Source organism: Capricornis sumatraensis, chromosome 7 (genome assembly GCF_032405125.1).
Source record: "Capricornis sumatraensis isolate serow.1 chromosome 7, serow.2, whole genome shotgun sequence".
Classification (NCBI taxonomy): domain Eukaryota; kingdom Metazoa; phylum Chordata; class Mammalia; order Artiodactyla; family Bovidae; genus Capricornis; species Capricornis sumatraensis.
Genome location: NC_091075.1, coordinates 111,531,689 through 111,820,046, shown reverse-complemented (window position 1 = coordinate 111,820,046; position 288,358 = coordinate 111,531,689).

Genomic DNA, 288,358 nt, shown 5'->3' with positions numbered 1-288,358 from the left:
ACATGCCATATATACATATATAAATGTGTATGTGTGCATGTGTGTGTGTGTGTATGAGAGATATACATCCAGAGTGTGCAGAAAGGGAGGTGGTAAACAAATAACGGCTGGGCCCCCTTCAAGAAAACGCATAGCCAGTGCTCAGCATGAGGAACACTTGCAGACAGGCACGCAGGAGCCCTGTGCCTCTCCTGTTCATAGGAGCCAGGAATCAGGTAGAAAGTAGTCTCCAGCCCCCTTCTGTTTCCTGCCCACACTGGTAAAGTCTGACTCCCACTAGCACTAACATGTTGTGTCTTCTGACGCCTCTGGGAAGCTTCAGGGATGCCAGATTCTCAGCTCTGCCCCAAGACATGTTCCACGTGAGGCCAGATGCAGTGTGAGGAGCACTGGCCGTGGTCTGCAGTGGGAGCACTGTCTATGAGGCCTCCCAGAGTTGCTTAAGATGACTCCTGCAGTAGAGAAAGTGATAGGCTCTGGAGACAAGCATGGTCCAGATAACATGGGGAGGCATTTAGGAGATGACCGGCATAAGAAAGATAAATAGCATTTGGGAAATATTTTACAATGGATAAAATCTCTCATCTGCATCCTCTCCTTTGATCTTCATGAATTTCCATGGAGTCATTGCAGAGGATGAGATGGTTGTCTAGCATCACCAACTCAATAAGCATGAGTTTGAGCAAACTCTGGGAGATAGTGGAAGACAGAGGAGCCTGGCGTGCTGCAGCCCATGGGGTTGCAAAGAGCTAGACACAACTAAGTGACTGAACAACAACAACAGTCCCAGATGGGAACCCAGGCTGCATGGAAATCATCTCCTAAACTCCTAGAGCTTCATTGGAAATACCCCTGGTTGTTTACATGTCTTTGAAAGTCAGTATGAAAGGAAGAATGACTATCAAGTCCAATGAGGGAGACTGAATTTGACCTCACGCTATCACTTGAAATCAACCAAATGAGGACACACGCCTCACTGAAAAGACTCAGAGGGCAAACTATGTGACTGACAGGCGACTCCAGCTATATGATCTGTAACAGGTTATTTCTTTAAAAATTACCTGAAGTAAATATGACCATATTAATATTTATCAGTCAAATACAAACCCCACTAAAGCAAAAATATTTGTGTGTTTGGTTTCCAGCCATCACCCCAGTTGCCAGCTTATTCACAACTGATACTTGTTGAATCAATTAATATGCTAAATCTGGATGCTGAGAACATAGGTGTCTATTGCATTTCCTTTTCCTTTTCTGAATACTTTAAGTGATTTATTACTGTTCTTTTTTTGCTCTTGTTTTGAAATGAGATCTATTATCATAAAGGAGATGGTCAACACAAAGCCTTAGCAAAAGGAAGGGATATTACAAAATAAAATGGGGTAGATTTATCAATAATTCCATGGGGAAGATAGCCATTTTCCTCCTACTGTCTCTATTTCCATTTAAACAACGTGATTCAACAAGATTGTGATGCTTGTAAAAGTTAGACAGTGAACATTGGTTCTGGGATTCAAACCCAGCATCTATAGGTGGCAAAAACTTTATCTTTGGAGCCAAATGGACACAAGGCTGAGTTATGAGCTCACATATTTTCATGTGTGTCAGGATGAGAGATGAAGGAGATCAAAGGATTTAATAATATTCAGGCAATTAAAAAATGAGTGCCTATGCAAGCTATTTATTACTGTGTGCCAAATGCTGTATTAAACATTATTCTTTTTAATCCTCATGTATTCTCTGGTATTAACAGATTTGAAAAATAGTACCTCCAAGACGTTCCGTGACTTGACCAAGATCATACAACCAATATATCACTAACCAAGGACTGTAACTACAGTGGCCTGCTGTTGCTGCTCCTAAGTTACTTCAGTCGTGTCTGACTCTGTGTGACCCCATAGACAGCAGCCCACCAGGCTCCCCCATCCCTGGGGTTCTCCAGGCAAGAACACTGGAGTGGATTGCCGTTTCCTTCTCCAATTCATGAAAGTGAAAAGTGAAAGTGAAGTCCCTCAGTCATGTCTGACTCTTAGGGACCCCATGGACTGCAGCCCACCAGGCTCCTCCGTCCATGGGGTTTTCCAGGCAAGAGTACTGCAGTGGCATGCCATTGCCTTCTCCACTGTGGTGGCCTATGAAATGTCAAAGCTCCACAATGCCAGCAACCAGTTACCTCCCGCAGCCAAACGTGGAGAAGAGGTAGTGTCTTGGGTCTAGATCCATGCCGGTCTTACTTCATTTGTTCTTTCTCTCTATCTCTCTCTTGTTTTCTCTTTTTCTATAGGATCTGGACTGATGATCTGAAGTCTTTATCATTGTCTCATCCTTTTTTTCATCTTAGAATTTGTATGGAATTAAAAGTAATTTAATGAGCACCATTGATCACTGTCTGTTATTATGCCCTAAAAGCTATGTACACGAGCTCACTCGACATTTGGCAGGTCAAATTCAGAAAGTCCTGAGAATCCTCAAAGAAACTTCCCTAATGGTTTGCAAATAATCACATGTGGACATCTAACATCTCTTCTCCAACTCTTCTCTTTTCTTTTGCTTTTGCTATATTAAAGTATAAAACAAGTATAAAACCCAGATGGTTACACATCAGTTCTTAAAGATATCTAGAAAAAAATGACTATAAGGTTGTGGATCATAGCATTCAGTTCAGTTCAGTCACTCAGTCGTATCCAACTCTTTGCAACCCCATGAACCACAGCATTAGAGGTTTTTGGTTTTTTTTTTTTCCTCCCTTGGTGGGTGGGGGGCGTTTGTTTTTGTTTTGCTGTGCAGTCTTTTACCTCCAAATGCTGGTGAAAGAAAAACCTGGGAAAGTGCTGAATCCAACCTTAAATATTTAATCTCATCTTCAAATCTCAGAGGTCACGAAAGGTTGGGGTCTCTCCATGCATGAATTCAGCAACGAAAACAGTCCCAAACCTTGTCCTCCTTTTCTGTCTTACATGTCATGGGACTTTCACTTGCAATTTATCTCTCAACTTTGATTCTTTCTACAGGAACTAAAACCCCGTTTGTCTTAAACAGTCTGGTTTGCTGTCACCATGGCACTGAAATCATTATGATTCTCCAGGGCAATTTTCTTCCTGGACTAATAACGCTCCATTAGCATCTTTCAAAGCCAGGGGAAAATCTGTTCTAGGAAAAGGGGGAGAGGTACGTAACAGTGAAATGCAGAATAAAATGTGTCCCACTGGCTTTCTGTAATTCTTTGCTGACACACGATTTCTCAGTTAGATAGCCCCAGCCTCCCTATTTACTGCTGAAAAGGAAGGAGGCTTTGTCAAACCGGCGGATGGGTTTGTTCCTTTCATTGGCTCTGTCAGCAAACACACAGAAATGACCCTCAGAGCTTTCAACCCTTGAACAACCCAGGTGTGATGGAGAAAATTGGTGAAATTGCACGTGGTTTCAGCAAACTTGGAGTTCACTCTGGTTTTGTTGGTGTTGTCTAGTCATTAAGTTGTGTCCAACTCTTTACAACCCCATGGACTGTAGACCGCCAGGCTCCTCTGTCCATGGGATTTCCCAGGCAAGAATACTAGAGTGGGTTGCCATTTCCTTCTCCAGGGGATGGTCCTGATGCAGAGATTGAACCTGCATCTCCTGCATTGGCAAGTGGATTCTTTATCACTGAGCCACCTGGGAAGCCTGTTTCACTCTAGTTATGTAATACTGAATATCATAAAATCTTGCTTTTTTCAAAAAATATTTGTGACAAGTCTACAGTTTTAACATCTTACAAATTGTTTATATGCATTTGCTCTTATGTGTACATAAACTGTACATATATATAAAGTGTGAAGAGCAGGAAAAGGCAACCCACTCCAGTATTCTGGTGGGCTACAGTCCACAGGGCCACAAAGAGTCGGACACGACTGAGCAACTAAGCACATATGTATATGTGTGTGTATGCACACACACACACACACATTTATACACATCAGAGCTAAATATTTCCTTGCATTTTCACATTTTTTAATTACCATCTCTTGCTCTTAATTCTACTTTGCCAATTCTTCAGCAGCTGCTGTGTCACTGAGGATACCAGGTAGAGAATATGAAGAGATAAGATAAATTTGTACTTTTAAGGGCTAGGGGTACTAGCTGAAGAAGCAGAATATTTCTTGGAAAATGTGAAGAGACAGTTAGAAAGAAGAATGTTCTAGCTACCTAGGTTCTTACAGTTTTAGAGCTTTTTGGAGCTTGTGAATGCAAGCTCATGGCAGTAATGACTAACATCACTAATTATTTTGAAGCTTGGATTCAAATGTCTTCTGATTGCTACATCCTTCAGAGAAGCATCATTAAGCACCAGCCCAGCTTCATGGGAGAACACATAGATTAATAAATAGATGCATAAGTACAGAAACCCAGGTTATAGACCTAATTTAAGAATATGGCTACTAATGATGGCAGGTTAGGAATCTCTATACTAATGCTACTGATTTTATCAACAGAATTTATTTGAATAATATATTTATTGCCTTTGGAAACAATGAGGTAAATAATAATATTGTAATTCATGAATCAATGTCAAGTTAAGACAGCATCTATGAGCTGAAGAGATAAATCTTCAGAACCAAGTCACTATTTTGTCATACAGTATTATGTGCAAGACTCCAGGTCCTGGCGTCAGACTGCAGGTGAGTGCGTGCTAAGTTGCTTCAGTCGTGTCCACTGTTTGTGACTCTATGGACTGTAGCCTGCCAGGCTCCTCTGTCTGTGGGATTCAAACCTGTATTGCAGGTGGATTCTTGACGGTTGAGCCACCAGGGAAGCCATTGATATCAGACTGCTTATTTTACCACTTACTAGCTACATAACCTTAGAAAAGTGACTGACTGCCTCTGTATCTCAGTTTTCCAATCTGTAGAATGAAGATAACTATATATTTATATTGTATGGTTAATAAATCATTAAATGAAGCAATGCATCTAAAATGTTGGGAACAGGGACAAAGGTACAGTAAGTGTGGAATCCATGTTGTTGTTGTTGTTGTTGTTCTGTTGCCCAGTTGTGTCCATCTCTTTGTGACCCCCGTGAACTGCAGCACACCACCAGGACTCTCTGTCCATCACCATCTCCCAAAGTTTGCCCAAGTTCATGTCCATTGCATCAGTGATACCCTTCACGGATCACTGCCTTGTCATAGTGAAGGGCCTTGTTTAACTCAATGAGCCATGCCATGTAGGGCCACCCAAGATGATGGGTCACAGCGGAGAGCTCTGAGAAAATTTGTTCCACTGGACGAGGGAGGGACAAATCACCCCAATATACTTGCTGTGAGAACCTCATGAACTGTATGAAAGGAATCCATATTAGCTTCCATCTAACCCAGAATCGATGACCCAGTTCCACTATCCATCCAATAAAAACAATCTTACATCCTGCACAAAGTGGTTGCACTGATTAGAGAGCATATAATTGTAAAGCTCCTAGTACAGCATCTACCATGTAATAGATCTCTGTCCACAGAGTACTTTTCTGTTCCTTGTTGACATAAATTATATTAACTAACATGTGTAATAGACTTCACTGGTGGCTTAGATGGCAAACAACCTGCCTGCAATGCAGGAGACCTGGGTTCGATCCTTGGGTCAGGAAAATCCCCTGAAGAAGGGAAAGGCTACCCACTCCAGTATTCTTGCCTGGAGAATTCCATGGACAGAGGACCCTAGCGGGCTACAGCCTGTGAAGTCACAAAGTCTCTGATATGATTGAGCAACCAACACGCAGGCAACATGTGTGATAGATATGTGTATACAGCATCTTGTAAGTTACAGGCAAACTAACATGTTAACTTATTTAATACTTTGACATGTCTTGTGTGTACAGCTTTCAGCCCTGTTTTAAAGGTAAAACAACCTGTTTAAATGACCTTCCTGAAGTTATGAACAATAAATGAATATTAGAAGTGAAAAGGGTTATTTGAGCACCTGTTTGTAGCACCAGCTTCATTTTGTGCTTAATCTTTGTGATGTTGTTTAATCTTTCAAGGATCCCAGAGTTAGGGGTTGCTTAGCCCGACATCCACAGTAAGCAAAGTGTCCGAATCAGGCTTTGTTACTAGGTCTGTCTGTCAATTCAAGGAGTTGATTCTTTTCACAAACTACATATTAACTTTCTTTTATATGAGCATTTTGTTTTTATGATTATCCATGTTAAAATACGGGGGCGGTGGAGGACTCCATGGACATGAATTTGAGCAAACTCTGGGAGATGGTGGAGAGAACAGAGGAGCAGGGTGTGCTGCAGAGTGTGGGGTCGCAGAGTCAGATGTGCCTTAGTGAGTGAAAAACAACAACAGATGTTTAAATGAAGGGGAAGAAGCAGGCCTGTTCATGCACTTGAAATAATAACTACATCTGTGAGTTCTGAGTCCACATCTTTTCCTGTCTCCCAGGTCCTTTTCTTGCCCCCAATTCACCTGAGTTTTGCTAAGGAAATTAGAAAAAAAAAAAAAAAGGAAAGAAAGCAAGAAGAGAGGGAGGGAGGAAGGAAGGAAGTAGAGAAGGAACAGATAAAAAGAAAAGACAAGAAAGGCTAGCAGCCGTGAAAGCCGCTGGGTGCGTGCAGGCACCTGGACTGCGGCAGTCTCTGGGGTCCTGATCAGGCACTCCGTTCCTTTCATATTCCAGAGCCTTAAGCTACTGTGATGTGTTCTGCCTTCTGTGTCTACATATGTCTCCAAGCAGAGCCATGGTTCCTAACAGCAGGAATTCTGCATTATCGCCGCTCAGCTCCCCTCAACACTGCCGCCTCTTGAATCGCTCTGTATTAAGCAGTGGCTGTGTGCACCCCCAGGAGGAAAGCTGGCATGTCCAGCTAGCCCAAAGTTTATGGTGTTTAAAGATCTTCCCAACAAAAAAAAAAAAAAAAGAAGAAGAAGAAAAGAAGAAAAGAAAAGAAGGAATCTAGCTCTCTTCTTTAAAAATAGCATAAATAATTCTGTTTTCCTCACACAAGCTTTAGTAAACAGGAGACGAGAGCTCATAACAGAGAAATAAAAATTATGTGTTGAAACTGTCCCCTGTTAGATGGGCTGCCAATAGAGGGAGAGATGTGAGATTCTCCACAGGACAAGGAGTTCAGCTGGGCTCTTGGGTTTAGACCCAGAAGTAAATGATAATATCCAAAAATAAGAGCTAGCAGACAAAGAAGAAAATACAAAGAAGTAAAAGGCATTTGCTGGGATTTATGGATGAATTGTCCCCAGGGAAATGTGAGACCCATCCAGCCCTAGTTTTCTGTGCAGACAACCACTGTCTTGATGTTAGTACTGTTTCCAGTAAACTGAAGGACCCTGCAGAAGCTCTTCTTATCAGGTCAGGGGCAGTCGTGGTCACCCAGAACTTAAGCACCAGGAGCTGGATCAGAATGCAGGCATTCTGACCTGTGTGTCAGCTAAGGTGGGCAGTTTCCCAAGACTGGAAAAATGCAAATTCTACCATGTTACTCTCTTTGTGTAAAACCTTTTAGCTGTACACCTTCCACGGTTTTCTCTTTAAGATAAGCCTCAAACATTTCTAACAGGATATATAAGAACTGTAATAATTTGATCCCTGCATTATCTTCCACCTCAAAAATTCCATGGACAGAGGAGCCTGGCGGGCTACAGTCCATGAGGGTCGTGAAGAGTCAGACACAGCTAAGTGACTAATTTCTAACTTTTTCTGTGCAAGTTATACTTGGTCACACAACAACTCAATTTTGACTTTGCAGCTTGATATCAGCTTAGACAACACTAAACAAACACCCCTGGTGTGTAACAATGAAATTTTGTTTTAAAAAATGGGAAGCTTCCAGATTTAGCATTCAGGCAGACGTTTTCCACACTAGATTGCAAATGTCTATATTCATATCCATCTAGATGCTAGGTGATAACCTCCTTGAAGGTAAGGACTCTGTCTTACTCACCTACGAAAGTGAGACCTCAGTCTGTGCCTAGAACAGTGCCTGACATGTACTGGTGCTCAGTGAATACTTGTTGGGGCAGGGGGAACAGCTAAGTGAATAAATACAAGGAAGGGGAGGCAGTAAGCAACACTTAAGAGTAAGTAATGCTTAAATCCTGTTATAAGCCTGTGTTCCTATCAGAAAGTGATTCTGTGGTTAAGGGGAACCTAGGTGGTACCAGTGGTAAAGAATTCACCTTCCAGTGTTGGAGAGACATGGGCTTGATCCCTCGATCAGGAAGTGGAGTAGGAAATGGCAACACACTTCAGTTTTTTTGCTTGGTAAATCCCATGGACAGAGGAGCTTGCTGGGCTACACTTAATAGGATTGAGAAGAGTCAGACATAACAGCACGCACAAGTACACACAGGTAAAGTGGAGAAAGGCCATTTAAAAACCTCATCTCACAATTATGATTGATGATGGAGCTTCTCCATTTTCTAGTCTTTCCAAATTCTGACATTCTATGACAGATGGATCAACTCCTAGAAAAATGTTCTTGAAAAATATTTGCTTGGACAAAGGGAATTCTATCCTAGCTTCCTTTCCTCAATTCCTTAATGATTGACCTGGAAATATGCAGCCAAAGAATCATGCAAAGAATCCTAATGCTGTTTAAGGCTCTCAAAAGCATTATTTTATTTACATACACCGCCCTCCGACCCACACACACACACATGCAGTTATCTTAGGTACAGATACGTTATTGATCTTATGTGATACTTACATGATCTTATGTGGTACCAATTCAAAGTGGTACTTTGATTTATATCCCTATTCCCCAAATTCTTCCACAGTTAACAGTTAACTCAAGCTTAAGTCTAAAAGCATCAACTTTGCCTCACAGACCTTCCACCTTCTGTCCTGATTCATTTATTTTGAGAAGACATAGATTCAACAGTTTTTCAATGTGCTTCAGCTCAGCCAGAATCTAGGATCCAGGGTGAAGATCAGGTTTGCAGCAGTGAATATAGCTCATCTTTGACACTGATGGAGGGAGTTTTCTCTCTCTGTCTCACACACACACTCCACATATAATTTACTTAAGAGTTAGCATATTTCCCATATGATTATCTATGTAATATTGCACACATTATTTAACCTCTCTGTTCAGTTCAGTTCAGTTCATTTGCTCAGTCGTGTCCAACTCTTTGTGACCCCATGAACCGCAGCACGCCAGGCCTCCCTGTCCATCACCAACTCCCGGAGTTTACCCAAACTCATGTCCATTGAGTCAGTGATGCCATCTAACCATCTCATCCTCTGTCGTCCCCTTCTCCTCCGGCCCTCAGTCTTTCCCAGCATCAGGGTCTTTTCAAATGAGTCAGCTCTTTGGATCAGGTGGCCAAAGTTTTGGAGTTTCAGCTTCAACATCAATCCTTCCAATTGCAGTCGAAGGGACTCTCAAAAGTCTTCTCCAACACCAGAGTTTTAAGCATCAATTCTTCTGTTCTCAGCGTTTTTATAGTCCAACTCTCACATCCATACATGACTGCTGGACAAACCATAGCCTTGACTAGACAGACCTTTGTTGACAAAGTAATGTCTCTGCTTTTTAATATGTTGTCTAGGTTGGTCATAACTTTCCTTCCAAGGAGTAAGCGTCTTTTAATTTCATGGCTGCAATCACCATCTGCAGTGATTTTGGAGCCCCCCCAAAATAAAGTCTGAGCTAGTTTCTAAATCCTCAACATTAGAGTCATCAAGTTGACATGAACCTTGAAAGGTGATGCATGTCAAGCATTTAGGATTCTCTCTGGTATATAGACAGTCCCCTGTCTTTTACCACTAACACATTATTATTTTTGTGTCTTCTGACCATCTCCAAAACCCTGTGAGACAGACAAGCTATGGATAATTCTTTCTGTAGATTAGAAAACAAAAGTTCAAACAAGTAAGGCCATTTGCTCAAGATCACAGAGCTACTATAGCATTAAGCCATAATTTGATCTCAGTCTTCTTATTTCTAGAGATTTTCCCAGCATGCTCTGCTCCTTTTGAGACTATATCTATCTGTTTGAGGAGTATCATGGTAAAGTAACTCATTTTTTAAAATGAAAGTGTACTGTTACTGACATGGAATTAAGAAAACATTTGTTTTCCATATATACAATTAGAAGAGAGTGAATATCTGGAGGTCACCAGCTGAGCCATTATCTAGCTACATGCCTTTGGATAGACAAATAATCCTCACAAGTCCTCAACTTCATCATCTCTGAGAATTTCCTCATCTTAGAGAAGTTTGGGTAAAACTATCCTTCAGCTCTCACCCCTTCCAGCAAGCTTTCCAGCTTTCCAGGCTCTGGATTCTCAATTACTAATGATAATAAAAAGAAGACATACTAGGGTAATTGAAATTCACAGACAATCTCTCAAGTTGACTCTGAATCCTTGACCACCATGCCTTATCCTTGTATTTCAGTTACTGGCAAGTACATGAAATTGACTGATTTGAGCTAGATCTTCCTTCTGATCTTATTTATCTTCAGGAGGGAAGGACTAATGAGCAGAAAAGTTACTCAACTGGCGAAGGGAGATGTGAAAACAAAGGCATTGATTATTTATAAGCTGGTTGTTTCTTTCTTGAGCTACTGAAAGTGTCTCTAGTTTTGCTTCTTGCTTTGAAAAGATATGTTCCTGAAGGACACTTTGCAAACCAATTTTCTGAAAACTAAATCACATGTTTCATAGTGGTGAATTGATGAGGTAGATTAAAACAAAATCAAATAAACAAAAATCCCTGCTTCCCTCTAATCTTTCTGTGGCTTTATAAAATCACATGAATATCAGTTTCCTTTTCTGTCAAATGAGAGCACATTGATAGTAGAGGGAAGGTAAACACATACAGGCAGCACTCAGAATTCAGAAGTCATTGACATTTGGTGTCTTTGCCTTTGAGGGTTCAGTTTGCAATTTATATATCTTGGGGAAAGATAGATGTAAAAGTACATGGTGTCCTTAAAAGGGAAGAAATTGTCCTGAGTGTGAAAGTTGGGACATATTATAGCAAGATTAAGATATCTATCAGTATACAGAGATCTGCTAGTGGTAAAGAACACGCCTGCTGGTGCAGGAGACATAAGAAATACGGATTCGATCCCTGGGTCAGGATGATCCCCTGGATAAGGGAATGGCACCCACTCCAGTATTCTTGTCTGAAGAATCCCATGGACAGAGGAGCCTGGCAGGCTACAATCTATAGGGTCACAGAAAGTCGCACACAACTGAAGTGACTTAGTACACACATATACCTATACACAGAGAGGAGATGAGAAAACATTTCCCAAGAAGTAGAAAAACACAATATTTCCAGATGATAGTTTCTGCAAAATATAACAAATGCAGATTTATGCTAGATAGAAACTGATTGCAATTTGCTAAGCTGATTATGAAGCTATCATTATAATCCCAGCAAGAGAAGAATATAGCATACTGTTGAAGAAAGCCTTCTTCAGCGATCAATGCAAAGAAATAGAGGAAAAGAACAGAATGGGAAAGACTAGAGAGCTCTTCAAGAAAATTAGAGATATCAAGGGAACATTTCACGCAAAGATGGGCTTGATAAAAGATAGAAATGGTATGGACCTAACAGAGGCAGAATTTATTAAGAAGAGATGGCAAGAATACACAGAAGAACTGTACAAAAAAGATCTTCATGGCCAGGATAATCACGATGGTGTGATCACTCATCTAGAGCCAGATATCCTGGAATGTGAAGTCAAGTGGGCCTTAGAAAGCATCACTACAAACAAAGCTAGTGGAGGTGATGGAATTCCAGTAGAGCTGTTTCAAATCCTGAAAGATGATGCTGTGAAAGTGCTGCACTCAATATGCTGGCACATCTGGATAACTCAGCAGTGGCCACAGGACTGGAAAAGGTCAGTTTTCATTCCAATCCCAAAGAAAGGCAATGCCCAAGAATGCTCAAACTATCGCACAATTGCACTCATCTCACATGCTAGTAAAGTAATGCTCAAAATTCTCCAAGCCAGGCTTCAGCAATAGGTGAACCGTGAACTTTCTGATGTTCAAGCTAGTTTTAGAAAAGGCAGAGGAGCCAGAGATCAAATTGCCAACATCCGCTGGATCATGGATAAAGCAAGAGAGTTCCAGAAAAACATCTACTTCTGCTTTATTGACTATGCCAAAGCCTTTGGCTGTGTGGATCACAATAAACTGTGGAAAATTCTGAAAGAGATGGGAATTCCAGACCACCTGACCTGCCTCTTGAGAAATCTGTATGCAGGTCAGGAAGCAGCAGTTAGAACTGGACATGGAACAACAGACTGGTTCCAAATAGGAAAAGGAGTACATCAAGGCTGTATATTGTCACCCTGCTTATTTAACTTATATGCAGAGTGCATCATGAGAAACGCTGGATAGGAAGAAGCACAAGCTGGAATCAAGATTGCAGGGAGAAATATCAATAACTTCAGATATGCAGATGACATCACCCTTATGGCAGAAAGTGAAGAGGAACTAAAAAGCCTCTTGATGAAAGTGAAAGAGGAGAGTGAAGAGGTTGGCTTAAAGCTCAACATTCAGAAAACGAAGATCATGGCATCCGGTCCCATCACTTCATGGCAAATAGATGGGGAAACAGTGGAAACAGTGTCAGACTTTATTTTGGGGGGCTCCAAAATCACTGCAGATGGTGATTGCAGCCATGAAATTAAAAGACACTTACTTCTTGGAAGGAAAGTTATGACCAACCTAGATAGTATATTCAAAAGCAGAGACATTACTTTGCCAACTAAGGTCCATCTGGTCAAGGCTATGGTTTTTCCTGTGGTCATGTATGGATGTGAGAGTTGGACTGGGAAGAAGGCTGAGTGCCGAAGAATTGATGCGTTTGAACTGTGGTGTTGGAGAAGACTCTTGAGAGTCCCTTGGACTGCAAGGAGATCCAACCAGTCCATTCTGAAGGAGATCAGCCCTGGGATTTCTTTGGAAGGAATGATGCTAAAGATGAAACTCCAATACTTTGGCCACCTCATGCAAAGAGTTGACTCATTGGAAAAGACTCTGATGCTGGGAGGGATTGGGGGCAGGAGGAGAAGGGGATGACAGAGGATGAGATGGCCGGATGGCATCACTGACTCGATGGACACGAGTCTGAGTGAACTCCGTGAGATGGTGATGAACAGGGAGGCGTGGCGTGCTGTGATTCATGGGGTCGCAAAGAGTCGGACATGACTGAGTGACTGAACTGAACTGAACTGAACTGAAGACTACAAAATCTCACATTGGCACCAAGTTCTGGTTTTGGTCCTTAGCAGCTCTGAGGCTTTGGGGAAATTAATCTGCCTCACTTTTCTCATCTGTAGACTAGAGAGAACAGAGTAAATACCTTATAGGGCATTTTTGTGAGGACAGCAAGCAAGTTAATAGTGCATCTCTGATGGTTTAGCAGGTGAAGAATCTGCCTGCAATGTAGCAGATGTGGGCTCAATCCTTGGGTTGGGAAGACCCTATGGAGAAGAAAATGACAACCCACTCCAATCTTCTTGCCTGAAAAATCACATGGGCACAAGAACCTGGCATGCTACAGTCCAAAGGGTCACAAAGAATCAGACACAACTGAGTGACTAAGCAAACAAGTTAATATACATAAAGCCCTTGGCTGTGGCTTCTAATATTTTGTGTTAAATATTATTATTCATAAGATTATTCATATCTAAAAGTATACGACATGTGCATATCTTATTTCTCTACTTTATTATCTCTTAAACTCAGATATGCAGACGACACCACCCTTATGGCAGAAAGCGAAGAAGAACTAAAGAGCCTCTTGATGAAAGTGAAAGAGGAGATTGAAAAAGTTGGCTTAAAGCTCAACATTCAGAAAACTAAGATCATGGCATCCAGTCCCTTTGCTTCATGGCAAATAGATGGGGAAGCAGTGGCTGACTTTATTTGGGGGTGGGGGGGGGCTCCAAAATCACTGCAGATGGTGACTGCAGCCATGAAATTAAAAGACACTTACTTCTTGGAAGGAAAGTTACGACCAACCTAGATAGCCTATTCAAAAGCAGAGACATTACTTTGCCAACTAAGGTCCATCTAGTCAAGGCTATGGTTTTTCCACTAGTCTTGTATGGATGTGAGAATTGGACTATAATGAAAAGCTGAGCACCAAAGAATTGATGCTTTTGCACTGTGGTGTTGGAGAAGACTCTCGAGAGTCCCTTGGACTGCAAGGAGATCCAACCAGTCCATCCTAATGAAGATCAGTCCTGGGTGTTCATTGGAAGGACTGATGCTGAAGCTGAAACTCCAATACTTTGGCCACCTGATGCAAAGAGCTGACTCATTTGAAAAGACCCTGGTGGTATGAAAGTTTGAAGGCAAGAGGAGAAGGGGACAACAGAGAATGAGATGGTTGGATGGCATTGCCAACTCAATGGACATGAGTTTGGATGGACTCCAGGAGTTGGTGATGGACTGGGAGGCCTGGCGTGTGTGGTTCATGGGGTCGCAAAGAGTCCAAAATGACTAAGTGACTGAACTGAACTGAACTGAAACTTCAATCATTGCTATGAAATAGAAACTTATGCTTTCTCACTGAGAGGGCAGAAGTGGGTCCTCAATTCAGATCTTTCTCTTGAAAATATTCTGTTCATTCCCAATGTGTCCACCTCTTTACTGGATCAAGGTGGAAGTCACAGGTGACCGATTAGTCTGACTTCCATCCCCCTCCTAGAGGATAAGTCTTGCCTCAGTTTTTATTTTAATCTTGGCAACAACTGATTATAAATGTTGCTGTGATTCTTGCAGTTGATTGATTCTTGATTCTTGTGATTCTTTGGTAATGTTCAAAAGCCAGTTCTCCAGGCTTGTTTCAAACTCATATTTATTTGATTTTTTTTTTAATAGAAAGAAACAACGTTTGGACAACAAACCAGGACTTATATGTTATTCAACAGAGTAGGGAACTCATCTGGTATGGAAGCATTAATTCTTTAAAAAGTCTGTTTTCAGGATCTTCTGATGTAAACAATTCACAGTCTGCGCAGTGAATTTTACTTAGTCTGTTTGTTCACATCCTCTCAAGTTTTGGGTTATATCATTTAACTTCGGCAAAGCCCATGGTCTAAGCAGTTTCTTATTGTGACTGTAAGAGAGGTCGACCAGCTTTTTATACGCTTACTTATGATTTGCTTTTATCTTCTGAGAAGTGCTTTTCTAAATATATTGTTTTTAGTAGATGATTTGTATACTTTTCATTGGTGTCGAGGTACTATTTTCAGATTAAGAATAACAGTCTTTTGTCATTTATTGGAAAATATTCTTTCTAGCCTATTACAACATCTTTAACCCTTTAAAATCATAATTCAATTGTTTAGTCAAACATAATTCAATAAAATAGTTAAATTTGCCCCTTGGACTGCAAGGAGATCCAACCAGTCCATCCTAAAGGAGATCAGTCCTGGGTGTTCATTGGAAGGACTGATGCTGAAGCTGAAACTCCAATACTTTGGCCACCTGATGAGAAGAGCTGACTCATTTGGAAAGACCCTGATGGTAGGAAAGATTGAAGGCAAGAGGAGAAGGGGATGACAGAGGATGAGATGGTTGGACGGCATTGCCAACTCAATGGACATGAGTTTGGGTGGACTCCAGGAGCTGGTGATGGACACGGAGGCCTGGCGTGCTGTGGTTCATGGGGTCGCAAAGAGTTGGACATGACTGAACTGAACTGATTGTGCTAGCTTCTGCTGTACAACTAAGTGAATAAGCTATATGAATACATGTATCTCCTCCCTCTTGGACCTCTCTCCCATCCCCTTCATCCCATGCAACTAGGTTATCACAGGACACCAAGCTGAGCTCCCCGCACTATATAGTAGCTTCCCATTAGCTATTTATTTTACACATGGTTGTGCACATACAACTATATTGAGGAAAAAGAAGGATCAATGAGAACAGGGTACACAAGGAAGCTGGTCAGGAGTGATGAGGCTTTGATATCAAAATGCGAAAGAGAAGGGGCAAGATTCCCACAGCCATGTGAGCTAATTGGTGCTTCCACAAAGAGAGTATCCAATAAGTTCATTATGGAACCACCTTTTTGTGTTAAAGAGAACTGAACTGTTTCTAAAATAGAGAAGTCATCTTGGGAGCTAATTAAAATGGAAGAATTTCATTTTTTAATTTTTTGTTCAGATCCTGACTTTCATAAATCTTCACTTATTTCACTAGATCCAATAAAACCCAGGCTCTGGGACAGAATAAGAAATACCTGTTCGTTGCAAGGTCATAAATGCAGCTTAGCATTTTGACAGTAACTCTAACATCAAACCCACAAAGATAGCAATGTGACACAATTCTGCTTGAGGTTAAGAGAGACCTCATGTGGACTTGAAGGAAGATCATACATATCAATAGCCTATCGATCAAAAATTCAACTCAGTGAAAGTTTTCAGAGTAAATACTCCTACTTGAAATGAAAGAGGAAAAACGGGGGGGAGCAATTATCTTCAGATATTTCTCTTTGAAAATGATAGCATATTAAGAGAATGCAAAACTAAGACAATTTAGCATTTTCAAGGCCCACATTTGATATATATAAGACTCAGTGGACTCCCCACGTTCACAAAATAACAAAGCAACTTACCTCTGACCCTAGTTTTTATTTGTAAGACATGTGGCCCCCAATTATTGGATAAATGGTTTTCATTCAAGAGAGAGAACCCAAAGGAAGCATTTTTGTCTTTAAAGAGCATTTTGCCTTCATTCAGAAGTAAAAAGAAAATGTAAAGTGAAAGGCCCCTTCTATGTGTCATGTCAGCAGATATGTGATATTTCCAATTTTCTTTTCACAACCTCTCAGAAAAACATAGTCTCAAAAGTGCTGTTCAGCTCAAAAAAGAAATTGCCCAACAATTATAGATTCATTCAATATAAGGTGTGTGGTTTCTGGAAAATGCTGCAACAACCACAAAATATTCCATACTTTGCTACCATTTTAGTGGATCATAAAGAATTTCTTGAAGGCCTAGTGCTTTGTAATAAAAGGTAATTTTTGCTAATATATTCCCTAGACATAAGGCACTATATAATATTGGATTGCATACATTAGACCAAAATGCTCTCTTGTTCAAACTTTTATAATTTCAGAGACTTCCTGCAAGCTTTATGTTTGTGAAGGAATTTGCTTACAAGTCATTACAAACAACTTGCTCTTTTTCTTCATGAGAAGTGTAAATGTACTACTACAGAAATGCAGGAGAATAAATGCAAGGCAGAGAGAAGCTGAGATTGTCGACTATTTTACTCATAAATGCTGAACTTAGAATATTAAGAAGGCTGACTTTTTCTCCATAGTATTTATTCAATGATTACAGTGATTTATCTAAGTACAGTTGACTTACAATAAGATGCATAATCATAATTGTACATCTTAATGCATTTTGCCAAATGCATACACCAGTGTACAGATCACCTGGTTAAGGTATGGCACATTGTGTTGGAAGAGTTCTTGTCTGCACCTTTTCATTCAGTTTTCCTAAAAAGCAATCATTCTTCTGATTTCCAGATCGTTGATTAGCTTTGCTTGTTTTTGGACTTTATAAATGGCATCATTCAATAGGTATTATGTAGTGTCTATCTTCATTTTCTTTTTTCACTCATATTTTTGAGAATCATCCATGTTGCTGCATGTATTAATGGTGTTTTGTTGTTTTTTAGTTGGTATTCTGTTGCATGAATATTCTGCAAATGTGTTTATTTACTCTCCTATTGATGGGTAGCTGTGTTGTTTCCAGTTTCCAGCTATTAGGACTAATATACTTTGGGTAATTCGATACAATTTTTGTGCATATTGTGTAAATACATTCTTTTATAGCATTTGGCTGTATGGTTAGGAATGAACTTGCCAAGTCATATGACATGGTGACATTGTTTTTATCTCAAAATTAAAGTTTCAGTTATAGTAGAAATAAATTTTCCCTTAGCCCATCACTTACTTGATATCTACCACCCGCAAATACTTTAGTGGTGTTTGCATGTGCAAGAATATTCTTTTAAATGATCATTAAATAATGAAAATAATACTGATATTTCACAACCATCCAAAGTTCAGATTCTATTAAAGATTTTTCAATTATCCCAATAGGGTATTTTACAGAAAAAATGATCATGTCCAGAATCATGTGTGGCATTTCATTTATATATATCTTTATTCTAACTTTTGTCTGAGATCTTTGTTAAAGTCTTTCTTGACTTCCATGATCTTGATATTTTTATATTACAAGCCAGTTATTTTGTAAAACATCCCCCAATTTGGGTTTGATTAGATGCAGGCTATGTATCCTTGGCAAGAATATCACTGATGCAATGCTTCCTATCCGGTCCACGTGTTTTTGACTTGTCCCATATGTGATGATTCTTGCTTTGATCATTGGATTAAGGTGGTGTCTGCCAGGCTTCCCACCATAACATTGCTCTAATCCCTTTTCTATTTAACAAGGATTTTATGGGGAGGTATTTTGACTCTGCATAAGTATGTTATTTCTCATTCAATTTTTAATTTATTATTCACATATTTATAAAAATATAGAGTCATATGTTCCTATTTTATTTAATGGGTTATAATTCAATCCTTTCATTATTTTGATGCTGAAATTTCCCCAAATCTGGACAACGTAAATGCTTCCAGCTGGCTTCTGTGTCCTTTTGATAAGCCCCCCTCATTCTTGAGCACTTTCTTGCTTTCAAGTACAAGATGTTCCAGTCTCATCTTGTACTTTCACTGCCCTGGTCCAAGAATCAAACAGCTTTTCCAGGATTTCCTGGTTCCTTTTGGTTGAAATACTGTAGGTCACATTTTTTAGACGCTAAGATCTGGTTCCTGGGTGTGCTTTCCTACTCCCAGAGCCTATCAGTGGTATAGACAAATACATTTGAACGTTCACACAGATACATATGCACGTCTTTACATTGATATATTTTGCTTCTTGTAGACATTTTTTCATGTGTTTTCAATACCTATGATGCTACTCTAACCCTGCAGGCTCAATTCTAAGTTGCTTTATTTCGATATTTGTAAGTCCTTTCTCTCACGGTAATAAATCTGGTTTCCATTACCCGTAATATTTACTTATTTGATCAGTTCTTCTGTGTGTAACCACTGTTTCATGGTCACTGCTACCTCGCCTATATAGCTGGCCATTTGACTCCACTCAGGATCCAGCAGTCCACACTGGGCAGCCAACACTGTCCCCATGTTGGATACTCCCTTCACCCACAAAATCCCAGTCACTTAAGCTGGCTGCCCCTATATGGGAACTCGCTTACCCTGATAGACCACCTCCTTAATCTATTCAGGCTCTGACAGCCTACACTTTGCCATCTCTGGAAGTGAGCAGTCTCAACACTCTGCTTGGGTTCTAACACTACATGCCAGGCCAACCCTTCCAAGGGGACACCCTCTTTATCTACCTTGGTCCTCAACAGACTACTCTAGGCCACTAAGGCCTCACAGTCACCTATCATGGACACCAACTTTGCTTGACTCCACCTGATGTCTTTAGGACTGAATATTTCAGCAAAGGAAGGAAGGAGAAAAAGAAGATAAATGATGACTCAATACTCATACACATTAACTATTTTAGCAAGTGATTATGACAAAATTTGTTGATTTTGGCCAAATTCTTGTATCCATAAACAAGAGTCACAATTCAACTATGAGTTGATATATGTAGTTGCAAATAAGCCCATTAACTGTTTTGCCAATAAATTTATCAAGTCTGATATGTGATTTTTCTGTTAAATTATTTCTCACCCTTTTAGAAATCATATTCAATAAACTGAAACTTTTTTTGACCTCCTGACACTAAGTTAAGCTGATTTGCACTATTTACTGATTCAGTTCAGTTAGTTGCTCAGTCGTGTCTGACTCTTTGTGACCCCATGAATCGCAGCACGCCAGGCCTCCTTGTCCATCACCAACTCCCGGAGTTCACTCAGACTCATGTCCATCGAGTCCGTGATGCCATCCAGCCATCTCATCCTCTGTCATCCCCCTCTCCTCCTGCCCCCAATCCCTCCCAGCATCAGAGTCCTTTCCAATGAGTCAACTCTTCACATGAGGTGGCCAAAGTACTGGAGTGTCAGCTTTAGCATCATTCCTTCCAAAGAAATGCCAGGAATGATCTCCTTCAGAATGGACTGGTTGGATCTCCTTGCAGTCCAAGGGACTCTCAAGAGTCTTCTCCAACACCACAGTTCAAATGCATCAATTCTTCAGTGCTCAGCTTTCTTCACAGTTCAACTCTCACATCCATACATGACCACTGGAAAAACCATAACCTTGACTAGACGGACCTTAGTCAGCAAAGTAATCATATTATTATTGTGTAAATATTCCCATAAAGGCCAATTTTAAGCTGCCAATATGATGTGAGTGAACATGATTGGCAAGAAATGAGCGGTACTATTTCTGTCATAAAGGTACAATAGACATATACACCCTGAATAACATAATAATAGTAAAATGCTATGAAATAATTAGGAAATAGTAAGCTTTAAATATTTATTATATTTGTTTTCATGCAAGTTTTTATTTGTAAGCATATATAATTTTTGTTTTACTAACAACTGTGATTAATCACTGGTTTGTAGCAGAAGTTTACTGATTGGATCTCACAAAGCAGTCTAGGACAGCTCCACGACACCACTTAATGTTTTTCAAATTATTTGGCCCCAGGACATTTGTCTTAATATGCACTTAATCAATATTCCTGGAAATACACTCTGACAAATTGTGAAAACTCGGTAATAATACATCCCCATATGTATAAAAGCAGGGCTTTTTAGAAAAATAAATAAACAGGATATCATACAAATGATCACACTTTATTAAATGTCTCTCTCAGGTAAGAAACTTAACTTTTCTGAGACTACATGTTTTATGTTTAACTTGGAAGCTTGGACTACATCTCAGTAATTCCCATAGAAAAGTTTAAATCTAGACTCTTTATTTGTATATGGATACAAAATCTGACTTATTCAATAGAAAACTATTGAGTTCCAGCTGCCTGCCCGAGTCTGTGCTAATACCTGAGCTTGTAAAGAAGGATATAACGTATATTTTAGTCTGAAGGAGCTTCAGGTCTAATGAGATAGATGGATCATGTCAGAAAAGACTATAACATAAATTGATCTGGATAAGGATCTGGTTCAGGAATAAGGAAGGAAACAGACCAGATGAGACAAAGAACATGCTAGAAACACAGTTTTTGTTTTGTTTTGTTTTTTTTCTGGCAATATCACTGTGTTGGCCTGATTCTCTTACATTTCCAGACAACTTTGAACATTTTATGCTTTCAGGTAAATCATCAGTGTTGTCTAAAATAGTGCCTCTAAAGTCACAATCCTGAAATTTGACCTCTTCAATCAAGGAATTTTAAAATCCTCAGGGCTTAAACTCTAGGATAGAACTTCTTCAGAATCATTTCTTACTTTTCTAGTCTTCAACTCTCCAGCAATAGACCCTTATTTTTTTTTTCTAAGCCTGCTGATGGGTATATAGTTACGTCATTATTATTGTTGCTGCTGTTCTTGTTTTTGCTCATTTTTAAATTGATGTATAGTTGACTTGCAATATTATATTGGTTTGAACAACCTCCAACATATGTGCAACCTAGTAATTCGTTAATTTTATAGATTATACTCCATTCAAAGACAGTTATAAAATATTGGCGTATGCTGCACATTATATCTTTGTAACATCTTTACTTTATACCTAATGGCTTGAACTTCTTAGTTCCCTTCACTGAGTTTGTCCTTCCTCCATATCTGTCAGAATAGCTATCATCAAAAAGATAAATAACAAATGCTGGCAAGGATGTGAAAAAAAATAGAACCCATATACACTGTTGGCAGGAATGTAAACTGGCATAGCCAGTGTGGAAACCAGTATGGAGATTCCCCAAAAACTTAAAAATAGAACTACCATTCAATGCATCAGGTCCACTCCTGGGTATTTATCTGAACAAAACAAAAACCTAAAAGCAAAATCACTAAAAACAAAAACACACATATATCCAAAAAGATATATTTCCTCCAACATTCATAGCAACATTATTTACAATAGCCAAGATTGTAGAAGCAACATAAGTGTCCACCAACAAATGAAAAATAAAGAGATGTGATACATATACATATATATATAATGGAATATTACTCAACCATAAAAAGAATGAAAGCTTGCTATTAGCAACAACACAGATGGACCTGGAGGGTATTATGTTTACTGAAATAAGTCAGACAAAGAAAACTACTGTATTTTTATTTGTATGTGAAATCTAAATGGTAAAATAAACAAATATAATAAAGCAGAAACAGACTCACAAAGAACAAGCTAGTGATTACTGGAGGGGAGCGGACAATCGCTGTTGTTTTAATGAAAGTCAACGTCTCTCTGGGCTGAGTCTGTTATGATTCAGAGATAAACAGCAAGGCCTGAACTGTATCAGCTTTGAGGACACCTGCAACAGGTGGTGAAATGACTGTTGTGAAAGCAATCAGTTCAGTTCAATTCAGGTCCGTCCCTCAGTCGTGTCTGACTCTTTGTGACCCCATGGACTGCAGCACACCAGGCTTCCCTGTCCATCACCAACTCCCAGAGCTTGCTCAAACTCATGTCCATCCAGTCAGTGATGCCATCCAACCATCTCATCCTCTGTCATCCCCTTCCCCACCTGTCTTCAGTCTTTCCCAGCATCAGGGTCTTTTCCAGTGAGTCAGTTCTTCGCATTACATGGCTAAAGTATTGGAGCTTCAGCTTCAGCATAAGTCCTTTCAATTAATATTCAGGATTGATTTCCTTTAGGATTGACTGGTTGGATCTCCGTTCAGTCAAAGGAACTCTCAAGAGTCTTCTCCATCACCACAATTCAAAAGCATCAGTTCTTCGGTGCTCAGTTTTCTCTATAGTCCAGCTCTCACATGCATACATGACTACTGGAAAAACCACAGCTTTGACTACAAGGGCCTTTGTTGGTAAAGTAATGTCTCTGCTTTTTAATATGCTATCTAGGTTGATCATAGCTTTTCTTCCAAAGAGCAAGTGTCTTTTATTTTCATGGGTGCAGTCACCATCTGCAGTGATTTTGGAGCCCAAGAAAACAAAGTCAATGTTTTCATTGTTTCCCCATCTATTTGCCATGAAGTGATGGGACCAGATGCCATGATCTTTGTTTTCTGATTGCTGAGTTTTAAGCCAGCTTTTTCATGCTCCTCTTTCACTTTCATCAAAAGGCTCTTCAGTTTCTCTTTGTTTTCTGCCATAAGGATGGTGTCATTTGCATATCTGAGGTTATTGATATTTCTCCTGGCAATCTTGATTCCAGCCTGTGCTTCTTCCAGCCCAGTATTTCACATGATGTACTCTGCATATAAGTTAAATAAGAGGGTGACAATATACAACCTTAACATACTCCTTTCCAAATTTGGAACCAGTTAATTGTTCCATGTCTGGTTTTAAAACTGTTGCTTCTTGACCTGCATACCGATTTCTCAGGAGGCAGGTCAGGTAGTCTGGTATTCCCATCTCTTGAAGAATTTTCCACAGTTTTTGTGATCTACACAGTCAAAGGCTTTGGCCCAATCAATAAAGCAGAAGTAGAAATTTTTTTCTGGAATTCTCTTGCTTTTCATATTGAAAGCAGTATGAGAGGGTTACTTATGACAAACGCAGAAAAGTGAAAAAGAAACTGAACTACTATAATCCAAACGGTGCAAGACCCAGCAAGGGATACACAGCACTTAGATAGCATTATCTGGCACTTCAGGAACTGGAGATCTCTAGGCATTCATTCAAGTTCCCTCAATGGGGAGTGCCAGCTGCAATCTTCCTTATTAATCCAGGTCTAGAGATAGTGTTCTTGAACCATCTGCTGAGAGGCAGGACTACATCCTGAGGAACACAGAGTGTTTACAGCAATCAGCCGTCGAGGAAAGGGAACCAGAGGAGGATCCCAAGTAACCCTATTCTAGCCCAGATTGGGCTAATAGACAGACACTGACACTGGGCGGCTCTGCAGTTAAAACTGGTGAACATGTGTCATGCCATCTTGAAAAGGCTGCTGGGAGAATCTGATGAATGACTATGTTTAGCTCATCATATAACATACAGGTCACTCTTTCTTCTCCACTGAAGTCTGAGCTTTGTGAAGCCAATGACCTGGCCACTGTGCCCTAGAGTAGGCACACTGTCAGGAGCATAATCAGTTCAGTTCAGTTCAGTGGCTCAGTTGTGTCCGACGCTTTGCGACCCCATGAATTGCAGCACGCCTGTCCATCACCAACTCCCGGAGTTTACCCAAACCCATGTCCATCGAGTTGGTGATGCAATCCAGCCATCTCATCCTCTGTCATCCCCTTCTCCTCCTGCCCCCAATCTCTCACAGCATCAGGGTCTTTTCCAATGAGTCAACTCTTCGCATGAGGTGGCCAAAGTACTGGAGTTTCAGCTTTAGCATCAGTCCTTCCAATGAACACCCAGGACTGATCTCCTGTAGGATAGACTGGTTGGACCTCCTTGCAGTCCAAAGGACTCTCAAGAGTCTTCTCCAACACCACAGTTCAAAAGCATCAATTCTTCGGTGCTCAGCTTCTTCACAGCATAATAGGAACCCAATAATATACTGATGATTGATTAAATGAATCCCAAGGACTTTTATTTCAAGTTATAATACAGTGGGTAAACATAACATCGTATTATGTTTTTTATGATGTCTGATCAGATTATCATAAAATCCATGAGTATTGGTGAGAAGGCATATTAAAGCTTTTCTTTTTGTAAACTCACTGGCAGATTCATTCAGTACCACTCTGAACCCTGTTTGCATGTCACCAGCCACAGGACACACTCCGCATCCCAAATAATGCCTTGTCTCAGAGGTCCCTTCCAGAAGGGACAATCTGGTGCCTGCACTTGAGGGTACCATAGACCAGGTGTATACAGTTTCTGTATTTTTTTCCCAACATATGAAAACATTTAACAGGTGTTATTGTGCATTAGTGATTTTTTCTAAGTTCCACAGCTTTTCTAGTTTATAGCTTCAGTTCAGTTCAGTTCAGTTACTCAGTCGTGTCCGACTCTTTGCGACCCCATGAATCGCAGCACGCCAGGCCTTCCTGTCCATCACCAACCCCCGGAGTTCACTCAGATTCACGTCCATCGAGTCAGTGATGCCATCCAGCCATCTCATCCTCTGTCATCCCCTTCTCCTCCTGCCCCCAATCCCTCCCAGCATCAAAGTCTTTTCCAGTGAGTCAACTCTTCCCATGAGGTGGCCAAAGTACTGGAGTGTCAGCTTCAGCATCATTCCTTCCAAAGAAATCCCAGGGCTGATCTCCTTCAGAATGGACTGGTTGGATCTCCTTGCAGTCCAAGGGACTCTCAAGAGTCTTCTCCAACACCACAGTTCAAACGCATCAATTCTTCAGCGCTCAGCCTTCTTCACAGTCCCACTCTCACATCCATACATGACCACTGGAAAAACCATAGCCTTGACTAGACGGACCCTAGTCAGCAAAGTAATGTCTCTGCTTTTGAATATGCTGTCTAGGTTGGTCATAACTTTTCTTCCAAGGAGTAAGCGTCTTTTAATTTCATGGCTGCAGTCACCATCTGCAGTGATTTTGGAGCCCCGAAAAAATAAAGTCTGACACTGTTTCCACTGTTTCCTCATCTATTTCCCATGAAGTGATGGGACCAGATGCCACGATCTTTGTTTATAGCTTACTTGGAAGCTATTAGAAGAGATAATGAATTTGCCATTTCTCTGCACAACGGCTAAGGATTTTACAAAGAACAAAATCTGGTTCTTCAAGGACTAGTAGGTTACTCCTTATAGATAATGCTTCCCAGTTTTTTCCAGCCTGACAAATTCTTCTTGGCGATTGACATTCACGTGCAAAATAAAATCAGCTCTTCCTTTGGGTATGTTGTCTGTACACCTGAAAAATAACACCTTGTGCAATTGAATCTTCCATACAAGATTTTTTAAAAATCAAATTTCTAAGGTTTTTACTTTTCTGCTTATCTATTCAAGTGTCAGAAAATTAACTGGTGGGCATTTTATAAGCTTTTTAACTTTTATTTCTAACTCCGTTTCTCTTTAGCCATCAAATCCTTTTTCAACCACACTACAAGACACTCTTTTTTACTTATTTGTTTTTATTGAGATTTAATTGGCAAATAACATTATATGAGTTTCAAGTATAGAATACAATGATATATTTACAATAATTCTAACTAACATCCATCATCACACACAGCTACAATTTTTTTTATTATGCTGAGGACTTTTAATATCTATTCCTTAAGTAACTTTCTAAAGTGTGTGTGTGTATATATATATATATATATATATATATATATATATGTATATATACATTAAAAAATATATATATAGGCTTCCCTGGTGGCTCAGACAGTAGAGAATACACTTGCAATATGGGAGACCTGGATTCGATCTCTGGGTTAGGCAGAGCCCCTGGAGGAGGGTATGGCAACCTACTCCAGTATTCTTGCCTGGAGAATCCCCATGGACAGAGGAGACTGGTGGGCTACAGTCCAAGGGGTTGCAAATAATTGGACATGACTGAGCAACTAAGCACAGTACAGTACACAGACACAGGCACACACACACACACACACATATATATCTATATTTGAGGCACGTTTTTTATACACACGGGGTTGTTTCTCTCACTTGTCTTAAAAGCTGCCTTTTAGATATTGAGATAATAAGCATATTCTTCCCTAGCTTTTCCATTCTATAATACATAGAAAATAATACTATCAGTATAACACTCAGGGATAAACAGACCACTTTGCTTGTGGTCAGAGGGGTCCGTCAGTATTTTGGTACATCGGGTGGGAAACCCTGGACTCATGAGTGCTCCAGTTCCTGAGCATGGCTTCCAACCTCTTTTCCAACAACCACATCATTATTCCAAGATTTCCAATTGTGTCTCTGATTCACCTTGTTTTGCATCTTTCAGGGGGTCATTGTCTTTTCTTTCCTCATGTCCAGTGTCTTCAAAATCATTATTTCATATGTTTTGTCCTTTGTTTGCCTCATTCAGACAGGTAAATCCTGGATCTGTGTAGCAGACATGCTACTATTTTCCTCTAAACCTCTTCCCTGTAATCGTCTCTTCCTGACCTCAGAAGGTTTAATTGCATCCTATTGCATCCCAGAACAAAGTCCAATAATATTTGAAAGAATTCAAAAATACCCATCATCAATAAGATAAAATTCATAATGTCAGTACCAAGTTAAAAATTACCAGGAAGCCAAAGAAGCAAAGTATTATAACCCATGATAAGGAAAAATAAAGGCCAATGAATCTAAACTGACCTGAGAGCGATATAGATTTTTTCTTTTTTAAAGTAGAAGGACATTAAAGAAAAGAAAACTAAATCAGTTAAGTAGCGACATGGAAAATAGTTTTTAAAGTCAAAATATAGTTTCTGGAGATGAAAAAGATTATCTATGAAATGGAAGGGGGAAAAAATCAATAAATGGGATCAATGACAGAGTAAACCTGTCATAGGAAAGGGTTAGTAAACAGGAAAGGATAACAGTAGAAACTACTTGAAACAAAGAAAAAAGCAGGACTATTAAACCATAAAAAGTAATATGTAAATGAATGATTGTGGCTTTGATAAAACTTTATTTATAAAAAAGGTAGTCTGTCTGTAGGCCATAGTTCACAGAGCCCCCACTTGAGCTGAAAGCAGAGATAAGCTTAAGTTCAGTCCCCCTTGTTGAACTAAATGTCTGCTGTGAATCCCAATAAAATATATTCATTTATTATTATGATTCCAGATACAGCAGAGGTTGAATAAATGAATATTAATATTTATCTAATAGGTAAATGAGTATATCAGAAAATTTTCCTGCCTTTATGAAGCAATGAATCAATCTTGTTGGATAAATCCTCAAAAAACATCAACCCTAGAATTTCTTCCTCTGATAAAAAAGTTTGAATCTACCATCTTCCTTTCTCTAGAAGGAAGGAAATATTTACATACAATTTTGTGTTTTTATGGGATGAGAAAATAGTTTTGGAGCATGTTCTGTCATCAAAGTCTGGAAATGTAGAGAGAACTTTGCATTTAACTTGAATGAGGTAGAGGCCCTTCATTTGAAATTCATCAATGTTGTGAAAGCCATTCCCAGGGAAAACACAGGTGCTGTTTTTCCATAAATTATTTGAGCCTCTGCAGAGCCCAAGCAAAACAGAAACGGCAGGGAGTTTACAAAATTGTTTTCTATATTTGAAAATGCCACCTAAATGGAAAATGAGAAGAAGCATCTGGACCAGCATACGTTTTTGTAGAGAGAGAGCCAGGGGAGGCAGAGATCAGTAGGATTCTATCTCAATTCAAAACATTTCTCTTCTCACAGGAACATTTGAGATCATTTGATAAGATTTTAAAAAATCATACTACGAAATCATAAAACTGAGAAATCACATGAATGAATGGCCTTTAAAGACCATCTCTTCTGGTCCAAACTTCATTTGATGTTTGACTCCTCTATGCCATGTTCCAGCAAACGGTTATTGCTTTAGTGTTTGAGCACTACTTCAGGGGCAAATTGCTTCCTGTATCTGCAATGCTATTTTATCTTTATACAATTTTCTTGTACTTTTTAATACATGCAAGCCCATTTTCTGTTTTCCTGTCACACACACAAAAAATGGAAAGTAATAATTTAGGGACGTTTTCAGAGGCAGTCACAACTGAAGATGAACACAGAAAAAAGAACCAGAAGTGGAAATTTGTTTGAACATAGAACAGTTTTATTTTTTCGCAAGTTGTTTGAACCAGGAAGTATCTGAATTCTTTTTTTTTTTTTTTTTCTTTTTGAGATTGTGCTTCCTCACCATAAAGGAATAGTAGTGAGTTAAATCCGGTCTCATCAGTTCATGGGAAGTAGATGGGGAAACAGTGGAAACAGTGTCAGACTTTATTTTGGGGGGCTCCAAAATCACTACAGATGGTGACTGCAGCCATAAAACTAAAGGACACTTACTCCTTGGAAGAAAAGTTATGACCAACCTAGATAGCATATTGAAAAGCACAGACATTACTTTGCCAACAAAGGTCCATCTAGTCAAGGCTATGGTTTTTTTCTGTGGTCATGTATGGATGTGAGAGTTGGACTATGAAGAAAGCTGAGCGCCGAAGAATTGATGCTTTTGAACTGTGGTGCTGGAGAAGACTCTTGAGAGTCCCTTGGACTGCAAAGAGATCCAACCAGTCCATTCTAAAGAAGATCAGCCTTGGGTGTTCTTTGGATGGAGTGATGCTAAAGCTGAAACTCCAGTACTTGGGCCACTTCATGCGAAGGGTTGACTCATTGGGAAAGACTGTGATGCTGGGAGGGATTGGGGGCAGGAGGAAAAGGGGAAGACAGAGGATGAGATGGCTGGATGGCATCACCAACTCTATGGATGTGAGTCTGAGTGAACTCCAGGAGTTGGAGATGGACAGGGAGGCCTGGTGTGCTGCGATTCATGGGGTCGCAGACAGTCGAACACAACTGTACAACTGACCTGAACTGAACTGAAATCTGAAGGAGGCAATGGCAACCCACTCCAGTACTCTTGCCTGGAAAATTCCATGGAAGGAGGAGCCTGGTGGGCTGCAGCCCATGGGGTCGCAAAGAGTCGGACACGACTGAGCGACTTCACTTTCACTTTCACTTTCATGCACTGGAGAAGGAAATGGCAACCCACTCCAGTCTTCTTGCCTGGAAAATCCCAGGGACAGAGGAGCCCTTGTGGGCTGCCATCTAGGGGATCGCAGAGTCGGACACGACTGACGCAACTTAGCAGCAGCAGCAGTAAGTTAAATCAATGCATCAAACTTGAGTGTGTATCTATGGATGCAGATAGAATCACTTAGAGACTTTTTTAATATAAATTCATTTATTTTAATTGGAGGTTAATTACTTTACAATATTGTATTGGTTTTTCCATCAATCAATCTGAATGAACATGAATCTGCCCCAGGTATACACGTGTTCCCCATCCGGAACCCTCCTCCCTTCCGTATCATCCCTCTGGGTCGTCTCAGTGTTCACACTCAGAGCTTCTGATTCAGAAAGATGGGCTGGGCCCTAGAATTTGCATTTCCCACTATTTCTTAGGTGACACTGAGGCTGATAAATGAACCACCTACCAGACAATCCTACAGGCAACTTTCCAGCACACTTCTGAGAACCACATGTTTGGTAAGATGCTAAAGTCAAAGAATGTAGCTAAATGGACTTTGGAAACTGTTGGTACAGTATCCACCCCTCAGAAGTTCATATTTCACATTGGCATGATATAGGTTCTGAGAAAGTCTCATAAGTAAAGCCAAAACCAAAATCTATTTCTTTGTACCTAGTATGCATATCTTTTATTACATTTGACATACATACCTATATTTCTGGATAACTGATCTATGAATTCTATTACTACTTTAGAGAACAGTGCAGTAATCTGAATTTCCTCTAGATTTTAAGTTTGCTGAATTCTGTGGACCCTGTGAAAAAATATCTGAAATTTAAAAATATGTGGAAAAGTGAATTTTCCATTCAGGGTTGTCCTGAGTTTGTTACGATATAGTCAGTATCTAATCAGGATACAGAAATCTCACAGTGACTTAGGGTAAAGGGTAAAGTTTAATATAAAGAATCTCACTATAAAAGAGGTTTGAAATAATTACATACTGACAATAAGGAGCATGTGTGTGTACTAAGTCAGTTTTGTCCAACTCTGTGCAATCCTATGGACTGTAGTCTGCCAGACTCCTCTCTCCATGGGATTTTCCAGCAAAAATACTGGAGTGGGTTGCCAGTTCCTCCTCCAGACAATCTTCCCGACCCAGGGATCAAACCCACAGCTCCTGCAGCTCCTGAATTGCAGTCTGATTCTTTACCACTAGCAAAAGCTGGGAAGCCCAGAAATAAGTAGAGTGAATGCTAAACAATACAGGAATTTCAAGTATAAAAGCCAACTGGTGTCCCTAGGCCTGAGACAGAAGACCCTCAGGGCTGAGATCCAGACTTTCTCAGGGAGGGCATGCCAGGGACTCACTAGATGACAGAGACATCTCTGTACTGCCATGCCAGGGGAAATTCCTGAAAATCCCTCTTTTAAAACTTGCTAGAAGGCCACCTTTGAAGGTTCTGAGAAAGACAGTTCACAGGTAGGTATCTCATTAGAGGCATTCAACTATAAACCTACCCAAGGTTACTTTTATTTCATTTTCCTTCTCTGATTACCATGGCTAGGACTTCCAAAACTATGTTGAATGAAAGTGGAGAGAATGGACACCTTTGTCTTATCCCTGATCTTAGAGGAAGGAGATGCTTTCAGTTTTTCCACTGTTGAGAATGATGTTTCCTGTGGACTTGTCATATGGCCTTTATTACACTGAAGAATGTTTCCTCTATGCCCACTTTCCAGAAATTTTTTTATCATAAATGGATGCTGAATTTTGTCAAAAGCATTTTTTGCATCTACTGAGATAATCATATGGTTTTTATTCTTCAGTTTGTTAATGTGGTTTATCACATTGATTGATTTACATATGTTGAAGAGTTCTTGTATTTCTGGGATAAACCCCACTTGATCAGGGTATATGATGAAGAGCAGCTGCTTGGGGAAGCTGCTAGCCACTTGGTGGGCTTGACCAGCATACACCACAGGATCCGGGTCCTGAGAAGCTGTGCATGTTGTAGGGATCAGGTGCTGGGTAAGTCAGTGCAAAATGAGATCCTGATAAGTGAGCACACCAGAACCAAGAAGCAACTCTTCCTCTTGCAGTGCCTTCCCAGTGCCCTCTACTAACAGAACAGGGCATTGTGCCAGGCAGCAAAGAAGGTACATTCACAGAAGTCATCTCTATCATCATAGAGTAGGCAATGAAGGGTAGATGAAGAGCTGAGAGGCAGTAAATTGATAGCTGGCATCAGTGTCTTGCTTTGAGATGACATTCAGCTTTCAGGAATTCTTCTTAACAAGTAACTGATTTACTGTGAGCCAAGCATTGTTTTAGGCACTTTGGGTAATAAAAAAAATAAATGACTCAGATTCACCGAGGTTCATAATTGAGTAGGAAGAAAGATTCTTATACAACCAAGTATACTAATGTATATCCATATACATTTATTCCACAAACATTTCAGAAGTGTTATTAATGAATATGCCATTATGTTGCATGATGGGAACCGCTGTAAGAAAGCACAATCAGAGAATAAAACAAATAAGTGAATAGGTATAAACCAAGTACTGCTTAAGATTTAGATGTGATTCAATCCCGACTCCTAGAGTTTGTGTCACCATGGTCCCCTATGACTCTGAGTTCCCAATTCCAATGCATTTGATACATTAATGGATCAGCTTGCTCCCTGTTCTATACGATTCTAATCCAGGCATGATTCAGTCTCTCAAAAATTATCATGTAAAGCTTCTTTATATGACAGACTTCTACAGGATATTGAAGATGAAGGACACAACTGATGAAACAGCATACAAACACAAAGATGAAGGAACGATTTATTTCAGATAAACCGTACAATGTAAATTTGTATGTACATTGTGTAAATACACAATATTTGTCAGATATTCTTCTAGTAAAAAATCATTCTTTTGACTATATCACCACCTGAATTTTTTTCAGTGACTTGTTCCTCCCCATGTAGTCCCAGCCTTATACCATTTTCTAACTCACCTCTTCTTCTTTTTCACCTATCTTTCTTTCTCTCCACCCTTCTGAAATTAGCAGAAAGTCTCATGTTTTCTAGATATTTAGGCTGGGCCAACTGAACTATCTCCAGCCCCAATTCACCCATTTGCCTCTAAGATTTGGATATTGATACTAATAAGCGATTATCAGAAAAAAAAAAAAAAAAGGCCATTCGTGAAACAGAAGTCACCTGTTGACCTGTCACAGGTTGGGCTTCTTGATAAACAGATTCAGACAAAGTTCATCAAGCAGAATATTTGTTATAGAAGCCCTTGTGACCAACACCTGTAGAAAGAGAAGAAGGGAAGCAGAATCAGGCAGAGAGAGATGTACAGCTGAGATATGGTTTTGATAAACTCTACTCAGCACACAGGAAACTCTGGGTATACAATATCCTATTAGAACTGCCCCACATTGGACCAAAATATCTGGACCATTATTCTTCCATCTCAATCAGCCATTAAAATAGGCTTCTCTGGGAAAAGCATTCCTTTGAGAAAGATGGGCCTGGTAAAGCAAGACCTATAGTTTTGGACCCCTGGAGAAGGAAATGGCAACCCACTCCAGTATTCTTGCCTAGAGAATCCCATGGACGGAGGAGCCTCACAGGCTGCAGTCTGTGGGGTCACAAGAGTCGGGCACAACTTAGCGACTAAACCACCACCACCATAGTTTCAGACACTGAAAGCTATGTACTTCCAGCATGTCCAGGAGTGAGCCAGTAAGTCGTTCTTTGAAGGAAGGTCTGTATGATGTATCAGCATTTCCCAAAGTACAGTCATATCCACTGGATGGTGGTGGGGGGGGGGAGGTCACTCCTCCTGGATTCCTGAGAAAGAACTTAAAGAGGGATGTTAATGGGAAAACCTACAATTCTTGCCTAGGTAATTAGTCTTGGGGCCACAACTAATACTCATCTCCATCCTCCTTTCTCCAATCTGCATCCCCTTTTCCTTCAGCTACCATCTCTGTTGGAGAAGGAAAAGGCTACCCACTCCAGCCTTCTGTCCTAGAGAATTCCATGGACTCTATAGTCCTCTTATCTGCTGTCCCTGGATACAAGAAACCTGAAGCTCCTGGGCACAAACCATAGCTCTACGTAAAACTCTTGTTTTGTCCACTTGTGGAAATGTTCCCACTTTACGAATTAGAATCCATACCATTGCAGAGTGTACAGCTGCAGGAAAAGGAAGCTTAAATTCTCCAAGTGGATCATTGGGAGTGATAGTTAAAGTGCCATGCCTGCTTCTACCCACTGGTTCCTAGATCCACGTGTTCGTTTTACTGAGGAACATAAAAGTCTGTGATTCTAGGTGTGTACCTGGAAACCTTGAAAACATATTTAAAAGGGCTTCAATGTCTCTTTATCTCACTTGAGGTACAATCTAGGGTCTTTAAAATGTTCTCAATTTATCTCTTTGTTATCTCTCTGACCACACCTCCTTCCAATTACTCATTTACTAGTTCTCATATAAGAAGGCATAATTTGGAGTATAAATGCACACTAAAAGCAGAATCAACTGGACAGGAATATGGGGCAAAGATTGGGATCGAAGTGAAGGAGCTACATTGCTCCAGCCTTATCCTCTCAAGCCTGTATTAAACTCCTTGTTGAAGCCTCAGGATAAAAATATGAAACTAAGACTAATGTTGAGTTTTCAGCAGATTTTGCCTGACTTCGACTTGGAATTATAGCTTGTTAGAGCCTGAAGAAACTTGTAGAAGGGCAAAGTGATTTATGGAAGAATAGCATCTATTTTTTATTAAGGTGCCTTTCTACTAAAACCAAGGACAGCTATTTAACTTGGTTGATACTGAAAAATTTAAGAAGTTCCACGTGTAACAGATTCTAGTCAAACAAAGGAAGCCAGATGTCACAGCATGAGTGATATCATGGCTTCTTTTATCCCTTATATTGCTACCAAATCAACATGATACATTTATACAGGCATCCATTTGTTCAATATATTGTTTAAAACCTACTATGTTAGCCTCTAAAATGTGCACAGTACTATCAATACCACAAGCAGATATGACAAAACACAAACCATTGAAGAACTCAGAGTCTAGAGGTAACCACATTAATTAGTGGCCAAACAACAGGATTAGTGCTAATGTAAGTAGTAGGAGGGTGATATATCCAGGGCTAGAGGAAAACAGCAACAACAAAAAGATGAGTTAAAGAAGGCACGGCATAGATGATGAGCAAAGAGCTTGAGCCTGATGGATAAGTTGTTACTCTGCATGACTGGAATAAAAGGGATTCTTTTTTTGGCAGAGGGGTGTGTGTGTGTATATATAACTGATACATGATACAGTATGCTATGTTGAGTAAGTGGAAAATAATGATCATAATAGCAGCAAGCTATTCTATAGTGTTTTATATCCGTATGATATTTGATACTCATCATATTCCTATGAAGGAGACACTATTGTTACATTTACTTTACAGATGAAGTGGATTACTCTAGATCCTCTAAGAAGCAAAATATCAAGACAGAATTCAATATGTAATAAGTTCATTACAGGAAATATCTGTGAGGGAAAAGGAAATGGATCAGTAGACCCTGGCGGAGCTGTGCAAACCACAGTGCAAGTCTAGCCTGTGTGAAGAAGAAAAGGAAGGAAGAAACACTGAGTGAAAGAGTTTAACACTGTAGTGAATCTGAGGATGTTCCACAAAGCCAGTGGGATGTTTTCAGACCAGACAGCACTTTCAGAGGAATGTTGTGTACCCCAGAAATATACCTGCTTCATAGCCCTTCTGTCCTCAGTCCCTTCTCAGTGGAGCCTGTGGGAAACGTGGCCTCAGTATGAATGCGTGCCTGTATTTCAGAGTGCAACACCCAGGGCCATCAGTCCATCTGAGCCCCAGTGCAATCGGAGATCTGAAAGGCACACACTCACGGTCGCCACAGAAAGAAATCGATGAATGGAGGTAATTCCACTGAGGCCACAGAGATAAAAAGTGGCAGAATCCCAGACAGTTTGGCTCCAAACTCAAGCAACAGCACAGTACATTCAAAGTAGGAAAAAGTCATATTAGTTTTCTATTTGAAAATGGTCACTTCAATAACCACGTGATAGGTGGCATAACGCAATGAAAATAAATTTAAATAGGAAAGACCAGAAAGAAGTGTGGTGAAGTCAATAAGAAGTTTTGAGGATCTAATAAACAGAGGTACCAGTAAAGAGCAGGGGGATTTCAAAGATACGAAGTCAGTAGAATCAACAGGATTTGGTGACTGACAGTACATGAAGAAGGAGAAGGAAGTGTGGAAAATGTCATTAATGTTTCTAGAGTTAGGAGACTGAGACTATAAGCTGAAGCTGGGAACAGTGCTGTGGCAAGAAGAGAGTGAATTCTGGCATTGGATTTATGGAGTTTGAGAAGTTAGTATGTATCTAAGAATTTGCTAGGCACAGTGGGACCCTCTAAAGGAATATAAATTTGATTTTTTGTTTGATAGACTTTAATCATTTACCATTATTTTATATAACTTAACAGATAATACTGGAATGTAGGTATGTTTATAGAAGTAAGCACTTTATTGGTGTTGAGATGTACACTTAACAACATTGGCTATCACTTCCAAGGTCATATAGCTCATGACACACCGGATCCACTGCCATAGATCATTGTAAATTGCACACTTTCCGGTGCTCTGTCCTCTGCTCAAACTTCTCCCTTTGAATGTAGGATGATAGAAAGTTGAAGATATGAGTAGATACATAATTGAAGCTTCAAACAACAGAGAATTGTTTCATCCTGTGAGAATTACAACTTACATTGCATAATTTGTTTGCGTTTATAAGCTCTTGAACATATTTCAAAAGTGGATCTTCACAATAAACCTCTGACAGTCCGAGAATGTGCCCATTTTAAAAATTATTTTTATTAAGTCACTAAGTCATGGATGAGTCTTTGTGACCTCATGGACTGCAGCAAGCCAGGCTTCCCTGTCCTTCACTGTCTCCTGGAATTTGCTCGTGTCCATTGAATCAGTGTTGCTGATTCATCCTTTCCTTGTGTCTCAGACAGTAAAGAATCTGCCTGAAATGCAGGAGACCCAGAATTGATCCCTAGGTCAGGAAGATCCCCTGGAGAAGGGAATGGCTACCTACTCTCTTACCTGGATACCCACAGCATTCTTACCTGGAGAATTCCATGGACAGAGAAGTCTAAGACACAGTCAGTCCATGGGGCTGCAAAGAATCGGACACAGCTGAGAGACTCACACTTTCACTTTCAATTGAAAGATACGGACACAAAAATTCAGTGATGGAAGTGATTTACCCAAAGTCACAGAATCCTGGATGAGAAGCCAAGATCCAATGCCAAGTCCTCTGGCTCCATGTTTAGAAGCTGAGTTATGGAAACTTCATGAGTTCAGAAATGGAAAAATCGTAGTTGTGACCCATGAGGACTTATTCAGTGCCAGAAGGTAGGCATGACTAAAAGGCAGGAAAGGTCAAAGACACAAGTGGGTGAGTTGGGTGAAGGCTGATATTTCCTCATAATATACATACAAACTGAAAATATAATGTCACTGCCATCCTTACCTGGGGCAGCATGAAATCAAAGGACAGCCCTATCTCAGCCTGCCATATTAAACCTGACAGGTGAGCCACACTGGCTTGACAGAACTGCAGTTCACAAGGCAGTTGTGTGACTTTTATAAGCCTATTTTCAAACTGACTTGATGAATGATGAGGTCTTAGATTCAGCCACAGACATCAAAGCTCAACTTCACGGATGGAAGGGTAGGGAAAAAAAAGAAAGACAACCTCAAGGCAGTTATCAAAGGACAGTATCGATTTTCCCCCAAGAAATATGCATCTTTATACATTTATATCTACTTAAAACAAAGCATGGTAAAAGAGGAAGGAAGGTGAAGACAGTGAAAAGAGAGGTAAGAAGGAGCAAACCCACAGTAGTCGAGGTTGATTGGATTCCACTCAGGGGGAACAGACTCTCTTATATTAGAGCTCACCTTAATTGGAATGTTTGGGGACAAATCAAAATGTGCCAGAGTGAAATACAGAGATCAATAAAATACCTTGCATCAGAGCTGCGAGGAATTCTTGAGTGTAAGAGAAGGAAGGTGGAGAGAGAAATGAAGATGAAACTCTGAAGCCAGGGGAAGGAAAGAAAGCAAGAAAACAAGAAAGAAAGAGAGCGAGGGAGTGAAGGAAGGAAGGAATAAAGAATTGGGAACTACCCCTGGCAGGTGTGAGTGAAGGAGCTTTTAAGTAAGAGTACGATTTAACTGTTGGCATTCAGCTGTGGGTTCTGCTCTCCTCTTGCATAGCTCCATATGTCTGCCATTGAACTCAAATCTCCTGTAAAATTCTCCTCCACATGAATGCCTCTGTAAATGGTACTTTGGGAAAATCTAAGCAAAGGAGCAATGTTCTATGACTGAGGCTAACTTGGACAAAGAAGGAAAACAGCCACAGGAGAAGATACACATATGTGCTGTTGATCAGAGTGTACACAGATTCAGTTAAGCAAGATAAATAAGACCTAGAGATCTGTAAACACAGGGCCTGTAGTTAACAGTGCTGCATTGTATACATACAATTTTCTGAGAGTATAAATCTAATAATGGTGTGTTTTTATCATATGCTTTTGAATCAGTTCTAATGAGGTAGAAGAAAGTCAGAAAGGAAAACAGCAATACGATATATTAACGCATATATATGGAATTTAGAAAGATGGTAACGATGACCCTATATGCAAGACAGTGAAAGAGACACAGATGTAAAGAACAGACTTCTGGACTCTGTGGGACAAGGTGAGGGTGGGATGATTTGCGAGAATGGCATTAAAACATGTATATTATCATATGTGAAGCAGATCATCAGTCCAGGTTCAATGCGTGAGACAGGGCACTCAGGGCTGGTGCACTGGGATGACCCTGAGGGATGGGATGGGGCAGAAGGTGGGAGGGGGGTTCAGGATGGGGAAAACATGCATACCCATGGTGGATTCATGTGAATGTATGGCAAAAACCACTATAATACTGTAAAGTAGTTAGCCTCCAATTAAAATGAATTAATTTACAAAAAAATATTAAGTGAAGAAGATGGGAGAAAATATTTGAAGGTATTGGATATGTTTATGGAACAGAATGTGGTGATGATTTCATGGGTGTTTATCTGTCTTCAAATACATCAGATTATGTACATTAAAGAAGTACAGCTTTAAAAAAAAAAAAAAGAAGTACAGCTTTTTGTATGCCAAAAGTAATTTCTAAGAGGTTAAAAAGAATCGGGTACCAGTTGAGGGAGTTTCAGCAGGTGGTGCTAGTGGTAAAGAACCCACCTGCCAATGCAGGAGGCTTAACAGACGCAGGTTCAATCTCTGGGTCGGGAAGATTCCCCTGGAGGAGGATGTGGCAACCCACTCCAGTATCCTGGAGAATCTCATGGACAGAGGAGTTTTGCAGGCTACAGTCCGTGGGATCGTAAAGAGTTGGATACGACTGAAGCGACAACACACACACCAGTTGAGAGAAGACAATGAGCAATGAGCAAAAGACTCTGGGACTTGACAAAATCCTGGGAATCGTATTAGACTTTCAGAGAAAAAAAGAATGACATCTGAGCAAGCTAGTTTTCTCTTAATAAATGACGGCGAGCCAACTGATGTCTGCTTGACTTGATCTTTGGTAATAAATTATTCTGTTTCTGTGGCATCTTCCTAACTGACTTTGTGGTAAGTCAGTAGCGGTTATTTAAACAAAAATATCTACTTATTTCATTAAAACTTCCTACAAACAGACTATTGCCACTTACTGGGATTCCCAGGTGACTCAGTGGTAAAGAATTCACCTGCAATGCAGGATACATAGGTGTGGTCCCTGGGTCAGGAAGATCCTCTGAAGGAGGAAATGTCTACCTAAGCCAGTATTCTCGCTGGGAAAATCCCATGGACAGAGAAGCCAGGTGGGCTATAGTCCATGCGATTGCAGAGTTGGACATAACTGAGCATGCATGCATTGCCACCTACTACATTTGTGACCCTGGACAACTACTCAACCTTATTAAGCCTCCTTTATTTCTCTTTTGTAAAAGAGATATAGTAATGTAATATTAATGCAAAAACTGGGATTATAATAATTAATCAGTATAATAAAGTCCAGTTCAGTTCAGTTCATTTCAGTTCAGTCGCTCAGTCGTGTCTGACTCTTTGCGACCCCATGAATCACAGCATGCCAGGCCTCCCTGTCCATCACCATCTCCCAGAGTTCACTCAGACTCACATCCATCGAGTCGGTGATGCCATCCAGCCATCTCATCCTCTGTCGTCCCCTTCTCCTCCTGCCCCCAATCTCTCCCTGCATCAGAGTCTTTTCCAATGAGTCAACTCTTCACATGAGGTGGCCAAAGTACTGGAGTTTCAGCTTTAGCATCATTCTTTCCAAAGAAATCCCAGGGTTGATCTCCTTCAGAATGGACTGGTTGGATCTCCTTGCAGTCCAAGGGACCCTCAGGGGTCTTCTGCAACACCACAGTTCAAATGCATCAATTCTTCGGCGCTCAGCCTTCTTCACAGTCCAACTCTCACATCCATACATGACCACAGGAAAAACCATAGCCTTGACTAGATGGACCTTAGTCGGCAAAGTAAGGTATCTGCTTTTGAATATACTATCTAGGTTGGTCATAACTTTTCTTCCAAGGAGTAAGCGTCTTTTAATTTCATGGCTGCAGTCACTATCTGCAGTGATTTTGGAGCCCCCAAAAATAAAGTCTGGCACTGTTTCCACTGTTTCCCCATCTATTTCCCATGAAGTGATGGGACCAGATGCCATGATCTTCATTTTCTGAATGTTGAGCTTTAAGCCAACTTTTTCGCTCTCCTCTTTCACTTTCATCAAGAGGCTTTTTAGCTCCTCTTCACTTTCTGCCATAAGGGGGGTGTCATCTGCATAATACAGTCCAAGGGGTCCCAAAGAGTCAGGCACAGCTTAGTGACTAAACAACACTACCATGGAGCTGTGTTGGTCTCAGGCTATCAATAATCAGTGCTGTGCCTGGACCAGGCTTTGTGGTGCTTATCATGATAGTAAGACATCCTTCAGCAATAAGCATTAGGACATTTTGGGAAAATAAGGGTTTATTGCTTGTAGAACCTTGAAATTGCATAGCACACCTGAGTCCACACAGTGAGATCACATGGAGAGACAGACAGAAGAAGCACACATATGGGCCTAGGGTTCTGCTTTCCTTGAGGTCAAGGGTGAGGAGGTAGGGTTTTGGAGGCTTACTCTTTTGGCAAACTTAAAACATAAGAGTTGGAGTTTAAAGATGAAGGAGAGAAAAATTTGGAGCCCAAATGATCAGTTCTTGAAGCCAACAAGACCTCTAAAGCAAAGGAAACTGCAGACGCAAAGAGTGGCTGGTGGTGTGCTTATTCTAGATGGCTCTCTTTGAAGAATCAGACTTGACAATTAAAACTTAAGTCAGGGACTTGCTTTACAAAAAGAAAAGTCAACTGTCAGCACTTAAAATGTGGGCGCATAGGCCTGGCATTGGCATAGAGAAGTATAATAAGTCCCTTACATATGAAGCTTCAAGTTGTAAACTTCCAAAGATGCCAACATGTGCTCTATCAATGTCAGCCATGAGTGAGATTACCGCTTGCCCTTAATTCCTATTGCTGACGATCCTTCAGCTCCACCATCTCCCACCTCCAGTCAGTAACTCTTCTTGCCTGTTCACTCAATGCCAGCCCCTGTATGCCAGCTCTTGTACTGTACTATTGTACTTTTGGAGGTACTGTCAGTTCAGTTTAGTCGCTCAGTCGTGTCCGACTCTTTGCGACCCCATGAATCGCAGCACACCAGGCCTCCCTGTTCATCACCATCTCACGGAGTTCACTCAGACTCGTGTCCATCGAGTCCGTAATGCCATCCAGCCATCTCATCCTCGGTCATCCCCTTCTCCTCCTGCCCCCAATCCCTCCCAGCATCAGAGTCCTTTCCAATGAGTCAACTCTTTGCATGAGGTGGCCAAAGTACTGGAGTGTCAGCTTTAGCATCATTCCTTCCAAAGAAATCCCAGGGTTGATCTCCTTCAGAGTGGACTGGTTGGATCTCCTTTCAGTCCAAGGGACTCTCAAGAGTCTTCTCCAACACCACAGTTCAAAAGCATCAATTCTGCAGCGCTCAGCCTTCTTCACAGTCCAACTCTCACATCCATACATGACCACAGGAAAAACCATAGCCTTGACTAGACGGACCTTAGTTGGCAAAATAATGTCTCTGCTTTTGAATATACTAGGATACCAAAATAGGAACTCTCCAGGTCATTAGGTGCCCAATATGCTACTGGAGGTCAGGGGAGAAATAACTCCAGAAAGAATGAAGAGATGGAGCCAAAGCAAAAACAATACCCAGTTGTGGATGTGACTGGTGATAGAAGCAAGATCCGATGCTGTAAAGAGCAATATTGCATAGGAACCTGAAATGTCAGGTCCATGAATCAGGGCAAATTGGAAGTGGTCAAACAAGAGATGGCAAGGGTGAACTTCAACATTCTAGGAATCAGCAAACTAAAATGGACTGGAATGGGTGAATTTAACTCAGATGACCATTACATCTACTACTGCAGGCAGGAATCTCTCAGAAGAAATGGAGTAGCCATCATGGTCAACAAAAGAGTCCAAAATGCAGTACTTGGATGCAATCTCAAAAATGACAGAATGATCTCTGTTCATCTCCAAGGCAAACCATTCAATATCACAGTAATCCAAGTCTATGCCCCAATCAGTAATGCTGAAGAAGCTGAAGTTGAATGGTTTTATGAAGACCTACAAGACCTTTTAGAACTAACACCCAAAAAAGATGTCCTTTTCATTATAGGGGACTGGAATGCAAAAGTAGGAAGTCAAGAAACACCTGGAGTAACAGGTAAATTTGGCCTTGGAATGCAGAATGAAGCAGGGCAAAGACTAATAGAGTTTTGCCAAGAAAATGCACTGGTCATAGCAAACACCCTCTTCCAACAACACAAGAGAAGCCTCTACACATGGACATCACCAGATGGTCAACACTGAAATCAGATTGATTATATTCTATGCAGCCAAAGATGGAGAAGCTGTATACAGTCAACAAAAACAAGACCAGGAGCTGACTGTGGCTCAGATCATGAACACCTTATTGCTAAATTCAGACTTAAATTGAAGAAAGTAGGGAAAACCGCTAGACCATTCAGGTCTATTCATGACCTAAATCAAGGTACTGTACTGTAAGATTTAAAAGGTTTTATTTATTTTTGTGCTTGTTTGTTTTATACACAGTATTTTTACAAAAAATTATATATATATATTATATATATATATATATATTATATATATATATAAACCACCCATTACAGTATATGATTCAATAGCTAACTGTGTTATTTGGGTGCCTAGGTTAACTTTGTTGAACTTACAAACTAGGCTCTTGTAACAAATCTCATTCATACGTAGGGGACTTACTCTATACATATATATATATATATATCCTTAGAGTCACAGAATGGCAGCACAGCAAAAGCCGTAAAGAATATTTAAACCAAACATTGATCTTATATATAAGGCAATTGAGGTCCAGAAACAAAAATCAATTTATCAAAAGTCACGCAGGTCAGGCAAGGCTAAGAATAGAACCCACTTCTCCTGTGGCATGAGCCAGCCCTCACTCTCAAAACTCGTGATGCTTTCTGTTTCCTTTCTCACAAACTCAGTGAGTTGAACTAAGGCATCTAACATTCCTTAGAGGAATTGCCAAACCAAAGCTATTTTCGAGGAATCAAAAGCCAATTAAAAGTTGTTCTTTTAAAACTAGGTGACATGTGATCTTCTATAAACTTGACAGTATCTTTGTTTCTCAAGTCTTAGATCTAAAATCATGTAAGAAAAACAAGAACAGGATGGTCAAAGGAAGTAAGGCATTAGTTCTTGATATGTGACTCAAGTTGAGATTTAAAGCAATTCAAGGCCTAGGAAATTTCCAACTTCCTTTTATCAGATATGTACAGAGAAATGGAATCTGTCTCTGTTTGGAAGGCTTATGATTTCTCCTGAGGCAAGCTGAAATAAAGATTGCAGGCCTCTTAACACGATGTACAGAAGCTGGAGAGAGACTCGGGAATTTTCTCTGCTCGACTCCTCATGCTACTCAGATCTAGCTTTTCGATTGCTGAGGAAGGAAAAACAAAAGGTGCAAAGTATCCAGCTTCTGTATAGTGAATGGTTCATTAAATTCAGTGAGTTAATCAAACTTCTGTGAAGATTCCAGGAAACACAATTCTTACCATTTAGTTATTTGTGTGATTATCAATATTCTTTTGATACTTTTGATACTTTTTGATGCTTTCAAACTATGATGTTGGAGACTTTTAAGAGTCCCTTGGACTGCAAGATCAAGCCAGCCCATCCAAAAGGAAATCAGTCCTGAATATTCATTGGAAGGACTGATGCTGAAGCTAAAACTCCAATACTTTGGCCACCTGATACAAAGAACTGACTCATTTGAAAAGACCCTGTTGCTGGGAAAGACTGATGGTGGGAGGAAAAGGGAATGACAAAGGATGAGATGATTGGATGGCATCACTGACTCAATGGACATGAGTTTGAGTAAGCTCCGGGAGTTGGTGATGGACAAGGAAGCCTGGTGTGCTGCAGTCCACAGGGTCTTAAAGAGTCAGACATGACTGAGGGACTGAACTGAGGTATATGTATAGCTGACTTGGGTTTCCCAGGTAGCGTTGGTGGTAAAGAACCTGCCTGTCAATGTGGGAGACATAAGACGTACGGGTTTGATCCCTGGTTGGTAAGATCTCCTGGAGGAGGACATGGAAACCCACTCCAGTGTTCTTGCCTGGAGAATCCAAGGACAGAGGAGTCTGGCAGGCTACAATCATAGGTTGCAAAGAGTCGGACATGACTGAAGCTACTGAGCAGGCACACACACATAAATATTCTACTGTGTGATTATGACTTGCCATTTAAGACTTGTTTATTATTTGCAACCTCCCATCTCCTTTCAAATAGAAGGTATGAAGTCTATGAATCAACCCAGGTTGCAGGTATTTGTCAAAAATCTTTAATGTGGAAAGGAAGATCCTTTAAAGGTGTCCGTGTTGTTTTATAACAGGTTTCCTATTCCGTTCTCTGTATCACAATTATTTGCTCATCTAAGATCACCCAGTCAGGTTAAGAGAATGACTAGCATCTCCATATGTGATGTGTCTTCCACGTTGACACTTATGCGTCTTCATTTTGTTGTTGTTACTGCTGTTCAGTCACTAAATCATGTCTGACTCCTTGCAACCCCATGGGCTGCAGCACACCAGGCTCTTCTGTCCTTCACTATCTCCCCAAGTTTGGACAAATTCATGCCCATTAAGTCAATGATGCTTTCTAACCATCTCATCCTCTGCTTCCCCCTTCTCCTCTTGCCCTCAGTTTTCCCCTAGCAACAGGGTCTTTTCCAATAAGTCAGCTCTTTGCATCAGGTGGCCAAAGTATCGGAGCTTCAGCTTCAGCATCAGTCCTTCCAATTAATGTTCAGAGTTGATCTCCTTTAGGATTGATGGGTTGGATCTCCTTGCAGCCCAAGTGACTCTCAAGAGTCTTCAAAAACAATTCAATTCAATTCAAAAACATCAACTCTTTGGTGTTCAGCTTTCTTTATGGTCCGACTCTTATATCTGTGCATGACTACTGGAAAAAAACAAAGCTTTGACTATACAGACCTCTGTCAGCAAATTGATATCTCTGGTTTTTAATATACTGTCTAGGTTCGTCATAACTTTATTTCCAAGAAGCAAGCGTCTTTTAATTTCACAGCTGCAGTCACTGTCTGGAATGATTTTAGAGCCCAGGAAAAGAAAATGTGTCCCTGCTTCCACTTTTTCCCCTTCTGTTTGCCTTGAAGGGTCAGATGCCTTGATCTTATTTTTTTTTTCATGTTGACATCCTCCCTTAAAAATGTGAAATTGAGATTTCCCAGGCTATCTGAATGTCTTAGCATCACAAAGCAGTCTTGGGAACCACTTTCACCAGTCTCACATTATGCTCACATGATGAGCTCCCCAACATCTAGGCCCTTCCCCCAGTGTTCACCTGTTTGCTTCAGCTGTACTTAAAAACTTAAATTCCCCCTCAAACATGTCATTAAATGATGTGTCTCTGTGCTTTTGCTGATGCTAGACACTATCTGAGATCCCTTCCTTCCATTTCTACATTTATTCATCTAAATAAAGGACTTTCTCTTCAGTGAACTCTTCTTTGATATTTAAAAGCAGTTCTAATAGCTTCTTCCTTTTGCACTATCCTGTTATTTCATGAGTTTGCCCATTTCTGCATTTATAGGGTTCTGTGTGGTCCCATCCGCTTACCCCCTGCCCTGCTCACACTCTTATATGGTGTCCTCACTGAGGTCAAGACTCCTGTCCTATTGGTCTCTATCCCCCTATTGTATTATATGTTGTTGGGGCAGATTAGACATTTGTAAAAAGGCAAGAGTTAGAATGATTCTGGGTCTTGCCCTGGAGGAGATTGTAGTGGGGGAAAGATAGCATCGTAAAGTCCCAAAGGAATATCAAGAGAGAAACCTAGAAGAGAGGAAAGAGGATCAAAAGAGAAATGATGTAATGATAGGAATGAGCCCACCTCCCCACATGAACAGTATCAAAGAAGATAATAGAGAGAGCGGACACCAGGGAGACGGCAATGACCTGGAGAAAACGGTGCTGCAGGAGTTCCAGTAGGTACACTCTTGAAAGGCAAGTGCTCTGAGCCTCAGCAGAGAAGCTAATAAACAGTTCCTCAATATTAGCTCTATCCAGCTGCAGCTTAATTCCCTGGTAATGCGTCATAATCCACCAGCTATGAAGGAGGGGAATAATGAGGAAAGATGAGGAAGAAGGAGTGTGGGAGAAGAGAAGGCAGGACAAAAGAAGACAGAAGAAAGTATAAGAAAAGAGAGAAGGAGAAAATGAAAAAAACAAGAAAAGATGAGAAGAAAATCTCATCAATATATAAATCTGACTCTGATGAAGCTTTCTCTGCTAGAATCATTTTCACTTTTATTTAATTGAAACATCCACATATCTCAATATTCAAAAGAAATGACCCTCAAATATTTAAATATATATTTCTAGTTATCCTACCCTTTTACTGTTGTAAGGTCAAATCCCTCTTCTTCTCCCTTCACTCTCAGTAGATAACACTTTCTTCTACTTTACAAAAAATTTTAAAAAACACAAAACTGAAAATATTTGACATTTCCACTATTAACTCATAACTTCCCTTAAGAAATATTTCTGGCAACGTTAGCAGGAGGAATTTCATTAGAGCAGTGAACATGAAGGAGCCAAAGCTGAACTGCCTTTAAGAGTGTTTCTAGAAAAACATTTTCAGCCAAAATATTTCAGGATGACTCAACAAATGAGCAATGAAGACATGAAGTATAGAAAAATAGGGGGGGAAATGTAATAGTATCTCTCTCTTACCTGCTGTAGCAGAAAGAAAAATGGGTACAGGTTAAAGCAGGCTTGTGGGCTTGTGGGCTTGTGGGCTTGTTTCAGTCCTCATCCTGCTTGACCTCTTTGGTAGCACTAGACAGTGGCAGTGTCTTCCATCTCCAAACACTCTGTTTTTTTGTTTTTTCTGGTTTCTCATTTTGGTCTTAACTCTCTAGCTTTATTTCCCCAGTCATTAAATGTTGGAGTTTCTGGGGATCATGCAAAGACTCCTCTAGTCTTTCAACACTTATTCACTAGATAACCGTGTTTCTTTTCTGAGTGGTCCTCTCTTCAGATATCCAGATCAGCCAACTGATGACTGGACATCTTTCCTTGGATTTCTACAGATGCTCAAAATCTCTGAGTCTTCTTGCTGTCATTTAGGATACAATCTAACCTCTAGCTTGCATAACTGGGGCTCAGCCCTTCCCTTCCTCCTCATCTGGTGCCATTCACACTCTTGGTCCAGACCCTGTTTTCACTCCAGTTCTCCAAAGGCGCCACAAGTTTTCTTGTGCATTTCCTGTTGCCTAGAACCCTCCTCTCATCCCATTAGTGAGCCTCTTGGCTTCTGTTCATGCATCAGTTCCTAAGAGAAGCTTTCTTTGACTCCCTCTTGCCCATTCGCCTTTCTACTCCCATGCATATTCTATAGGGAACAGGGAAGAGACCTGGCTCACTGAGATATTTGGGAGAACAATTGGGAGAAATACCACTACCCTGCTTTGGGGATTTGGGATGACCTAAATGCAGCAGGCCTCTTGAGAAACCTGTATGCAGGTCAGGAAGCAAGAGTTAGAACTGGACATGGAACAACAGACTGGTTCCAAATAGGAAAAGGAGTACTTCAAGGCTGTATATTGTCACCCTGATTATTTAACTTCTATGCAGAGTACATCATGAGAAATGCTGGGCTGGAAGAAGCGCAAGCTGGAATCAAGACGACCGGGAGAAATATCAATAACCTCAGATATGCAGATGACACCACCCTTATGGCAGAAAGTGAAGAGGAACTAAAAAGCCTCTTCGTGAAAGTGAAAGAGGAGAGTGAAAAAGTTGGCTTAAAGCTCAACATCCAGAAAACGAAGATCATGGCATCTGGTCCCATCATTTCATGGGAAATAGATGTGGAAACAGTGGAAACAGTGCCAGACTTTATTTTGGGGGGCTCCAAAATCACTGCAGATGGTGACTGCAGCCATGAAATTAAAAGATGTTTACTCCTTGGAGCGACTGAACTGAACTGACTCATTGGAAGGAAAGTTATGACCAACCTAGATAGCATATTGTAAAGCAGAGATATTACTTTGCCAACAAAGGTCCATCTAATCAAGCCTATGATTTATCCAGTGGTCATGTATGGATGTGAGAGTTGGACTGTAAAGAAAGCTGAGCACCGAAGAATTGATGCTTTTGAACTGTGGTGTTGGAGAAGACACTTGAGAGTCCCTTGGACTGCAAGGAGATCCAACCAGTGCATTCTGAAGGAGATCAGCCCTGGGTGTTCTTTGGAAGGAATGATGCTAAAGCTGAAACTCCAATACTTTGGCCACCTCATGCAAAGAGTTGACTCATTGGAAAAGTCTCTGATGCTGGGAGGGATTGGGGACAGGAGGAGAAGGGGACGACAGAGGATGAGATGGCTGGATGGCATCACTGACTCGATGGACGTGAATCTGAGTGAACTCAGGGAGATGATGATGGACAGGGAGGCCTGGCGTGTTGTGATTCATGGGGTCACAAAGAGTCAGACACGACTGAGTGACTGAACTGAACTGAACTGAAACTCAGCATCTTCCAACAGCTTCAACGAGCTATACTTATCTTCATCTCATCTTCTTTAATCTACATCTCAACTAATTTCAAGCTCAGGCAGAGAATGGGAATTTTATTTATTCAACACCCCCAAACAGCAAAATAACCCAGTCTTGGCCCGCAGTAACTATGTAGTTGAATAAACTTATAAAAGAATTTGCTAATGAATTAAATTTTAGGTTGTGAAATATTGGGAGAATCAAAGAGAACTTTAGAATAAAATAAGAATAAAAACAAGCATGATATAGAGGAAGTAGAGAAGGCAGAACTTAACTAGAACTAGAAAAGAAGGTAAATTATGCTAGAATATTTGCTGCAGATTATTTTATTAATTTTCAAAGCAGCCCTCAGTAGAAAATAAACAAAAGGAGACACAATTAAAATACTGGTTAACATGAATTTTTTTTAAAGGTGGGGAAAGGATCCATTTTTTTCAAAACAGAGTATCAAGGGGCAGAGCTCTAGATAAAACTCAGAAATCATAGAGTTTCAATGACTTAAAGACCATGTTGTACATTTTTCTTATTGAAAATGAGAAAAGAGATTCTCAAGGCACAACACAAGCTGAAGCAAATCTAAGACTATGGTCAGGTCCTTTGACACTCAGCTCAAAGCCATTTTGTTCCCTCACGCTGACTTCATTAAAATGTGAGGAACCGAAAGTTCCAAAGAAGGATATACCGGAAGACTGGGAAAGCCAGATGAATGATGTAAAATGCAGCATGGGATGAGAGAGCTGCATTAAGGAAATGAAAGGACTCATTTCTAATTCATAGATGTTTGATTTTATTCAGCATTGAGTATATGTGATTTAATGGTGGTTTGACACATAGAACAGAAAAGTAGAAAATAATGAAAATACGATGCTGGAAAGATCATCCATCAATCTGAAATATAGAGTCCTGGCAGGTCTACACTCAGGATCAAAAGTCTTTGTTTGGAACAGCCCAGGATGCTCAACCAAATACCAATATTTCATAGTCCTTTCATCTAAATTACAAAAAGAAATGTCATCTGCCCATAACATGCACCCTATCGTGGTCTGCCTTCCAAAGAAAAAATAAAGCAGCCAAAAGTCAAAGGAATCAGCATGTTATTTGGGGGAAATGTTGCTCTATTTTCATTTTCCAAAAGAAGCAACAGAGTGAGAGCTAAGTGAAAATGGGGTTTATTTGAAAGTCACACTGACTTCATCAATCACATCCTTTAGTACATCTATTTGCTCATGTTGTCAGATAACAACATGGAGCCATTAAAATAGCAGGGGACTTATATTTTTTCTGGGTCTAGTTTGACTGTACTGCATGGACAGTGTATTAAAGGCTTATAATACACCACACATGATCTTGGGCTTTGTGTTCATATGGTTCTTGTTATCAAATAGAATGTGGTGTTTGGGGAAGGCAAAGAACCTGAATACAGGTGCACTAAATACTGCCATTAAGAGCTTATTCAAATAAGCACAGACTCAGGCAAGCTTCCCAGATGGCTCAGCAGGTAAAGAATCTGCCTGGCAATATAGGAGACAGAGGAGATATGGGTTTGCTCCCTGGGCCAGGAAGATCCCCTCCAGCAGGAAATGGCCACCCCCTCTAGTAGTCTTGCCTGGGAAATACCTTGGACAGAGGAGCCTGGTGAGCTATGGGAGACAGAGCTGAACAAGACTTTTAGTGACTGAGCACACACAGATAGAGCCAGGAAGAGAACAATTGGTTAATAAGAATTGTTAAAATTTTGTAATGAATTGCTGTTATCTGGTAGATATTTCTCTTAAGAATTTTACATAGATTTCCTCATTTAATCTTTATTACAATCTCTTGAAGATTGCTTTTCAGGAGTGGAAATTCTCGGTGCAGGGATGGGGTAAATAATTTTACCCAATTTCCAAAGCTATGGAGATACTTATTACATCCTAAGAATTTCCTAAACATGACTTTGAATTTACTCAACACTCTGTAATGACCTGTATGGGAAAAGAATCTAAAATTGAGTGGATATATTTCATATATGTGTATAGCTGATTCACTTCACTGTACAGCAGAGAGTAGCAAAACATTGTAAATCAGACTCCAACATAAATAAGTAAGTATGACTTTGTTTACACAGAAGTTATACAAAATAAATGATGTTTTATCTTACCTAAAATAGAGCTGTATTACATGTGTCTTATTTATACAACTTCTGAGGGCTTGTATAAGCTATAAAATTAGAAATTTCTGGGGAGTAATTTATGCACTTTTCCCTAAACCACCCATGTGCAGCAAAGAGAAATTTCATGATGGAGGTGATATCAAACTTAGCCCATGAATTTTGAAAAGGCAATTGATGAAGAGAGGAGGGAAGATAATGGGAAAGCAGAAACATCTGAGGAGTAGCAGGAAGGCTGCTGTGGCTCCTGAAGTATCAGAGATGAGCTTGACAAAGTAAGCAGGAACCAACTGGCAAAGGTCTTGAATGTAAGGCTAAGGAGCAGGAACAATTGCAGAGTTCTGAAGGCTCTAATTTGTCCTGAATTGATGACCGTCTAGCTCTAAATTGAACCCAGGCTTCCCATTGTTCCGAATAGACCTACTCTTGGCAATGCTTCAATCCAAGTACCTCTTAGAAGTTCATTAAAAAATCTCAAAAGGTTTTTTCAAACACCAAAAGGCCTCAGCACTCCATTTAAATGTAAATACTTTTGAGAGTTTAAATTCTAGGATTTAAGAATGAATGGGAGAAAGGGCTTGGAAATAGATGCTGTTTGGAAAAAAGAGAAAAGGAGAAGTCATGAACAGTGTGGGATCTGGGGAACACTGGAAGGCATTGCTGCTGCAGGTCTTTGCAAATCATCTGAGCATCACTGCAGTTCTCTCTAATGCTGATCATAAGTCAGGGAATTCAGAAGCTGACACCAGAGGGAAGAGTGCTGGACATCAAATACAAGAGAATAAAAACCACAGAGTGAAAGCTCAGCTGGGTTTGGGCAGCGTTATGCTTCCAGGTGGCTGTGTGTATTAGAAATCTGTCAGGTCTGGATCTGTGATGAAGGGGTGACTGAACCGACTCTGGTCTACAGAGAAGCCCTGGTCCAGATGGCGCTCATGCCTACGTGGGGATGATCCTAATCTTTCTTCTGCTTCTGAGTAACATTCGTGTCAATGCATCCTTCAGCAGGAAGTCAGTTTAATAGAATATTATCTCGGAGACAAAGGAGATAATGGATGCTGAGTTTCTTTCTGTTTTTTTTTTTTTTCAATATTGCCACTTTGAAATCAGAGTGCAGAGAAACTAAAAAGGCAAGGCTAAAATGTAAACCTGCTATTGTTTATAATGAGGAAATATACACGATAAGTACTTCTAATGCTTACTCTTTCAACTTGAACACAAACTATGAGACATTTAACTTTTATTTTTATTAAATTCTACAGTGTTTATAGAACATACAAGCAATATACAATTCTCTGCTTTTTATATAATGTTTTAGAGGAGGAAATGGCGACCCACTCCAATATTCTTGCCTGGAAAATGCTTGGATAGAGGAGCTTGGCAGGCTACAGTCCATGGGGTCTCAAAAGAGTCAGACATGACTGAGCAACGAAACAACAAACAACAATACAAGGTTTATGTTATGTTAAACACCCACACTGTTTATATTATTTAAAAAGCTATAAAATATAGCTTTCTATCATGAAATATATAATTATTAACTACTTTTAGAAGATAAGAAATGAGCAATAAATAAATATTTGTCTATAAACATAGCACAAATAAATAATAGTTGTTAATACATTCATTCAAGTTTTTCTAGTCTTATACCATAAACATATTAATTCACACACAAAATTATTCACAAAACTGAAATCACACCATAAGTAAATTGTGCTGAAAGATGTATATTGTTTGTATATTTCTATAAAATAATGTAGGGTTTTATAATATAATATACTATTATTTTGTACAGAAGAACTGTACCAAAAAGATCTTAATAACCCTGATAACCACTATGGTGTGGTCACTCACTCAGAGCCAGACATCCTGGATTGTTAAGTCTAGAGGGACTTAAGAAGCACTGCTGTCAATAAACCTAGGGTGGGTGATGAAATTCCAGCAGAACTATTTCAAATCCTAAAAGATGATGCTATCAAAGTGCTACACTCAATATGTCAGCAATTCTGGAAAACCTAGCAGTGGCCACAAGACTGGAAAAGATCAATCCTCACCCCAGTTCCCAAGAAGGATAGTACTAAAGAATGTTCAAACCACTGGTCAGTTGCACTCATCTCCCATGCTAGTAAGGGATACTCAAATCCTGCATGCTAGACTGCAGCATTACATGAACCAAGAACTTACAGATGTCCAAGCTTGGTTTAGAAACAGCAGAGGAACCAGACATCAAATTGCCAACATATGCTGGATCATAGAGAAAGCAAGGGAATTCAAGGAAAAACATCTATTTCTGTTTCATTGACTACGTACGCTAAAGCCTGTGACTGTGTGGATCACAAAAATCTGTGGGAAACTCTTAAAGAAATGGGAATACCAGACTATCTTACCTGCCTCCTGAGAAACCTGTGTGCAGGTCAAGAAGCAACAGCTAGAACCTTGTATGGAACAGTTGACTGGTTCAAAATTGAGAAAGGAGTGTAATGAGGCTGTATATTGTCACCCTGTTTATTTAACTTATTCACAGAGCACATCATGAGAAATTCCAGGCTGGATGAGGTCCAAGCTGGAATCAAGATTGCCAGGAGAAATATCAACAACCTCAGATATGCAGATGATACCACTCTAATGGCAAAAAGTGAAGAGGAACTAAACAGCCTCTTGTTGAGGGTGAAGGAGGAGAGTGCAAGAGCTGACTTAAAACTAAATATTAAAAAATCTAAGATCATGGTATCCGTCCCATCATTTCATGGCAAATAGAAGGAGAAAAGGTGGAAGTAGTGACAGATTTCCTCTCCTTGGGCTCTCAAATCACTGTGGGTAGTGACTGCAGTCAGGAAATTAAAAGATGATTGCTTTTTGGTAGGAAAATTATGACAAACCTAGGCAGTGTGTTAAAAAGCAAAGACATCACTTTGCCAACAAAGGTCTGTTAGTCAAGGCTGTGGTCCTCCCAGTGGTCCTGTTTGGTTGTGAGAGCAGCGCCATAAAGAAGGAAGAGCACCAAAGAATTGATGCTTTCCAACTGTGGTGCTGGAGAAGACTCCTGAGAGTCCCTTGGACTGCAAGGAGATAGTCCATCCTAAAGGAAATCAGCCCTGAATATTCATTGGAAGGACTGATGCTGAAGCTCCAATACTTTGGCCACCTGATGCGAAGAACTGACGCGTTGGAAACCACTCTGATGCTGAGAAAGACTGAAGACAGAAGGAGAAGAAGGTGACAGAGGATGACATGGGGCAATGGCAATACTGGTGCAATTGACTGAAACTTGGGCAAACTTTGGGAGATGGTGGGGGACAGGCTGGTATGATGTGCTGCAGTCCATGAAGTCAACAAGTGTTGTACATGACTTGGATACTGAAAAACAACATACTATTTTTGTTTAGTATTAAAATTTTTTTTTTTAGTATTTAAAAATAAACCTCTAATAGAAATGGATTTGAGGCTTCCCAGGTGGCTCTAGAGGAGAAGGCAATGGCACCCCACTCCAGTACCCGTGCCTGGAAAATCTCATGGATAGAGGAAACTGGTGGGCTACAGACTGTGGGGTCGCTAAGAGTCAGACACAGCTGAGCGACTTCACTTTCACTTTTCACTTTCATGCATTGGAGAAGGAATTGGTAACCCACTCCAGTGTTCTTGCTTGGAGAATCCCAGGGACGGGGGAGCCTGACAGGCTGTCATCTATGGGGTCGCACAGAGTCAGACAGGACTGAAGCGACTTAGCAGCAGCAGCAGCAGGTGGCTCTAGTGGTAAAGAATCCACCTGCCAACGCAGGAGACATAAGAGGTACAGATTGGATCCCCGGGTTGGGAAGATCCCCTGGAGGAGGCATGGCAACCCACTCCAGTATTCTAGCCTGGAGAATCCCATGGATAGAGGTGCCTGGCGGGCTACAGTGGGGTCACAAAGAGTGGCCACTCACTCACTTTTGAACTTCATATCAATATCCCTCATTCCCAACAGTCTCCAGAGTTGGGAACTAGAAAGAGTCTATACTCAGAAATTAGATGAGGGTCTGGAAAAGGATGAGGAACTCTGCCATCTTTTTAAAACTGAAAATTTTTAAAGCCAGAATTTTTGTATTGGGTCAGAATGTCCCTGCAAACAGTACGGTTTCATGTAGGAAGCATCCAGCCCTGTGACACAGCATTGTATAGTGGACACAGCAAACACAAGAAGAAGTCTGAACTTTGGCATAAACATCCCTGGTCTTTATGTCCAGGTCACTTAATATCCTTGATCTGAATTTTAAGACCTTATTTTACATATTTCTGAAATACACAAGCAAAAAATTTTGTAAAGAAGTAGTAATGCTTCCAATAATCCTATATATAATGCAGAGAACCACCTTCCACATGTTGATGCTTTTATGTACAACTAAATATTCAAAATCGGAATAATATGAATACTGTCTTATTTTCTTCTTTTATAGGTTATTTGGTCTTTATTCTTTTTAGAGGGCTTCCCTGGTGGCTTGGCTGGTAAAGAACCTGCCTGCCATTGCTGGAGACACATTAGACATGGGTTCAAACCCCAGGTCACAAAGATCTCCTGGAAGAGCAAATGACAACACTTTCGAGTTGTCTATTCTGGAAAATTCCATGGACAGAGGAGCTTGATGGGCTACAGTCCATGGAATCACAAAGATGGATATTATTGAGCATGCATGTGCACACACACACACACACACACACACACACACACACACACACTCTCTCTCTCTCTCTTTTGAAAAAGCATGCATCGTTTTTGTCCTGTCTATACAATATCATTTTTGAATCATTCCTCTACTGTTAAATACATAGGTTTGTTACCATTGTTAATTACTGTAAAAAAAAAATAATCTGATGAATATAACAGATACATCTTTGTCTCAATTCCAAACTAATCCAAGATAGATTCCAAGAGTCCTTACAGACTTAAAAAGTAATTGTTAGTAAAGGTGTTGATAAATACTGGCAAATTTTTTTTTGAATATTGCTCAATTTTACATTCTTACTGGTCATGATTAAGGAATGTCTCAATACATACCTTCAGTGTGACTGTTAACTTTTTTTCAAACTGCTACTTTGAGTGAAAACTATGACATTTTCTGATTGTCACACTGATTTGATTGTTAGTAATATTGAACATTTATTTTATATATTTACTGGATATTTGAATTTCTCCTGCTGTGAAATTTTCGTTTATATACTTTGTTCATTTATCAACTTTGTTGTTAGAATTTTTAATAGAATTTCACAAAGTGTGAAGGGCTTCCCTGATAGCTCTGTTGGTAAAGAATCCACCTCCAATGCAGGAAACCCAGGTTAGATAACTTGGTTGGGAATATATGCTGGAGAAGAGATAGGCTACCCAGTCCAGTATTATTGGGCTTCCCTTGTGGCTCAGCTGGTAAAGAATCCGCCTGCAATGTGGGAGACCTGGGTTCGATCCCTGGTTGGGAAGATCCCCTGGAGAAGAGAAAGGCTACTCACTTCTGTATTCTGGCCTGGAGAGCCCTATGGACTGTATAGTCCGTGTCTAGTCCATGGGGTCGCAGAGTCTGACACGATTGAGTGACTTTAACTTTCAAAAATACTATGAATAATTCATGCACGCGTGTGTGTGTGTGTGTGTGCGCGTGCAATCAATCACGTCAGTCCTGGGCTCCTCAGTCCATTGAATTCTTCAGGCAAGAGTGAGTTGCCATGACCCCCTCCAGTGGATCTTCACAACCCAGGGATCAAACCCGAGTCTCCTGTGTCTCCTGCATTGCAGGACAATTCTTTACCGATGAGACACCATCCGATAGTAACTGAGTAAATAATTTTAGAAAATATAAAAAAATAGGCAATAAAACTTTTATCCATCAACTTACCACATGCTAATGACAGCTATTAATATGCCAGTTCATATTTTTAAAATCCTAGGCCATAAAAATACTCACTAACATACGCATTCACTCACAGGCAACTCTACAAATCCAGAATCATGCCGTACACAAAAATGTGTCTCTATCCATTGACTTTTCCTTTTTTTTTTTTCATCCATTGACTTTTAATCTCTGTGTGTCTTTATGGGGGGAGGGGATTTCTTGTAGACAAAATATGGTTGTATCTTGTTTGATCCACTCTATCTTTTAATTGATGCATTTAGAGAGGAGCATAAAGATGGCGGAGGAATAGGACGGGAAGACGACTTTCTCCCTCACAAATTCCTCAAAAGAACGTTTCAACGCTGAGCAAACTCCACAAAACAACCTCTGTAGGCTGGCAGAGGACAGTAGGCAACCAGAAAAGCAGACCATTGTCTTCAAAAACAGGTAGGAAAAAATATAAAAGACGAAAAAGGAGACAAAGGAGGTGGGGAGGGAGCTCCGTCCCGGGAAGGGAATTTTAAGAAGAGAGGTTTCCAAACACCAGGAAACACTCTCCCTGCCGAGTCTGTGGCGAGTCTTGGAAACCCAGAGGGCAACATAACAGGAAGGAAAAATAAAGAAATAATTAAAACCAAGAGATTACAAGCCCAACAGTAACTCTCCCAGCGGAAAAGCAGCACAGACGCCTGCATCCGCCATTGGGAAGTGGGGGCAGGGCAGGGACGCGCGGGAGGCGCAGGCTGCACTGCTTTGTAAGAATCGGGCAGGAACGCCCCACGCGCAACCAGAACGATCTAACTTGCGCTAGCAAACCAGACTGTGGGATAGCTACCGCACGAAAAGCTCGAACATAAGACACCGCCAGGACCAAGCACAGAACAAAGGACGGAACGGAAAAAGCCGGCTGCAGACCATCCCCCGCCGGGGACAGGCAGCCAGAGCCGTAAGGACTGGAAAGGGGCAATTGCAGACCCGGAGAGACTTTACTTACCTAACTACAAGCAGGCTTCTTTGCTAAGACTTCTGGGGGTGCTGGACAGTCACAATCTGCCTCACGGGGGACGCCAGCGGTCCACCCAGAAAGTTGAGCAGCAGCGGCAGAAAAGGTGACAAGCCGCGGCGATCACGCTCACCAAACTCCTGAACTACTCGGACCTGGGAAGGGCACAAAGCGCAGTCCCAGCCGAATCTGTGCCTCTGAGGGCTGCCTGAGCGCCAAATCTGAGCGGCTTGGACCGGGAAGTGCACGCAGCCTAGGGCCGGCCCCAGACAGTTCCCGGCTGTGCATCGTAGAGCCGAAGCGGTTTGTGCGCCGCGAGAAGGGACAGGTCAAGCGGGGCTGTGACACTGTGAGCACACGACAGCGCTATTTGTTTGCGGCATCCCCCCTCCCCACAGCGCGACTGAACTAGTGAGCCTGAAAAACCAGCAAACGGAAGAAGTTAAACAGAGGGAACCACCTTGGAAGTGATCCCACACGGCCCAAAACATCAGAGAAGGGCGAGATATATTTTTACTATTTTAAAAATCATTCCTTTTTTTTTTTTTCTTTTTTTTTCTAACCTTTTTTTTTTAATTGTTAAGTCTTCTATTTCTCCTCTAATTTTTATTACTATAACCTATTATTACTATTTTTAAAAAAAGACTTTTTTTTTTTTTTTTTTAAGGCAAACACCATATATAGCCTTTGGATGGTTGTTGGTGGAGTTTTTTTTTTGTTTGTTTGTTTTGTTTTTTTTGTTTGTTTTTTTTTTAATAATTCTTGGTTTTTTTTCTTTCTTTATTTCCTGCTTTTTCCTTCTGCTTCTTTTCTTTAATATTGTAATTTTGAAAATCCAACCTCTACTCTAGATTTTTAACCTTTGCTCTTAGGTTTTTGTTGTCAATTTTGTTCATTAAAAAACCCAAACTTCACTACCCAAGTTTACCTGAGAGCGAGATTACTGGCTTGACCACTCTCTTCTCCTATGGACTCTCCTTTTTCTCCACCAGGTGGCCTCTGTCTCTTTTCTCCCCCATCTCTTCTCTATCCAACTCTGTGAATCTCTGTGTGTTCCAGACAGTGGAGAACACCTAAGGAACTGGTTACTGGCAGGATTTGTCTCTCTCCTTCTCATTCCTCTCTCTTATCCTCCTGGTCACCTCTGTCTACTTCCTCCCTCTCCTCTTCCTTGTATAACTCCGTAAATACCTCTGAGCGGGCCAGACTATAGAGCGCACATAAGGAAGTGACTACTGGCTAGCTTGCTCTCTCCTCTTTTGATCTCACCGCATCTCATTCTAGTTACCTTTAACTACCCCCTCCATCTTCTCTTCTCCTTGTAACTCAGTGATTCTCTCTGAGTGTCCCTCAATGTGGAGAAACTTTTCATCTTTAATCTAGATGTTTTACCATCGGTGCTGTATAGATGGAGAAGTCTAGAGGCTACTGTAAAAACTGAAGACCAGAAGCAGGAGGCTTAAATACAAAGCCTGAAAACATTAGAGAACTCTTGAATTCAGGGAACATTAAGCAATAGGAGCTCATCAAATGCCTTCATACTTACACTGAAACCAAGCTCCACCCAAGGGCCAACAACTTCCAAAACAAGACATATCACTCAAATTCTCCAGCAACACAGGAACACTCCCCTGAGCTTGAATATACAGGCAGCTCAAAATTATTCCAAAACCTTTGATATCTCATAACCCATCACTGGTCACTCCACTGCACTCCAGAGAGAAGAAACCCAGCTCCACCCACCAGAACTCCAACACAAGCCTCCCTAACCAGGAAACCTTGACAAGCCACTGATAGAACCCCACCCACAGTGAGGAAGCTCCATAATAAAGAGAACTCCACAAATTACCAGAATATAAAAAGACCACCCCAAACGCAGCAATATAACCAAGATGAAGAGACAGAGGAATACTCAGCAGGTAAAGGAACAGGAGAGTTGCCCACCAAACCAAACAAAAGAGGAAGAAGTAGGGAATCTACCTGAGAAGGAATTCCGAATATTGATAGTGAAAATGATCCAAAATCTTGAAATCAAAATGGAATCACAGATAAATAGCCTAGAGACAAGGATTGAGAAGATGCGAGAAAGGTTTAACAAGGACCTAGAAGAAATAAAAAAGAGTCAAAATATAATGAATAACGCAATAAATGAGATCAGAAACACTCTGGAGGCAACAAATAGTAGAATAACGGAGGCAGAAGATAGGATTAGTGAAATAGAAGATAGAATGGTAGAAATAAATGAATCAGAGAGGAAACAAGAAAAACGAATTAAAAGAAACGAGGACAATCTCAGAGACCTCCAGGACAATATGAAACGCTCCAACATTCGAATTATAGGAGTCCCAGAAGAAGAAGACAGAAAGAAAGATCATGAGAAAATCCTTGAGGAGATAATAGTTGAAAACTTCCCTAAAATGGGGAAGGAAATAATCACCCAAGTTCAAGAAACACAGAGAGTTCCAAATAGGATAAACCCAAGGCGAAACACCCCAAGACACATATTAATTAAATTAACAAAGGTCAAACACAAAGAACAAATATTAAAAGCAGCAAGGGAAAAACAACAAATAACACACAAGGGGATTCCCATAAGGATAACAGCTGATCTTTCAATAGAAACTCTTCAGGCCAGGAGGGAATGGCAAGACATACTTAAAGTGATGAAAGACAATAACCTACAGCCCAGATTACTGTACCCAGCAAGGATCTCATTCAAATACGAAGGAGAAATCAAAAGCTTTACAGACAAGCAAAAGCTGAGAGAATTCAGCACCACCAAACCAGCTCTCCAACAAATTCTAAAGGATATTCTCTAGACAGGAAACCAAAAAGGGTGTATAAACCCAAACCCAAAACAATAAAGTAAATGGTAACGGGATCATACTTATCAATAATTACCTTAAACGTAAATGGGTTGAACGCCCCAACCAAAAGGCAAAGACTGGCCGAATGGATACAAAAACAAGACCCCTCTATATGCTGCTTACAAGAGACCCACCTCAAAACAAGGGACACATATAGACTGAAAGTGAAGGGCTGGAATAAGATATACCACGCAAATAGAGACCAAAAGAAAGCAGGAGTGGCAATACTCATATCTGATAAAATAGACTTTAAAACAAAGGCTGTGAAAAGAGACAAAGAAGGCCACTACATAATGATCAAAGGATCAATCCAAGAAGAAGATATAACAATTATAAATATATATGCACCCAATATAGGAGCACCGCAATATGTAAGACAAATGCTAACAAGTATGAAAGGGGAAATCAACAATAACACAATAATAGTGGGAGACTTTAATACCCCACTCACACCTATGGACAGATCAACTAAACAGAAAATTAACAAAGAAACGCAAACTTTAAATGATACATTAGATCAATTAGACCTAATTGATATCTATAGGACATTTCACCCCAAAACAATGAATTTCACCTTTTTTTCAAGTGCTCATGGAACCTTCTCCAGGATAGATCACATCCTGGGCCATAAATCTAAACTTGATAAATTCAAAAAAATCGAAATCATTCCAAGCATCTTTTCTGACCATAATGCATTAAGATTAGATCTCAATTACAGGAGAAAAACTACTAAAAATTCCAACATATGGAGGTTGAACAACACACTTCTGAATAACCAACAAATCACAGAAGAAATCAAAAAAGAAATCAAAATATGCATAGAAACTAATGAAAATGAAAACACAACAACCCAAAACCTGTGGGACACTATAAAAGCAGTGCTAAGAGGAAAGTTCATAGCAATACAGGCATACCTCAAGAAACAAGAAAAAAGTCAAATAAATAATCTAACTCTACAACTAAAGCAACTAGAAAAGGAAGAATTGGAGAACCCCAGAGTTAGTAGAAGGAAAGAAATCTTAAAAATTAGGGCAGAAATAAATGCTAAAGAAACAAAAGAGACCATAGCAAAAATCAACAAGGCCAAAAGCTGGTTCTTTGAAAGGATAAATAAAATTGACAAACCACTAGCCAGACTCATCAAGAAGCAAAGAGAGAAAAATCAAATCAATAAAATTAGAAATGAAAATGGAGAGATCACAACAGACAACACAGAAATACAAAAGATCATAAGAGACTACTATCAGCAGTTGTATGCCAATAAAATGGACAATGTGGAAGAAATGGACAAATTCTTAGAAAAGTACAATTTTCCAAAACTGAACCAGGAAGAAATAGAAAATCTTAACAGACCCATCACCAGCACGGAAATTGAAACTGTAATCAGAAATCTTCCAGCAAACAAAAGCCCAGGTCCAGACGGCTTCACAGTTGAATTCTACCAAAAATTTCGAGAAGAGCTAACACCTATCCTCCTCAAACTCTTCCAGAAAATTGCAGAGGAAGGTAAACTTCCAAACTCATTCTATGAGGCCACCATCACCCTAATACCAAAACCTGACAAAGATGTCACAAAAAAAGAAAACTACAGGCCAATATCACTGATGAACATAGATGCAAAAATCCTCAACAAAATTTTAGCAATCAGAATCCAACAACATATTAAGAAGATCATACACCATGACCAAGTGGGCTTTATCCCAGGGATGCAAGGATTCTTCAATATCCGCAAATCAATCAATGTAATTCACCACATTAACAAATTGAAAAATAAAAACCATATGATTATCTCAATAGATGCAGAGAAGGCCTTTGACAAAATTCAACAACCATTTATGATAAAAACTCTCCAGAAAGCAGGAATAGAAGGAACATACCTCAACATAATAAAAGCTATATATGACAAACCCACAGCAAACATTATCCTTAATGGTGAAAAATTGAAAGCATTTCCCCTAAAATCAGGAACAAGACAAGGGTGTCCACTTTCACCACTACTATTCAACATAGTTCTGGAAGTTTTGGCCACAGCAATCAGAGCAGAAAAAGAAATAAAAGGAATCCAAATTGGAAAAGAAGAAGTAAAACTCTCACTGTTTGCAGATGACATGATCCTCTACATGGAAAACCCTAAAGACTCCACCAGAAAATTACTAGAGCTCATCAATGAATATAGTAAAGTTGCAGGATATAAAATCAACACACAGAAATCCCTTGCATTCCTATACACTAATAATGAGAAAGTAGGAAAAGAAATTAAGGAAACAATTCCATTCACCATTGCAACAAAAAGAATAAAATACTTAGGAATATATCTACCCAAAGAAACTAAAGACCTATATATAGAAAACTATAAAACACTGGTGAAAGAAATCAAAGAGGACACTAATAGATGGAGAAATATACCATGTTCATGGGTTGGAAGAATCAATATAGTGAAAATGAATATACTACCCAAAGCAATTTACAAATTCAATGCAATCCCTATCAAGCTACCAGCCATATTTTTCACAGAACTTGAACAAATAATTTCAAGATTTGTATGGAAATACAAAAAACCTCGAATAGCCAAAGCAATCTTGAGAAAGAAGAATGGAACTGGAGGAATCAACTTGCCTGACTTCAGGCTCTACTACAAAGCCACAGTCATCAAAACAGTATGGTACTGGCACAAAGACAGACATATAGATCAATGGAACAAAATAGAAAGCCCAGAGATAAATCCACACACATATGGACACCTTATCTTTGACAAAGGAGGCAAGAATATACAATGGAGTAAAGACAATCTCTTTAACAAGTGGTGCTGGGAAAACTGGTCAACCACTTGTAAAAGAATGAAACTAGATCACTTTCTAACACCGCACACAAAAATAAACTCAAAATGGATTAAAGATCTAAATGTAAGACCAGAAACTATAAAACTCCTAGAGGAGAATATAGGCAAAACACTCTCAGACATAAATCACAGCAGGATCCTCTATGATCCACCTCCCAGAATTCTGGAAATAAAAGCAAAAATAAACAAATGGGATCTAATTAAAATTAAAAGCTTCTGCACAACAAAGGAAAATATACGCAAGGTGAAAAGACAGCCTTCTGAATGGGAGAAAATAATAGCAAATGAAGCAACTGACAAACAACTAATCTCAAAAATATACAAGCAACTTATGCAGCTCAATTCCAGAAAAATAAACGACCCAATCAAAAAATGGGCCAAAGAACTAAATAGACATTTCTCCAAAGAAGACATACGGATGGCTAACAAACACATGAAAAGATGCTCAACATCACTCATTATCAGAGAAATGCAAATCAAAACCACAATGAGGTACCACTTCACACCAGTCAGAATGGCTGCGATCCAAAAATCTGCAAGCAATAAATGCTGGAGAGGGTGTGGAGAAAAGGGAACCCTCCTACACTGTTGGTGGGAATGCAAACTAGTACAGCCACTATGGAGAACAGTGTGGAGATTCCTTAAAAAATTACAAATAGAACTACCTTATGACCCAGCAATCCCACTGCTGGGTATACACACCGAGGAAACCAGAATTGAAAGAGACACATGTACCCCAATGTTCATCGCAGCACTGTTTATAATAGCCAGGACATGGAAACAACCTAGATGTCCATCAGCAGATGAATGGATAAGAAAGCTGTGGTACATGTACACAATGGAGTATTACTCAGCCGTTAAAAAGAATTCATTTGAATCAGTTCTGATGAGATGGATGAAACTGGAGCCGATTATACAGAGTGAAGTAAGCCAGAAAGAAAAACACCAATACAGTATACTAACACATATATATGGAATTTAGAAAGATGGCAAAGACGACCCTGTATGCAAGACAGGAAAAAAGACACAGCGGTGTATAACGGACTTTTGGACTCAGAGAGAGAGGGAGAGGGTGGGATGATTTGGGAGAATGGCATTCTATCATGTATACTATCATGTAAGAATTGAATCGCCAGTCTATGTCTGATGCAGGATACAGCATGCTTGGGGCTGGTGCATGGGGATGACCCACAGAGATGTTATGGGGAGGGAGGTGGGAGGGGGTTTCATGTTTGGGAACATATGTAAGAATTAAAGATTTTAAAATTAAAAAAAAATAAAAAATAAAAAATAAAAAATAAAAAAATTAAAAAAATAAAAAAAATAAAAAAAAAATAATTGATGCATTTAGACTATTGATGTTTGAACTGATTATTGATATGGTTGGACTAACATGTCATACTCATTACTATTATTTTTATTCATTGACCTTATTCTTGTCTTTATCTTCCTATCTTTAGTAGCTTTAAGAGAATTTTTAATTCATTTTTCTCTCTTTTCTGAGCTTATTGGTTATACTTCTTTTCTAAGAGGTGTCCTAAAATTTGCAATATACATTTATATAGATCAAAAAAACTAAGCAGTTAATCCAAGAAATAAATGAACATTTTTATTTGTGCAAAATTGAATTATAACCCAGGAACAATCGCTGAGAAAGCTCTGAGAACTGTTTCCTCATTAGAAGTCAAAGTACCATTATGTAAATTGTTGAGACAGAGGGCTGTACATTAAATTATGAAATACTGACAATTTACACAATCCAGATCAGCACATGTAAATCGAGTAGTGAGTCATGGGTCATCATGGTCCCTTATAAGATTAAGAAGGAAGGCTATCTCTTAAGGAGTTATTTTGTTGATGCTAGGAGATTGACGCTCTTTATGGTTGAGAAGGTATTTCTGCTAACAGGGAGCTTTAGTCAATGCATGATTCATGTACATAATGCACGTAGAGCCAGGATGGCAAAGGGCTGGAAGAATTTTGTAATGTTTAATTTTCCCTGACTTTCCTTAGAATATTCCCAGGTGGCTTAATGGTAAAGAATCTTAATTAAAATTCAAAGCTTTTGTACAACAAAGGAAATTATAAGCAAGGTGAAAAGACAGCCTTCAGAATGGGAGAAAATAATAGCAAATGAAGCAACTAACAAAGAATTAATCTCAAAAATATGTAAGCAACACCTGCAGGTCAATTCCAGAAAAATAAATGACCCAATCAAAAAATGGGCCAAAGAACTAAACAGACATTTCTCCAAAGAAGACATACAGATGGCTAACAAACACATGAAAAGATGCTCAACGTCACTCATTATCAAAGAAATGCAAATCAAAACCACAATGAGGTACCATTTCACGCCAGTCAGAATGGCTGCTATCCAAAAGTCTACAAGCAATAAATGCTGGAGAGGGTGTGGAGAAAAGGGAACCCTCCTACACTGTTGGTGGGAATGCAAACTAGTACAGCCACTATGGAGAACAGTGTGGCGATTCCTTAAAAAACTGGAAATAGAACTGCCTTATGACCCAGCAATCCCACTGCTGGGCATACACTCCAAGGAAACCAGGATTGAAAGAGACACGTGTACCCCAGTGTTCATCACAGCATTGTTTATAATAGCCAGGACATAGAAGCAACCTAGATGTCCATCAGCAGATGAATGGATAAGAAAGCTGTGGTACATATACATAATGAAATATTACTCAGCCATTAAAAAGAATATATTTGAATCAGTTCTAATGAGGTGGATGAAACTGGAACCTATTATACAGAGTGAATTAAAGAAAAACACCAATACAGTATACTAACGCATGTATATGGAATTTAGAAAGGTGTTAATGATAACTCTGTATGTGAGACAGCAAAAGAGACACAGATGTATAGAACAGTCTTTTCAACTCTGTAGGAGAGCCAGACTCCAGCAATACATGAGCCGTGAACACCCTGATGTTCAAGCTGGTTTTAGAAAAGGCAGAGGAGCCAGAGATCAAATTGCCAACATCCGCTGGATCATGGAAAAAGCAAGAGAGTTCCAGAAAAACATCTATTTCTGCTTTGTTGACTATGCCAAAGCCTTTGACTGTGTGGATCACAATAAACTGTGGAAAATTCTGAAAGAGATGGGAATACCAGACCACCTGACCTGCCTCTTGAGAAACCTATATGCAGGTCAGGAAGCAACAGTTAGAACTGGACATGGAACAATAGACTGATTCCAAATAGGAAAAGGAGTACGTCAAGGCTGTATATTGTCACCCTGCTTATTTAACTTCTATGCAGAGTACATCATGAGAAATGCTGGACTGGAAGAAACACAAGCTGGAATCAAGATTGCCGAGAGAAATATCAATAACCTCAGATACGCAGATAACACCACCCTTATGGCAGAAAGTGAAGAGGAGCTAAAAAGCCTCTTGATGAAAGTGAAAGAGAAGAGTGAAAAAGTTGGCTTAAAGCTCAACATTCAGAAAATGAAGATCATGGCATCTGGTCCCATCACTTCATGGGAAATAGGTGGGGAAACAGTAGAAACAGTGTCAGACTTTATTTTGGGGGGGCTCCAAAATCACTGCAGATGGTGACTGCAGCCATTAAATTAAAAGACACTTACTCCTTGGAAGAAAAGTTATGACCAACTTAGATAGCCTATTCAAAAGCAGAGACATTACTTTGCCGACTAAGGTCCGCCTAGTCAAGGCTATGGTTTTTTCTGTGGTCATGTATGGATGTGAGAGTTGCTCTGTGAAGAAGGCTGAGCGCTGAAGAATTGATGCGTTTGAACTGTGGTGTTGAGGAAGATTCTTGAAGGTTCCTTGGACTGCAAGGAGATCCAACCAGTCCATTCTGAAGGAGATCAGTCCTGGCATTTCTTTGGAAGGAATGATGCTAAAGCTGAAGCTCCAGTACTTTGGCCACCTCATGCGAAGAGTTGACTCATTGGAAAAGACTCTGATGCTGGGAGGGATTGGGGGCAGGAGGAGAAGGGGACGACCGAGGATGAGATGGCTGGATGGCATCATGGACTCGATGGACGTGAGTCTGAGTGAACTCCGGGAGTTGGTGATGGACAGGGAGGCCTGGCGTGCTGCGATTCATGGGGTCGCAAAGAGTCGGACATGACTGAGCAACTGAGCTGAACTGTAGGAGAGGGAGAGGGTGAGATGATTTGGCAGAATGGCATTGAAACATGTATATTACCATATGTGAAACGAACCGCCAATCCAGGTTCAATGCATGATACAGGATGCTCAAGGCTGGTGCACTGGGATGGCCCAGAGGGATGGGTTGGGAAGGGAGGTGGGAGGGGGCTCAGGATGGGGAACACATGTACACCTATGGTGGATCCCGTCAATGTATGGCAAAACCACTACAATATTGTAAAGTAATTAGCCTCCAATTAAAGTAAATAAATTTATATTAAAAAGAAAGAATCCACTTGCCAGTGCAGGAGACACAAGTTTAATTCTTGGGTTGGGAGGACCATGTGGAGGAGGGCATGGCAACCCACTCCAGTATTCTTGCCTGGAGAATCCCCTGGACAGAGGAGCCTGGCCGGCCACAGTCCATGGGGTTGCAAAGAGTCAGACATGACAGTGACTAACATACACACACAACCTAATTATCAGTGAAGCTCACTTACATAACTGAAATTGTATTCTTCAGAATTGGTAAGAATAAGCAAAGTATCCTAGAAAATGAGGATATTTTCAGATAAAATAGACACTATTCTTCATGAAATTAACAGAAAAAGATTGCTGGAAACTTAATGGAAGCTCTATGCATTAAGTCAACTCACTGAGAAAAAAAGAAAAGACCACGTGCCTGTGGAGTTTGTCTCTTAAAAGAAAAGTTTGCAAAACTAGTCCCTCACTTGATATTTTTCAGTGGAAAGGCAAGATGAGTGTCTTGGCTATTGTTAAATGAAGAGCTTGCAACTATTCATTCTTAATATTTGACAGCATCTCAGAATTCAATTACATGTCCTTTGGAGTCTTAGCATCCTCTGAGTGTTTTATTTTAGTGGACAGAGAAATGGTTTGTAAGTCAGGAAACACAGATTCCAAGCTCAGCTGTATCATTAGCTAACCTTGGGGCAATCCATTTCTCCTCTACATGCATTCATTTCTTTTTCTGAAAAATAAGGTCTTGGATCTAGATAAGTACTATAATGTGTTTGAGCTTCTATATATTAAAAGAAATAAATGGCCTTCAGAGTGAGAGATTCAAGTAACTTCATCCTTTTTCTTGAACTACACAGAGCAGGTTACAGAGATTATCTGGTTTAAACAAAAGAAGCTGGCTTAGGAGTCTATCTGAGTCATTTTCCTTCTAAGCCTCAGGGGCTTCATTGTAGAATAAGGGAACTAAACTAGATAATCTCAGTGTATTTTAGATGAAATGTTGGTTCTTGAGCTCAAGATAATGAGGCTGAATAGGTTGGGATTGGAGAGCTCCTTGGCTTTGTCAGTTTATAATCCATTCATATGTTAAGTAAATACTGTCCTGACCCAAAGTACTTGGCCCAAACATTTAAGGCACTATTTCTCTGCTTGTTTCTGCTTTCCAGTTTAGCCAGTCTTGACTATTTCAGTGTCTACATGGTAAGATAATAGAAAATTAGAGAAAAAGAGATCTGGGGGCTCCAGTATTTCTTACCATGCATCTAAGCATGAGCAGTAATAGGGACGCAGGAGATGCGGATTCAATCCCTGGGTGGGGAAGATCCCCTGGAAGAGGCATGACAACCCACTCCAGAATTCTTGCGTGGAGAACCCCAGAATCAGAGGAACCTGCCTGGCTATGGTTCATCGGATCACAAAGAGTTGGACACGACTGAAGCAACTTAGCATGCATGCACGCATGTCAAAAGATCATCTCTCCTAAAGCTCTCTTCTGTTTTATTTTAGCTACCATTTAGAGGATATCTATTAGCTGCTGTGTATTACACTAAGCCCTTTCTGTATACCATCCCATTCAAGCCACCTGATAATCCTGAGTTATTATTATTATAACCTCATTTTGCAGTAGAGAAAATTAAGGCTTAGAGTACCTTACCTGCTAGCCGAGGTCACACAGGTAGTACCAGGCATCGAGTTGCAGAACCAAGCATCAGAGTCAGATTTTTGAAGCCTAGGCTGTCCTGCCACTACATTGGCTTGCCTTTACTCCACATAAAGTTTTTTTTTGAACATGAAACATTCTTTATGATTATTCTCATTTGTTTTGCATCTCTCTCTCATTATCTGAGCTTCCACTATCCAAACATTTGCTGAAGCAACTTGCAAAAATATTTTATTAAAATCATCCAAATTGAACACCCACTCTAACAAAATTGTCATGCCTGAATGCATTCACATTGTTTGCAAATCTAGGTTGGAGGAAGCCATGTGCTAAAGACTAGCTCGGCTGTTCTTCCCATAGGACCTAGGAAATGGCTTATATTGCTTAAATGTGCCATGCTTTACTAATATCATCTTCCTACATTATTAAGTGAAAATGATTTAAAGAAAGTGCAAAGCACAATGAATAAAATAAGGAAAATAAATAGAAAATTAATTAACTAATTAATTATTGAAAGAGCCTAGAAAAGCCTATGCTTTAGGAGAAAAGTTGGAAGAAGTTAAGTGAATTAAGAAAAAACAAAGCCATTATTCTCTTCTAAACATATTCCAATAAGATCACCACCCTTTCCACCCCTGAGACAAAGCTAATCACTATCACCAAGAACTCCACATTGCCAAAATGAACTGTTAACGTTTAACCATTGTTTTACTCAGTCCTTCCCTTACTGTGATTGAACAGAACTGTTTGGTCTCTCTTTCTTGAAACAACCTTTTCGCTTCGCACGTTCTCCTGGTTCTCTTCTTACTTCAATGACGCCCACTGCTGATTATTCCAACTTCTGATCTCTGGAGGGACCCAGATGTTAATTCCTGGACTTTATTTCTTCTCCACCTCTCCTCCCAAGGTAACCTCATCCAATGTAGATACTGTCTATAAACAGATGAATATTAAACCTCAGTCTTCAATCTGACATTCTTGTACGTCATTGCAGCTCTCTGTACCTTGTATTCCTATGGGCTCTGTACAAGAAAAAAAAAAAAGAAATAAATAAAAGATTCCTAGCATTTAATAATTTTTATGGTGCAGATTCTCCTAACGCATGACCAATTTTAAGCCACAACTGTGACACTGATTCTCTTGAACCAGTAGTATTTGGTTCCATATAACCAGTGAATGTATCTAACTGTGTGCTTGGAAGCTCCCTTTGGAAGTCAAGAAGGCTTTTCATACATACAATCAAAACACAGTTCTTAAGTTCTCCCTTTCCTAAACCTACTCTTCCAATAGTTTTCTTTTTCTTCTTAAATAGTTTCACCATTTACCTAATTTCTCATTTGATATTCTTCATGGGGGGGATCTACCACTTTTTTCTGTTAACCTACATTTTAAAGGGCTGTGGTTTGGTTTTTCCAACCTGCTAGAAATTGAGAGGCACAATAATTCTGGGATATTGGTTGCTGACCCAGTTTTCTCCCCAAGTAAGAAGGGAAACTTGCAGACTCAGAATTTGGTTTTAGAAAGAATAACATTCAACATTAGAGAACATCTCTTATAAAGTAGCCCACACAGTGTTAAAGGAAGCATTTATAGAGGCATGATGTAAGGTCATGTACAAAACAGAAAAGGTAGAGTGAAAATTGAACTTTACACTTCCCATAATACTTATCCTTGCAAGAGTGACACAACTCTGTGACTCCCCAGGGATTTGGGGGAACCAAGGAAAGCCATGCTGATTTAGGGCTACCTCTGTTTCTGTCCTGTTTGGCTACATCATTGGTAATAGATTAAATAGTTAATCTAATCATTCTCTTGTTTGCATATATGCTTGTGTGAGCATGTGTTTTCATCATGTCAAGTCATAGTTCAACAGAAAACCTCTCCTCCATACATAGGCAGAATCAGAAACTAGAAACAAACCCGGATTGTCCATATTTTTATTACTTTAAAAAAAATCTAAACATACAGAGAATTGTACAAGATAATATAACAATATACTCAAAAAGGAGATTTAACATGCAATATTAATTTTGAGCCCTGATAGCTCAGTTGGTAAAGAATCCACCTGTAATGCAGGAGACCTGGGTTTGATCCCTGAGTTGGGAAGATCTCCTGGAGAAGGTAAAGGTTACCCACTCCAGTATTCTGGCCTGGAGAATCCCATGGACTGTATGGTCCCTGGGTCTCAAAGATTCAGGATTGACTGAGTGACTTTCACTTTCACTTCATCAACAAGCTTTTATGTAGTGGCAGCTGCTTTGAGCCCTTCCTTGAACCAATTTCTCTCTTTTTATCCGGTTTAATCAGAACTATGAAGGTAATACGCATTCACAGACTTATTCTGAGGCTGCCTGATAGTCATGTGCAGTCTTTCTGAAGACTCCAAACCTTCAGAAGCTATTGTTCCATCATTTTTGCAGCCAAAAATGTTTCCAGCCTGGTTCTAGCATGCATCTTCAAGAATAGTCTTTCCATTATGTCCAAAATTGCCAGAAATCTTCTTCCATCTTTAGAAGGATTTCTTTAGAAAATCAAAAGTTTGTGCTTAGGCATTAAACATAACCAATCCACTACCCTCACACTCTCATTCTCCTATCTCACTTGCAACCTCATAGGAATTACAAGTATTCTGGGATGCACTTTCAAACTAGTCTTTCAAAGTGCACTGTCTTTTGAGCTTCTCTTCTGCTCCAGAGTTCTCTTACATAATTAGAGCTATATTTCAAAAACGTTCCTGTAAGCCTAACATACTCAGGTTGTTACTGGTGGAGATTTGCCTCTGTGTGAAGTTTTACATATCCTCACTAGCATCTTCCTGGAGAAGGAAATGGCATCCCACTCCAGTATTCTTGCCTAGAGAATCCCATGGCCAGAGGAGCCTGCTGGGCTGCTATCCATGGGGTTGCACAGAGTCAGACACGACTGAAGCGACTTAGCATGCATGCATGCATTGGAGAAGGCAATGGCAACCCGCTCCTGTGTTCTTGCCTGGAGAATCCCAGGGACAGAGGAGCCTGGTGGGCTGCCGTCTATGGGGTCGCACAGAGTCGGACACGACTGAAGTGACTTAACAGCATCTTCTATGGAACAAATAGGAAAAATCCCAGCTATATAATCACACACTCGAAAAATGTAAATAAATAAAAGCTTAAAATAGATACATTATGTTCCATATTAATATATTTGACAATAGTATTATATGATTGGTGAATATATAGATATGGTGAATTTGTATAAATATTTAAAATGCAAATGTGCATATACAGTTTTTAAAGCACATGTTTTGTTACACACATAAAACTGTGTTCTTGTAACATTCTTTGTTTCTCTCATTTGTGCCTTATATACTGAGTTACCTATCTCAGGTATATGCATACATTATCTTATTGATTGGAATGTGGCCTCTACAGAAGAGAAAACTTTTTCAAATTAATTTATGATTTCTATGTTCTGCTTTGTATTCATTCTTTTAAGATTGTAGGTACACAAAGTTCGTTAAATTATAAATTTTTAACCCAGGAAGCAAGATGAATGATGGAAATATCATAGAAAAAAATGGATGTCAAAAAAAATGATCTTCAGGAAGTCTAAGAGTTTTTACTCTGGTTTGGGAATAGCTGAGGCATGTAAGCATCCAAGAGTCTAGATTAAGGGAACTACTAGTCATTATATGGGCAAGGAAATAAAATCTAGCAGATTGAATAAAGAAATATCAAACTTCAGGGTGAAAGATTGAATGTGAGTGGCCAGAAATTTAGTTTGTAGATAACTAGAATGATCACCTCTCCCACCCTTGTAACAAGAAAATCTGCTGGGAAAACAGTTTTTCTTTTGTTTTCTTTTTTTAATTTAGGTGATAAGGACAAATAATTAACCTGAAATATGGAGACACCCTGGAGAAGGAAATGGCTTCCCACTCCAGTGTTCTTGCCTAGAGGAATTCATGGATAGAGGAGCCTGGTGGGCTACTGTCCATGGGGTCTCAAAGAGCTGGGCACGACTAAGCAACTAACACTTTCTTGAACTTTTTTTGATGCAGAGACACATCAGTGATTAAAAGCAGTACGTAAGCACTTACTTATGTGGCAGGTTGCCAGTGAATGCTGTATGAAAGAAAGTGACAGTAAAAGTCACTCAGTCATGTCCGACTCTTTGCAACCCCATGGACTATACAGGCCATGGAATTCTCCAGGCCAGAATACTGGAGTTGGGTAGCCTTTCCCTTCTCCAGAGGATCTTTCCAACCCATGCATCAAACCCAGGTCTCCCGCATTGCGGGTGGATTCTTTACCAGCTGAGCCACAAGAGAAGCCCAAGAATACTGGAGTGGGTAGCCTATCTCTTCTCCAGCAGATCTTCCCCACCCAAGAATCAAACAAGGGTCTCCTGCATTACAGGCAGATTCTTTACCATCTGAGTTACCAGGGGAATGCTGCATAGATTGATTAAAAAAACAAAGTCCACTAGCTAATTTTAATAAATAGCTAAAGGTTGTGTAGATTACTGTGAGAGAGAGTGTGAAATTACTATGGGCCAAGAACATGGAGATGTTAATGGATTCTCCCAGGCTTTTCTAACAGTTGCTCACAAGAGACATACAGGGGAATCCCAAGAAAACTTTCTCCATGGTCATGTCTAGGGGAGAGGAATAGGAGTTACTGCTGACACTCCGCCCAGTCCCAAATCCACTGTCTCAACTTAAAACACTTCACTTACATAAAGAGAAGCAACCAAACTTAAGCTCGAGGGCATTGATTAAAACCCCCTGAAGCTGGGGGATGGGGGAGGAAATAGTGAAATAAAATTCCATCCTTGAGAAATGACAAAGAATAAATGCAAGATCCAGTATTACATCTAGAAGAGGAAAGAGACCCTTGTAGGATCCAAACTCACAAGGCACAGGTTCACAGTGGCTAAGGCTTAATTAAAACATCAGAGAATATCCCCATAAGCCTCTACACAAACCAACAAACACTGGGTAGAAATAACATTGGAATGCAGCAAGGACTGCTGCAAGAGACAGATTTTCTCTGGAGAGTAGAGTCATTGAAAGACCCAGAAGCACATGTGGGTTTCAGTTCAGTTCAGTCACTCAGTCGTGTCCGACTCTTTGCAAGCCCATGAATTGCAGCACGCCAGGCCTCCCTGTCCATCACTATCTCCCGGAGTTCACTCAGACTCACGTCCATCAAGTCCATGATGCCATCCAGCCATCTCATCCTCTGTCGTCCCCTTCTCCTCCTGCCCCCAATCCCTCCCAGCATGTGGGTTTAGTTGCTTCACCTGTGTCCAGCTCTTTGCAATCCCATAGACTATAGCCCAGCAGGCTCCTCTGTCCAAGGGATTTCTCAGGCACTAATACTGGAGTGGGTTGCCATGCCCTTCCTTCTCCAAGGGATCTTTCCAGCCCAGAGATGGAACTCGAGTCTCTTACGTTTCCTGCACTGGCAGCCAGGTTCTTTACCAGGTGATCCAAATGGTGAGAAAGCTTCAAACCCAGTTGAAATTCTGAGTGTGTGCGTGTGTAAGTTGCTTCAATAGTGTCTGACTGTGCGACCTGAGTAGAATAGCACAAATCACAACACTAAAGAGCTGAGGGGGAAAAAGGTATGATTCTCTCCTAACATAAATATTATTGATGTCAGTACCTACTACCCTACACAATATGCCAAGGTTTTAACAATCAAAAAACAGTGTATATGACTCATAAACAGAAGCTGAATGAACACAGTCTGAAAGCAAGTATCTGAACCAGACTCACATATTCATAGATATTAGAGTTAGCAGACAAAATACTTTAAATAATTATGAGTAACATGTTAAAGCTTCCACTGGAAAAAATTAGAGGACAAAATACAAGATCAGATAAGTAATATTATCAGATATAGAAGCCATAAGGAAAAAAAATACAAAAACACTGTACCAGATATGGAGTTTACCATCAATGGGCTTACCAATAGACTTGGCTCAATTGAGCAAAGAATCAGTGATCTTAAAGCAGATTAATAGAAATTACCCAAACTGAAATGCAAAGAGGAAAAAGAAAGAGTGAAAAAAAAAAGGGGGGGGGGGGGACAGAGCATTAGACAGCTATGAGAGACAGTATCAAATGATCTCTAAGATATATTGAATTGGAACAAAATGAAGAAGAGAAGAAATGCTTGAAGAAATAATGACAGTGTCTAAATCCAAGATCAGAGAACATAAAGTAGAATAAATATCAATGAAACTACACATAATTCTATCATAATCATATCATTTACATCTAAAGACAAAAAGAAAAATCTAGAAGGAGTCAGAAAAAAGTGTAAGAGAGTCTATGAGAGAGAAACATTTATAAGAACTGCAGCAGACTCACTATAAATTATGTAAACAGGAAGGCAATGGAGTGCCATATTTAAAATACCGAAAGAACAAAAAAGCCCTAAATTCTGTATTTAGTGAAAATATTGAAAATTTAAAGAAATAATATTTGACTTCAGGTCCAACATGTAAAGAGCTTTGAAAATCCCTACTTCCATCCTTACAACAAGAAGAACTGAACAAATTGAACATCAAGGACTTTTCTTGAATCCATTACTGAACTGAGGTCACAGAACGCACTACAAACCAAGTCTGGCGAGACAGTTGAATCCAGAGGTTTACAGCTGAGATCTGCTTATCTGAAGCAAAGCCACTGGGACCATAACCTGGTGAGGAATCCTGAGGAGTGATTTTGACTAATATCTATGGCGTAAGTATGGATTAGCATGAGGAAGAAACTCATGAGGGAACACAGATTTAGGAGGGAATACACAATTTCCCTCTAGGGTTTTACCTCTGGGAATCCCAGCAGGTGCCAACAGTGAAGACTGGAGCTTGTTAAGTGCTCTGGCAGGAGGAGGGAACAAGTAATCCTCGTGAAGTATAGACAGAGTGTTCTCTATAAGATCTACTCTCTAAGGGGAAAGACTACATAGTAATATTTAGTAATTAATAGTAATAGTCCTCATAGCACATTTCAGGAAAGACTTGTTAGAAATGACGTGTACAATTCATCTGGCACAGAGAAATTCCTCAGTTCTGGTACCTACTCTTGTAATTATTGGTATGATATCACTTTTTTCTCAACTCCCTGGTTAATAACCTTTGAATACACACCTAGTTCTATATATCGCCCCCTAAATGTGTAATGTAATATATATGTTTGGGACAAAAATAAAATTCAACATCCTTACAGGAAGAGCTAGTGTGGTAAACACTATGGTATTAGGAGATCTGGGGTAAACTTCTGACTTCCCTGAAAAAAAATGCCTTTTCAAAATACCTTGGGTGCCAAAGTCAGATGAAACTATATTTGAAAGCACAAAAAAAATTTGTAAGCTCACTGATATACTTCTTTTTATAACAGGTCAGGTTTCTAGGAATAAAAGAGTTGTAATTGGTTCAACCTAGATAGCATATTGAAAAGCAGAGACATTACTTTGCCAACAAAGGTCTGTCTAGTCAAGGCTATGATTTTTCCAGTGGTCACATATGGATGTGAGAGATGGACTGTGAAGAAAGCTGAGCACTGAAGAATTGATGCTTTTGAACTGTGGTGTTGGAGGAGACTCTTGAGAGTCCCTTGGACTGCAAGGAGATCCAAACAGTCCATTGTAAAGGAGACCAGCCCTGGGTGTTCTTTGGAAGGAATGATGCCAAGGCTGAAACTCCAATACTTTGGCCACCTCATGAGAAGAGCTGACTCATTGGAAAAGACTGTGATGCTGGGAGGGATTGGGGGCAGGAGGAAAAGGGGATGACAGAGGAAGAGATGGCTGGATGGCATCACCGACTCTATGGACATGAGTCTGAGTGAACTCCGGAAGTTGGTGATGGACAGGGAGGCCTGGTGTACTGAGATTCATAGGGTCGCAAAGAGTTGGGCATGATTGAGTGACTGAACTAAACTGAACTGAATTGGTTTCTAGTTAAATAGATGGTGGCATGATCAGTGGCCAACTCATGCAGAGTTCCAGATAATAGCAAGGAGAGATAAGAAATCCTTCTTAAGTGAACAGTGCAAAAAAATGGAGGAAAACTATAGGATGGGGAAAACTAGAGAACTCTTCAAGAAAATTAAAGAGGAAATATTTCATGCAAAGATGGGCACAACAAAGGGCAGAAACCACAAGAATCTTAGAGAACCAGAAGAGATTAAGAATAGGTGGCAAGACTATGCAGAATAACTATACAAAAAGGTCTTAATGACCCAGAGAACCATGATGCTTTGTTCAGTCACCTAGAGCCAGACATCCTGAAGTGTGACATCAAGTGGGCCTTAGGAAGCATTACTACAAACAAAGCTAGTGCAGGTGAAGGAATTCCATCTGAGCTATTTAAAAATCCTGAAAGATGATGCTGTTAAAGTGCTGTACTCAATATGTCAGCAAATTTGGAAAACTCAGCAGGGCCCACAGGACTGGAGAAGGTCAGTTTTCTTTCCAATCCCAAGGAAATTCAATGCAAAAAATGTTCAAACTACTGTACAATTGCACTCCTTCTACATGCTATTATTAACAATATCAGGGTTATACTCAAAATCCTTCAAGTTGTACTTCAGCAATAGTGAACCAAGATCTTCCAGATGTACAAACTGGGTTTAGAAAAGGCAGAGGACCCAGACTTCAACTTGTCAACATTCATTGGGTCATGGAGAAAATAAAAGACTTCAAGAAAAGCATCTACTTCTGCTTAATTGATTATGCTAAAGCCTTTGACTGCAGACAATTCTTAAACAGATGGGAATACAAGACCATCTTACCTGTCTCCTGAGAAATATGTATGTGGTCGAGAAACAACAGGTAGAACCAGATGAGGAACAACTAAGTGGTTCAAAACTCAGAAAGGAGTATGGCAAGGCTGTATATTGTCACCCTGCTTATTTAACTACTACGCAAAGTACATCATGTGAAATGCTGAATCACAAGCTGGAATCAAGACAGTTGGGAGAAATATCAACAATCTCAGATAGGCAGATGATACCACTCTAATGGCAGAAAGTGAAAAGGACCTAAAGAGTCTCTTGATGAAGATGAAAGAGTAGAGTGAAAAAGTTGGCTTAAAATCCAACATTATCCAAAAATAAAAATAATAAGTTCATGGCTCTGGTCTGATCACTTCATGGTGAATAGAAGGAGAAAATGTGGAAGCAATGACAATGTTTTTTTTTTGGGGGGGTAGCTCCAAAATCACTGTGTATAGTGACTGAAGACATGAAATCAGAAGATGCTTGCTTCTAGGAAGGAAAACTATGACAAATCTAGTAAAGTGAAGTGTTAGTCACCCAGTTGTGCCTGACTCTTTGCATCCCCATGGACTGTAGCCCGCAAATCTCCTCTGTGTATAGAATTCTCCAGGCAAAAATACTGGAGTGGGTGCAAAACTAGAAAGCACATTTAAAAATAGAGACATCACTTTGCTGACAAAGATCCATATAGTCAAAGCTATTGTTTTCCAGAAGTCATGTATAGATGTGAGGGTTGGACTATAAAGAAGGCTGAGTGCTGAAGAGTTGATGTTTTTGAAATGTGGTTCTGGAAAAAACTCTTGAGAGTCCCTTGGATAGCAGGGAGATCAAACCAGTCAACTCTAAAGGAAATCAACCCTGAATTTTCATTGGAAGGAGTGTTTCTAAAGCCGATGCTCCAATACTTTGGCCACCTGATGTGGAAAAGATCCTAATATTGGAAAGACTGATGGCAGGAAAAGGGGGTGAGATTGATGGATGGCATCACTGACTCAATGGACATGAATTTGAGCAAACTCCAGGAGATAGTGGAAGACAGAGGAGACTGGTATGCTGCAGTCCAAGAAGTCACAAAGACTCTGACATGGCTTGAAGTGAAGTGAAGTCGCTCAATTGTGTCCGACTCCTTGTGACCCCATGGACTGTAGCCTTCCAGGCTCCTCTGTCCATGGGATTTTCCAGGCAACAATATTGGAGTGGGGTGCCATTTCCTTCTCCAGGGGATCTTCCCCACCCAGGGATCAAATCCGGGTCCCCCACATTGTAGGCAGACGCTTTACTGTCTGAGCCACCAGGGGAGTCCTCTGACATGGCTTAGTGACTTCACAACAACTAAATTCCTTCACAGGGTCTCCTGCACTCAGGACCTAACAAACCTAACTACCTCCCAAAGGCCTACTGCAAATATCATCACATTCCAGGTTAGAGTTCCAGTGTGGAATTTGAGGGGGGTGCAAACATTCAGTTCAAAACACCGTGTCATACTACAGAAGGGACTGGAGACCAGAGAAGTGAAAGAATGCACTCAAGTTCACACAGCAATAAAGACTGAGCTGTAAGCAAAACACTCTTAGAGCTTTGCAGAGCCTAAGCCCTTTTTGGCCCAATCACACCTCCCTATCAGATGCTCTATGTTTACTCTGGGCTGATCACCATCCCAGGGAGTGCTGGAGCCAGGGGCCCGTTGGTGTTATTTGCAGTCAGAATCAAGCCAGTTGCATATTTGGTACTTGTTTTACCTGCCCGCCTTCATGTGACAGTCATTTCTATTTGACCAGGTGCAGAGAAAGGACACAGGACTGGAAGTCAGCCAACCTGGCATCCTGTTTGTCACCGGCTCCATGTGTGACCTTGTACAAGTCATTTAAATGGTCTGCCTCCATCCGACTGCATAAAATGTGGGGCTGAGATAGACAACACTTTCCTTTTGGCTGCAATTGTTCCTATCAAATAAGATTGATTAACATAGAGATCGTTAATGGACCAAAGACTACACACCCGTCAGCTGGTCGTCCTTGTTTTTCTGTCACATTTGATCTCATCAGATCAAGAATCAGGAATGTGTTATTTGAATTTGTGAGACACAAAATATCTATAACCAGAATTCAGGTATGCATTGCACAAAAAGCATTAACTGAGCTTATTTTTCATCAGGATATGTACTTCACGCTAGGATGCAGCTGTGAATAAAACAGGGGTGATCAGACAGTGCCATGTGGTGTGAGAAATGCCACACAGAGGAGGAAGGGAAGAATAATGACAGCAAGAGGCTCCAGAGCAAGACGGCCTGGGTTTGACCACTGATTGCACCTAATTGCCTGTATAGCCTTACACATGTATATAAAAATGGTAAGTCAATATTAAAGAATAAGCAGACTCACAGATATCGTGAGCAAACTAAGGGTTACCAGTGTGTGGTTGTCAGATATATAGAGAACAAACGGGTTACCGGTTGGTTTGGAGTGGAGTGGGAGGTCCATACGATTGGGTGGAAGATAGGCTACAAAGATGTATTCTATAACACTGGGATTACAGCCAATATTTTGTGATAACTGTAAATGGAATATAACCTTTAATAATTGTATAAAGAAATTAAAATATTTAAAAAATGGTATCTGTCTCGGGGTTGTGGGGGAGAATCAGTTGAGTGAATTCTTGTACAGAAGTTTAAACTGTGCTGTGCAGTGAGGCATGCCAGCTCTCATGGAGGTGATGGAGAGGTGCTGGGTGACAAAAGAGAAGGAAGAAACGGCACCTACATGATTCAGGCCAGGGTTGTGGGACACAGGAATGTGGGCTCCCCAAGGGGGGTGACATCAAAGAGGCCCAAAGAACAAGCCGGAGTCAGGGTGGTGGAGGGTGAGGGTGGGGAGTCTCCCTGGAAGGGGGAATCTCATGTGTGAAGTCCCTCAGACAAGGGAGAATAGGAGTTTGGGGGGAACCAAGAAGTGGGTGACAGGTGAGGCTGGGAGACCAGCGCAAGTCTGATACCAAAGGCTTTCTAATCCCCGTCTCCCACTCTGGAGCTGGAGCTGTATAACCCACCACACAATTTACCTGCTCAGCCATGTGAAAAGCACTGGAGGAATCCTGCCTTAGGGGCCACGTGGGCACTGGGGGTTGGAGTTTGGTCAAGCGGGAGTTTTGTTCGAAGCTGCCAGGGACAGAAGGATCAGGGTGTGGGTTGGCTGCGTGCAGTCAGGCCTAGCCAGAGAAAGAGCCAGAGCAGCTGGAGCGGAAAACAAAGCCAAGAGGGCAGAGGGCAGCCAAGTAGACGTGGGAAGAAAGCAGAGAGAGAGGGAGGTCACAGAGAAGAAGTCATGGGGCTCAAGACAAGTGTCCAAGGAAGGCCGGAGGGTCAGCCTGTGTGAAGGGTCCTGTGTGAAGGGCCCTGATCGCAGGGTCCGTGGGGGCACCAGGCGGCTTGACAGCCAAGGGTCTGGATGGATGCCCAGCACCCTCACATGCTCATGACGCCGGTCAGGGTGAGCTCAGGGAAGATCTCTGCACAGACTGGTACCTGTGCTCAAGCACTGCCCTCTCTTGCCCTGGTGGGATGAGGGGTCTTTTACAGGGACTTTTCACCATCATCACCCCCAGGGTGTCTAGGAGGAAAGTGTTGGGAGAAACAGCTTTCAACAGCCTCTGCTCTAAAGCCAGAAGGTCTACGATCACCACTGCACCTCCATCTCATGCCCGTGTGAGTGTAGATTGTAATGGAACTGTTGGCTTATTTTTTATGAGGATTACATATAAGCACTTAGTGTTGTAGTCCATGGGGTCAAAAAGAGCCGGATACACCTTAGTGACTGAATAACAACAGCAAAAACATCATGTGTGGTATAAACCAAGAGACATGGATGCTGAAGTCTCCAAATATGTGTTCTGTGAACTGCACAATTTTTGTAGACCCAAGTTTCTACTGTGCCTTATTTAAATCTATCAGTGAGTTTTAAACAGGAAAAATGACTCAGCTCCTCAGACCGGAAACCTGTCAGAACAATCTCTGAAGAAATATTTCCGCTTCTTTAAAAAGTGATCTTGTTTATCAAGAAGCTGCATCGCCTGGGTCAAAAGCCTGAGATACACGATTAACAGGGAGATCTGGGAATATTTCTTCTCTTTTTTTCTAGATCTCTCCAGCTAGACAGTAAGAGCGGACGCTGGCTTCTTTTAGGCACATTTATTTTGCCTCTTTGATATCAAGCTGTGCTTTTGAGAAAAGGACCATGGGATGAATTAGGCCCTTGGTAATTTGCATGAACACTAGAAAATGCCAATGACGCCTCTCTCCAGTTCTATAAGTGTTTCTGAATTCATTTTATTCTCAACAGCAATTGCTTGTGCTGGAAAAACAAACAGCCCTGTGAATCAGACTTGTGTTTGTTTACACCCCGTGGAGAGCTGGGGGGATAAAGAGATTAAATTAAAGGCTAACTTTGCACAGAAAGGATGGGGGAATAGCAAAAGCCCTCAGGAGCGCTATCATGATTTTGTTTGATGGTTATCCATGAGGCACATGGTACAGTTTCCTTGTTTGGCATACTTATTATTTCTGGAAGTACCAGCTATCCATCCCCAAAACTCAGCCATATCTATCATGCTTCATGGCCAGAGTTATGGATCTTCTCTTTTAGAAAGTCTCCACTATTTTTTTTTTTTCCTTCAATCTACAACCCTGATTCTTCTTCCTGGTGTAACACTTGTTTCCTGGCAAAGCACACTGACCTCACTCTCTCCAGTGGTCCAAATGTGACCCTTATTAACATTTCAGGCATAAACTCTATAAACACTCATTGGTATTCAGCATGCACTAATTATATGGCTATTTAGTGATATCCAGGTCTGTAACTCTGACCTAACTGATGGCAAGAATGAATGCAGAGAGGGACAGTCATCTTTCTCATGCCCTATTTGCTGCTTCCTGTATTGTCCTTTTTTTCCTATCTCATCTCATGCATGTGTATACTCACTCACTCAGTTGTGTCCAACTTTGCGACTCCTTAGACTGTAGCCTGCCAGGCCCATCTGTCCAGAGAAATTTTGCAGGCAAGAATACTGGAGCGGATCACCATTTCCCGCCCAGAGGATCTTCCTGACCCAGGGATCAAACATGTGTCTCCTGCATCTCCAGCATCGGCAGGAGGATTCTTTACCACGAGCACCAACTGAGAAGCACATTTCCTCCCACTTTTTCTTATAATTTTGTGGCCTTTCAAGCATCCAAATTCTTTCACAAGCACCAGCTCACTGAAGCTGCATAATAGCCTTGCAGCTATTACTCATATTACTATATTACTCAAGAGTTACTCATCATCGTCCTTGTCACCAGCAACTAGAGTTTAATAAGATAAAACACTTTGCTGAAGCATGTTCTGCTGGAAAATGGTGAGACCAACTCTTTCAAAGGCATATAAATTCCACCCCACATTGTCTTCCCTAGAACAATTTTTTTTCTGTCTAATTCTATAAAAACTAGGTTAATATAATGTTTTGTATTAAATGGGTTTGGTAAGTCACTAAAATACATTTCAGATTAGTTAATTTAAGGCAACATTACATTAAAAATAGAAAATAAAAGTATTATGTAGAAATAATCTAAATTTTTATTCTCTCAGAAATGTCTTTAAATCTTATCCCATTTAAAGGAAACTGAAATTGGAAGCTTTAAAGAATTCTTTAGGAATGACATTTACAATGAAAATACAGTGTGAAAATCCAATCAGAGACCTGTATACAGGTCAAAGATTTTGCCAAATCATCACTGAATGAATGCATACTGTACTAAGTTGAAATGTTTAAGGTAGGTGTATATGATGTCTCATGATTCTTCAATTTAACGGACCTTCTTGATTAGCCAAGCAGTGATTAGTTTCAATGATATCACATAAAAGGTTTGCTCCTGCAGTATAAAATAACTAAAAAAAAAAGCTTCCAAAATTGATGTCAAAGGCAGGGGTAGGGTGATCAAATCCACAGTGGGGACAGATACACACTGTTAAGTCTGGCACGGCTGCACTCACTGGGTCCTTCCGCTTGGTGGTCTCCTTCCCGTGGATTGCCCGTTTTGACGCCAATACGCTGTCCAAACCTGCGGAACAGCCACATCGGCTGGGTGCAGAGGGACCTTGTCTTCTAGGAGCTTCTCCAGATAGTGGATGCTCCTGTGCTTTGTCCCTGGGATAAATCACAATTCCAGGGTAGGACGTGCATCAGGAGGGTCCGGTGAACTGCAGCAAGAGTGGGTGGACTGCCCACAGTGTGTCTGGCCCCTCCACCTCTGCCTGGGCTCAGATGCCCAGACCATCATCCAGGGTCAGTGAAGCTTGAAAGCGAAAGCCAAGCCCACAGACACCATCTGCGGATGTGGAAAAACCTGCGAAGCAGGAGTCAGGAAAATTGGCTTTGAGGCTTGGCTGTGACTCTTTCCAGTAAGAATATTCTAGGCAAGTATAAAATTGCTCTGGGTGTAAATTTCCTTCAACTATAAAATGAGGATTAAAATTTCTACCTTGCCTGCCTCAGAAATTTCATGTAAACATCCGTAACAGAGACCAGTCCTGCATCTCTTCTGGAAAGAACTTTCTGCCTCCTTCCCATGTTTTTGTCTCTCTGCACTCTCCCCATTAGCAGCTCCTCAAAGTGAGGCAGAGGTGCTAATTTGTAGATAAAAGACATTTACTGGAGTATGTTTTACTAGTGGGCCTTAACCATCAAAATCTACATGTGGTCTCCATCCCTACGTAGTAGATCGAATTGGGTAAGATTTTCTTCCTAGTGAAGGAAGACTTTCTCTCTGGCATAATTTGGAGCCCAGGCATTTCTACGTATTGAAGAGTAGGTGTAAGGTAATAGATTCTGCTTCCAAACCTCATCCTTGCATTTCATTTACATGAACCTTTGAATCAGGAAATAAAATTCCAGCCACTGGTTCTGTGCACTTTACCATCTGACTATTCATGGTTTGTATAACAGCTTTGGTCAGAAACTCAGAGAAGAATAGAAGTGGCAAGAACAACAAAACCACTCCAAATCCCTAACTGTGAAGTTCAGAGAATATATGTTTTATCTAATAATGTACTAAACACAAAAAATAAAAAAAAGTACAAGTGATGAATATAATTACTTCAGTGCTGAAAATCATCACAAAGGGTAAAGGAGATACTAATTTCCCATAGAAATGCAGAACTGTGATCTTGACCCTGTTTTCTTGACCCCTGCAGGGATATACCCATTAACCAGTGCTACTAACTTCCACCAAAAATGCAATATGTGAAAGTGAATGATTACTGAGCTTTCCATTGAGTGAATATGAGCTATTTTTATTTTGGTTTGTTTTGCTATTCAGTTCAAGCAAGTGATCTCAGACAATGCAATTAATTTTCTTATGCTTCAGTTTTTCTATCTGCAAAATGGACTTTATTAAAATAGTTAATTTTGTTTCAGCAGAGACTTTAGGGAATCAAAGGAGATGGTATCTAGGAAGTGTGTGTGTCCAACTCTTTGTGACCCACAGACTAGCCCACCAGGCTTCTCCGTCCATGGGACTCTCCAGGCAAGAGTACTGAGTGGGTTGCCATTCCCTTCTTCAGGGGATCTTCCTCATGAGAGACTGAACCCGGGTTTCCTGCACTGTGTTGAGCCACCGGGAAAGTATCTAGGAAGATACTTAGTAAAATACAAAACAAAAATACACACACTGACAAGTATGTATATTTGACTATAATTTTCGAGAGAGGATGTGCCCCCCTTCCTTTCCTTGGGCGTGCTTTTTGAGCATCTAACACGAGCCAAGCACAGGACTAGCTTTTGTAGCTTGTGTCCTTTTCACTGCAAACTCACACCAACTCTCTTGAGATGGAAATTATTCCCATTTTCACAGATAAACAAAATAATGCTTGGAGGTCTGTCCCTCACTGACCATGAGGCCAGGTGCCCAGGCTTGCAGAGTTTCTGAGCTGCAATAAGTAATGTTGGTGAATTATTAATCCCTAAACCATCTATTGCCTGTTGTAACCACATTACCTTGAGTGAGGTGTAGTGAGAATAGATGTAGATAAAGAGAGAGAAATCAAAAAGAGGTTTACAAGTTTTATTTTAGTCACCATTCCCTGCAGAGAATGCAGAAAAGTGTAGGGTCCCATGGGGAAGCACCGGGGACGATCACAAGGCAGAAAGAGAGAAAATCTGTGAGCAAGAGCTTTTTATTCTGGTTCCTACAGGAATAAGTGGGCAAGGCAGGGTGCCTAAGCTTAGGATCAGCTGCTGAAGTAAAGAATTTCAGCAGGCTTTGGGGCACAGATGTTGCCCTTGGTTGCTTCATACCTGGACCAGGATGACGAAGGCAGGTGTATTGTGGTCTGAAATATGATAAAGAAAGAGAATGAAGGTCTTAACCGAATGCTCAGTAAAGAGAACTGACCATCCTCTAATCTGAACCTCCAAACGCCAAGACAGCACACACAGAAAAACTAAGTTACACCACTTAACATTTAGAGGATACACCGCCAATTTATTTTAATCTTCTCTTCGTTGAAAAAAATAATTGAGAAGCTAGTACATAGGGTAGCAATATGAAAAAAAGAGATTCAGTGTTAGTCACTCCGTCATGTCCCACTGTTTGCTACCCCATGGACTGCAGCCCACCAGGTTCTTCTGTTCATGAGATTCTCCAGGCAGGAATACTGGAGTGGGTTGCGATTTCCTACACCAAAGAGACTTAGTGTAGGGGCAAATCCCAGCTTTACTATTTACTAGCTATATAAACGTGAACAAAATATTTAATCTCTTAATGCTTCTGCTTCCTTCTATATGATACTAGAACTTGATTAGATAGTGTCTTGCAATTAGTTCTCTCTATATATTAAGTTTTTAAAAATCCAGTGTCTAAATAAAGTTACAGAATTCCTTCAGAATTATTTATGAAATTTTGGTACCTTATGCTAATTAAATGATAGCACTTATGTGAGAAATTATAACAACTAATTATAGAACCTAAAATCAAGTTTATTAGAATGAAGTGGAAATAAAATGGAGTTGCAACATACATAAATCTTGAAATCTCTCAAAATAGTAATAAGAATTCCTCTGAGAAATGATGAGTGTTTTTTGTACTGTATCCATCTCAGTGATGGAGTCACTAAAAAATAGTGAAGACATATCATCTATCCAAGATATCTTCAATATATTTTATTCATCCATTCTCTCATTACTAATGCAGAAATGAATTACAAAGAAAAAATTGTTAGACTAGTGTAGAACCTTGGAACCATCCGGTTCAAGACCATCATTTTAGAACTGGATTCTTAATGGTGAGAGAGGAATCCCATCTGTAAATACCCTTGTAGAAATTGAGTCCTAGAGATCACTGGAGCTCAGTAGATTCAAATCCATTTCGCTCAGTTGGGCTTTAGGTGTTCTAGAAGGCCAACCAACAGATGCCCCTGAGAAGAGTCGGAAACAGCCTGGTTAAAGCAGCCTGCAGCGTCTCATCCCTGCACGCACTCTGTGGTCTCCATTTGTCTGCGTGTTTCCTTGACACACACACTCCAGTATACTTGGGCTTCCCTGGCGGCTCTGTTCATAAAGAATCTGCCATACGGGAGACCTGAGTTCGATTCCTGAGTTGGGAAGATCCCCTGGAGAAGGGAAAGACTATCCACTCCAGTATTCTGGCCTGGAGAATCCCATGGACAGAGGAGCCTGGCAGGCTACAGTGCATCAGGTCACAAAGAGTCAGACACGACTGAGTGACTTTCACTCACTCACTTTCCTTGATACAGAGAATTAGGGGTATGCAGATGTCTCTCCTCACTTAGATCCGCATAATTAAGATGAGATGTATAATGACACTCACCTCCTAAGAATGTTGTGAAAAGTTAGCTCATGTGGCCACCACACTGACTAGCACACAGTAGGTCCAATATAAGTGCTTAGTGCTTACTTGATCTTGGTAGGTTTTCACTAAGTGCTTAATGTAATTTTCTTTTTTAATATACTCAAGCAACTCAAGTTGCTGTTTTTGCTTGGTCGGTAAGTCATGTCAGGATTGTAGCTTGCCAGGTTCCTCTCTTCACAGGGTTTTCCAGGCAAGAATACTGGAGTGAGTTGCCATTTCCTTCTCCAGGAGATCTTTGCAGACCAGGGACTGAGCTTGCATCTGCTGGATTGGCAAGCAGGTGATCACTGAGCCACCAGGAAAGCCCTATCTTAACTACCACAATCCCTTTCAAAATCTAAATAGACAGCTTTATTGTTGTTCCAAAGCCCTTCATTTATTCTTCAAAATGATAGAGATAGTAAATGTGAAAGCATCTTTTTAACATCCATCAAATATGTACAGAATGTCTATTGTGTTCTGTGTCTCACGAGATATTCTCTTTAGATCTATTTCCTCAATCATTCATCAGTTTATTCATGTATTAATATCTAAGTGCTTGATACTAATTATTTTAACAGAGACGTTTCAGACCTGGAGGGAAACACTGTGTGTCCCTAAAAGCATCTTTGATGCGAGTTCCATGAATGATGGAGATGGTGATACCATTCCTTCTTGTCAAACTCCTAGTATCCGGATAGACAAACCCTCCATTTGCCCCAAGCCAAGCTGTGCAGAGATCGTGTTTACAGTGTGTGGAAACACATATGAAATAAATGGCTTGGGAAGAAGGTTCACCATCTATTTTAAAATGCTACCTTCTATTTTAGACTGAACATGTACAATTTCTGTTTAGCAATTTTCAGCTAATTGTTGGATTAACATTTTTGGGAACAGATTGCAAACTTCAAAATGGAAAAGATCATTTTAGGGAGGGAAGCTAGGCAGCTGTCAGTGAGTCTGAATTAACATACATTTGCATAACAGATGTACAGTAAGGTGTCTATGACAGACAATCACTGAATATTAATGCTGTAGACCACGGCATCATTTGCGTAAATGCTGTCTGCTGGGTATTGAGGTTGGTGTGCTCTTTGCAGAAGACAAAGGGCCAGAGAATGGAACAGATGCACCAGATAGGCCAATGCATCTTAATTTATGACATCCTCATGAAAGACCTTGTGGTGTGATTTCAGATTTTATTACAAATAATTTGGAGATAAAGGAGCTAAGCAATTATCTTTTCCCCTACAGTTAGTCTCTCTCAAAGGAAGAGGGTTCATTTGTGGACTGCCATTGTGATGCTCTCAGGAGAGCAGCATTCTTCTTTTTCTGGAAGTGGGAGTGGGGCAAGGAAGAAAAAGAAAGCTTCGCTGGATGTCAACATTGTGTCTTAAATAGATTTGGCTATTAGCATGTTGTCGGACCCCTGTCACAAAGCAACTCACCGCCCCCCTCCACCCGCCATTTGAATGAAGCAGCAGGTGATTCCATGGTAGGTTTTAAATGCGATTAAAAAAAAAAAAAAAAAAAGCATTGAAGTATAAAACCCCATTTTGTTAAGTCAATGTTATAAACATATGTTGAGCTTGTACAACATGCAAAGCACTGGATTCCCTTTCTCTGGTATCGTAATCAATAATTTGCTGTCTCTATTGAGCCCCCCTCCCCACTAATTACACTCCACAGAATTGCTTGCCTTCTTCGCCTCTGTAAGCATAACTAGTCCTTGACTGGCTAATGAAAAATGGCATGCATTTGATCTCTCTCTCTCTATCTATCTATATATATATTGCAGCACATAACATGTGCCACACCTTGTAATAGGTGCTGGGTATGAAAAGGGACAATGTTTTTCTCCTAAAGTTTCACTGTCTAATGGAGATGACAGTCAGCCAATCAACAAAAGTTTTATTGAGCAGCTACTATACTTTAGGTATTGTCAAGTCGCTAGATGTGCAACAATTAAAAAAAAAAGGGCCATCATTGCCCTGAAGGCAATTTATTTCTGGTGGAAGCCAATAAATTGGTACCCAAGTAAATAAGATGACATCAGGTGGGGGTAGAATAAGGTAAGGTGAGAGAGAGTGGTTGAGAGTGATTGAGAATGACTGGCGTAGGGCAGATCTTCTTTGTTTTAAATTATAAAAGACTTTTCTATAAAAGTCAATCCTAAAGGAAATCAACCCTGAGTATTCATTGGAAAGACTGATGCTGAAGCTCCAATACTTTGGCCACCTGATGCAAAGAGCCCACTCATTGGAAAAAGTCCATGATGCTGGGAAAGATTGAAGGCAGGAGGAGAAGGGAACAATAGAGGATGAGATGGTTGGATGCCATCACTAACTCAATGGACATGAGTTTGAGCAAACTCTGGGAGACAGTGAAGGACAGGGAAGCCTTGTGTGCTGCAGTCTATGGGGTCACAGAGAGTCGGACACAACTGAGTGACTGAAAGATAGCAAATAAAAGTGACAATTGACCTGATGCCTAAATGGTGAAAAGGAGGCAGCCGTAAGGAGCATCTGGAGTAATGCCACTCAAGTAGAAGAAATTACAAGCCCAACGTTTCTGAGATTTAGTGCACAAGCAGGCACATAATTTGTTTGCAAGGAGATAAGCTGTAAATACGATGCAGATTGTACATGTAACACACCGGAACAGAGGAGAGCACGCCTAATCTAGCTGCATTGCAGTAAAGGTCAAGGAAGTTGGGAGAAAGAATTCTTTTCCGTGTTGAACCTTTCCTGAACTGAAGCCCAAAGCGCAGGGAGAGCCCAAGTATTCCAAAAAGAGAACCCACCACATGCAGAGAGCTTAGAGAGTGATATAAGGAAGCAGAGCAGTTCCTGAGAGTGGCATTCTGTGTGTATGTGGCTAGACCATAAATCGCATGGAGGAAGTGAAGCATAGAATATGAAACCCTAAAGGCAGAGCTAGGATTAGATTGAGAAGAGTTTGTGCGCTAAATTACCAATACAGGGGAATAAACAGACTCCTGACTTGCAAATCTCATCTAAAGACACTGGATCATCTGGTAGACAGGCCGATGCAACATGCTAAAACACGTCTAACCCCTGATTGGGGGAAAACCTTTCACCTCTGGGGATAAAAGGTGTCACTTTAACAACTCAGATTTCTTCGATTCTCACCACAGTGGTTTACCCTAGATTTTTAACGACCTCCAGATCCACCAGGGAGTTAAGAGAGATGCCCCTAAGCTACACCCTTTATGTCCCCTTATCAGTGCTATTTGCCCACAAAGAGTTCAGAGTGCTCATCCCCACCAACGTGTGCAGGGCTCTCTGAGAGAATTGTTGCTGTTGCTGTTCAATCACTCAGTCGTGCCCAACTCTTTGTGACCCCATGGACTCCAGCACACCAGCCTCCCCTCCTTCATTATCTCCCAGAGTTTGCTCAAACCCTTGTCCATTGTGTCGGTGATGCCATCCAACCTTCATCCTCTGTCGTCCCCTCTCCTTCTGCCTTCAATCTTTCCCAGCATCAGGGTCTTTTCCAATGAATTGGCTTTTTACATCGGGTGGCAAATTATTAGAGTGTTAGTTTCAGCATCAGTTCTTCAAATTAATTTTCAGGACTGATTTCTTTTAGGATTGACTGGTTTTATCTTCTTGCAGTCCCAGGGACTCTCGAGAGTCTTCTCCAGCACTCTGTAGTTTCAAAGCATCAGTTCTTCAGTGTTCAGCCTTCTTTATCATCCAACTCTCACATCTGTACATGACAACTAGTAAAACTATAGATTTGACTGTTCAGACCTTTCTCAGCAAAGTGATGTCTCTGCTTTTTAGTACACTGTTAGGTTTGTCATAGCTTTTCCTCCAAGGAGTAAGCGTTGTTTAATTTCATGGTTGCTGTCACTATCTGCAGTGATTTTGGAGAATACCAAAGTTTATCTTAGAGCAGGGGTTTCTCCTGGACTTCCTAACAATGTCTCCCTTGGTGACACCAGGACTTAGCTAAATTTCCCAGAGTGGCGTTTAAGGATCCTCAAGCCACGCACTATCACACTTAAGAACCAAAGCAATAGCCACCTATGCCTTGATCTCTTAGGGACGTTCTTAGGAACCATTTCTTCCATTGTGCCAGATGATTCTCCATAATCCCTAATTGTTAATAATCATTATGTACATGCTCTGTTGCAAGGTCTGTGCTACATTCTAAACATGGAAGATTTTGTTTCAGCTTCTCCATCTATTTTTTTCTACATTTAATTGGATAAGGGAAAAAAAATTCAGAAAGAGCAAGCTTCTTGCCCAGGGTCTCAGAACCAGCAAATGACTGAACTCAGTCTGGTAGCCAGGAGGGCTGAGTACAGAGCCCCCATTTATAACCACTCTACTATAGCACACTTCCTGAGACCGCAGGGCTGAATTCATGGGGTTAGGATGAAGCAGAGGCATCTGCCATGCTTGTAGTTCTCTCTGCCTTCGGGGGCTTACTAAAATCCCTTCCTTCAAATATTCAAAACAAAGAACATGACATATCATTATGTGAACCATGAACTTCCAGATATTCAACCTGGATTTACAAAAGACAGAGGAACCAGAGATTAAATTGCAAACATCCATTGGATCATTGAAAAAGTAAGAGGATTTCAGAAAAACATCTACTTCTGCTTTATTGTCTACGCCAAAGCCTTTGACTGTGTGGATCACAACACACTGTGGAAAATTCTGAAAGAGATGGGAATATCAGACCACCTTACCTACCTCCTGAGAAATCTGTATGCAGGGCAAGAAACAGCAGTTAGAACTGGATATGGAACAACAGACTGGTTCCAAATCAGGAATGGAGTATGTCAAGGTTATATATTGTCACTCTGCTTATTTCACTTATGGGCAGATTACAGCATGAGAAATGCTGGGCTGGATGAAGCATAAGCTGGAATCCAAGATTGCAGGGAGGAATATCAATAACTTCAGCTATGCAGAGGACACCACCCTTATGGCAGAAAGCTAAGAACTAAAGAGCCTCTTGATGAAAGTGAAAGAGGAGAGTGAAAAAGTTGGCTTAAAACTCAACATTCAGAAAACTAAGATCCTGGCATCTGGTCCCATCACTTCATGGCAAATAGATGGGAAAACAGTGGAAACAGTGACAGACTTTATTTTGGGGGGCTCTAAAATCATGGCAGATGGTGACTCCTGCCATGAAATTAAAAGATGCTTACTCCTTGGAAGAAAAGTTATGACCAACATAGACACCATATTAAAAAGCAGAGACATTACTTTGCCAACAAAGGTCTGTCTAGTCAAAGCTATGGTTTTTCCAGTATTCATGTATGGATGTGAGAGTTGGACCATAAAGGAAGCTGCTGCTGCTGCTAAGTCGCTTCAGTCATGTCTGACTCTGTGCAACCCCATAGACGGCAGCCCAGCAGGCTCCCTGTCCCTGGAATTCTCCAGGCAAGAACACTGGAGTGGGTTGACATTTCCTTCTCCAATGCATGAAAGTGAAAAGTGAAGTTGCTCAGTCGTGTCCGACGCTTCACGACCCCATGGACTGCAGCCTACCAGGCTCCTCTGCCCATGGGATTTTCCAGGCAAGAATACTGGAGTGGGGTGCCATTGCCTTCTTCACTGAAGAACTGATGGTTTTGAACTGTGGTGTTGGAGAAGACTTTTGAGAGTCCCTTGGACTGCAAGGATATCCAACCAGTCCGTCCTAAAGGAAATAGGTCCTGAATATTCTTTGAAAGGACTGATGGCGAACCTAAAACTCCAATACTTTATCCACCTGATATGAAGAACTGATTCATTGAAAAAGACCCTCATGCTGGGAAAGATTGAAGGTGGAAGGAGAAGGGGACAACAGAGGATGAGATGATGGCATCACTGACTCGATGGACATGAGTTTGAGTAAACTCTGGGAGCTGGTGATGGCCAGGGAGGCCTGGTGAGCTGCAGTCCATGGGGTTGCAAAGAGTCGGACACAACTGAGTGACCGAACTGAACCATGATATACCCAAGCACTCTTATATCAGTGTCTCTGGACTCAGAGTAATTCCTTATGCATCATTCTTCAGCTGTATTCTGCTGGCTAGTTATGTTTATTTAAGATGGTTACAGACTTGCAGAACAGAGAGACTACGCAGTAAAAGAAATTTTATAACACTAGTTCACCTAAGCTGGCTTTAAATTTATTGTGCAGAGTCTGTTTGTTTGTTTGTTTTAGCTCCTCCATTGTACTCACCCTGCCAAAGTCTATTACAGAAGATATTCGCAAAGGGAAGAAACAGCTCATTAAGATCCTATCTGATGGGGAACAGTATGATGTGGTGAAGAAACAAGCTCTGCTCTATTTTCACATCGCCTTGATTATCACAGAAGCGATGCACGAGATGAGCAAATAGCTCCGATGGAGATAATCGTCAAGGATGCTTTGGTCTCCCTTCTCTTCTTCAGTCATCTAAGTTTCCCCCTCCCTAGGCCAGTGGATATTGCCCGCGGTGATATCAGTAGCCAAGTCCAGATTATAACCTCCTGGCTGAAATCCAGCCAGTAGCAATCAGCATCATTTCCTCTTTTCCAGCTACCATTAGAAGTTTCCGCACTCAAACAGTCCAGCAAATAAGTGGCCAGGCATCATTTTGAGTGTTGTTGTTTTTGTTCAGTCATTCAGTCACATCCAACTCTTTGCGACCCCATGGACTGCAGCACACCAGGCTTCTCTGTCCATCCCCATCTCCCAGAGCTTGCCCTGACTCATGTCCACTGAGTCAGTGATACCATCCAACCATGTTATCCCCTTCTCCTCTTGCCTTGAATCTTTCCCAGCATCAGGGTCTTTTCGAATGAGTCAGCTCTTCACATCAGGTAGCCAAAGTATTGGAGCTTTAGCTGCAGCATCAGTCTTTCCAGTGAATATTCAGATCGATTTCCTTTAGGACTGACTGGTTTGATCACCTTGCAGTCCAAGGGACTCTGAAGAGTCTTCTCCAACACCACAGTTCAAAACTATCAGTTCTTCAGTGATCAGTTTTCTTTATGGTCCAACTCTCACATCTATACATGACTACTGGAAAAATCACAGTTTGACTAGATGGACCTTTGTCAGCAAGTAATGTCTCTGCTTTTTAATATGCTGTCTAGGTTTGTCATAGCTTTTTTTCCAGAGAGCAAGCATCTTTTAATTTCATGGCTACAGCCACCATCTGCAGTGATTTTGGAGAGCAAGAAAATTAAGTCTCTCACTGTTTCCATTGTTTCCCCATCTATTTGCCTTGAAGTGATGGGACAAGATGCCATGATCTTATTTTGTAAATGTTGAGTTTGAAGCCATCTTTTTTACTCTCTTCCACCTTCATCAAGAGGCTCTTTAGCTCCTCTTCACTTTCTGCCATAGGCTGGTTTCATCTGCGTATCTGAGATTATTGACATTTCTCCCTGCAGTCTTGGCTGCAGCTTGTGCTTCATCCAGCATCACACTTCTCATGATGTACTTGGCATATAAGCTAAATAAGCAGGGTGGCAATATACAGGCTTGCCGTACTTTCCCAATTTGGAACCAGTCCGTTGTTCCTTGTCCAGTTCTAACTGTCAGTTCTTGCCCTGCATACAGATTTCTCAGGAGGTAGGTAAGGTGATCTGGTATTCCCATCTCTTTAAGAATTTTTCACAGTTTGTTGTGATCCACTCAATCAAAGGTTTTAACCTGGTCAATAGTTTGCAGAAGTAGATGCTTTTCTGGAATTATCTTGCTTTTTCTATGATCCACCTGATGTTAGCATTTTGATCCTTGGTTCCTCTGCCTTTTCTAAATCCAGCTAGTGGAGGTGATGGAATTCCAGATGAACTATGATGCTGTGAAAGTGCTGCACTCAATATGCCAGCAAATTTAGAAAACTCAGCAGTGACCACTGGACTGAAAAAGATCAGTTTTCATTCCAATCCCAAAGAAAGGCAATGCCAAGGAATATTCACACTACTGCACAATTGCACTCATTTCACATGCTAGCAAAGTAATGCTCAAAATTCTCCAAGCTAGGATTCAATAGTTTGTGAACCAAGAACTTCCAGGTGTTCATTTTGAGTGAGAAACTTCCTATTCTGCCAATGCTAAAAGAATATCGGCCTATCATCTCACTGTCAGAGCACCAGGCTCTGAGGTCCTTTTATCTTTGACTTCAAGGAAGAAATACTTGACCTCATGTACTGTACATCAGGGAAATAAGGAGAGTAACACAAATTGAGAGGCAACCTCTGAAAGTAGCGACAATCATGCTTGAGTCCTTTGGTATTCCTACTGAAACAAGTAATCTTTTGTGATGACTGGTCTTATCTTAGAAGTGAGCATAGCTTAGAAAATTAGAGCTAGCCTGTGATAGAGAGACATAAAGATGTTTGGAAGCCTTTAGAAGTTAGAGTACTTTTAGGAGAAAGACAGAGGATATAGCTGTCATGAAGTAGAGGATAGATTTCAGAGTGGCATCTAAGACTATTCAACAACTTTGAATTGTAAAATAGGATAATGGGAAAGCCATTCAAGCAGTTTATGGAGAAAATGACACACTCAACTTTGCTTTTTAGAAGGCACTCTAGGGATCCCCTGGTAACTCAGTGGTAAAGAATCCACCTGCCGATGCAGGAGACACTGCTTCGATCCCTGATCTACTGATACTACTGAAGCCTATGAACCCTAGGGCCCAGACTCCACAACAAGAGAAGCCGCCACGATGAGAAGCCTCACAGCACAACTAGAGAAGAGCCGCTGCTCGCCACAACTGGAGAAAAGCCTGCAGAGCAACAGAGATCCAGCATAGCCAAATATAAACAAATATAAAAAGCTGACTAAAAGCACTCGAAAAACAATGTGGAAAATGAATTCAAAGAGACCAAGAAAGAATACAGAAAACCAAAATAGTTGGTGCATGGTTAAGGTAGATTGGGGCTTTCCTGGAGGCTCAAAGAGTAAAGAATTGGCCTTCAGTGCAGAAGTAACAGGTTCGATCCTTAGGTGGGGAAGATCCCCTGGTGAAAGGAATGGCTACCCACTCCAGTATTCTGGCCTGGAGAATTCCATGGACAGAGGAGTCTGATTGGCTACAGTCCATGAAGTCACAAAGATTCGGACACAACGAGAAACTAGCACTTTCACTATCTGAGGTAGTTAAGATGAGGAATGATGACAGTTATCTAGAGTAAGGTTGAAACTGAGATTGAAAAAGGAAGTGAAAGTCATTCAGTCTCGTCTGACTCTTTGTGACCCCATGGACTATATAGTCCATGGAATTCTCCAGGCCAGAATACTGGAGTGGGTAGCCTTTCCCTTCTCCAGGGATCTTCCCAACTCAGGTTTCCTGCATTGCAGGTGAATTCTTTACCAACTGAACTATGAGGGAAGACCAAGAGATTGAAAAGAGATTCTTAAAGAAGTGTTAAAGAGCTAAAATCAAGATAGTATAATGAAGGATTGACTGTTGATATAAGAAAAAAAGTCAAAACCATGATCTTTCCCAAATTTCAAGCTTAGGGAACTGGATGGAAAATGAGACTATTTTCTGATACTCAAAGATGATGAATTTCCTTTTAGGCATTGAAACATTAAGAGATGCCCACTAACAATCTGATTTATGGACAGAGAACTCAGTAGGGATCGAATTAGATCTAGATGTAAAAGATGTTGACATGGAAAGCTTGGAAAGGTAATTGAAGCCTTGAGAATAAGATGAATAGGGTAAAAAGGGAAAAAAATGAAAGTGTGCAGGATAAAGCTCTATACAACAACAGCATTTATATGGCAGATTAGACCAAGACTTCTCTCCATCCTGATATTAAGTGGAAGTAGACAAGCAGAATCTCACAGAGGAGATTAAAGAGGGACCACCAGACAGAGAAAAGGTAAAAACAAAAAAAGAAAGTATGGGGTCACAGAGGGGAGCGTTTCCTAGAGGAGAAGGTAATAAGTGGCATATACTCCCCTGAGTGTTCATTCAGAAATAGGACCAAAAATGCCCTTTGGGTTAAGAATGCACTGGTGTTTGGTAGCTTTAGGAAGGACAGCTTAATATAATGGTGGCATTAAACAGGAGCTGCATTGGCTTGAAGAATGTGTATGAAAAAACATAAAGGCAGCCAGGGTTGATGATGCGTTTGAGAAGATTAATGTGAAGGTGAGAGCTGGGGAGAGAGAGGTAGTTGAAATGAAATTTTGAGGGGAGTTTGTGTGTGTGTGTGTGTGTGTGCACACATGCACGTGTGTGTACAGTGTTATATACAAAGAAAAGAGACTTGAGCAGGTTCAAGTCTGATGGAATGTGTCTCCAAAGAGGGAAATGGGGAAGATACAGAGTAGAGGATATCAACTCAACACATGGAGGTCCCTGAGAGGACAGGGGGATTACTTTTATGGAGACAGGGGTAAGCATCAACATTTTAAGAAGAAGGAAAAAGGAAATGCTAGGAGGATGGGTTTGTAAGTTTAGTAGTGGATACTGGAAGATCATCCAACAGCTTCAAGAGCTGCTGATTTCTTTTTAATGTAGAGAAGACAGCAATGCAGAAAACTCCAGTAAGTGTGATGGAGTGAGATGACAAAGTGTCCAAGTTTGGAAAGGACAAGGGAAGTTTGAAATACCTATTAGAAAGAAAGAAGTGGGTATGGACACCTGGAAGTGTCAGGCAGAGGTGAGATTTCTGACTTGTGCTTGAATATTTTCAACTGGAAAAAATGTCCCTCCCAGTGCCCTCTAGCAAAGCCATGATGGAAGCTGCACCCTCCAAGTGAAGAGGAACTGGTACTCTTATTATCAAGCAGGACGTGCTGGTTCTCATATATGATCAACTGTACAATTATTTTTCCAGCCTTCACTTCCTCTGCCCACTCCCTCTCTTTCTACTCAACTAAGCCTAGGACTCTGGTTTCTGCCAAATGTGTTAGTCATAACAGGAGCACGTTCATATGAGCGAGTGATTTTGGGCTGACAAAATGTCCTTGTATCAGCACAAATCGTCAGCATAAATTTGCAGGGCTGGCCTGCAGTGTCCAACAGCTTCCCCATGCGTTACCTCTTCTCCGCTGGATCCTTCCAACCTGCACAATATAGGACTGACTGAAACATGACTCTGATCACTGGACAGTGATTTTGATGAGGGGAGGAGACACTGCTTTGGCTGCTTCATATGACTGCACCCATTTATCTCAGGGCACATGGGATCACATTGCAGTTTAATGTGGAATAAGGAAGCATTTTATAAAAAGAACATAGGTGACATTGTGAGGTCACAAGCCACCAGACACTGGTAGTATTTAAGAAGATGTTGGAAGATCACCTATGGGAAAATAAAGAAAATAGTGTCAAGTTGGAGAGAAAGAAATCAAGTGAAGCTACTTAACAGGCTTTATATTTCATGCTTATAGACACAAGAAAGCCTATTTAAAACAAATCTGGCTCAGTCATCAGACCCAGCGACTCAATCACATGACCCATCAACTCCACTCCTACACAAATACCCAGAAAAAGCCATAATCCCAAAAGATCCATGCACAATGATCATTGAAGCACTATACAATATCCAGGACATGGAAGCAACCTAAATGTCCATCAGTGGATAAAGAAAATGTGGCATGTATGTAACGGAATATTACTCAATCAGAAAAAGGAGCCAGACTCTGCCATTTGCAAAGATGTGAATGGACCTAGAGACCTAGCTATGGATGTCCACACAGAATGAAGTAAGTCAGCAGAAGTAAAAAAATATATACTATACTAACGTGTATTTGTGGAATCTAGGAAAATGGTGTAGATGAAGCTATTTGCAGAGCAGAAATTGAGACACAGATGTAGAGAATAAAAGCATAGGGCATGACTGAGTGATTAACACTTTCACTTTCACAGACAAAGCGAACAAAAGTATGGACATCGGGGAGGGGGAGGGGTTGTGGTGGGATGCATTGGTGGATTAGGACTGACATATATATACACTATTGATACTATTAATATGCGTAAAATAGATAACTAATGGGAACATGCTGTACAGCACAGGGAACTCAACTCAATGCTCTGCGGTGACTTAAATAGGAAGAAAATGCAAGAAAAGGAATATAAATATACATACGATGACTTGCCTGGAAAATCCCATGGATGGAGGAGCCGGGTAGGCTGCAGTCCATGGGGTCACACAGAGTCAGACATGACTGAAGTGACTTAGCAGCAGCAGCATGGATGATTCACTCTGCTGTACAGCAGAAACTAACATAACATTGTAAAGCAACTATATTCCAATAAAATGTTTACAAGAAAATTAATAAATGCAAACGTATTGCACATGGCACAGTTCACAAGGAACTGACATACACATAAATGATAAGTTCTCGAAGCAACAGGAAGAAGAGAGGATAGGAGGATGGCCAAGGAACGTATAGGTGTGCGTCCCAGCTCGTGGCTCTGCTGGCTGAATGACCCTAATACATTTTCTAAAAGGAAGATGGTACTTGTTTTGGTGGTGGTTCTAAGGTTGTGTGGCTATTAAAATTTGCTATTTAAAATTAAATGACATTAAAAATCAATCCTTCAGTTGAGCTAGCCACATGTGAAGTGGTCAGTACCCACATATGCTGGTGGCTCTCCTCTTGGACTGCACAGATATAGAACATTTCCATCCTCACAAAAATTCTATTTGGGGGTATCCCTGGTGACTCAGTGGTAAAGAATACACCTGCCAATGCAAGAGACATGGGTTCAATCCCTAGTTGGGGAAGATCCCATGTGCCATGGAACAAGTAAGCCCATGCACTACAACTATTGAGTCTGTGTCCTGGAACCCAGGAGTTTCAACTACTGGGCCCACGTTCCCTAGAGCCCATGCTCTGCAACAAGAGAGGCCACTGCAATAAGCCCCTGCACCACACCTGGAGAGTAGCCCTCGCTCGCTGCAACTAGAGAAAAGCCCACACACAAGCAAAGACCTAGCGGAGCCAAAAATACTTACTAATAAATTTTTTTAAAGGGATAATTGGATTCCCTGGTGGCTCAGATGCTAAAGCGTGTGTCCACAATGCAGGAGACTGGGTTCGATTCCTCGGTCAGGAAGATCCCCTGGAGAAGGAAATGGCAACCCACTCAAGTACTCTTGCCTAGAAAATTCCATCGATGGAGGAGCCTGGTGGGCTACAGTCCATGGGGTCGCAGAGAGTCGAACATGACTGAGCGGCCGACTTCAAGTTCTATTTGATAACGTTCTCTTAAAGATTAGACACAATCTTTAAAAAAGAGAAATGCCCAGTACATATGGGTGCTCATAGATGATAAGTAACTTTTTGCTTATTATAACTAATCTTTCAGACTATCCCAAAATAGGTACAGAATGTGTTGCATATATTACTTAATATAATTTTCACTCCCACAGGGAATGAGAACAGGAATACTCTTTCCTTAAATCACAAAGGAAAATTGATCAGAAATGGGTTTCAAGCAATCATTCATCCAACAGCAAACCTGCACTCTTAAGCCTGGCAATGTGCTTTTATATATACTGAGAATAATGGGAAAACTCCAACCGTGGTGGGAGAGAGAGTAGAGTCTTGGGGGTTTCATTCAAGAAAGAGAACACTGGGGTTAGGAAAATCCTGATATGTAAAGAAACAAGAGCTAAAGTCGATGGGCCTCAAGTTCTATAATCTTAGACTCTAGGGTTCTGAAAGGCCTCATATTATGCGCTCTATTCTGTCAGAGATAATTGGAAGGCATAGTTATTTATTGCAAGAAATAGAAGTATTTTTTCCTTTTGTCTTTGTCAATCAATACCTACCTCTCTGAGGATACCTATGTTCTGGGGAACACATAGAAAGGAGTGATTTGATCTTGAAAGCAAAGAGATAGGTTGGGAAATGGGGCCAAGGAATTGAGTGTTAGATCTTATGAATGGGACAAATTGTGCTTTTAAGAAGTGCTATCTTTGCCTAAATTCTATGCTTCAGACCTTTATCCAGTGTCTTCTAATTGTCAGGACACTCAAGTAATGAGCACAACAGTGCCTTGTTAAACACATTCCTGATGGAAAAACAGCAGAATCAACTAAACAGCAAATAGTAATAATCACATAGCAATAGTAACTGTTGGATTATGATATTACAAATAAATTAATGCAGGATCTTCACAGTGGTTACATTTGTTAGGATGCTGTCACCCTTGTTGCTCAGTCGCTAAGCCATGTCCGACTCTTTGCAACCCCGTGAACTGCAGCATACAAGGTTCCTTTGTCTTCCACCAACTCCCGGATTTCACTCAAATGCATGTCCTTTGAGGCAGTGATGCTATCCAACCATCTCATCCTCTGTGCCTCTTTCTCCTCCTGCCCTCAATCTTTCCCAGCATCAGGATCTCGTCCAGTGAGTTGGTTCTTTCCATCAGGTAGTTAAAGCATTGGAGCTTCAGCTTTAGCATCAGTCCTTCCAATGAATATTCAAGGTTGATTTCCTTTAAGGTTGACTGATTTGATCTCCTTGCAGTCCTAGGGACTCTCAAAAGTCTTCTCCAATACCACAACTCAAAAGCATCAATTCTTCAGCACTGCTGAGTCTTCTTTATGGATCAGCTCTCACATTGGTACATGACTAATGGAAAAACCATAGCTTTGACTATATGGACTTTGCTCTGCTTTTTAATGCACTAGCTACGTTTGTCATAGCTTTCCTTCCAAGGATCAAGTGTTTTTGGTGTTTTGTTTGTTTTAATTTCATGGCTGCAGTCACCATCCACAGTGATTTTGGAGCCCAAGAAAAGAAAATCTGTCACTGCTTCCGCTTTTTCCTCTTCTATTTGCTCTGAAGTGATGGGACTGGATGGCATGATCTTAGTCTTTTTTAATGTTGAGTTTCAAGCCAGCCTTTCCACTCTAGTCAGGATAAACAAGATAATATGACAATAGCAAATACACCAAGATATTTATGTGATTTAAGTCAAAAATAATTGATTTCTCATTCACATCACAACTAAACTGAATAATTGTAGCTTTCCTTGGTGGCTCCTTTCTATATGGTGACTCTGAGATACAGCCTCTGGAATCTGTGCTTTCCAAGGACCAGAGAGTCATATAGAACATTTAAGGGTCAATCCTGAAAGTATTTTCTAGTACTTCTGTCCACCTTACACTCACCAGAATTTAATCACATGCTCTATGACTCAACTGCTCAACTATAAGAGGTACCTTCATGTGTCACTTTGATGCTGGACCAAGTATGATGACCACTTTGGCTTGTCTCTGAATCAGAGGTCATCAAATGTGCTCAGCATATGTGTATCTAAAAGCTCTTTGTTTATTTTAAAAAACAAATAGCCCCTTTGCTTTTAAAGAGCTACTCACTTTTATATTTTCTTCAAATTCTTGTTCTACTTAAACACCCTCTTCCCCACCCTTATCAATTCTTATTTCATTAATAATATCACCCCCACCAGACAAAGCTTCCATTCTCTTTCCTAGCTGGTTATGCTACTCTGGAGGGGGAGTGATGATATGTGGCTGTTGCTTTATAAATATTTGGTGATTTAATCCACTGCAACTGATTGCAAACTAAAATAGTCAATTGCTTCATCATTATTAAATCTAATAAATACATTTCTTTCTAGGATTATTCCACTTATACCATTGGGTGACCTGTGTTCTTAAACAAGCTAATCCCTTATGTCCTTGACCCATCAAACTCTTGGTTGTTTTCCTACTTCAATGATGGAATCCTCACTACACTTAATTTTCCACTGCATATTTCACTATGTACCCCTTAAATTTTATCCTTGAGCTGCTGATCCCTTCAGTATTCTTTTTCCCACTTGTATGATTTCTACTGCCACCTGTAGGCTAAGGCTTTCCAAAACATAAAGTAATCCTAGACTTCGTCCTTGAGTTAAAAATTTTGAGTTGAACCGCCTGTTCAATATTATCATCAAAATGTCTTATTGACATCTCAAACTTGACTGGTCCAAATCAGCATTCATTACTCCCCAGGCTTGCTCATCCTTTCTCACTCTGCATCTAAGGGCTATTATCCATACAGTTACGGAACTAAAAACCAAGGGGTCTTATCTTCTCCCTTTTCTCCTGGAGTCTAGCCTATTGATCCCTATCACCTGCTCATGTACATGCAAGTATTTCTTATCTAGTCTCTCTCCTTTCTATCCTTGCCAGTTTTCTTACTCATTTCTCCAATCTGAATTACTAAAAGCCTCCTGTCAATCTCCTTGCCACCAGATTCTTCCAGCTAAATCTATGATCTATGCTATTCAACATTCAAAAAATGAAGCTCATGGCATCCAGTCCCTTCACTTCATGGCAAATAGATGGGAAAACAATGGAAACAGTGGCAGACTTTATTTTCTTGGGCTCTAAATCACTGCAGATGGTGACTGCAGCCATGAAATTAAAAGATGCTTGCTCCTTGGAGGAAGAGCTATGGCCAACCTAGACAGCATATTAAAATCCAGAGGCATTGCTTCATCAACAAAGGTCCATATAGTCAAAGCTATGGTTTTCCCAGTGGTCATGTATGGATATGAGAGTTGGACCATAAAGAAAGCTGAGCACCAAAGAATTGATGCTTTAGAACTGTGGTGTTGGAGAAAACTCTTGAGAGTCCCTTGGACTGCAAGGAGATTCAACCAGTCCATCCTAAAGGAAATCAATCCTGAATGTTCATTGGAAACTGAAACTCCAATACTTTGGACACCTGACGTGAAGAACTGGCTCACTGGAACAGACCGTGATTCTGGGAAAGATTGAAGGCAGAAGGAGAGGGGAAGACAGAGGATGAGATGGTTGGATGGCATCACCAGCTCGATGGACATGAGTTTGAGCAAGCTCCAGGAGTTGGTGATGGATAGGGAAGTCTGGCGTACTGCAGTCCATGGGGTCACAAAGAGTTGGACACGACTGAGTGACTGAACTGAACTGAACTGATTGCTGCAGCCAAGCTGACATTTTTAGAAGCAACAACCTGATCATTTCACATTTTGGTTTAAAACCCTTTAAAGGGGGTTAATATATATAATGTTAAGGTCCGATCTAAGCACTTGAAGATGACTTGGACTTTCTTAGTCTAATCTCTTGCTCCTTTGTATCTGTAACTTATGATTAGCAGCATTGGTGTTCTGTACTGTTTAAGGAAAGCCAAGCAAATTCTAGCTAACCCCTTCTTGTCCTTGTATCTTATCTCAGATCTCAGCTCTTTCAGAAGTTTTCTATCCCTGTCTACTCTGGAGGAGGCACCACTCCTCTTGGCTTAGAGGATGCCCTAAGTCTGTGACTTTGAACTTCATGAAGCAGAATTCCTTGCAAAACATGTTGGACATACCTTTCTAGTGAGAAATAATTATTTTATGGGATCAAATTATTGAGATCTGGGGGTTAATTTGGGACCCAAGCATGGACATCTGGTGTGCTGCAGCCCATGGGGTCACGCAGAGTCCAATACAACTCAGCAATTGAACAACAACAGCATAATCTATTAATAGCTAACACTGAATAAACGGTGGCTGTGTGCTTAGTTGCATTCAACTCTTCGAGACATTTTGGACTGTAGGCCTCCAGGCTCTTCTGTCCATGGGATTTTTCAGGCAAGAATACTGAAATGGGTAACCATTTCCTTCTCCAGGGCATCTTCCCAACCCAGGGACTGAACTCATGTCTCCTGTCTCTCCTGCACTGCAGGCAGATTCTTTACCCGCTGAGCCATCAGTTAGCGTGTGATAAATGTAGAACGCAGCACAGAAGGTCCCCATTGTGTTCATACAAAGCACATTTCTCTTATCCTGTCCAGCTCTAACATTCACTGGGGCTCTTTTATTATACCAGGAAATGTTCAAAGAGAGCCAATTCGACTGAAGAAGGAAATGAAGAAAATTATGGAAAACTGCCTTCTCTAAGTATGGCAAACATTTGTAGAATAAATGAGCTTGAGGTTTATAATCTGTTTCCCACTCGAGCAAAGCCGTTCTATTCCGTCTGAGCTGAGAAACTACTGGAGCTTGAATTATCCATGAAGGCGCTGGCAGTTTGCCATGCAGCCTGGTCCACAAAGGATGAGCTCACACACTGAAGTGCAAGGAGGTCAAACGGGAGACCCAGCACACACTGCTGAACTTTGATGGCTGCAATGTCATGTGCCTGCTCACCTTCAGGAGTCATTCCAATGCCCCTTGGAGAATAGCATCAAGGAAATGGGACTCTTTGCTAGCTTCTTGGCTAATGGTAACGAACCTGCCTGTCCCTGAAGGAGACTTAAAAAGTGACCTGGGTTCGATCCCCAGGGAGGGAAGATCCCCTGGAGGAGGGCATGGCAGCCCACTTCAGTATTCTAGCCTGAGGATCCCATGGACAGCGGAGCCTGGCGGGTTACAGTCCAAAGGGTCACAAAGAGACAAACGCAACTGAAGCGAGTGAGCGAGCTGGAGTAGAGCACTCATTTAGGACTTTGCTGGGTATTCCCAGAATGCCTTGACTGTCTCTGGTAGTGCTTGCCCCAGACATAGACCAGGAAGGGAAATGCAGTGAAATAATAGTGAGGTTGTTTGTGGAGCACTAGAGTGCATGGGGTCACAAGGAATCGGAAAGGACCGAGCTTGCGCGCATGCGCAAGCACATACACACACACACACACACACACACACACACACACACACACACACACACACACACACACAGACACCCCTCCAGATGAAAAGATTTCCAAATGCCTGTGGAGGAAAGGGATAAACATACCACATCTCATCAGATGTTTAGTTCTTCCACAGATGAGAGGGATCTGTAATTGGCTCTCTTTCATTGCGAATATTTTTGATCATTACCATATTTTATCTTTTGATTAGTACATATTAGTTGCTTTGGGGCTGTCTGGAACATAAACCCCTTCTTTGTTTCACGAATTGCTGACCATACGACCATATGGTCCTGGTTGAAGGCAGAACCTGCTTCCCACCTGAGAAGTCTAAAGGCCAGATTACATTTTTCTAGCCTCTCTTGCCTGTCAGGCTTGGATTATGTCGGCTAATCAGATGCACACAGTGGGGAGAAGAGACACAAAGAACTAGGGGCCTCAGAGAATGCCTTCTGGAGGCAGTGGCAGGGGCTGCTGCTGCTAAGTCGCTTCAGTCGTGTCCAACTCTGTGCGACCCCTTAGACCGCAGCCCACGAGGCTCCCCCGTCCCCGGGATCCTCCAGGCAAGAACACTGGAGTGGGGTACCATTTCCTTCTCCAATGCATGAAAGTGAAAAGTGAAAGTGAAGTCGCTCAGTCGTTTTGACTTTTCGCCACCCCATGGACTGTAGCCTACCAGGCTCCTCCGTCCTTGGGATTTTCCAGGCAAGAGTACTGGAGTGGGGTGCCTTTTTCTTCTCCTAGTGTCAGGGGCGGGCAGCACCAATTTCCATGTACCAGGGTAGCAGTACCCAAGATGACCACAAGAGGGACACAAACTGGCATATCCAGCGTTCTTGGGCAACTGAAATATTATACTGGGCTCTGACCAGTTCTGGCTGGGGTTCTTGTGGCCTGGCCTTCCTGGATCTGGGCCACTTTTTTCGCCCTGATTCTCTAACTAACCTGGAAATTCCTAACAGACATTTGATAAAGTCCTCTTCTTCTTACATACGTGAAGGAAGTTTCTGCTATTGCTATCACAATTCTTCGATGATAAACTCCATCACCCACATGGCAAGATCAGGAACATTCCTAAGACAATTAGCATAAAGGTTGCTTTTTAGTGAAATCTGTTAATAAAATAGATGAAGTGAAATAGTCACAATATTCAAAATCAGTGTAACTTGTAATGTTCTTGGTTTAATTTGTCACCCTATATAAATCAGAACAACCAGGAGCAGTTTTGTTTCCCAGGGAATAATTAACTAAGTCTGCTACTGCCAACTAGCACAGGAGTCGCCAACCCCTGAGCCACAGACTCATCCGGCCCGCGGCCTGTTAAGGATCAGCCCACACAGCAGGAGGTGAGTAGCAGGCCAGTGATGGAAGCTTCCTCTGTATTTACAGCCACTCCCGTGGTTTGCGTTACTGCCTAAGTTCCGTTTCCCGTCAGGTCAGCAGAGACATTAGATTCTCATAAGAGCACTAGCCCTGCTGTGACCTGTGCACGGTCCTTATGAGAATCATCCTGAAACCATTCCCCTACCCCAGTCTATGGAAAAATTGAATTATCTTCCACAAAACCAGTCCCTGATGTCAAAGTGTCTGGGCACTGCTGATCTGGTGGGTAGAAGTCAAAGATGCAGCTAAAGATTTTACAATACACAGGACAACCTCTGCAACAGGGAATTATCTGGACCAAACCATCACTAACACAAAGGCTGAGGATAGTTGTCTTAGATTATTTGAGATGGAATGGACCATAGGACCAATTACACAGCTCCCTCAGATTCTAAGTTCATATAACTCATAGAAAAGATAACCAAACTACTTTTCATGTTTTATGAAGACTTTTTTAAGCCTTTCTTCATTTAATAAATATTTGTCACCTCTATACCTGGTATCATCCAAGGTTAAACAGACTGAAAAGCTAACAGGATGCTATCTTTCAGGATTTTTGACGCAAATGAAGACAGACAACAAATAAATCCATAGAAATGGCTGCTAAAATGATAATAAAAGGAGCAAATCTGAACTAAGGGATAGAAATTAGCAAGAGAAAATCAGCTTGGAGAACATGGTCACAAAGGCTTCTCTGAGAAGGAGGTATTTATACCAAAGCAGGAGGAAGAGTCTTATAAGCAGAGATCACTCATGTGGATGAAGTGTTGGGGCAGCAAAGGCAAGATCACTGAAGACTTGAAAGGCAGCTAGTATTATTATGGAACAATGGGTGAAGGGATAGAAGTGACACGGAAGGTAGGAGGCGCTAACAGGACAGTTGTATTACTCCCCCTCCTGACATTGATACTATGGTTAGAAATGCGCAAGGCATTCACCAGGGCCTTCTTGCTGGTAGGAGTCCCCACAGTTTATTTCCCCCATGAAGACCAAATTTGTGGTTGAACCTGACCTTGTGGTTCTTATTATGATTGCAGGATGCACTTCATCAAAAACAATCCTGGAAGTTTCAGAAACAAGATAGATTACACAAAGGTCCTGGAGGACAAATGGCATAACCCAAGGGCCACACGGCAAGGCTGGTGAGGTAGGGAGACAGAGAGAGAGAAAGGTGGAACTGGAGCGCTTCCTTTACTAGAGTCCAAAGCTGGAACATCTAAGGGCTTCACAAGTTCACTCTTTCCTGGCTGACTTAAAGCATAAGTGTGAGGATTAGGAGAAGGAAATTGCAACCTACTACAGTATTCTTGCCTGGAGAATCCCATGGACAGGGGAGCCTGATGGGCTGCTGTCCACGGGGTTGCGCATAGTCGGCTTAGCAGCAGCAGCAGCAGTGAAGATTAAGGCATGGGAAGGGAGAAATGGGGTCATCCAAGTGGTCAATTATTTAGGTGACTCAGGGCTTTCTGAAAGAGGGAGCTTCGTGGGTGATGAAAGCCCGATTCTTTATCTAATTGTTTAGCTAGTACAGCTGGTATTGTGCTTGGTTGTCTATTCAAAAGAAGGATGCCTTTTGAAATAGATGTCTTGGCAATCAAAAATATAATATCAGGCACTTAGACTATGAGGTCATGTGCCCTAGAGCTCTGTGGCCTAGAGGAAGAAGATTCTTCCTGCAAAAGGATTCTTCCACTTACACATCCTAAGTCTTCTTGGATTCTGGGGCATTCTGAACACAGAGGTCCTTTGCATTTGCTCAGAATGATTAAAAAATCAATTTGACAACATAGGTTATTCGGCTATGACAAGAAGTCCAAGTTGACAGTTTTATTTATGCCTGATTGATTAAAATGTACAATTAACTGTGTGTTAGTCTGTGTAATTTACTTGCAAATAAGTGTTAGTCACTCACTGGCATCTGACTCTTTGCAACCCCATGGACTGTAGCCTGCCAGGCTCCTCTGTCCATGAAACTCTCCAAGCAAGAAAGCATGGTAGAGTGGATAACCATTCCCTGAGGGATTCCCTGGTAGCCCAGCTGGTAAAGAATCATCCTGCAATGCAGGAGACCCAGGTTTGACTCCTGGGTCAGGCAGATACACTAGAGAAGGGATAGGCTACCCACTCCAGTATTCTTGGACTTACCTGGTGGCTCAGCTGGTAAAGAATCCACCTGCTTAGTAACTTGGTAAAGTTGGCTTAAAACAGCATTCAAAAAATGAAGATCATGGCATCTGGTCCCATCACCTCATGGCAAATAGATGCGGAAACAATGGAAACAGTGACAGACTTTATTCTCTTGGGCTCCAAAATCACTGCAGATGATGACTGCAGCTTACTCCTTGGAAGGAAAGCTATGACCAACCTAGACAGTATAGTAAAAAGCAGAGACAGTATTTTGCTGACAAAAGGTCTACCTAGTCAAAGTTATGGTTTTTCCAGTATTCACGTATGGATGTGAGAGTTGGACTATAAAGAAAGCTGAGTGCCAAAGAATTGATGCTTTTGAACAGTGGCGTGGGAGCAGACTCTGGAGAGCTCCTTGGACTGCAAGGAGATCATCCTAAAGGAAATCAGTCCTGAATATTCATTGGAAAGACTGATGCTGAAGTTGAAGCTGCAATACTTTGGCCACTTGATGCGAAGAACTGAAAAAGACCCTGATTGGGAAAGCCCCTGATGCTAAGAAAGATTGAAGGCGGGAGGAGAAGGGGATGTCAGAGGATGAGATGGTTGTAGGGTATCACCGACTTGATTGGCATGAGTTTGAGCAAGCTCCAGGAGTTGGTGATGGACAGGGAAGCCTGGTGTCCTGCAGTCCATGAGGTCGCAAAAGTCAGACACGACTGAGCAACTCAACTGAGCTGACCCATTCCCTTCTCCAGATCCTCCCAACCCAAGAATTGAACCTGGGAGTCCTGCATTGCAGGTAGATTCTTTGCCACTGAGCCAGCAGGGAAAGAATGATCTTGAAAATCTGTGAGAGAGAAATTTGAAAGCTCTCAAACGAGTCCAGCTATTTTATATTATGCCAAATGAAACTGAAACACACAGAACAAATGTGATTTCCTCAAGGTCACACAATTTAGAGAACCACGTTTAAGAACTAGATGTTTATAACTATGTTGATGCCCTCTCCACCAGTCCACACTTGTTTAGACATAACCCATGTAGAATTTAAGCTAATTAAACAATAAAATCTGGTTTTCTCCCTTTGACCAAATATTTCTCTTGAATTCTAAAATTCACTTGAATATGTGCCTTTTTCCCCATTCCTCAGCATCCTTTGAAATTTACTTCAAGAATTACCCTTTTCTTGTGTGTCATGAATAATCATTGCCATCAGATTAGAGGCCAGCTTAATATTTTCTATATACTTGATCCAAATGACTGCCTAGGGATTTTGTGGGGTAAATGAACTATGCAGTCAGTGATCATGAATTTCCATTCTATTGCCCAAGCATGGAAGCCAGTGTTCAAACTGCTTTTCCTTTAGCTGACAAATATATGATTCTCATCTTGATGCCTCTGAACTGAATTTATAACTGCTATTAATTAATTTCATCTATTTTTTCTACACTTGATGAATGCCAGACAAATAAAATTCCCAAGGAGACTAATACAGACAGGGACTAACAGGGGGAGACTTCTAAATTCCCATTATCCGCTGGAGACAAATAGGCTCCGGCATGGGCAAGACTGTGCTGTCCTGAATGAATTCTAGAAAGAGACTATTTGCAGGGTGTTGGGGGAAAACCCTCCAAATGGATCTGAGATTAAGTTTAACATTTCTATAGCTATGTGTGAGACCGTCCTTAAAGGGCTTCCCAGGTGGCTCTGTGGTAGAGAAACTGCTTGCCAATGCAGGAGACGTAAAAGAAGCAAGTTCCATCCCTAGGTCGGGAAGATCCCCTAGAGAATGGCATGACGGCCCACTCCAGTATTCTTGCCTGGAGAATCCTATGGACAGAGGAGCCTGGTGGGCTACAGTCCATAAGGTCACAAAGAGTCAGACATGTCTGAAACGACTTAGCATGCATGCATGAAACTTTACAGCATTTCTTAAATGCTCTAAATTTCTATTTCCTCATTTACAATGGAAAGGTGATGATAATTATAGTTAACAGTTATTAAGCCCTTACTACAATGTCCCTGACACATCTTTATAGAGTTAACAGGAATCAATACAAGGTATGTGTTAACATCTCAATTGTAATGATAAGGAACAATATATTTGAATAATTTCCCCAGGATCATACAACTGCAAAATAACAAAGCAATCATATTCCAAAGCTTTGTTCTTTTACCTGCATAAACTCTATGGAGTTAGGCCAGCTATCATTTTCTTTTTTACCCCTGAAAAATGAGTAAACACTGGATTCCAGAGAGATAAAAATGGCAAGGCTATTCCTTGACCTTGCTGTGAATGCAGCCTCAGTCTCATTCTTTACCCCAAGGCATGTTTATGAGAATAATGCTACCTTTAGAAGAAATATTTTTGTTGGTCTGTGATTTCATATTGTATGTGCTCTTCAAGCTTAGAGATAGTTGAGCTTCATGTGAATTTTCCCAAAAATGTGTGTGTTCCAGAAGCTTTGAATAGTCCCTGAATGCTATGGGAGTCCTCTGAGCTGTGGAACTGACAACGTGGTGCCTTTTATACCCACACGGTAGCGGTCCCCGCTGGCCCACTCTCAGCCCTCTCTTTGAACTCCTGTTTTGCTTTCGGAAGCAGTGTTGTGTACACTGCCGTCTGCTGTACCCTGTAACCCCTGAACAAAACTAGCACATAGCCTTTCTGTGTTTATTGCATTACTTTGGCACAATAACAAACTCAGACCAACCCACGGACTGTAGAAGCACATTCTGCAGTCCTATCGCTGCTCTAAGCAAGCAAGATGGGGCGGGAAACCTCCTGTCCACCGAGGACAGAAAATACCAGAATTCAATAAAACAACATAAAATGGCCCATCGGGGTGCTGACAAGTGGACACATGAATGATAAGTAGACATATAAAAGGACTTATCATAATACATCCAGGTTTCTCATGTCAGTGGCCCCAAGAGGCAAAACCAAAACTTGCCAAGGGGCTTCCCTAAAGTGAGCGCTAGTCATTTGCTTACTTATGCTGGTTCCAACTTTATCCCTGAGTTTGAAATTTCAGAGCTGTTCTTATTAAGTTACTAAGCAACAGAAATGAGATTCCAGCTAGTCTTAAACTTGGGCTTTGTTGTTGTTGCTGTTATTTTATTTATTTATTTACTTTCAATTGGATGATGATTGCTTTACAATACTGTGTTGGTTTCTGCCATTTATCAACGTGGATCAGCCACAGGTATACGCATGTCCCCTCCCACCCCATCCCATCCTTTGGGTAATACAGTAAATTTCCACTGGCTATCTATTTTACATATGGTAATGAGAAAGTCAATTCCTAGGCAGGTTGATAAAACAGTCCGGGGTCTCTGAGGAGGAGAAAGGTGCCTGGGGCCTCTCAAGGAGGAGATGGGGTCTGGAATTCTCAAGGAGAAGGAAAGGACAAACGTTTTCTTCTACATTTCTTAGTAACAATAATGTATCCTGCTTGAGGATGTGTTTCTCCTTCCTGAAAACCTTCTGATTAATCCTGTTATCTTGAAATGTATATTATGGGAGTGGGTCTAGTAAGATGTTTACAACCTTGAGACATTCTTTTGATTTATTGTAACAACCAATTAAAAAGTATATAATTCCCTTGCTTAGACTAGGGAGGGGGCACTCTCCATCCCCCTTCTGATAACTATGTCAGAAGTTTTCCCTGTCCCTTTTCATACTTTAATAAAACCGTGCTATGCAAAAGCTCTTGAGGGATCACGCCTGTTCCCTGGTCCCGAAGCTAAATCTTCTTCAGAGATCATGAATTCGACACCATTCACCATAAACTGTCAGCAATGCGTATGTTTCCGTGCTACTCTCCACTTCGTCCCACCCTCTCCTTCCCCCGCTGTGTCCACATGTCTCTTTGTATGTCTGCATCTCCACTGCTGCCCTGAAAATAGGTCCATCAGTACCATCTTTCTAGATTTCGTATATATGCATTGTACTGTGCTCAGCTGCTCAGTCGTGTCTGACTCTGAGACCCCATGGACTGCAGCCTGCCAGGCTCCTCTGTCCTTGGGGATTCTCCAGGCTATAATACCAGAGTGGGTTGCCATTCCCTCCTCCAAGGGATCTTCCCAATCCAAGGATCGAATCAAGGTCTCCTGCATTGCAAGCAGATTCTTTACCATCTGAGGCACCAAGGAAGCCCATACCGATGCATTGATGAAACAATATTTGTCTTTCTCTTTCTGACTTACTTCACTCTGTATAAGGGCTACTGTGTTCACAATCCTATACTAAGTTCCAGTCCTGATTTTACTTGGTTGACCCTTTCCCCTCTGCTTCCTTACATTTTCTATGCTCTGTATGTCCTGGTCTTCTCTTTAGGGCATTCATAAACATCTCTGGGGTTTCAACCTGCCGACTTTCATTGGACGCCATCTTTAATTGGATGTCATTCACTTGAACCACCTCCTCTGGGTTTCTCATTACAGGGAGTATATTATATGCATTTGTCAATTACCGAAGATTGACAGTGGGCATCATAATTATCTCTGTCTTTGCCCCTTTCCCTTTCATCCAGTTACCAAGTCATGTTGAAAACTTGGCTGTATGAAGCCATTGAATGGTTTCCAACTGTTGGTAGGTCAAGCTGAAACATGTCTCACAGCTGGCTGCAAAATCTGGCCCTTGTTTACCTCTTGAGCCTTAAATCTTCCCTCTCAACCACACTACCCACCTCATGTCCTGCCCATCACACAGACTCAGAAGCATCACTGGGTTCTACCATCAGTGAGAGAGCGCTTCTAAACGTGCAGTTTTTTCATTATTTTGTTTACTAGTTTCAACATATGAAAAGCAACTTCTCTTTAAGAGAGTGTTCATTTCCACTCCTCTCCCAGATATAACACCACACAGATCATTCTCTCTTTGGAAAGCATGACTCTCCAGCCCCCACACACATCCCAATCCTTCTTTCTTTGTGAATTCTGTAGTGCAGTAGTCTAGACTCTTTAGTTAGTAAGTGATAGAAATTCTTCTCAAAGCATGGCTTAATAATAAAAGTAGTAGCTGTATAAAGGAGTTATCACCTACCCCTCTTCACAAGCAGGTGTCCACCACTCACCTCCCTACCACAGAGGTGGGCTTGTGCAGCTAAGGTTTCTACCTATGATGTCCTCCACCTGCTTCAGACCATAGTAAATTGATCCAAGGTGAACATCTAACCCAATGAACCAAAAACTATCTCTTTCTCCCAAAACTCAAATCAGAACCAAAATGTCTTTCCATCTGGCTGGACCCAAATATACAATCTCTTACATGCTGAGATAACTACATCTTTCTCCATGAGCAGATAAAGAAAAGTTAGTGAAATAGAAAAAAGAAGAAACTAGACATTCAGTTCCAGAGAAGATGATGGCACCCCACTCCAGTACTCTTGCCTGGAAAGTCCCATGGATAGAGGAGCCTAGTGGGTTGCCGTCTATGGGGTCGCACAGAGTTGACACGACTGAGCAACTTCACTTTCACTTTTCACTTTCATGCATTGAAGAAAGAAATGGCAACCCACTCCAGTGTTCTTACCTGAAGAATAACAGGGACAGAGGTTCCTGGTGGGCTGCCATCTATGGGGATGCACAGAGTCGGACACGACTGAAGAGACTTAGCACCAGCAGCAGCAGACATTCAGTTCAGTTCAGTTCAGTCCCTCAGTCATGCCCCACTCTTTGTGATCCCATGGACTGCAGCATGCCAGGCTTCCCTGTCCATCCCCACCTCTCAGAGCTTGCTCAAACTCATGTCCATCGAGTTGATGATGTCATCCAACAACTGCCATCCATTATCCTCTGCCATCCCCTTCTCCTCCTGCCTTAAATCTTTCCCAGCAGCAGGGTCTTTCTAATGAATCAGTTCTTTGTACCAGGTGGCCAAAGTATTGGAACACAAGTCCTTCCAAGGAATATTCAGGACTGATTTTCTTCAGGATGGACAGGTTTGATCTCTTTGCAGTCCAAGAGACTCTCAAGAGTCTTCATCATCGCAGTTCAAAAGCATCAATTCTTCAGTGTTCTTTCAGACATACTGAAAATCAAATAAAAACAATGGTAATAATAAGAATAAAGGATTCCTATATTCTTTGCGTCCCTCTTTGCCATCTTTCTTCAGAGCTGGAAGCATTTTCACACTTAGAGTGAAGTGAAGTCAGTCAGTCATGTCCAACTCTTTGCGACCCCATGGACTGTGGCCTATCAGGCTCCTCTGTCCATGGGATTTTCCAGGCAAGAGTGCTGGAGTGGACTGCCATTTTCTTCTCCAGGGGAATTTCCCGACCCAGGAATCGAACTTGGGTCTCCCAAATTGTGGGCAGACGCTTTACCATGGTAGCCATCAGGGAAGCCCTTGAGGTCCACCAGATATCCATATGCCTCCCTTTCTGCTTCAGTTCAGTCGCTCAGTTGTGTGCGACTCTTTACGACCCCATGAATTGCAGCACGCCAGGCCTCCCTGCCCATCACCAACTCCCAGAGTTCACTCAAATTCACATGCATCAAGTCAGCGAAGCCATCCAGCCATCTCCTGTGCTGTCATCCCCTCTCTTCCTGCCCCCAATCCCTCCCATCAGGGTCTTTTCCAATGAGTCAACTCTTCACATGAGGTGGCCAGAGTATTGGAGTTTCAGCTTTCGCATCAGTCCTTCCAATGAACACCCAGGACTGGTCTCCTTTAGGATGGACTGGTTGGATCTCCTTGCAGTCCAAGGGACTCTCAAGAGTCTCCTCCAACACCGCAGTTCAAAAGCATCAAGCTTTTGGCATTCAGCTTTCTTCACAGTCCAACTGTCACATCCATACATGACCACTGGAAAAACCATAGCCTTGACTAGATGGACCTTTGTTGACAAAGTAATATCTCTGCTTTTGAATATGCTATCTAGGTTGGTCATAACTTTCCTTCCAAGGAGTAAGTGTCTTTTAATTTAATGGCTGCAATCACCATCTGTCATGATTTTGGAGCCCAAAAAATAAATTCTGAAAATGTTTCCACTGTTTCCCCATCTATTTCCCATGAAGTGATGGGGCCAGATGCCATGATCTTAGTTTTCTGGCTGTGAGCTTTAAGTTAAATTTTTCACTCTCCTCTTTTACTTTCATCAAGAGGCTTTTTAGTTCCTCTTCATTTTCTGCCATAAGGGTGGTGTCATCTGCATATCTGAGGTTATTTATATTTCTTCCAGCAGTCTTGATTCCAGCTTGTGCTTCTTCCAGCCCAGCGTTTCTCATGATGTACTCTGCATATCTTAAGTCTGCCCAATTTGATTTCTATTACATTAAAGCAAGAGTCCATAAGAGTATATTGCTTGCCTTCTATGAGACAGGTTTTATATACATATAGGTGTGTGTGTCTATATGCCATATGTGTCTAACATATAGCTATATGGTATCCGGTCCCATCACTTCATGGGAAATAGATGGGGAAACAGTGGAAACCATGTCAGACTTTATTTTGGGGGGCTCCAAAATCACTACAGATGGTGACTGAAGCCATAAAATTAAAAGACGCTTACTCCTTGGAAGAAAAGTTATGACCAACCTAGATAGCATATTCAAAAGCAGAGACATTACTTTGCTGACTAAGGTCCATCTAGTCAAGGCTATGGTTTCTCCAGTGGTCATGTATGGATGTGAGAGTTGGACTGTGAAGAAGGCTGAGTGCTGAAGAATTGCTGCTTTTGAACTGTGGTGTTGGAGAAGACTCTTGAGAGTCCCTTGGACTGCAAGGAGATCCAACCAGTCCATTCTAAAGGAGATCAACCCTGGGATTTCTTTGGAAGGAATGATGCTAAAGCTGAAACTCCAGTATTTTGGCCACCTCATGCGAAGAGTTGACTCATTGGAAAAGACTCTGATGCTGGGAGAGATTGGGGGCAGGAGGAGAAGGGGATGACAGAGGATGAGATGGCTGGATGGCATCACGGACTCGATGGACGTGAGTCTGAGTGAACTCCAGGAGCTGGTGATGGACAGGGAGGCCTGGTGTGCTGCGATTCATGGGGTGGCAAAGAGTGGGACACGACTGAGTGACTGAACTGAACTGAACTGATATATGTATATGTATACAGTGTCTCACATATAATTTTAATCATAACTCTGAAGTGTTTGTGTTATGACTTTCATTATATCAGTGAAAACTATGAGACTTAAAGGAGTTTTGTAATCTCAGATAAAAACTGTGGAAGCAACTATGAAATCAGGATCTTTTGATTCCCAAGTGCATATTTTCCTCTTTATCTGTTTCCCACTCTCATTTATTTGGATCTTAATATCACTCTGCTTTTCATTCATTCACTTAAGAAACACATCCATTTTCTTCACTCTGGCAGATATTATTGCAAGCAGTTATCTTATAACATGCTTTTGATTATTTGATACTACTGTTGGGAAACAGTTCTCTGTGGAGCACTCATATTTCTGCATGCCTTGGGTAGGCATTGTCCTAGATTAGCTTTTTAAGAATGCTCGTATAGCAGCATCCTTGGAAGATAAAGGCAGTGTCTTCCTCCAGAGCAGAGAGAAGGTTTGCTTCCTGGCCAGAAGGATAATGTCTCTTCATGGGGCAAATTTTGGGTACATTTTCTAGCAGTCCCCTTGAACTGGGAGGTTGGAATTGGCATATACACACTACCATGTGTCAAATAGCCAGCTAGTGGGAACCTGTTATAATGCAGGGGGTTTGGTCTGGTGGTCTGTGATAACCTAGAGGGGTGGGATGTGGGGTGCATAGGAGGGAGGTCCAAGAAGGGAAAGATATATGTACACATTTAACTTATTCACTTCCTTGAATAGCAGAAAATAACATAGCACTGTAAAGCAACTATAACATACAAGTTGCTCAGTCATGTCTGACTCCTTGCAGCCCATGGACTGTAGCCCAAGCTCCTTTGTCCATGGGATTCTCCAGGCAAGAATACTGGAGTATGTTGCCATGTTCTCCTCCAGGGGAATCTTCCTGACCCAGGGACTGAACTCGTTTCTCTTGCATCTCCTGTGTCTTGTGCATCAGTAGGCACACTCTTCACCACCATCATCACCTGCTTGTTTTCAGTGGTCATGCATGGATGTGAAAGTTGGACCATAAAGAAAGCTGAGTGCCAAAGAACTGATGCTTTTGAGCTGTGGTGTTGGAGAAGACTCTTCAGAGTCCCTTGGACTGCAAGGAGATCCAACCAGTCAATCCTAAAGGAAATCAGTCCTGATTATTCATTGGAAAGACTGATACTGATGCTGAAACTCCAATACTTTGGCCACCTGATGTGAGGAACTGATTCATCAGAAAAGACCCTGATGCTGGGAAAGATTGAAGGCAGGAGGAGAAAGGGATGATAAAACAGAGGGTGAGATGGTTGGATGGCATCACTGACTCGGTGGACATGAGTTCTGGGAGTTGGTGATGGACGGGAAACCCTGGCATGCTGCAGTCCATGGGGTTGCAAAAAGTGGGACACAACTGAGCTACTGAACTTAGTGCCACCCAGGAAGCCCAAACCATACCCAAGTAAAAACAGAAAAAGACTAGAGTTTTCTTTTTTTCTTCCTTCCCCCCCAAAATCTTGGAGTTCCTCCACTGTGATACAGGCCTATTCTGTACATAGCATCTATGTGGGCCTCTCTGTCTCATCTCATGGACATTGTTCAGTTCCGTTGCTCAGTCGTGTCCGACTCTTTGCGACCCCATGAATCGCAGCACACCAGGCCTCCCTGTCCATCACCATCTCCCAGAGTTCACTCAGACTCACGTCCATTGAGTCCGTGATGCCATCCAGCCATCTCATCCTCTGTCGTCCCCTTCTCCTCCTGCCCCCAATCCCTCCCAGCATCAGAGTCTTTTCCAATGAGTCAGCTCTTCGCAGGAGGTGGCCAAAGTACTGGAGCTTCAGCTTTAGCATCATTCTTTCCAAAGAAATCCCAGGGCTGATGTCCTTCAGAATGGACTGATTGGATCTCCTTGCAGTCCAAGGGACCCTCAAGAGTCTTCTCCAACACCACAGTTCAAAAGCAGCAATTCTTCAGCACTCAGCCTTCTTCACAGTCCAACTCTCACATCCATACATGACCACAGGAAAAACCATAGCCTTGACTAGAATGGACCTTAGTCAGCAAAGTAATGTCTCTGCTTTTGAATATGCTATCTAGGTTGGTCATAACTTTTCTTCCAAGGAGTAAGCGTCTTTTAATTTCATGGCTTCAGTCACTATCTGCAGTAATTTTGGAGCCCAAAAAAAATAAAGTCGAACACTGTTTCTACTGTTTCCCCATCTATTTCCCATGAAGTGATGGGGCTAGATGCCATGATCTTCATTTTCTGAATGTTGTGCTTTAAGCCAACTTTTTCACTCTCCTCTTTCACTTTCATCAAGAGGCTTTTTAGCTCCTCTTCACTTTCTGCCATAAGGGTGGTGTCATCTGCATATCTGAGGTTATTGATATTTCTCCCAGCAATCTTGATTCCAGCTTGTGTTTCTTCCAGTCCAGTGTTTCTCATGATGTACTCCGCATATTAAGTTAAATAAGCAGGGTGACGATATACAGCCTTGACGTACTCCTTTTCCGATTTGGAACCAGTCTGTTGTTCCATGTCCAGTTCTAACTGTTGCTTCCTGACCTGCATACAGATTTCTCAAGAGGCAGGTTAGGTGGCCCAGTATTCCCATCTATTTCAGAATTTTCCACAGTTTACTGTGATCCACACAGTCAAAGGCTTTGGCATAGTCAATAAAGCAGAAATAGATGTTTTTCTGGAACTCTCTTGCTTTTTCCATGATCCAGTGGATTTTGGCAATTTGATCTCTGGTTCCTCTGCCTTTTCTAAGGACACAGCAAACCAATGTGAACGTGAATTCCACGCTGCCTACCATGGCTCATCATGTCGTGCTCAATCTCTCAGCCATGCCTGACTCTTTTGTGACCCTATGGACTGTAGTCCACCGGTCTCCTGCCCATGACATTTTCCAGGCAAGAATAAGAACACTGGAGTGGGTTGCCGTTTCCTCCTCCAGGGTGTCTTCCTGACCCAGGGATCAAACCCAGCTCTCCTGAATTGGCAGGGGGATTCTTTACCACTGAGTTACTGTGCCATGAATAATGAAAGCCTTTACCTCTAACCAGAAGTATTTTATCTCCCATTGGCATCTATGTATAACAGATTTACTTGTTATCTTGCAAATGAAAAAAAATCTCAGATTCTTCACAGTTCTTGATGGGTAAAGTAATTATGAGCTGATAATTATAAACAGTACAACTTCATTCACCAATGTTTATATAAACTTATAAGTTGTAGAGTCAATATTTGATCCCAGACCTCCTTGACTTTCAACCATCGAAAAACAGTATGAAATAGTTAAAGCAGAGGCACAGAATTTTAATTGGTAAAACAGACAAGTTCAGTGTGTTGCTTGCAGGCTACCATATAGTATAAGGTGTGTTTGTGTTCAGTCGTGTCTGACTCTTTGTGGTCCCATGGACTATATAACCTGCCAGGCATCTCTGCCCGTGGAATTTTCCAGGCAAGGATATTGGAGTGGGTTGCCATTTCTTACTTCAGGGGATCTTCCCGACCAAGGGATCAAACCCATGTTTCTTGCATCTCCTGCATTGACAGGCAGATTCTTTGCTACTAGTGCCCCCTAGGAAGCATACCATAGAGTAGGTGCATGACAAATATGGCTGGCATCGTGAAATAAGACTGGCACTGGGCATGGAGAGTAGCAAGCAGAGTAGACAAGTCATCTTAGAGGTTAAGAGAACTTGGAGCCAAACAGCCCTAGGTTCAAATCTGACACTCTGCATGACAACAAACAATTTATTCAACCTGTTTGAAGAGTAATTTCCTTATCACTAAGGCAAGAATAATAGATCCTGTGAGTGTTGCAAGCATTAGACAAGGTGATGTATAGAGCATTTAGCATGGAGGTGCACACAGAGAAGGTGCTCATTAAATGATGGCTATTAGTGTTCCTAACAAGTCCTCAATAAAATTTGCATGGCTGATTGATTGATTTCTCAGTGTCAGTTTACCTATACCTCAACTATCCGATCATTTACCACTAGTATGTCCCTAGTAGTTAGCAACACAGTAAGATTTATAAATAAAGAGCACTATTTGAACCACTAAGGTTTTAAGAGCTAAAGAGACCCTTTATTTTAAGTGTAGTGGATTCTAATGGTTCCTTTCTGGTAACAAAAACTATCTTCAGGCTGCCATTTTGAGATAGCATTAAGGCTGAGCACTCACTCTGTGCTTTTCCACAATGGGATGAGAGATTACAAGGCTGGGGCTTTTCCTGGTTATCCATTCGTCTCCTTCCCATCTTGCAAGTGGAACAAGTACTGCTGTTGCCAAGCAACGGTGCAGTGGTGGGAGAGATGGTGCATGTGCAATGCGGCACTCTGGGACTGAGGAGCTTAGTTCTAGAGCTGGGCCAAGGGCGCTGAAAAGGAACACTGAAGAGTGTACTTTTTCTCGACAGCTGGGCAGTCGTGTCATTAATGCAAATCCTCCAGTAATTAAATGAGCTGCTTCCTCTGAGCAGACTTCTGTGAACTGTGGAAAATCCTAAGAAGCACAGAGCACAGTAGTGCTTGAAGTCGCCATTTGCTGTCCTGGTACCTTGGCCTAAACGTGTGTCCCTGTGTGCTCAGTTGCTCCAATCATGCCTGACTCTTTGCAACCCTATAGACTGTAGGCTGACAGTCTCCTCTCTGTCCATGGGATTCTCCAGGCAAGAACACTGCAGTGGGTTGCCATGCCTTCCTCCAGAGCAGCTTCCTGACCCAGGCATCGAATTCTAGTCTCTTATGTCTCCTGCACTGGCAGGCAGGTTCTTTACCACGAGCGTCGCCTGGGAAGTTCCTTGGCCTAAGCACACACCATAAGTACAGCAACCTCCTTTGGCAAATAATCAGAACTCCACATCTTGATCCCAAACATGCAATCGTGCTATGAAAGTAATAGAAGAATTGTCCTTTTATTGAAGTAATGAAGATAAGATCTGGGAAAAGGGAGTGAGATATACAAGAGGAGAATGAGAGAGAAACAGTTTGGAACTGGCAGGCATCTGTTTTGTGCTATTAAAGAGAAGGAAAAAAATGAATGTTGAGCATATCTCTGCTATATTAGTTACTGAGGCTTCCCCAATTAATTGTACTCAAATGTCACTCATATGGAATACGGTGTTCAAACTTTTGCAGTGTGCTAATCAATATTTTATAGCAGTTAAACAAAGGCTTAGGAACCAGACTGCCTTGGTTTGGATCCCAACTCTTAAACTTATTGACAGAGTGAACTTTGGAAAGTCACTTAACCTCTTTGCACCCCACTTTTTTGTGTATAAAATGAGGATAATTATAATACCTACCACATAGAACTATAAAGACCTAAGTGGGCTAATACAAATGAATAATTAAGGCTGAAGTGGGCATGTAGTAAGTATTAAATAAATGCCAGTTATTTTAAATAGTACTTTCACACATTTTCATTAAGTCAAGAGATCTTATTTCTCTTTCTATATGTATCATCAAAAACTATATCCAGGCTTCAGTTGGTGCATGACAATTTTTTGTTGAATAAGCAAATAAGAGAGCATTCTAAAAATGTAATTACTTCACTTTAGTTCAACACATTTTAAAAGTGGCTAAAGAAAACACTTAGGCTTCCCAGGTGGCTTAGTGGTAAAGAATCTGCCTGCCAATGCAGGACACACAAGAAATGTGGAAGGAAATGGCAACCCACTCCAGCATTCTGGCCCAGAAAATCCATAGACACAGGAGCCTGGCCTGTCCATGGGGTCACGAAGGTCCGACATGACTTACGGACTGAAAAACAACAGCAACAGGGAAAACACAATTCAAAATCAGAACAGAAATAGCATCAAAAGTTTACAGAGTAGCTTTGAATACTTTTTCCTTGCCTAGATCCTCAACATCAAATATATATTTTAAGAAATGTTAAACTCAAACTGGAGTTTAAAATTGACCCTTTGGCCTACATTTTATTTTTCACAAATAGATATCTCTGTCTCCTGGAGGTAACAAGGCAGTCTGAATTTCTGAAATTTTGTGCCCTTTTCTTGAATTGAGGTTTAATGGAGAAACCACCTCATCTCAATGGGAAATGAGAAATAGCTTTGATAAGCAATGGATACCCTGTGCCCTAGAGAAAGCCCAGCAGATTTCTACCCTGATCTCTCACTTGCACAAACAGCTTTACCTCTTGGTGAACTTGTTTCTTCATCTTTAAAATGTAGGTCATAATTTCAGCTCTTCATATTTCATCAAATGAGATCATGCATATCAAAATGTAATATTACTTGAGAGGTTCTTGTAAAAGTTTTAGTCCTGGAAAATGCCTCATTTTGAAATCTACTTTTTAAATCAAGCAAGTTACAGGTTTCCAGATTAGTTCGTGGAATAAATGCCTTTTCCTCTTTCTTCTGGTATCTCTGGGACTTCTTTCATTTATTGTATAAACAGTGAAGTTCTTTAGGCAAAACGCACAGCAGAAATAGCTTTTGTTCCAGAAATCAAAAAGCAAACATATGATAAAAAGAAGATGAGTGTCAGAGAAATGTAGGTGCAATCAACTCTTAATTATTCAGGACTCTATTAACAATCTTTTTTGAAAATAAAAGTCACAGAGCCCCCAAAACATATGTGGTTTATATTAGTACAGTCAAAATGATTCAGTAAATCATTGCTATTTTGAGCCAAGCAGAATGCCAGGTTCTGAGATAAGGTAAATATATACAACGTTCATGTATATATATATATTACATGTTCTCATATATATTGTAAGACGTCTATGTTTCAGCGGATTACAAGCATGTCCTGAATTTGTCACTCTTTTCTGTCTGTATCCACTCTTGGCCATGTAAGTTGCAGCACGCTCTCACTCTGATTCAGTGTCCCTCTTACCTTCTCCCTCTTTGATCAATTCCTATTCTTCTATGGTGGGGTCCCTGTTTATTGAGTTAATATTTTTTTCATTTGTTTAGTATTACTCTAGAACAAAACGTGGGGCTTCCCTGGTGGCTCAGACAGTAAAGAATCTGCCTGTGATGCAGGAGACCCCAGGTTTAGGACCTGGGGTCAGGAAGGTTCCCTGGACAAGGACATAGCAACCCACTCCAGTAGTCTTGCCTGGGGAATTCCATGGAGAGAGGAGCCTGGTGGGCTGCAGTCCATGGGGTCAAAAGAGTCAGACATGACTGACTGACTAACACTTCCACTTTCGGGACAAAAAGTAGGGCACTCATGATTAATGCCAGTATATGAACATAGGTTTCAAAACTGTCTGATGGTGCAAATTACTGTCAGACCAAACTCAAATAAGCACAACAAACAAGTGAAAAACGCATCCAGGGGCTTAAGTTCAAGGTTAACTTTATCCTCCTGGTATGCTGTGCGTGTGCATGCTCAGTTGTGGCTGACTCTTTGCGACATCATGGACTGTAGCCCACCAGGCTCCTCTGTTCATGGATTTCTCCAGGCAAGAATATTGGAATGAGTTGCCGTTTCCTTCTCCAGGGGATCTTCCTGACCCAGAGATCCAACCTGGGCCTACTGCATTGGCAGGCGGATTCTTCCCCATTCAGCTACCTGGGAAGGCTTCGGTATGCCATTCATCTTCAAAATGGCTTTGAGGTTTGACACTATTAAAAGATTTGATTTTCTCTTTCTCTTTTTCTTTTTCCCTTTTTTTCTTTTTTTATTTTCCATCATTTTGCCCCTTAAGAACTTAAGACGAATGGTGAAAAAACAAGTAGTGATTTATAAGATATAAATCTTTTCTGCAGCATAAGCACCAGAATGCTGAAAAAAATAAGATGTTTGCTAATGAATGGGATAAAACTGAAACTCTTAAATCAACTATTGAATCAAGAATTTAATTTAGGTCTTTAACCACCTTTAGCCCAGAAATGCAGCAATGTACCACTTTGTAGGTAAAAACATGTAACAGCTGTGTTTTTAACAGAGCTGAATGAAAATCCTGGCCCCCATACTACCAGCAGGTTTTATACTGGATAAATTAGCTAACCTCTCTGAACTTTAGTTTCCTAATTTTTAATTAAGAATATTAGTACATACTTTACAAAGGCTTATAAATGAGTCATAAATATATAAAGACTTTGGAACAGCTACTCTTAAAAAAATCGTGATCACATAAGTTGCAAAGACAAGGCACACGTGTATTATTTTAAATAATCTTCCCTAAAATTAATTTCCTTAAAAACCTAATTGTTGTGGAAAATTGAGTTCAGTTCTCCCCTGGGCTGTCACATGAAACACACTATCAAACTGCCTCAATAGAAGGTGGGAAGTCTGGAGCATATAGGCACTGGCTCAACTGACAAGACAAGAAGGAGAAATGCCTTCACTGTTGGTCAGCCAAACTCTTCTATACTGACTCTTTCGAATGTTGAAACTTGAACAGTTTCTTAGGTGCAAAGCCCTCCCTGGTTCTTCTCTAGTCTCTCTAGTCAGAGTCTACAGTAGACAAAACTCCAGGTTTTCTATAGCTTAAGTATTTTAATAGTATTACAAAGGTAAATGAAATCCCTGTTTCAACAGGCACTCCACCGAGGATACGACTCTTTTCTGAAATGGACTTTAAGTTCTCATGCCTTCACAAGATCAAGGCAGAGACCAGAGAGCCAGGGTAGTGACCAAGCGAGAAAAAGCACCATTGTCAGAAAAGTAAGGAAAACAAGAAGCTCATATGTACTGGGGGCAGCTGGGACGGGAATGGTTAGAGAGAACGTTTCAATAATAGAACACGTGGAGATTTCAGGACAAAAAAAAAATGAAGAATTAAGTATCCTTAATATAAGAACTCATAGAAAAAAATTGAACCCTTTTCCCCTCCTCCCAAGAAGAGAGCAGTAGAACACGACGACACAAAGAAAACCCCTCGGTAAATGGATTTTTAGCTGTTCTATTGACCTAAATGCTACATTTCTATTGGCATATATTGATTACATCCTGGAGAAGGGAATGGCAACCCACTCCAGTATTTTTGCCAGGAGAATCCCATGGACAGAGGAGCCTGGCAGGCTACAGTCCATGGGACCCCGCAGAGTCAAACACAACTGAGTGACTAATCCGTATTGATTACATATTGATTTTTCCCTGGTGGCTCAAGTGGTAAAGAATCTGCCTGCAATATGGGAGACCCAGGTTCAATCGCTGGGTCAGGAAGAATCCCTGGAAAAGGGAATAGCCACCCATTCCAGTATTCTTGCCTGGAGAATTCCTTGGAGAGAGGAGCCTGACAGGCTAAAGTCCATGGAGTCGCCAAGAGTTGGACACGACTGAGTGACTAACAATTTCACTTTCACTTTCAATGACCTAGAAACTGCATTTCTATTGGTATATATTGATTACAGGTTGATCTTTAACTACTCACATAGCAAAGTACCTAGTATCTCCACAAAAGCCTTCATATCTGGGTTTAATAAGTCCCAAGGTAAAGAGCTCAAGATATCCTATTGACAGTTATCTAAAGAATTGCTTCTCTAATACTTAATATTCAGCCTGAATAAATAAAGGAATATAAATATCCCATCCAGCCACAATTTCTTTTTAAAGATTTTTATTTCTACTGAATACTATTTTCCCCAAAATGAGCCCAGAATAGTTGTTGACATAAGCAGCACCAAGAATGTGTTTTTGTTTGCTTAGAAGTTCTAACCTAAAATCTGAATAGAGGCAAGTCGGGAGGAAGGATTTTTAATTTAGTGGGGCTGAGACTGGGTGCTGACAATGAACTCATATTGAGCAAGGACAGATCTGGTCACGTCATTGGCCAATCTGCTCCGCTGCAGTCTTCAAGTTAGCTTTGTTTCTCTGTAACACTTTCAACAAGACCATCTGAGTGATGGTGATGAATTGCATGGGAGATAGCTGAAATAAGGCTCTTGTTCAAATTAGTCCTAAACCCATGTGTTCATTGGCCCTGTAGCTGGCATGTTAAATTAAGGATATGCCGATTAAGACCTGCTGGATGAAAAGGCACAAGCCACCCTCATAGGGTTGGCAGGGAGCTCCTTTAGCTTCTTTAGCTTTGGGAAAATGAAAACACTGGGCGAACTTTGATAAAAGGTGTGTGTCTCTAGTGGTTAAGAAACTGCCTGCCAATGCAATGCAGGAGACATAAGAGATATGGGTTTGACCCCTGGGTTGGAAAGATCCCTTGGAGGACAGCATGGTAACCTACTCCAGTATTCTTGCCTGGAGAATCCCAGGAACAGAGGAGCCTGGTCAGCTTAGTCCATAGCATCTCGAAAGAATTGGACACAACTGAAGCAACTTAGCATGTAGCAGGCACACAGCCTTAACACACTCATGGGAAGGAAGTAAAGTCACAAGATTTATTACTTACAGATACCAGAGTTGGGAGTGTGGGGTGCAGTGAGCCAGAGGAAGCTCAGTCCTAACTCAAGAGAAAGCAATCAGGAGACAGAAAGCAGAGTAGAAAGGCCCTGTTACTTATAAAGTGATTGGGCAGAAGTCACTCACTTTTCACAGGCTCAGCTCTTATGTGGTAACTTTAAAAGGTGACCTAGGAATCCAAAAGCAGAAACTTGGGGCAGGGATCCAAAGCTTGGATTCTTATCTAAATGTCTTTACTCTAGGTGTGAACAGGGTTGTCATACATTTGCACACCCATGGCTGATTCATGGCAAAAACCACTACAATACTGTAAACTAATTAGCCTCCAATTAAAATAAATTAATTAATTAAAAAAATAAAATAAGATGCCTAGGCAGCAATTATTTTCTCACCACAACCCAGGGAAACCTAAGACTAGGAATTATATCATCTGTTTATCTTAACGGTAAAGGTAGGAAGTTGTAGAGAAATATCTAAAGAAAGACAGTAAACAGAAGTCTTGAGTGGTGGAAATGCTGACATACTAGGGAGAAGCTACAGGTAACGAGAAGCAGAAATGCGGGAACTAAATTATAGGTTTATTAAACTATTAGAATGTCAGTTGCATTCTGAATAATGATGTTGAGTTCTCTGTGACACTGGTACAGTTGCTGGAACTAAATTGCTGTCTCTCTTAGCTCCTCGTGCAGTTTTAGCTTGTATGGATGCTGGGGAACCTGTGAAACCCTAGTCTAACCAATTCAGTTCGGAAAACAGAATCGCCGATTTATTCAGTGATTAACCTATTTGACTGCTGAGTGCTGGGATAGAGTGGAGATCAGTCCAGAGACATATATTCCGAAATGGCTTCTTTGACAGCCAAGCCAGGTGGAGTTGTGTCTATTATTTCGAGAAGCTCGGCACACCACATTCAAGCACATCACACAGTGCGTTGTCAATGTGTTTTGCCTTATGGGGGCTTCTTCCAAGCAGAACCGTTTTAACTTTTATTTATTTTTGGTAAAGAGTATTTTTTTTTTCATGCACATGATAAGATCAACCAAAGTTGAGTGAATGGATGGATGGTTGAATAAATGAATCCAGGATATACAGAGGATTGTAAACATGCAGGATAAGAGTCACAAGTGGCTCCTGGCAGCCCAGGCACAAAAGAAAACCTGTCAAGTTAACCACTTACAGAAAGTGTTTTTCTATTATCCAGACAGGAAGCTGCTAGGAGCAAAGTACATAGATTTTAAAGCAGCAAATAAAGTAAGAAAAAATAGGCCCCAAATCAATAAAAATTGTCCATCTTCTCTTTTCAGTTTTATAATCCAGGCTGTGGCTGCCCCAAATCACCCAACTCAATTCCACCCTCTAGTTTAAGACTATTACTTTCCTTTTTAAATATTCAGGGACACAGTCCCCTCCGGAAAGGGTGCAAGCACTTTAGCACCACAAATCGATCCACAGCACCTCTATATGAGCAGTGCCTTTGAAAGAGATTGCAAACCATAGCTCTGGGTTTGACAAGTTTCCCAGACTTGGAGCTCAGCAGCTGGAGGAAAGGCAGCAGCCTTCTCTGCCCCCATGGCCCACAGCTCTGGACATGGAGAATCATCACTTTATCCCAGGATGAATTACTGACTTGAAAGATTTCCTGATGCATCCTCCCCTTTGAAATTTTCATTTTCTCTTGGATGGTGATTTTTATGGGGTCCCGAATTACACTCCATCTGGACACAGCAGCCAAAATTCAAGGAGGGAAATGACTTGCCCAAGATCCTTGGGAGAAACACTTGCAGGCCTGGGACTGAGTTTAGGAAATACTCATGGACTAAATGCATTGGTTGAATTGAGAAGCCAGTGGGTTGAACCCTGCACTGGACCTGAAGGAAGGCTCCCTACAGACACTGATCAAGCAGAGCGGAGTCAAGTTGGACAACCCATTTACTAACAGTGGTGGGTTATTCAGAGAGGCCAGGACTAGGTTCATTTATTTTTTTATGTATCCACCAATTATTACTCTATGCCTACTGCTGCTGCTAAGTCGCCTCAGTAGTGTCCAACTCTGTGAGACCCCATAGACGGCGGCCCACCAGGCTCCCCCATCCCTGGGATTCTCCAGGCAAGAACACTGGAGTGGGTTGCCATTTCCTTCTCCAATATGCCTGCTATGTGCTAGGTAATATGCAAGCTTCTGGGGAGAAAAAAAAAAGTAGGTGGACAGAAAAGGAACAAAAAATAAAGATAACAATTTTTATATGGCACATCATGTGTAATTATGTTATATGTGGTATTATATGATACATATTTTTTTTTAGTCTTCATGATCTTCCACAACAAAATGTAGACTGAGTAACTTAAATAACAGAAGCTTATTCTCCCACAGTTCTGGAGGCTGAAAGTCCAAGATTAGGGCATCAGCATGTTTGGGTTCTGGTAAAGGCTCTCTTTCCAGTTTACAGATGTTGGCCTTTGCTGTATCCTCACATGGTGAAGAGAGAGCAAGCTCTCTGGTGTCTCTTCTTATAGCACCACTAATCCCATCATGAGGGTACCATTCCATTACCTATCTAAATCTATTATTTCTATTTCTAAATCTATTTACCTCCCAAAAGACTCCATCTCCAAATGATATCATGCTGTGGGGTAGGGCTTAAATGTGTGAATCTGGGGCAACATAATTCAGTCTACAGCACATATAACTTGATATGCTATAATGGATAACATGATGGGCTGCCCAGGGTGGGGGTGAGGGGTGCTACTGGTAAAGAACCCACCTGCCAGTGCAGGATACATAAGAGATGTGGGTTCAATTCCTGGGGTGGGAAGATCCCCTGGAGGAGGAAATTGGTAACCCACTCTAGTATTTTTCTTGGAGAATCCCATGGACAGAGGAGCCTGGAAGGCTATAGCCCATGGGGTCACAAAGAGCTGGACACAACTGAAGCAACTTAGCAAGCATGCATAATATGCTAAGTGGTATGATATATTATCAAAAGCCCAGAATAAGAACTGAAAGAGAAAAGAGAAAGCTCCTTGAAGTAAGTAACATTTAAAGACAAGTGCGTTCTCAAGTTCAAAGGATGAGCACAGAGTCAGAGATTAAAAAGCAAAGATGCAAAATGCCCTGAGTAAATATAAAAATGCTAAACAGGCAAGGAGAAAGGAAGGGGAGTCAGACAAACCTCATGCACTGGTAGCTACGACCATGAACAAAATCATTCCAAATCTCTAAATCTTGATCACCACACTTGTAAATTATAGAGTTTCAGTTTTCAGTTCAGTCACTCAAGTCGTGTCTGAATCTTTATGACTCCATGGACTGCAGCACACCAGCCCTCCCTATCCATCACCTCTCCTGGAGTTTACTCAAACTCATGTCCATCAAATCGGTGATGCAATCCAACAATCTCATCCTCTGTCATTCCTTTCTTCCCCCACTTTCAGTCTTTGCCAGCATCAGGGTCTTTTCCAATGAGTCAGTTCTTTGAATCAGGTGGCCAAAGTATTAGCGTTTCAGCTTCAGTATCAGTCCTTCCAATGAATATTCAGGACTGATTTCCTTTAGGATGGACTTGTTGGATCTCCTTGTATTCCAAGAGACTCTCAAGAGTCTTCTCCAACACCACAGTTCAGAAGCATCAATTCTTTGGCACTCAGCTTTCTTTATGATCCAACTCTCACATCCATACATGACTACTGGAAAAACCATAGCTTTGACTAGAGTTCAGTTCAGTTCAGTCACTCAGTCATGTCCGACTCTTCGCCACCCCATGAATCGCAGCACGCCAGGCTTCCCTGTCCATCACCAACTCCTGGAGTTCACTCATACTCACGTCCATCAAGTCAGTGATGCCATCCAGCCATCTCATCCTTTGTCATCCCCTTCTCCTCCTGCCCCGAATCCCTCCCAGCATCAGAGTCTTTTCCAATGAGTCAGCTCTTCGCAGGAGGTGGCCAAAGTACTGGAGTTTCAATTTTAGCATCATTCCTTCCAAAGAAATCTCAGGGCTGATGTCCTTCAGAATGGACTGGTTGGATCTCCTTGCAGTCCAAGGGACTCTCAAGAGTCTTCTCCAGCACCACAGTTCAAAAGCATCAATTCTTCAGTGCTCAGCCTTCTTCACAGTCCAACTCTCACATCCATACATGACCACAGGAAAAACCATAGCCTTGACTAGACGGACCTTAGGTGGCAAAGTAATGTCTCTGCTTTGGAATATGCTATCTAGGTTGGTCATAACTTTTCTTCCAAGGAGTAAGTGTCTTTTAATTTCATGGCTGCAGTCACCATCTGCAGTGATTTTGGAGCCCCCCCAAAAAATAAAGTCTGACACTGTTTCCACTGTTTCTCCATCTATTTCCCATGAAGTGATGGGACCGGATGCCATGATCTTCATTTTCTGAATGTTGAGCTTTAAGCCAACTTTTTCACTCTTCTCTTTCACTTTCATCAAGAGGCTTTTTAGTTCTTCTTCACTTTCTGCCATAAGGGTGGTGTCATCTGCATATCTGAGGTTATTGATACTTCTCCTGGCAATCTTGAGTCCAGCTTGTGTTTCTTCCAGTCCAGTGTTTCTCATGATGTACTCTGCATATAAGTTAAATAAGCAGGGTGACAATATACAGCCTTGACATACTCCTTTTCCTATTTGAAACCCATTTATTGTTCCATGTCCAGTTCTAGCTGTTGCTTCCTGACCTGCATACAGCTTTCTCAAGAGGCAGGTCAGGTGGTCTGGTATTCCCATCTCTTTCAGAATTTTCCACAGTTTATTGTGATCCACACAGTCAAAGGCTTTGGCATAGTCAATAAAGCAGAAATAGATGTTTTTCTGGAACTCTCTTGCTTTTTCAATGATCCAGTGGATGTTGGCAATTTGATCTCTGGTTCCTCTGCCTTTTCTAAAACCATCTTAAATATCTGGAAGTTCATAGTTCATGTATTGCTGAAGCCTGGCTTGGAGAATTTTGAGCATTACTTTGGTAGCATGTGAGATGAGTGCAATTGTGCGGTAGTTTAAGCATTCTTTGGCATTGTCTTTCTTTGGGACTACAATTGACTAGAGTAATAGTAGCTAATATATAAAGTAGCTGTACAAGTTGCATGAGGTTATTTACATAAAAACTTTAGACCTGAGGCCAGAATATTGTGTTTGATGAATGAAAGCTTTGATTTTTGAAATATTAAATAAAGATTTAAAGATCCTCAGAGCATGTGATATCTGCTTGGGAAGCTTTCTTCCATCTTTCTGCATTCCTTCCATACAGCTGGAAGAAGCATGGGCCCTCTCACATGTAGCAAGTAGATAGATTCTTCCTTCTTTCCACCACTCACTGAGTCCTCTCTATAGAATTATGGATCTGTCTTACTTCCACGACTGAGATAGAGAGTCAAGAATGTCTGCTGTAGTGTCTTCAGGGATCTCTGCTTGCCTCATGAGCCAGCAGAAAAGAGGCTTTCTTTTCTCCAGCTTTTTATCCACATGAGATGCACACCTGTTTAAAGACCCTGGCAAATCAGTCAGCTCACTTCTGCACCCATTTTCAGGCTCTCGGTTTTATGGAGGTGAGCAGATCATGACTTTTATACAACCCACATGAAAACATCTGGGTCCCAAAGTTGAAACTTGGGGAAAAGGACTCAGAAGCCTGATTTGGATTGCAGATCAAAGCCACCTTCACCGACACTAAAGTTGGTATTTTCCTCCCTACCTGCATGGCTCAGTTGATTCTGGACTTTCAAGGTGAAAAAGGTTGAGCAAAGTTGATTTCTTTAGAGCATTCTTCTAAACAAGACTGATTCATTTTGGTAATTTCTTAGTTTTAGACATAAAGCCTGATGACAGTCAATCCCCATTCTCACTTATTCTAGCTGACTTCTCACAGAGACTTGCTTTATTTCTGTGTTAGCTTCAGCTCCCACTTGTCCCCTGTAACCTCTAGAATAATACTTGCCTCAGAGAGTGTCATTATGAATGTCACTTGTTTTTGTAAGCTTCACAACCCAACAAAGGTCCGTCTAGTCAAAGCTTTGGTTTTTTCCAGTAGTTGTGTATGGATGTGAGAGCTGGACCATAGAGAAGGCTGAGCACCAAAGAACTGATGCTTTCAAATTGTGGTGCTGGAGATGATTCTTGAGAGTCCCTTGAACTGCAAAGAGATCAAGCCAGTCAATCCTAAAGGAAATAAACCCTGAATAGTCATTGGAAGGACTGATGCTGAAGCTGAAACTCCAATACTTTGGCCACGTGATGTGAAGAACCAACTCATTGGAAAAATCCCGATGCTGGGAAAGACTGAAAGCAAAAAGAGAAGGGGGCAGCAGAGGATGAGAGAGTTAGATAGCATCACCTACTCAATGAACACGAATTTGAGTGAATTCCAAAAGACAGTGAAAGATGGGGTGCCTGGTATGCTGAGTCTATGGGGTCACAAAGAGTCAGACACTACTTAGAAACTGAACAACAATCCTCTTACTCTAAGCTCCTTCAAAGTAGGGACATGAATATTTTATCTCTGTTTTTCTTTTCTGTATTCCCTGTTGCTAGTTTCACACCTAACATTTAAAGAGCACTTAACAAATAAATACAAAGAAATATTAATAAATGAGAAAATTACAAGCTAATTTATGATGTAAGTGTAGTGCTCTAGAGCTTGCGCTATATTTCAATGTTTAGAAAAATTATCTTAAAACTTTACGAATTTAATCTGATATTTTAAAATGTTGCTGAATCAAGCAAGTGAGAGGCTGAGTGCTGGAGAGGGAAGTGGCTCAGTCTGAGGGTGTGAAGATATGGATGCTGTTGCCAGCACTGCCTCTAGCTTGTAGTGGAAACTTGAGAACACATGCTGTTTGGATGCGTGACTCTGAGCCCACATCTTGCATTTTAATAACATTCTTGGATTTACATAAAAGCATGTGATGCTTGATTAGAAGAGAAAGCACAGAGAAGATATGAGCCTCTCCTTCCACTGAATGAGAAGCTGAAACTGGAGAGATGGAATAGGATCTCTCACCACACAAGAGCAGAGCAGGGGCCAGAAAATGGGAATCCTTTTCTAAGAGGTCTGTGTGTCTTTCTGTGTTTCCCAAGAAGTTATCCACTCATGTGCTAAGATTCAATAGTTACTAAAGCCTGGCTAGAAATCTGAAATCTACTGTCTAGTGGGGGAGAGAGATGAATCAATTCATAACTATAAATAAAATTGAAAAAATGTGATGATGGGGTGTGCTCCAGACCCAGGAGATAGGAAACCCTGCAGCAAGTCCTCTAAGCTCACTGAAGAGGGAAAGACTTCAGGCCATTCATTCTAAGGAGGCCCATGATCTGTGGTTCGATGTTTGAGAAAGGATGGTGGATAAATATGTGGGCAGATTGGAGGTGGTGGAGGGGGGGAAGGTCATTACAAGGGAAATGAAGAGCATGTGGAAACATGTTTATTCACTCTTCTTCCCACTTCATTTTCTATTCTCCATTCTTTCTACTTCCTACAGCCTACTTCTGGCTTCCCTGCAGCCTCTACCCTCTACACATGCTCACCCTTCTATCACTGAACCAAGTTGGGTCCTCTTGCCACACACAGGAAAAGCAATCTACTGACATCTGGCTTTGAGGAAGGAAATTGCATTTATTGCAGGCATCAAACAAAGAGTCCAGGTAGCTTGTTGACGTGATAATTGCACTCACCACTAGAAAGTCAGCACATAGAGCACATAGAAGTAGAAAAAAGCCAAGGAAAATCTACACAGTGATAACCACCGCCTATGAATCTCACATTAAGGGTAGGAGTTTGGAACCAGAGAGATAAACCTCGGCTTGGATTGAATCTGGACGGCGACACTTTCTGGCTCTGTCACTTTGGCAAGTTACTTAACTTCTCACAATCTCAGTGTTCTTGTTTAGCAAGATTGGGACAGTAATGTTCATCTCCTAGGGTCACAGTGAGGAATCATTAAACAAATACAGGAAGGGTGTGACACAGTGGACAGCTCATAGCGGATGTTAGAAAGAACTGGCACCTTTGCCCACTGGATATGAAACAGCTATGGCTAACAGTATTGGTGCTTGAAATACATCACACTAGCCTGTTACGTGTATTTTCTTTCTAAATCCTTACTACAATAAAGCATGTAGGGTTTATATGATTTCTTCTGACATTTATTTTTAAAAATTAGGTTCAGAAGGAAGTAATTTGTCTAAGCTCAAAGTAATTAACTACTAAGAATTAACAAACAACCCCCAAATTTCAACAGCTTGTTGCTATTATTCTTCAGTCACTATGTCTGACCCTTTGGGATCCCATGGACTGCAGCATGTCAGGGTCCTCCATCCTTCACTATCTCTTAGAGTTTGCTCAAATCCATGTCCATTGAGTCAGTGACATTATCTAACCATCTCATGACCTGCCACCACTTTCTCCTTTTGCTTTCAATCTTTTCCAGCAACAGAGTGTTTTCCAATGAGTCAGCTCTTTGCATAAAGTGGTCTAAGTAGTAGAACTTCAGCTTCAGCATCTGTCCTGCCAGTGAGTATTCAGAGGTGATTTCCTTTAGAATTGACTGCTTTGATCCCCTTATAGTCCAATCCACTCTCAAGAGTCTCCTCCACCACCACAGTTTGAAAGCATCAATTCTTCAGTACTCAGCTTTCTTAATGGACCAACTCTCACATCCATATGTGGCTACTGAAAAAAAATTATACCTTTGACTATACAGATCTTTGTTGGCAAAATGATGTCTCTGCTTTTTAATATGCTAAGTTTGTCATAGCTTTCCTTTCAAGGAGCAAATGTCTCTTAATTTCATGGCTGCATTCATCATCTACCATGATTTTGGAGCCCAAGAAAATAAAGTCTGTTACTTCTTCCATTTTTCCCTTTCTAGTTTCTATGAAGTGATGAGACTGGATGCTATGATCTTAGTTTTCAACAGCTTAACACAGTAAAAAAGTATTCCTTATACAAGTTACAGCCAACTTTTTTTGAACTCTAACTCTGGGTGACTGTTTTCCAGGAAGAGATTCAGGGATTTAGGCTCCTTCCATGTGTTACCATTTTTAACACTTGTTTTATATGCTCATTCTTGGGAAAAAAGAAGAGAGAAAGAGGATGCTCAAGCCAGAATTTTGTAGATAGGACTGAAAGAAACTTACATAACTTTCGCACGTAGTCTTATAAGCCAGAATCTAGTCATATGTCAATACCCAAACTAATTTCAATGAAAGCTTGGAGATATAGTGCTCTTATCCAGGATTTTTGGGGCTTTCCTAATGACTAAGACAGTAAAGAATCTGTATGCATTGCAGGAGACCCAGATTCAAACCCTGGGTCAGGAAGATCCCCTGGAGAAGGAACTGGCAACCCACTTCAGTATTCTTGCCTGGAGAACACCATGGACAGAGGAGCCTAGTGGGGCCCAGTCCATGGGATCACAAAGAGTCAGACGTGACTGAGTGACTCACACTTTCACTTTCTTTCATCCAGGATTAAAAAAAAAAAAAATAGAATTGGCAAGCAAGACTTTGCCATGTTTTATAACTGGTAAAGACAGGACTTTAAAGATATAATAAATATGCAGGTCTGAAGGAGAAACAAAGACAGAAATGTTTTGAAAAGCAAGAAGAGAACTAATTTAGTTTTCATGTGAAGGTAAAGGAAAGAGAGAGTCTGTCTACTTATTAAATCGCTACTGTATGTCAAGCACTGTGCTGACTCAATGATAATTCAGAGAGGCAATAATCATGATGAGGATCTGGAAAAGTCTACTGGTTTCAGTGATTGGACATTCAAGGGATTTATTTTGGGACAGATGGGTAAGGAGCAGGGAAGGAGGAGAAAAGTTTTTATCAAGATTTTTTATGCCAGAGGGATGAGACATCAACCTATCTCTTGAGGTCATTGTTGTTTACTTGGCCTTCAGTGTCTTTGAAGAAGAACTCTGTGAGACACTGAAGACTCCCCTGGGAACACCAGTAATTTATTCCTAGAATAAATGAAAACATGACTGAACTAAAATATAAGTTATGGGATAGGAGAGGCAAAGTATTACAGAATGCATATTTTACCTCTTTGTGCATTTCTGTTTTTTTCTCCCAGGTGGTGACTAGCCCTTGAAGAAAAAAAAAAAAAAAAGACCAAAACAAAGAATTAAAAAACAAACAGGCCAAAGATCTGGGGTTAATGGAATCTCTCATTGGAACTGCCTTGAAACTAAAGGGTTGAGAGAAAAAGTAGTTATCAGATCTCTCCAGAGCTTCAAAGACCCCTTCCATGTGACCTACAGGACTTCAGGTTCCCTGCCGTGTCCTTCTGTTCATGATCTCATGGACTGGAACCCGCCAGGCTCCTCTGTCCATGGAATTCTCCAGGCAACAATTCTGAAGTGGGAAGCCATTCCCTTCTCCAGGGGATCTTTCCCACCCAGGGATTGAACCCACATCTCAATGTATTCCAGGCAGATTTTTTTCCCTGAACCACCAGGGAAGTCCCCAAAATACACAAAACAAATTAATCCCTCAGTCATGTGCCTAAATCTTTCCCACTGATCAGTTTCAATCTCTTATCCTCTGATGACATTTCCAGTTTCTACCTTCATTGCCTTTTAACCTCATGTTCCCCTTGTTAACTCATATGATTTAATGATTCCTTTAGATTGTCTGACTTCTGAGCCAGCATGTTGCTAAGATGCTAACATTCAGAATACCTACACAGTCTGATAACAAATCAATGGGATACATCCATGCCAAATCCAGAGTCCAAAATACTTAACTCTATAACTAAGGACTCTCCTAACTCACCTCACCCAATGGGGGAAACTCAGGTGGGCATATCCCAGGAGGGACAGCAAGAGAAGATTTTAGCACAGTATTCCCAGCTCTGTCATGAACTTCAAGAAAAATGAAGGAGGCCTTATAGCTCCCAGATTATTCCACTGTACAAGTAAGTATATTAACAGGTGCATTCAAAGAACACACATGTACATACCAGGAACTTTGCAGACAGTGCAACAGTGAAGAAAGCGGATCCTTTCCCTGCCTCTAAGGAGCTCATGGTATAAGGGGAAGGTGGGGTTGGCAACGACATCACATTTGCAACAGTGGAGGTAATATTGGGTGATGAGGAAGCCCAAAGTAATGACCTTTCCAGCCTAGGGTGAGCAAAAAGGTGCTGTTAAAAGTCTTGAGGCAAAAGCACTACTGAATAATGGAGTCACATTGGACCTGACTCTTAAATCTGGGATGGAGTAGGGAAAAAATAAGCAAAAATACAAAACAAAATGATAATAATTTTAAAAAGAGAGGCAATGTGCTAGGTAACAAGCAAGGAAGAGGCTATCCTAATAGATGAAAGTGAAAATAAAGGAAGATATGACTTCAGAAACAGGAAACAAAGCCTATGGAAGGCTTTATTTAATTAAAAATGAAGCAACATATATGTGAGATAAAGGTAAGAACTTAATAAACAGAGGGATGCTGATGGTGCCATAGATTGAGCGGTCAGCCATGATGACCTCAAATCTGCCAACTGCATTGTTAGACAATTTCTTCTATGCAGAGCATTTGTCAGACCATGAGACTTAAAGGGGCAGCATGGACTGTCATTCCAAAGGCTAGAGGATGACAAACATGCAGACTCTTTGTTATCACTTTGATGAAATGGAAGGGATATTACATTCAGGGCTGCACCGAGTCCAGGAATAAAGATTTTAAAATTAAATAAAAAATTAAAATTAAAATTAAAAAAAATAAATTAATTAATTAAAAGAAAAAAAAAAAAGAATCCTCAGAGTTTCTCTTCTTTTGCCAGATGAGGGAATTGAAAGGAAAAATCTTATGGTTCACTGTTAGGTGGCCAACCTGCATGGTCTGTTTCCCCCTGTAGGTTTGCACTTAGAAGTAATTCTCCTTCTTTACAGGCTCTCACATAGAAATGATTGATTTTTAGGTAACCTATGAAACTCAAACAACAGATGCTTTTTAGTCCTAGTTGCATGCCAAATCGAGTATCATCCCATTAGACATGCCATTCATCAGCTTAGGTTGGATCAGAAGGAAATTCTTGATCTCAGAACCCCACAGTCTATTTTAAAAGCAAATTGGTTTTAGTTCATTCCATTGTAGTGATCATTTTCTTCCTGATTAAAAGGAAAAATCCACCACAGAGGTTTAGAAAAAGTCATCTTAGGGCTCAAGGGACTGAGGGAGCCTGACATTTTGCTCTGTTGGTTGTTGTGAGTGACGTCTGTTGGCCACGAAAATGCTGACTTCTGCTGCTCTGAGGAAAGTTTGTGTGTGTGCTCCCAGTTTGGTAGGAAATAAAAAGATTAAATCTGAAAATGGCTCCATTCTACAAGATATGGCATTTCATGTTGAGCTGTATTTTACAACATTTACAGGTGGAATTTGATTACTGTGAACAATTGACTATTGATTCATGTTTCTCAGAACTCAGCAGGCCATGGAGGAAAACCTCAGCCAATTGCAAATACTTGGAACGTGTTCTCAGACAATGTGGTTCACAAATAAAAGCACTGGAGGTTTAAGCAAAATCTTAATTGTTCCCCCCTACCTTCTATCAATGAAATAACTTACTCCTCCAAGCTGAGGGTCTAGTATACGTACACTTCCTACACTTTAAATAGCCCAGCTATATGAAATACGTACAGTGTGAGCTTGGCATTTTCAATAATAAAGCTCAAGCCAAAAAAATAGATATCATACTACATTATAATAGATGTTAAATGATGTGTGGTTGGAATATCGATTGGCTAATAAGGATAGCCATCTCCCTTTTAGTTTTCAAATATTTACTAACTAGGAGTTCCCTCTCTGTGAATTGCATCTTTGCATCTCTTGAATATTTTTCTACTGGATTGCTAGTGTTCTTATTCTACAACATTGATACTAATCCTTTATTATCATAAAAATCCTGTCTTCTCCCTGTGTATAATTTGGATATTAAATTTACTCTAGGAGTCTTTTGACAAAAACTTTAAGTTTTCATTTTTATCAACATTCAACTCACTGAGTGATTTCCTTTTTCTGATTGTACCCAAACAGATATACAAGAATGCTAATGTAAAGTAAAATCTATTATTGTAAAGTAAATTAAATCCAAATTTATCTACACAATCAAAAATTTCAAACAAAAAGTAACTACGTGAGTGAGAGAGGGGGCTTACAATATCAATACTCATTGTAAAGTTCCAATGAAGGAAATACATTGTTTGATGCAGGTGGAAGACAGAACGGGATAGACTGGAGCTTGAGAAATAGATTCTTACTCATATTAAATGTAGTATATGTCAGGAGTACTATACAAGATTAGTGCTGAATAAAAGGACTGTTGAATAGTTGGAGTTGGAGAATAATGTGTTTAGTTCAGTCACTCAGTTGTGTCTGACTCTTTAAGACCCCATGGGCTGCAGCACGCCAGGCTTCCCTGCCCATCACCAACTCCCAGAGTTTACTCAAACTCATGTCCATTGAATCAGTGATGCCATCCAACCATCTCATCCTCTGTCATCCCCTTCTCCTTCTGCCTTCAATCTTTCCCAGCATCAGGGTCTTTTTCAATGAGTCAGTTCTTCACATCAAGTGGCCAAAGTATTGGAGTTTCAGCTTCAGCACCAGTCCTTCCAATGAATATTCAGTTTGGGTTTCCCTTAGGATGGACTGGTTGGATCTCCTTGCAGTCCAAGGGACCCTCAAGAGTGTTCTCCAACACCACAGTTCAAAAGCATCAATTCTTTGGCTCTCAGCTTTCTTTATAGTCCAACTCTCACATCCATACATGTCTACTGGAAAAAAACATAGCTTTAACTAGATGGACCTTCGTCAGGAAAGTAATGTCTATACTTTTTAATATTCTGTCTAGGTTGGTCATAACTTTTCTCCCAAGGAGCAAGTGTCTCTTAATTTCATGACTGCAGTCACCATCTGCAGTGATTTTGGAGAATAATGTATATACATCACACACAAAAAAAAAATCCTGATTTATATCATATGCTAAAATCCCATTTTTTCATACACATATCACTTCACTAAAACTCATTTCCAATCTTACATTTTTATCTGTTCTAGTGCCCTGTCTTTCCAACTAAGTTATATTTAATTTGAAGGATCAGTGTATATCTGAGCCATAATTACCCTCACTCCACAGGATGAAGAACCAATATTAAGCTTGCATTAGCTGCTATAAATAACATTCTTACTTATAAACTAAAAAACCAGGGATGTAACCACAGGATATATCTGTCGGTGTATTGCACACAGTAGGAAATGGACTTGAGCCAAACATCATTCCCTGAGGTAACCAGTGTTCTAATGGCTAGTTGATTACTTTGGATCCCTGCCATCATGGAGATGGTAGTAATTTGTATTTGGGGGGCATAGGCATTTGAAATCTATTCTGGATAGGGACTTGATGCCTACCACGCTCTATCAGCACCACCATTTATGGACATACAGAATACCATTCTGAACACCTTGGTGTCCCATATAACATCTTTTCTAACTAAGAGTCTCATTAAATGGCAAATTCAATAAAATAATAAAATGCTTAAGCAATTATTTTTATTTTACCATGTAAGCCTTCACCCATAAACATCTAGCTTAATAGAATTGTAGAGCTCATGCATAGTCTCATTCCATGCTGCCAATGATACTATTTAAAGCTTATTTTAGCTGGAAGGAAACACACCTATGATTGTGGTCTTACATGATATAATATGTGACTTAACCCAATAACCATTCTATGGCATCATTTTGGCCAAATAGGAACCTAACAGTAGAAGTAAAAGAAACCTTTCTCAATAGTATACCCTGTAACTCAGAGGACTTTTGGATCTTGATCATTTTCCTTAAGAAAGTAATCTTTCCCTCAAGGAGAATAGGCAAGTTTCTAGTAGCTTAAAAGCCAAGAAAATACCCTGGTCTTTTCTGTTACCCACACTACCTTTCTGACAGAGAAGGTGATTGTTACAAGGGACTTGATTATACTAATTAGAAAGAAATTAAAAGGCTTCTACCCAGTGGGGAAAAGGAGGAATCTGATTTGGCACTCACTGAGTTATTAGGGTTACTTTAGCACTCTTCCAGTCAATAGACTTAGTGAATAAAACTTTGACAACCCAATAAAGATAACATATTCTGTAATAAACATTGAGATAACTCTGTAAGGAAAAAATTTCATCCAGGAGATTGGCAGAGGATAGGTGAAACCTGGACTCAATGGTGGGAAAAAGAAATTGTGATTATTAATAAGTTGATCAATGTACAACTTAGGTTGTTGTATTGTTTCTTCTACTCCTTATTATACTAACTTTTTTGAACATGTGTTGTGTTTGTTGTTGACCAGTAGCTAAGCTATAGCTGCCTGTTTCCAACCCCATGGAAAGCAATATGCTAGACTTCCCTGTCCTCCACCATCTCCTGTAGTTGGCTCAAACTCATATTCATTGAGTCAGTGATGCCATCCAACCATCTCATCTTCTATTGCCCCCTTCTCCTACTGCCCTAAGTCTCTCCCACCAGACTCCCATCAGAGTCTTTTCCAGTGAGTCAGCTCTTCACATCAGGTGGGCAAATATTGGAGCTCCAGCTTCAGCATCAGTCCTTCTAATGGATATTCAGTGTTGATTCCATTAGAGTTGACTGCTTTGATCTCCTTGCTGTCCAATGGACTCTCAAGTCTTCTCCAGCACAAAGTTTGAAAGCATCAGTTCTTCAGTGTTTACTTTTTTTTATGGACCAACTTTCACACACATACATGACTATTGGAAAAAACATAGATTTGATTATGTGGATCTTTGTTGACAATGTTTCTACTTTTTAATGTGCTCTCTAGGTTTGTCATAGCTTTTCTTCCAAGGAGTAAGTATCTTTTAATTTCATGGCTGCAGTAACCATCCATAATGCTTTTGAAGCCCAAGAAAATAAAATCTGCCACCATCACCTCTTTTTCTCCATCTATTTTCTATGAAGCAATGGGACTGGATGCCATGATCTTAGTTTTTGAATGGTGAGTTTTAAGTCAGCTTTTCATTCTTTTCCACTCTTATCAAAAGGTTCTTTAGTTTCTCTTTGCTTTCTTCCCTTAGAGTGGTATCATCTGCCTATCTAAGTTTGTTGATATTTCTCCCAACAATCTTGATTCCAGCTTGTGATTCATCCAGACTGGCCTTTGTCATGATGTACTCTACATGTGTTAAAAAAGCAGGAAGACAATTTACAGCCTTGACTTACTCTTTTCCCAATTTGGAACCAGTCCTTTGTTCCATGTCTGGTTCTAACTGTTGTTTCTTGTCCTCCACTCAGATTTCTCAAGAAACAGGTAAGGTGGTCTGGTATTCCCATCTCTTTAAGGATTTTCCACAGTTTATTGTGATCCTCATAGTCAACACTTTAGTATAGTCAATGAGGCAGAAGTAGATTTTTTTTGGAATTCCCTTACTTTTTCTATGACCCAATGGACTTTGGCAATTTTATCTCCAGTTTCTCTGTCATTACTAAATCTAGCTTGTGCATTTGACAGTTCTGAGTTCACATACTATTGAAAGCTAGTTTGAAGGATTTTGAGTATTACCTTGCTAGCACGTGAAATGAGTGCAATTATATGGTAGTTTGAACATTCTTTGACGTTGCCTTTCTTTGGGATTGGAATGAAAACTGACCATTTCTAGTTCTGTGGACACTGTTGAGTTTTCCAAATTTGCTGGCATATTGAGTGCAGCACTTTAACAGCATCATATTTTAGAATTGTAAATAACTCAGCTGGAAATCCATTACCCCCCACTAGCTTCAAAAACTTAGGCTGATGTTTTATATACATTTGTGTTCCAGGTGGCAATATTACCTAATTGGCACCACTGCCACCAAAGTTAGGACTAGAGTGAGACAAGTGAGGTTACTGAACACAAAACCAAGAAGTTACTCACTCTCAGAGTTGTACAAATTCAGAGTGCCATCTGTGCTGAGTTATAATTCATGCTTTGTCTTTTCTAGTTCACACTTTGTGCTTATTTCTATAGTTGCAGATTAATGACATTCTTTGTCTCATCATATTTATCTTAAGGATGATCTCTCATTTTAAGGAAGATCTTAAGGATGAGAGACTCTATTTTGTTCAACCCACCAATCTTAGTGCTTATCACAGTGTCTTGCACATTATAGACACTAATTAAAGGTTTATTTAATGAACTTATAAGGTCTTGGAAAAGTAAATATAGTTTATGTTTTTATAAAGGTTATATTACACACATTTTCACAAACCAAGACTAATACTCTTTTCCCAGTTTTGGAAGGGGAGTGAGGGCACTGTTGATAATAAACTGATAAGCAAAATGCTTGAAGCTAAAATATGAATAAAACATCACAGAAGGAATGCATAATGAAAAATAGGCATATATTGGGAAATATTATAGTAAGACTTAGATCTCAGGACCAAATCCCTTATTTGCTAGTTCTGAAAACTGAGACAAGTCATTTGATCTCACTGACATCAGTTTCCTCATTTCTAAAATAAAGTATGTTATCTATGATATTGATTTCACAGAGCTGTTGTCAAATTTCTAAGTTAAATTTTTAGTATATATAAAAACAATCTGTGTTTTAAAATTATATACAACTGTAAAGGGTGCATATTTATTAATACCATAGTAAATTCATTGCCTTTTAAACATAATATTAACTGTAGACTGTCCAATATGATAGATAATTGTACATATGTCCATCTTCTCTTTATCATAAGAGTTCCTGCTGTCAGTGGAGATTGTATATTTTATTTGTCTTCCCCTCTCTCTCCTTCTCTCCTTCCTCTTCTTTCTCTCCATCATCCTTCTCCACTTCATTTCCTTCTTTTTATCTTCTTTCTTATCTCCCTCCCTTTCTCTCTCACTAGCATCTTTGCTTAGAACTTACCATGTTAAACAATTAATACTGTCTATTGGTTGAAATAACTTTTATCAGTGCCCATTTATTTAGCATTTTCCTGCTAAGAATTGTACATTTTTTAAACTCTAACATGGTACTGCGAAGTAAGTGTCTAAAGTATAGGATACAAACAACTAAACAAGTGCAATTAAGGTGGTAAGACATGGTGTTAAACTATTTTTTGTGTTTTTTCAATTAGGCAAGTTTGAGAGAACACACACTTAGAATCTGTGTTAGAGGAAAATAGAGTTGAGCTAAAAGAAAAGGAGGATAGGGCAAGTGAGTTTATTTGGTCTAATACGACTAAAGGTTTTAGCAGTGATTTGATGCTGTCCATGGTACTGACAAATTTTTAACCTTGGGAAACAAGTAATTATTGTCCAATTTTTCCTAGTATTTCTTTCTTTTTTTTTTTTAATAATAATCCATGTTTTATTATATTCCTTAATAATAGGTACATGATATTTTTTTAAATTTATTGACATATTTTTTAATCTATGGGTCAATATTATAATAAAAATACAATCCATCCCCAAGAACCACAAAAGTACAAACGCAAGGTACCAAGCACTCTTGTCCCACAGAGGGAATAATTTAGCCACGTGTCTTTATGATGGACCTCAGAATTCCTAGTATTTCTTAACCAGATAAGAGACAATAGAGGGACAATTCATAGATAAAATGGGTAGAAGCTTTGGTGATACAAGATACTAATTCCTTTATTTCATTAATTAGAAAAATTAAAGTAAATTTTTTAGTAAAAGATCATTATTTGAATATCAGAATTCAGAAGTCCAAAGTTACTGAAAAAGGAACCACAATATACCCCTGTTGGATTATCAAAGCAACTATAGGATTAGTAATATGTGAGCCAAGGAAATAAAATCTGTATTAATGCTGATATAACCAACATGCCAGAATGACAAGACTGGATGAATTAAATCATGACATATTTTATAATATGTGTCATTGATTTGTACTTGTTTGATGTTTTTTATAATATTCTTGGTTATTACCAATTTTCTTCAAATCTAGAATGTGTGTATGTTTGGGTAGGAGTATGTCAGAAATCCTGGCTTTTTTCCCCTCTACCCCCTGCCTGATGTCTTCATGAGAGACGTTTACAATAAATGGTCTCATCCTCATGTGCCTGGTTTCCTCAAGTCAAAAGTATGGTCATTCTCCAAGACTCAGTTAAAATGTCATCCTAAAATGTACCAGTCACAATTATTCCTTCTTTCTTTGATAATGCCAGTGCACTACTATAGTTCTTAGCTAGTCTGGAGAATTATAATTTGCAATTAAGAAATGTTATGAGAGAAAGCGTGGACCATAGAATTAAAAATATTTAAGAGTCAATATTCACTCATTAAGCAAATATTTGCTGAAGTTCTATTTCAATTAGGCAGTTTTCTAAGCACTGGGATAGTGGACAGAATTTTAAAAAGTCTTTGCTCTCACACACCCTAAGTTCTAGTCAGTAGACAATAGTCATGTACGTTTTTAAAAAATAGAATACTTTCAGATTATTAAAAGTATTATGAAGATAGTAAACCATAGAAAGGAATCTCCAGACACAGGTAATGCTTTGCTAAGATGATTAAGGAGGGTGTCTATAAGAAGGAACTTTATTTCTCTCTCTCTTTGGGAACATGAATAGTATAAAGCAGCCAGTGATGAAAAGATTGCAGATAATTATGAGAAAAACAAAGAAGAGGAGGAGGAGAAGGGGGACGATAACAATTATGACAATGAACATCTTTTGAATCCTTATGACTTGTAGCCACTCGTTTAAATTTTTAAATTCTATGAATTGGGTACCAGAACTGAAATTTAGAGGCAAGGTGAGTTTTCAGTCTTTGAAAACTCAATGGGAGACAAAAAGCATGGCAGTGTTGCTTAAAAAGCTGCTTTAATCTCAAGATGCCACTGTCCAGAAAAGGAAGTTGCTGTCCCAGTTCTTCTAATGATTCTCACTGTAACAAAGATCTTCAACATCAATCATTTACAAGTGATTTTAAGAGAATGGGTAAATTTCAGGAAACAAAAGCCAGGATGTAAAGAAGCATTCAAGGTATAAACAAAAATTATTATAAATTATTTAAGGCTAAATATGCATGTAAATATTTTTACAGTGTGTTTGTGGACATTTTATGTACAAAAGTACCTTGAGTTCATATACAGAAAAATAGAATTGAATGATAAAGTGAAATGCATTAAATAAAAACTTATGATAAATAAATGTATAATAATGATTATAGCAGATGTATTTAAGCAATAAATGCAAATTTAAAACAAGGAATAATACATATGAAAATAAAGTCAAGTCAGGAAGGATTAGAGTGTGTGTGTGTATATGGCTGTGTGTGTAAGTAAATAGCTATTTACATATGTGATAGTGCATTCCAAAGAATCATCTGTCTGAAATTGTCTAGAAATAAATGTGCTGAACAGATAACCTTAGCAGGTTACCTATATTTTTTCCTTTTCTATCAGTCTTGAATATTACCTTCCTAGATCTCAGAAAAGTTATTTTCCAATCCTGAAGTTTGCCAAGATTTCTTTTTAAAAATTGCTTCTCTTGTGAGTCATTACTCTAGCATTTCATTTCTCAGAAGGGCTCTCTGCTTAGTTTTTCAATTCCACGTGGCTATTACCTCTTTGTCAACAGCTAAGTGGTTGATGCACAGATGTGTTTTTTTAATATTTATTTTTCTTGTATACATTTAGCAGTTGTTGAAGACAAAGCTTTTTCCCCTTTGTTTCTGACATATATATTTGATAAAAATGCAAGGTTTTCTTGTATATTGATTTTTTTAAGTTGAAGTGTTTGAAGATGAAATTTTGTTTTCTATAACTTTTATTCTTGAGCTTCCCTAGTAGCTCAGTGGTAAAGAATCATTCTGCCAATGCAGGAGACCCGGGTTCAGTTCCTGAGTTGGGAAGAGGCCCTGGAGAAGGAAATGGCAACCCATTCCAATATTCTTGCCTGGGAAATCCCATAGACAGAGGAGCCTGGAGGGCTACATGGGGTTGCAAAAGAGTCAGACATTACTTAGTGGCTGAACAGCTTTTCTTCTCAATTTTGAACCATTGGTTTAAAATCATCTAAGCCATCATTTTGTCGTCTACTTTCATTTGACAAGATGACTATAATGTCAGTGTGTGTGTGTGTTTGTATATGTTCAGTCATTCAGTTGTGTCCAACAATTTGCAACCCCATGGACTGTAGCCCACGAGGAATCCCCACGTCCATGGAATTTTCCAAGCAAGAATAGCAAAGTACATTATGCTTTATTATGCTTCCCAGGGTGGTGAAATCCAGGATAAACAAAATTCCTAAATAATATTTAAAAGTCAAAATTATGTAGTAATTCCACTGATGGATGTGGCTTTTGGCCCATGTGATTTCATGTGCGCTTTCCACACACAATAAGAACACAAATTTTATCCTCATCCACAATCAAGATCAATTATCCACAAATAATACCTTCATATTTGTTACTCTATTTCTGGCCCTATTATGTTAAAAATCGGCATGGAGATGATGGAAGGAAGAGAAAAGAGGGGGTACTATTCAGCTACAAGGACTGCTGTTTCAGAGTTCTAGAAGCACTCTTAGAAGAATGCACAGGAATGCCCTGGTTGTCCGGCATTTAAGAAGCTGCCTTGCAATGCAGGGGGTTCAGGTTCAATTCCTGGTCAGTGAATTAAGATCTTACATATCATGACGCAAATCAACTGGTGTAGGGCAACTAATGAGCCCAGGCACCACAGCTAGAAAATTCATGCACTGTAATGAAAGGTCTGGCATGCCAGAACTAAGACTCAACACAGCCAAGAAAATAAATAAATACTTCAAAAAAAATTGCAATAGAAAGGTTGATAATACAGAGGATTACGGGGGAGGCGGCGGAAATGCTGACATTTTTACTGAGTGTATCCAATGGCTATTCCTGTATCAATCTGGCTAGACTAAGATATGCGCCAAGCAGAAATAACCCCCAAATCTTGATATTACAAATAATAAACATTTACTTCTTTCTAACTCCGTCAACATGGTCACTGTGGATCAGTAGCGAGAGGGTGTGGGTGATGATTCTTCTCATTAGAATCGTTCGGAAACCTGGCCTAATGGAGTCAGCTCACCGTCTCAATCGTCACCAGCCAATATACCACACGGAATGAGAGCACAGAGTCTCACGTTGGGAACTGAATATTTGTTTTTTATCACCTTTGCACATATTCCACTGGCAGAAATTTTCTCATAGCCCCACCCCACTTCAAAAGCACCGCACCTTCTGCCCTTCCACGTGCCCACAAAGAAGACAGGCAGAAACAGCCCCAAAGCAGAACAGAGACTCACCGCTTGCCTGCTTCTCTTTTGAGGACAAATTCATTTTCTGCATATAAATAAACCTTCCTTTGATTTGTATTCAAGCTTTTGTGCAGCAAGCACTGATTCTCCAAATGAAAAAAAGTGTTATTCCTTTGTTAATATTTATATTTAGCCACAGAATATAAGACATCTTTTCTAGGACAGTTGTCTTTATTTTCTATTCTAGCCAGAGTCTGATCCAATTATCAGCAATATTAGCAGAAGCAAAAAAAAAGTAGTCAAAGCTTTCATAATGATATGAAGCTAATCCCTTGATTCTCACTGCTGCCTGCTATCAATCTGAACAATGACATGCATTTAGGAAGAAAAGAGGAATTTAATCTTTGTCCTAAGAGCTGACACTATGGTGTACCCTGAGCCCAAGAAAAACCTCCGCTTCCTCTGAATGCCCTTCTCCATGGCTGGTCATGTGGTGTGGTAGGATGAAGCCAGCTTTGAGCGTTCAAGGGGCTTGAATTTCATTCCTGGATGTATCACTTACTAGCTATGAAATCCTGAGCAAAATGGCTTATTTCTCTGTACTTTTTCCTTCCCTCTGCAAAATTGGAGTAAATAAAATGCTTCATAAATAGGAAAGCTGCTCTAACATTTTATATTGTTCCTTCATCCCTTCTTCCCTTAACTTTCCTCCAGCTCTCATAACACTTTAACTATAATTTTTATTTTTAATTTTATGATAGCAATCTTGCACATATATACATGAGATTACATTGGAACAGAGTAATGTCTGCTACTTACGATAACACTTCCAATCCTATGTCAGATACTATATCAAATGGGACTGCATTTCACAAATGAGCCAACTGGGGACTCCAAAGTAGGAGAATACTTGCACTCAATACCTGTTCTTGTCTACCTCACAAAGTGGCTGGGATGACAAAATCCAAAAAAATAAGCTGTGTTTTGTCTTATTTTTGCATTTATTGTCTGCCATAGCACTCCTAAACGGTAAGTTACCATTTCCTTACAAATTAAAAATAAAACTGCTTGCAGGCAGGATCTATTTCTGTTTTATGCTTCCCTTTGCAATGTTGGGAAGATTCCCTGGAGAAGGGAAAGGCTACCCACTCCAGTAGTCTGGCCTGGAGAATTCCATGGACCATAAAGTCCACGGGGTCACAAAGAGTTGGACACGACTGAGCGACTTTCACTTTCACTTTTGCAATGTCAAGTCCAATGCCTGGCAATGGTAGGAGTTCAAGAAATGGTTGTGACCATCCAGCCTCTGAGAGTCTTTTCTTATGGTTAAGAAGAGCTCTGAGTTGAAGGTACATGTAACATTTTTTTATCGTCTGCACACTTACCGGTATTATAGAGAGCTGGAGCCATCAGGAAAAATCACAGACTCTAGCCACGTGCACACAAGTGCTCAAATTCTTATTTTGCCTCTAAAATCTAAGAGTTCTTTTCTTTTCTGCTTTTTTTGTTTGTTTGGCTGCACCATGCAGCATGTGGGATCTTAGTTCCCCAAGCAGGAATGGAAGCTGCACCCCCTCCCCTGGGAGCATGGAGTCCTAACCACTGGACCGATGAGAAGTCCCTAAAGTCCAAGAGTTCTGAAGTTACTTGAATCTGATTTTAGGTGTAGAACGGTCAATAAAATGGGACATAGAAAATGCTTTGCACAGCCTCTGGTGCATAGTAGGACCTCAGTAATGGTAGAACTTCTACTTTTTAGCATTATTTTTTAAATTTTTAAAATAGAAATTTATTTATTTTAATTGGAGGCTAAGTACTTTACAATATTGTATTGGTTTTGCCATACATCAACGTGAATCCACCACGGGTGTACACATCCCCATCCTGAACCCCTCTCCCACCACCCTCCTCGTACCATCCCTCTGGGTCATCCCAGTGCACCAGCCCCAAGCATCCTGTATCCTGCATCGAACCTGGACTGGTGATTCGTTTCATATATGACATTATACATGTTTCAATACCATTCTCCCATATAGCATTATTTGTACTTGCTCAATATATATGAAAGGGATAAGTATAAGGCATTAAAACAAGGCTTTCATAAATGATGACAGAGCTGAAATTACACAGTGTTTTAGAATTAGTAGCTGTTTCCCATCTTCCTGACCCAGGATATCTATATTTTTGCATTTACTGCTTAAGTATTGATAGTTTTATATATTTAGCTCAGGTGGTTGAGCAGGAAAGAGTTATGTAATCGTCATAACTAAAATGTACTCATAGAGCTTAAGGAAACTACCTCTAAAGCCACCTGACTTCCATCAACCAAGAAAACCTCAAACAGGAAGGAGTGAGAGCCTCACTTTGGGTAGTCCACTTTATATAGTAATGACTATACACAGTAATGGATCTATTCCTGTGGAAATCCATTCTATAAAGAGAAATTCTGTGCTAAACCATTTCAGATCTTTCTAAAAATTTATATCACCTACATTTGTCCTTGGGTTTTTCCCACTTCGTTGAGTCCTCTCCGTTTTAAAGGAGAGACAGTGGCCACACAGCATGGGAAAGACACTTTAACATTTTTCAGTTCATGCTTCTGCCTGTGGGTGGGTGTTGCATTGAAACCTTCTATTCGAAATTCCAACTCTGGTGGCTCAGACAGTAAAGCATCTGTCTACAATGCGGGAGACCCAGGTTCGATCCCTGAGTTCGGAAGTTCCCCTGGAGAAGGAAATCGCAATACACTCTAGGACTATTGCCTGGAAAATCCCATGGACAGAGGAGCCTAGTAGGCTACAGCCCATGGGCTCGCAAAGAGTTGGACACGACTGAGGGACTTCACTTTCACTTTCACTTTCAGGATGATTGTAAACAGGCTATTTATTTCCAGTTAGTGATACTTCCGTGTCTGTTGATTTTATCGGCTGATGATGAAGAGGGTTTCTCAAATGGCACAGGGGTAAAGAATTCACCTGCCAATGCAGAAGGTGCAAGAGGTGTGGGTTCAATCCCTGGGTCGGGAAGACCCACTGGCAAATACAAGGGCACCCCACTCTGGTATTCTTGCCTGGGAAATCTCACGGACAGAAGAGCCTGGTGGCCTCCAGTCTGTGAGAATGCAAAGAGCTGGGCATGACTTAGTGACTAAAGAGCCACAGAAATAAAAAGCACTAAATTAAGATGAGATGACTCAAAGACTAGGTCAGGAAAATGATGACTGCGTGACCTTGCCACATAGGATATCAATGTGAGGACTGGAAGGCCCGAAGCAAATTTCCCTAGAGAAACTTCTCCATTGTGTCCAGGTGAGGGGAGTTTATAACAAAGACCCAAGATTCAGGTGGCATGGGAGCAAGCATAAAGATTCTGGAGCGAGGGATTCCCCATGTCAGTTTTGATTTTTCCCATCACCATATCTGTGACTTTGAAAAAGTCACCTAATCTCTGTGCAGAGCTAAGTATAACCTTGTTAAGGAAACTGACTTTGTCTAACTTGTTTGTTATTGACTCCCCTTAACCTCACACCTTTCCTGTTATATAATGTTGCTGATTAGCTACCGGTTAATGTCATAAATCAATGACTCAGTGAATCTCATTTCTCCCCACCCCTGCAATATGAATCAATGGGCTTCCCTGGTGGCTCAGTGGTAAAGAACCCACCTGCCAATGCAGAAGACGCTGGTTTGATACCTGAGTGAGGAAAATCCCCTCGAGAAGGAAATGGCAACCTACTCTAGTATTCTTGCCTGGAAAATCCCATGGACAGAGGAGCCTGGTGATCTATAGTCCTTGGGGTTGCAAAAGAGTCAGACATAACTTAATGACTAAACAACAAGAAACTTGAAGAGTACTACCCATTCATATAGTAAGTTTTCAGTAAATATGAGTGTTTTTTATCATCATCCCAAGCTTCATGGACTATCCCGGAAGACAGCCTCACCCATTAGTACCCAATAAGAATTGCCTCTGCTGAAACAGTTTCCTGATCAGACTCACATGGCTTTCCTGAGATACCCATGAGCACTCAGTGTGAGGGTAGAGACTAGTTTGTGTCCCTCACAACACAGGATCACTGAAGAGTCAGCCTAGCCTTGGAAGTTTGACTGAGGCTTCTGGCATGATTGTGTTACAAAGTAACTTCTCTCTCTGCAAAGCCCTGCTCCCTTCCCTTCCCTGCCACAGGGGTAGACCTTAATAGCTGATAAAACTTCCCCTGCCAGTCTACCCTTCAGTATGTTTCCCAGGGAACCCAATCTACAGAATTATTTTAATTCTACGTGCCCATCACCTCTACATAAGCCCCCAGCAGAAACCAAGTTCAGAAAATCTAAGCCTTATCCAAGGTGTAAGGAATAAGTCATTTAGCCTCACTTTGTGATTTCTGGTCTGTTTATTTTAGGGTTTAGCCATTAAATCATATCAGACTCTTGACAACTCCATGGACTGTAGCCTGCCAGGCTCTTCTGTCCATGGGATTTTCCTGGCAAGAATATTGGAGTGAGTTGCCATTTCCTTCTCTAGGGAATCTTCCCCACCCAGGGATCAAACCTGGGTATCCTGTATTGCAGGCAGGTTCTTTACCAACTGAGCAACCAGGGAAGCCCACTGGTCTATTTCCCATGACTCTGGATATTAAACATTCTCTCTTGCTTTCAGACTACAACAGAGCACTTAAGACACAATTCTTGACCAAAAATATTATATTTTATTCAATTCTTTCTCTTCAGTTTCCCAAAAGTACACAGTTTCTAGGAAAGCAAAATTTAAAATAATATACAAATGTTCATGAGTGAAATAGTCATAAACAAAGTGAGTCACTAGTCTCACACATCTCCCTTTTAACATTGACATTTATCCTAATATATTGTATCAATGTCTTCTGAGTTTGACTCTCAAAGATTGCCAAGTGTTATAAATGCATTTGTTCTTTTGATATGGCGTTCCTAACTTGAGGTATACAATAAAAAGTAATTGCAAAGGAAATGCAAAATTTGCAAACAATCTCATTAAATTGATGAAAATAACGAGTGTTCTTGGAGAATGTCCCATTTCTCCTATAAAACCATTGATAGATGAGGAGGTGGCAAAGTTAAATTAATTAACAATTAAATAAAGGGCAAGCTACAAAGATAATCTTGATGTATTTCAAGAGAAAATGATTTTATTACCAAAGACTAAAAAGCGACCTTGGTACAATGCGTAAAGTACTAAATAATTTTTAAAAAAGTATTCTCTTTAAGATCATAGTATGAAAGGCAGTTGTCAAGGGAAGATTGTTTTATCTTGATCTCATATCCTGTGGTGAAAGTCACCCATCAGCTCCAACACAGTGAAAGACATTTGATCCTTTCCTTATTCCTTCTAAGAATTAGATCAAGATTGCATTTGCAATTTGCATTTCTAAATATAGGATGAAGTTATTTTCATAGTTGTTAGTTTAATTTATTGTATATTATCTCAGTCACACTTGATTTTATTTTCCCCAAAATCAATGTCCCTATCTTTCTAGATAAATTTTAAGTGGCTTTATCTCAGTAGGTGTTAAACTGAGATAATGAGAGGCACTCTTCTCTTGGGGCTGACCCCTGCCCTCCTTTGCTTATTTCTATTGCATCTCTCATCCCTAGAGTTATCCTTTGGTATCCGTAGAGTATTCATTCCCCAATACTAAGATCCATGGATGGTCAGATTCCCCATGTAAAATGGCACATACTTGCAAATACCTAAGCACATCCTCCCATACACTTTAAATCATCTCTGGATTATTTTTTCTGAATACCTTCCATCTACTAGTTGAACCAGTGATGTAGAGCCCACAGATATGACAGGCCAACTCTACATTACATCATTTTTTGATTCATTGCACAAACACCTTTCCATTCGAGCACATAGCATCTCAACAATCCAGACCTTTATTGCTGATACTCCTCTCTGCATCTGAAACTGGGCACCAGGATCTGGATTTCTTTTCTTAAAAAAAAAAAAAGAAGACATATTATTTTCATGAGTGTGAATACAAAGTAGTTGCAGATGCATAGAACTGAAATGTATATACATTTACAGGTAAGTACATATTTGCATGTGTGCAAATATGCATATATGCACATACGTACATACATATATGTGTTCAGTTGTTCAATCGTGTCTGACTCTTTGGGGCCCCATGGACTTAGCTCACCAGTCTCCTCTGTTCATGGAATTTTTTCAAGCAAATATACTGGAACGAGGTGCCATTTCCTTCTCCAGGGAATCTTCCTGACCCAGGGATCAAATCTGCATCTCTTGCATTGGCAGGCAGATTCTTTACCACCAGTGCCAACTGGGAAGCCCCGTGTACATATATATACAAATATATATATTAAACATTGAAAAGCTTTTGCCATTTTTAGCTATTTAAGAATTCACGATAAAGATGCATTTGTATGGGTATGTGAAAATGTTAAGGATTATTAATTTAATGCATAAAATCAAAGTGGTTTTAATTTCCTATAATCTTGAAACTTACAGAAAAAGACTAAATGACTGGAGTAACTGTGGGAACTTGAGTTACCAGAATTGGCTAAAAACAATATTGTGCCAGCAAGATCTCGCTTCCATGACAAACAACCAGAACCTTCATTAAATTAAAATCATGTTTGAAGCAAATTCTATTTGCATGACAAACAGCAGAGCATCAGTCAGAACAAACACCAGTGTTTAGGACTTGGTAGGAATTCTTCAGGGGAAAAAAAAAAAAAAAAGCTGCAAGGGGAAATGGGTACCAAATTAAGGATGAAAAATGGGAAGCCAGGGCATAGAGCTTTTGCATAGAATAATTCCTGTCTACACGTTTCAGCCAAAAAAACATTAGAAAGAGGTTTTGTTTTGCTTTTTTATTGAGAAATTTAATATTTCCTGTCATATCAGCAAACAAAAGATGTCATGGTCATTAGTGATTACAGCCACCACCGATGGGTGAGTCGGTGAGCCCTCAGGAAAATTCAGGAAGGAAAGAATACTATTTAGCAGCCATCAGACTGCAGTCACTCCCCATGGTGAGCCCCGAGGAAAGGAAGCACAGGATGTGAAAACAGGTCCCAGATCGCTGAGCTGCATATCAAAGGAAGAATTTCAGTGAGACCAGACTCTGGAATCTCCCCACACATAGAAAAGTGCTATATTTGAAAACTTGAGATATCTGGTTTTCTTTAATTAATGATGGTCTTTTAATATTTCAACTACCTGTCCTTTGTTGCAAAACTTCTGTATAACCTGGCTCGTCTCCTTGCCTTCTTGGAGTAGTTCTCTCAGGGTTACTTGAGATGCTGCCTCCAGGTTTAAGTCCTAGAAATTCCCATCGAATAAAACACAACTCAGCTTTTAGATGGTGAGTATTTTTAAGTCGGCATTACCTTTATAAAATGAGAACAAATTCCAACTGAAAAGGAAGACGGAGGGGAAGGAGAAAAGGAGAGAGGAAGAGAGATTGGAAGGAGAGGGGAGGAAAGGAGTGAGAGAGAGGGAGAAGGGATTCTTTCTTCCAGGGAAAGAGAATGAATGCAAGCATGAGGTCTGAAGTGAGATAAGCATCCAGCCCAAGAGCCAGCAGCTAAAGAGCTTGGCAGGCTGCAGGAAGCAGGTGTGCTTGGCTGTAAAACAAGCATTGTCTGCCAGGCCCTGGCATCCTCCTAGACTCATGTGGACCACACAGGCATGTGGGACTGGTGATAAAGAGGGAAGGAGGGGAGATGCAAGGCTAGACTCTGAGTAATAAGCAGAACCCAGACTTCTCATGCATCCTCAGGCTCCCCCAGCATCTCTCCCACTCAGAGTTTTAGAATGAGATCCCCGGTACCTTACACCTGGTCCTCAGCTCAGCTTTAGGGAATGAGCTTGTTGAGAGAATGTGAGCTCTGGATTCAGAAGTAACCTCATCTAAGAATGGAGACAAGGTAATTTCTGTGAAAATACAAAGATCATAAGTGTGAATATGCTGAATATATAGCATGCATTGAGCAAAGAGTCAGCCACTCCTCTTCCCTTGAACATGAGCAGGGCCCATCTTCTCTCTCAGTCTAGGTAGCATCACAGACGCCAAGTGTTCAACCTGGTTTTAGAAAAGGCAGAGGAACCAGAGATCAAATTGCCAACATCCGCTGGATCATGGAAAAAGCAAGAGTTCCAGAAAAACATCTGTTTCTGCTTTATTGACTATGCCAAAATCTTTGACTGTGTGGATCACGATAAACTGTGGAAAACTTTTCGAGAGATGGGAACATCAGACCACCTGACCTTCCTCTTGAGAAACCTATATGCAGGTCAGGAAGCAACAGTTAGAACTAGACATGGAACAACAGACTGCTTCCAAATAGGAAAGGAGTACATCAAGGCTGTATATTGTCACCCTGCTTATTTAACTTCTATGCAGAGTACATCATGAGAAATGCTGGGCTGGAAGAAGCACAAGCTGGAATCAAGATTGCAGGGAGAAATATCAATAACTTCAGATATGCAGATGACACCACCCTTATGGCAGAAAGTGAAGAGGAGCTAAAAAGCCTCTTGATAAAAGTGAAAGTGGAGAGTGAAAGAGTTGGCTTAAAGTTCAACATTCAGAAAACGAAGATCATGGCATCCTGTCCATCACTTCATGGGAAATAGACGGGGAAATAGTGTCAGACTTTATTTGGGGGGCTCCAAAATCATTGCAGATGGTGACTGCAGCCATGAAATTAAAAGACACTTACTCCTTGGAAGAAAAGTTATGACCAACCTAGATAGGATATTGAAAAGCAGAGACATTACTTGGCCGACTAAGGTCCATCTAGTCAAGGCTATGGTTTTTCCAGTGGTCATGTATAGATGTGAGAGTTGGACTGTAAAGAAAGCTGAGTGATGAAGAATTGATGCTTTTGAACTGTGGTGTTGGAGAAGACTCTTGAGAGTCCCTTGGATTGCAAGGAGATCCAACCAGTCCATTCTGAAGGAGATCAGCCCTGGGATTTCTTTGGAAGGAATGATGCTAAAGCTGAAACTCCAGTACTTTGGCCACCTCATGAGAAGAGTTGACTCATTGGAAAAGACTCTGATGCTGGGGGAGATTGGGGACAGGAGGAGAAGGGGATGACAGAGGATGAGATGGCTGGATGGCACCACCGACCTTGATGGACGTGAGTTTGAGTAAACTCCGGGAGTTGGTGATGGACAAGGAGACCTGGCATGCTTCAATTCATGGGGTCGCAAAGAGTCGGACACGACTGAGTGACTGAACTGAACTGAACTGAACCTTGTGAAGAAGAGTTTGGACCTGCATTCCCTTCTTCTTTACTTATGAAGTAACATTTATTATTGGGAGGCAGCATGAAAGCATGAAAGGAAGAATTATACAGAAGCAGCCCTGACCTGGGAGCCAAGAAAGCGGAAAATTACTATGTCTTCTTCCCTAGGTACTATCACGACCTTGGGAAGACCCTATTTCTGTGCTTCAGTATCCTAAACTGTATTAGGATAGAAACAGAACCAGTAGGAGATAGACAGATAGATAAATAGACAGATAGATTAGATAGATAGATAGAGATAGGTAGATATGTTCATGTGTGTGTGCATGCTAAGTTTGCTTCTGCCAGGTCTGATTCTTTGTGACGCTATGGACTGTAGTCCTCCAAGCTGCTCTATCCATGGGATTCTTCAGGAAAGAATACTAGAATGTGTTGCCGTGCCCTCCTCCAGGGGATCTTCCAGACCCAGAGATCGAATGGCATCTCCTAAATCTCCTGCATTAGTAGATGGGTTCTTTATCACTAGCACCACCCGGGGAGTCCAGATATGTATGCACTAACTTATAGTCATATTCATATTTATATCTATCTATCTACATATATATCTATTTAAAATAAGGAATCAGCTCATGCAATATTGGATGCTGAGAAGTGCTAAGATCTGCAGTCAGCAAGCTGGCTGTTGTTGACCCACATGTGGCAACGTTTCGGTCCTAGTCTGAAGCCCTGAGAACCAGAAGTACCATTGGTATAAGTCCCAGTTCAAAGCATGCAGTTTCAAGAACCAAAAAGAACTCATGTTTCAGTTAAAGTTCAAAGGAAGCAAGAAAAAACAGCAACAACAACAATGTCCCAATTCAAGGCAGTCAGGTAGAAGCCATGCCCTCTTATTCTAGAAGTCACACTTTTTGTTCCATTAAGGCTTTCAACTGCTTGCATAAGGCCTGCTTACATTAGGGAGGGCAAACTGCTTTATTCAGATTACTTATTCAAATGTTAATCTCATCCAGGAACACTCTCACAGATGCATCCAGAATAACATTTGACCAAATGTCCAGGAGTCATGTGGCTCAGTCAAGATGACACATAAAATTAACCATCATATCAATCATACTATGTGGAAGGAAAAAGGGATAGGAAGGATGAGTAGAGCCCAGAAATGTAGAATTTAAACCCCAAAAAACCTATGGATATTTTATCATCCCCTCTAAAACAAGACAAAACATTTAAATTCTATAGAATAGTTGAAGGAGGCACAGTGGAAAATGACTGAATTATGGGGAGAAAAAAAAAACAAAACTAGACTTGGATTTTCTTAGAAGACTTAAATCATTAATGATAAATAGAAGCATCATCACTATTTAGTATATGTCCACCACGACCCATGCCTTTTACGTGTATCCTCTTCTATTCTTGTAACTCTTAGAAATGAGTCTCATTAGGTTTATACTGAGGAAGGGGCAGAGGCTTAGAGGGGATGAGTAACATATCCAGGGTCACTTAGCTAGTTAGTGACAATGCTGGGATTTTCCTGGGCGTCTCTGGTGGTTCAGATGGTAAAGAATCTGCCTCCAATGCAGGAGACCTAGGTTTGATCCTTGGTTTGCAAAGATCCCCTGGAGAAGGGCATGGCAACCCACTCCAGTATTCTTGACTGGAGAATTCCCAAGAAACAGAGAAGCCTAGTGGGCTACAATGGGGTCTCAAAGAGAGAGACGTGACTGAGAGCTAAGCACAGAACAGATTCTGCTCCTTTTAAATTATAGTTTTGTTCTCTACAGCATCCACTTTGTCCTGATACCCAGGACAGCACATGGCAAATGGTGGTTACTCAACAAATGTTTGTTGAATGAATAGAGAGTGACACCCAGATAGTCTTTTTACTTCTGCCTTTGTTTTCAATAGCACTGTCTCATGGGAACCTCATTCAACCATACCACCAATACATGTCTGCCCTATTCCTGAGTCAGTCAATTCTAAATAGAGAAATAAGGTGATCCATAATGCCAGCCTAGATAGCATATTGAAAAGCAGAGACATTACTTGGCCGACTAAGGTCTGTCTAGTTAACGCTATGGTTTTTCCAGTGGTCATGGATGGATGTGAGAGTTGGACTGTGAAGAAAGCTGAGTGATGAAGAATTGATGGTTTTGAACTGCGGTGTTGGAGAAGACTCCTAAGAGTCCCTTGGACTGCAAGAGATCCAACCAGTCCATTCTGAAGGAGATCAGCCCTGGGTATTCTTTGGAAGGAATGATGCTAAAGCTGAAACTCCAGTACTTTGGCCACCTCATGAGAAGAGTTGACTCATTGGAAAAGACTCTGATGCTGGGAGGGATTGGGGGCAGGAGGAGAAGGGGATGACAGAGGATGAGATGGCTGGATGGCATCACTGACTCGATGGATGTGAGTCTGAGTGAACTCTGGGAGTTGGTGATGGGCAGGGAGGCCTGGCGTGCTGCGATTCATGGGGTCGCAAAGAGTCGAACATGACTGAGTGACTGAACTGAACTGAACCGAACTGAGCGCCAGCCCCATGAGCTCATGGTATCTGGGTATTTCTTCTCTAAAAGACTGAGTTTTTCCTGATAGAAATGGCCCCTAGGAAGCCATAAAACCTCCCATTTTGGTGCTTCAAATCCATCTCCCTGTAGGACACTAGAAACAATATTCCTGTTAGCTTTCCAGTTTTCATTTCCAAAGAAGCATACTGCACTTTTCGGTACTCTGATATGTGATACACAGTAAAAAATCAACATCAGTCAGATTTATGTTTGCATTTCTGATCCTCCACTTAGGGCTTATGAATTGGAGCCCAAAATTAAACTTTTTGAGTCTTTTCCTATTGGTAAACTTTGTAAGTTTGTCCCTGGCACTTAAGCCTATTGAAGGGATTTACTGTCTTAATCCATGCAAAGTACTTAAAACAGTGCCTGGTATACAGGATAGGACCAATAAGGATGACTTACTAGCTACTGCCATTTCCCAGTTGCAACCTCCAGCATCATTCTACAGATGTTTTGTTCCTCTGGAGAGAAATTTCTAGTGTTAATCTTATTCAAAGAGCTACCTGAAGTGCATATACTTTTTTGAAAAATTGGGTTATAGATGCTCATGGGGTTCCTTGGTGACTCAGTGGTAAAGAATCTGGGTGCAGTTCAGGAGATGCAGTTTTAACCCCTGGGTCAGGAAGATCCCCTGGAGAAGGAAATGGCAACCCACTCCATATACTTGTCTGAGAAATCCAATGGACAGAGCAGTCTGGTGGGCTAAAGTCCATGAAGTCAAAAATTGTTGGACACAACTTAGTAACTAAACCACCATCACAGATGCTTACAATGTTGTGTTAGTTTCTGCTATACGATGAAGCCATAAATGTGTGTGTGTGTGTGTGTGTGTGTGTGTCTGTGTGTGTGTGTCTGTGTGTCTGTGTATATATATATATTCTGTCCTATATACCAAGCACTGTGCCATACATACATATACACATGCAGAAGATATGTATATGTTTTGTTGTTCAATCACTCACTCATTGACGACTCTGCAACCCCATGTACTGCAGCACTCCAGGCTTCACTGTCCTACACCATCTCCTGGAGCTTGCTCAGACTCATGTCCATTGAGTCAGTGATGCCATCAAACTGTCCTCTGTCATCCCCTTCTCCTTCTGCCTTCAATCTTTCCCAGCATCAGGGTCTTTTCTAATGAGTTGGCTCTTCACATCAGATGGCCAAAGTATTGGAGCTTTAGTTTCAGCATCTATCCTTCTGATGAATATTCAGAATTGATTTCCTTTAGGATTGACTGGTTTGATCTGGCAGTCCAAGGGACTCTCAAGAGTCTTCTCCAACACCACAGTTCAAAAACATCAATTTTTAGGCATTAAACCTTCTTTATGGTCCAACTCTCACATCCATACATGACTACTGGAAAAACCATGGCTTTGACTAGAGGGACCTTTGTCAGCAAAGTGATGTCTGCTTTTTATTATGCTGTTGAGGTCGGTCATAGCTTTTCTTCCAAGGAGCAACTGTCTTTTAATTTCATGGCTGCAGTCATCCTCTGCAGTGATTTTGGAGCCCAAGAAAATAAAGTCTATTACTGTTTCCATTGTTTCCCCAACTATTTGTCATGAAGTGATGGGACCGGATACATGATCTTTGTTTTTTGAATGCTGAGTATTAAGGCAGCTTTTTTACTCTCCTCCTTGACCTCCATCAAGAGGCTTTTTGGTTCCTCTCCACTTTCTACCATAAGGGTGGTGTGCATCTGCGTATCTGAGGTTATTGATATGTCTCCCAGAAATCTTACATATTCATGTATATATGTGTGTATGTATATCTCCTCTCCTTCCTGGACCTCCCTCCCTCCCCCAGTCCCACACATCTAGGTCTTCACAGCACACCGAACTGAGTTCCCTATGCTATATAGCAGCTTTCCACTAGCTGTTGCTCAGTCATTTCAGTTATGTTCACTTCTTTGTGACCCCATGGATTATAGCCCACCAGGTTCTTCTGTCCATGGGATTCTCCAGGCAAGAATACTGGAGTGGGTTGACATGCCCTCCTCCAGGGGACTGAACCCATGTCTCTTGCACCTCCTGAATTGGCAGGCAGGTTCTTAGCCATTAGCATCACCTGGGAAGCTCATGGAAGTGCGTATACATCAGTCCAAGTCTCCCAGTTCACACCCCTTCACTGTGGCCATCTGTCTGTTCCTACACCTGAATCTCTATTCCTGACCTGTGAACAGGTTTTTCTCCAGCATTTTTCTAGATTTCACTTGTTTTTGTCAATACATGGTACTTTTCTCCTTCTGACGTACTTGGCTCTGTACGACAGCCTCCAGATTCATCCACATCTCTACAAATGATCCAATTTTGTTTCCTTTTATTGTTGAGTGATACACTCGATGGACGTGAGTCTGAGTGAACTCCGGGAGTTGGTGATGGACAGGGAGGCCTGGCGTGCTGCAATCCATGGGGTCGCAAAGAGTCGGACATGACTGAGCAACTGAACTGAACTGAACTGACCTGAATACTATATATATGTACTGTACTTTCTTTATCTATTCGTCTGTTGATGGACGTTTAGGTTGCTTCCACATCCTGGCTGTTATAAATACTGCTGCAGTGAACACTGGGGGTGCATATGTCTTTTGGAATTATGATTTTCTCTGGGTATATGCCCGGAAATGCAATTGCTCGGTTAGACTCTGCATTTAAATGACTGCCCTTGCCAGGGTCTGTTTTGCTGGTTGAGTTGTTTCTCTCTGCCTCACACTCCTCTTCTTGGCTTATTAATGTATTTACTCAACAAAATGCTCCTATCCTGTGATTCTGCCACCTCCACTGGCTGCGCTGCCCCCCAGCCTTTTGGAGAAGTCTCCTCCATGTTTACACAGGCACATGTCACTTTCTCTATTAAAAAGTTCCCTTTTGTTTGATTTAACAGCCTAATTGTCCTAGTTCACCAATTCCAAAGTGACTCCAGTGAATAGAAACCAGAACATTTGGAAATCGCCTGCAGCCCTATCTGTGCAAGTCTCACTTGGAAATCTCTGGCGGCTGCATGTTTTCTAATGACCTTCAGTTGCTCAGAGAATGCATAATTCATTTTCCACCTATCTCCACTAATCCCACTTTCCTAAAGTAAATATTAACTGAACTTATCTGCTAAAACAAGCCCAAATCAAGTCTCTTATCAAATGAACTCAGAGACAGAACAGAAAGCTGAGAATCCGCTCCAGAGGAAATTGTGTTTATTGGGAAGGCAGATCTAAAGCTCCCTTCAGCCTGAAATTCCGTTCAATCCAGTTCAGCCAACCTTTACTGAACACTCTATATGCAGGTGGCAACAAGGCTAGTGAGGATAGAAAATTGGATTCAGAGTTAGGAAGCTTCACATTCGAAGAAATGGATTTGAATTTCACAGTTACTCTTGACCAATTATGAACTTTGGGAAAATTACTGCCGGGCTCATTTGAGTTGGAATAATACATCACCACAATTATAATACAGAGGTGCTCAACATCTCTTCCCCACCTCCCTGACACACACAACTTTCAGTAAGACTCCCTGCCTGGATTTTTCAGGGATAAGACAGCGTGTTTTACAGAATATTAACAACAAGTCAGCATCTTGGTGCATGGATGTCATGGAAACAGAAGTTGCAGTGTCTCTAGTTCAAGCCAAAGAGTAAAATTATTTTATTTGATAAAAGTTTATAAGGTTCAGTGCTCTTTAAAATATCTTTTCCAATGCAATTCTAGTCTCACCATTTCAGTCCTAATTCTTTCACAGCGCCTTTACTTTCTGTCATTATGGGTGATAATAAGAGTAAGTCTAGAAATGTGACTTATAACTTAAACTCAGAGGCATTTGTTCCCAAAGGACTGAGCTGATGACCTCACCCTTTGGTTTGGAGTTTTGGATGGTACAGTCTTGGGAAGCCTCCCTCTTTCTGGATTAGGCCACCTGGAGCATCATGGCACCAGGGATGATATGGTGAGCATGAAGACCTGACCCATTCAGCATCAATAAGTAAGGAATAGCAAGATTACACAGATGGCACACATGAATGGGTTCCAGCTTTTTCTTGCTAAACACACAGCTCCAAAAGGCAACTTTAAAATTTTCTATGAGAAAAGAGTATTGTCTAACTAGATAATGGACTCTTTCTAATAAACAAAAGGGGAGAAGAAAGAAATCACAAAGTTGAGAAAAGTCTAAGACGTGTGCTAATGGACATTTTTTAACTTTTTGTTTTTTATAGGGCTATAGGTTATTAACAATATTATGTTAGTTTCAGGTATACAGCAAACATTCAGTTATATATATATATATATATATATATATATATATATATATACACACATATGTATATATTTTTTCAAATTTGTTTCCCATTTAGGTTGTTATATAATATTGAGCAGAGTTCCCTGTGCTATCGAGTAGGTCCTTGACGGCTATCCATTGTTTTAAATTGGAGTATAGCTGTTTTACCATATTGTGTTAGCTTCTGCTGTACAACAAAGTGAATCAGCTATATGTATACGTATGCCCACCCTCTCCTTTCCCTCCCACCTCACCCATATAGATCACCACAGAGCACCAACCTGACTCCCAGTGCCTACAGAAGTTCCCACTCGCTACCTTTTTACACGTGGCAGTGTATATATGTTAACCCCAATCTCCTAATTCATCTCACGTCTCCATGTCCACCCATCTGCTTCCTAAGTCTGTGTCTCTATTCCTGCCCTGCAAATAGGTTTGACTGTACCATTCACAGCTTTACGAATGACCCAGTTTCATTTCTTTTAATGACTAATAGTCCATCCTCTTTATCCATTCATCTGTCAAGGGACTCTTAGGCTGCTTCCATGTCCTGGCTATTGTAAATAGTGCTGCAATGAACATCAGGGTGAAACGTAACAGTCTTAGTCACTCAGTCATGTCTGACCCTTTGCAACATCATGGGCTGGAGACTGCCAGGCTTCTCCATCCATGGGATTCTCCAGGCAAGAATACTGGAGTGGGTTACCATTTCCTTCTCCAAGGAATCTTCCCAACCCAGGGATCAAATCTACGTCTCCTGAAAGGCAGACAGATTCTTTACTGTCTGAGTCACCAGGGAAGCCTTTTTTGAAAGTTGATTATCTTTTAAATATAGCATTATGTATGTGTCAATCTCAAATTTTTAATGCTAAACTTAGCATTCTTCCAAATGCTTGGCTCTCTGCTTGTACCAGCCTTCCCAATAGAACCCTCTGCTACTTGTTTCCTAAGGAATTCAATGATGGACTGAGAAATGTTTGTGAAAGGATCATGTAGTTGGAAAGTCCTGAAGCTGGCAGAGACTGTCACTATAGTTAGCCACTGGGACAGGTGCTTTAAGGGGTAAACAGATGAAAAATCTCAGAGCCAGAGAGAGCTGATTATGGGCAAGAAAAATCCACCGAGAGTCGTGTGAGAAGAATGATAGCAGACTGAAAATAAAAATGGTTAGGAAAAGGCCTGAGCTATCAGATGAAAGCCAAAACCAGAGGGGGCAACTACAGAGAAGAGGTTACAAATGTGTGAGAAACCTTCAAGGAAAAACAATTTTGCCCTCTGCAGGGACCATCCACTGTGCCCTCAGTAAAACATCATTAAACCTGCATGGGCTTAATGAGGTAACTCAACATCATCCAGTTATTAAACAAACAAAACGTTTACTCTTTTTCCCAGAGAGCTCTCCAACCCACACACCTTCCCTGAGTTCAAATTAATGAATTAAACATTCTGACTTTCTGCAGCAGCCTATATTCATACCATTAATTTAGAGTTCGGGACATAAAAGGCAAGATGGGTGTATGTTAATGAGTTTATTTCTGTCATCAGCATCTACCCACTAACACTTCTTTTCTAAAGGAGGATATGAACTAGAAAACTAGAAACACACCTCATTGCTTTAAATACCTTGGAGATAAGGGATATAGTAGAAAAATAATAGGGAAAAAAGACAAGAAAGAAAAAGACACAAGTGCAGGTTTGCATCTCAGAGTATATTTTTTTCCTCCATCATTCACTTTTTTCCTACATATTTTGATAACATGGATATATATGATCTTTAAAGTATCCCCCCCAAAATGTTCACCAGTCAGCCAAACCATACATATACTGCACACTCATTCCCTAGGTTGTATCTGACTCTTTTAAACCTCAGGGACTCTAGGCTGCCAGTCTCCTCCAGCCATGGAATTTCCCAAGCAAGAATACTGGAGTGGGTTGTCATTTCCTTCTCCAGGGGATCTTCCCGACCCAGAGATCAAACTTGCATCTCCTACATGGTAGGCAAATTCATACCTGGATCCTAAACTGATTACACTGATGTGTGAAGAATTAATTCTGGCATCTCTAAAATGAACAAGAAGCAAATGACAAGGACACACAAAGGTTTTTATCCAAGATCATTTCCCTTAAATTGGGAGTTTTTATAAGGCCCCAGTCTCACGAAGTAGCTTCAGTGGAATTAAATGTGAAAACTTGTACGTAGAGTGAATCCAGCCACATGTCCAGCCTTTCTCGCTCTCAAGCTTCTATCCCAGCTTTTGCTTGTTGGGACTGCCGAAGGCTAACAGGGCTGGAAGTCCTTTATTACCCAGCGACTCCATAAGCACAACACAGATAACCAGAGCTGCTGCTCTGTCCAAATGCATGAAATCAAAGTCTCCTCCAAATAACCAAACAGCAGAAGCTACTGTTAAATTAATTACTGTTAAATTCTACCCACGTGAGCCATTTATTTTGGTCACTTTCCCCCCATTAATGATTCTGTTCTTCTAAATCTTTTGTGGACCCCTCTTATCCTGTACATTTCAAGTTGGCTTTTCGCCATTTCAGCATACCATTCCTGCACATTCTAAGTGGAGCTATGGGTGGAAACCTACAAAAATGAAACTATTACTTCAGAGGGGTAGTTACTTAGTCATGTCTAACTCTTTACATCCTCATGAAAAGTAGCCCCCCAGGCTTCTCTGTCTATGGAATTCTCCAGGCAAGAATACTGCAGAGTTGCCACACCCTCCTCCAAGGGATCTTCTCGCCCCAGGGATCGAATCTAAGACTCCTGTATCACAGGCAGATTCTTTACCATATAAGTCCTTCACTTGAAAGTCTTCAGTTCGGTTCAGTCAGTTCAGTCGCTCAGTTGTGTCCAACTTTTTGCGACCCCATGAATCACAGCATTCCAGGCCTTCCTGTCCATCACCTCTGCCCAAAACATTTAGTCAAGGCATACACACTGAGAAGATGGCTTTCTGAAAGCTTGACTTAGCGGGGACTGAAGCCATGCTGTGAGCTGTAGTCAGTTCACTCTGGCTCACTAAGCAGCTCACACCAGGGAGCAAGAGTCTATAGCTGAGAGCATCTCTCCCCAGTGTCCTTGTCAATGGCTACTTGGTGATAGTTTAAGTCAGCTATGCTGCTGCTAAGTCGCTTCAGTCGTGTCCGACTCTGTGCGACCCCAGAGATGGCAGCTCACCAGGCTCCCCCATCCCTGGGATTCTCCAGACAAGAACACTGGAGTGGGTCGCCCTTTCCTTCTCCAATGCATGAAAGTGAAGAGTGAAAGTGAAGTCGCTCAGTCGTGTTCGACTCTTAGCGACTCCATGGACTGCAGCCTACGAGGCTCCTCCGTCCTTGGGATTTTCCAGGCAAGAGTACTGGAGTGGGGTGCCAGTCAGCTATGGGGGACTTCAATTCTAATTCTTAAAGAGATGGGAAAACCAGACCACCAGACCTGCCTCCTGAGAAATCTGTATGTAGGTCAGGAAGCAACAGTTAGAACTGGACATGGAAAAACAGACTTGTTCCAAATCAGGAAAGGAGTACGTCAAGGCTGTATATTGTCACCCTGCTTATTTAACTTATATGCAGAGTACATCATGAGAACTGCTGGGCTGGAGGAAGCACAAGCTGGAATCAAGATCGCGGGGAGAAATATCAATAACCTCAGATATGCAGATGACATCACCGTTATGTCAGAAAGGGAAGGAGAACTTAAGAGCCTCTTGATGAAAGTGACAGAGGAGAGTGAAAAATTTGGCTTAAAACAGCATTCAGAAAACTAAGACCACGGCATCTGGTCCCATCACTTCATGGCAAATAGATGGGGAAACAGTGGAAAAGTGACAGATTTTACTTTTTGGGCTCCAAAAATCACTGCAGATGGTGGCAGCAGCCATGAATTTAAAAGACACTTGCTCCTTGGAAGAAGAGTTATGACCTACCTAGACAGCATATTAAAAAGCAGAGACATTACTTTGCCAACAAAGGTCCATCTAATCAAAGCTATGGTTTTTCCGGTAGTCATGTATGGGTGTGAGAGTTGGACTGTGAAGAAAGCTGAGTGCCAAAGAATTGATGATTTTGAACTGTGGTTTTGGAGAAGACACTTGAGAGTCCCTTGGACTGCAAGGAGATCCAACCAGTTCATCCTAAAGGCAATCAGTCCTGAATATTCATTGGAAGGACGGATGCTGAAGCTGGAACTCCAATAATTTGTCACCTGATGGGAAAAGCTGACTCATTTGAAAAGACCCTGATGCTGGGAAAAATTGAAGGAGGTGGGAGGAGAAGGGGATGACAGAGGATGAGGTGGTTGGATGACATCACCAACTCTATGGACATGAGTTTGAGCAAGCTCTGGGAGTTGGTGGACAGGGAAGCCTGGCATGTTGCTCTCCATGGGGTTGAAAAGAGTCAGATACAATTGGGTGACTGAATGGAACTGAACTGATGGGAACTGAACCTTGTAGTCCGGTGGCCAAGACTCTGTGCAACTAGTGCAGGGAGCCCAGGTTCAATCCCTGATCAGGGAACGAGATCTCACATGCCATAACTGAAAGCAAGTACGCCACAACTAAGGCCAGGCACAGGCAAGTGAATACATAATGCTAAAATAAATAAAATAAAACCAGCTACGGCAGAAGAGCTGGATATTTCCACGAAGGAAATCAGCAAATGCTATAAATCTGAATGTTCCATTGTGTTTTGTATTGCTTTGTCCCAGAGAGGCAGTCGACAAAGGTTTCCTAGCACAGCATCAACTGCAGGCTTGAGGAAGGTCACTGAAAGAGATCTCTGGCTTTTTTTAAAGCTTTACGAGAAAAGATCATTCCTTCTGAGATTTCTCAAGGAAGTACCAGCAAGAAAGGGAAATCCATCACTGGGTTTGTTTTTCTTTCTTTGCTTTAAAACAAGCTAAACCAGACTTCTGATCAATTGCCTCCTGCCCACTCTTTGTGTCATCTTCAAACTCCTCAATGACTTCACTCACATAACTTTTTATACCTTCATTGTGTTAGAACCCAGCCTGTTCTAAATCTGAAAACACTCTATGAATGCATCAGCTTAAATGAGTCTCTTCTCTGCTTTTGAAGTAGGAAATGGCAACCCACTCCAACACTTTTGCCTGGAAAATCTCACGGACAGAGGAGCCTGGCAGGCTACAGTCCATGGGGTCGCAAGTGTCTGACATGACTAAGTGACTTTCACTCACTTTGCTTTACCCTCAGGCTGTAACTTTCATCCTTCTCCAAACAAATCTTTCCCAAAGCATTCTTCTCTCTTGCCTCCATGTTCTTATCTTCCATCACTTCTCACTCACTCTCTGCCACCTGCCTGCTGCCCCCTCAGCTCAAATGCTCTAATTCCTGTCATCAGAGGTTCCTGTCCCCCAGATTCCTTATTGCCACATACCCCACTCTGCCGCTTTTTCTATACAGTATGCTCCCCCTTGCCTGACACAGCCTTTCCAAATTGTGGTTCTCCGTCTTTACTTCTTATTTTTTAAAGTATTTGTTTTCATTAATGTTTAAATTTTTTCCTGCAGTATGTGGGGGTTTTAGCTCCTCAATGGAATCAAACCCACACCCCATATAGTAGAAGCTTGGAGTCTGAACCCCTGGCCTGCCAGGGAAGTCCTGTCATAGCCTTTATTTCTGCTGAGTCTTCTCTCTCTTCTTGCTTGTATGGTGCTCCTACGTCAACCCCCAAATTCATGGCTTCTTTAGCAGACCTGCCGTCGGATCCACACAGCTATTGGAACATTTCTTATAACGATCAATACTTTATATTATTGTTATGTATGCAAATATGATGTTTGCTCTAGTAGAATATAGATGCCCTCATTGTAAAGAGCACACCTTATTGAAGTCTAGACTCTTTATAGATCCTCCTCACGTAATAAACTGTATGAAGCAGATGGACTTCCACTGCTGGCACTTCCCAATGCCCTGAGTGTGGCAATAAAACAGAAAACAGTGGCTCTCAAGCAAAGGTGATTTGTCCTTCAGGGAACTTTGCACAAAGTCTAAGACTTTTTTTTTAATCATTGTTATTTTTACAACTAGGAAAGGCATGCTACCAGCTACTGGTGGCTAGAGGCCATGGATAGTGCTAAATACCCCACAGTGTACAGAACAATCTCCACAAAAGAGAATTACCTGGCTCAAAACGTCAATAGTACAGAGGTTGAAAAACTCTGACTTGCAGTGGCCACTTTTAGTGGTAAAGAAACTGTCTGCCAATGCAGGAGACGTTAAGAGAGGTAGGCTTGATCCCTGGGTTGGGAAGAGTCACTGGAGGAGGGTATGGCCACACACCCTAGCATTCTTACCTGGATAATTCTATGGACAGAAGAGCCTGAGGGCTACAGTCCAAGGGGGCACAAAGAGTGGGACATGACTGAAGTGACTTAGCACACACGCAGGCATAGTGTCTATTGGTATGCAATTTCTCATAGCAGCTCATAGGCTGTTGCGAATAAAAACTGAATCCTGACTGGTGGTATTTAAAGAAACACTTGCCCTTGAGATACACACAGTTGTATACACACAGTTGCCTTTTACCAATTTCTAGTCACATAGAAATTTTAACCAGAGTGACTGAAGGTCATAAGGTTTGCGGTATCCATCAGCTCATCCAGCGTAGCAACAGGAGGATCCCTTTCGGCTTCCTGTATGGTCTTTCTTCTGACCGTCAGTCCTAAATGAGGCCACAGCAAAGCCACTCACTTTCAATCCTTGGATGTGTCTCTAATGTACAATGAACAAGCCGTAGCAGCAAGAACCCTGAGCGTGTGGGTTTCATGCATCTTTAACAAGCATGTGAAATATTCGAAAGCATGTCATACTCATGTTTGATAATCACTAGTTCGAGGAACTGGGCCCCACTCCAGTACTCTTGCCTGGAAAATCCTATGGATGGAGGAGCCTGGTAGGCTGCAGTCTATGGGGTCGCGAATAGTCGGACACGACTGAGTGACTTCACTTTCACTTTTCACTCTCATGCATTGGACAAGGACATGGCAACCCACTCCAGTGTTCTTGCCTGGAGAATCCCAGGGACGGGGGAGCCTGGCGGGCTGCCGTCTGTGGGGTCGCACAGAGTCGGACACGACTGAAGTGACTTAGCAGCAGCAGCAGCAGCAGTTCAAGGAAAGTTAGTGGTTAGAAGTTAAGAAAGTAAGTTAGTGGCTAGAAGTTGAGAGACCCTAAGTCAAAAGACAGTCACACTCCTGACACTCTGAGTGATTCTGAGTCTTTGCTAATTCTCACTCAGTATTCTGGTATGTAAAAATGAGGATATTAATAAAACACCTCATGGGGTTGTGAAAACGAAATGAAATAATGTGGGGAAAGTGTTTAGCAGCTGGCAATCACCTGGTAAATATGAGATGGTGTTAGTAAAACAACTTTGGATTCTTCACGATTCAGAAAAAGAGACAGAAACTAGGAGGTTCTTTTAATACTAGGGGATTATGGATTGTCATCAAACTAACAACCTACTTTCTATAAGTACTTCATCAGTCTTTATTGTGTTGAATTGAAATGAACTGATTTCAGGAGAGTACACCTTCATCCCATCATTTGTAACCCAGCAACAGCTCAAATAGAACAATGCAGTACCTGGAAGGAATAATTCATGGGGCTTTACAGCAGTGAGGAAAGAAAATAGATGAATATAGTATATAGAATGCAAGATGTATTACTGTAAGTCACATCTTGGGTATCTTCTATTTCTGTATTAGCATGTGTCTCATGAGTCCAAAGCATCGTGCTAATCTGACGACTCTCCACAACATCCTGGTATTATCATTTCAACTTTTTGAAACCTGAGCAAACTGAGCTGCAGAAAAATTGAGTGAACTGCTCAAGGTCACCCAGAAGCCAGACCCAGAATAGAACTGATAGCTGCTGGTTTCCCATTTAGCCATGACCCTTCCCAGTACATCTTATTTGAAGCAGACTGATGAGTGGCTAATGGATTTGATATTCTTGAACCATTAATATACTTTCTTTTCTGAGTAATACTCTTGGCAAACTTGCTTATTTTCCAGAGTGAGCAATATTTATGAAAATAGAATCAGTAAACAAAGTTGATTATCAGTCTAAAAGGCCAGTCAGTCTAAAAGTAGTGAATGAATTTTCACCTAAAAATGTGGGTTTGGGGACTGTAATCAAAGGAACGTTTTATACCAATGTCAAAAATCTCAAAAGATGGAAAGATTGAATGAAATACATTGAACATCAAGGTAAGAATTTTGCAAAGTCTAGAAAACGTGGATTCTGAATAAGAACAGCCCTTTAGCAATGAGTTTGAACTCCTGCCATGTAATGCAGGGCACCTTGGCATCCTTCCCTGACCTCACAATCCTGGGCATTGGCTTGTATCTCAGGCTGCAGCCAACTCATTTCCTCCAGCCCAATCGATGGCTTTCTAATAGCTGAGCATCCTGCTCTGAATCACTTGCAAACCACTAAGATACACTTTCTGTTTATTTTCTGACTTGAGTGAGAGAAGAGCAAGGTTAGTTGATTTTTTCAATGATCACTCTTAAACAACTTTGCTTTCTTTTGAATTTTTGCAAACCCATGTCCAATAATATAGCCATTTTAGCAAATTCAGTTGCTCATGATTTCATAGTTTTTCTTATCTAGAGCTACATGTCTGTTTCATATATACAATTTCACCAGAATTATTTAATGAGTGTGTGCTTTCATATCTGCCAAATACAATGTCTTACGCTTCACAGGCACTGAGTTGGAAAAGAAAAAATATGATAATATATACAGATAATAAATTGTTCTTTTATAATCAGGGGCTTATTTTTATGCTAGGTGCTGTACTGTGCTTAGCTGCTTAGTCATGTCCAACTCTTGTGATGCCCATGTGACCCCATGGACGGTAGCCCATCTGGCTCCTCTGTCCGTGGGGATTCTCCAGGCAAGAATCCTGGAGTCGGTTGCCATGCCTTCCTCCAGGGAATCTTCCCAACCCAGGGATCAAACCCAGGTCTCCCACATTGCAGGCAGATTCTTTACCAACTGAGCCACCGGGGAAGCCTTTAGAACTCTCCTATTACAAGAGTCAGCATGTATCAATTGTGTGATGGTAAGGAATAAAGTTTCACTGGTGGGGAAAATGCATGTCCGGGAGCTATAGAAGATAAGATTGAATGGATTTGTAAATTAGGCAGAGATCATAGTCTTGATGTTATAGGATAGCATGAACAAAAGAATGTGGAGAGATCCAGCCACAAGATGATTCGTTTGCAAATTAAATTAGTTAAATTCTAGATGATAAGTTTGTAACCCACAGTCCCCTTGGTGGCCAGCATTCCCAGAAGCTGTCTCATCACCACCATCACCACCACCACTGTCATCATCACTATCATCATTTGATGCTTGAAGGTCAAAGAGAAAAAACCCCATCAAACTCAGGAAACTGAGTTTATTTATATTATTTTTATCCTTTATGCCCTTTCGGTTAGAGAAGCCAATGGCACCTCACTCCAGTACTCTTGCCTGGAAAATCCAAAGGACGGAGGAGCCTGGTAGGCTGCGGTCCACGGGGTCGCTAAGAGTCAGACATGACTGAGCGACTTCACTTCACTTATGCCCTTTTGGTATTCATTTGACATCATTTTATACCAATGAGATAAGATCACTTACTTTCTCAGGATTTGAAAATTCATCAAGTATGTGGTAGAGAATTTACTTTTCGTGAGCCACATCCAGATACACTTAGTCATCATATGCCTTATTTGAATGTGACAAATTCACACGACTGAGGCTAGAATAAACTTTGCTGACCAACATCAAGGAATCAGAAAAGTACGTGATAAAGTCAGTTTCTCTTTCTATTTCAAATCCTCCTATATTATCTTAACCGCTATTCTATTTGAAACGGAAGATGCTTTCTCTAGATGGCAGTTCCTTTGGAAGAGTGAAAGAGTAACCAGAATATACCAAGACTTTTTTTCTCAGATTCCAAGTTCTATTTCAGATGGTAGTTGCCAGTTGCAAAGGAAACCATTACAAGACAATTAAAAGCATCTCTGAACCTGGATATCTGACGGAGAGGGGGATTGTTCTCTGTCCTTTTAAAGGCAGATGCTTGGACTAACCCTTTCGCTGATGAGAAAAGCCCATTCATACTCAAGCTCCTTTTCTTCTTCTCACTTTTTGGGAAAATAGCATAGGAGAGACATTGTGTAATAAGCCATGGATAAACGAAGACTGCCTGTATGGATGAATCTTGGAGTCAGATTGAACCCACAGATTCACTTTGGCAGTGATATAAGGAAACTGCATTTAAACTTGGAAGATTTTTTTTTCTTACCTTTTAAAAAATAGAAGCACAATTTATGTACAGACTTTATAAAGCACAGACTTTATGTACACTTTGATGAGTTCTGACAAATATAGATGTTTGTGCAAACAGCACTTCAATGATGGTACAGAATATTTTTATTATCCCAGAAAGTTCCCTCTTAGTACTATATTTCTGTCAGTTCTAATCCCCTAGAGATAACTACTGCTCTGACATCTGTCACTGTAAGTTAGTCTTCTTATTCTAGAACTTCATATAAATAAAATAATATCATACATAATTTGGGAATTCCCTGGTGGTCCAGTGGTTAGGACTGTGTGCTTCCACTAGTGAGGTCCAGGTTCAATCCCTGGCGGAAGAGCTAAATTTTCATAAACAGTGCCTCACTTCAAAATTTTAAAAAATATATAATCTTATTTTCTGCCGTTCTTTTTGACAAAATATAAATTCTTTGAGATTCACTATTGTTTCCATATTTATCTGTAGTTTGTTACTTTTTGTGGCTGAGCATTCCACTGAATGAAGTTGCTACCCTTTTGTATCCACTAAACTGTTTGATTTTCCAGGTGGCTCAGCCATAAACAATCTGCCTGCCAAGCAGGAGACTTGGCCTTAATCCCTGGGTCGGGAAGATCCCCTGGAGAATGAAATGGCAGTCCATCCCAGTACTCTTGCCTGGAGAATACCACAGATAGAGGAGCCTGGTGGGCTACTGTCCATGGGATCACAGAGTTGAACACAACTTAGCAACCAAACAACAACAGCAACACTCTACTGAATGAAGATGCTTCGCTTTTGTATCCATTAAACTGTTGGTGAATATTTAAGCTTTTATTACTGTGAATAGAGGTTTTATGGATGTGCTTTTATATATTTTTTGTAACATGTATTTTAATTTCAGTTCAAGGATTGCTAGTCACAGATTTAACGTGATGGCTGTTTTTAGAAGAGGTTGCAGTGGGAGACCAGATATTTTTGAGCAGAAGGCCTTTTATTCATCGGTGTTCCTTTGGTCATCTCAGCCCAGGTCATCTTACCCCTCCCCACCCAACCCACATGAGCCATCCCAACCTTCAGTTCCTAGAAGGTATACCTCCTATTCCATTCCTCCTGGGATATCACAGCCTTTCTTCATCCCCACCTCACTGAAATAATTGTCTTCCTTTTATCACTTCAACACTTTGTAGCTAGTGAGGCGGTACACAGTAACTCCTGTTTAGACTGAATGTCTCTTTTTAGACTGAAAAGCAGCCTGGCATTTTCAGCATACAGGCATACGTTATGCTTTGCTTTCTTGTGCTTTGCAGATTATGCAATTTTTCACAAATTGAAAGTTTGCGGTAAGAGTCTAACAACATTTGCTCACTTCATACATCCGTGTCACAATTCAGTAAGACTTAAAATATTTCCAACTTTTTTCATTGCCGTTATATTTGCTAAAGAGGATTGTGATCAGTGATCTTTGATGTTATAGTTGCTCTGGGGTTCCACAAACCAGTCCTATGCAAGACAATGAACTTAATCTCCAAATACTGCGCGTGTTCTGAATTCACCAGTCATTCCTCTGTCTCACCCTCTCTTTAGGCCTCCCTATGCCCTGAGACACAACATTACAATTAGGCTAATTAATAGCCCTCTAGTTGCTTTTAAGTGCTTACAATAGAAAATAGTCACACGTCTTTCACTTTAAATTAAAACTAGAAATGTTTAAGTTTGGTAAAGAAGGAATGTGGAGAGCTGAGCCAAAAGCTAAGCCTCTGCAGCAAACAGCCAAGCTGTGAATGCATAGGAAAAGCCTTCAGGAACCACCACCCTGATCAGTCAGCAGCCATCAGCTTGAAGCAAAGCCTTCCATCAGCAAAGTCTCCGACTTGTTGAAGGCTCAGATGATGGATAGCATTTTTTAGCAATAAATTTATTTTTATTCATGTATGTAATTTTTTTAGAGATAATGTTATTGTATATCTATAGACTATTATATAGTATAAGAATAACTTTTATATACACTAGAAAGAAAAAAGTTTGATAGTTGCACAGTTTGATATTTGCTTTTTTTTGGTGGTCTGGAGCCAAACGTATAATATCTCTGAGGTAATTGCTTCAGAAACATCTGATCATCCCAAAGTCCCCCTGGGTAAATGGCTTTTAATTCTACAGGTTACCAATTTGCCTATTCTTTTGCATTCATAGTAAAAAGGAATCCGCTTTTAACTTTGCATGATCTAGGAGGATTCTGAATGCCTCCTTGCATTTCCTGAGCTGTAGAAAGGGTTGCATTAATAAGACCATCTTTAAAATTTATCCCAGTGTTGCTTCAAGATCCTTGCCGGGATGTACTGAAATGCTCAGCATAATTTACACAAAGACCTTTCTAAAGATTTAAGGACTTTGCTACAGTGGTGCATGCCTGCTAAGTTGCTTCACTCTTTGCAAATCTATGGATAGTCGCTCATCAGGTTCCTCTGTCCAGGGGATTCTCCAGGCCAGAACACTGGAGTGGGTTGCCATGCCCTTTTGCTGGAGATCTTCCCAACCCAGGGATTGAACATGGGTGTCTTATGTCTCCTGCACTGGCAAGCAGGTTCTTTACCACTAGCGCCACTGGGGAATCTCTTGTTAGCATGCAGGGTGCTTTACTTGAGGAAGATGACCTGGCTATGGGATCCCTAGAGAATTTGTTTTGGGCAGGGGTGGTAGGAAAGTTGTCAGAGTTTGGACTCTAGCATGCACAGTTACGCTGGAAGCTCTCCCACATTCCCTGTGCTTCCAGAGGTGCCTTAATCTAGCTGATTTAACCCCATCCGCTGATTCATTCTGTTTTTCTCTGAGATGAACTGGTGTACAGAGGATATCATTTAAAACATGTTTCATCTCTTGGCTTTTCGTTTGGGGTCCTAATGTTATATGATATCCCAACTACTTTAGAGACTTTCTAAGCAAGTGGGCAAGGCACGTTGTACCCATTTTATAGATGGTAAGAATGAAACTGAGTAAGGGGCTCATTGTGTTGCATCACAAATGATACCATTTTAAGTATCACTAGTTTCGTACCCTTAGGAGTGGAGACACCAACTTTTCTCTGTTCTGAAAGAAATTACTAGAGCGATTCTAATGTCTTAAGGTAGATGCCCATTGTAAGGGAAAGTCTTGACAAGGTAATCCCTCCAAATTCCCGTTGACCTGTGCAGCTGGCACTGAGGCAGGCTTTAGTAAATCTGCAAATGAGAGAAGAGATCTCCCGGGAAGAAAAAGATCTAGATTCTGACCCCTTTCTCTTTTAAGGGCCACTGTCTGAGAATGTCCCTAATGGATGAGGATGGTCAGAAGTGAAAGTTGCTATAGGGATAAAGAGCATCCAAGGCCACCAAAGAGGAGATCATCATGGAAAGAAGGGGTTTAACCAATAATCTGGAAACATCACAAACTAAACTAGCAATACCCAATAGAAATACACTGCAAATCACAAATATAATTTTAATTTTCTAGTTTCCATATTTTAAAAAAAAAGTAAAAAGAAACAGGTGCTTAAATTGAGTACATTTTATTTAATACAACCAAAATATTATCACCTCAAAAATTGAATATAAAAATTATTGAAATATTTTGTATTATTTTTTGCTTGTTGAATATTTTAAATCAAAATTATATTTTCCTTTTTATTGAAATATAGTTGATTTACAATATTGTGTTAGTTTCAGGTGTATAGCAAAGTTATTCAGTTATATAATTGCATATGTATGTATGTATATACGTGTGTGTGAGTGTGTGTGTGTGTATGTGTGTGTGTAAGTCACTCAGTCATGTTGCACTGTTTGTAACTCTGTGGACTGTACTTTGCCAGGCTCCTCTGTCCATGGGGTTCTCCAGGCAAGAATACCGGAGTGGGTTGCCATTTCCTTCTCCAGGGGATCCCCCAACCCAGGGACTGAACTCTGGTCTCACACACTGCAGGCATATTCTTTACTGTCTGAGCCACTACTGAAGCCCATATGTATGTATGTATGTACATATATATGTATATACACAAACAATTTTTTCAGTTTTCCATTATGCATTACTACAAGGGATTGAATATAGTTTCCTGTGCTAAACAATACTTCCTTGTTGCTTATTTATTTTATATATAGTAGTTTCTATCTGATAACCCCCTACTCCTAATTTACATCTGCCCCCTCTCTTTCCCCTTTGGTAACCGTAACTTTGTCTCTGTGTCTGTGAGTCTGTTTCTGTTTTGCATACAGATACATTTGTATTATTTTCGAAATTCCACATGAAAGTTCTATCATATAACATTTGTCTTTCTCTCTCTGACTTACTTCACAAGTGTGATACTCTCTAGATCTATCCATGTTGATACAAATGGCAATATTTCATTCTTTTTTACATTTGAGTAATATTCCACTGTATGTATCTGCCTCTATATCTCATTTTCTTACATCAGTCTTCTGTTAGTGGGCACTTGGGTTGTTTTCACGTCTTATCCATTGTAAACAATGCTGTTATGAACTTTGTGGTGCTTGTAAATTTTTGAGCTACATTTTTTCTCTTTTCAGGGTATACACCCAGAAGTGGGACTGCTGGATCACATGGTAGCTCTATTCCTCGTTTTTAAAGCAATTTCCCTGCTGTTTTTCATAATGCCTGCACCAATTTACATTCCCATCAACAGTGTAAGAGGGTTCCATTTTCCCCACAAAGAATGTATTTTCTATAAATGCACTTCTATTTGGACTAGCTACATTCCAAATGCTCTAGTCCTTGAGCAGCCATCACACTGGACAGTTCACAAGAGAAAGGTAAGACATACCCTCTGAGCCACTGCTCTCACAAAGCTACTATGCTTTAGAACTGTTAGGGGAAGCACACTGATTGAAACCGCCCACCCTGGCCAGGCACCATAGTAACCATTTGCATGAGCTGTTTTATGACAGGAGATCCTGATAAGGAATACGGAACTATTAAGCCACCACCAACCAGAAGAGCTCGGGAAAGGTCGAAAGGAGACACCAGGTGTCCATCCACTTCCCAGAATCCCTCTCGCTAGCATCCATCTTGGCTGACCAATGCGTGCACCACCAGGAAAGACTCTGAATTAGAGTGACTGGCCAAAGATCACCCCGAAACTAATCCCATCACCATAAAACCCAAGACTGCGAGCCACGCGGCAGAGCAGTTCTCCTGGGTTCTCTTACCCTACTGCTCTCCACCCGGGTGCCCTTTCCCAATAAAATCTCTTGCTTTCTCAGCACATGTGTTTCCTCAGACAATTCATCTCTGAGTGTTAGACAAGAGCCCAGTTTCGGGTCCTGGAAGGGGTCCCCCTTCCTGCAACAGAGCCAGAGAGTACAAGCCAGAGAGCTATAACCATGATATGCTGCTGGCCCCAGCTCAGGAACATAAAAGTAGTCAACAGGACACCAGACAGCAGTAGAGAACCACAGCACCATGCAGCGGATCACAGGTGCACTGACAATTTTGCTACAGTCTCAGTCTGCTGATTGGAAAATGAGTTAATCCCATAGTTCTTGACTAGTTGGTGTAGTGGGAGGAAGAACTCAAAATTTGATCTTACAGCAAATTAAAGCAAAGGACTTCAGCCAAGAATCTGAACAATAAGAGAAATACTATGTCCTTTGTTCTGGAAGCCTGTGAAGTGGACTGTCAACTGAAAATATAGTCACAACCTGAAAGTAGAGAGTTATTTTATTTGGTGGAAATGTTTAAGATGGTGAGCCATGAAGACAGCATCTCAGTAGCTCTGAGAAAGCTGCTGCAAGGAGGCTGGAGGGGAAGTCAGGCTCTGTACAAGTTTGCAACAAAGGGAGCAGAGAGTCTAAGCATCAAAGATCAGGTATCAAGTTAAGGAATTCAGCATTCTGTGTGTGGGACGATGCAAGCCTCTGGGCTCACTGAATCCATTCCTTGCATAGGCTCCTCAGCTATCTGGGGCCAATCCTGTTTCCTTGTTCCCCTTGTTTCTTGCATTTCCCCAGCTCCTCAGCAATCACCGTTGGGGGTGGCAGCATCCACTGGATCACAGTTTGGAGAGCTCTCATACACACTTGGAGGCCAGAAATCGCTGATGGCTGTGACTTTTCTTGTTTATTAATATGGCAGGAGATATTTTCATTTCACAGGGTCAAATCGGTCACAATTATCTAGCTATGTGTCACCCTTTCCTTCTCAATATGAGCACTTTGAGAATAGTAATCAAGACTTACTCTTTTATGGTAGATCCTGGTTCATAAGCAGGAGCATAATTGTGGTAAGTACGGTGAGTGTACAGAGAAGGTGATGGCACCCCACTCCAGTACTCTTGCCTGGAAAATCCCATGGATGGAGGAGCCTGGTAGGCTGCAGTCCATGGGTTCGCGAAGAGTCAGACACCACTGAACGAATTCCCTTTCACTTTTCACTTTCATGCATTGGAGAAGGAAATGGCAACCCACTCCAGTGTTCTTGCCTGGAGAATCCCAGGGACGGGGGAGCCTGGTGGGCTGCCGTCTATGGGGTCGCACAGAGTCGGACATGACTGAAGTGACTTAGCAGCAGTAGCAGGGTGAGTGTAATCTTCTTCAACTTCTTTCCAGCATCTGAAGAAGACTTAGCACAGTCTTATACATTAAAAAAAAAAAAAAAAAAATTAAAATTGAGCAGAAAGTCCTGAGCTTCCTTCCTTTCCAATGGGATCATCCTCCTTACGAAATGTAGGTGACCAGAAAGCTTTTCTGCGCGTGTCTCAAGTCAGTCTCCGCAGGTGTTATATTATCTTTTGCTGTTGTTTTTCAGTCACTCAGTCGTGTCCGCTCTTCGCGACCCAATGGACTGTAGCATGCCAGGCTTCCTTGTCTTTCACCATGTCCCAGAGCTTGCTCAAATTCATGACCATTGACTCGGTGATGCCATCCAACCATCGAGTTCTCTGTCATCATCATTACTATCTTTACCTAGCTCACTAAGTCAAGGGAAAAAAAAAAAGAAGATACAAGAAAAATGATAGGAATAAAAAAGGTTACATTTGCATAGTGTCTTAGATTATCTCAACAGCTTTCATATGCAAATCTCACTTAAATCTACACATTCCATCAATTCAGAAAGGGTAAAACACTTGGTTCAGTCAAGTTGCAAACCTCATTCAGTTGGAAATTAAACATAAGGTGTCTGACTTCAACTCATTTTGCATCTTCCTGCTGCTGTTGTAGTCATGCATTTCGGGAAACAAACTCACTCAGAAGGTCAATGCAGATAGTGGAGTGCAGTTTATTACACTGGCGGGCCCAAGGCAGTTTCCTCTTAGCCAAGGACCTCGACCAGTTTTTGTGAAAATTTTATATACCCTAAGCGTATGTGTTCAAACCCACCTCCCCAAAGTCTCTGAAACTAGTCTGAACAAAGGAAAAGAAAGATACAAAGTAAACTTGTGATTCATCTGCCTTAATGCTTAAACCCATGATTCTTGATTCATATGCCTTAAGCCTCGGTAGCTGGAATCAAGATTGCCGGGAGAAATGTCAATAACCTCAGATATGCAGATGACACCACCCTTATGGCAGAAAGTGAAGAGGAACTCAAAAGCCTCTTGATGAAAGCAAAAGAGGAGAGCGAAAATGTTGGCTCAAAGCTCAACATTCAGAAAACGAAGATCATGGCATCTGGTCCCATCACTTCATGGGAAATAGATGGGGAAACAGTGGAAACAGTGTCAGACTTTATTTTGGGGGGATCCAAAATCACTGCAGATGGTGATTGCAGCCATGAAATTAAAAGACACTTACTCCTTGGAAGAAAAGTTATGAGCAACCTAAATAGTATATTCAGAAGCAGAGACATTACTTTGCCGACTAAAGTCTGTCTAGTCAAGGCTATGGTTTTTCCAGTAGTCATGTATGGATGTGAGAGTTGGACTGTGAAGAAAGCTGAGTGCCGAAGAATTGATGCTTTTGAAGTGTGGTGTTGAAGAAGACTCTTGAGAGTCCCTTGGACTGCAAGGAGATTCAACCAGTCCATTCTGAAGGAGATCAGCCCTGGGATTTCTTTGGAAGTGTGATGCTAAAGCTGAAACTCCAGTACTTTGGCCACCTCATGCAAAGAGTTGACTCATTGGAAAAGACTCTGATGCTGGGAGGGATTGGGGGCAGGAGGAGAAGGGGACGACAGAGGATGAGATGGCTGGATGGCATCACTGACTCAATGGATGTGAGTCTGAGTGAACTCCGGGAGATGGTGATGGACAGGGAGGCCTGGCGTGCTGCGATTCATGGGGTCGCAAAGAGTCGGACATGACTGAGCGACTGAACTGAACTGAACTGAAGCCTAGGTAGTTAACAGTGGACAATTATCAGAAGTCCTGTGGCCATACCCCAATAAGCATACTAGTATTTATGATTTTATTCGGTTACAAAGATTAGGGTATTCTTTTAGGCGATGGACAGTCTAGGTACGAGCCCTGGGGCTCTTCCACCCGAGGTTCTGGTTTTTCAGTTGGTATGTCGTTTCCATAGATACTGGGCCTAGAGCTCAAAGTCCACAGTCTGGCCCACGATGTCTGTTTCCTCCTTCACTGCGTCAGAGCTGCATCCAGACGCAGGGTCACCCGGTGCTGCCAATAAAATACTCTAACTAAAAGCATGGTATTTCCATCATGTTGTTATCAGGAGGGGGCCGTAAGCACAGACTAAGAAAATGTCATTATTATTTGAAACTGCCTTTGGCTTATCTTTACCTGTATTAAATACAACAATTAAACCATCAGAAAACCGAGGGTGATTTTAAATAAAGATTTTCACTTTCCAGTTGTACCGTGATAGTTCATCTTCCAGAATAAAATGACTTATTTGGAAGAAGGGGAGAACCAACTTCTTAAATCTGATGCAAACATTCGATTGGTGTGCTTTATTGTGAGTCTAGCTGAATGTTTCCTTAGCAGGATCTCCTGTTACTAAAGTAAGCAGATTTTCCACAATTTGTTCTTCAAAGCAATGGGGGAAAATAGGCCAGGACACACAGCAGGCTTAGAAAACAGCATAAATGTATTTTTGTTCAGTAACTAATTAAAAAGGGAAAATAATTTCCTTTTAAGTCAACAGAAAGTGGGAAAGGACAAATATTTGCTCCAGCCAAATTCAGTCTAAATTATTTATTACCTGCTATAGATTGGGGTATGCTAATAACATTTTAGAAGCAGGATATTTCTGATACTGTCTTAAGAAATAGTTTGCAAATATCAGTAAATTAACACATTAAGCACATCTGCCATTGTCATAGGCTGTTATAGTTTTCTTAGATCCTGTATTTGGGGGGAAAATCTTAATACTTCTCAACATGCTATTAAGAAAGTGGATTTGAAGCCCAAAATTCTAGCATCATCTTTTGCAAATCACTGAAACATTTTGAGTGTCCCTCAGCATTGTCAAGCAGGCTAGTATCTATTTCATAGGGTTGCAATGAGAATTAAGTGAGCTAATAGAAGTGAATTGTCCAGGTGTAATACCTAATCCACCGCAGAAATACCATCATATCTAGATACCTATGAGATAATTGATCCCTGGTTAAAATATTCAATCATAAAAATCATTTTCCTTATTTAAATATGATTGATAAATAGATGTTTAATGTCTAACCACTTCATATTCTAGCTACTTCAACACTGAACTTGAAATGATTCAACAGTAATAACATCATTCATTTATTCTTTCACTTTCATAGTCATTAAAGAAAGACTTAGTTTACTACATACTGTGTGTAAGGAATCTTACTAGACTCTGAACTTATCCTAGTTCACAAGGCAGACAATAAATCTACCCCCTCCACCCGCCTGCCCCGACCATAGTCTGCAACCTATAAACTATTGTGTGGAGATGAGGGCGGAGGTGCTAAATGCTATTAGAAAAGAAGGGCCTTGGCTTCATAATATGAAAGTCATTTCTTTAATTCCACTATGGACAAAATACCACACAACTGCACTCATCTCACACGTTAGTAAAGTAATGCAAAAATTCTCCAAGCTAGGCTTTAGCAATATGTGAACCGTGAACTTCCTGATGTTCAAGCTGGTTTTAGGAAAGGCAGAGGAACCAGAAATCAAATTGCCAACATCTGCTGGATCATGGAAAAAGCAAGAGAGTTCCAGAAAAGCATCTATTTCTGCTTTATTGACTATGCCAAAGCCTTTGACTGTGTGGTTCATAATAATCTGTGGAAGATTCTGAGAGAGATGGGAATACCAGATCACCTGACCTGCCTCTTGAAAAACCTATATGCAGGTCAGGAAGAAACAGTTAGAACTGGGCATGGAACAACAGACTGTTTGGGCATGGAACAACAGACTGGTTCCAAATAGGAAAGGAGTATGTCAAGGCTGTATATTGTCACCCTGCTTATTTAACTTCTATGCAGAGTACATCATGAGAAACGCTGGACTGGGAGAAACACAAGCTGAAATCAAGATTGCCGGGAGAAATATCAATAACCTCAGATATGCAGATGACACCACCCTTATGGCAGAAAGTGAAGAGGAACTCAAAAGCGTCTTGATGAAAGTGAAAGAGGAGAGTGAAAAAGTTGGCTTAAAGCTCAGCATTCAGAAAATGAAGATCATGGCATCCGGTCCCATCACTTCGTGGGAAATAGATGGAGAAACAGTGGAAACAGTGTCAGACTTTATTTTGGGGGGCTCCAAAATCACTGCAGATAGTGATTACAGCCATGAAATTAAAATACACTTACTCTTTGGAAGGAAAGTTATGACCAACCTAAATAGCATATTAAAAAGCAGAGACATTACTTTGCCAACAAAGGTCCATCTAGTCAAGGCTATGATTTTTCAAGTGGTCATGTATGGATGTGGGAGTTGGACTGTGAAGAAAGCTGAGTGCCGAAGAATTGATGCTTTTGAACTGTGGTGTTGGAGAAGACTCTTGAGAGTCCCCTGGGCAGGAAGGAGATTCAACCAGTCCATTCTAAAGGAGATCAGTCCTGGGTGTTCTTTGGTAGGAAAGATGCTAAAGCTGAAACTCCAGTACTTTGGCCACCTCATGCGAAGAGTTGACTCATTGCAAAAGACTTTGATGCTGGGAGGGATCGGGGGCAGGAGGAGAAGGGGACGACAGAGGATGAGATGGCTGGATGGCATGACCGACCCAATGGACGTGAGTCTGAGTGAACTCCGGGAGTTGGTGATGGACAGGGAGGCCTGGCATGCTGCGATTCATGGGGTTGCAAGAGTCAGACACGAGTGAGCTACTGAACTGAACTGAACTGAACTGAACAAAATAACCTACAAATTTACCTTTCAGCATGTGCACTCTTAGGAATTAAAAGCATGAAATACACATATGTACAAAGTTATTCATTGAAAAATTGTTTGTTATTTAAAAATATTAGAAATGATTTAGATACTACTACAGAAAAAGAACTATTTGAAAAAATTGTGATATATATCTACACAATGGGAAAATAGTTATGACCAAAGAAGTAGAAGAAGATCTTTTTAACTAATGTGGTTTTCAGACAATACTATTTGGTGAAAAATGAAAAGTGCAAAAGTTTACCTATAGTAAACTACACTTCATGTAGCAAAGATGAAGATGTAAGAAAATGCACAGATATGTGCAATTTTGCAAAAAATATACAGGAAAGATAAATCAAAAGCTAAACTGATGGGCTACATTCACAAGCTAGATAGGAAAGGACTAGAAAGTAGCTTGGCACAGGAACAGGTAGTAGGGTTAAACAGAGAGGAACACCTCTTTGTGTAGCTCTAACTCTTAGAATCACAGGAACATGTTGCAAACCTCCACATCAAATAATGAGTAAGTAATATCAACCAGAATGCAAGGGAATCCAAAATGGAACACAAATAATATGAAATAAACTCAATTGCATTAAACAAATAGAAAAAGGAAACAAAACAAAACAAAACAAAACACTGAAGGGGCTTGGAAAGCAAAGAACCAGCCTAAAAAACTTTGAAAAACTGTAATTTGGATGAAATACTTAGTACAGTGAAAAATTATAAAAACTGTACAGAAAAGTTGCAATTTAATTAGCAATTTTGTTTCTCCTAGTGATGCAAGCTAGAAGTTCTGAAAAAGAGAGGCACAGTTAATATTTCAGAAAGAAAGTTGATTGTTGTGGGAAAAATAAAGTTGACAACGAGACTGTGCAAACAGGCTATCTCTGCCAATGAAATTCCAGCAGTGTTGTTCAGAATGCCATTTCTCTGTTGCTGGATATTCTTTCCCCGTTAATCACATAGTAATTGCAAATGACACAGAAACACAGAAGTCTTTTAAAAGTCTCCAGTATACATTTATTTACACAGAATTGCTTTTTCTTTCCTAAAACTAAAGTTCTAAGATGATCTTTAATATCAATTTCTAAAATTAAATAGGAAAACAAAGGCTATTCTTTCATTGAATTCTTCAAGCTGGAGATCTTGGTTATTCTTAGAATGTAGGAACAAAGACTTTGGGGAATAAAATAATGTCTGCTAGCAGCTTGAAAACTCCAGCTTTTCTTTAGAAATAGTTGAGACTATGACCATTATAGGATAAAAATCCAATATAAATGTGTCATTTAAAGATAGCAATCATTAATGTGTAAAAAAAATCCATTTTATAAAAAACTAATATGAGTTCAGAATTTTCTGAACAAGGCATTTTGCTTTCAGGTTCCATTTATAAATATGTGCATTCAACAAAGACCCACTAAGCACCTGCTTTGGACTGACCTCACTCTCATTCTGGTTCTGAGCACATATACCAGTGAGTTTAAAATGTAAGAAATTCTTATAGCTCTAGCCCCAGGAATTTAGAAAATAAACATATGTTTCTTCAATATTGAAGGAGAGGTTATGGTGCATGTGAAGAGTCTTCATTCTACTTTATTGTGCACATGGAGAGAAAGGGTACTTAAACTGGCTAACCCAAGCACTTCAAAATTAGCACTTTGTCATAACTATGACTCTTCTCTATGGCAAGTACTTGCTCTGTTTTATAGACCTGGAAACTATGGTTCAGAACCTCAAGCAACTAAACAGAATTAGATAGAAGTAAAGCTAGAGACAGTTAAAGAGTGATGAGAGGTTTCTAGCTTGAGCAGCAGGTCCCTCACTCTCATGATGTTCATGAAAAAATAAATAAAAGAGAATGAATGGACATAAGGATTTCCATTATACGGCTATTCATTGTCCATCTATAGGTCAGTTTCACATTGTACTTTAAAGAGTAAATGGTTGTCCCTGAAGTTCTGGGAAGAGAATTTCTATTGGAGGCATTAAGCATAAGAAATGAGAAAAGATAAGATTGTTGCATCCATCTGATGAAGTGGCAAGGAGAAAGACAGCCTGGGGACAGTCTCTATCTTATTTCTAATTCCTACCTCTGTGGCCTTGGGCAAAGAGCTAACATCTTGGCCATCAAAGTCTCGTCTGTAAAATAAAAATAATAAAACTGGTTTTGCAATGCTGTTGGATGTGAGAGAGGAAAAAGGAAAAAACATGCTGAATGCAAATCATCTGGGGTACAGTTAGCGTTTGGTTACGAGTACCTCCCTTCATGCGTCCTGACTCAAGGTCAAAGCAGGACCAGCAGAAACACTGACTTGGTTGTTGGGCTGCCTGACCTAGAACAAGTCCCCAGGGGAGAGGACTATGGATGGAAGAAGCTGAGGTAATCGGATCTGGATGTACAGAGTCTACAAGGCAGCACTTTTGGACAAAGCCACAGATGTTATGATTGAATTCTGGAATCATCCTCTGCAGGTCTTCAAAGTCAAGCTGACTCTAATCCAGTGAGCTTTCACCCAGAAACAGCAGATGGTCTTTATGCTTTTTTAGGACCCTTCTAGCCCTCAGGCTCTGTGATAGAATCATCTTTAACATAACCAGGCTTTAATTTTCTTTCTCCAGTGTTTTCTTTTGTAAAGTTGGAGCGTACAACTGATTGCTTACCTTCCACTCCCTCTCAGTGGGGCTTATTTATAGAATAAGCACATGACAGCCAGAAATACCTTCAGATCAGGAGGGACACCGACCATCTGTTCTTCGGATAACGTGCTTCGAGTGATTTCTCCAGGATTCTGGTACTTAACAAAATGTTGCCACAGCATCATCCAATCTGTGTATTTATAGGAAGGAGAATGTGTGTACGTTACATATTTGGACTTGTTTCTTTCAGTGGGAGAAATATAGCCTCTGCCATATGTTTGCTGCACACATAATTACCTTCCCACTCCGTACATCCAATTTTAAATATTTCACTATTCATGTAGCAGCAGGTTAGAATCTTCCCCTTGAGTCCAGATACATTTACACTCATCATCCTGGAGAAGAAGTCCTTTGTGAGATGGTCATTAATCAGATAATTACTAACTTTCAAGCTGATTCTCTAAATAAACAGTCCCCATCTTGAGATACCTCCTGGAGCTAGAAGAGAAGGCCATGGTTCCCATGTTGTTGCTAAGGCATGTGCCTTCGCACGACCCCTGGCTCCCCACAATCCCGACAGCTCCTCTTGTGTAAATAAAGAAGTTGCTGATAGTAATGAAAATCATAACTGTGTTGACTGAGCTTGGTCCTTATGCCATGCTGTGCTACACAAGGTATATGCATTATCTGGTTTTACTTATCACTACAGCTTTCTGGAGTGGGACTCTTAAGTCACCAAGTCATGCCTGACTCTGCAACACCATGAACTGCAGCATTCCAGGCTTCCCTGTCCTTCAGTATCTCCCAGAGTTTGCTCAGATTCATGTCCATTGAGCCAGTGATGCCATCCAACCATCTCATCCTCTGTCAACCCTTTCTCCTCTTACCTTCAGTCTTTCCCAGTATCAGGGTCTTTTCCAATGAGTTGGCTCTTTGTATCAGGTGGGCCATACAGATGAGAAAGCTGAGGCTTAGAGGGAGTAAATAGCTCTTTAAAAAGACCCTTGACTTCAAGAGAGAGTGGGTTCAGGCAGAAGCCTCCTGTCCCTAATGTGACTTCAGGTCCTGCCAGGACCTGGGGGTGAAAATATACCTCTTAGAGTAGTTATCTCAGCTCTACCTCAGGCTCCCACCAACCTCCTCCCCATCTGGAACCACTCATCCTCCAAATGAAAGAAATAGAAAAAAGAACAAGGGTGGTTTCAAGCCTAGATCTGCCTGTCTAAAGGGGATTTCTTTTTGTTGAATACTTTCAACATTCATTGATTCAACCACTACTTAATGAAAGTCTTCCAAGCACCAAATATTTCTTTAGACTATGGGGATACAACAGTTAGAACTGGACATGGAAAAATAGACTGGTTCCAAATAGGTAAAGGAGTGTGTCAAGGCTGTATATTGTCACCCTGCTTATTTAACTTGTATGCAGAGTACATCATGAGAAATGCTGGGCTGGAAAATGCATAAGCTGGAATCAAGATTGCCGGGAGAAATACCAATAACCTCAGATATGCAGATGACACCACCCTTATGGCAGAAAGTGAAGAAGAACTAAAAAGCCTCTTGATGAAAGTGAAAGAGGAGAGTGAAAAAGTTGGCTTAAAGCTCAACATTCAGAAAACGAAGATCATGGCATCCGGTCCCATCACTTCATGGGAAATAGATGGGGAAACAGTGGAAACAGTGTCAGACTTTATTTTGGGGGGCTCCAAAATCATTGCAGATGGTGACTGCAGCCATGAAATTAAAAGACACTTACTTCTTGGAAGGAAAGTTATGACCAACCTAGATAGCATATTCAAAAGCAGAGACATTACTTTGCCGACTAAGGTCCATCTAGTCAAGGCTATGGTTTTTCCTGTGGTCATGTATGGATGTGAGAGTTGGACTGTGAAGAAGGCTGAGTGCCGAAGAATTGATGCTTTTGAAGTGTGGTGTTGGAGAAGACTCTTGAGAGTCCCTTGGACTGCAAGGAGATCCAACCAGTCCATTCTGAAGGAGATCAGCCCTGGGATTTCTTTGGAAAGAATGATGCTAAAGCTGAAACTCCAGTACTTTGGCCACCTCATGCGAAGAGTTGACTCATTGCAAAAGACTTTGATGCTGGGAGGGATTGGGGGCAGGAGGAGAAGGGGACGACAGAGGATGAGATGGCTGGATGGCATCACGGACTTGACGGACATGAGTCTGAGCGAACTCCGGGAGTTGGTGATGGACAGGGAGGCCTGGCGTGCTGTGATTCATGGGGTCGCAAAGAGTCGGACATGACTGAGCGACTGAACTGAACTGAACTAATGGGGATACTGTATTCTGTATAGAAGACAGAGCCCCCTTTCTCATAGAACTGATCGTTCTGAAAGAAGAGACTGACAATAAACAAAGAAAACAGCAGGAAATAATAAAGTCTGCCATAGATGGACACTGAACAATACTCAGAGACAGCCCTGTGGTCACTTCAGCTCTAGGTTTGATGGAGTGAGCTGAGGCCAACATGAGAAGGTCAAGCAAATGAAACTCCTGAGGAAGAACGTTTCAGACAGAGGAGAAAAAGTCATCCTCTTAACGATTCACATGGAAGCATAGTAGAAGCAGAACTCCTGTGTGGGAAGGAGTTCAGCAAGGAAAGGAAGTTCAGAGGCAAGTAGGGAGAAGGCAATGGCACCCCACTCCAGTACTCTTGCTTGGAAAATCCCATGGATGGAGGAGCCTGGTAGGCTGCACTCCATGAGGTTGCTAAGCATTGGACACGACTGAGCAACTTCACTTTGACTTTTCACTTTCACGCATTGGAGAAAGAAATGGCAACACCCTCCAATATTCTTTCCTGGAGAATCTCAGGGACAGGGGAGCCTGGTGGGCTGCCATCTATGGGGTCACAAAGAGTCAGACATGACTGAAGTGGCTTAGCAGTAGCAGCAGAAGCAGGGACATGTCATGAATATACTTGTGGATCTGGGTAGGGAGACTGGAATTTAGGAAGGTGTTCATAAATGATGTGGAAGATTTTTATCATCTGATTTGCATTTTCAGAATTTGGATTGGATTTTAAGATGGGGTAGAGTTGATGAGAACAGAAGCAGGAAGAACCATTAAGATACTAACACAGTGTTACTGAGTCCAAGCTTGCACTGCTCACCACAAGACAGGCCAATAGATTGAGAGATGAGTTCATGGGGTAAGAAATAGTGATTTTATTTGGGAAGTTAGAAGGCCAAGAAGATGGTGGACTACTGCCCCAAAGAAGCATCTTACCTGAGTTAAAATTCAAGGTTATTTTATAGAAAAGGGGAGGGAGTGTGGCTGCCTGCTGCAGACTTCTTGATGCTGGAATCCTTTGTACTTGCAACTGCCTGTGGAGGTCAGAACATGATGTTCCTATAAACTTTCAACAAATATTATCTTATGTTTGTCTTTATAGGAAGAGAAAAGTGTTATACATTTAAAGGTCAGAGCCTTGAGAATGAGCTATCCTGTATATTTCAGGTTATAGGTGAGGTTCTTTCATAGAATGTGGAGACAGCCTGACCAAGCACAGGCAACAGACGTAAAGATAAATCTAAAGGAGTAGCTGCAGCATGGAGTCAAGTTTGTTCTTTGTTACAACAGAAACACTAGGTCAGTGGAAGGAGCAACAACTTTTGCCTGGGTGGGGACTGCCCAGGCAGGGGGATAGAGCTCAATCCTCTTTTGAAGTCTGTCTGGAAAGAGAAACAAGCTCTCATCAAGCAGAGAAAGGAGGAAGATGCTTCAGTTAGAGGAAACAGAGATTGCAAATGTGAAGGTGTATTAGGGAAACTGTGAATGTTTATCTCCAGACAATGGTTTGGTCACAAATGTTGGAAACAGACCAGGAGGGCTTTGAGCAAGTGCATCCTTATCTCAGATAGAGCCCCTCACCATGCAAATGAGCAAAACCAGAATCTGTATTCAGCAACACTCTCAGGGGAATTGCAAGAACATCTGAGTCTGAGAAATTCTGGTTTAGATAAACATGCTATTGTTCACAATACATCAAGGCCTGAGAAAGCCAGAGAGGATGTAGAACTGGGCAGAAACCCATGGAGTGACAGCAGCTGGGGCCTGGGGTGGGCAGTGCCTTGTCAAGTGCACAGGTGGGCATCGCATCTTCTGACTCCAACTTCCAGCTGTGCTTCTGGCAGAGAAGTGTTCTCAGAGCCCTTCCTTGCCTATGTCTACCTGTGAAGGTATTACTTTAAATGGACACATACACAAACTGGAAGGAATAAATGAATTTTCTGAAAGGAAAACACAAAAACGTCCCTTGATTGTCATCAGAAGAACTTGTGCACTGAAAAAAAAGGCAAGATTTATTGTTATTTTTTAAGAGAGAAATTGTCTAAATCATTTGATGGCTGTAAGAAGCGTCCATTAGTTACCTACCTGTATGGAGTTTTAGTCATTCTTTTGTGCACTAGAGGAGTCTGCTCTTTTATGATGTTATACTACTGCTATACAAACAGAAGTTCCTTTTTCTTATACTATGTTTTTCATGATTCTTATCATCTTTTAACACACTATATTCATTTTTAGTACAGTATTGTTTGCATCTGAATATTTACAGTGTAAACTTGGACCACGGTGAACTACAGTTTGAGGTGCTGAGAATAAAGTTAACAAAAAATAACCTAAAATGTTAAATTACACTCAGTGTATGTGAAACCTGTCTTTGATGCTTGTGCAACTTCTTTATTCCAGTGCTAGATGGCATGTCACTCTGTCTTAAATCTCTGCAAGAAAAAAATCAATTAGCATTGTAGAGCTGGCAATTCTACACTATATTCTGCAACAAGGGGAATGACAGAGAAAGAGCAATTTAGGCTGATAGCTACATCAACTGCTGTACAGTTGATTAAAAATTTAACAGTTTTTCTGATGAATGTCCTAGCTCAGATTTGGAAAACACTGACAGATTTAATTTTCCACTGACTAAATAATCATTTTATAAACCATGTATAATTCATGTAATGGCAATGTTATGGGCTTGTTAAAAATGACTGCTACTAAACAGTTAATACTCTGTAGCCAACACAGATTTACAATGGATTATTATCAGAATTAGTTGGCACCCAATAACTAGAATGGGCTTTTGCATTCTGAATCTTTAAAATGAAGTGAATTTAACCTGTTAGCCTAGGTAACACCCACTCTACCTGTTAGTCACAATCCCAAAATATATGTTGGGGAAAAATTAAATTTATTTGGTTCTAAGGCTGCTTATCGATTGAGCGACTTCACTTTCACTTTTCACTTTCATGCATTGGAGAAGGAAGTGGCAACCCACCCCAGTGTTCTTGCCTGGAGAATCCCAGGGAAGGGGAGCCTGGTGGGCTGCCATCTATGGGGTCGCACAGAGTCAGACACGACTGAAGCGACTTAGCAGTAGCAGTAGCAAAGCTGCTTATCAGTCAAATAACATTGAACAAGATATTCCGCTTTCATAAGTTCAGTTTTCTTACCAGGAAAGTGGTAATAGTGGTGCTTACTTAACAGGGTTTGTGGGGAGAAAGTTAAGTGATTTTTTGTTCTTTTCTTTTTTTTTTTTTTTTTAACTACTCTAAGGGTATTTTTTTTTTACAGAAACAGAGACAAAAACTTGAAACTTCATAAGGAACCACAAAAGACCCTAAGTAGTCAAAGGAATTTTGAACAAGAACAAAGTGGAACAAATCATGGTTTGAAAAGTATAACAAGGCTACAGTAATCCAAACAGTACGGCAATAGCATAAACTGAACACATACAACAATAGCACAGAATGGAGACCCAGAAATAAACCCACACATCTGTAGTCAACTGATATTTAACAAGGGTCTCAAGAATATACACTGCATTAAACACAATATGTGATTTACTTTAAGGGAGCTACTTTTTTATCCTAAAGTTTAAGACTTCTCTTTCTTATCCAGTGAATGATATGGGCTCTGGTTTAATTGGATCCATAAAATGCATACAACTAGACAATTAAACTTTGTGCTGAAAAAATCAGTTACATTAGAGAGTCCCCTGTTCTTCTTCCACACACTAGGATACAAAGAAAAAGGTACTTGATCAACTCGTGGGCTTTTGCATTCTGAATCTTTAAAATGAAGTAAATTTAACCTATTAGCCTAGGTATCACCCTAGGCTAATAGGTGAGATAGTACAACTGAACTACTCAAATAGTTTTCATCTATCAAGTCATCATTTTGGTATCATGCCACTATATAATTTGCTTCTTTGACTTTTCCTTTTCTTGCTTTCTTTTTGCTTGCTTACTTCAGTTTTTCATCCTTCATTCCCTCCTTTCCTTCTTCTTTTCTTTCTTTTTTTTTTTTTTGTTCCAGGTATCAAGCCAGGGTTTGGGATATAAAGTTGACTAACATATGAACTTCAAGGTCCTCTCAGTCAGGTTGAGGAAATATACATTTCAAACACTCACAATTCCATAAAATTAGTGCTACAAGAGCACAGAGGAGAAAGTGAACCTTTTTCTTTTACCTTCAAGGGAAGTCTTCCCAGAAGTGACCTTCAGCTGGGCCTTCCAAAATGAATCAGGGTTCTACACTCTTATGTATAAGAATAGATAATGGTATCTTGTACAAAGAGTCATGCACAAGGGAAATGAATGTGTCATGCTGCTGAATGCAAGATGTTAATACTTACTGAAACTTTTCTCATTGTCATTGTTGTTCAGCTGCTAAGTTGTGTCTGACTCTTTGTGACCGCATGGCCTGCAGCATGCCAGGCCTCCCCTGGACTTCACCATCTCCCAGAGTGTGCTTGAACTCATGTCCACTGAGTTGGTGATGCTATCTAACCATCTCAACCTCTAGTGCCCTTATTCTTCTTTTGCCTTCAATCTTTCCCAGCATCAGGGTCTTTACCAGTGAATCAGCTCTTTGTATCAGAAGCCCAAAATATTGGAGCTTCAGCTCTAGCGTCAGTCATTCTAATGAATAGTCAGAATTGATTTCCTTTAGGATCGACTGGTTTGATCTCCTTGCAGTCCAAGGGATTCTAAAGCATCTCTATCAGCACCACAGTTTGAAAGCATCAGTTCTTTGGTGCTCAGGCTTCTTTGTAGTCCATCTCTCACATCCATACATGACTACTGGAAAAACCATAGCTTTGACTGTACAGACCTTTGTCAGCAAAGTGATGTCACTGTTTGTCATAGCTTCCCTTCCAAGGAGCAAGCATCTTTTAATTCCATGGCTGCAGTCAGGGTCCACAGTGATTTTGGAGCCCAAGAAAATAAAATCTGTCACTGCTTGCACTTTTCCCATCTATTTGCCATGAAATGATGGAACTGGATACCATGATCTTCATTTTGTGAATGTTGAGTTTCAAGCTCTCACTTTTTCTTTCACTTTCATCAAGGGCTCTTTAGTTCCTCTTTACTTTCTACCATTAGAGTGATATCATCTGCATATCTGAGGTTGTTGATATTTCTTCTGGCAATTTTGATTCCAACTTGTGATTCATCCAGCTTGACATTTCACATGATGTACTCCACATATAAGTTAAATAAACAGGATGACAATATAAAGCCTTGTAATAATCTTTTCCCAATTTTCAACCAGTCTGGTCTAATTGTTGCTTCTTGATAGTCCCTTGGACTGCAAGGAGATCCAATCAGGCAATCCTAAAGGAACTCAGTACTGAATACTCATTGGAAGGACTGATGGTAAAGCCCAATCTCCAATAATTTGGTCACCTGATGTGAAGAACTGACTTATTGGAAAAGACCCTGATGCTGGGAAAGATTGAAGGCAGGAGGAGAAGGGGATGACAGAGGATGAGATGGTTGGATGGCATCACCGATGCAATGAACAGGAGTTTGAGCAAGCTTTGGGAGCTGGTGATAGGGAGGCCTGGTGTGCTGCAGTCCATAGAGCTGCAAAGAGTTGGACATGACTGAGGGACTGAGCTGACTGAGTGACCTGCATAAAGGTTTCTCAAGAGAAAGGTAAGCTGGTCTCTTTCCCATTTCTTTCAGAATTTTCCATAGTTTGTTGAGATCCACACAGTCAAAGATGAACAAAAGGAAAAAGTTAAGTGAAGTCACTCAGTTGTGTCCGACTCTGCAACCCCTTGGACTGTAGCCTACCAGGCTGCTCCGTCCATGGGATTCTCCAGGCAAGAATACTGGAGTGGGTTGCCATTTCCTTCTCCAAGGGATCTTCTCAACCCAGGGATCAAAACTACGTTTCCCACATTGCAGGCAGGTGCTTTACCCCCTGAGCCACCAGGGAAGCCCAACTCAGACTTATCCCTTCCCTGGAGTTCATGGCTGAGATAGATAGAAAATCATACCTGCACATGTAGTACAGAATAAAAAGTGCAATTCCAAAGATGTGCATGAGTTGCCACGGAAACATGGAGACACTGAGTGACTAACTCTGCTTGGAGAAGGGAGAGAAAACTATGCAGAGAGAATGACCCTTGAGCTGTGACTTTATCCAGGAGGGTAAGAAGTACGAGGTGGTGCTCATGGCAGTTGAAGTATCTTGTGGCATCTAATTTGGAGTTGGAGCAGCCCATGACTTCATAAGGAATTGTTCAAAAGCTGTTAAAAGTACCAAACGATGACAGCAGAGCATTAAACCGAGGTCAAGGCCTTCTAAGTGTGGAGTCCTTTTCTGATTAAACATGCAGTACACTCACAAAATTGCCCTGCCTGGGGAGGAATGTATTTGAAATTTTTCAATACTGCTTTCACCTCCTCAGAGTTCTTCTTCAAATCCACCCTAAGGTCATTGGAAATGACTCCAGGGTTGTTACTTTTTTGCATAATGAAACTCTGATATTGGAAAACTTTCAACTAAGCAACTCTTTTTTGCTACAAAACCAGTCTAGGTAAGCCCCATTGAAACTCACTGCAGAAAACAAAGAAGAAACACAAAAGGAACTGAGAGCAACCACAGAGAATTTTAAAAAGCCAAGAGGGTAAGAACCCAACCAGAGTAACTCCTGTCATGCAGAGCAATTGTCTAAGATCAGGGGAGATGAATGACTTCTCCAGTCCCACATGCACTCACGATAACTGAAACTCACTTCAGCCTTTTCTGAAACCGTTCCATTTCCCCCAAAACATGGCTTGAAGTAGAATGAAAGATAAACAGAAACACCATGGAAACATTGTCTAGGGATTAGAAGCATAAAACCTTTTATGTTTCAGAAATAAAGGCCATAAAAACAAAATATCTATATTTAACTGTTCTTATGGATGGTAATAAGATATTTTTAGAAGAGAAAAAGCTTATATAGCATATGTGCACTGCCTTGCTTAGATCAGGTTAGACTACAATGTAATGACTAACCAACTTCAAGTTTTATGGTTAAACAAATCTTATTTATGTTTGTGTTTTTCTTATTGCTGTGCAGAATTTCTGCTTCATAGCATTGTATATGGATTGAGCACTCATCGAATATTGAGAGAAGTCAGGTCATTTTTTAAAGACCTAAAGTGCATCAGTGAAAATAATTTGGCCAGGCAAAGCAATCTTAGGATCTTCAGAAGAGATTTCAGTCTTCTCACTCTACGGCCTGGGAGATGTGCTCATGAGCTAAACCACAGGACATCTGCCCAGGGCTCAGGTTCTCCTTGGTCCTATGCAGTTCTCTATTTCCATATCCCAGGTTCCTCTCATCCCATCTACTGATGGGATCCACCTGCACACCCTCAGACCTTCTCCAATTCCCATGCAAGCTCTTGGGAACAAGATGGCATCCTGAGGTCTCCATTCAATAGTGCTCAGAATAGGAAGCAAGAATTACAAGATGGGAGCTATGCTATTATAGCAATGATAGATAACAGTCATCATCTACCAAACAGTCACATGTATCTACTACAGGGTTTATTTAACATTTCACATGAATTACACATTTTTTATATTTCACTTATGCCTCACAGCAACACATAAGGTCAGTACTATCATTAGGTCATGTTTAAATAAGGAAACTGAGGCTCAGAAAGCCCTTTCCCATGGTCACTCAACTGGTTTGTGTCTGAACCAGGATGAAGACCCAACCTGTTAAACTATAAAGCTTGTATTATCAGCTACTGGGTCAGTGGTACCGAAACGTTGATCAGTTTGGTCTCCTGTTAAAGCTGATGATCTTTAAACTTAAAAAAAAAAAATCATCTATGCATTTAAGTGACATTTTTCCTAGAACATTAAACAGGAATGGATTAAAATACAAATTATTGCTCCACATACTCTCTAAGATCATCTTGCAAACCACCTGAGTTCATTTGACAAATATTTATTAGGTCTTTGCTGGTGTGCCAGGTATGATACATAGCAAGGCATTCAGAAAGGCAATAACCTTTGGAGAAAGAGGTGACTTTTGAAGAACAGAAGACTCTGCCAAAGTCCTACAAAAAGCCCAAGGAGAGAGTCACTCTGGCAGAGTATGACTGGGTCACGGGCAGACAGGTTTGATAGAGAGGGAGTATATGCTATCCCAATTTGTTTTATGAGTGGTTGGGGACTTTCAGGACAGTGCATCAGAAATCAATAGCAGAGAACTTCCCAGTGATTAAGAATCTACCTTACAATGCAGGGAATGTGGCTTCAATCCCTATTCTGGGAACTAGGACCCATGTGCTGCAGGGCAGCTGAGCTCATGCGTCACCACAACTACTGAGCCTGTGCTCTAGAGCCCTTGAGATGCAACCACTGAAACCTGCATGCCCTGGAGCCAGTGCTTGGCAACAGGAGAAGACGCAGGACCGAGAAGCCCATGCCCTGCCACTAGAAAGTAGCCTCCAACTCTTGACAGCTAGAGAAAACCCACATGTAACAACAAAGTCCCAGGGCAGTGAAAAAATACAGACATACATCATGAAAAGAAAACAAAAAATAAACAAGAAACCAATAGTAGGACTCACTGTTAGTCAAGTAGTCCCCAGATGGGAGAAGGTAGGGCCCTGTGCTCAGCTCACCAGTGGACACAGGAATCTGAAGTCTCCCTCAAGGACCCCTGCTGATAGCTGGTTGGATAGCAGGGACCAGGATGAAACTCCATTGTTTTTGTTTTTGTTTTTTTAAGAATATCCAAAGGAAATAAGTGTGTAAAGGTTTAGGTTCCTCACCACTTAGGGAGAGAAAAACTGAAACTCATTCTCCAACCCACAATAGCCAGGAAACACAGAGATAAACATTAGCAACTACACAAGTGAGTTCCGCTAGGATAGAAGTTCTCTGAGGGCAGGACTTTCCATCTACCGTATCTTGATGCTTGGAACAGCCCACTGCATCAAAGGATAGACACTCAATAACTATTTGTTGAATTAATGGATAAATTATTGTATAACAGATACTTTACTTAGTTCGGGATGGGAAGATGGAAAGGTAAACCAGGGATATGGGTAGGAAATTCATTAACATACGTTCAAGTCTTAACATCATGCTAAAAAGTCCAGATTTTTCCTGTAGACCCTGGAGTGTATACACTTTATCCTAAAATTGTGACATCCAATCTGATTTTTTGCTGGTGCCAATTACTGTACTTTCCCAATATGCCTCATCCAGCAAAGTCCTCTCCCACTAAAATAACTGAAATTTGTTGGGGGTTTGATAGTCCAAATAAATCACATATATTATATAATTATTTTAATATTTAAGACTTTGGTAAAATTTTACAAGTCCTAGCTTAAATATTATACAGCAGCCCATGAACTAGGTGCTATATCATTTCAATTTTACAGAAAAAAATTTAGAAATTTTTTCTACAAAATGTTTAGCTCAGTTGGTAAAGAATCTGCCTGCAATGCAGGAGACCCTGGTTCAATTCCTAGGTCAAGAAGTTTCACTGGAGAAGGGATAGGCTACCCACTCCAGTATTCTTGGGCTTCCCTGGTGGCTCAGCTGGTAAAGAATCTGCCAGCAATGTGGGAGACCAGGGTTCAATTCCTGGGTTGGGAAGATCCCCTGGAGAAGGGAAAGGCTACCCACTCCAGTATTCTGGCCTGGAGAATTCCATGGACTATATAGTCCATGGGGTCACACATATCCAAGAGTAGGATACAACTGAGCGACTTTCACTTTCACTTCAAAATATATTGCTAGTAAATGGTAGACACAAAAAGTTCAAACCCAGGTAGTCTGTACTCTTAAACACTGTGTTTTATTGCCTTTTCAATGGTAGGGAAGACAAGCCCATAGCAAAATTGCAAGGCTGTCATCACTTACATTCAGGAACTCATCCTCTCTTCTTGCTTGCCTTTTGTTAATTTCTGCCTTTTTCATCCTTTATCACTCTCAGGGCATTGTCTAGAAGCAACCTCACCAATCTACTCTTATTTAGACACTAAGAGATATTTCTTTTATCAAAGCATGCATTTCTCTGGGTCATGATTCTCCAGGTTTACTGCCAGGTATCAGTTGGTGAGTAGGAAGAAAATGGATGTTTTTTAAATTAAAAATTTCTATTCCCTCTCCTTCCTGTCCTGAGCACTACATCACCAAGATAGAAACAGCATGGGTGGACTAGACGAGGACTGCAGTCAGACCCAGCCGCCTGAGCTGAGTTCACGTCCACCAGATCCCACGATGATCACTTCTTGCGCTCCGCCATGCTGTATCTCACTCAGACTTGCTATTCAGTTCTGGCCTGGCTCATCCTGAGACTTAGGGATGATCCTAGAGGTCTGTTAATCTCTGGCTCTCCTTTCTGGCTCTGATCTCTGCTTGTGGCACCTGTTAGGTTGAACGATTTTGCTTGAGTCTCTCCAGGAGCTGATGCATGGAGACCACACTTCCTGATTCTCTTCATGAGTCAATCAGTTTTCCAAGATGATGACTAATTAAGCAAGATCATGCCTAATGCCTTCTCCCTCATGCAGGTTTCACAAGTCTGTCTACTAAGGGACACCTTTTAGAAAGGTTACCACTTTGTCACTTCATTATCTGGATAGCCAGAAGCAGCAATGAGTCAAGCCAAAGGTCACTGAGATTGAAATCAAAAGAACTAAATTTGAATCTCCATTTTATTACATCAAGTCCCCTAGATGAAGTCGTCTCATCAATGTTAATGAAAATAAAGGCTGATTCATTAATATTTTAAGCCTGCAGTAAGATAGTATACATGAAAATGTGTGTTAAGTATTACAAGTTACAAAAATGTCAGATGTGTTTTCATTAGTTTCTGCTTCATTCTGTGTTGATAACATTTTCCAGACACTATTTGAACTACAGGAACAGATGGATTCAAATAAACACACATTTCTTGGTCACCCAGCTCCATGTATTTGGTGTTGGGTACAAAGACAAGTGTACAGACCTGGAGCATACAGTTTTTTCAACACGGTAGAGATGGCAAATAACCTGAATTAAGACTTGGAATATATCAAATTATACCTAAAGCCTGGTGAAGATTCTTTTGTCATTTGAAAAAGCAATTTAGGCATGAATCTCTCCAAATAAAAACATTTAAATCTGTGTGTTAGTCACTCCATTGGGCCCGACTATTTGTGACCCCGTGGACTATAGCCTGCAAGCTTCTGTGTCCATGGAATTCTTGAGGCAAAAATACACTTCTCCAGGGGATTTTCCCAACCCAGAGATTGAACCTAGGTCTCCTGCATTGCAGGCACATTCTTTACCATCTGAGCCACTAGGGAAGCCCTTCAATCTGTATAAAGCACTTCTGAAGAAAAATGTGTTCCTTTTTGCCAACAGGATCTAGTTTATAGGAAGCCCTCTAGAGGTTAGCTAACACTATTGCCTGCATTTACTAGAACGAGTCCTTCGATCTTACTTTAGCTGATATCTAATATCCAGATGTGGACTGCTGAATCTCAGACAGTGTAGTGGCCAATATCCAGGTTTTAAAAATTATTAAAATTGTGAATTGTAAAAGTTAATTTATGAAATATTCATTTATATTTTCAGAAAAAAAATGAAGTAGAATTAAAAGTACCACTCTTATGACCTCAAGCACTTTTATCCATAACTTGCAGTTGTTTTTGTTCTTTCCTTTACTCTTTATTTTATCTTTTAATTTCTTAGAAATACATTTTCATAGATTTTGAAGACTATGAGACAACACTATATGTTAAATATTTGTTCATGCACTTTATTTACTCATATATAGATTTTCTTTCACCTCTCATGAAAAATCTTAAATTAACTACTTAGAGTTTAAAAATAATGGGAATTTTATGGGTCTTTTTAACACACTATAAATTGCAGTGCTCCTATTCATGCTTATTTTGCAATAGGCAAAAATCTTCACAAAGAGGAAGCTTTTTTGTTCATTTTCATTGTATTAGTCTCTTCTTCTACTGGTCATATAAGCCTTCAGGCAGTTGATACTGGGTTGTCTTTCAGTGGTCTTTATCTTGTGCTCTTAAATATCTTTTCAAAAATATATGTATCAATCAAACTTAATTTTATTCTGTTTGAGGTCAAATGCTTCATATATGGCAGGAAGCCAATGAGCATCTGCTGACTGAGTTGACATAATTCTAGTTTCCTAACCACTTTCCTCATGGTAAATGTGAGAAAAGAGCACAGGGTTCTGGTGACTCTCATATCCATGAGATGGACTTCCAGTGATGACCAAAGGTCTCTTCTCATGCTAAAGGTCTTGAAACTATTTAATCATAATAGCTACATTAGGGCAGGCCAGTTCAGTTCAGTCACTCAGTCGTATCTGACTCTTTGCTACCACATGGACTGCAGCACACCAGGCCTCCCTGTCCAGCACCAACTCTCGGAGTTTACTCAAACTCATGTCCATTGAGTCAGTGATGCCATCCAACCATCTCATCCTCTGTGGTCCCCTTCTCCTCCCACCTTCAACCTTTCCCAGCATCAGGGTCTTTTTCAATGAGTCAGTTCTTCACATCAGGTGGCCAAAGTATTGGAGTTTCAACTTCAGCGTCAGTCCTTCCAATGAATATTCAGGACTGATTTACTTTAGGATAGATCGATTGTATCTCCTTTCAATCCAAGGGACTCTCAAGAGTCTTCTCCAACACCACAGTTCATAAGCATCAGTTCTTCAGCACTCAGCTTTCTTTATAGTCCAACTCACACATCCATACATGACCACTAGAAAAACCATAGCTTTGACTAGACAGACCTATGTTGGCAAAGTAATGTCTCTGCTTTTTAATATGCTGTCTACTTTGGTCATAACTTTTCTTCTAAGGAGCAAGCATCTTTTAATTTCATGGCTGCGGTCACCATCTGCAAAGACTTTGGAGGCCAAGAAAATAAAGTCTGTGTTTTCATTGTTTCCCCATCTACTCACCATGAAGTGATGGGACCAGATGCCATGATCTTATTTTTCTGCATGTTGAGTTTTAAGCCAACATTTTCACTCTCCTCTTTCACTTTCATTAAGAGACTTTTTGGTTCTTCTTCACTTTCTGCCAGAAGTGTGGTGTCATCTGCATATCTGAGGTTATTGATATTTCTCCCAGCAGTCTTGATTCCAGCTTGTGCTTCCCCCATGAATGGTAGGGCAATGGATATTTAATTTCAAAATGATAGACCAACTTGATATCTTTCCTAGTTTTTGTTATAATTTTTAACTCTCACTTGTTTCAGTTCAGTTCATTTCAGTCATTCAGTTGTGTCCAACTCTTTGTGACCCCATGAATTGCAGCACGCCAGGCCTCCGTGTCCATCACCAACCTCCTGAGTTTGCTCAAATTCATGTCCATCGAGTTGGTGATGTGATCCAGTCATCTCATCCTCTGTCGTCCCCTTCTCCTCCTGCTCCCAATCCCTTCCAGCATCAGAGTCTTTTCCAATGAGTCACCTCTTTGCATGAGGTGGCCAAAGTATTGGAGTTTCAGCTTTAGCATCAGTCCTTCCAAAGAACATCAGGACTGATCTCCTTTAGAATGGACTGGTTGGATCTCCTTGCAGTCCAAGGGACTCTCAAGAGTCTTCTCCAACATCACAGTTCAAAAGCATCAATTCTTCGGCACTCAGCTTTCTTCACAGTCCAACTCTCACATCCATATATGACCACTGGAAAAACAACCTTGACTAGACAGAACTTTGTTGACAAAGTAATGTCTCTGCTTTTTAATATACTATCTGCTGCTGCTGCTAAGTCACTTCAGTCGTGTTCGACTCTGTGCAACCCCCTGGTGGCAGCCCACCAGGCTCCCTCATCCCTGGGATTCTCCAGGCAACAGTCCTGGAGTAGGGTGCCATTGCCTTCTCCAATGCATGAAAGTGAAAAGTGAAAGTGAAGTAGCTCAGTTGTTTCTGACTGTTAGTGACCCCATGGATTGCAGCCCACCAGGCTCCTCTGTCCATGGGATTTTCCAGGCAAGAGTACTAGAGTGGGGTGCCATTGCCTTCTCCAAATATGCTATCTAGGTTGGTCATAACTTTCCTTCCAAGGAGTAAGTGTCATTTAATTTCATGGCTCCAGTCACCATCTACAGTGATTTTGGAGCCCAGAAAAATAAAGTCTGACACTATTTCCACTGTTTCCCCATCTATTTCCCATGAAGTGATGGGACCAGATGCCATGATCTTCGTTTTCTGAATGTTGAGCTTTAAGCCAACTTTTTCACTCTCCTCTTTCACTTTCATCAAGAGGCTTTTTAGTTCCTTTTCACTTTCTGCCATAAGGGTGGTGTCATCTGCATATCTGCGGTTATCGATATTTCTTCCAGCAATCTTGATTCCAGCTTGTGCTTCTTCCCGCCCAGCGTTTCTCATGATGTACTCTGCATATAAGTTAAATAAGCAGGGTGACAAATATACAGCCTTGACTACTCCTTTCCCTATTTGGAACCAGTCTGTTGTTCCATGTCCAGTTCGAACTGTTGCTTCCTGACCTGCATACAGATTTCTTAAGAGGCAGGTCAGGTGGTCTGGTATTCCTATCCCTTGAAGAATTTTCCACAGTTTACTGTGATCCACACAGTCAAAGGCTTTGGCATAGTCAATAAAGAAGAAATAGATGTTTTCTGGAACTCTCTTGCTTTTACCATGATCCAGTGGATGTTGGCAATTTGATCTCTGGTTCCTCTGCCTTTTCTAAAACCATCTTAAACATCTGGAAGTTCACAGTTCATGCATTGCTGAAGCCTGGCTTGGAGAATTTTGAGCATTACTTTACCAGCGTGTGAGATGAGTGCAATTTTGTGGTAGTCTGAGCATTCTTTGGCATTGCCTTTCTTTGGGATTAGAATGCAAACTGACCTTTTCCAGTCCTGTGGCCACTGCTGAGTTTTCCAAATTTGCTGGCATACTGAGTGCAGCACTTTCACAGCATCGTCTTTCAGGATTTGAAAACCTCAACTGGAATTCCATCACCTCCACTAGCTTTGTTCATCGTGATGCCTTCTGAGGCCCACTTGACTTCACATTCCAGGATGTCTGGGAAGAAAGCAAAGATACTGAAACACTAGGACAGAAATCTAGGGGCAAGATTGGAACAGAGTCAGATGGGGTAGAGTTGGGGAGGAGTTAGAGGCTAGTTACTGATACTTATATTAAAGGGATAATCAGATCAGAACTTAGTTTTGTCTCTTTTTTTTTTTTTTTATCTTTTCTGGCAGATTTCCTGTTTCCTTACTTCTTCATTTTCTTTCTTTATATACCTGTTAGAGAAGAATTCCCATCTCCCTGTAAACCTGAGTTTTCATATGAAGGGACTTGTACTAGACAGAATGTTGATTTCTCTTTTGACTCCTTCTGTTCCCAGGAGACAAGGAGTGATTCATCCGAATAATGAACATGTGAGAAGAAATTGAGAAAGCTCTGCTCAGCCCTTTCCAGTGGGTGCCTGCAGTTGCCCCAGGTTGACAAGCCTGTTATAGAGAAGCAACGCTATTTGGCCAACAACCTAAGGTCATATCCTTCCCCAGAGTGTCTCCTGCATCTTACTCTCAATAGTTCTAAACTCAGGATGGGAAAGAGAGTACTGTTTATGGTCACCTGAAATCCCAACAATTTCCTCCCTTGCCCTTTTAAGGTGGATTTCAAAATTATCTTACAAAACAATAAGATTAAATACTAGTAAGTAGGGAAACAGAAAAGCAAAATAAAGTCATATTTTTTTTCTATTTATTCATTCAACATATGTTTGAATCCACAGTGCCAGGCTCTGTTCTAGATGGGAGTGTATAACAATGAACAAGGTAGCCAGGATTCCTGCTTCATCAACCCTACAGTGCATGCATGCAAACTTTATGTCACACAGTCTTAACATTTTTCTCCAGAGGTAGGGGCAAAGTGTGCCTTGATCTTATTTTTAAAAGAAGAGGCAAAGTCATCTTCGATTACAAGATGAATAGGAGTTTACTCAACCAAAAGATTGTTTGGGATTGATGCACACTTTGCTATTGCTGTTTAGCCGTTAAGTCATGTCCAGCTATCTTATGAGCCCATGGACTATAGCCCACCAGGCTTCTTTGTCTATGGGATTTCCCAGGAAAGAATATTGGAGTGGAATATTTTCTTCTCCAGCGTATCTTCCCAATCCATAGATTGAACCCATATCTCTTGCATTACAGGAAGATTATTTCCACTGAGCCACCAGAGAATCCCATATACACAGTACTATATTTAAAACATAACCAACAAGGGCCTACTACAGCACAGGAAACTTTGCTCAATATTCTATGATAACTTAAATAGGAAAAGAATTTGAAAAAGAATAGATACCTGTATTTGTATAACTGAATCACTTTCCTATACACCTGGGAGATACTACTGTTTACTACAAGGTCATCACTGAAACTCACCTTTATTAGGGTAGCTAACTTGTAACTCCAGTGATTCATCCAATAGTAGGTATCTAGTCCAGACTAGGTCAATCAGAGCCTTGACTCAATATTTTAGTTTTTTGATACAGGAAATACAGGTAGTCTTTTAAAATAAATGAAACTCAAGAATTGTCAGCAGCCACAGTTCTGGATCAGCAGTGAAGAGGGAAAAGTTACTGAGAGACAAGAGTCCAGCCTTGTTCCAGCTGTGCCCAATACTATGTCCCTGGCTTAACAGTTGAATAACTCTGTGAAGCACGTCTGCATTCTTCCAATAAGGTGCTGTTTCAAAATAGTTTGACCGCACTCACAGAGAAGGTAGAACATTATTTGTTTTCAAGCTCTGTGCTCTTTAGTTTCAGGTGATGTTTTCTACAAATCACCTGTCCCAAGCACCTCCCCCATTAAAAAAAATTATGTGTACAAAAGTCTGTGACAATTTTGACACAACGCTCTTCAAAACCCTAAAATAAATGTAGAATCCACCTTACGGTGTGTTTTCAGTATTTATCAGAATGCTCTTGCTTCTCTTTTCGTCCTTTTCCAGTCTTGTCTTATGTTTACTGAGAAAGGAATTTTCATCTATTCATCCCTCAGTCATCCACCCTGGACTCTCTTAAAAAGGCATTAACTGATATAAGGCCGTTATTTAACTTTTCAGAACACGTCAGAGGCTTAGAATTTCATCTCCTTGTGTCTAATTTCAGACTGTCATTAGTGAGGGTTCTGAATGATTGCTCCTTACCCCCAACAATCTTTAGCATTTATTGGACTAATAAATATATCTTGCTTGTGTAATTTAAACCTCACGGGGGGGGGGGGAGGGGGCAGAGATTAAATAAGATCATTGGCTTCCACAAGTCGGAAGGCAAGGAAGAAAGGTGTTTAGATTTGATAAGATGTTATAGCTCACCCTGTTGGCACCACTGTTAAAATGATGCTCCTGATAAAAGGGTGAAGCAGTCTGTGAACCCCAAATTATTCTTCCACTTAGGGATGTCACGTTTCCAAGGTAACACTTAGCTGTATCTCACGGTGACTACTCAAGATTCTCATTGTGGCCTCTGAATGGTCTTCATTTTGAACTTTCTCAGGTTATGAGGAAACCAAGTAAATTGTGTCAGGTCAATGATTAAGAAACTGAAACTAAGATAGGGGAGAAAGATCTTCCTTAGATTGAAAGGAAGCAACCACGTGGGGGAAAAAAATGAATTCAGTGCTCAGAGTTCAGAAGGAAATGGTAAAGCCTAGAACACAGCTCTGTTGCAGGATCTATGTACCCTGAAAGCTCTCAAGAGAAAATTTAGATATAGAGCAGTAAGCGTTGTAAGTTTCTCATAGGTGATGGTCCAAAGTCATGACAGTTCAACAAAATCATAGGATTTACCAAAAATCTACATTCTTTTCTCAGTTATAGCTCTCTTAATTGAAGATCCTCATGAAATTTTGATCATTTGCAAGGGAAACTATTAAGCTATTAGCTATATACATGAATGGATTTGTAACAGCAATACAAAAACAGTCTAAATAAACCCAATCCATTTTATTGTTAAAAGGGTGCACTCCTGTAGGTCTGCTGCTGCTGCTGCTGCTGCTGCTGCTCCTGCCAAGTCGCTTCAGTCATGTCTGACTCTGTGTGACCCCACAGACAGTAGCCCACCAGGCTCCGCCATCCCTGGGATTCTCCAGGCAAGAACACTGGAGTGGGTTGCCATTTCCTTCTCCAATGCATGAAAGTGAGAAGTGAAAGTGAAGTCGCTCAGTCGTGTTCGACTCTTTGTGACCCCATGGACTGCAGCCTACCAGGCTCCTCTGTCCATGGGATTTTCCAGGCAAGAGTACTGGAGTGGGGTGCCATTGCCTTCTCTGCCTGTAGGTCTAGTGACAGTCAGTGATCAGCTTTAGTCAATCAAGATGCAATTGTTGAAAGTGGAATATTTTCCGAGGCAACTCCAAAGCCTGTATCATGTTGAAAGTGATACTCAATGTCCCAGTTTCAGTCCTTTTATTAAAGGGAATACATAGCTTAATAGGCCCACCATTTCAAAATCTGTACACACAATTACAAATTGCTAGATATCCCTGAAATTTTTATACAGTATCTCCAAAATTTTGTTCTATGCAATCTTCTTGGCAAACATATTTTGCTTGGGTCCAGTGAGATTTTCTGGAAGCTCAACCTCAAAGATGAGACAGGTCTTAAATGACTGGGATCCATCCTCAGCATTGAAGTCTAAAAGCAGGCACAGAATCATGAAACATGATCTGTGTCCATCAAATCTATGAATTGTTTCTGAAATTAGGTTTTTATTTAAATTAAATTGCTCTGCAGTTCTTGGACAGCTATGAGTCCATTGACTTCAGGGGTATTTAGCAATGGGTGTTAGGTGCTGTCTCAAATCCCCATCTGCTCAATCCAGTTTGCACCTCTCACTTCCTCAAACAAATCAGCAGAATCAAATATATATTCTCCTTTAACAGCATCGAGTCTGGTGAATTCATATCTCTGCTGCAGCAGTATAAAAATGCAGTTAAGAATTTGAACGTTTGAGTTGTCCAAAGTAATCTGATTCTCAAAACTCCTTAATTTGAAAAAGCAGATCAATAAACCCCCTTCAGATTTTTTCCCTTGATTCAATTACTGATCTATATTAAATGGAATTGTTTCAACTTTTCCCAAATAAAATAGACCTATGCATGCAGAAATTTTCACCTTAATCACTTCCTTCATTAAAACCTTCAGTGAACTAGACATAAAACTCAGAGTTCTTACTTCCAAAGTTTCTGTAAATAGAATTGAGTCCACCAATGCCATGACATGGCTTGACATTCATTTCATATTATTCTCTGCTAACACAGATTCCCCAGTAATAACTGGGCTCAGCATGTTATTGTTCACCTCCCAAAATCTCTGACTCCTCATGAGAAGGTAAGTTCACATGTTCTTGGTCATTAGGTATCAAGAATATTTTGTAGCATCCTCAAGGTAAATGATTTGCCTTCATCTTGTTCAACCTCCCGGGTATGATGAGTAGGGAAGAACTAGCTATTAGCACTGGAATTCCTGGACATGACTTTGGCTCATGACATATGTTATGAAATTTTGAGACCCACTGTTTGAGCTTCAAAGGTGCCTTGGGGAAGCCAAGACAGACACCATCTACAAATGCCTTTCTTCAGGGGCCCCTCTTTGTTTCTGTAGATTCTTCTTGTTAACAGGTAGAATACCATGTGAAGACATAGAGACACACAGGTATAAGACAACCATATAAAGGACAGAGGCAGACACAGGGTGATACAGCTATAAGCCAAGTAGCGCTAAGGGTTGTCTGTGGCCAGTAGAGGCCAGGACAGAAGCACAGAGCAGCCTATTCCTCAGTGCTGCCAAAAGGAACCAACCTTGCCAACACCTTGATTTTTTACTTCTAGTTTCCAGAATTGTGAGACAGTAAGTTCCTGCTGTTTTCTGTCACCTTGTTTGTGGCATTCTTATTTCAGCCCTGGGAAACTAGTGCATCTGCCAAGTGACAGTGCTGGAAAATAATTCTTCACGAAGGCTAACATGCCAGAAGCAGGTAGAGAGAACCCACTCTTAGGTGGATTTTTATATCATATAATACTTTGACCACCTGATGCGAAGAACTGACTCATTTGAAAAGACCCTGATGCTGGGAAAGATTGAGGGCAGGAGGAGAAGGGGATGACAGAGGATGGGATGGTTGGATGGCATCACTGACTCAATGGACCTGAGTTTGAGTAAACTCCAGGAGCTGGTGATGGACAGGGAGCCCTGGTGTGCTGCAGTTCTTGGGGTCACAAAGAGTCAGACACGAATGAGTGACTGAATTGAACTGAATAGAATTCAAGTCACAGCACCTGAAGTCTAGGCTCTAATAATGACAAAAAGATTATACATCATCACCATTCTTCCTTAATCAACACTTTCCTAGAGCTTCCCTGGTAGCTCATCTAGTAAAGAATCAGCCTGCAGCGCAGAAGACCCCAGTTCAATTCCTGGGTCGGGAAGATCTGCTGGAGAAGGGGTAGGCTACCCACTCCAGTATTCTTGGGCTTCCCTGATGGCTCAAATGGTAAAGAACCCTGCTGCAATGCAGGAGACCTGGGTTTTACCCCTCTGTTGGGAAGATCCCCTGGAGAAGGGAAAGACTACACACTTCCGTATTCTGGCTTGGGGAAACCCAAAGACTGTATAGTCCATGGGGTCACACATATCCAAGAATAAGACACAACTGAGTGACTTTCACATGTAAAAGAATATAACTCTCAAACCCATCTGTCCACTGGCTCCACCTTCTCCAGTATTACACAGCTGTCTTCACTTCCCTCCCTTTTTGCTTCTGGTGTTGTTTTTACCTTTTCAGTTTACCTGTGCCATCAACCAAACTCCGTCTTCCTCTATTCCTCATCACAGATGGGCTACTATTGTAACCAAAATGTCACTTATTATTTTCTTTTTGTCCTAAATAGCATGTCCAGGGTCCCACCACGTCTCATATTTTACTCACTCCTTGAAAGACCTCTCTTAACATTTTCTAAATAAAAGTAATTAATCCCTGAATGTTCCTTTCCCTGTTGAGAAAAAAAAAAAGAAAAAGCTAAGAAAGGGTGAAATGGATGCTTCTTCTTATATTACTTGAAGACTGAACTCTGATAGGTCTAAGATTCCTTCATTAAAATAACAGTAGTGGGGTGCAGACAATGTGGTTTAGAATCCTTGCTCTGTCGCTGACTAGCTCTGTATCACTGAATGGATTACATAATTCACCTGTGCCCCAACTGCCAGGCTGTAAGATGCAGTAACAGTACTGCTTAACTTAAAGAACTGTTGTGAAGGTAAATCAAGTAATCATGCATATGTTCTTTAAGCCTTGTATTTAGTAAGGACCCAGTAAAAATTAGGTCTTTATATTTGTCTCCTATAGTTTTGGTAAATATTATATTTTTACAGTAATGCATTCACCAAGTTGTGTCTATTCCTTGTTTAACTTGGACTTTTGCATAAAAACTTATTTTTATGCAATCTTTTAATAAGAAATTGAAGTATAAATATAATGAAAAATAAAATCAATGCCAATGAATCTTTCTTGTTGGGGGGTATGTTTTTTTTTTTTTTTTGCTTGTTTTTTAACTTGGTTGCTGCTATTGATTGTATACATGCATTTTATTGTTTTAGGTATTCAATTATTCTGAATAGATGTTCTGCTACTGCTAAGTCACTTCAGTTGTGTCCGGCTCTGTGCGACCCCATAGACGGCAGCCCACCAGGCTCCCTGGAGTGGGTTGCCATTTCCTTCTCCAATGCATGAAAGTGAAAAGTGAAAGGGAAGTCGCTCAGTCGTCTCGGACTCCTAGCGACCCCATGGACTGCAGCCCACCAGGCTCCTCTATCCACGGGATTTTCCAGGCAAGAGTACTGGAGTGGGTTGCCATTGCCTCCTCCATTAGGGAAGCAGTTTGTATCAAATACAATTAACCAGCAAATTTTAGGAGCAAAAGGAATAATAAAGGCATACATCAACACACCTAACTTCTTGCAAATCACAATTCCAAATCATATTTTTACTAAGTAATGGGGGAGGTGCTTTTTTTTCCTGGAAAAACCCCACCAGCCACAATCTGGACTGTGCCTGGAATTTCAGATGCTGTGTAGAACATAATTACATTATAAAACATGAGCCTGCCTCCCCTCTGAGCAGCTTTATTGCATATTTATGCCTCTGGCTCCACAGTGCTTCTGAGACAGGAGATATGCTTGTTTACTGTTTGGACTGACTCCATTGCCACTCACCTGTGCTGAGCTTAATCTGGCAGCCACCTTCTGAGCTCAGTAAAGCCTTTTTTTTTTTTTTTTTTTAAGCCAGGAAGAGGCTGGGGAGTCTGCCTAAATCCAAAGATGCCACATCAAGCACTGGCAGGAAGAGTGTACCAAGCTCTGAGGTCTTTCCATAGCTTGCAGGATCAAAAATGCCAGGGCTATATCACAGGTGCACAGCATTACAACAGACCACCGCCAAAATCGCACATGCTGATGAGAAAGCCTGAAGGTTGGCAGAGTGTGGGGAGCAATTTTTCTTCCACTCATCTCCACTCACCTTTTCTGGGGAACCAACAGGGAGATGTTGGATGTGACTATTAATGAATCAGGACACACTTTATTGGTCATAAAGCACATTTGTCATGGCAATTTACATGAGTTAGCACCATGCTTCCAAAACTTGCTAAAAAATCTAGCAAGCATTCATTTTAATGAGCAAACACACCCAGAACAACTTATATTTTTAATGGTATTTATTATATATCATAAACACACTATTACTTTAAATAATGGGACAATTTGCAAACTGAAAAAAAAAATAATGTGTTCAGCATTAGAGCAAGAAAGAATCTTAAGAGACACCCACTCCAGGAACCCTTACTCTGTTGGATATAGAAGAAATTCTAGTGGTATTCACCCTAGCTCGAAAGAAGTGAGGAGGTTTGCATCTCAGCCAAGGCCCTGGAAGCCTGGAATAAGGACAGGCCCTTGGATTATAGAAAGCAGAATCCAAGAGAAAAAAATCAGCTTTGACAGATAAGTAACCAAGTTCTCAATCCTTAGGAGCTAGAAAGAAGAATTCAAGTCATAGACAGACGGGGAATAATGCACCGGAACAAAAGAATGCAGCAGGACGAGTGGGCAGAAGACACTGCAGAGACTGCTTGAGCGGCTGGGACACTCCACTTGATGCATGTTATACTAGATCAAGGTGGCAGGAAGTTCTGCCAGCTTGGACTTGGTCTTTTCATAAAAATTGTTAATAAGACCCTGGTTCTCAGTACACCTGTCCACCTGCAGTTGGAATCAACTGATTTGATGTGATTTCTCTCTCTAGGACTTTCTGGAATGCTGACATCGTTTCTCCTCTGCATTTTTACTAACTGCCCATACTCTCAGCTCCTGCCTTTCTGAGGATCAGTGGAGCATGATGATTTCAGGACGGAGATTCTTGGTTCGAATCACAGACCGATGCCTACTGGCTGTTTTCCCTTGGGAGACTTGCTTAACCTCTGTGTCCTGTGCACTTATAAGATGGGAACAATGATAACTATCTTCAGAGTTATTGTGAGGATTGAGTTAAAATATGCCAGGCTCTTAAAACAGTGTGTGAAAATTAATGAAAGCTATTTAAGTGTCTTTAATACTTATTGATATTCATTACGTATCTTCTCCTCTATTGTCTAGGGCTAGCCATGTGGAGGAAAGCAAGAATAACAAGCTGAGATTTAAAATAAAAATTAAAAAGAAAGAAAGAAATGTTAACAGAACTTCCAGCTGAATATTGTTGATGCTTTTTTTTAGTGTGGCATTTTGAAATAAGGGATAATTAGGCACATTGGTATGAATAAGTAGAATACTTTTGAATGCAAACTGGCACAAGTGTGTTAAATTGGAGACTCAAATCATATGAACAATATCACCATCATTAATGTGATTTTTCAAAATTTGTGATCAGTTCTATTTCTCAGATAAAAGTTCTGAATAAAGAACAGTACAATTGCTTATTGATTTGCACATTCATTGCATTCTAGGAGATTCAATGTGCGATAAAAAATGAATAAAATCTTCTTTGGGATTTTATGATAAATAGACCTACTTTCTGGGTCTGTACAATTATAATCAGGTTTTATACTTACATGAATGATGGCAAAGTCATGCAAAGCACAGAACAATTCAGTATTGTGTGGGAAGGACCATCCAATACATTGCAGGATACTTCCTGGGCCTTGTCTTGTAAATACCAGTAGCTCTCTTCCTTCATTCATCATGATAATTTTTTTTTTAAAATCACCACAAATTGTGTATATGTACCACAGCTTTCTTATCCATTCATCTGCTGATGGACATCTAGGTTGTTTTACTCAGCCATTAAAAAGAATTCATTTGAGTCAGTTCTGATGAGATGGATGAAACTGGAGCCGATTATACAGTGTGAAGTAAGCCAGAAAGAAAAACACCAATACAGTATACTAACACATATATATGGAATTTAGAAAGATGGCAATGACGACCCTGTATGCAAGACAGGAAAAAAGACACAGCTGTGTATAACGGACTTTTGGACTCAGAGGGAGAGGGAGAGGGTGGGATGATTTGGGAGAATGGCATTCAATCATGTATACTATCATGTAAGAATTGAATCGCCAGTCTATGTCTGACGCAGGATACAGCATGCTTGGGGCTGGTGCATGGGGATGACCCACAGAGATGTTATGGGGAGGGAGGTGGGAGGGGGGTTCATGTTTGGGAACACATGTAAGAATTAAAGATTTTAAAATTAAAAAATAAAAATTAAAAAAAAAAAGAAACATTAAAAAAAAAAAATCACCACAAATTTTCAAAATGCCTCATAAGGTAAAGCATTGACCTGGTAAAGATTGATCAGGACGGGGAGGAATTTACAGGTAGAATGAAAGCCACAAGCATTTGCCCAAGGAGTTTATACAGAGTAATAAGGGACCAGAAACAAAACCCAGAGATATACAAAATCCAATGGATAAGAAAAGGTGAATAGCAGCCTGCAAGGGCTAGGAAGAGACAGATAAAGGAGCGGGACCAAGGTCCACGGAGAAGAAGGAAATACAGTTTTCTAAAGAAAGTAGTTAACAGTATCAAATGGATAAGGTCAATCAGGTAAAACGAGGGACTGTTGTAATTCCACTGAATCTGAAAATTAAGAGGTCATTTCTGAATGCCGGAGACTGTCAGCACTGCTTTTGTAGGTAGAGAATACATTGTAGCCCATTTGAAATTGGACATCAAGGACTGGAGAGAGTTTGCGATCAACTCTTTCTGAAAGCCTAAAAGAACGTGAAGTGGGATTGGGGATGACAATAGATATACCTCGCCGGATCAACCCACTGGGGTTTTAACTCATATTCTTTCATGTTTCTTTAAGAATGTGACATGTTCTGTAACAAAGCAAGGCAGGCAGTCTGAACATCAGAGATTATTGTTAGTTAAGGAAAACCAGATATCTTAAGGGGGCTTCTCAGGTGGTGCTAGTGGTAAAGAACCCACCTGTTTCTTTAAGGATATGAGTTAAACCTTTACCTTTCCATGTGTGTAAAATGCAGAGCAATGGCTGACTTCAAGCAAAACTGCAAATGTATTTTTATTTGTTTTTCAAGTAAAGATGTTTCAGATTTAAACAAGAGACACTTTGGCTTAAATATGTTCCACAAAGGGAAAATGAATGTATGTAGACCTTACCCTCTTCTTGAAGTCCCTGTCAATATTTTTAGGCATGCTCTGGATATAACTATAGGTCATGTAAACAATAGCACTTTTTTTTTTTTTCTATTTCCCCCACCATGTGCTAATATGGCATGTTTTGTGTTTCTTTCCAGGAGAAAGAGACCACCATTGTGTCCGAAACCATTAGGGCTTCTCCCAGTGGCTATGCACAGCCTCAGAAATGTCAACAAGCTCCTGGGCTGTGGAGAATCTGTTTGTCAATCTTTGTCTTCAGTCTGGCAGTTGAAGTAGCACAGAAGAGCTTCCTCAGAATATTATTTAAGGATGGAGGAGACTTGAGCTTGTGTATACGGTAAAGCAGGCAAGGTCAAGAGGCTGACAGAATGGGAGTTAAAATGGTAAACTGTTGGAATAAGAACTTCAACAAGGCTGGGGGGAAGGGATCCAAAATATCCCTCTTAGATAGAAGGAGAGACCCTTTCTCCTTTCAGAGGAGGAAAGAAGAAAATTATATTTATGGCTATGGTGAGTGGGGGATGGGGAGATGAGATTTCGCAGAAGCTCATCTAGAGACCTATACTGCTGAGGATGCTTTAACAGCTTCCCAAGAAAATTTCAGTTCAACAATATGTAAAAGAGAAGAGCAAATTCTGCTGCCATGTTGGGTCTGTTTCTTAAATTTTTGCTTTTCACTGCTTTTGTTATTATAATCATACCTAATGGCCTGCCTCTGGGAACCCCACCCCTCTGTCTGGCTGTTAAACTAAAGTGCCTTTGTTCAGCTCCCGGAAAATTTTGCCCTGCCCACCTCTGAATAGCTATAGAAAAGAAATTAACATCCCCTCCCTGCAGTGCTGGCCAAGCCAGGAGAAACTACCGGCCCTTTTACTTCACTTCCTCACCTCCTCCCTGCTTTGTTCTATAAAAGAAATTGGCATCTAGTCCCATAAGATTTTTTTTTTTTTTTTGGTACCCTAGTCTGCCATCTTATCAGTCTGATGATCAGTCTGGCTTTCCAAATAAAGCTGCTATTCCTTGTCTCAACACCTCATCACCCAGTTTATTGGCCTGTTGTGTGGTGAGTAGAGTGAGCTTGGACTCAGTAACAAGTAAAGATATTAATTATCTCATTTCAGAGGTTAAAAAAGAAAAAGTCCAGACTTAGATAATAATCGTGTGAAATAATTACTAGAATTATCTGAAAGATGATCCTAAAATCTCACCCTTAGTTGCCAAGAAAACAGGTTAGCTGGAATGAGGGAATGGAGGGTGGCTGCTACCTTCCAAGTGGGAGAAGCAGTACCCAAGCTAACTCCTGAGCAATGGGACCATGGGATCCCTTCCGCAGCACTCCCAGGCAAATTATGTAAACCAGTGGCTTTCAATAGATAGTCCATGGACCAGCACCGCAGCAGCATCACCTGGGAACATGTTAAATATGCAAATTCTCAAACCACCTCTCAGACGACTGAATTAAAAACCTTCAGGGTTTAGTCATCTGTATCCTAATGAGCTACTGTTTGGGAACCGCGGCTATAAACAGCTAAGACCCTAATCCAGATGCAAGGACCAGATTATTAAGGATTTCAAAGGCAATTATACAGACTTTAGGGAGATAAGCAGGAGAATAGCTCTGGGTGGTCTCCATGTCATGTTGCTAGTAGCCACCCGCCTGGAACCATTTCAAATGAATCCTCAAATTTAATTAGGAAAAATGAAGGTTGCCGGGTTTAGGCAAATGTAGCACAAAATTTGACCAACCACAAGGATAGTCACAAGAGCATTGCAGAGAAAATGTCCTAAAGGTCATGCTGATTCAACTACCTGATAATTTGCCTCCAGATTCTAAGCTCAGACATGCCTTATGGTATGAGAACATGAGGCAGACCTCGACTGGCAGGCCAGCTCTGCCTCGGACTAGCTGTGAGACCTGGTACATCTTAACAGCTCTGAACATCACTTTCCTCATAAAGTTCGTCCATGATGAACTCTTAAAGTTACTGTTAAAAAAAGGGTATGTATATTATACCTAGTGCAGTGTTTGAGGTGTTATGATAATAAAATGAATAATAACCAAATTGCTCATCATGGTGTGGTTTTTGTTGTGAGTCTTGTGGTTGATGGAGCCTGCTCTGGGTGTCATGCTGAAGCTACAAGGAATATGATACTAGATGAAGGAGGAGTATAGAAAATCAGTAAGAAACACAGGCCGGGAGAGAAGGGCCACAGAAAAGACTTCCAAGAACATGATCCTTGAGATACACCTCAATGGATGAGTGAAGAGAGAGAAGAGGCATGTTAAAGGGTGACTCAGAGCTTAGGGTGCCACAGGAAGACAGACACAAAGGCTGAAGACAGTTCTGCCTTCTTGGGATTGTTTATTAAGTGCAACTCTGCTGAGGAATAGGATTCATGTCAGAAGAGGATGAGATGAATCTGAAATCTAAGCCAGGGACCTTGTCCTGAAGATTCTACTTGGCTGAACTAAGGCATCAGAGCCGTCTGAAGAAATGGGGGAGTACACTGATGAGTTTTCTTTCAGCAGAGCAATGAAACCTGCTTTAGAAACCCTACACAGGCTATGAGAGTGTAAACGGGTGTAGCTATGAAAAACAGCATGGATGTTTGTCCGAAAACTAAAAACAGAATTACCATATGATCCAGCAATCCCACTCCTGGAAATATACCTGGACAAAACTATGATTCAGAAACATACATGCACCCCTATTTTCATAACAACACTGTTCGTAAGATCCAAAACAAGGAAACAACCTAACCTAAAAGTCCAGCAATAGATGGATGTATAGAAAATGCACAGTACATGCGCAATGGAATACTGCTCAGCCACAAAAAAAGAGTGAAATAATGCCATTTGTAGCGACATAGATGTAACTAGAGATTATTGTACTAAATGAAATTATAAAGAGAATGGTAAAACACCATAGTTACCGCTTATGTGTAGAATCTAAATTTGGCACAAATGAACCTACCTAGAAAACAGAAACAGACTCATAGACATACAGAACAGACTTGCAGTTGCCAAAGGGGAAGATGATGACTGGAGAGAGACAGACGGACTGAGAGTTTGGAGTTGGTAGATGCAAACTATTACATTTCGAATGGATAAACAACAGGTCCTACTGTATAACACAGGGAACTATATTCCATATCCTGTGATAAACCATTATGGAAAAGAATATAGAAAAGAATGTCTATATGTGTATAACTGAGTCAGTCCCTTTTGATGTGTAGCAAAGAGTGACACAACATTGTAAATCAGCTATACTTCAAAAAAGAAAATAGAACAGGCTACAGGGAGTAAAACTTACTGAAATGGAAAAGATCCATGAAATTCAGGGATGTGTTAGGAGCTTATTAGAATAAATCACTCCCATACTCTTGCCTGGAAAATCCCATGGACAAAGGAGCCTGGCAGCCTACAGTCCATAAGGTCGCAGAGTCAGACACTGCTTAGCACAGCACAGCACAGGGTAAATCAAGATAACAAAGAAGAGGGCTTGGGTGAGGCCATAGGAGTAAAGTGAGAGAAGGTTTTAAGAGACTGTAATGGAAAATAATGTCTTAATAGATAATAGAAAGGTCACGATCAAGACTTTCCACATTAAGAAAAAAGAATATATGTAATAGATTCTTTGAGCACATCTTATGTGATGTGCCAGGAAACAAGGAACCAAGGTTCCTGAGTGTCAGACATCATGGTATCACTAGGAGAAAAAGCCACATATGCTGGACACAATTTGAGCATGCCAATGTGTGCCTGAATGCTTAGTTGCTCAATCGTGTCCTACTCTTTGTGACCCCACAGATTTTAGCTTGCCGGGCTCCTCTGTCCATGAGCTTTCCCAGGAAAGAATGCTGGAGTGGGTGGCCATTTCCTTCTCCGGGAATCTTCCTGACCGAGGGACTAAGTCTCTGTGTCTTCTGCACTGGCAGGTAGATGCTTTACTGTGAGCCATCAGGGAAGGTCCAGCAGCTGCTAGATGCTGAAACAGAAGAAAGAGAACCAAGTAAGAAAAGGTCTGGAAGAAAACTACACTTGACCGGAAACCTGAATTCCCCGGATAAAGTCCCAACTTGGTCATTGCCTTGAGGGTTAGTGGCCTGGAGCAAGTCACTGACTCTTTCTGGACTAGTTTCTCTCTATATATAAATAATAAAATTGGGAGTGAAGATATAAGGAAATTACCCAAGGCCATGCTCATCCAAACACAGTTTACACCTGCAAGCTGGCACATTGAAAATTATGGGATAAGCAGGGTGCAATTTTCTAGAAAACCTACTTTTTTCTGATAAGTAACTCAAAGCATTATCCTCCTACAAAATGAACATAGATACACTTTAGCATAAAATACAAATATGCATATGTTTTAAAGATAAAACACATAGCCTTAAAGACATATCTGGCTTGAAAAGTGTAATAGGCAGACTTCGAAGATGGTCTCAGTGATCTCCACCTCCTGGTATTTGTGTCTGTGTGTAATCTCCTCCCCTTGAGGAATTGCCAGACCTAGTGACTTTTCTCTAGAGAATAGAATAGACTTTTCTATAGAGGATAGAAATGTGATGGGATAACATATCTGACATTAAGTTATTTGTAAGAGATTGTGAGTTTGCTTCTCTGTCTTCCTATCTCTCTCTCCTCACTTAATCACTCTGATGAAGCCAGGTGCTGTGTTGTCAGCTGCGCTATTGAGAAGCCCACGTGGCAAGAATGGACCAGCAAGGATCTAAGGTCTCAGCCATACAACCCGTGAGGAACACCACACTGCTGATAACTGTGCAGGTGGGCTTAGAAGTATAATCTTCCACATTTGAGCCTTGACTTGAATGAAATCTTCCACATTTGAGCCTTGACTTGAATGAAACCATAGTTGATCCACTGTTTGTGAGACACTGGATACCCTGGCTAAACTCTTTCTGGATCCCAGGCCCACCGGAACAATGAGACAATACAGGTTTGTTTCTGGTGTAATCTGTTATAATGCAATGGGTAACTAGTAGAAAAGGGATCACTTGAAGCTGTGGCCAGAGATACACATTGAAGTAGCCTCTCCTTTGCCTCTGCCTTTAATAGCATTTGGTGGAAATGTCTATGAAACACCCTTAAGAAGAGCAACCATTAGGGACTTCCTTGATGGTCGCATGGCTAAAACTCCATGCTCCCAACGCAGGAGACTAGAGTTCAATCCCTGGTCAGGGAACTGGATGCCACATGCCACAATTAAGACCTGGTGCACCCAAATATGTAATTTATTTTTTTAATGAGCAATCTTTAAAGGAGTGAGAACGGGAAGAGGGGTGTTCCATTTTAAGTGTTAACATTCAGATTTCAGGTCTCTAGAATGCAACCGTCTCTGGGTCCAATAAATATTCAGAAGCTAAGCAATTTGGCCAAGATTTCCTGGCTGATTAGCAATGAACTGGAACTAAATCCAGGTCTTCTGATACCCACATAGTCTTCTACTAAATGACCCTGAGCCTTCCTCTAAAAGTCACATATATGATTGGACAAGTGAATAATGTTATATATGATATATACGGGGGCTTCCCTGGTGGCTCAGATGGTAAAGAATCTGCCTGCTATGCAGGAGACCTGGGTTCAATCTCTGGGTCAGGAAGATCCCCTGGAGAAGGGAATGGCTACCCTCTCCAATATTCTTGCCTGGAGAATTCCAGGGACAGAGGAACCTCGTGGGCTACCGTCCATAAAGTTGAAAGATCCAGACACAGCTGAGTGACTAACATTTTCACTTGGGCTTCTCTAGTGGCATAGACAGTAAAGAATCTGCCTGCTATGCAGGAGACATGGGTTCAATTCCTGGGTAAGGAAAATCCTCTGGAGAAGGGAATGGTCATCGACTCCAGTATTCTTGCCTAGAGAATCCCATGGAGAGAGGAGCCTGGTAGGCTACAGTCCATGGCATCACATATAGTCAGACATGGCTGAGCGAATAACACACACACACACACACACACACACACACACGATATATACACAAAACTATAATCATTGTCCTTACTACATTCACAAATCCTTTTCTAGACATTTGCTGGTTTACTTATTAGTTTGAGACTTCTGAATGCAGGGTTGTTTCCTTCTCTCTCTCTCTCTTTTCTGTTTGTGTTCAGTGACTCCTAAAGGACACTATCAAGAATCTTTGGATGATGATCTCAGAATGTTGAACTGAAAACATTTCCCAAAGCCCCAAGACATATTTCAGCGCTCACCTCCAGATACCATTGTTGCATGGCTGCCCAAGATAAGGCTGGCCCTATTTTACAATTCAACTTCACTTCTGGCCAGAGGGAGTGAAGCAGAACATCATAAACCCAGTCAATGGAATGTTCTTCCACCCTAAGGACAATCTGTAGAGAAATGATATGGTGAATGCGGACAGACAGTCCCTGCTTTTAAAGGACAGAGAGTTCTCGGAAAAGCCAATGCAACCCTCACAGCAACTATAATTGCTGTGGATGCCCAGGGAGCCGGGGGCAGAGCTGCTGTTTTTGCTTCCACTGTGACTGCTGCTGCTATTCTTGTTGTTACATCCCTGCTTTTGTTTCTGTTCTTTTAATGGCCCCTTGCTCTTGGTGGGTGTCCTTCAACCACCTTGGAATGTCTTAATAATGGGGAGCCTGATGCTATTTACCTGTGTGTTCCATTTGTCAGGATGATATAGATTATGGAGCAGTAACAAACAATTCCCAAACCCGTATAAGATGAAGTAGCAGAAATATATGTCAGGCTCATACTAACTGCTTATCAAGGATTAGCTGGAGGCTGCTCTGGGTTATTCTCACTCCAGAGCTCAGGCTGTCAGAGCAGCCCTCTCTAAACCATTGCAGATTATGGTGGTAAAGATAAAGGCCACACAGCAATTGTGAACTGGCTCCGAAGGGTTTTCCCTGAAGTGATACACCAATGTTTCATTGGCCAAAGCAAGTCACATGGCCATGTCTAACTGCAAAGGGAAAGAAAAGTGCAGTCTTAACATATGCCCAGGAGGATGAGAATTACAATACTTTGAGGGGTTTCAATATCTACTAGACACATGCATGCAGGCTTAGTTGCCAGTCAAGTCATGTTTGACTCTTTGCGACACCATGAACTGTAGTCTGACAGGCTCTTCTGTCCATGGAATTTCCCAGGCAGGCATACTGGAGTGGGTTGCCATTTCCTTCTCCAGATTATCTTCCTGACCCAGGGTTTGAGCTCACATCTCCTGAAATGGCAGGTGGGTTCTTTACCACTGAGCTACCCGGGAAGCTCTACCAGACACATACCCTCAAGATAAGGTTATATTGCTCAGTCATGTCCAATTTTTTGTGATCCCACTGACTACAGCACACCAGGTTCCTCTGTCCTTCACTATCTCCTCGAGTTTGCTTAAATTCATGTCCATTGAGTCAGTGATGCTATCTAACCATCTCATCCTCTGTGGCCCCCTTTTCCATTTGCTTTCATCTTTCCCAGAATAAGGATCTTTTCCAGTGAGTTGGCTCTTTGCATCAGGTGACCAAAATACTAGAGCTTCAGCCTTAGCATCAGTCCTTCCAATGAACATTCAGGGTTGATTTCCTTTAGAATTGACTGGTTTGATCTCCTTGTTGTCCAAGGAACTCTCACGAGTCTTCTTCAGCACCACAGTTCAAAAGCAGTCAGAAGCCTGTTACCTTTGCCAACATTCTAATAATAACAAAACTAAAGAAAAGAAAAGAAAAAAAACTCTTAGCTAACATACTCTCTCAAGAGGTGATGTGATTAGCCAGTATTTTCTCCCTGCCACTCCCTACCTGGACTTGGACTAGAAAGTTGAGAGTTTAAAACAAGAGGTCTGAGTATCCTTTTTCTTCTCTTTTCCCTCTGTTAAAATACAGTGATGTGGACAGAAAAGTCCTAAAGACAGGGTAAAGATCTAGAAAAGAAAAACAGATGGTTTATTAGAAATGGCTTTTCCATTAACCATCTGTGTGACCTTGGGCCAGTTGCATTTCACCACTGGAAATCTGTGTGTCATCCTCTGCGAAAAGAAGAGGTTGGCCCATGGGATCTGACTTCCCACACTGACATTCTGTCACTTCTGATCCGACAACAACCCAGGAATTAGCCAGGGCCTCCCGTGCAGGAATTGAGGACAAAATGTACTGATGGCTGAAGGAAAATGGTGCCTCCATTTCAGATAAAGGCTTCCCTTATGGTTCAGCTGGTAAAGAATCTGCCTGCAATGTGGGAGAGCTGGGTTTGATCCCCAACTTAGGAAGATCCCCTAGAGAAGGAAATGGCAACTCACTCCAGTACTCTTGCCTGTAGAATACCACGGACAGAGGAGCAGGACAGACTGAAGTCCATGGTATGGCAAAGACTGTGTGACTAGCTTTCACTTTCATTTCAGATAAGGCTGAGTGTCATGGAGCAGAAAAGCAGCAGAAATGAAAACTCACATCAATACTCTCTCTAGTTCTGTATACTGGATTTTTCAAGTCTTCCATATATATAATTGATATGGATTTCACAAACAATGTCACAGTTAGTATGATGGTCATTATCTACATTTGTGAAAGAGGTTCAGGTGTCCCAAGATGAGAGAACAAGGACAAGCACCAGCTGCAATACTGTAAACAAGTTTAGCAGATTTCAGGTCTCTTGTCCTAGATTTCTGTCTCTTGTCTTTCTGCTAGTTGACCTTGAAACATGACCAATAACAAATTCTCCACTCTGAATATTAATTTCTTGACCTGTAAATTGGGAACAATAATACTATAATGATTTAAAAGTCACAGAGTGGTTTGCAAGGTCCTCAACAGATCTTGCATATGCTTTCACCTTACAAACTTTAAAATGTGTGTGTAGAGGGTTGTATGGTGGTTCTGGCACCTGGACCACATTCTAGCCCCTCTTCTATGAGCACTCAAAGATGGGCAAAATAATCAACACGACCTGGCAGACATATCCCTGAGGCTCTTTCTTCATCTTTCCTTTTCTGTTTGTTACACCACCTGCTCGCAACCCCCTTCACGCTTCTTCCCAAAGGCATGTTCCTTTCTTAAAAGCTGTCATCAACTTCAACCTCACCAAGGACGCTTATGGTGATTGTGTATGCCTATGTGTGTGCCTGCTCAGTCTCTCAGTCTTGTCTGACTCTTTGTGACCCCGTAGACTGTAGCCTTCCAGGATCCTCTGTTCATGGAATTTCTCAGGCAAGAATACTGGAGTGCATTGCCATTTCCTAATACAAGGGATCAAACCCTCATCTCTTGCATCTTCTGCATTGGCACGCAGATTCTTTACTACTGAGCCACCAGGGAAGCCTGTTCCAGTTCAGTCACTGACCTGTGCTCTGGGTTCATAACTGATGGGTCAGCTGTCAGTCTGGCCAGCTGGACAATGTAACACCACTTATTTTGTCCTTGTCAGGTCACAGGTGGCAGATAGTACACAGAGCTGGGAGGATAAACTTGAAGTCCAAGCTCTGCCACTAACAAGCTGTGTGATTTAGGTGGGGGAAGTCATTTAATCCACTGGAAGCAGTTTCCTTGTTTACAAAGTTAAGAAAACAATCCTGCCCTCCAACCTCATAGATTTCTGAACATCCAAGAGAAGAGAAATTATAAAAGTGTTTTATTGCCCAGATAATGGTGGTCAGATAGTCCTTGCTATTTGTTATTTAAATATTGTAATTTTTAAAATTTTTTTTGAAAAGATATAATGACTTTTATTCACAATACTATACAGGATTATGATACATGGAACTAGAGATGAGAGGCGATAAATTGATAACTGGCAAAGAATTGATTTTAACCATAAAATGTTTCTTTAGTAAATTTGATGATGAATTCCAGATAACACACAATTGTCATTAGTTTTTTTTTTTTTATAACAAGATGGAATTTTGTAATGACATATTCCTAAAGTCATATCTGAAAACTCATCTGAAAATTATCTCTAACTCCATGAATTTCCATGGTACTTTTTTAAGACAAGTGAAATGAAGAAATATTTTCTGGATACCTAATGAAAGCCTGATGGTGTATTAAATTTATTTTTATTGCTTATCCCAGTTTATTCCTCCAATAACCCCCCTAGGAGAATATCACTCTCCTCTAAGGGAAGGTAAAAATTCTCTCGGGTTTCTGGCCCGGTGGTTGTATGTACAATGGTGCCAATGGCAGACATAACAGAGAGAGGAGATATAAGCTCTGGGCAAGTCCTTGGAAGTATCTGTTGATTTATGTGGGGGACCCTGTCCAGGAGGGAGGCAGAGCTTCTGGTCTGCACCCAGAAGGGGTCTTGACTGTGCCAGAACACTTGTGGCCCATTCATGAAAAGAGAATCGAGGCTGATGGTGTAAATGTAATCATCCAAGAATAATGACTAAACTCAGATGTAGAGATCATGTTAATGTATTCAGTTCAGTTCAGTCACTCAGTCATGTCCGACTCTTTGTGACCCCATGAACTGCAGCACGCCAGGCCTCCCTTTCCATCACCAACTCCCAGAGTCCACCCAAACCCATGTCCATTAAGTTGGTGATGCCACTCAACCATCTCATCTTCTGTCGTCCCCTTCTCCTCCTGCCCTCAATCTTGCCCAGCATCAGGGTCTTTTCCAACGAGTCAGCTCTTCACATCAGGTGGCCAAAGTATTGGAGTTTCAGCTTCAACATCAGTCCTTCCAATGAACACCCAGGACTGATCTTTAGAATGGACTGATTGGATCTCCTTGCAGTCCAAGGGACTCTCAAGAATCTTCTCCAACACCACAGTTCATATTGGGGACTAACAATTCAAAAGTGGACAGGGGCTTCCCTGGTGGCTCAGGAATAAAGAAGATGTCTGCCAAGTCAGGAGACTCAGGTTCAATCCCTGACCTGGGAAGATCCCACATTCCATGGAGCACCTGTTCCCATGCACCCCAACTATTGAGCTTATGCTCTAGAGCATGACTACTGAAGCCCACGTGGCCTAGAGCCCCTGCTCCACAAGAAAAGGCACCCCAATGAGAAGCCCACTGATGGCAGCTAGAGAGTATCCCCCACTTGCCACAACTAGAGAAAAGCCTGTGTAGCAATGAAGACCCAGCACAGCCAGAAATAAATAAACAAATACAATTATTTTAAAAAAGAAGCAAATTGCAAACATTTTTTTAAATGGGCTGAAGAGTGAGTGCGATGGAGAAGATTAGGAGCTCCTGGAAAAGAAGGGAGAATAGCAAGAGGATTGCAGAATTCAGAGGAGGAGAGAATTTCATAAGTAGGATGAAATGTTGGACAATGCTTGAGATTGTTTAATTTTTGTGATACAAGGATTGATAAGTGCCCAATAAATGTGGCATTTAACTCTTTGTTAACCACAAGGAAGCCATTTTCATGGCTTCATGATGGAGCAGGGTACGGGGACATTTCTGGATAGTTAAAGGGCTTGAGGAGGATGCAGAGAGAGTAAGAGATGACACCTCCATGTGAAAGTCAAGATTGATGTGTGAGAACTGGGACACGATTGTGGCTCCAGAGAGAGGTTCAGGATGTGGAGTAGCTGATAAACCAACAGAAATCTGCCATCATTTGCTGAAGAACAGTAGTTACTTCATTAACTCAGGAGTCACGCTTCCTTCAGCACTGCTCAGAGATATCTTGAGAAAAGTGGTCCCATCTGGTGCCCAAAGTTGAAGAGAAACAAAGACAAATTATAGAGCATGCCCTGCACAGATGATTACCACGAGAAAGGAGTTCCACGATCCTGATGATACACATGGACACACAGGGCACACACGGCAATCCACATAAGACTCACACATGCACAAAACACATATTCAACCCACATCGCATGGGGACCATACACATAGCAGGTGTAAAATACATGCTGCTGCTGCTGCTAAGTCGCTTCAGTCGTGTTCGACTCTGTGCGACCCCATAGACGGCAGTCCACCAGGCTCCCCCATCCCTGGACTCTTCAGGCAAGAACAATGGAGTGAGTTGCCATTTCCTTCTCCAGTGCACGAAAGTGAAAAGTGAAAATGACATCGTTCAGTCGTGTCTGACTCTTAGTGATCCCATGGACTACAGCCCACCAGGCTCCTCCATCCATGGGATTTTCCAGGCAAGAGTACTGGAATGGGGTGCCATTGCCTTCTCCAGGTGTAAAATACATGACATGCATAAAATTTACAATACATATCTAACACTAGCCACACACTACAGATAACACATATGACACACATAAGTGCATGCATATACCACACACATTCACACACAAAACACATACAAACCATAACACAAGTCAACACGACACATGAAGTACACATACAAAATACTCACATGCGTATCACATACCTCATATACGAAACAGACTTAAATCACAAAACACACGTGCACAGCATGCTTAATCATTCACACAAATATGTACACAAGTCACACGTGTGCATATATGCAATGAATGCTTTATGCATATGCCATGGCTAGACAATACTAAGCTTCCCCGGTGGCCCAGTGGTAAAGATTCTGGCTGCCAATGCAGGAGGTATGAGTTTTATCCCTGGATTGGGAAGACCTCCTAGAGCAGGAAATGACAACCCACCCCAGTAGTCTTGCCTGGAGAATCCCATGGACAGAAGAGCCTGGTGGGCTACAATCCATGGGGTCGCAAAAGTCTGACATGACTGAGCAACTAAACACACACACACACTCACATATGTATAGCCATGCACATGCACACATACCACATGGATTACACACTTACATAACACACAAACACTTCACAGTAACATTGCCTAGCAACCCAAATTTGTATATACCATGCACCCCTGTGAATAGCCTGGAAGGGAGGAAAGAGAAGTGGGAGTGCTAGTCCTCAAAAGGCTGCAAGATCATATATTTAACCAAGTAGAGAGAAGAGAAGGCAACCAAGGGAGAAAGCCTGGAGAACAAGATGAAACCACTTCCACTCCACAGCTGTGAAACAACAGGTCCCTGCATGACATGAAGCTGTGATCCTCTGACCTCACCCCTGCATGTCCAGCCCCAAATCAGAGCCTGCAAGGCTGCTTCAAGGGTAGCAAACCCCCCCACAAATTTCTTTCGACTGGTGATGAATGAGAAGACCTCACTTTGACATTCTCACAGGTCTGCTTCCCAGTTGCCATTTGAAACACTGGGGGCACAGACAGGTGATCGCTGGGACTGAGGGTCTCAGTTCTGTTGATGGAAAAGAAAGGTTTGCAGAGAGGGCCAACCTGAACCAGAAAGAGTGAGGTTTCATCATCAGTGGGCACCTTCGTTTTATACTGACATGATCCAACCCCCCCCCAACCCCCTTGACATGACTCTGAAAAGCTGTTTCTCAATTCCCTGACTGATTATTTTACATAAGAATCCCAGTCAAGGATAAATCTTCACTCCTTTCTCTTTTCTTTGCCTCTAGTGAAAATGGTTGAAGATGGAGGATAAAGTTGTGTGCACTATGTGTTTCAGACTCTTTGCAAATCCATGGACTGTAGCCCTCCAGACTCCTCTGTCCATGGGATTCTCCGGGCAAGAATACTGGAGTGGGTTGCCATGCCCTAGTCCAGGGGATCTTCCTGACCCATAGATCAAACTCGGATCTCCCTCATTGCAGGTGGATAATTCTTTACCATTTGAGCCACCAGGGAAGATTTGATTCTAAATCTAACTGTGTTTCAAATGCCTACACAAATTTAGGGAATATAACAAAACTTTTTATTTAATTTAACTCAACTTTTTCATCTTTGATCAATTCAGTTCAGTCGCTCACTCATTGCTGACTCTTTGCAACCCCATGAATCCCAGCACGCCACGCCTCCCTGTCCATCACCAACTCCCAGAGTTCACTCAGACTCACGTCCATCAAGTCAGTGATGCCATCCAGCCATCTCATCCTCTGTCATCCCCTTCTCCTCCTGCCCCCAATCCCTCCCAGCATCAGAGTCTTTTCCAATGAGTCAACTGTTCGCATGAGGAGGCCAAAGTACTAGAGTTTCAGCTTTAGCATCATTACTTCCAAAGAAATCCCAGGGTTGATCTCCTTCAGAATGGACTGGCTGGATCTCCTTGCAGTCCAAGGGACTCTCAAGAGTCTTCTCCAACACCACAGTTCAAAAGCATCAATTCTTTGGTGCTCTGCCTTCTTCACAGTCCAACTCTCACATCCATACATGACCACGGGAAAAACCATAGCTTTGACTAGATGGACCTTAGTTGGCAAAGTAATGTCTCTGCTTTTGAATATGCAACCTAGGTTGGTAATGACTTTTCTTCCAAGAAGTAAGCGTCTTTTAATTTCATGGCTGCAGTCACCATCTGCAGTGATTTTGGAGCCCCCAAAAATAAAGTCTGACACTGTTTCCACTGTTTCCCCATCTATTTCCCATGAAGTGATGGGACTGGATGCTATGATCTCCGTTTTCTGAATGTTGAGCTTTAAGCCAACTTTTTCACTCTCCGCTTTCACTTTCACCAAGAGGCTTTTCAGTTCCTCTTCACTTTCTGCCATGAAGGTGGTGTCATCTGCATATCTGAGGTTATTGATATTTCTCCCAGCAATCGGCGATCTTGATTCCAGCTTGTGTTTCTTTCAGTCCAGCATTTCTCATGATGTACTCTGCATAGAATTTAAATAAGCAGGGTGACAATCTACAGCCTTGACGTACTCCTTTTCCTATTTAGAATCAGTCTGTTGTTCCATGCCCATGTCCATGTCTGTTGCTTCCTGACCAGCATACAGATTTTTCAAGAGGCAGGTCAGGTGGTCTGGTATTCCCATCTCTTTCAGAATTTTCCACAGTTTATTATGATTCACACAGTCAAAGGCTTTGGCATAGTCAATAAAGCAGAAATAGATGTTTTTCTGGAACTCTTTTGCTTTTTCCATGATCCAGCAGATGTTGGCAATATGATCTCTGACTCCTCTGCCTTTTTTAAAACCAGCATAAACATCAGGAAGTTCATGGTTCATGTATTGCTGGATCCTGGCTTAAAGAATTTTCAGCATTACTTTACTAGCATGTGAGATGAGTGCAATTGTGCAGTAGTTTGAGCATTTTTGGCATTGCCTTTCTTTGGGATTGGAATGAAAACTGACCTTTTTCCAGCCCTGTGGCCACTGCTGAGTTTTCCAAATTTGCTGGCATATCGAGTGCAGCATTTTCACAGCATCATCTTTCAGGATTTGAAACAGCTCAACTGGAATTCCATCACCTCCACTAGCTTTGTTCGTAGTAATGCTTTCTAAGGCCCACTTGACTTCACATTCCAGGATGTCTGGTTCTAGATGAGTGATCACACCATCATGATTATCTGGGTCGTGAAGATCTTTTTTGTACAGTTCTTCTGTGTATTCTTGCCACCTCTTCTTAATATCTTCTGCTTCTGTTAGGTCCAGACCATTTCTGTCCTTTATCGAGCCCATCTTTGCATGAAATGTTCCCTTGGTATCTCTAATTTTCTTGAAGAGATCTCTAGTCTTTCACATTCTGTTGTTTTCCTCTATTTCTTTGCATTGATCGCTGAAGAAGGCTTTCTTATCTCTTGCTATTCTCTGGAACTCTGCATTCAGATGCTTATATCTTTCCCTTTCTCCTTTGCTTTTCACCTCTCCTCTTTTCAAGCTATTTGTAAGGCCTCCCCAGACAGCCATTTTTCTTTTTTGCATTTCTTTTCCATGGGGATGGTCTTGATCCCTGTCTCCTGTACAATGTCACAAACCTCATTCCATAGTTCATCAGGCACTCTATCTATCAGATCTAGGCCCTTAAATCTATTTCTTACTTCCACTGCATAATCATAAGGGATTTGATTTAGGTCATACCTGAATGGTCTAGCGGTTTCCCCTATTTTCTTCAATTTGAGTCTGAATTTGGTAATAAGGAGTTCATGATCTGAGCCACAGTCAGCTCCCGGTCTTGGTTTTGTTGACTGTATAGAACTTCTCCATCTTTGGCTGCAAAGAATATAATCAATCTGATTTCGGTGTTGACCATCTGGTGATGTCCATGTGTAGAGTCTTCTCTTGTGTTGTTGGAAGAGGGTGTTTGCTATGATCAGTACATTTTCTTGGCAAAACTCTATTAGTCTTTGCCCTGCTTCATTCCACATTCCAAGGCCAAATTTGCCTGTTACTCCAGGTGTCTCTTGACTTCCTACTTTTGCATTCCAGTCCCCTATGGTGAAAAGGACATCTTTTTTGGGTGTTAGTTCTAAAAGTTCTTGTAGGTCTTCATAAAACTGTTCAACTTCAGCTTCTTCAGCGTTACTGGTTGGGGCATAAGCTTGGATTACTGTGATATTGAATGGTTTGCCTTGGAGATGAATAGAGATGATTCTGTCGTTTTTGAGATCGCATCCAAGTACTGCATTTCAGACTCTTTTGTTGCCCATGATGGCTACTCCATTTCTTCTGAGGGATTCCTGCCTGCAGTAGTAGATATAATGGTCATCTGAGTTAAATTCACCCATTCCAGTCCATTTTAGTTTGCTGATTCCTAGAATGTTGACGTTCACTCTTGCCATCTCTTGTTTGACCACTTCCAATTTGCCTTGATTCATGGACCTGACATTTCAGGTTCCTAGGCAATATTGCTATTTACAGCATCGGACCTTGCTTCTATCACCAGTCACATCCACAGCTGGATATTGTTTTTGCTTTGGCTCCATCCCTTCATTCTTTCTGGAGTTATTTCTCCACTGATCTCCAATAGCATATTGGGCACCTACTGACCTGGGGAGTTCCTCTTTCAGTATCCTATTATTTTGCCTTTTCATACTGTTCATGGGGTTCTCAAGGCAAGAATACTGAAGTGGTTTGCCATTCCCTTCTCCAGTGAACCACATTCTGTCAGACCTCTCCACCATGACCCACCCATCTTTGGTTGCCCTGCGGGCATAGCTTAGTTTCATTGAGTTAGACAAGGCTGTGGTCCTAGTGTGATTTTGACTAGTTTTCTGTGAGTATGGTTTCAGTGTGTCTGCCCTCTGATGCCCTCTTGCAACACCTACCATCTTACTTGGGTTTCTCTTACCTTGGGCATGGGGTATCTTTTCACAGCTGCCCCAGCAAAGCACAGCTGCTGCTCCTTACCTTGGAAAAGGGGTATCTCCTTACCGCAGACCCTCCTGACATTCAACGTGGGATAGGTCCTCTAGGCCCTCCTGTGCCACGCAGCCACCGCTCCTCGGGATGCTGCTCTGGGCTGCTGCCCCTGGCCTCAGCGTTAGGTGGCTTCTCTCGGCCGCCCCGGCCTCGGATGTGGGGTAGCTCCTCTTGGCTGCCACCCTTGACCTCGGAGGAGGGGTGTCTCCTCCCAGCCGCCACTGACCTCGGACGTGGGGTAGCTCCTCTCGGCTGCCACCCCTGACCTCGGAGGAGGGGTGTCTCCTCCCAGCCGCCACTGACCTCGGACTTGGGTAGCTCCTCTCGGCCATTCCTGCGCCGTCGCAGCCTGGCACTCTCTGCCGCTGCCCCTGACTACGGACGTGGGGTAACTCCTCTCGGCCACACTTAGTGCGCCAGATCTCAGCCGCCAGCGCTTAGTGCCCTGGGTCGCAGCCACCCGCGCTTAAAGTGCACCGGGTCGCAGCCGCCGGCAATGATAAATAACTGATATTTGTGTGTGTGTGTGTGTGTGTGCACCCATGCACACACGCTCAGTCGTATCCCACTCTTTGTGACTCTTTGGACTATAGCTCACCAGGCTCCTCTGTCCATGGGATTTTTCAGACAAGAATACTGGAGTAGGTTACAATTTCCTCCTCCAGGGAATCTTCCCTACCCAAGGATCAAACCCATATCTCCTGTGTCTCCTGCATTGTAGGTGGATTCTTTACCCAATGAGCCATAATTACCTTCCTTTAAAGTCTTTTACCTCCCTATTTACCTCGGGGGTAGAAAATTCCAGAATGTACCTCCAGGCCCTTGGCCATGATACTGCACTTCTTACTGCACTCTCTTTCTCTCTCAGGTCTCTTCTAACAGTGCCAAGTTGCCTGCTGGGCTGTCATAGAATGTTCTGAAGTCATGCAAAAGAAATTGGAAAAAAAAAGTTTTTCTCCTGCCCTGCTTAAATTAGTCATTGACTCCAGCAGGGATATTCGCCCCATCTCACTTTCCTTGTCTGGCTTCCTTTTCTTCTTCTTCTTCTTTTTTTTTCTGCAGTTGTTCTGATGTGAGCTCGATGTACACATCTACCCCTGAAGTCACCGGGCTGTCAAGAAAAATCCCCACCAACAAATCCTTTTATCAAGCTCCTCCTGAGATGCAGAGGAGATTTAGTCACTCTCTGGATAGCTATGGAATGGCTTGTCTCACACACATCTGTCTTCTTTTGCATTTCTGCACAGTCACAACCCAATAATGCAGTCACAATGTATCCAAACTGGCACAAAATTAGATTCACAGTGCCTTCAGCTGTCAACTGTGAGCCAGTGAGCTCAGTGACTGTTTTAAGGTCTGCCTTGGGCTCAAAGAACTGAAGCCATTCAAGGTGCATTCATTCTCTGAAAATAGAGTGACTCATCAACGCTTCTTCATTTTGCAGCCCCAGTTTAGGCCTGTTATCCAGGTGTAATTATTAATAGCACCCATTTCACTCTCAAGGGTGTCTCCATTGGCACAGAAAGTTAATGGAGTCGTTATACTGCATGCAGGACTGAACTAGGCATTGCAGACACAAAGATGCAAAAGTCAGGATCATGCCTTAGAGAAATTCAGTCTTATTTGAAAAATCCACAATAGGCAATCCTAATACGACATCCAAGCTAAGAAAAAGATGCTCTCAGATTCACACATCTTTGTGCCCCTGAGTCTTGACCTCTGCTAGCATTTTGCCTGGAACAAAGGCATGTGTGACATATTTTGTTGTTGCTGTTTTTATTTCAACCAATCATAGTCTTCTATAGATAAAAAGTCCCATGTAATGATCTACCCTTCCTTTTGTCTCCTCTTTTTTCCTGTCTCCCTTCCTCTCCTCCATGACTCTTGAGTTTCCCGGACATATAAGCTTGGGGAGATGGTCAGCATAATGAATGATAGTTACAAGAGTAACAGACACTCCACTCTGAGTTCTTCCTCAATCCCATGCAGCAAAATCATTGAGACTGGTGCCACTGCCCCTTCCCACCTGCTCCCTGACTTCCTCTATTAGCTCTGGATGCTCTTTTTCCTGGTCTTATTGGCTTCTTACTGCAGCCCTCAATCCCAAGGTCCATCCCTTCCTGATGGTCCCAATTGTCAGTTTTTTCCTGCCGTTTCTGTTCCTGCAGCCTAGTATATTGCTAATATAGACAGGATTTGCTAACAAGTACACAAGACTGACACTGATGGTTTATCCAAACAAGGTCAAGTTGGTGCTGAGATCTGACCTAAGTGTTCCTGTTAGCCCCAGGGAAGGCACAATTCCCACCAGCGGCACTGACAATGACCTTGCCCCTCTGCAGTCACTCATAAGGGAAGTGAAAGGGCAGGCTCTCTCCAAGCTCAGTCATGAGTCTTCTTATTCTCCAAAAAGGATGACTTCACTCATCCTTTCCTTGTACGATCCTCTTCGCTAACAACTCTTGCAAATGACTCCCACAAATGAATCATACAAGCTGGGATGTTCCATCTGAGTAAAAATACAGCCTCTATTTTACAAATTTTAAAGGTTCCCAGGCTTATTATGTACATTTGATTTTTATAGATTCTTTAAGTAAAATGTCATAACAAATTTAAGAGGGAAGGGAAGACCAGGGGATAGGCCAGGGTAATGGGCGTGGTCAGGGGGACGGTGTTAGAACCTGTCAGGTTGTGTAGCCTGTTTTTCCCTTTCTCTATACTCACGTGTTTGGAGTTTCTGATATTTTTGAATTGTTTAGGAGCTTTAAGTTCTGAAGCATATATGTTGAAAAATCCCGAAGTTGATGAGTAAAGCCCTGACTTCGAGTGGCTAGGATGTGGAAACAAATGATAAACAAAATATTAAATGAATAACAGCAATTACGTGAGATAAAGACTAGAGCTAAAGTGAGAGGAGGGGCCCGGGAGGGCACTGACGACGAGGTATAAATGGGGAAGAGAGGGAGGAAAGAACACAGGACGTCATTTTCTCATGTTTTCTTGTGGTTGGAGAAAATCTTATCTCCTAAAACAGCTTGTCTCTTAAGACTGGAACTTCTTCCAGGAGAATGAGAATATTTTATTTCTCTGTTGCATTTCTCCACATTCCACAGCCGTGTGTGTAGCACACAGTGGGAGGAACTGAGATAATATAGAAAAGTCTAGACAAGGGGACTTTTGCCCCTAAAGCTGCAGGTAATTGTCCATGCGACCTTGAAGAACCATTTATTTCTCTGTTTCTTCAGCTGTAAAATAAGTATGATCAGATAACCACCAAGCTGCAAACTAGCTTTAAAACTTCATGCTCTATAACTGTGATGGTTGGATCAAGTTATAGGAGAAACCTTAAGGCTTGATGATTGGTATGTAGAAGTCATTTCAAGGGGTAAATTTGGACTTCAGTTTCTCTATCTATAAATCAATGACATTAAAATAGGTGATCTTTTTTCATTCTATCTCACACTAAAATGCAAGAAATTAAAATACTGAACTTTTATTTTGAAAGATCAAACCCCAAATGGCGTTATATCAGGCCTCAATATAAGGAGAAGGAATAGATCTTGTTCACATATAATTCATCAACCCATTGATAAGAAACTTGCATTTTCAATGGTTTATTTTTATATCAGCCATAAAATCTCAATCCTGTCTCAAATATGATATTTTTCCTTTTAATATGAGACAATTTATTGTATTGTTACTTGAGACTAAAGGAATCCAATAGACTGGTTTGGAGCCAAAGAAGACCATAATGACAAAATGATTGATCTTTTTATAATACATTGCATTGCTATTCTCAAATTGGAGAAATGCAATATAGAAATACTCATTTGTACCATGAACCAGTATTCATCTCCATAATATAATGTAAAACTCCTCTGTATTTATTAAGTACCTGTCGCCTCTAGAAATGCAAAGCAAAAGGGCTTTCCTGATAATTCTCCGGCATCATCAAATATTAGTTGTTACACCCCAGTGACATAAAGGATCTGAGTGGGAACTTCAGGCAGAAATATCAGCTCCAGTGCAAAGTAAGTGCTGTATCCAGGATCTGTTGGTAGAAGTGGAAGTTAAGTAAACACATACTATTCAACAGGACAAAAAAAAAATATATATATATATAAGAACCAGAGCTGTTCAACAATTGGGTCTGGTAAAAAGAGTAGTAACCCCAGAAGTCTGGTTCTGGGATGAGGGTGTTGTATACTAAGTTGTTAAATCCTCAGAGCATCCTTCTGAGACATATCCTATTTTCCTCCATCACACAAAATAAAAGTAACCTCTTCTTAGGCCATTGAGCTAGTGCAGAGTTACCATTTATTATTGAGCCTCACTTTATTGCAGATGTCACAGACCTCTGTCCATAGTTCTTCAGGCACTCTGTCTATCAGATCTAATCCCTTGAATCTATTTACCACTTCCACTGTATAATCATAAGCGATTTTGATTTAGGTCATACCTGAATGATCTAGTGGTTTTCCCTACTTTCTTCAATTTAAGTCTGAATTTGGCAATAAGCAGTTCATGATCTGAGCCACAGTCAGCTCCCAGTTTTTGCTGACTGAATAGAAATTCTCCATCTTTGACTGCAAAGAATATAATCAATCTAACTTTTGTGTTGACCATCTGGTGATGTCCATATGTAGAGTCTTCTCTTATGTTGTTGGAAGAGGGTGTTTGCTATGACCAGTGCATTCTCTTGGCAGAACTCTATTAGCCTTTGCCCTGCTTCTTCCTGTACTCCAACGCCAAATTTGCCTGTTACTCCAGGTGTTTCTTGACTTCCTACTTTTGCATTCCAGTCCCCTATAATGAAAAGGACATCTACTTTTGTGTGTTAGTTCTAGAAGATCTTGTAGGTCTTCATAGAACCGTTCAGCTTCTTCAGCGTTACTGGTCAGGGCATAGACTTTGATTACCATGATCCTGAATGGTTTGCCTTGGAAATAAACAGAGATCATTCTGTCATTTTTGAGGTTGCATCCAAATACTGCATTTCAGACTCTTTTGTTGACTATGATGGCTACTCCATTTCTTCTAATGGATTCTTGCCCACAGTGGTAGATATAATGGTCACCTGGATGGAGGTTCATGACATTATACAGGAGACAGGGATCAAGATCATCCCCAAGAAAAAGAAATGCAAAAAAGCAAAATGGCTGTCTGAGGAGGCCTTACAAATAGCTGTAGAAAGAAGAGAAGCGAAAAGCAAAGGAGAAAAGGAAACATATACCCATTTGAATGCAGAGATCCAGAGAATAGCAAGGAGAGGTAAAAAAGCCTTCCTCAGTGATCAGTGCAAAGAAATAGAGGAAAACAACAGAATGGGAAAGACTAGAGATCTCTTCAAGAAAATTAGAGATATCAAGGGAACATTTCATGCAAAGATGGGCTCAATAAAGGAAAGAAATTGTACGGACCTAACAGAAGCAGAAAATATTAAGAAGAGGTGGCAAGAATACACAGAAGAACTGTACAAAAGAGACCAAGATAATCATGATGGTATGATCACTCACCTAGAGCCAGACATCCTGGAATGCTAAGTGAAGTGGGCCTTAGGAAGGATCACTATGAACAAAGCTAGTGGAGGTGATGGAATTCCAGTTGAGCTGTTTCAAATCCTGAAAGATGATGCTGTGAAAGTGCTTTACTCAATATGCCAGCAAATTTGGAAAACTCAGCAGTAGCCACAGGACTGGAAAAGGTCAGTTTTCATTCCAATCCCAAAGAAAGGCAATGTCAAAAATGTTCAAACTACTGCACAATTGCACTTATCTCACATGCTAGTAAAATAATGCTCAAAATTCTCCAAGCCAGGCTTCAGCAATGCATGAACTGTGAACTTCCAGATGTTTAAGATGGTTTTAGAAAAAGCAGAGGAACCAGAGATCAAATTGCCAACATCCACTGGATCATGGCAAAAACAAGAGAGTTCCAGAAAACATCTATTTCTTCTTTATTGACTATGCCAAAGCCTTTGACTGTGTGGATCACAATAAACTGTGGAAAATTCTTCAAGGGATAGGAATACCAGACCACCTGACCTGCCTCTTAGGAAATCTGTATGCAGGTCAGGAAGCAACAGTTCAAACTGGACATGGAACAACAGACTGGTTCCAAATAGGGAAAGGAGTATGTCAAGACTGTATATTGCCACCCTCCTTATTTAACTTTTATGCAGAGTACATCATGAGAAAGGCTGGACTGAATGAATCACAAGCTGGAATCAAGATTGCTGGGAGAAATATTAATAACCTCAGATATGCAGATGTCACCACTGTTATGGCAGAAAGAGAAGAGGAACTAAAGAGCCTCTTGGTGAAAGTGAAAGAGGAGAGTGAAAAAGTTGGCTTAAAGCTCAACATTCAGAAAACGAAGATCATGGCATCTGGTCCCAGCACTTCATGGGAAATAGATGGGGAAACCATGGAAACAGTGGCAAACTTTATTTTCTTGGGTTCCAAAATCACTGCAGATGGTGACTGCAGCCATGAAATTAAAAGACACTTGCTCTTTGTAAGAAAGGTTATGAACAAACTATATAGCATGTTAAAAAGCAGAGACATTACTTTGTCAAGAAAGGTCCTTCTAGTCAAGGCTATGGTTTTTCTAGTGGTCATGTATGGATATGGGAGTTGGACTATAAAGAAAGCTGAGCACCGAAGAATTGATGCTTTTGAACTGTGGTGTTGGAGAAGACTCTTGAGAGTCCCTTAGACTGCAAGGAGATCCAACCAGTCCATTCTAGAGGAAATCAGTCCTGAATATTCTTTAGAAGCACTGATGTTGAAGCTGAAACTCCCATACTTTGACCACCTGATGTGAAGAACTGAGTCATTTGGAAAGACCCTGATGCTGGGAAAGATAGAAGGTGGGAGGAGAAGGGGATGACAGAGGATGAGTTGGTTGGATGGCATAGCCGACTCAATGGACATGAGTCTGAGTAAACCCCAGGAGTTGGTGATGGACAGGGAGGCCTGGCGTGCTGCAGTCCATGGGGTCACAAAGAGTCGGACATGACTGAGCGACTGAACTGAACTTATTTCAGATGTTGCTTTTTTCTTTTATTTTAAAAGTTAAAGGTTTGTGGCAAGACATCCCTGGCAGTCCACTGGTAAAGAACCTGCCTGCAAATTGAGGTGACATGGGTGTGATCCCTGGACCAGGAGGATTCCCCATGCCACAGGCAACTTAGCCCATTCACCACAACTGCTGAGCCCTTGTGCCACAGCTACTGAAGGCCACGCATCATGCGCTCCCACAGGAGAAGCCACTGAATGAGAAGTCTGTGCACTGCAATGAAGAGCGGCCTCTGGTCTCTGCAACTGGAGAAAGCCAGTGTACAGCAAAAAGACCCAGCACAGCTGGGTTAATATTTAATAATATTTATATAAATGTTTGTCTCAACCTTGCATCAAGCAAGTCTATCAGCACCATTTTTAAAGCAGCATTTCCTCACTTCTTGACTTTGTGTCTATTTTGATAATTTTGGCAGTAATTCAAACTGTTTCATTATTAATATATATGTTTATGGTGATCTGTTATCAGTGGTCTTTGTCATTACTATTCTAATTGTTGTGATTATTTTTACCACTGAAGTATTTTAAACTAAAGTAGGTGCATTGTTTTGTTTTCAGACATAATACTATTGCAGACTCAATAGACTACAGTGTAGCGTAAACATGAATCTTATATGCACTGTGAAACCCTCCCCCAAGAAAAATGTGTGACTTGCTTTATTGAAATATTCACTTTATTGTAGGGAATTGGGACTGAACCCACAATATCGCTTGGGTGTGCCTGTATGTGTTTGAGTGAAGAGTTGAATGCATTTTGACTGATTCCAAAGCTTATGTTTTTTATTATATTACAGCACCTTTGTATGAAGTAGTTATGTTCCATCACTTGATGGTCTAAGAAAGAGCAGCTGATAACACCAGTATTCAATAATGAATATTCCCTGGCTTCTTATCATTTGCCATCCTTGGTTAAGAATAGTCTTGAATGAGGTTGGAGTTGGACTGTTTGAGGTCTTCAGAAGCACATCCTTCCTGAGTATTTTATACTAACCCAATGGGGTAGGTGTGATCATTGAGAATTGTCACAAGGTTCTGTGAACCCTGAGGATGAGTAAGATCATGATTGGAGGCTACCTAGAGGGACAAGAAGGCAGAGAAGATTCTAGTCCTGTACCACTAGTTGGCTACTATTACAAACGTCTCCTTAGAAGCACTAAGATTCTATGTTCTTTTAATAAATTCCTCCCAGCTACTTTCTAAGGTGATTCTGGGGAAACTTTCCTGGCTCTTTTACAAGTGGTGATGCTTTCCTTGAATCCTCACAGAGAGAGAGAGAGGACTTACCACTTCCCCAAACTATGCTTGCTAAATTTTAATCAATGTCCCACTGATCCGTTCCATCTTTGTACAGTGCTAATGCTTAGAATTTCTTTCATACATTCAGCTGAATTTTCTCTTTTATAACTTCCATCATTTGACCTTCTTTGTCATTTAGAGTCAAATAGAACAAATTCACACAAACCTTTATAGTGTTTCAGAGAAAAATACATCTCCCTGAATGTGTGATGGTAAAGATCATGAAGGTATCACCCAGAAGTTAAAAGTTTACTCTTAGTTTACTTTCGTCTCAGTTTTGCTGCAAGTGCTTGATCACAGGTGGATCCCCAGCCCCTCCAGCCCAAACTTCATATCTCTCCTCTGAAAAACAAGTTGAATGTGATACATTTCTGAAGCTTAGCCTGACTTGGATTTTTGGAAGGCTACCCACACCTGGAAACTGCTGCAATTCCAGCTATAGGCTGAGCAATCCTTACATCCATTTACCATTTTCCCTGGGTATTGGTTAATACATAATTTCTGTAGGACTTTTTTTTAATGCATTTAGTGGTTACTGAAACTTCACGGACACCCTACTGATGCTCGGGAGAATAAGGACCCTATGCAGGGAGTTTCTAGTCAAAACCCACCATGGCCCTTGTTGAGTTCCAAACTGACAACGACCTTGTCTTAGGAAGACTAAGGTTTAAGCCACTAAGGCAAATTGCAGGTATGTTTTGGAGAAGCTTGGAAGGGTGTATGATATGAAGCAATCACTTATCTTTGAGAGACAGAGAACAACACAACATTCAGGGTAGGTTTTACCTTGTTAAGTGGGTGACTCTTTGGTACCAATCAGGCAAAGATTGCATTTGTTCTTATTGCTCACAGATGCAGAAAGTTGATTTCACTCCCAGGAAACACCAAGATTGAGGAGTCTACAATCTGCAGAGGAAACTTCTTTTCCCCTGTCCTGTCCTGACCAGCTTCCGAAGACAGTCACACAACCCTGAATCTCCTTGTTTAAGACAATTTATGACTCTGTGAGGGTCAGCTTGGTTTCCAAAAATCCAGACTTTCAGGACTGTATCCTTCATAGAAATGTGTTCCTTAGAGCTGCAGACTTTTTAAACTTCCTTTTCTAATGTGTGATGAAAAAGATTATTCTTTTTTCTTCCCATCTATTTTATGGCTGCTAGAATGTTCTTAGGATTTGCTCTGATACATATGACCTGGATTAAGTAATAAGTCATCCAAGATTATGGTGACGGTGAGAAACTGAGAATCATACTTTGAATTGTACCAAACCTTCCAAATATTAAATTCCAAATGTAATATTTTACATTTACATTACATTTACAGTCTGACTACCATCCCCTTACTTATTCTGATCTTCCTTCCCTTCCTCCTTCCACATCCATGTGAGCACATGACCTAAGATGGTGTCATGATAGTACCTCATTTCTGAGTAATAAGAGTTAGTTCGTGGAGTAACCACTGCTGCTGCTGCTGCTGCTGCTAAGTCACTTCAGTCATGCCCAACTCTGTGCGACCCTATGGACAGCAGCCCATCAGGCTCCTCTGTCCACGGGATTCTCTAGGCAAGAGTACTGGAGTTGGATTCCCTTTCCTTCTCCAGGAGTAACCACAAGTGACGGCAATTGGGGAAATTCTTCCCACTAAAGTACTGCAGATGTAAGAAACTTCTAGAAGTTATGCATCCTGCCTTACGGAGAAAGGCAATCTACAAGTAGAAAGACTGAAGCAAGTGCAGAGATAAGCAAAGGTGAGCCGAAGAGAGGACTCTTATATAGCCTCCTACATCCATAATTCTGCCCTTCCCACTTCAGAGGTCAATAAATCAGCCTATTATTTTCATCTCATTCAAATCTGGGTCCTCTCTCTTGTCACTAAAGAGATCATGGGCGAGAAGGGTTCTTGATACAAAGAGGACAACAGTTGCTCATGGAAGACCGGAAAGTCCACCAGTCTGGATTCCGCTTTCCCTCCCTCTTTCTCACTACTTAAACCTCATCAAGCCAGTTAACTTCTAGAAGCCATATTTTCCTTGATGGGACTCTATGAATAGACACCTCCCTGTATGAATCCTGTCTCTTTATTTTCTTTATTTTTGATATGTTGATATCTGGGGGCTTCGCTGACTCTGGAGGGATCACCCCTCCCAGGAGAATCAATTCCTAGAGACAGAGAAGAGCTTGTGTAGAAGCATTGCTCTCATATGCAAACCAATCAATCCAGAGTTCACATCCCCCAACTGCCTCCTGTATCAGGATCTCATACTCCAGGCCACTATTTCCCTGCTTTAATAACCCCCAGACAGCAAAGAGCAGCTCTGAGCCCCAGAGTATCCTGAAATTATTCAAATCAGCTAATCCTAAACCTGCTTGTCCTGCCTTGCCTGATTCTTCCCACGGAAACCTCAAGAAAAATTATTGCCCATGTTTCCCCTGAGTCCCTCTGCCTCCTAACTGACCCTGATGCTGCTCCCTGTGACCCTCCCCTCCTAGTTCAGGTGGTTCTGAATTATAGGCAGGGGAAGCCTATGGTCACATAAAGACCCCTTTCTCCTTTTTATGCTATCATTTTGAGGATGTTACATATCCCATTTCCCTACCAAATATGAAGTTCGCAGGATGTGCGGGAGCACCTCAAAGCTCAGGGTCCTCCAGCTGTGATGGATGATGGTGGAAATCCAGATCCTGCAGGTGCGTGGGATTCAGAAGCGTCACTCCAGGGAGATCAACTGTCAGAATCCGTGTCCAGGCTGCTGCTGTCTCGTGAACGTTAGGGTCCTGGAAGAGGGGAAATTCTCACTGTCAAAGTCAGATTACTTTTCAGCTGAAGGGCTCATGGTGAAAATAAGAAAATTTGTGACCCCACAGACTGTACCCTGCCAGGTTCCTCTGTCCATGGAATTCGGTCAGAATTCTGCCACAAAATCTGCCAGAAGCAGTGCCCTTTTGAAAAGCAAGGCTGAATGGCAACCTGCCGGGAAATATTACCTGAAACCAAGCATCCAACACTTCACAGGCTGCTCGATGTGAAAGTAGCACAGAATTGCAGTGCCAACCTGCCAGTGAGAAGCCCTGAATTCTATCAACCAAACACCTGAGACGAAGGGAGCACCCCCTACATCCCTGACCTTTGTCTCGTGTCCCCAAGATTGATTCTGGCTGCTTCAATCTTGAGTCATCAGAGTGTATTTATGGCTAAAAGATAGATAGAAACTGGAAATCTTCCAGCAGAACAGGTCCCAAGGGATCACAGTTAAAGGAAACTCCTGCTGCCACTCAGAACAAGAAAACTAGGACTTTGGAAAATCCTGATAGCTGACAAATTTTCTCACAGGGAAACTTCATGCACATAAAGTTGATAAGTTATTTGAGGGGAAAAAAAGTGCTGATATTGAGCCACTTAAGCAATATGTACCATGCTTGACTGAAAAATAAAATACGGTGCACCCCTCCCAAACTGTGGGCAACGCTGTGCTGACTTCACAAAACTGTTGCAGCTAGAAGCCAGGGGAGGCTTGCAGCTCAGTGATCGGTGAATCTCCTGAGGCTTAGGGTTCAAGTTCAGATCGGGTAATGGCTTAGCTGCTCTCATGCTTCCAAAAGCTTAATTGAGTCTGGGGGGAGGAAAAGAGGTTTGTAAAATGGGAATTGCTTTAGCAGCCAATTGCAAATGCACAGGTCAGAAACCCAAGAAGGATATGTAGGGAGGCAGGACCTTGGCTCACGGTTGGCATATAGCAGGGGGTAGGGGGAGTGATAGGAGGCCCAGTCCTTAATAGCAGCAAGTGAGAGTGGGAAATCAAAGGTGTCTGCTTTCATTTCTTATTCTAAGGACTCGAGTATAATTAAAAATATGAATGTTATATGTGTAGTTTCCTTTGATCCACTCCACAAAAAGCTGTAACTGTGCACATCATTTCTGCCTGCACCATGCTGATTTCTCTAGAACAGCATTAACTTATAATGCGGTATTATCCATCCCCTCAACAAACATATGTTTAAGATCCACCATGTGCCATGCAGACTTCCCCGGTGGCTCAGTGGTAAAGAATCTGCCTCCAATGCAGGAGACGTGGGTTTGATTCTTGGGTCGGGAAGATCCCCTGGAGAAGGAAATGGCAACCCACTTCAGTATTCTTGCCTTGAGAATTCCATGGTCAGAGGAGCCTGGCAAGCTACAGTTCATGGGATCGCAAGAGTTGGACACAGTTTAGTGACTAAAACAGTGACAACAATGTGCCATGCAGTACTCTAGAAGCTGGTCTTAGAGACAGACAGTTCAGACTCAAATCCAGGCTTCATCATTTATTTCCTGACTATACTTGTGATATTTCCCATGACCTTGGGCAGGCTGTTTTACCTCTCTGAATGGCAGGTCCTTATCAGTAAAACAGAGATAATTATAGTACCTACCTACACAGGTATGCAGATGACACCACCCTTATGGCAGAAAGTGAAGAGGAACTAAAAAACCTCTTGTTGAAAGTGAAAGTGGAGAGTGAAAAAGTTGGCCTAAAGCTTAACATTCAGAAAACGAAGATCATAGCATCCGGTCCCATCACTTCATGGGAAATAGATGGGGAAAGAGTGTCAGACTATTTTTTTGGGCTCCAAAATCACTGCAGATGATGACAGCAGCCATGAAATTTAAAGACGCTTACTCCTTGGAAGAAAAGTTATGACCAACCTAGATAGTATATTCAAAAGCAGAGACATTACTTTGCCGACTAAGGTCCGTCTAGTCAAGGCTATGATTTTTCCTGTGGTCATGTATGGATGTGAGAGTTGGACTGTGAAGAAGGCTGAGCACCGAAGAATTGATGCTTTTGAACTGTGGTGTTGGAGAAGACTCCTGAGGGTCCCCTGGACTGCAAGGAGATCCAACCAGTCCATTCTGAAGGAGATCAACCCTGGGATTTCTTTGGAAGGAATGATGCTACAGCTGAAACTCCAGTACTTTGGCCACCTCATGCGAAGTGTTGACTCATTGGAAAAGACTCTGATGGTGGGAAGGATTAGGGGCAGGAGGAGAAGGGGATGACAGAGGATGAGATGGCTGGATGGCATCACTGACTCAATGAACATGAGTCTAGTGAACTCTGGGAGTTCGTGATGGACAGGGAGGCCTGGCGTGCTGCAATTCATGGGGTTGCAAAGAGTCGGACACGACTGAGCGACTGAACTGAGCTGACTGGGGTTACTGGGGCTTCCCAGGTGGTTCCGTGGGTAAAGAATCTGCCTGCAATGCAGGAGACACAGGCAGACGCAGATGCATTCCCTGGGTCAGGAAGATCCCCTAGAGGAGGGCATGGTAACTCCCTGCAGTTATTCCTGCCTGGAGAATCCTGGACAGCGGAGCCTGGTGGGCTATAGTCTGGCTACTGCTGCTAAGTCACTTCAGTCGTGTCCAACTCTGTGCGACCCCGTAGACGGCAGCCCACCAGGCTCCACTGTCCCTGAGATTCTCCAGGCAAGAACACTGGAGTGGGTTGCCATTTCCTTCTCCATTGCATGAAAGTGAAAAGTGAAAGGGAAGTCGCTCAGTCGTGTCTGACTCTTAGCGACCCCATAGACTGCAGCCCACCAGGCTCCTCCATCCATGGGATTTTCCAGGCAAGAGTGCTGGAGTGAGGTGCCATTGCTTTCTCCGGGGCTACAGTCCATAGCGTTGCAAAGACCGAGATACAGCTGAAGCAACTGAGCAGCACACACGCACTGGTGTTATTAAGAGAATTAAATGATTTTACACGTGTAAATGCTTAGAATAGTGTCAGGTATGTGATCAGGACTACATTTGTGGGGAACACAGACCCTGGTGAAACAATCACCAAGAAAATGAATAATCATATAACCTGTGATCTGTATTATGAAACACATGCGTGTGGATATGAAACCTAGATTAATCTGTAGGAAGGGGAACTTCCAAGAAGGCCACTTAAGAGCGGTGGTGGTGGACGTGAGAAAAGCAGTTGAGTGAGACTGCAGTGAATGGAAATGAAAGATTGGGGAGAGGATTCCAGGCTGTCCCACAGTGATCTACCTTCCATTAGATCAGTGGTTAAAGAACTTTTCCGTAGACAGCTAGATATCACGTGGCCATGAATATATGCTGTTGCCGGAAAGTGGCTGCTTAGCACAACTCTTTTGACCTGCAACCCTTTCCCCTTGCATCTTTGGCCCTTGGGTTCATCCTCACCAGTGAAATGTGAATGAGAGGGATATGTGTCACTTCCAGGACAACGATCTGGAGACTTGCTATGCCTTTCACACTCTTCTCTATCTTCCAATTAGGTGGAAGTCTCGGTGGCTAAGAGGAGGATGAAGCCCAAGATGGCAGAACCTCAGGGCTCCCAGTCACCCCACATTGGCTGAGGATCCCTGTACTAGACTGATCTGTAACTCAGAAGTAAGCTTAACCTTGTTCAACCCTTATAACCTGTTTTGATGCTGCTATTGCTGTTACAGCAGCTAGTATTATCTTAACTAATACATATTTTACTGGAATTTGAGATCCAGGTCAAAATTCAAGGAAGATTCTAAGCTCCTTAAGGGCAAAGTCTGTGTATTTTGTTTCAGCCTTTTGTTTCTTTCCCTAGGGCCAACCAAGCACCAAGCAATTTTCAGGATATGGTTTTTGGATGAAGGAATTGATGTGGAACTGAATGGAAAAGATATTCAATACTCTGTGCTGACATGGGCAACACACTGGTCCAGTCAGTAGCTATGGCAACAGTTTATTATATCCCTCTATCCTTGGTGCTCTGTACCATCTCTGAATAGTTCTTTTTGTTTTTCCCCTGAGAAGAAGCCACATATCCCCTCCTGCTGTTCATTAACCTCCATGTAAAAGTTCTTGCAGACCCAGCCTCTCAGAGGGTTGTGCAGTGGAAGGGTCTTGTATGTATGTCTGTTCTGTGGTTACATTCTCCTTCTAGACAATGAAATCTGTTCTTGGGACCAGAACCAGTCAGTTCATCTTGTTATCTCATCAACATCACACCATGAGAACAGCACTTTAGGACCTTTTAAGTAAGTCAGTAATTATGTACAGATGAAAGAGTTGGACCATAAAGAAAGCCAATCACTGAAGAATTGATGCTTTCAAATTCTGGTGTGGAGAAGACTCTTGAGAGAACATTGGACTGCAAGGGGATCAAACCAGTCAATCCTAAAGGAAGCCAACCCTGGATATTCATTGGAAGGACCAAGGCTGAAGCTGAAGCTCCAATACTTTGGTCACCTGGTGTGAAGAGCTGACTCATAGGAAAAGACCCTGATGCTAGAAAAGATTGAGGGCAAGAGGAGAAAGGGCGACAGAGGACAGGTTGGTTGGACAGCATCACCAACTCCCTGAACATGAGTTCGAGCAAACTCTAGGAGATAGTGAAAGTGAAGGACAGAGAAGCCTGGAGCGCTGCAGTCCATGGGCTCACAAAGAGTCGGATACAACTTAGCAACTGAGCAACAGGAAGTAACTCACACAGAGGGTTCTAGAGTTGTGTTAGAGAATTGGGCTTATCTTTTTTCTTCATTCCCTTTTCCTAGACCTTGGAGCAGAAGAAAAGCTTCTCCAATTCTCCTTTAGCTCAAGATCAGGTGATATTTCTCTAGAAGTACCTGTCAATATGTTTCTTTCCTCTCCTTCCTTGTGACCTCTGACTCTGGATAAGCCCTTCAGCTTTCAGCGAAATGACTTTCAGCTCATCTCCTTATCTGCAGTCTCTCCTCTCCCAACCCATTAAGCAGAATCTGTAACTCAAGTCTCCACATCATTCCCAAGCTGAATGGTGCTCTTCTCCCCACATTCCTGGATGAGGTGAGAATTACGACTCCTCCCTGTGTCTTCAACTTCCCCTCTCTCCCGCCTCACATTCCTGCCCTCCTATAGCATGAGACTCCTTGAGTCATTGCCCCCACCCTGTGGTTCCTCACCTCTGTGTTTGCACTTTGTTTGGCCCCTCAGCCTACAAGGCTTTTTACCTCCCCTTTATCATTCTCTAGACAGTCTGAGATTATTTATCAGGGAAGACTCCCCTGGTCCCTACCATACTGGGTTAGATATCCTCTATGGCCATAATCCCCTATTCAGGTCTCTATCATGACAGTCACTAGATTGCATGGCATTTCTCTGTTGTCTCTCCACCATCCCCAGAAGACCATGAGCTTCTCCACAACAGAGGACTTCCCTGGTGGCTCAGATGGTAAAGAATCTACCTACAAGGCAGAAGGCAGGGGGCCCAGGTTCTATCCCTGGGTTGGGAAGATCCCCTGTATGAGGGCATGGCAACCCACTCCAGTATTCTTGCCTGAAGAATCCCAGGGACAGAGGAGCCTGGCAGGGTACAGTACATGGGGTCGCAAAGAGTCGAACGTGACTGAATAACTAACACTTTCACTTTTCTCCACAACAGAAATGGTGTGAGTCATCTTTAAAAGCCCTTGTACTCGGGAGAATCCCTGAAACTAAGTAGAACCACAGCAAATGCTGAAATGAGCTAATAATTCCCAAGTCCATACCCCCCAGCCCAAAATACATTGGACAGTGGCTTGAAACCAAGATTCACAAGGAACCTGTCCCAAATCCTTCTTCATCTGTCATATCTGTTGGCTCAGAGACACAAATACAAATCAAATCTCAAGAACAACTCAAGGTAGTTTATCATTCCCCAAGGCAAACGTATAAATTAAGTGCAAATACTATGTCTGGATTTTTTGCCAGCCATGGAATTATGTTAAAAAGCCAGAAGGAGACACATAATTCTCTCTCTGCCTGCATTTTGCTTCATGGACAGCTAATGTGGATTCTAGGCAAGCTCTGTGTCTCAGTCTGTATCTCATCTGACTATCATCCTTGTTTCATGATCCTTGGCTTCTTGTTACCTGAGAGACAAGGAGGAAATCAGTCACCCAGATGCAGCTTGGACAGAGACCTTGTTCTCTTCCTCTTTGTGAAACCGTGAAGTATAAGAAGTTTCTCTTTAGGCAGAAATTTACTGTGAAAACCTGCCTCGCTTGAAAGTGTCCATAACATGACTGTAAATGCACAGTACATCCCTTTGACATCCAGTGTAACCCTGCTGCCTGGGTCCTGAGAGGCAAGTTTTCCTTGTCTCCTTGGGAAGGCTATGTTCTTATGCAGGAAATACGGGCTCCGAAACTGGAAAGGGGAAGCATTTTGCTTCTTAAGCACCCATGCAAATGAGGTTTGCTTCCCTGGAAGCCAGAAAAGTCCCCAAATACCTGCAACAATTTCCAAAGTATGTTATTTCTATTCTGAGTATTTGTGTATCCAGATCTGAGTATCTGAGTATTTTGAGTATTTGTGCCCTTCAAAATTCATACATGGGAACCCTAACCCACAATATGATGGTGTTGGGAGATGGGGACTTTGGTAGGCATTTAGCTCACGAGAGCAAAGCCCTCAAGAAAGGGGTTAGTGTCTCTTATAAAAGAGACCTCAAAACCTCTCTCTGCTTTCTACAATGTGAGGATACAAAGTCGATAGACTGCAACATAGAAACGTGTCCTCTCCAGAGCCTAAACATGTGGACACGCTGACCTGAGACTTCCAGTCTCCAGAACTAAAAGAAATAAATTGTTGTTGTTGTTCAGCCTCTAAGTCATGTCAGAGTCTGTCACACCATGAACTGCAGCACGCCAGGCTTCCCTGTCCTTCACTGTCACCCATAGTTTACTCAAACTCATGTCCATTGAGTCGGTGATGCCATCCAACTCTCTCATCCTCTGTCATCCCCTTCTCCTCCTGCCTTCAACCTTTCTTGGCATCCGGGTCTTTTCTAGTGAGTCAGGTCTTTGCATCAGGTGGCCAAAGTATTGGAGCTTCAGCTTCAGCATCAATCCTTCCAGTGAATATTCAGGGTTGATTTTCTTTAGGATTGATTGGTTTGATCTTGCAGTCCAAGAGACTCTCAAGAGCCTTCTTCAGCAAAGAAATAAATATCTGTCATTTATAAGTCACCCAATCTACGGAATTTTTTTTTTTTTTTGTCATAGCAGCACAAGATGACTAAGATTGTTCTGGGTACTCCTCTGAGGTGGCAGGAGGGTGAGGGAAAGACCTGATACCTGATACCTATAGATGAGCAAAGTCACCTTGCCACAGCAGGCACCAGCTGTCTGACTTACAGGCAGTATTGCACTTTAACAATCCTAGTCTGGGAGCCAGAAACTAGGTCTCCTGTTAGGGCACAGCTATGGCATCAACTTTGGGTGTGGCCTTGAGAAAGTCACTTTCTCCCTTTGAGCTTCATCTTTCACACCTCTCAATACTCAAAGCCAGTCAGCATTTTTATCAAAGGGAGGCTGAGGTAGGGGAAAGTGCAGTATCACAGACCTGTTTGAGAATCTAGAGAAGACTCTAGACTCAAGAAAAGTTCACATTTTGCATGTAATATTCCTGGAGAACAGATTTCATAAAGCCCTTCTTTCAATCCCACGGCTACTCATAGAATCCAGGTACAAAATCTCCAGGATAGAGTCCCATCTAGCAGTAGAATTCTATGACTCAAAGGGTAAAAATGATTGCAGTATTAGGCAATAATAACAACAAAACTGTGGGAAGCTTGAAATACAATCCTATTTTTTTCCAAAGGCTCTGATTTCTAAGGAGGATAATTGGGCCTTAATTTGCATTCAATTTTCAAGTAGGTTTCAGAGTATAAATTCCAAGTGATTTGATGGATAGAAATCTCCCCAGTGTCTGCCTGTCCTTCTCCATAGCTCACCGTAATGTTATGCATTTTCTTCAGCTCTGGATGTCATCATACACAGGGGGGCCCCAAGCAGACTTGCCCCATTTCTTCCTGAAAGTTCTCCAGACATCACCCTCATGCATTTTCCATTTCCTCCATCATCATTACTATGCAGTATCTGCTAAGCATATGTAGTCTCACTTTTTAATTTATACATTTTACTCATTTCTTACATCTTTCTGAAACATATTAGAGTGACTTTAAACATTGAGAAAATCCTAAACCTATTCCAAATCCTTAAACAAACTTAGGATTCAAGAAAGATGGAGAAGGGAAACATTTGAACTACAAGTGTTAATAACATTGCCTTAATTATATGTCAGATTTGGCTTTGAAATTCCCTGCAGCCAGGACACAGAAGAAAATCAAACATAGTCCTCTTTATAGAAAAGATAGAAATGGACAAATTCCTCTTAGGAGAAACTTACATTTTTTAATCTCGTTACTAAATTCTGAAAGAGATCTCTCAAGTGAGTCCTCATGAACATAACAGTATAGTATAATAAGCACTATTGTTTGATAGTGACAGTTATATGCACACACTTTTCCAGGATATCTACTGAGGGCTTGGTGAGCTGCTGGTTCCTGAGGATTCAAAGTGAAAACAAAGGGTTTCAAATATCTGAGGGATTCATGAATGAGCATGATTGTAAACTGATCAGCTGTAGAACCATAAGTGCAGAGGAGAAAACTTGAGGAAGATCCCACAGAAGATGGTGCATGTCATTCATGAATCTGCTTCAGTTCAGTTCAGTTCAATTCAGTGCAGTCGTTCAGTCGTGTCCGACTCTGTGTGACCCCATGAATTGCAGCATGCAAGGCCTCCCTGTCTATCATCGACCCCCGGAGTTAACTCAAACTCACATCCATTGAGTCAGTGATGCCATCCAGGCATCTCATCCTCTGTCGTCCCCTTCCCTCCTGTAACCAATTCCTCCCAGCATCAGAGTCTGTTCCAATGAGTCAACTCTTCGCATGAGGTGGCCAAAGTACTGGAGTTTCAGCTTTAGCATCAGTCCTTCCAAAGAACACCCAGGGCTGATCTCCTTCAGAATGGACTGGTTGGATCTCCTTGCAGTCCAAGGGACTCTCAAGAGTCTTCTCCAACACCACAGTTGAAAAGTATCAATTCTTTGGCACTCACCTTTCTTCACAGTCCAACTCTCATATCCATATATGACTAATGGAAAAACCATAGCCTTGACTAGACGGAACTTTGTTGTCAAAGTAATGTCTCTGCTTTGAATATGCTATTTATGTTGCTCATAACTTTCCTTCCAAGCAGTAAGCATCCTTTAATTTCATGACTGCAATCACCATCTGCAGTGATTTAGGAGCCCAGAAAAATAGTCTGACACTGTTTCCACTGTTTCCCCATCTATGTCCCATGAAGTGATGGGACCAGATGCCATGATCTTCGTTTTCTGAATGTTGACCTTTAAGCCAACTTTTTCACTCTCTTCTTTCACTTTCATCAAGAGGCTTTTGAGTTCCTCTTCACTTTCTGAATCTGCTTAGAATATCCCAAATGAAAGCAACAATGTTGTGAAGATTTTTGTGCAAAGGACAAAACTTGATCTGATATGCCAGCAAATTTGGAAAACTCAGCAGTGGCCACAGGACTGGAAAAGGTCAGTTTTCATTCCAATCCCAAAGAAAGGCAATGCCAAAGAATGCTCAAACTACCACACAATTGCACTCATCTCACACGCTAGTAAAGTAATACTCAAAATTCTCCAAGCCAGGCTTCAACAATACGTGAACCATGAATTCCAGCTGTCCAAGCTGGTTTTAGAAAAGGCAGAGGAACCAGATATCAAATTGCCAACATCCACTGGATCATCAATAAAGTAAGAGAGTTCCAGAAAAACATCTATTTCTGCCTTATTGATTATGCCAAGGCCTTTGACTGTGTGGATCACAATAAACTGTGGAAAATTCTGAAAGAGACCTGCCTCTTGAGAAACCTATATGCAGGTCAGGAAACAACAGTTAGAACTGGACATGGAACAACAGACTGGTTCCAAATAGGAAAAGAAGTACATCAAGGCTGCTTATTTAACATCAAGGCTGCTTATTTAACTTCTATGCAGAGTATATCATGAGAAACGCTGGGCTAGAAGAAGCACAAGCTGGAATCAAGATTGCAGGGAGAAATATCAATAACCTCAGATATGCAGATGACATCACCCTTATGGCAGAAAGTGAAGAGGAACTCAAAAGCCTCTTGATGAAAGTGAAAGAGGAGAGTGAAAAAGTTGGCTTAAATCTCAACAATCAGAAAATGAAGATCATGGCATCCGGTCCCATCACTTCATGGGAAATAGATGGGGAAACAGTGGAAACAGTGTCAGACTTTATTTTTGGGGGTTCCTAAATCACTGCAGATGGTGATCGCAGCCATGAAATTAAAAGACGCTTACTCTTTGGAAGAAAAGTTATGACCAACCTAGATAGCATATTCAAAAGCAGAGACATTACTTTACCAACAAATGTCCATCTAGTCAAAGCTATGTTTTTTCCTGTGGTCATATATGGATGTGAGAGTTGGACTGTGAAGTAAGCTGAGCGCTGAAGAATTGATGCTTTTGAACTGTGGTGTTGGAGAAGACTCTTGAGAGTTCCTTGGACTGCAAGGAGATCCAACCAGTCCATTCAAAAGAAAATCAACCTTGGGATTTCTTTGGAAGTAATGATGCTAAAGCTGAAACTCCAGTACTTTGGCCACCTGATGTGAAGAGTTGACTCATTGGAAAAGACTCTGATGCTTGGAGGGATTGGTTACAGGAGGAAAAGGGGATGACAGAGGATGAGATGGCTGGATGGCATCACCGACTTGATGAACATGGGTTTGAGTGAACTCCGGGAGTTGGTGATGGACAGGGAGGCCTGGCGTGCTGCGATTCGTGGGGTCGCAAAAAGTCGGATACGACTGAGCGACTGAACTGAACTGAAGTGAAGGATGCTCCTGACTGTTCTTGCGGATCCTTGGAAGCTTGTGTTGAGGCTGGAAAGATAAGTAACATTTTTAGGGATCTAGAGATTTTTTTCCAGTCCTAAGAGTGTCACATAGAAAAAGTTCCTTGTGGGTCAAAGTTGGGTACATCTGGCAGAGGACTAAAGCTAGATCCTAGGTCTGCCTGAGAAATTCACAGCTAAGGTAGGTGATACTATCATTTTCCCCACAACCAATGCCTTTTCTTGTCTCCTAAAAGGGTGTTTAGACGTGATATCAACTCTCAATCCTCTAACACTAACTGTGCTGGTCTAAGATGACTTCTTTCCAGACTGTTAGAAAATGAAAGTGAAAGTGAAAGTTGCCCAGTCGTGTCTGACTCTTTGCAGCTCCATGAACTATACAGTCCATGGAATTCTCTATACAGTCCATGGAATTCTCTATACAGTCCATGGAATTCTCCATATCAGAATACTGGAGTCAGTTGCCTTTCCCTTCTCCAGGGGATCTTCCCAACCCAGGGATCAAACCCAGGTCTCCCACATTGCAGACAGATTCTTTACCAGCTGAACCACAAGGAAAATCCAAGAATACTGGAGTGGGTAGCCTATCCCTTCTCCTGCAGATCTTCCCGACCCAGGAATCAAGCCAGGGTCTTCTTCATTGCAGGTGGATTCTTTACCAATTGAGCTATGAGGGAAGCCAACTAAAACCAGACAGAAATTCTAAAACCACACATTGTTTGTTTTTTTTTTTTTTTTTTACAAACTTCTGGCTCTGGGTTTGAAACTGGCATCCTAAACCCAGCTTTGCCCCAAAACTCACTCTATTATTTGGGAAAGTCTCACCCTCTTCCTAAACCTCCATTTTTCCATCTTCAGAATGGAATCTGAACCATTCCACCACTGCACGCATGCTCAGCCGTGTCCAGCTGTTTGCTACCCTAAGGACTGTAGCCTGTCAGGCTTCTCTGTCCATGGAATTTTCCAGGTGAAGAATACTGGAGTAGGTTGCCGTTTCCTACTCCAGGAGATCTTCCCAACTCACGAACTGAACCCACATCTCCTATGTATCCTGCACTGGTAGGTGGATTCTTTACCACTGTACCACCTGGGAAACCCCCAGTTCCCCCACTAAGATCCCTTTCATTGTAACAACCACAGAGGACATTGTCTGTGTTAGTGCACTGGCCTTGTAAGAACAGATGTTTATTGGGTGTTTCCCATACCTGCCCCAGCACTTGATGTACTTTAACTTATTTAGTCCACACAACAGCCATTTGAGACAGGCCCTCTTTATCAGTCCTATTTCACAGAAGGGAGCAGAAGCACAGAAATGGAAATGCCTGCCTTGATATTACAAGAAAGTGAAGCGTTCCAAATTCAAAACCAAGCAACCTGGCTCCAAAGCTCAGAGAGTCTTTTGCAGAAATGCTCTCTTGGAGATAAATGTTTATCTACCCATTTTAAAGATGAGAAAACTGAGTCTCAGACATTCTTTGAGGGTCGAATAAGTTGTAGGCCCATGACCTAACCTAAGACCTTCTGCTACCAACATCTGCTTTCTTGAACATGATGGGAGATTTCCTTACCAGAAAGTCTGCCTCTGCTGAGACCTGTGTCTTCTTGAAGCTGGACCTCTGATCTCATGGCCTGTATCTGCCTGGTCTGGGCTCTGTCTTGCTTTCACAGGGCTCTCTCCTACTCTTCTACTGAGCTGGCTGAAGGGGAGGGAGTCTGTCATGGATCCAGCAGATACTTCCACTTTAGATTTATGAGATCCTGTATCAAGTCCCCAGAGAAGCAGATTAATCACAAGAAGTTATTTTTACTTCTAATTAAAAAATATTATCTATGGTGGCTCTGGCCCTGCTGATTCTCAGAGCAGACAATAAGGGCGAGCATAGCAAGCAAGCAATATTAATTTTACCAACTAATTTAAAGATAATATCCCTCACATGTGCCAACAGCTAACAAGTAGGTTTGCGCACTGGGTCATCTGTTACCTCTGGGCTCTGTCTGAGTTTCCTATGTCTTTTTATTGACTTTGGTGGATTCCCCAAGGAAGGAGACAGCGGAATACATGGTCAGGGACACGATTAGATTCAAGCATTCTTTTTAGGAACAACAGTCATCTGGGAAGCAGAAGAGAGGCAATTTTCAGCTAAAAGTCAAGAGGCTACGTGCTTCACAGAGAAAAACCTGAGCTTGCAGATTCAACTCTGATTATGTGGCCATGGTATTGTGGAATTGTAATCACTTCCCCCCCCTCCCCAAATGCACATGATGAAGCCTTAAGCCCTCATTACCTCAGAAGCGACTGTATTTGAAGATAGGGCCTTTCGGGAGCTGATTCACTTAAAATAAGGTGTTTAGGGTGGCCCTAACCAGTAGCTCAGTTGGTAAAGAATCCACCTGCATTGCAGGAGACCCTGGTTTGATTCCTCAGTCAGGAAAATCTGCTGAAGAAGGGATAGGCTATCCACTCCAGTAATCTTGGGCTTCCGTTGTGGCTCAATGGGTAAAGAATCTGCCTGCAACGTGGGAAACCTGGGTTCGATCCCTGGGTTGGAAAGATCCCCTGCAGAAGGGAGAGGCTACCCACTCCAGTATTCTGGCCTGGAGAATTCCATGGACTGTATAGTCCGTGGGGTTGCAAAGAGTTGGACACAAAGGAGTGACTTTCACTTTCAATCCAATCTGACTGGTGTCCTTAAAGAGAAAAGGTTAGGACACAGATAAGCATAGAGGAAATACTGTGTGGGGTCATACCAAGACCTAGAGTCTGTCATACAGAATGAAGTAAGTCAGAAAGAGAAAAACAATACTAAAGCATCACGTGGAATCTAAAAAAAATGGTGCAGATGAACCCAACTGCAGGACAGGAATAGAGGACAGAGGTGTGGACATGGGGAGAAGGGGAGTGTGGATGAACTGGGTGGCTGGGGTCCTCCTGTCTACACATGTGTAAATCAGCTAGCTAGTGAGACTCTGCAGTATAGCACAGGGGCCTCGCTCAGCGCTCTGTGATGACCTTGGTGGGTGGGATGAGGGGTGGGGTGGAAGTGAGCTCCAAGGGGGAGAGAATATATGTATAGCTGATCTACTTCACTGTACAGTAGAAACTAACACAGCCTCGTAAAGCAATTCTACTCCAATAATAATAATAAAAACGGAATAAATCAAGCAAAGAAGGCAGACATCTATAAGCCAAGGAGAGAGACCTCAGAAGAAACTAAACCTGCTGAGACTTTGATCTTGGACCTTCGCCTTCAGAACTGTGAGAAAATACATTTCTGTTGTTTTAAGACAGCCCCCTGTCTATGGTATTCTGTTTTGGCAGCCCTGGCTGACTAATACACTGGGGCAAGTCTATTTCATCCCTAAGCTTCAAATCTATGAAATGAACTGAGGGAATTCATCTCCAGGATCCCTGCTGGTTCTGATTTTCTCAGCTGGTTTATCAGCATGGCCATGCGGCTTGCCTGATTGTCTCCTGACACCTAACCAGGAATAAGAGATAAAGATCTTGAATATTTTTTTAAGCACTGAGGTTCTCGAACAAGCTCTGTGGATATATATGCAAACTTTGGTTCTTTATAACCTAGTTATATTTTTTTTTCAAACTTTTTATTTTGGATTGGGTTTCAGTTCAGTTCATTCACTCAGTCATGTCCAACTTTCTGCAACCCCATGTATTGAAAAACACCAGGCTTCCCTGTCAATCACCATCTCCCGGAGCTTGCACAAACCCTAGTCCATGGAGTCAGTGATGCCATCCAACCATTTCATCTTCTGCTGTCCCCTTTCTCTGCCTTCAATCTTTCCCATCATCAGGGTCTTTTCCAATGAGTATTGGAGTATAACCAATTAATAGTGTTGTGGTAGTTTCAGGTGAACATCAAAGGGACTCAGCCAAACATGTACCTAAGTATTTTTTATTGTGATTAAAAAAATTATTTTATACTCTTCTTGGTAGGACTACTTTGATAAAGAAAGGGACAGTCATTCTCTTCTGTTCTCCATGCAGGTTCAGAAACCCATCTGTCTTCAGAATCCACTTCTAACAGAAATTTATCCTGATCCTTTTTCATGCTACTTCCCATCCTCCATGCCCTCTAGGTGCCCCAGATTCATAAAATATCCTTTCTCTGCACTCCATAGCTTACCACACTTCCCACTCTGCATCAACATATATGGATTTCACAGTGGCCAAAAATAATGGTCATTTTGTATCCCTGTCCTTTGCACTTCCTGACTTCTTAAATCTTGACTGGCCTTGCGACTTGCATTAACCCAAAAGAATGCAACAGAAATGACTTTGTGTCAGTTCCAAGTCTATGCCTGAAAGGACTCACACTCTCTTGCTCTCCTAGACTGATAGCTCTTCTGTGAAAACAGGTGAAGGATATCCTGCTGGTGAATGAGAGATCAAATGGTGGAGAGCCATGATGTCTTGCCTATAGCTAGCCAATCCCAAACAAGTGCAAAAGCCCAGCCAACAAAGATCACCAAGTCATCCACTGACTCACAAGTGAGCATGACTGAATCTGGGTGGACATCTCACCAGAGCCCAGCCTAAATCACCAACTCACAGAATCATGCACCACAGAAACAGTTGTTGTTTTCAAGCTACCAGATTTTGAGCTGTTTTGTTACACAGCACAACCTGACTGGTAAAATTTTTCTCACTTCTTCTACTAGAAGGTTGTCCCTTGAAACTAGGGAGCATGACTTGTTCACTTATATAATGTGTGCATTATGATAAAACTATGTGAAGAAAATTTACTGAATGAAGGGCAGAAGAAATTTTTCTTTTCATACCTTCAGCTGGTCTGTGTGGTTTGTGACAGATTATATTTTCCAAATTAGCTATAGCAGTAATTCCCACTTAACATGTTCTTTTGCAAGATGATTTTGTCTTCTTCCAATCAAAAATAGAGTTTATTGATAGGCCACCCACTCCAGTATTCTTGATCTTCCCTTGTGGCTCAGCTGGTAAAAAATCCACCTGCAATGTGGGAGATCTGGGTTCGATCCCTAGGTTGGGAAGATCCTCTGGGGAAGGGAAAGGCTAGGTAGTCCAGTATTCTGACCTAGAGAATGCCATGAACTATACCCATGAGGTCGCAAAGAGTCAGACATGACTGAGCAACTTTCACTTTCTCCAATCTCTTTAACCTGAATGAACCCTATGATTGCTTTGACCTGCAGAATATAAGAGAAGTGACATTGTCACAGATATGAGCATAGCTTTTGATTGGCCTGGCACTACCCCTTGAGAGCTAACTGCAATAGTGGAAGAGATGCTACCATACATTCTCAAGCTAAAGTCATGAGGAGACTCCCTGGGGTGTGAGAAGACACACAAAGAGAAAGAGAGGCCCCAGGGAGCATTAAGGCACCATAGTTATTTTAACTCACTAAATTATGTGATTGTCTAATATGCAACACTACTGTCTTAGTTCATTCATGCTGCTCTAACAGAATACCATAAATTGGGTAGCATATAAGAAACAGAAATTTAGTCCCCACAGTTCTGGAGGTCAGAAGCCCAAGATCAAAGTGGTGATGGATTTGGTTCATTGATGGCCCCTTCCTTTCTAATTCATAGACGACTGTCTTATTGCTATTACTCACATGGTAGAAGGGATGAGACAGCTTCCTGGGGTCTCATTTATAAGGGTACAAGTCACCTCCCAGAGATCCCACCTCAAAATACCATCGCATTGAAGATTAAGCTTCAGCAAGTAAGCTTGAGGGAGATATGTTTGGTCTATAGCAAATAAATAAGCAAAGCAGGTATAGCAGGCTGCAGTTGAAAATCTAACTCTAGAAATTTTAATATGGATTTGTACCCTATTTTTACTTTTTACAACCATTTGAAGATGAGGATATTACTTATATTTTATGATTCTCAGTCTCCTTGTCTATATGATAGGGATTGATAGGGATTCATTCACTCATTTAATAAAATTCTATTGAGAATGTGGAGGTAACTTGATGAACAAGCTCTGCCTCAAGGTGTTCACAGTCTGTTTGAGAACACAAGGCAAGAGGCCAGAAAATCACAAGGCAGAGCCGTCAGTTCTATTTCACTAATTATGACTCCTGGGACCCATGCACTGGGTGGGAGGAGTATTGGATTCCCTCCTAGACTCAGTAGGGGAGGTGATGGATGAATCAGAGTATAAACTGGACCAACAATGCAGGGAGTTATCCAAGCGATGGAGGTAGGATGGATCAGAACAAAGATATTTAAGACAAGGGCGTAGCATGTTTAAAGTTCAGAGCTAAGACAGAGTTCAGGGCCTCAGGGAAGGAATAACCAGCTGGATTGGGAGTAGGTGTGAGAGCATGTGGTGTTTATATCCATTTAAAGACCATTATCATAGAGTTGACCAATCTAGAGAACCTGAAATGAAATTCTCAGAAATGAAGTATGCTGTCAATGGTAACTTTTAGGGAGGACACAACTTGATGAATGTGCCATGAAAAGGGGTTATTTTAAGCATTCTTGGGAGGAAAAAAAAAACCTATTGCTAGGAGAGAAGATGGTTTTATAATTCAGAGACATGTTTAGGGAAGCAGTGGAGAATATATAAAGCAACTAGGAAGCACAAATTTTGTTTTGTTTTAAATAGGAAAAAATCCAACTCAAATAGAGTTCAAAAGAAAGGATTCCACTTGCGTTGGATAGTGTAGCTCCTTGAAACAATTACCAATGGAAAATACACATTATTTAATGCTGTTTCAAGCTCTGGGAAAATTATTATTCTGGATGATACCCATTTAGTACAGGGACAGAGGACAGAAGAGTAAACAATAATTGAATCAGGGGTCAGTAGGCTACAATAAGACATTCCAAGCCAACAATTACGATGCACAAATCGAGGAGGGGAGATGAATGTTTCATTCAAATGGTGGAAGACGAAAATTCTAGGAAAGCACAGTCTTCATCCCGAGGGAAGTACAGCTCAGGGGAACCCTACCTTTACTTGAGAGACTTGGGTCAGACTCTTAGTATATTATTCAGCAAAGCAATGCTGGCAAGTTGCCTGGGTCCCTGCTTTGATCCAACTATAAACTTCTCAGCAGAAGAAAATATCAAGAAATTGAACATTGCAAATAAATGATCTTAAGGAAATCAGTGTTCCTATCCCAGGCGAGTAGGTGTCCTGCTGGCATGTTCCCTTCTGGACCACATTCTAGGTTCTGGGAACTCAAAATTCCATCCATAAAGGGTCCCAAACTTATATCCGGAGCCTGCACAGTCCTTTTTGCTTAGGTCTGTCCTGATAAAAATTACTCAGGGATGAACGAAAAATGCTTCACACACAATAATGTTTTAACCTCAGGTCCTCTGGAATTGCATCATCTATTCTGACACAAGTCATGGACTAAGAGGAAGAAAACACAGGAAATTTCCCTGATCACTGTATACTTCAAACATGGACTGGTCCCAGAATAGTTCAGTAAGTGATATGCTCCCAATTATCACGTAAGGGAAATTGCTTAGTTTGAAAGAATCAATGCAAAAAAGAATTAAATCTCTCCAGGCAAGAGAAGGATAGAACAAGTACTTCTGTTTAGGTCTGCCTTTTCATGAATGTGTGATGAGTTCAGTAGCAACTATTTGCAAAGTATATTAGATGCACAAACACAAGGACAATCAGAACTAGCTTACCCTGCACAAGGGGGGACAGTTATGACACCTTCCAATTGTGCAGGTCACTCTTTGAGGATTGAATTCAGGAAACTGAAATGGATGAGGCCATTGAGGTAAGTCACTATTGACATCCAGGTTTGCCAAGAGGCTTAGAGAATCTCAGATGGAGACTTGACGCATGATGGCAACATGATTGACCCTGAGAAAACTTGAACTTCACCAGGTGAAAATTCTGGTTTTGAATTTAAAAATGAACCAACAGAGAAGAGATGTTCAGTTCAAAGATGAGAAATGGAGAGATGAGAAGAATTGACACTGGTAGATCACCTATCCTGGGTCGTTTGAGGAAAGGACCTCTGGATGAGAGCATGTGGAAATAAGGTATCTGTGACATGCATATGGAGAAGAACGCTTGAAACTTCATAGCTTAAAGCCACTGGCCATTATCATCATCTCTCTTCCATTTCTAGGAGGCCATGATTACTAACCAAGTAACAAGTTGAGTATCATTTGGATTCCCACGTAAACTAACCAGTAGGGAAATGTCTGTCTGCTTAGCAGACAACCGAAGGCAACACTAATGAGTCATGCTCTTGTCTATTGCCTGCCCTTGAGTTAGGCTTATAATCAATACCTGTAGCTGGCTTATTACCATCAACTATGGAAAAGATGATGGATGCCACTCTTGTGATAGAGTTTCATTATCTAAGATTCTGCCCTAGGAGACTGAACATAGATAGATGCCCCTGCTGGCCTTGGATTAGCACACAGTCATGTTGCCAGCTAGCCCTGCGAAGGGCACATGGCAGAGAATCGGGCAACATTTAGAAGCTGAGAGTGGGCTGCAGCCTCCAGCCAGTAAGAAGTGAGACTTTCAGTCACTTAGCCTGAAGGAAATAAATTCCTTTAAAAAAGATTGGAATATTCTTGCTTTACAATGTTGTGTTAGTTTCTGCTGTATAAAAACATGAATCAGCTGTAAGCATACATACAGCCCTTCTTTCTTGAGCCTCCTTTCCGCCCTCCCATCCCACCCCTGTAGATCATCACAGATCATTGAGCTGAGCTCCTTGTGCTGTATAGGAGCTGTGTATTAATTTTACACATGGTTATCTATATATATTACCCTCTCAATTCATCCCACCCTTCCCTTCCCACATTGTTAGCAATGATTAAGCATCTGGATTTGGTGTCAAAAGACCAGGTTTCAGACTTTTTTTTTTTTTTTCCCGCTATGTGACTCAAGGACAATTACTTACACTCTATGGCTCAGTTTTCTCCTCCATGAAATGAGAATGATAGTAGTTAGTACCTACCCCATAGGGTTGACAAGTACATTAAATGAGCTAATATAGGTTAGAGCTAATAGTACTTAGAATCAGGACTGGCACAAATATTTGCTCTTTTGAATCCATAGCTGAAAAGCAAAGATTGTCAGTTATGATCCCAAGAATTAGGACCCGTGATCTCTGTGTTCAACTTCCATGTCCAGTGCCTTCAAAAAGACCTAGGAGAGGCCCAACAAGCTGCAGTGTTATCGGTGGAAAAAAATGAGTCCTTTGACTTTGCACCAACCCAGACATACAACCACACATCTATCACCACTGAGATTGCTTCCTCACTTGTCTACTGTGTACCTGATAACAGCAAATAAAAACAAAAAATAATACAAGTAAAGCAACTCTGTCTTCCTGTGCATAATGGATGGTAATAAATCATTCATCAGCAGAAAAGCAAGCAAGTGATCATGCATTTCAGCAAATAAATCACCCAGCAGTGATGTTTCTGGAAACTGAAACGAGAAACATCTGCAGGGAATCAAGCAAACCTACTGAGATGGGTAATTTGGGCACACCATTAGTCTAAATTAGAGTCTCAGTGATTTTAGGGGAAAGTCCATCTCCTGGCTGATGACTGCAACCTCAGGTGTCACTGTATAATTCGACCTTGTCCTACTGAAATCAGAGTCTTAAACCGTCTGCATCTTGGAATGAAAGAGAAATTCAAGACTGGTACAAAAAAGCAAGCTTCCTGGTTATCTGCTGGGAACAAGCATTTAAACAGGCATCCTGACCAGAGATGAGCTTCTGACATATTTGGGATCCAAGTTGAAAATCAGGAAGGTGATTCTGACAAACCAAACCCACAATTTTCACAGTGAAGACTTTCATCTAAGGGAAAGATTTTAAAAATTGTCTAGCAAAGAAAGTCATAAAATCTTGAAGCTGAAAGGGATCTTAGAAATTAATGAGCTCAATGTTGGTGCAGTAAGATTATGGTGGTTTTTCCCAAGACCAAAGATCTAATTCAGACAAAGCTCACGAGGGTCAAAGCTACGAGTGGACTGCTAGTCTCTATCTTCCTAGCCCAGGCTACGATAAAAAATAATAAGGAAACTGAGGCTCAGAATTGTTACGTAACTTGCCCCAGTCATCAAACTGTTATAGGAGATTGTTGGTTGAAATTTGTTTTTCTAATCCAAATATTCTTGTTTTTAATGTCTTCCTTATATAATGCCTCCATTGTAAGGATGAGAATTTATGTTCTGTTTCCTGGACATGACTTTTAGCATGACATCAGTTCAGTTCAGTTCAGTTCAGTTCAGTCACTCAGTCGTGTCTGACTCTTTGCGACCCCATGAATCGCAGCACACCAGGCCTCCCTGTTCATCACCATCTCCCGGAGTTCACTCAGACTCACGTCCATCGAGTCAGTGATGCCATCCAGCCATCTCATCCTCGGTCGTCCCCTTCTCCTCCTGCCCCTAATCCCTCCCAGCATCAGAGTCTTTTCCAATGAGTCAACTCTTCTCATGAGGTGGCCAAAGTACTGAAGTTTCAGCTTTAGCATCATTCCTTCCAAAGAAATCCCAGGGTTGATCTCCTTCAGAATGGACTGGTTGGATCTCCTTGCAGTCCAAGGGACTCTCAAGAGTCTTCTCCAACACCGCACTTCAAAAGCATCAATTCTTCGGCGCTCAGCCTTCTTCACAGTCCAACTCTCACATCCATACATGACCACAGGAAAAATCATAGCCTTGACTAGACAGACCTTATTCAGCAAAGTAATGTCTCTGCTTTTGAATATGCTATCCAGGTTGGTCATAACTTTTCTTCCAAGGAGTAAGCGTCTTTTAATTTCATGGCTGCTGTCACCATCTGCAGTGATTCTGGAGCCCCCGAAAATAAAGTCTGACACTGTTTCCACTGTTTTCCCATCTATTTCCCATGAAGTGATGGGACTGGATGCCATGATCTTCGTTTTCTGAATATTGAGCTTTAGGCCAACTTTTTCACTCTCCTCTTTCACTTTCATCAAGAAGCTTTTTAGCTCCTCTTCACTTTCTGCCATAAGGGTGGTGTCATCTGCATATCTGAGGTTATTGATATTTCTCCCGGCAATCTTGATTCCAGCTTGACATACATTCAATAAATTTTATCTAATATTAAAATGATAAAAATGACAAAGTAAGATCATTCTATTGAATTGCTTTTATTTTTCAGCTCTACTTAAAACATGGAATGCTTGATTCATAGACATATAACCCCTTGTAACATGGCATCTAACTGGGATATTGTATCTCCTTACTATTTAAGAAACATGAGAGTGGGTCCAGAATCATGGGATCTACTGGTTAAATCACCTGGTTAAATCACCTGGTTATTGATGGCCTGGTAGAGTGTTGAAATAGTGTGTTAAATGCACAACTGATGCACTAACTTGGAAACAAAACCTACGAGGAGAGGATGCCACACTCCTGCTTTCAGTACACTCATTAAATCAGAGACTTTTAATGTCCTTGTGTCCCCAACAGAGGAATACATGAATCCAGACAACAGGCACTGGCAGCAGGAGTGGGCCCTTTTCTCACCATCCCCAGTGACCTATGGCAGGTATTTCCTTGGTCCCCAGCTCTGGGATCTGCAGCATTAGAAATCCTCTCCTGCAAAGGAGTGCTAGGACCATAGTGAGCTTCAAACTACCACTGGCTCTTGTGCACTCTGCGTTTCTTGCATCCAGGGCTCATCAGGCAAAAATGAGTCATCATCTTGTCACAGGTAACTGACCTCGATCAGCAGGACTCCTATTACAGGACGGAAGAAAAGAAGAATGTGTGTCAATCTTGAGTAATCCAAGTGGGCACTTCTGGGTACTCACTTGCCAAACGGCGATTATGATTGGACGAGTGGAGCAACCTTGGCACAAGAAGAGAATGGTGATCAGGATCTGAGACCCATGAAGAAGTAAGTTTGGGGTTGTACACAGATAACCCACTAAGACCAGTAGAGGTGATTAATGAGGTTGAGAGATTTAGAATGGTTAGTGGAAGGAACACCAGCTCTGGTCCTACAACCAACTACAGCAGTGGTCATTGGTGGAGACATGGATGGATCCAGGATCTTTAATACTTATTTCAGTAAGTCAGAAAGAGGAAAACGAATATTGTATCCTAATGCATACATGTGGAGTCTAGAAAAATGGTATGGGTGATAGAGAGGCAGATGTAGCGAATGGACACGCAGACACAGTGGGGAAGGGCAACCGGATGAACCAGGAGATCAGGGTTTGACATACATGCACTATCGTGTGTAAAGCAAATAGCTAGGGGGAACCTGCTGTGCAAAACAAATAGCTGAGCACTGGGAGCTCAGCTCAGTGCTCTGCAATGACCTAGAGGGGTGGGATGCGGGTGGGGGATTGCAGGGAGGCTCAAAAGCCAGGGGATATGTGTATACATATAGCTGATTCACCTTGTTGTACAACAGAAATGAACACAACCTTGTAAAGCAATTATACTTCTCCTTCAGTCTCTCAGTTGTGTCCTACTCTCTGGGACCCCAAGGACTGCAGCACGCCAAGCTTCCCTGTCCTTCAGCATCTCCCAGAGTTGGCGCAAACTCTTGTCCATGGAGTCAGTGATGCCATCCAACCATCTCATCCGCTGCCATCCCCTTTCCTCCTACCTTAAATCTTTCCCAGTATCACAGTCTTTTCTAATGAGTCAGCTCTTTGCATCAAATGGCCAATTATATTCAATTAAAAAAAATAGTTCTGTGATTCACCCCACTGACCTCCCTATTCTAAGTTTCCCCTTGGATAGAGTGGGCCACCTTCATAAAGGCAAAGAATAGAATGGTTGCCAAGGGACTGCAGAGAGGGGAAAATAAGGAGCAATAAAATCAGCAATCCTATAATTTCAGTTCAGCAAGATGAGTAAATTCTAGACTGGACAACATTGACCAATAGTTGATAACATTGTACTGTACATTTAAAAGATTGTTGAAGGAGGCAAAACTCAACATTTATACACATCTCACTCATAATTAAATATACATGTGAGCTACAGAATATGTGTGTGTGTGTGTGTGTGTGTGTGTGTGTGTGTGTGTGTGTGTGTATGCTCATATATGGGCCTTCCCTCTTTCTTCTCTTTGAGAAATTGCAGTGAAGGAGTAATCTGGTAGTTAAGATGGTAAAGAGTTTGCCTGCAATAAAAGAGACCCAGACTCAATCCCTGGGTCAAGAAGATCTCCTGGAGAAGGAAATGGCTACCCACTCCATTATTTTTACCTGGAGAATCCCATATATATGAGAACACTGCAGACATACAACATTTATCCAATAATTTCCATCATAAAATGGCCCAAAGTGGATGATGGGTACATTCCAAAAGGACACCTATTTCATGAGAACCTGATATGATATCTCCTATCATATCAACGGTCACTGAGAAAATAATGATAATAAGACAGAGTCCTTGACCTTAGATAGCTCTCAGGTCAGGGGAGAGAAGCATGATAACAGATTATTTTGACTTTCTAAACAGCTTATTTTTTTATTTGGAACTATCAAGCTGTAGGGAGATTCCAATTTATTTTCATATTTTTTTTTCAGCTTCATATCCAGTTATGCCTGTACAAATGGAAGTATTAGAAATATCTGAATGCTAAATGTGAAATAAACTTTGCTGTCAGGCATAATTTAGTGACCCACGTTGTGTCATCCTCATTTGCCAAATACTTTAGTTATCACTAACTCTCACTTATTTTAGCCTAGTCAACTTTTAAGAGAGAGAACCCTCTGCCCAGAATTACTTGTTTCTAGGCAGCAAAAGTTACTGACACATGAGATAATGAAATTTGATCGCTTCCCAGAGAGCAAGGCAGAGTAAAGATGGCCTCAGTTCAAGTTCCTGATTTTAAAAAAAAAGGTCTGGAACACAGGAATTGAGACCAGAAGGTCTAAAAGATATATATTCTTGTGCCATGAAGGGCAGTGCTCTGAAAGGATTGTTTTGTACCATAAACAACAGAATACTCTGAGCCAGCACCATTCTCTGCTGTGGGAGCCCCATGTGTATCATTAAGCTCTTAGCTGACTTCCAGGTGAGTATACCAGTCCTGCTTGAGTCTGGGCCCCTGTGATTTTCATGAGGCAGGGAACTTGCCTCTGAATGGTGAGTTACTGGAACTTTGTTGCTCCCAATTTTCACATCTGTGATCCTACAGGGGGGTTGTTGTTAGACTTGTTCTATAAGGTGCAAGGCTTCCCTGGTAGCTCAGTAGGTGAAGATACTGCTTGCAATGCAGGAGATCCAGGTTCGATCCCTGGGTCAGGAAGATCCTCTGGAGAAGGAAATGACAACCCACTCCAGTATTCTTGCCTGGAAAATCCAATGGACAGAGGAACCTGGCAGACTACAGTCCATGGAGTCGCAAGAGTCAGACAAAACTTAGTGACTAAACCACCATAAGATGCAAAGTGAAGCCATTAAGCCATGGCCAACTCTTTTGATGTGGGCTTCCCTGGTGCTTCAGATACTAAAGAGTCTGCCTGCAATGCAGGACACCTGGATTTGATCCCTGGGTTGAGAAGATCCCCTAGAGGAGGGGGTGGGAAACCACTCCAGGATTCTTGAGGGGAGATTTCCATGGATGGAGGAGACTGATGGGCTACAGTCCATGATAGAGTCAAACAAAGAGTTTCCTAGATTCTTCCTTCTCTCAGCTTTGTAAATAGAACACAGTTGCCTAGGGTGGGTTTATAACATTTACCCCCACCTTCCCCTCACTGCAGTTTTCCAAAGAGAGGAAAAGGGGCCTGAAAGGGAGGGTGGGGGGGAAGTAACAGAGGGAAGGGGAGAAGAGATGAGTATATGATAACGTTACTCTAGTTATGCCCCCGAGGCTGCACCCACCTTAAGTCAAGGCTCTAAAGTAATGATTCAAAGCAGGTTTTCCATTTATTATCTGCCATTGTTAGGAATTATTCACTAGTTTCATTGGCTTTCTAGGTGTTGCAGTGGTAAAGAATCTGCTAATGCAGGAGATGCAGGAGACATGGGTTTGATCGTCCTTGGATCAGGAAGATCCCCAAACGGAGGAAATGGCAGCCCACCCCAGTATTCTTGCTTGGAGAATCCCATGGATGGGGGAGTCCATGGGGTTTTGAAGAGCTGGACACCACGGAGCATGCTTGCACACATTAGTTTCGTCATCATCTTTAGGAGTTGACAACATTTTTAAAGAGTCTTTGAAAAACAATATTCAGAATAACGCAATAAGAGATTTTGCAATTCTTCAACACTCAGAGAACAAATAGGCAATCTATTAGTTGTTCATTCCAGTGAAATTTCCAGGAAAGCTTCACAAATAGACAGTTCTTGAGCTTCCAAGAAAATGTTACATCATGCATAAAATAAGTTTTAATAAAACCACAAGGACCTACTGTACAGCACAGGAAACACTGCTCAGTGTTATGTGGCAGCCTGAGTGGGAGGGGGGTTTGGGGGAGAATGGTTACATGCATATGTATGGCTGAGTTTCTTTTCTGTCCATCTGAAACAATCACAACATTGTTAATCAGCTATACCTCCAATGCAAAATAAGTTTAATTTGTAAGAAAGAAATATCATCATTGTCTTTTTAAAAAGTATGCTTCAAAATTTTAATGTAAAAGCAACCTTTTTCCCCAGTGACTAGGCTTAAATAGGACTAAATAACTTTGGGGACAATAAACATTATAAAGAGGAAATGTCACCAGATCATCATTTATTCCATTCCCTTACAAGCCAAGGGGCTTCCCTGGTAGCTCAGTTGGTAAAGAATCTGCCTGCAATAAAGATCCGTTGGAGAAGGGATAGGCTACCCACTTCAAAGAATTCACCTGGAATGCAGGAGACCTGGGTTCAATCTCTGGGTTGGGAAGATCCCTTGGAGAAGGGAAAGGCTTTCCACTACAGTATTCTGGCCTGGAGAATTCCATGGACAGTCTAGTCCATGAGGTGGCAAAGAGTCAGACACAACTGAGTGACTTTCACTTCACTCAGAGCCCAAAGTAGATTCTAAGCAGAATAGCTGAGTTTCAGATCAGCTCTTCCTATAGGATTTATGAGTATAAATTTAAAATTTTTCTAATGAGAAGGAAAAGTAAATTATTTTCCAATAGCTTATGGTCCATGGGCAAGTAGAATCTCTGAATCAACTTTCTGATAAGTGTCAGAGATCCCAAGAATAATTTCTCAAATATATACTTTATCCACTCTCTTGCCTCTAGCATCCCCTCAGTAAAGACAAGGAGAGAAAGAAAATCTCTCTGATCTTTTCAAAAAAACAGGATGTCAGAAAGATGAAAAAACAGAGAGAGTTGTGCAACTTTATATGTGAGAAAGGTAAAATTGCAGTGGCAAAAAAAAAAAGGAAAGAAAAGGGAATGCTCATAACTCGAGCATCTGTTCTGTGCCAGACGTTATCATAGGGATGTTATTGTTGTTGTTCAGTCACCCATTCGTGCCCGACTCTTCACAACCCCATGCACCTCATTTAACTGGGTTGGCCAAAAAGTTTTTTGACTTTTTCAGTAGGATCTTAACTACAAAAACCCTAACAAACAACTTTTGGCCAACCCAATACTTTAATTAACTATTTTTTTCTTTTTTTTAAATTATGAAAGTATAACACATTTAAAGGAGACTTGGAAAGTACAGAATGAAGTTATATACAGTTACACTATATATTATAATTTTTTTAATAGATAAATTAAGATTTTTAGTTGGAGTTTCAATATCAAACTCTCAAAAATTAACAGGATGAATATACAGAAAAGTAAGCCAAAGATCTTTCTTGGTAAATGTCACATTGCACTTGAAAATAAGTAAGTTATTCTCAAATATCTTTTGATATTGTTTTCTAACATAATTCCACAGTGATAAGAGAACAGAATCTGTATGACTTCAATCTCTTTGTGTGTGTGTGTGCTCACTCATGACATAGTCTTTGCAACCCCATGGACTGTTGCCCACCAGGCTCTTCTGTCCATGGGATTTTCTAGGCAAGGATACTGGAGTGGGTTGCCATTTCCTCCTCCAGGGGATCTTTCGACGCAAGGATCAAACCCTGCTTTGCAGGCAGATTCTTTACCACTGAGCCACCTTGGAAGCCCTGCAATACCTTTAGACTTTGAAATTTTTGTACCCCCACCCCCCCTTTTTAACCTCCCTGGATATGTTCCAGTGTCTCCTTCGAATAGAATTTGTAGCCTACTGTTGTGTGAGAATTGTACACATTTTAATTATGTTGAATTAGTTCATGGTGCTTTTCAGGTCTACTTTAAATACCTCTTTAATAGCCTGATATCTATATATAGTTACATTCTGAGGCACTAGGGGTCAAGACCTCACATAGAAACTTGGCAGGACAGAATTCACCCTGTAACCCACCCAGGCTTAAGCTTGGGCATCAAAGTGGGTGTCCTGGCAGCTCCATGTCTATGTTGCAATGTTTGGATCAAACTCTAATTCCTCTTCTCTAAGCCACAGCCAACGAACAGGAGCTGGAAGTGAGAAATCTGGATGCTTGCTTCTGCCCACAGCACAAATCATGCCTGACCTGGAGGCCAGAAGCTAAGTTCTTGCCCAACGCAAATATGTCCAGGAAGTAGAGATGGGAAACTAAACAAGATCACATGCCTGTTAAAACATAACATCCTGCCCATTAAGAAAGGGAAGTTGGATAAATCTCAAGTTCTGAACAATCTGATGAGCAACACTGCCCCTATGAAGGAAGACTTGGGGGATAAAGGTGAGCTGGGGAAAAAAGAAAACAGTAGAAAATCTCTCTACTGCAGTAAGAGGCTAAATTAATACAGAAAACAGGGCAAGGATTGCCCTCTTGCTCTGCCTGCCCTTTGGTTCCGGGCTGGGACTCACATGCCCCAAGACCATCCATTTTCTCCTCCTGCCTCCACCCTAGTTCCTCAGCCTCATCACCTACCAGAGCCTGGCTTCTCTTGTTCACCACCCAGCAGGATATTCTCTGTCTGTTTCACAATTTTAGGAGCAAAGCATCCTTATCAACTTCTCAAGATCCAAGCTCTGTCAGGAACACCTTCTCCATGAAACGTATAGATCAAAACCCAAGAAGTTTGATATTTATATTTTTAATAGATTTTTTTTCCTTCTTAAAACACCCACAGGCTGTGACTGAAGTGGAGATGTTTGCTTTTAATTGAAGCCTGTGCTCCATCAGCTCCAAGGCTTGAGTTCCCCCAGCCCCACTCCTCAGGAGCAAGTAGCTTTTGTATCAAACAGAGCTGGGAATGTGGAAAGGAACAAAAGGTCTGAAATGCCATGTGATAAGAAAAGTTCTTTTAACACTCTTCAATCGCAGGCATCTGGAGAGAATTTTAATTCAGAGAAGAAAAAGATAGAGCGGACAAGGCTACTCAAAATCCTTTAATAATTATTTCTTGCACTTTCAAGTTCCTGTTTGGAGACATTACATTTCTCTGCAACTAAAACATAAATACCAGCCAGTCTGTGGCAGCATTTTTCTGTAACAGGTGCTCAGCGAGCCTCTTGTGGTTTCTGTGGGGCAGATAACAAGGAATGGCTTTAGCTTCAGGTTACTTACAATCTGACATGTCCAAACCAGTTCTCCAGACAGCTCACACATCCAGGGAGACAGACCAAAACGTCTCCCACCTGAGTTCAGGTGGCCTTGTGACCAACATTCTCCTAAATGTTTTGCTTCCAAGATTTTCAAGAAAACTGCTCACACATCTGAATCTAATATTTTCCTCTGTGTTTAGAGGCAGGCTTACTTACAAATATTAAAAATCCTGCTTTCTTGAATAACAGGATTATAAACCTTCTCTAGAGGTCTCAGAGTTCAGTGACTAACATCTCTACATAATAAGTCTCTGCTGTCACTGGAAATGTTTTCATCATGATGAGCAAGGCTGGATTGAAACCTGCTCGGGAGATGTTGTAGATGTCTAGCCCCAACTGCCTGCATCTAAACTGACCGCGAGCAGGCAGCACATTTGAAAAGTGTTAGTTGCTCAGTTGTGTCAGACACTTTGCAACGCTATGGATAGTAGCTCACCAGGTTCCTCTGTCCATGGAATTCTCCAGGCAAGAATACTGGCGTGGGTTGTAATTCCCTTCTCCTGGGGATCTTCTTGACCCTGGGATCAAACCCAGGTATCTTGCCCTGAAGGCAGATTCTTTACCAACTGAGCCACCAAGAAAGCACTTTTGAAAAGACCCCCTAAAAAGAAGCCACGGACATGTAAGAGACCTCCCTCATCCCCTCCAAATCCTCCCTGGTGGAAGCTTCTGACCTTGGTGTTGCCTTAACCCTCCTCCTTGATGCCAATAATAAACTTTATGCCAAAGAAAGTGTGTATTAGTCATTCAGTCCTGTCCAACTCTTAGCAAACCCCCTGGACTGTAGCCTGCCAGGCTCCTCTGGGATTCTCCAGGCAAGAATACTGGAGCAGATTGCCAATCCCTTCTGCAGTCCCAGAGAAGATAGCATATATCTATCATCCAGGTTGCCCCCACTTGCATTTAAGCTAACTAAACCCTAATATAAAATGACCATCTATTTCAGACTGGTAAGAGTCATTACTTACTTTCAAGCCAAGCACATTGATTTGGTACCTCATGTGAACTCTATTTCAAGGCTGTATACTGTCACCCTGCTTATTTAACTTATATGCAGAGTACATCATGAGAAATGCTGGGCTGGATGAAGCACAAGCGGGAATCAAGATTGCCAGGAAAAATATCAATAACTTCAGATATGCAGATGACACCACCCTTTGGCAGAAAGTGAAGAAGAACTAAAGAGCCTCTTGATGAAAGTGAAAGAGGAGAGTGAAAAAGTTGGCTTAAAGCTCAACATTCAGAAAACCAAGATCATGGCATCTGGTCCCATCACTTTATGGCAAATAGATGGGGAAACAGTGGAAACAGTGGCTGACTTTATTTTTCTGGTCTCCAAAATCACTGCAGATGGTGATTGCAGCCATGAAATAAAAAGATGCTCACTCCTTGGAAAGAAAGTTAAGACCAACCTAGACAGCATATTCAAAAGCAGAGACATTACTTTTCCAACAAAGGTACATCTAGTCAAGGCTATGGTTTTCCCAGTGGTCATGTATGAATCTGAGAGTTGGACTATAAAGAAAACTGAGCACCGAAGAATTGATGCTTTTGAAGTGTGGTGTTGGAGAAGACTCTTGAGAGTCCCTTGGACTGCAAGGAGATCCAACCAGTCCATTCTGAAGGAGATCAGTCCTGGGTATTCATTGGAAGGACTGGTGCTGAAGTTGAAACTCCAATACTTTGGCTACCTGATGCAAAGAACTGACTCATTTGAAAAGACCTTGATGCTGGGAAAGATTGAAGGAGGAGAAGGGGACAACAGAGGATGAGATGGTTGGATGGCATCACCAACTCAATGGACATGAGTTTTGAGTAAACTCTGGGAGTTGGTGATCGACAGGGAGGCCTAACCTGCTGCAGTCCATGGGGTCACAAAGAGTCTGACACGACTAAGCGGCTGAACTGAACTGAATTGTGCACTCTCTCCTGTGCTGATCCTGCCTGATATACAAGGTGCAGAAACAAGGTCTCTCTCCTCTTAAGAGCACCCTTGAACCCTGTCACACAGCGCACCTTGTCACATAGACATCTAATTTTTGGTACAGCTGGTTCCTTCCTGCCCACGTCTCAACATTTATCTGTGCTCTTCGCTTCTACTCACCACTCCACCCACCCGCCTCATCCCCACCACCTGTGCCAGCAACTGTGCTTTGCCAACACTGCCAGATTACACATGTAAAAAGATTGTTTCCATTTCAGAGATAAGAAAACTGAGGTTCAGAGAATCTGGGACTTACATGGATGCCTACTCATTGTGAGTGGTTGAAATAAATTGTTAGTCTAAATCCACAATCTGAGGTTGTTCCGTATATGAAGAATTCACACTGGGATAATGTCTTTCAATTTAGAGTGTTTGGAGGGAGATATATTTTTAGGAATATTATCTCATGTTGATGTTACCACCACAGGTATTTGGGAAATGTATTATGTTCCTGCACATCACACATATCCTTGCATGGGATTGGAATCCAACATTCATGGATTCTGATAAGGACTGTATCCTGGACTAGCTGAGAAAACTTGTTTTTTGTTCTCAGTAACAACACCATGGACTGCAGCACACCAAGCTCCTCTTCCCTCCACTATCTCCTGGTGTTTGTTCAAATTCATGTCCACTGAATTGGTGGTGGTACTTAACCATCTCATACTCTGTCACCCCCTTATCTTCCTGCCCTCAATCTTTCCCAGCATCAGGATCATTTTCAATGAACTGGCTCTTCATATCAGGTGGCCAAAATATCGGAGCTTCAACTTCAGCATCAGTTCTTCCAGTGAATATTCAGGGTTGATTTCCTTTAGGATGGACTGGTTGGCTCTCCTTGCCATCCAAGGGACTCTGAAGAGTCTTGCCTAGCACCACAATTCAAAAAGCATCAATTCTTCAGCACTCAGCCTTCTTCATGGTCCAACTCTCACATCCCCACATGGCTACTGGAAAAATGATGTATGTGTGTGCTCAGTTGAGTCGAACTCTTTGCAGTTCCATGGACTGTAGCCTGCCAATCTCCTCTGTCCATAGAATTTTCCAGGCAAGAACACTGGAGTGGGTTTCCATTTCCTACTCCAGGGTATCTTCCCTACCCAGGGATCAAACCCGAGTCTCTTGCATCTCCAGCATTGGCAGATGGATTCTTTTTACCATTGTGCCACCTGGGAAAAACCACTGTTTTGACTATATGGACCTTTGTCAGCAAAATGAGGTTTTTGCTTTTTAATATGCCCTCTAGGTTTGTCATAGCTTTCCTTCCAAGGAGCAACCATCTTTTAGTTTCATGGCTGCAATCACTGTCTGGGGAGATTCTGGAGGAAACTTAGGCAATCTTTTATATAAACACTTGAGACTCACTTCCCTTATCTAGAAAAATCGGGAAATGGACACATAATAATAATTCCTCCTTGAAATGTTGACATAGAGCGTGAGGTAGAAAGAAATTTGAACACATCACCTGGCACTGTGTAGTGTCCATTGAGTTCAACGCTTTTCACCTGTCTTATTTCCATACTAGGCTAGGTTCAATTACACCATCTATAAAGGTTTCTTTCCAGGTTTAAAATTTTATTAAAACGTCATTTACCATTTCTCACCTTCCTCCTTTTAGCTAAATGACTATGGTTTGTTCCCAAAAGAATTCTTAAGGGAGTTTGATCAAGCTTGATAGGCTGGGGTTTTAATCCAAGCATACGGAATTGGGTTAAAATTGTGCCGATTCTAGAGGCATATAAGTGACACTGGAGAAAACTTCTGTCTCCTCCTCCCCCTCCCAGGCATATTATTGACATCAGCCAGTGGCAAGGAAGTGATAGGTACAAGCAGCAGACATGGCAAATGAATTATCCCAAGCTACTTATTCCTTGGCATCCAGGCAAGCAACCTAACAATTAATCTGCAATAAAACTTCAAGTTTTCCCGAATGAGTTGGCATAGTGCCCTCACTGGCTTACATTTTCAGCCTAGTTTGTACAGAAAAATTAAGGGCATTCTGTTTGCATTCTCTTTCTCCTTTCTTCCCATTAAAATACAAGTACTTATTAATTCCAGGGGTCAGTGAAAGAGTAGACAGAAAGCTTGATAGTCAGGAAAAGAGAAAATATGAGGTTAAAAACAAGGTCTGCAGTCTACCTGCTATTAAATATTGATGTCAAAGTTACTCAAGCTTATTCAAGGTTAATAGTTGATTAACTACTCAGCTACTCAGCTCCCCACCGCCAATGTGGAAATTAATGTTCCTTCTTTGCAAAAAACTCTACCACTTAATCAGGGCTTCACTCCACTGGACTTGTTTTCTCTCTTTGCATTTAATGTAATTTGATGAACCCAAATCCTTTGCCCCAAATCACCTCCAACACCCACCTTCCCAACCCCCACCCCCTGCCAAAAGAAAACAACAGTAGTTGAAAAATGTATCCAGTCAACCAGAAACAAATGCATATCTAATTAAAGATTATAAATACAGGTCACCCTTTCAAACAAGCAAACACAGGTCAAGCACCATGTTTCTTGATTTGTTCTGGGTCATTGTTCTCCTCTGGCTGGTTGCAGAACACTAATGGATCATCTTGATAAAAATTCATTTTTCCACACATCTGTTATATTGCACTTTTAATGTCAGTTTCTCCTAATGTGTCTTGATTTTGCCCCAGCCTCAGATGCAAACGCACTTCATTTTATTAGAATACAGTCTCATGTCTCCAGTCCTCGAAAGAAGGGAAGTAGCTGCAAGATCATTTTCTCCCTCTGCATTTGCAGTGTTAAGTTTCAGCATATGTTACCATAATGATTTCATGCAATACAATTTCTAAAGGCAGAGGCCCATCGGAATCAATTTCTTGATTCAGAACCAGGTCAAATCAAATAAGCAGTTTATACACACACAAAAAATAGAGATCTGCTAGCCACAGATGTCAAAGGCAATAGAGAAGAGAATATTTCATTTGGGAAACAATTCTTTAGGTGTAGGAAGTTTTGTTCCATTCTAATCAAAAGGGAAAATGCAAGGAGCAAAAATCCTGTAATTCTGTCACAGCCATCTGACAAAGCTAGGGCTGCTGCAAGTTTGTAAAGTAAGAAATGTGCACACAGATCACTTCCTGAGTTCATATATGAATTAGAAAGTTATTTACTAGAAAGCTGAATGTGGCTTTAAGCAAACCTAACATTCCTTCTCTGTGACTCCAGACATTAGAAGCCAGACCATGGTCAATTTGGCAGTGTCAGAGGAAGAGATGACTGAAAATCCAAGGATACCATCTCTTGTCAGAGAAGAGACAGGACAGATAAAGTAGACACAGCTTGCAGATGAGGGAGCTGAAACCTGGGGGATTTAATTGGTGGAGACTAACATCAGCAGGGGTGTCCCTGGTGACTCAGAAGGTAAAGAATCTGCCTTCAATACAGGAGACCCAAGCTTGATCCCTGGATCAGGCAGATACCCTGAAGAACAGAATGGCCACCCATTCCAGTATTCTTGCCTGGAGAAGTCCATGAACAGAGGAGACTGGCAGGCTACAGTCCATGGATTTGCAAAGAACCAGACACAACTGAGCAACAAACACACACACACACACACACAAATATAACATCAGGAGCACAACAGTAAAAATCACTCTGCTGGAATTGGGTCATAACTTGTAGACTTTGGGACATACTGAAAAGATCTTAAGGGAATACATGACAGGGACTATGAAAAGTGGTGTTTTAGGGAAATGAGTGAATGTATTAGTTAAGGTTCTCTAAAGAAGCAGAACAAATAGGTGACACCTATCACTTATCTACCTATCTGGATACATAGACAGTCAGAGAGAATGAGTTCTTTCTTATTTCATTTCTTATTGTGTTCAGGCTTTCAACAGATTTAGACGAGGTCCACCCGCACTGGGGAGGGCCATCTACTTACTTGGTCTACTGATTCAAATGTCTAGACACCCTTCACAGACACACCCACAATAATGTTTAACTCAGTGTCTGGGTGGTCTGGACCCCAGTCAAGGAGACACACAATGAAACATCTCAGTGAGTACAGTCCATTGGTTCTTCGTTGCAGAGTCATTTTCTTAGGAAGGTAGGAGAGTAGACTCAGTTCACTTCAGTTCAGTCACTCAGTCATGTCCAACTCTTAGAGATCTCATAAACTGCAGCACCCCAGGCCTCCCTGTCCATCACCATCTCCTGGAGGTCACCCAAACCCATGTCCATCGAGTTGGTGATGCCATCCAGCCATCTCATCCTCTGTCATCCCCTTCTTCTCCTTCCATCAATTTTTCCCAGCATCAGGGTCTTTTCAAATGAGTTAGCATTTCGCATCAGGTTGTCAAAGTATTGGAGTTTCAGCTTCAACATCAGTCCTTCCAGTGAACATCCAGGACTGATCTCCTTTAGGATGGACTGATCGGACCTCCTTGCAGTCCAAGGGACTCTCAAGAGTCTTCTCCAACACCACAGTTCAAAAGCATCAATTCTTCAACACTCAGTTTTCTTTATAGTCCAATTCTCACATCCATACATGACCACCGGAAAAACCATAGCCTTGACTAGATGTACCTTTGTTGGCAAAGTAATGTCTCTGCTTTTGAATATGCTGTCTAAGTTGGTCATAACTTTCCTTCCAAGGACTAAGTGTCTTTTGATTTCATGGCTGCAATCACCATCTGCAGTGATTTTGGAGCCCAGAAAAATAAAGTCAGCCACTGTTTCCACTGTTTCCCATCTATTTCCCATGAAGTGATGGCACCAGATGCTGTGATTTTCATTTTCTGAATGTTGAGCTCTAAGCCAACTTTTTCACTCTCCTCTTTCACTTTCATCAAGAGGCTTTTGAGTTCCTCTTCACTTTCTGCCATAAAGTTGGTGTCATCTGCCTATCTGTTATTGATATTTCTCCCAGGAATCTTGATTCCAGCTTGTGTTTCTTCCAGTCCAGCATTTCTCATGATGTACTCTTCATAGAAGTTAAATAAGCAGGGTGACAATATACAGCTTTGACATACTCCTTTTCCTATTTGGAACCAGTCTGTTGCTCCATGTCCAGTTCTAACTGTTGCTTCCTGACCTGCATACAGGTTTCTCAAGAGGCAGGTCAGGTGGTCTTATATTCCCATCTCTTTCAGAATTTTCCACAGTTTACTGTGATTCACACAGTCAAAGGCTTTGGCATAGTCAATAAAACAGAATAGATGTTTTTCTAGAACTCTCTTGCTTTTTCGTAGACTACCAGCTTGTGTTCATTCTGAGGTTTGGAGTTACCAAAGATTACTATGAATCAGAATAGAATTCCATTCTTCCTTAGCTTTCTGAAATGCAGTCTCTACTTCTTCTCATGATACTCCACCAACACTGGCCTTTTTCCCACCACAGGAAAATGCCCTATGTAAAGTATTCCTCTCCATCACTCTTTGCCTGGTAATAATTCTTTGCATTGGGCTTAAGGCTATTTGGTATGTTCTTGTCTTTTTGCTCCACACAAAAACACACTTGTGCAGGCATACCTAGGAGATATTTCAGGCTCAATTCCAGACCACTGCAATAAGGATAATATTGCAAAAGAGTCACACAAATTTTTCACTTTCCCAGTGCATATAAAAGTTATTACACTATAGTCTATTTTAAGTGTGCAATAGCATTACAGTGCATGTATCTTAATTTAAAAATCATTTATTCCAACCAACAGTGTAGGAGTGTTCCTTTTTCTCCACACTGTCTCCAGCATTTACTATTTGTAGGTTTTTTAATGATAGCATTTCTGACTGGTGTGAGGTAATACCTCATTGTAGTTTTGATTTGCATTTCTCTAATAATTAGTGATAATGGGCATCTTTGCATGTGCCTGCTGGACAGCTGTATGTTTTCTTTGGAGAAATGTTTGTTTATTTAGCCTTCTGCCTATTTTTTGATTGGGTTGTTTGTTTATTTTGATATTAAGCTGTATATGCTGTTTGTGTATTTTCAAAATTAGTCCGTTGATAGCATCATTTGCAAATACTTCCTCTCAGTATGTAGGTTGTCTCTTTGTTTCTTTTTTTTATTTTGTTTACAGTTTCCTTCGTTGTGCAAAAGCTTTTAAAGTTAATTAGGCTCCATTTGTTTATTTTTGTTTTATTTCCATTACTCTAGGGGATGAGTCCCCCCAAAATTGCTGTTTATCTCAAAGAGTGCTCTAGATATGTTTCCTCTAGGAGCTTTATAGCATCCAGTCTTGGTGCAGCTACTATGAAGAATGGTATGGAGGCATACATCCAGAGAAAACTATAATATGCAAAGATACATGCACACCAATGTTTATAGCAACACTATTTGCAAGAGCCAAGATGTGGAAGCAGCCTAAGTGTTCAGCAACAGATGAACAGGCAAAAGAGATGCAATGGAAACCCACTCCAGTATTCTTATGTCGATAATCCTGTGGAGAGAGGAGCCTGGAAGCCTACAGTCCATGGGGTCGCAAGAGTCAGACATGACTCCATGACTAAACCACCACCGCATGCAGTATATTCTTTTCAACCATGAAAAGAATGAAATGATGACTTTTGCAGCAACATGAATAGACCTAGAGATTATCTCATTAAGTGAAGTAAACTGGATAAAGATTGTGGAATTTAGACTGTGGAATCTAAAATATAATTATCAAAATGAATTTATTTACAAAATAGAAATAGACTCACAGATATAGAAAACAAATTTATGGTTACCAAATGGAATGGAGGGAGATAAAGTATAAGCTTGAGATTAACATATACACATTTATCTATATAAAATAGGTAAACAGCAAGGACCTATAGTATACCACAGGGAACTACACTCAATTTCTTGTAATAATCTATAAAGAATCTGAAAAAGAATATATATAATATATATGTGTGTGTATAACTGAAACAATTTTCTGCACACTTGAAACTAACATAATATTGTAAATTAACTCTACCTCAATTGATTTTTTTTAATTTTTAAAGATGCAGATAATAACCCTCTACTCCATGGGGTTCTTCTGATCATCAAATAAGAACAGAGGTATGAAAGCTCTTAGCATAGGCATTTTGGGAAGAAGAGTCACTCAGAAGAATGTTTATTGTCTAGCTCTGAATGATTTTGAATACTGGTATTTATAGAGTCAATGAAGAGGATGCTACCCAGTAAATACCTATATACTGCAAAACAAAACAACAACAACATGAAGGAACTCTCAATCTAGCCAGGAAAGCTCCATTAACAGCCACTGATTTTTAAAATATGTCCAGTGACAGGGTGATATACATGCACAAAGAAGTGGACAAAAACACCTAATACTTAAGGCAACTGGTAACCAAAATGGATCTTAAAGGTGTCTGGGTTAGAGGAGCCCATTCCAGAAAATGCATGAGGAAAGACATAAAGATGAGAAATAGTATGATGTATGGAGGGCTATCTGGCATTAGATAGTGTGGATAACAAGCATTAAGGAAGGAGTAATGGAAAATGATACTAAACCATTAGACAGGCCCCAGAGAACCTTGGGCACCATAAGGATCTTGAAGTCAACAGACAGGGACTGCAGAGATTTCAAGAAGGATTAAGCAGAAGACTGACACAGACAAGAAGGAACATAGACAAACCTTTGCCTTCCACTCCCCTTTCTAAATGTGTGCAGATTTATTTTCAGGAACGGTGGTTTTCAGAATCCACTTCCTCAGTACCCTCTGTGTTATACATCACCTGTTTACCTTCATCAGTAAAGCCAGAAACAAGTTTCATTCTGTGTGAACAAGCAACTGTGTCAACAGACCATAAAAGTTCTTTCTGGAGCATCCTCCTTAAACCAGGCCAAATCACCTGAACAGAACAAGACCAAAACGCCTCTGCATCAGACTGTGTGTGCTGAGTCCAGCTCAGAATTTGGTGTAAGTATATAAAAACTACCCCTAGGAAAGGCAGACACTTGTCTATTTGCCAAGTTTCTACTTCCGAATAGATTCTGTGTTTCTCATTCCTTAATTCCACAAGCATTTGGTAAGTCCCTATTCTACCTGGGAAAACCAAGATGGATGAAGGAATGTTGATCATTGTCAGGTTCTCCAGGAAACCCTGAGACAGGATTTCTGTACATGTGATTCTTAAGGAAATGTTCCTAGGAAAAACCTAAAGTGCATAGAAGAAACGAAGAAGAGAAGGGACAAAAATCAAGGAAGGATGTGATTTCAGGTAAAGTCTCACAGCAGATTGTTCCACCCTGATCCTGTAGAGCCCTGGCATATAAGTTAAGTTCCAGAGTTGGTGCCAATTCAGAGCAAGGGAGCTAGTCTTTCATACTCTTACACAAGCCCATCATCGACAAGTCATCCCAGTGACTTCTGGCTCTCTGTGCTGCATACAGGCCAGTTTCAATAGCCTAGGGTCTCAGTGTAAGCCCTTAGAAGCAAAGACACATGGGAGCTGGGACAGAGATGCAGAGAGAGTAAAAAAAGTCTGAGTGAATCTGGGGGTCTTCTAGCACTATCAAGGAACTTGTCATAGTCCAGACAAACAGGATTAGAGAGGTATAATTATGACTTTTGGAAACTCTGAATAAAAATGAGTTTCCTATGCCAGGCAAGCAAAGACTGAAATAATTAGCTTTCCTGGGCATCTGTGGAAACCACTCATTGTAGTGGAGACATTGGTTTGCTTTTGGTGTAAACTGTGTTTTATCTTTCCATGTTTCTGCTCTATGAACCTTGATCACTTCACTAACTACTTCTAGTTTACAATCAGTCATGCCACAAATGTACCCCTGGCATCAGGGCAATCTGTGATCAGTGTGACTAGCAAGTATTAATTATTTGACCTGTTTCTTCACTTGGTTGAGTCTTTTTGTGACCAAAACCCTTCAGGTGCTCCAAATAGAAATTGGTCATAAATATTTAAGTCTATCTACAAAGCTACTTTGAATAAAGCTACTACAGGTGAAAAA